This window comes from Pangasianodon hypophthalmus, chromosome 17, assembly GCF_027358585.1.
Source record: "Pangasianodon hypophthalmus isolate fPanHyp1 chromosome 17, fPanHyp1.pri, whole genome shotgun sequence".
Taxonomy (NCBI): domain Eukaryota; kingdom Metazoa; phylum Chordata; class Actinopteri; order Siluriformes; family Pangasiidae; genus Pangasianodon; species Pangasianodon hypophthalmus.
The window spans coordinates 21,152,252-21,395,587 of record NC_069726.1 but is presented as its reverse complement, the minus strand read 5'-3'; the positions used below and the strand labels follow the sequence as shown (position 1 = coordinate 21,395,587).

The following is a 243,336-nucleotide window of genomic DNA, read 5'->3' as shown; positions in this document are numbered from 1 at the left end:
TTTACATATAAAAAAAACTTGATTGCATTTTTTTATTTTTACTTTATTACATATATTTTCAGTGTAAATGATTTTTGTGTGCGGTTTTGTGTGAGTCATATTTTTAGCTATGTATTTTTTCTGTATTTTTAAAGTGCTTCAGTTTTAAAATATCATCTTAAGCTTAGTAGTACTCAAAGAAAGAATTATCAGATGTGTATCGATATGGATTGATACTCAAGGTTTCTTTATCAGTACCAGCAGCAGAAATGAAAAAGTAATAAGACATCACTACAGAAAAAAAAAAAAAAAAAGACCATAAACAAACAGCTAGTTTAAACTCTTTAATCTTGTCCCTGTTCCTATCACAATTTCAGATAGGTTGATAGGTTGCTTCATGATAGCCCATAGACGGTTTATAGAGAAACCATCTACTTAGTGATTACTTTTATTCTCACAATCTAGTCAAATGTTAGGCTTATTATTTAAATATACAATAATATTCAGCCATAGAGCTTTTCATTCCTCAAATTTTCACTCACAGAACACATTTTTTAATGACCATATTGTCAATTTGTCACAATGTCAGTTGACAGTATTTACTGTATATCCCTATTTGTTTCTGAGTTATTGAGGTTTGGATATAAAGCCTTCGTATCATGCACTCTCTCTCTCAGTCACACTGCAAAAAATGATATTTGAATAAGTGAATATATCTTAAATACAGTCAAATGTATCTAACATTTCCTAATATAATAAGATTACAATAAACCAATATGATGATTACTTCGAAGTTTGATATAGTCATGTCCTACTGGCAGATAATTTTTCACATTTGAAGCATTTATTTCTAGAAAGAAGCAAAATTATCTGCCAATAGAATAAGACAATTTAAATCTTGAAATGTGTGAAAGCTTAAAAAAACAGACTAAATAATCTTATATTTGATTAAAATAATCTTGTAATGAGAAATATTAGATGAATAGTCAAGATATTTTCTTTCAAGATATTATTGCTCAGATATCATTTGCGTGTATCAGTGTACACAAATCCATCAGTAGGGGCTTTTAATGCATGGACGTATTATTTTTTAATAAGACAAAACTACAGGTAATTAAAAGCACTGATTAGGTTACACCTTATTAGACCTTCACCTTTTTTAAATGGATACTAAAAGTCAAAGTTCATATATATATATATATATATATGTGTGTGTGTATGTATGTATTTTTTTTTTTTTACTCTGAGCCCAAAATAGTCATTTTTGTGCTTCCCCATATAACTGAAGCCAAAATATAAGTGTGTTACTGGAACAGAGCTATCAGAGTTTCCTGTCCCAAGTCCTGTGGCATCACGGCTGTGTGAGTCAGCATTAAGTTCCCCCATGCTGAGAGCCGGCAGAGCTCTGCCTTCCACACAACTCTCAGCAAATCAGTGAGCACGCTCAGAGACATCACTGATGCTGTTGCCATAGGACTATGGAGGGCGCAGAACCGCTGTGCTGAGAGACAGAGAGCGAGCCGGAGAAAGGGAGGGAGAGGGTGGAGAAAAAGGAGACTGGAGAGAGAAACAGTAAATAGGGGAGAGTGAGACACAGAAGGAAGTCTGATGGAAACCAATCCTGCTGTCACTTTGTTTTTTATGGCTTTCTCCTGGTAAGTGAACATTTCCATATGATATGAGTGTTCAGAGTTATGCGGTTGGATGTGTGAGTGATGGGGAAATGTTTGGCATTCGCCCCAGAGTCTGAGACTCTGTGGGTTGTTGACTCTCAGTTTGTGGATGGAGCTAATGGTTAGGTTAGATTTGATGCAGTCGCCAATTTTACTGTGACGTAAACCCAACATTTTGTTTGACATAAAGCAAAAGTGAAAATGTCGTAGCATAAACATTAAATGTCTTTTTATTTCGTGGGATGTCTTGTAAAGTGATCTTTGTATACCACATCAGACTTCCTGTAATATCAAATGACATATCAAATGTCCTCCTCGTTTGTTAGGTATTCCTGGAGATGCAGCATGATGTAGTTACAGGAGTTACCGCTTCGCTATCTGTTCTTTCATTACTTACTCCTGAATGTTCCTTTGAAAAATGGCTACTTCTGATAACCTGTCCGGAGAGACCGTGATTGTCCGACACATCCCTCTGATTCATGGTCAGTCTGTGGGTTGTCACATTTATACCCCAGAATCGAGACCGAGACGGCCCTGCTCTTTGAGTCTGACTCACAGTATCTCACTGCCTGAAAGAGAAAACCTCCCAAATGAAGCACTGAATGGTGACTTCCAGGGTCGCACTAGAACGTCTAGCTCCAACGAAAGGGCAGGAATCTCAGATCCGGGTTCTGGAAACACAAGAGGATACAACTCTACAGCTCTGTTTTGTCATAAACGGTTTGTTATTGAATCAGAGGCTAATGAGGCTGAGGAGAATCGTGATACATACGCAAACAACCTGCCTAAGTATTGTAAAGTGTACTCATTTTGCCAGCATGGAAATTCAAATGGGACCAAGGATAAGACCTTGAGGTATGCCACAAAGCCTTGGTCGCTTTGTTGCAGCCAGTGCACTGTCAGTACCACTGAATGCAACCATAATATTAAAATTTTGGAGCATTTTGGGACAGTCAGAAGTGACAAACAAAACCTTCCAGACTCAGGGCTGCAAATTTGCAGGGACAGTGAAGACACACCAATTTTAATGGACTGTGAGGAGCAAGACTGGGCTGGAGAAAAGGACTGTGACGGGTATGTTCAAAAGAAGGGAACTTTTAAGGAACATGAGTGCTATCACTATGTTCCTAACATAACTAATGCCTTCTCAGATTGTGAGTCTTTGAATCAAAACCAGACTGATTATATCAGTGATTCTTCTTGCAACAGCTCAGATGGGGTGCTAGTAAATTTCAGTGCCATTTATAATAAAACTAATAATGCAGTCCCTGCTACACCATATGACCTGGACAGTCCTGCCAATCAGTCCCGAGGATCAGGGTCCATGCACCAGGATGAAGACTTCAAGCTGATTCCTTGCTGGTCTCCTGGTGGAGGTGATCCAAATTGTAACATCTACCAGGCTGACTGTAACAGTTTGTCATCTCAGGAAATTTCTGATCTCACTCCCTGTCAAGGTCAGCTGAACACATACACCAGCAATTATTACAAGCTGGTGACCTGTGACCTCTCGTCTCAGTCTGCCGCTAGTCCGGCATGGTCATCTTTGACAAGTTGCTCAGAAGCTCACAGCCATGGAAGCATGACGCCACCCACAGAATACTTTCTCTTCGGAAAACCAGAGACAGAGGATGGGGAGGTGGTTGAAGTCAACCAAAGGGACCTCCAGGTACAGTAATAATATTGTAGTAGATCTTGGTTTTCTATTATTTTACTTTTCTTCAATTTGCCCCAGTTTGTGTATATATTCTTCTTTCCCAGGCTGATAAGGACACAGAACTGAAGAGAAGCAAAAGAACCAGGAAGATTTCAAAGGGAATAAATGAAAGAAAGACTCGCAGTAAGACACATCATGACAAGTGCAAAGATCTAGAACCCAATAGCCATGAACACACCAGTGCTACAGGAGTATCTCAGAGCTGGAATAACAAACCATGTCATTCCTTAACAACGCAGGAAGGCCTGCGCCGTGTGCTGAGTTGTCCAAGCCAGATAAGTGTACCCTCACACATGCTGAAGCAGCATAAAACCTCATTTGCAGAGCTCGCCCACAACAAAAAGAGTGAGAGAAGTCCGTCAGTGGTGAAAAACAGCAAGGGAGATCCTACTTGCTCCCAGGTCTCCCAGAACATTTCACCCATTCAAAGGAAACATCCTTTGGGACAAAATGTAACCTTAATCACAAGCAGGAGTGAGAAGGAATCTGGGGGCTCTGAAACTGCTGGCACACCACCATTGGGTAAGCAAACCAAACATGTTATTTAATTTACATATTTAATGTTCTATGAGGGCAGACTGGTGGTGCAGCAGGTAACATTGCCACCTCACAGCTCTAGGGGTTGATACTGTGCTCTGGTTACAGAAACTGTGTGGAGTTTCTGTGTGACATGTTCTCCTTGTGTCAATGCGTGTTTCCTTTGTGCTCTCCAGTTTCCTCCCACCTCCCAAAAACATCTCAGTATGTGGATTGGTTACATTAAATTGTCCTTGGTGTGTGTGCATGTTGCCCTGTGATGTACTGGCATCCCATCCAGGGTGTATTATCACCTTGCACCCAGGATGGGCTCCAAATCCACCACGATCCCAGTCATGATAAAGCATTTCCTAAAGATAAATGAATGAATTGTCTATTAACTGGTTCTTTTTGGATGTACATTGATTGACACTTCACCAAAACAGAAAGGTGACTTATAACAAACAAGGATTAATAAAGACTAGTAGCTTTCACTCATTTTCAGCAATGTTAGCAGCGATAACATACCAATAATATACCTTTCTTGTGTCTTTGCCTACACAGGAGTTCCTGAATCATGCCTAGAAGTGGTGCATTACACTAAACCACAGAGACCTACCTCTCTACCCATCCAGCCCTTTGTCCTTCAACCACCATCAGGAAAGCAATCAAGCAAAGCCCTGGCCTCCCTGATAAACCATTACATGAGCCACAAACATGGTGCATCCAAAGGCACTGACCTGCCCAGCCATTTAGCACCCTCACCTTTGGAGAACTATTCTTCCATTCATCTAGAGGTAACCTCATGCTCTGATACCTGCTCTACCTGTACCCCAACCACGATTGAGCCTCACATTCGGCCCCATTGGGCTCCACCCAGCCCACTGTTCTTCCAGGCTCAACCAGACCTTAAATACAGAAGTACAAAGACCGTAGAACCCAATCTGCCTAATAAAAGCCCAGGAGCAAATGATACTTGCTTAGATCAAACCTATCCAACCCTTAAACCAGGCGTGACAGGCCAGGAAAAGACATCTCTCAAATGTTTTCCCAATAAACATTTACAGAGCTTCCTTCCTGAGCAAGCTGGCTCACATCAGACACCTCCAAAATGTCTACTACCAGAACCAAGAATGCAAGAGGAGAATGTTTTTCCTCATTATAGCTTGTCCCCAGCCATTACCTCGGTGACATGCCTGACCTCTGACAACACCTTTATACTTCCTGGTGCTGGACGAAACAACTCAGATGCTGTTCTTCAAGCCCACACCAACGAGAAGCTCTTCGGACCAAAAAATCTACCCTGTATGATTTTATTAATATTTTTAAAAGATGCAATCACTGTGGTTTTGTATATGCTAAATTCAGCTATCCTGCTAATGGTAATTTCAGGTATTCTGCTATGTATGTACAGGCTTCTTAGTGAAAGAACAACATCAGCATGGTGACTCATCCTCTCTGGCTGACAGACCGCCTGAAGAGTTCTGCTCATCACCAGATCCCTCCACTAAATTACTTCCTATTGATCTGCTGCAGAGGAAAGGTGAGATGAGGAAACATTTCTATCCTGGTGGGTGTGATCACTTCCAAGCTGAGAATGCCCGCATCCGTAGGGCTAACGGATTAATTATGAACGATAATATAAAAGGATTTTTTTATGGTTTTAAAAAAAAACATTATATTTGATACATAGTTCAGACTATCCCATTTTTATTTATATGGATGTTCAGGTTCATGCAATACTCATAAATGTTTGAGGTTTTCAATTGCTGTAGCAACAACTTCACTAACTGCTTTATCCTGATTGGGGTCATGGTGGATCAAGAATTGACCTCAGGAACACTGGATATGAGGCTAGAATACACCTTGGACGGTACACTGGTCCATCATAAGGCAAGATTTAGACATCTTTCATACCATCAGTCATTCATACCTAAGGGTATCTTAGCATAGCCAATCCACCTGCTGGCATGTTTTTGGGAGGTGGGAGGAAACCAGCGAACCCAGAGCAAACCAGACCGGCACAATAAGAGCATACAAACCATTTTTTACTCCACTACACTGACAGTAACTCGAGTTCAGGACAAAACCAAGGACCCTGGAGCTCTCATGTCGGTCATGAATAAATAAAAATTGTAATCGTTGGCAAATTGCTGTGGTACAAGAGGAATAAAACACTTTAGGAAGTGCTGTTATAGGAAAATAATCATTTTCAAGGTGGTAAGAGTAACTTTGCTTAGCATCAGGCCGCGTAACAATGTGTTTTATTTCTTGCATATTGATAGTCGTTGAATCCTGACTGTAATTCTAGCATTCCAATCAGTTTGCATATATATATATATATATATATATATATATATATATATATATATATATATATATATATGCATACATGCATACGCTATTTAAGATAGAATTGTGTGTGTAATTGTGTTGCACCTGAATGATTTTTGTGTATCTGTGTTATGCTGATGGTATAATGATGCAGTATTTTTTGTCTGACAGAGAGACAGCCTCAAATTTCTCTGCAGTCTCTGGTTTCTGCTTCCCTGTAGGTGCTTGTGACCTACTTTTTAACTTGCCCTATCTTGGACAGACTCATGCACCGTGTATGAGTGTGTGAATGTGTGAGTGTGTGCACTCTAATACAACTCTTTTTTTTCCCCTAAAGATGCCGTTCAGCTTCAGTGATGTCCTTTAATGTCTATGGCCACTTTAGGTCATTTATTTGATTAATTTGATTGTTTATATATAACAAATGTAAATAAATTGTTAGCCCCAATATACATTATATATGTCACAAATTCCCCCCTGTCAATGCAAGTCGTGGTTCCCATCTCAGCGAGTGCTTTGCCTTTGTTTATGTTCTAGTCCTCCACACCTGTGTCCTGTTTTTGGTTTCATATATATATATATATATATATATATATATATATATATATATATATATATATACAGTATATCATGTCTAATAATTATATATATATATATAGTATATGACTCTTGATACACTACATGTGATACATTACATTAAGCAGCATATTTTTCTAGAACTGTAAGAACTATAAGACGGTTCACGAATATTACAATTCTCTCTCTGTCTCGCTCTCTGATTTGCTCACTTTAGACATGCTGAAATCTCTGAGCGTAGCAGTGGATTTGATCACAGCCCACTTCAGCTCCTGCACAGACCCTAATGAGAAGGTAGTATCATGAGAACAGTGATTTCACACAGCAAAGTCTCTTTTTTAAAGACAAAACCTCACCCATGAATTTTACATGAAACATGGTACAACAATACAAAACGTATCCCACTGAGTTCCAATTAGCACTGCTCTATTTTGATCCGAGGTGTCGTTCCAGTCTAGCAGTTAATTAAACGTGCTAATGATAACAATTCTGTGCGACTTTATACAATAGACTGTACTGTAATCTGATCACAGTTTAGACTGGGGAACAGCTCACTGTGTCCCAGAATCAGTCAACTGGTCCTAGATCAGCTTTGCCCTGCTTTCCGGAACATTCTCCAGGACGGGTTGAGACCCTTCAAGCTGGATTTGATTGTTGGACAACGCAGTAATAAGCCATGGAGCGTGGTGGAGGCATCAACGCAACCAGGTTTGGGAATGATAGTCAATTTTAAAGTCTTGTAAGTTGTTATTATATGGAAATATTTATTTTATGTGCTACTTAGAATGTGTTAGTTATTTTGTTGTTTTTATTGGGCAAAAGACTGTATTTACAATAGTGATTAATTAAAACAGAAGTCAGAAATCAAAATATAAAAGACAGAAACGTCTCAAATTGGCAAGGAGCGATGACGGGGCCAAGCATTAGAGCTGATTTTTGGAGTTATGAAAGAGCATCACACACCATGTACTTGTGTTTACTGCAGTTTTATTTATAAATATACTCTTTTTTCCAGGCCCGTCCACCCGCATGCTGCACAGTCTGGTCTCAGTTGTTAAGAAGTGCTCAAAGTTGACCAATCACACTATGAGGCTTAATGCCTTCTTCTTAGGTCTACTGAAGTGAGTCTTACTACAGAACATATATGTAACTTTTAGTACAAATGAAATAAATTGCTCTCTAGTAATAATAATATTGTTTCACAGCTTGTCTGCTTTGGAGTCTTGGTTTTGGCACTTGCACACCTGTGTAGGTAGGAGTTTAATGCTCTGTTTACAACTTATTGCTGGAGGTCTCAGTGACACAGGTCTTAAGTTTATATACCTACATATATAAATTAAAGAAAACTGTAATAAGGAAATGTAATGAAAGCAATGTACATCCTCATACTATCTTAGTTTCCTAGTGTTGTGTATTGCATATTGTGTTACTTGCTTTGTAAACTGATCCTAGGTGTTAGAAATACTCGTATATTGAACAAGTAAATAAATACGTAAGCAAGGAAGTCAGTAAGTAAGTAAATAGTAGAATATTAAGAAGATTGAGTTAAACATAATGTTTCTTGTTTAGTGTATCTTTACTTTTTTTTTTTTAGCAATTAGTAATGATTAGTGCCTTCTGATGCCTGCAAAGTGAACTGAAATTTCAATGCAAAGACTGACAAGCTTTCCTCTTACCCCCAAATGACCCTCGGCGCTTAGTTAAAACTACACACTAAACACTGTTCCAGCTGTAGGCGGAGCTAAATTCAGAGCTATAAATTTGTCAACTTTAATATATTAATGTAAAGTATTAAAAAGATTAATATAAAGTAACTAGCCAGATCTGTTGCATGTCAATACTGCTAATCACAATTTTAGAGATACTTGTAAACATTACAGACTACACCTTTAAAATGTGTCATTTTAATCTGAATGTACCTTATCATTTTCCCTCACAGATGTGATTGCAGAGTACTACCACCCCTGGGCATTCCTGGCCTTGTCCCAGGATCCAGCATGTAAATCTCTGTTTCAGGAGCTCCTCCTCCTGCTGCAGCCACTGTCTGACTTGCCCTTTGACCTCCACTTGCTCTCTGAATCAAGGCTCCAGAGGAGACAGGAGCAGAACCAGCCATCCGTCCAACAGTCAAAGTTTCTTGCCCTGTCTGGCTGTTCATTTCTAAAGATTTCTAACAGGCAGAACAGTGATGGACAACCGGAAAGATCTAAATTGAAGGAGAAAAGAGAACCATGCACTCCTTCTCAGACGGAAATCCATACATCCTGTAGCACTAACATACACAAGATCCTCCCAGGCTGTGCAGTTACAGTTTCTAAACAGTCCACCCAAGAACCGGAGCAGAAATCAGTTTCATTTGTTTGCTCAAAAAAGAAGCATGCTGGATGGTGGCTCAGCCAGACACCCATCACTGAACGTGTGATGGAAGCAGATTGCTCTGACACCATTCCTCATGTAAGAAATAATGAGACATTGGTGGAAAATGGGGTTAGAAAGAGGGAAGAGTTCTCACTGAGGACTGATGAGGTCAAACCACCAAAGGAGCTGCGCTGGGCCCGATTATTTGGTTCTGGAATCGGCAGTCCAGTGGCAGTGGAAAAGGCACGAGGACGCATCAAGCAAAACCAGAGAATCAGGTCAGTACCAAGAGCAGGTTAGCTTCAGTCATAGACATCTGTGACTTTAAGTAATCTAACACTTCCACAGGAAAGTCAAATTTGAATTCAAACACAACGTCTACACAGCTGAGCTCAAATCATGCCACTGTGTTCACCTACAACTATTACATATCCAGAATTTTTTTTTCTTCTCCAGGCCACCTTCACAATGGCTCCAGCTTGGAGCATCAAAGATGGACCAGCTGGCCAAGTCTATGTGGAGTAAAGAGACGAGCAGAACCTTGTGTCAACTGCAACAACGGCCCAAACTCAAGCAGTGAGAACACTGATAAAAAGCTATGTGGACAAGAAGTGTGAAGAGAAGCACAATCACCTACAAGCCCAATTAACCTAAAGCGGTATTTTACTGATGTTTGGTTTAATGTAGTCCACAAAAAAAAAGCATAGCAGAATCTTCTGTAGGTATTAAAATGTATCTGTTATGTAGTCAGCTTTTTCATCATTCCCTGCATCTTAATATCCAACATTTCCAAAACATTTCGAAGTTGGCGATAGTACACATTGTTTAACTTTAGACAAATCTTACATAACTATTCCAAATCAAAGGTTTCCAAACTTGTATAGTTTAAGGCTCACTTTGTGGATAGTAAATGAAAATGCACTGCTAGCACATAGTTAACACATAAAAACATCTATGACTCTTAAACATGTACCATATTTTTTAGATTTAGATTAGTAGAGTTAATGAATTGACAAAAAAATATATTAAATATGTCTACATAGCAGGGGTGGAAAATACTTGAGTAATTGTACATTGTTACTGTAAGTACTCTTTTGGAAGAGTTGTACTTGAATTGAATACTTGAACTTTTACTCAAGTACTTGAGTACTTTTACTCAAATTTTTTTTTTTATTGCTTATATTATTATTTTCACCTTCAGTGTACTTGTTACAAATCTCAAAATTTTTCGTATTTTTTCCTATTTCATTTTCCTCATAATTTTTTATTATTAGTAAGATGGTGTCTCTGGCCGGATGAGATTTCCCTTCTCGTAAATTTGAAATATCAATCTTTAATATTTGCCATCAAACCTAATATGTACTGTATGTTGAGTTAACTTTAGAATTTTTAAATTTAGCTAGTTCAATTAGCTAGCTGGTTATTTCATACATTAGTTTGTTAAATTACCTAGCTACGTTTTGTAAATTATTTTGTTAAATTATCTATTTAGTTAAATTTCATATATTAGCTTGTTATATTAGATAGTTAGTTATGTTTTGTACATTAACTTTTCAGTTAGCTTCAGTTAGCGCAGTTTTTTTGTTTGTTTTGTTTTGTTTTTGACAGTGTGTCTTAGCATTCATTCCAAAAATGAATTTAAACATTAGCTAACCAATAAGCCAAATTCCAGATTTGTCTGAGTTAGCAGAATATTTTCCTTATGACTGATTTCTCAGTGAATTACCTAGTCATGTAGGATCGTTTAAATGTAGGAGTATGTTTCAATGTAGATACTTTTTGACTTTCAATCAAACATTTTTTTGCCTCCATACTTCTACTTTTAAATATTTTGCCACTGTACCTATACTTTTACTGAAGTACAGTTTCTCTTCACTTTTCTCCACCCCTGCTGAGTAGAGATACACCTGTTCTAAAGTATTCTAAAATTAGATTTCTTGCCAAATTTGAGATAAATGGTGAACTCGTGAAAAATTCACCCCATTGACTAAAGAACCATTTCACTGGGCAACAGTGAACTTGAAATTAAATGCAGATCTCTAAAAGCATCTGCTTCTAGCGGCAAAAACGCAAACTACATGTTTAAAGGAATAAAAACATTTTTTTCAACCTGATCTCTATCCATATGTAATGTATCTGTAATTAGAATTTCCACAAATTTCTCTGTACTGAGAATAGATCAGAAAGCCTCTTTACGCTGAACTCATTTATAATGAATGTCTATAGTGCACTTGTTGGGCAGTCACTAAACATTTCTGTGTGTTTGTAAATTAATCTCTAAACCTGTGTAGTTAGTTTTGTCAGACAATAAACTGATTTCACAGTTCTCTGCAGTAGATTCAGACTTTTGGACCATGCATTCAACTATAGTATAGAAAAGTGCATTTCCTGGAAAAAAAAAATGCAGAGTGACAGCACAGCATAAGCAAGTCGCCCAATGATGCTAAGAATTTGCTAGGATTTTCCTAGGTAGTTCCTATGGTATTCCATGTTGTTGGTATGTGGTTGGTAGGTTGTTGCTACGTGCTTGCTAGGGTGGTTTCTATGGGATCTCAAGTGGTTGATATGGTGTTGTTTTCTGGGTGTTCTGGTATTCCAAGAGATTGCTAGGGTGTTGCTAATACATCATTTTTGACTGTGCATTCGTGCCAGAAGTAAGGAACATGGACACCTTTGATTTGATGTCACTTGCTGAACTCGGGTAGAAAAGAACTTCCAGGGTTTCCAAGTAGGAATTCCTAGTTGAAAGAGGCTTTTATTTGGTCAGAGGTCAAAAATTCTCAGTGACAATTTTAGCTGTACACAGCATAAGCTGTTGCTATTGTTGCTCCGGTGTTGCTAAATGGTTGCTATGTAATCACAGCCGGTTGCTAGGGTTGTACCAGTTGTCCCAGTGTTCCCCAGCATGACAATTATACAAACTACTGTATATGCATCTATATTAGATAGCTATATAGATATTTTCCTTCAAAGCATGTAATCCATAATTAGTTTTTTTTCTATAAGACACATAGAGTGAAAGGTACAAGTATCAATATTGCAGGTTCAGTATTTGAAGAAATGACTGTAGCTTTCTAACGAATGATGTTGCTCTATGCAGAAGTGTGACCTCTGACCTCCAAGAATGACACAGTAGAGGAGAGTGGGGCATGCTGTCACACTTTTCATTGTTTTTTTTTTTTTACATTTCTTTCAGTGTATTAAAATGTCATACCAAATGAAAGAATGTCTCAGTCTCAGGCACATATTTTCTATTTATTATAACTTTATATCTTATTTACGTACAGTGTTATAGACAGTTCAACAGAGGGTGTGACAAATTGCCCCGCTCTCCCCTACATTCATCTATGGAACGTTGTCAGAAGGAACGGTATATAGTGTACAGGTACATTTTGATTCCCAAGGTACAAGCAGTGATCCTTAGTGGTCCTTCCAATTATAATTATATAAAAATAATTATATACCATAATGATTTTTAAAGTTGCTAGTGTTTGTACTCTGAAAGAACCAGTTTCGTACCATTTTGTTTGAGATGAAGTGGTTGATATGACGATATGTTTACACTATGACAAGCTTTTCTGACTGTATTGAAGTTGCCATCAGTAATGACCAGCTGTAAAGGAAATTACTTGAAAAGTCCAGTTGACTAACTGTTTCATAACAATAGAGATTTTAGTCCCATCATAACCACAAACAAATAAAACCTGAGTAATAACAAATATCTAATTGGATGAAAACTTTTATCTCATAGTTATATTTAAATTTTATACCATATCGCTGCTGAGGTCTGGATTCTGATTGGTCAGAAGATGTTGATTAATTTTCTATAACAGCAGCACTAATAACAGTGCAGCTGCAAGACACAATTTTATATTAATGTACTCGTTCTACTAATACATCAGTTCATCAGTTCTCTAGTAATAGCTTACACAAGGAATTGTATGGTGGACGCTCCACATTAACAGATTAAAATATGTGTGTAGTTGTTGATATGATGCAGTTTTCTGTAAGGTGATGTTTATGTACTATTTATGAAAGGAGTCTCCAGTGTCGGTGCTTTGTAAGAGTCAGCGGTAAAGCTGTACGTTTTACGACACGGGAAAGTCTTCACGAAAAAAACATGGAGTTTGCAGTTTGCAGGTTCGTGGTCACGTGACAAGGTGTGTTTTGTTTTTGTCTTATTAACTTCAAGAGAGCCTGGTAAAGAAACAACTGTTTACAGCTGCTATAATGAACTCATTTCATGGGTATTCTGCAACACTAAATGTAACTAAAGTGGATAAAAAGTATGACATGTCATTTATTAATTGATTAAAAAGTGTAATTGTTGGCAATTTTCTGTGGTATAAGGGAAACACTTCAGGATGTGCTGTTTTTGGAAAATAGTCAACTGTAAGTGTTTTATTCCTTCCATATGATTTACTTGTTCGTTTTTCTTCCTGATCCCTAAAACGTTTAAATAGTGACAATATTAAAACAAGAGTCATTAACCTTAGATATTCATAGGAACTAAATATCATGAATCCCATTTAGTTAAAAATGCTTTAATTTATTTAAGTATTATGATTTTTAAAAGTTTTATTTTCCAATATCTCCTGCCACACTATTATACATATATAATATATATATATATATATATATATATATATATATATATATATATATATATATATATATATATACATATAGAGTGTAAGTGATTTTTGGAGTGCCTCCTCTCTGACTAACTGACTGACTGTGGGTTTTCCTGATGAGATCTGTGTGACAATAAAACACATTATGTCTAAGCATATCTGCAGTTTTGGGGTTTTCTTACCAAAAAAAAACAAAAAAACATGAGATTATAAGAAATATAAATGATCATATATTACAGCCAGTTACAAAGCTGTTTGTTAATAAATATTTTATGTCTGAATTAACCATTATTACTTTCAGCATCCTGGAATTACAGATATCATCATAATACTATAATTAGTATTACTATAATAATCTAATTGCTGTGTAAAAGTGGCATAACTGTCAGAACAGTTCCATATGCAAAAAAACAAACAAACAAAAAAAAAATGTTGCATTTTCCTTTAATCCCAATTATATTTTTGATTCTTGTGATATTTTTCCTGAGTGCTGGTGATCAGACCAGCTGATGGGGTCCATCTAAAGCTCCATGATTCATCCCTCGCAGTTGATCTTCCTGTGTATGCCGCTTAGATCTAGTGAGTTGCTGGTGATCTGCCCGAACGTCTGTCCGTAGCGAAACTTGTATCCTGTTGGCATGATGACATGTCAGCTCAGCTGAATATAACTGACCTTTCACTAGACGTGAAAATCAGCTTTACAGCAGCTTCAGTACAGAAATATCACAACCATTTCACCATTTAACATGTGATTACATCAGTAATATATTTGGTCACATGTGAAAAACATGTGAAAGTCCATTTTGTCATGTTATGCCCTGAAACTGCACACATGAACTCAAGTGAATATGTGACATCAAGGGAATGATACTGTGTGTAATCACATAAAAAATGAATTATTCATTTGAGGAATTTATGTCTGAAAAATGAAACCAGATGCACCACATGTGAAACATTAACAAGTGAAAATAAATGAATTGTGTGTAAAAAAAAAAAAAAAAAAAAATCCCGTTAAAAAAAATTAATTGTGTAAAACAACTAATTGTGTAAAAAAAACAACATGAAAATTAAATAATCATTTGTAAAAAAAAAAAAAAAAAACATGTGAGATTAAATATATCATGTGTAAAAAAATCACAAATGAAAAATGAATTATGTCTAAAAATGAATCGTGTATAAAAAAATCACATGAAAATGAGTCATGCAAAAAGAATGGTGAAAATAAATGAAAAATCACATGAAAATAAATTAATCTTGTAAAATAATATGTAAAAATATAGGAATTATGTGAAAATCATGTAAAAAATTAATGAATCTTGTGTAAAAATCACGTGATAATAAATAAAATGCGTAATAATTAACATTTGAAAATAAATAATATGTGTAAAAATTAACAGTCCACTACATGTGAAAAATGTGAAACATAACGTGAAGTGTCTAAAATCATGTCAGTATGTTATTATTCACCTGTGAAGTTCATACGATTTTTCTGTAAAGGTTCAAATTAAAACTGGTTAATGTTTGATGAACATTTATAATAATAATATTCACAATAGCACATTGTACCTGCATATTTCTGAGTAAAAAAGCAGCCGGTACCTGGCACGTGTCCGGCGTAGTGGGGCAGCAGGCCCCGGTGTGTGGGGTAGATGGTGGGCACTGAGACCAGATTGTGAGCGCTTTCTCTTCTCAGGCCGAGCGCAGTGTGACTCGCTTTCATCTGCTTGCCAAACTGGATCAGTGCCTTGTTGGTGGTTTTGGGATAGCTGGAACCTATCAGGAACTTGGCTTTAGGTACGTAGCCTGTAAAACCTGCACACACACGAGGTATAATAATATCACTGATTCGTTAAAGGTTAAAGATTATAGTCAATACCTCAATAAGTACCATTTAAAATATACTGTATACATTTATATTTTACAACACTGTCAATTTATATTTCCCAAATAACATTTATTTAAAATAATTTTAGTAAAATAATAGTAGGTATACAGCAATAATAGTTTTTTTTGTAACTATCAGTTGTTTGTCTAAGAGACAGCAAACAATTAATTTGCAAACACTTCATATTAAAGTTCACACAATAATTAATATGAACAAACTATAAACTTCAGCATTAATACACCATCTGGAACATTAACAAAGTAAGTAACACTTGATGTTTTGATGCTCAAATGCAGTATGAACAGGATGTTCAGAAAAGTGTTATCGTTGGAGGATCGTGGGTTCGAATCTAAACAATGCCAAGAGAGTAAACGCTAGCCAATTGTGGGCATCTGAGTTCATGTATGCGGAAGAGGGCAGAAAGCGCTTTCCTCAGAATTGGGGAGAAAAATTAGAGGGGCAAAAAGGAGTGATCAGTTTTATCTTGATTTCTGTGAAGCACTACGTAGCCCAAAGTTATTGTTTTTTGTTCATTCATGACTCATTCAATATGACTCATATATTTGTTGTAAAATGAACGTAATGTTTCACAATATTAACTAGTGTTATAAAGCAGCAAACGTATTTAAGAAAAAGTATTAGGTTAAAAAATATAAACTATTAACAGCACATATGTATAAACAAGGATTTAAAATATTGATGCTACATTAAAAAAGAATTATAAGCAGCGTTATGAACACACTTTTCTACAGAAAGTGCAATTTTTTCTCCTTAGCTTTTGATAACTGAAATAAATTAAAACAGGTATTAGTATTATACTCTGACTTGGTGTGGTGTGGTGCAGAGTATTAGCTGTGCAGTGATGAAGTCCTTCTGAGATTAAGTGTCATTGGGTTCATATCATAAACTGTGTAACAGTGCATTGTGTTGTTGTTATGGCCTGAGAAACGTTTGTGTGTCTTGCCTGAAATGAAGTGTTTATGTGGGTTGCTGTCTTCCATTGAATATGGAGAGTCAAGGGGCTTCCAGCCGTCTGGAGATTTATAGGAAATCGGTTCTCTAGAAATGGCCACCAAAGGAGTGTTCAGTGCCTGTGGCTAAAGTGAAAAAAAAGCAGAAATATTAGCTCCATTCAAAGTCGATTAGCTGAAATATGTTTGTATGCCTGAACTTTGCTGCTTTAATTGTGTACTGGAACAACAAGACTAATAAAACAACAAAACGTAATCATATATAATTATAAGAAGGATTCAGCTAGCTTCAGATGCACCCAATTAAAACACAGCATGAGGAGTAGGAGTAGTAGTACTAATACCAGCACTAGTAGTAGTAGTAGTAGCAGCAGCAACAGCAGCACTAGTATTAGGAGAAGTAGTAGTAGAAATACATCACTTCTAGTTGTAGTAGTTGTTTTAGCAGTAACAGTAGTAGAAAAACCATCACTAGTAGTAGGTGTAATAGTAGTAGTAATACCATCACTAGTAGTAGTAGTAGCATTAGTAGTAATAATAGTAATAGTAATATGTATATCTGAGTGTGAATCTGAGTGTGTATCTGAGTGTGTATCTGAGTTTGAATCTGAGTGTGTATCTGAGTGTGAATCTGAGTGTGTATCTGAGTGTGTATCTGAGTATGTATCTGAGTTTGAATCTGAGTGTGTATCTGAGTGTGTATCTGAGTGTGTATTTGAGTGTGTATCTGAGTGTGTATCTGAGTGTGTATCTGAGTGTGTATCTGAGTATGTATCTGAGTGTGTATCTGAGTTTGAATCTGAGTATGTATCTGAGTGTGTATCTGAGTTTGAATCTGAGTGTGTATCTGAGTGTGTATTTGAGTGTGTATCTGAGTGTGTATTTGAGTGTGTATCTGAGTGTGTATTTGAGTGTGTATCTGAGTGTGTATCTGAGTGTGTATCTCCAGATTGAAAGCTGTGTGGAAGCCTCACATTGTCCTGATTACAGACTACAGTGACTCGCTCTGATACTCAATCTCTGCTGCATTCATAATTAAACACGAACGACTCATCCCCGGGAGTGCTGAGGCAGAGCCGAAGGGCGAATGAGAGGTGACGAAGGTTACTTAAAACTGTGTGTGTGTGTGTGTGTGTGTGTTACCTTGATGTCTGGAAATGCCTGGTCTATTGCAGGTAGCATGTCAGCTGTAGCTGGCCGAGTTCTCACCTTCTGATCTGATTCAAACTCACTAAGAGCTTCTCGACACGTCTCTGTATATGTCTTTGAGAAATAATTCTGACTTCTGGGGATGAAACCTTGATGTGAAAAACACAAGGCGCTTTAGTACATGTGGCTCAAAATACAAAATAATACCAGAGAATCCATACATGAAGACCTTTGATTGTAATACCTTATTATATAATGATAAGTTCTAAAATGTCAAACCATTAACTCTTAGAGCCTACGGTATGTTTAAAACTGTTATAAGTCATGATAGCTGCCATAACGTAAAAACATCATTTGGAAACCTTTAACTGTTATAACATGTTATAGCCTGTAGTGACATGTTATAAAATGTCAAACCATTAACTTGTACAACTTATACTACCTATTAAAATTATTATAACCTATGATAACTACCATAACCTAGAAACATCATTTGGAAACGGTTGGCTATAACCTGTTATAGCCTGTAATGACAAGTTATAAAATATCAAACCATTAAGTCTTAGAACTTACAGTATCTTTTAAAAGTGTTATAACTTATGATAAATGCATTAACCTAGAAACATGATTTGTAAAACCTCAAGTGTTATAACGTAATGGCCGATAATGAGAAGTTATAAAATACCAAGCCATTAATTCCTTGAACTTATAGTATCTTATAAAACTGTTATAACCTATGATACATTCATAACCTTGAAACACCATTTTACAAACTTTGCCTGTTATAACATGTTATAACCTATAATGACATGTTATAAAATGTCAAAGCATTAACTCGTAGAACCTAAAGAATCTTTTAAAACGTTTACAGCCTATGATAACTAAATTAACCTAGAACCATTATTTGGAAATGTTGATTGTTATAACATGTTATAGCCTATAATGATTTTAAAATTGTTATAACATGTGATCTTTTCTCATCTAGAAGGTTTATTTAAGAAACCAGTAAAGTGTTATTATCATTTAGAAGGCTTTGAGAGTACATAAAATGTAGTATAACTGTAGTTATGCTATAACTTCTAATGAAATCTTATAACTGTCATCATTTGGAGAGCTTTTTTTATATAACATATAAAAGTATACACCAGTGATATGGATGGCTGTAACAGTTATAACCTGTGTAGCCTGATATCATTCTCTGCAGCGTCTTGCCGTGTCCTGTCCCCCTCCTCCAGATCTCCTCCCTCGTCCTCATGTCCCTTTCTGTGGAAGGTGACCATCCTGAACTCAGCATCAGTCTCGGAGAGCGTGAAATCTCGGGCGAGGTCAGGAGTTTAGCTGTGAGCTGACTGTACGGCTTCCCCATGTGAAATTTCAGCTGTGGACAGTAGCCTGCATAGCTGCATCATAAACACCTCACTGTGTTATCATAGCAATGATGAATAAATAAAGCAAAAAAATAAATAGAAACTTGGCTTTGTCTTAACTTGGCTTCATTTCATAACTGTCTTGTTAAAACAGAATGACATAAAGAAACTGTTGATGAAGTTTAAAAGTATTGGCACCCCACGGATGGATGGATTTAACAATTATATTTATTCTTGCTGAATTAGTGTTGTGCTGTTATAGGAAAATAATCAACGAGCTGATGTGGCGAAGCAGAGGTACTGTGACTGCCCCAAAGTTGATTATTTTCCTATAACTTATACCACAATTTGTCAAATATAGCATTGATAAATGTAGCAATTAGTCAACATTGCTAACATTTTTTTTATTAATTAAAGAAAGACTCATCATACTTTTTATCCATTTATAGTTATATGTTGTGGTACAACAACGAAACATGTTAGTTCCCTCATCAGCTTCTTTTTTCTCTCTCTTGAAGTTAATATGTCAGGAAACTTAAAGTTACAGCTTTACCTCTGACTGTTACAAAGCACTTACACTGGAGACTCCTTCCATAAATGTTAAATAAACATCTCCTTAAGGAAAATGCACCATGTCAATGATTAGATGTGTTTTGAACAGTTGTGAATTTATTAAAACATCTGATTAAAACGGTAAATCTCTTTCATTATAATTAAACACCTGCAGCACACAACATAGGCCAGGTTTGTCTTTTATCTTCTACCTTCACAGCTTTACAATTTTATCCTCCAACTGCTTTTAATAACAAGTGAAAAGTCTTATATTAGCATCTGAGTACAACTAGTTAATAAGACAGACATTCAGTAAGGAATAAGAAGGACATTCATTCTCCCATTTCTCTTTCTTCAATTTTTTAATGTTTTATTTTATTTCATTTTTCTTAACAGCAACCTTGAGTGGTAGAAACAAACAAATGACTATTATTATTATTATTATTATTATTATTATTATTATTATTACCACCACCAACAACAACAATAACAATACTAATGTACAATCAATCATAATGAATAATAATAATGCTTTCCATGTACTGTATAAATGTATAAAGCACCTTGAATACACACACACACACACTTTTTTTAATATTGAAATTAAAAAAATAAATAAAATTGGGGGCTATGACACTAAAGGATCTGCCCCTGGATCTGTTGTTGTTGTTGTTGTTGTTTAGATATGTTGTTATTTCTGTGCTCTGATAAATACAGAGTGGCATTTTATTGCAGCTTTATTGCTCTTTAAACTGGTTGCTATTGGTTACGGTTAATCACATTAGCTTCATAACCAGCACAAGCCAGTTCTGAATTTCATTTTCTGTTGAATAAAATTCATTGTAAGATTTCTCAATCACCTCTATTCATTCATGCAGAAGTAAAATGATCATGTTACTGATTCGGGTTAAGATGAATAATCTATGAAATGAGAAAGTTTTACTTCCGGATTGTGTGTAAGCTTCAGCATTAGAGCTGGAGGAACATGAGGTGCCTCAGCTCCTGCTTACTGACCCCGGGATGTAGTGCGGCTCGGGGGTCACCAGCACCCTGCTGAACTTCGGAGGGAATTTCTCCATCGCTGCACGGTCGTCTCGCGCTCTGTGTATGTGTGTGGGTGTGTGTGTGTGCGTGGGTGTGTGCATGTGTGTGTGTTTGGATTTAAGTGGTTGCCATAGGGTTCTCCTGCCAAGGAATGGAACGTGCAGGTGTCTCGAGCGGTGACGTCATGACGTCAGGTACAACGCGATCAACATGCACGTCATTTCTTCTTTAGACTCTGAACAGAGCAGCTCATTTATTTCAAAAAACTTTTATTCTGCACTTCCATAAAGCTAAATACGGAAAAATGCAAACCTGGGTTTTTATGTTCAATCTCTATGAGCCTCCAAAAAAAAAAACCACAAAAAAACAAAGAAGCTGATAGAATATTAAAATATGTTGTCACTTTATCTATCTATCTATCTATCTATCTATCTATTACTTAGTAATACTGATGTTTTTTATTGCTTGGCTTTTGTCTTTAAAATGAGTGTCCTGTTTTTGTAAAAAAAAAATTGCTTTGTTCTTGTACAGTATAGCAACTATATATATATATATATATATATATATATATATATATATATATATATATATATATATATGCCTTCAAAATAATTAAATTAAATGACTCTACATTAAAAAAAATACTGTAAAGAGCAGTAAACAGTAATAAATGAAACAAAGTCAATATTTGGTGTGACGATCCTTCGCTTTTTTTAAAAAAAATGTTAGTCTCAGGTGCAGTGTGTGCAGTTTTATAAGGAAATGAGCTGTAAGTGTTACTGAGCATCTTGCAGAAGCAGCCACAGCTCTTCTGGAGACTTTGACTGTCGACTCGCTTCATATTTTTGCAGCGAAACCCAGCAGCCTTCATTATGTTTTTATCTGAAAAGTGTCTCTTATGTAATCTGCTGCTTTCTTTACTGACATACAAACATTTTTCTGGAACGTTTAATTTTGTGCTGGAAAACTAATGTTTGGAAATCTAAAATGTTTTTGTTCTGACACGATAATGTAGAAGTCATAAAATACAAATCTATAACAAGTTTTTTACAAAAAATTTAAAAAATAGGGTGCCTAAGACTTTTGCACAGTACAGTATATATATATATAGTTGCTACTTCCTTTATAAGTGCAAACACATGTATGTAATATGTAAGTATATATATTGTTGCTACTTCCTTTATAAGTGCAAACACATGTAAAAAAGTGCAAAAGTCTTTTGCCTATTTATTCAAGCCAGAGAGCTTGTTATTCCTGAACCTTTCACAGGCAGACATATTTTTATTAACATTGTTTTTGTGTTATTGAGGTTTGGATTAAACTCATTCAAGTGACCAGTTAAACAGGCTAACAACCACATAATAAACTGAATGAAACTGAAAATAAATATCACAGTGAATATGATAATGATGTGATTTTCACTGCTGTAACTAAAAAAAAAAAAGAGAAAGAGACAGAGACAGAGACAGAGAAAGACTCTTAAGCAACAAATGAGAGCTCATAAATCCATTTAGATCTGCTAATATATACACTAGAAGACCTTCTGTATGCATTTAAATCAAATATAATGACAAACCAGGGTGTCACACTGCATTCATTTGCTTTAAATAAACAACATCTAATCACATACAAAGCTATATGATTTGTTAGATATATGTTTAAGGCTTAAATAATTCAATTATTCAATTTTGTTGTCAGTTATTAATTTATACATGTTAAATGAACATAATGGAAAAAGCATAAATAAAAGGTTTTTCATAAATGTGTTATTTGATCAAATATATACATTATTGAAATATTAAAAATAAGGATTTAGACACTTATTTAAAAAATAATAATAATAATAAATGAAAGCCCACATAATTAAATTATACTACTACTACTATTACTACTACTACTACTAATAATAATAATAATAATAATATATGGATAAGGATCATTTAACTATATATAATAATAATAATAATAATAATAATAATAATAATATAACCATTCATATTAGAATAACGCTTTAAAAAAAGCAAAATTACTGTATAAAGATATAAAAATATCCATAACAATATAAACATAACATAGCATGAAATGTAGAATAGTATTTGATATACAGTATTTTTGCAGATTATAATCTTTAGCACCCTCTAGTGGTCTGTATCAGAACAACGCCCTGTGTTTTATTCAGTAACAACAGCTTTATCTTTTATAGATTATTTATTTCCTTATATTTTGTATCTGTAGACCTGAGCCAGGATATTAAAGGCCTCTCTTTCTATCCAGATCCTTGTCTGTTGTATTATTCCGCCACGGAGTAGCTCCACTCTTTGGGCATTTAATCAGATAAAGAAATCTGTTCTTCTGTACAATGTATTGACCCCCCCCCAACCCACCTCACCAGTTAATGTAAAGGAACCACTGCAGGATGTTGGTAGAGTGCAGGTTCGATCACAGCACAGTCGTGACACTGCCGTGGTAGTGTGTGTGGTAAACTAGCACCTCTATGTATTTTTTTCACTAGGCAAAGTGTCACGTGTAACAACACGTACACATTAGCAATGTCCGCCTTTCCCTCATGGCCAAACAAAAGCCAATTGTTCTCGTTTCGTCATATTGTCTGAAAAGCAGTAATGCAGAGATGGAATTTGTGGCATCTGAAAGATAAGCTAAGATTTAGTTGAGTGGAAGTTATTGTCTGCTGAGTCATTGTGTGTGTTTGGACTGGATTAGCGGAGTCAGACATAGCACTTTAGATCAGCTGCACATACAAAGCCAGACAAGTTTGAGTAGAAAAGCGAGGAAAACAGGTAAAAACACAGTGTAGTGCTGTACATTTGTACTGGTGCAACAAGCCAGGTGTAGCTAACAAGTTTAGCATCAGGTGAACAGCTTTGTCAAATGGTACAATCATTTTAAATAGACATACACTTACCTGTCACTTTATTAGGAACACCTGTACCATGTGGCAGCAGCACAATGCATGTGTTCCTAATAAAGTGGACAGTAAATGATTTCTGACTCTATATAATACACTTCAGATTCAGAATCAGAATCATCCAGGGTGTATTCCCGCCTTGTGCCCAGTGACTCTGCCCTATGACACACGTCTCAGAAGGCTAACACATGTTGTCTCTGAGACGTGTGTCACAGGGCAGAGTAACACACTCAGAGGAAAGCGCTATCCGCCTTCTTCCGCATACATGAGCTTACAGACAGCCACGAATGGCTAGTGTTGCTGTGAGTGACAGAGGAGAGAGAGTCTGCCCCTCCCACCCAGAGAGCATGGCCAGTTTTGCTCTCTTGGCTCCCAGTAAGGGATGGCTGTGGCATCGTTGGGATTTGAACTCACAATCTCCTGATCATAGGTTAAACACTTTCTGTTGTGCCACTTGAAGAAACTTTGAGAAATTGTTTTGGCAGATAAACCTGGATGTTAAAGGCAAGCACAGATTCAACTAGTGACTAGAACACAGAGTTAAAGTTTAGTTTCCTATAACAGCAACCCGCAAAGTGTTTTATTCCTTATATATTCCAGTGGTATAATTTGAGAACAGTACTGGACATAAGACAGAACCCTGAGGTACACCTTGTATTGAAGTGAATATAATTTCCATTTGGTTTGTGTATACAAGTTTTTACTTTACTTTTACTTTAGTATTTTAGGGAAATTAAACATGTACAGATGATACTACTGAGCTAAATAATGTTTTTCAATGAGTGTGTGATTATATAGGCAGGAGGTTTGGACAATGTTAAACTAGAACCTATAAGCTTCCATCCCTCATTAACAATATTATCAACATTGCTCCAGTGATAAATTGTCCCTTTAACCTTTAACAGAATTTTATCATTTATATATGGTAAAGTCCATTACAGGGTTATAGTCTTATTTTGTTTTACGAACTGTTATACTAGGTGTCGTATTATACTATGATAATATTTCATCAGAATAAACATTTTCTGCGCCACTGACAAAGAGCCACTGATGGTTCCTTAAGCGAGACTCTTAACCATCAACTGCTCCCCTTTGTGCTTGCACTGGATTGCGATCCAATTTGGATAAAAACAATCATCTGGTGTAGAGTTCTTGATAACGGATATTTCTCTGATGCTGTGTAACTGCAGCTTACCTTCAAACACAGGAATGTGAATCTTATCAATCTGCAGGAATGCTTTGATGCTTTTCACCTGCATGCACACTTTGTGTACGTTTGAGGATTGTGAAATGAGTGGAGCTGTAGTCCATTATAAGATAAAGTAACTGATGAGTGACTTACAGCTTGAGTGTTTGACGTGCTGACAGAGCTGACTAGGTAAAATACCTGTCATGGAAGTCTAATAAATGAAATATTGCTAACTGACTGAAATACCACTGAAAGTGGTTTGTCTTTCTTACAGTACAGGTTTGGATGTTAACCCAAGTGGCTACGGGCTGTTTGCTTTGAGTTTCGGTTTATGTTATGCTTGTGGTTTCTGTGTCTTTCTTCTTAGAATTCTGTCACGTTCAGGCGTGTCGAGGCAGATCGTGATTTCTGGGAAAGAAGTCAGTCAGAGGAAGCGTGGAAAGTCAAGTGGCCGTTCCACAAAGCCCGATCTGAGAGGATGAAAGAGGAATGTGGGCGGCCCATGTCAGATGCCTTGAAGTCTGTGCGACGAGTTTCAGGCTTCACTTCCTGCTCGGTGCCGTCCGTCATCACCTGTCAGGTAGGATAGGTGTTGCACTGAGCGCTAAGACAGCACACACACTGAGGTTTTTCCTCAGACAGAGTTTGACAGGCTGCGGAACTACTGAGGCTGAAAGGGGGACTGATGAATCTTTACAGGAGTTTTGGGTGTTTGCTGGAGACCTGGGTGGCTGAGGGTTACCTGGTTGAACAATCAAGCTCAGCAGAGGGTTCAGAAAAAAATTTAGACCCGAACGGCAGTGACTCTACATCTGCAGACTCCCTGAGACTCACAGGAGTTGCTCTCAGGTCTGAATCTGAGGACTCTGGAGTGGAGTTGCCATCAGTGGTCAGCCCTTTGACCTCCCAGCACCGTGTTCTGACCTCACAGGCTTCACAGCTAGGAGAGGATGATTTACAACCGCCATCTTCCTCACCAGCTCTTTCTCAGTGCTCCTCATCCTCATCATGTTTCTCAGCAGTGCACAAGGGAAGTTTAAATCCATCTGAAACAGCTGGGCTGAAGGTCGAGGAGGCACTGCGGAGAACAGAGCCAGCCTGGAGGAGAAGTGTGAACGGTAGCCTTCGACGTCGGTGTAACACAACTTCAATATCTAGCGGTTCTCTTAAAGCCTCTATACGCTCCAGAGTTGGAAGCATAGGGCCGGGAAGGCCTTACGTACAGCCAGCTGAGGAGCAGAGATCATCAGAAACTCCCAGAGTAACACACACACCGCAGCAGCCTGCTATCTGTAAGAGAGAGCCAGAAACGGTAATAATCATCTTTATTTATATAACATTTCATTTTGAGTCATTTATTCAATATAGATTAAAAGAGTAAACCTAGCAGCCATGAAAAATACAACTATAAATCTATGAAGAGCTCCAGCTCATTTTCTTCCACCTTACACTGTTAATCAGAGCACAGGGTGTAACTCATCTCCAGTTGGGTTGAGGAGTGTGGCGAAAATATGATGTCTCAATCACGGGTGGAAAAATAAAAGCCGGGGCATCAGGAAAATTAGATTTCTTATCCAGGAAATTCTATTTTGTTGTAGTTGTGCAGTGGACAAGTAGGTTCAACACCCAGAAAATGAAGAAAACAAACCCTACTTTGTTATTGACTTTTGTGAAAAAGAAAAGTTTTCATTTAGTATGTAGCTATGTTGAAAGGCAATGCACTTCACGTGGTGCGATGCACATCAATGCTGTAACTATAGCACTATAAGATACTCTGGTTGGCCGTATGATATTACTACATTAGCTATTGTGGAAATCCATATTTACAAATTTAATTTTAAAGTGGAACTATATTACTATATCACCTTTGTGACCTACAGTTTTTTCTACAATTCTGCTTTCAAACTTTGGGAGGCGGAGCTTAAAGAATGGTATTCAAGTATCACACTTAAAAACAGAATGGGTCTACGGAAAGTCACGCTTGGTGTCTGAAATTTTTTACACTGGAGTTATGAGGCTAATGTGGTCAACAAGTAATGAAAGTCTATCTCAGGCAAAATCCAAATATGACCAAATCTTCATATACTTGCTCTGAACAGCATCGTTTAGCTGCACGTTAAAACAATTTCTGCTTTCTTCTATAAGGCTACAAGGAGGCGGAGCCTAATGAATGGACTGACACCAAACTTCACTTTAAAAAAAACTTTTGCTGATGTCCATAATGGCTGCCTCCATGATACAGCATTCAGCTACAGAGCAGAGTTTAGTTCATGTTTTTAGATGCAAGTCAGTCCAGCTTTGTCCTGAACCACATCACTGGAGAACTGTAAGTAGTTTGAGGCAGACACAAAAGATTTTGAATGACACAGACTTTTGCTCTGGTGCAAAACTAAAGAAGCAAACATTAAACAGCAACCATGTCTTGGCTGATGGACTACATTTGAGTTCTTTTAATAGCTTAAATGGAAAAGTGCATCATGATGCAACTTTCCCTGATTTCAATTTCAAAACACACAAAAAAACCCTCTGATCCTGATCGACCCAAAAGCGGTGAGGAAAAACTCCATAAATGATAAGAGAAGCCTCATGAGGAGCCAAAACACAAAAGGGAGAACCATCCACACTCTATAAAGAGTACCAGAGAACATATCAGATTCAACAAACAGGGCTGGAGTAAGATATCATATCATATGGAATAGCCAGATTTCTTATTGTGAATTGATTAATCACACTGCTGTGTAGCTGTGTAGCTAGAAAATGTGATTCACATGATATGATTCAGTTTATAATGCAGTTATGATCTGCATATTAGTTCACATTTAATTCCAAATATCCAAATATCACGTACCACAGCGTTCTGCATTATTGAGTGCAAAACTTCACTTTCCAGGTGATATACACGATAGCCATTACTCATGACTCACATCGCCTGACGGCAATAATTAAAGTCAACAATACAACTCCTAACAACAACAACAACAAACCTTAGGCTATTATTTCTTAAGCAATTATCAGTTACTCATAAACTTAACTTAAATATTAGAAATAAAGGCTGAGAGAACAGTCGCTTGTTAAAGTGATACTATAGTTTAAATTAGTTCCAATCCTGATTAAAGAATCAATATGACAAAAATTTTGATTTCCAGGATTTTATGAAAACAGTATTAGAAGATTTTGACCTATTAGGTTATGGGGGGAAAAATGAGAACAGAACTCTAGCTAGGTCAGGGCATTTAACCAAAATTATTTCTGAAATAATGTCAGATAGATGATGATGTCAGATAGATGGAGAAAATATCTTAAAACGCTTTTCCCAGATTAGAATTTTCATTATCGGAATACTATCCTTTAATTTCCAAGTTTCCCATTATACACACAAAAAAATTGGGATATATGACTTTTATTTTATTTATACCTGTATTGTTCAGGCAGGATAAAAAAAGAACAAAATGCAGCTTATTCACCACAATAAGGAAGACCAACTCCTTATCTCAGTATTGATTCATTTCTTTAGCATAATAAAGGATTTATCTGGTTTTGCCACACTGACCATGAGCAATCAGAGATGGATAAATGACGCGAGAACTCCATCTGAACCGTGTCAGCAAATGAGCAGCAGTTTCACTAATCTTTTTTTTTTTCTTACAAGCCCAGATAATGAGCTGATCACCTCTCACGCACTTCACTAAGCCAGTAAAAACATACACACAGGTACAGATCTACACACACCCACATACACTGAACACTCCCACCTTCACTACAGTCACTTTTTGCTGTTCTTCACCATGGTCAGTGTGAACCAGCCGGTTCAGGTGTGTTAAGCTCAGCTGGAATGGAGCCAGAGGGAAGCAGATCAGCAGGAATGTGGAGGCGGTTAGAATGCAGCTACTGATAGCAGCCCATGTAGGACGTGTCTCAATACCAGTGTGTTAGGGAGAGGTGCACGCAGGGGAAGTTGCAGAGACATTTATTCTGAGCCACTCTGCGATATCATAAGTTCATATTATCAAATGTTAATTAGGGATTTCTGATTTATATAGCAGAACAGAACTGCAGAGTGGACTAAGGCCAAGTCCTACTTTAAGAGTAGAGACATGTAAACATTAGATCAAATTATTATTTCTGGAAAAAAACTTACTCTAAATGTAGCTTAAAAGTAAACTAACATTATAGTAAACAGGCTAGCTGAAGAACTAGAATTACAGTAAAAATGGGGGGAAAATACATTTGAAAGTATACTCTGAACAAATATATGAATAATTTGTAATATTTTCTAACAGCATTATCAAAGCTACCTGAAATATTTAATGAGAGACGGTGAAAGTTCTGAAATAAGTAATAAAGTAATAACTGGTACATCTGAAAATTTAGAAATGAGAATTTGTTACATACTGATCCTAACTGGTAAATTGAGGTGTGTGTGTATGTGTGTGTGTGTTAGCAGGCTGCACGTGCCACTGGGCCTGAGTGGGACCATCTGCCTCCTGGGTTTCTCTACCTGGAGCAGATGTGCCGGATGCTGGAGGAGATCGCCCGGCTGAAAAGGGAGAACCACAGCCTGCACCTGGTGATAAAGAACAGCCGAGATGAGACAGCAGACACGGAGATGAAGGTGAGAGTCTCCAGTTGTTAAAAAGGCTGTTCATTAGCTTTGTCAGAGTTAGAACAGGATTGGTTTTAAGTAACACACCAACTCATAGTCACGGCATTCCTGTACACTGATAAATAAACAGTGTCCCATTGCTGACACACACTTTACAACCTTCATCTGGATTATTTTCCACCATGGATTGATGGCGATGAACTGATCCGAATCAGCCACAACAATCTGCTGATAGTGGTGCAGTGAGATTAAGCCATCAATTTATCTCTAGCTAAAGAAAGTGCTGCAGCGGCACTTTAGTCCTTAAGTGTGTCTAGCTCTCTCACCTCCTCATCTGTACACTCTGCTCAAACAGATCAGCTTCCAAAGCTTCAACTTTCATGCTAAAACCGCCATCAATGCCATCATGTTTTCATCTCATAGATCACTAACTAGCTGAGCCGAGTCTCTGCCATAACTCAACTGCATCGTAGAGCTGCATTGCAATCTGGGACTTTGAGTCCAATGTTTGCACCAGCATCTCCACTACTTCCAAGCTGACTTTCTCATTAATATAAACATCAGTGAGTGAGACAAGAAGCTGGTTTTTAGGAGCCAACAGAGAAATCTGACCGTTATACCTTATGTTTGACATTTTTTCTTCTATTAAATGCGTCTGTAACTGTGCTAGCAATAACAATGTCCTCCTGGCAGCAGCATAGTACACAGACACAGGAATAAAAAAAAAAACAACACCAAGCAACACATTTTCACAAGAATCACTAAAAACATCAACTAAAGACAAAAAAACGCAGCTTGTCATGTTACCGAGAAACCAGAGTGCAAATTCTTCTATCCTGAAGACTGTCCTGTGGTGTTACAAAGCGCTGACACTGGAGACTCCTTTCATAAATATTAATAAATACATGATCTCCTAACAGAAAACATCACTATATAAATGACATTCTTTGTTAAATAGCAACACTTTTTCTTAATCCGGTCATTATTAAGCTTGGATGATCCACCATGTGAAGGAGTTGTTGCTATAGAAACAAAAACGTATTATAATAACTATATTATAATTATAATTATTATAACTATGGCATTACTATAAACCTGTGATTTCCTGTGATGTTATAAAAAAAATTACTTCTTGAGATTTGCAAATTCAACAGCACTGTGGTATAATATCCAATATCCAAATGTACCTTCCTTAAATGAGTTACAGTTTTACTACCTTTTCTTCTGAGTGTGTACACACATGCATAAACACCGCACCACCCAAATAACACCACCATAAACCTGTATCCCAGCTGACCTAACACCTCAACAAATTATCTCCGGATACGTGTCTGCTATTACCAGTTACTGCCTGTCTACAGCACAACTATTATTATCCATAATTATGTCGTTTTAGCCTCTCTGAATCTCATAATTCGGTGAAGTCAGAAAGTCTTTTCAGACTTATTTCCTCCCTACGTTTTTTTTTTTTCTTGTGTCACCTCAGTGAGATTTTTGTTTTTGTAAATCTCATTAACTGCTAAGCAACTCAGCTAAACAACTCAAATGACTTGAGTTCAAGTTCACCGGAGAAACAGGAGGGTAGCTAACGTTAATAACAGTGCATACTTGTGTTGAATAAGTCTTTTGATTCCTGTGCACAGTATTTATGTTAACCAAAGCCGTAATGAGACGTTTGTGAAACCTGTCTTGTCTGCGTTGGCTTTAAAGCTATGATTTGTTTGGCTTCGGCTTTCAGATTGTTTGGGTAATTAGACATTTGCTGTATTTTAGTATTTAGGTTGTGTTGACCAGTATTTGAGTTCAAATAAACATATTTATGTATCTACTCTTTTAGGTAGTATTTGTCCTTACCTAATGATTATGAATTGTGTAGTTTTTGTATTAATAAGCCTTTGATTTATAAATTGTATATCCAATTCTATGTATTGATTAATATTCTGGTTTTGTTTAATATTTGAGTTAACCTAAATGATTTGCGTATTATTTGCTTTGACCTAAATGGTCTAGGTAGTATTTGTGTTAACCTAAGTAGTAAGGTTTTGATTTGCATACTGTTTGTTTGTTTATTTGTTTGTATAGAGGTTATGCTGTGTTTGTGTTAAACTTTATGTTTAGATATGGTTAGTATTTCTACTAAACCAAAGGTCTTGATTTGTGTAGTATTTGTTTTACCTAATTGTTTGTGTATAGCACTTGTGTTAAACTTAACGTTTTGGTCTGTGTAGTATTTGCGTTACCCATATAATGTAGTATTTGTGTTAACCTTTGTGTAGTATTTGTGTTAACCTTAAAGTTTTGTGTAGTATTTGGTTTAACCTTTTTGGTTTTGTTTTGTGTAGTATTTACGTTAACCTTAACATTTTGGTGTGTATATGTAGTATTTTTGCTAACATTAATGTTTTGGTTTTTGTAGTATTTGTGTTAATCTTTTGGTCTGTTTAGTATTTGTGTTAACCTTACTGCTATGTTCAGCATAGTATTTATGTTAGCCTTAACATTTTCATTTGTGTGGGATCCGTGCTAATGTTTTGTTCCATGTAGTATTTGTGTTAATCTTAATGTTTTATTGTGTGTAGTATTTGTGTTCACATTAATGTATTTATGTGTTACATTATACATATCTCAGCTTGTGAGTGTATTAGGAAGAAACTAAGTGCATTCCTGCGTTAGTCTTGACCGCTCTAACACACAGTGAGAATTTGGTGAAGATCTGAGAATGTCCGATTTTTAACCCTATAAAATGCTAAGGGGTTAGCCTTTCTGTTTTTTTTTTTTTGTTGTTTGTTTTTTTTCACAAAAAAAAAACGTCAGAACGGTCAACACAGGAATGCACTTAGTTTCATAATATCATGCTCAGAAACTGAGATCTGAACCTCTCATTTCCAATATATTACATATACATATACATATACAACATAGTAACATATACAAGTTTGGCCCGCACAAATTTAAACATTTACTGCTTGATATCAGTTAAAGTACATGTGCAGTGCATAAATTTAAATGGAAATCTCTCTGTTTTATCTATTATACTATACTGTACTATATCTATATATGTACTAATATCCTTTGTGTTTTTGGGGGGCAAAAAATTTAACGTTTTCTGATTTTCACCAAATTCACACCATTTGTCAGTACGATCAAGACTAACACAGGAGTGCGCTTACTTTCATAATATCACACACAAAAACTGAGATCTGAGCCTCTCATTTCCAAAATATTACACAATAACATATACAGGTTTGGGGCTCACAAATTTAAACATTTACTGCTTGTTATCAGTTAAAGTACACATGCAGTGCATAAATTTGAATGAAAATCTATCTATTTTATCTATTCTACTATATTGTACTGTACTGTAGCTATTTTATCTATTATACTACATTTATGCTATACTATACTATACTATACTATACTATATGTATGTCAATCTTAATTTTTTTGTATGTGTAGTATTTGTGTTAACCTTAATGTTTTGTTCAGTGTAGTGTTTATGTTAGCCTTAACATTTTTATTTATGTAGGATTTGTGTTAATGTTTTGGTCCATGCAATATTTGTGTTCACCTTAATGTATTTATGTGTTATACTATATCTCAGCTTTGGAGTGTGTTGGGAAGAAACTAAGTGCACTTTTGTTTTAGTCTTGACCGCCTTAACACACAATGCCAATTTGGTGAAGATCTGACAATGTCAGATTTTTCACCTTAAAAAATGGTATCGGGTTAGCCTTTGTGATTTTTGGAGGCAAAAATTGAATGTTTCCTGATTTTCACCAAATTCACACCATTCGTCAGTACGATCAAGACTAACACAGGAGTGCGCTTACTTTCATAATATCACACACAAAAACTGAGATCTGAGCCTCTCATTTCCAAAATATTACACAATAACATATACAGGTTTGGGGTGCACAAATTTAAACATTTACTGCTTGTTATCAGTTAAAGTACACATGCAGTGCATAAATTTGAATGGAAAAGTATATATTTTATCTATTGTACTGCACCGTACTATACTGTAGATATTTCATCTACTAAACTTATACTATGATATGCTATGCTATGCTATATTCTATCTCAGCTTGTGAGGGTGTTAGGAAGAAACTAAGTGCACTTGTGTGTTAGTCTTGACCGACCTAACACACATTGCGAATTTGGTGAAGATCGGAGAATGTCAGATTTTTCACCTTAAAAAAATGGGCCTTTGTGTTTTTTGGAGGCAAAAAAATAAACGTTTTCTGATTTTTACCAAATTCACATCATTTATCAGGATGATCAAGACTAACACATGAGTGCAGTTAGTTTCATAATATCACACTCAAAAACTAAGATCTGAGGCTCTCATTTCCAATGTATTACACTCCATAAACTTAATGTTTTGGTCCATGCAGTATTTGTGTTCACATTAATGTATTTATGTGTTATATTATATTATGCATATCTCAGCTTTGGAGTGTGTTAGGGAGAAACTAAGTGCATTTCTTCATTAGTCTTGACTGCCTTAACACACAGTGTGAATTTGATGAAGATCTGAGAATGTCAGATTTTTCACCCTAAAAAATGGTAAGGGGTTAGCCTTTGTGTTTTCTGGCACAAAAATTCAACATTCTCTAATTTTCACAAAATTAACACCATGCATCAGGATGATCAAGACTAACACAGGAGTGCACTTAGTTTCCTAATGTCACACTCGAAAACTGAGATCTGAGCCTCTCATTTCCAATATATTACACATAATAACATATACAGGTTTGGGACGCACAAATTTAAACATTTACTACTTGTTATTGATTGAAGTACACATGCAGTGCATGGCTTTGAATGGAAATATATCCATTATATCTACTATTCCATACTGTAGCTATTTTATCTACTATGCTATACTATACTATACTATACTATACCATATTATATTATGTAGTATTTGTGTTAATCTGAATGTTTTGTGTAGTATTTGGGTTAACCTTATCATTTTTATTTATGTTGTTTTTGTATTAACATTAACGTTTTGTGTTGTGTATTTGTTTTAACCTTAATGGTTTGGTCTATTTAGTAATTGTGTTTACTATTGGGATTTACATAGTATATGTTTTAACCTTAATGGGGCATTCTGTGTAGTGTTTGTGTTAACCTTAATGGATTTTTTTCTGTGTATTGTTTGTGTTAACCTTAATGTGTTTTTTCTGTGTAGCGTTTGTGTTAACCTTAATGGATTTTTTTCTGTGTAGTGTTTTGTTAACCTTAATGGGTTTCTTCTGTGTATTGTTTGTGTTAACCTTAATGGGTTCAAAAGTATTTTTAACATCACTATTTTGACATTTTCTGTTTTATGTTTAGATTTTTGTCGAGTATTTGGGTTAATCTTAATGTTCTAATTTATGTAGTATTTGTATTAAATTTACTGTTTGTGTAGTATTTGTGTAAGTATTTAATTTGTCTAGTATTTACGTAAGTATTTAATTTGTCTAGTATTTAACCATAAAGTTTTGAATTTCATAATATTTGTTTGTACCTTGATTTAGTTACTATTTAATGATATAATATCGTGAATCATTTGATAGAGTATTATACAAATTTAAAATCTTTTCATTTTTCTTAAACAAGGCTTTGATGTTTTTGGTACTGGTTTTGATTTAAATGCTTTGGTCTGTTTCTTATTGGTGTTAACCAGTGTTTTGGTTTGTGCAGTATTTGTCGCAAACTATCTTTGTCTGGTGTTTGTATTATAAAGGGCTTTGATATATTGTATATATGTTATGTCTGCTGTGTGTATGTTATGTCTGATGTGTGCAGTATTTAGTATTTAGTTTCTTTAATATTCATGTTGACTGAAATTCTCTGCAGGCTGTCTGCACGCAGAAAGCTGATATCAACTCCACAGACGTTGAGAAGCTTGACTTCCAGGAGGCCGAGGATCAACCAGGACTTTCTTCTGAGGCTTTCCGTCGAAGGAGTGTGTCTGATACGTGGACTTTTATCAGAAAGCGAAGTAAGTATACATTCCACATTCCAAAGAACATTATTAATTATGCTATAAATACAATACAATGCACTGTATGATTTTAGTATAACAGTAAATAATAAAGTAAAAATAATACACTAAACAATCATTTTAAGGACTAGGTTGTGAATTCAACAGTTAGGCCAATAAGCAAGACCCTTACCCCTTAACCACTCAGATCTGTCCCTAAAAACATATAATTAAGCAAAGTTTGGAATCTTTTATGTGTGATTAATGAATTTCTGAGGTTGTGTTATGTCTCCTGTAGGTAAATCTAAAGCACCTCGAGCTGAATACTTCCCATCTACAGACGCTTTACTGGAAGAGCCTGAAAACCCACAGCTGGTAAGAGGAAAGGTACGGTCAATATACAAAAAAAAGAAAAAAAACTCTGGTTTGGAAACTGAATGTAAATATATCTATTTTTATCTACTGTACTGCAGTATACTGTACTGTAGATATACTATGCGATACTATGCTGTGCTATACTATATCTCAGCTTTGGAGTGTGTTGCGAAGAAACTAAGTGCATTTCTGCATTAGTCTTGACAGCCCTAACACACAGTGAGAATTTGATGAAGATCTGAGAACATCAGATTTTCCACCCTAAAAAATGGTAAGGGGTTAGCCTTTGTGGATTTTTGACAAAAAAATTTAACCTCTCTGATTTTCATCCATTTAACACCATGCGTCAGGACGATCAAGACTAACACAGGAGTGCACTTAGTTTCATAATGTCATGCTTAAAATCTGATCTGAGCCTCTCATTTCAAATACTCTATATTACACTCAATAACATATACACGTTTGGGACACACAAATTTAAACACTTACTGCTTGATATCAGTTAACGTACACATGCAGTACATAAATTTGAATGGAAATATATCTATTTTATCTACTGTACTGTACTATACTGTAGATATTTCATGTACTATTCTTATACTATGATATGCTATGCGATACTATGCTATGCTATACTATATCTCAGCTTTGGACTGTGTTAGGAAGAAACTAAGTGCATTTCTGCGTTAGTCTTGACCGCCCTAACACACAGTGCGAATTTGGTTAAGATCTGAGAACGTCAGATTTTTCACCCTAAAAATGGTAAGGGGTTAGCCTTTGTGTTTTTGGGGGGCAAAAAAATGAACTTTTTCTGATTTTTACCAAATTCACATCGTTTGTCAGGATGAACAAGACTAACACAGGAGTGTACTTATTTTCATAATATCACACTCAAAAACTGAGAAAAAAAAACCCCACTGGTTTGGAAACTGGTTTGGTGTGTGGTGTGACAGCGCTGTACGCCAACATGTTGCAACGTGAGCACATTTACTGCGACATACTAAAACTTAGATTCGCCCGCCGTCAATGTATGTATATCACTTTTGTCTGGGGATGACTTGTACTACTTGTGTTTAGCATTGTTTAAGTCTTGGAAACCCAAAAACACAATTCAAAATTCTGTATACATATAAAAATAGGGGGAAAAAACTCTGCCAAAAGACTATTTCAAGCTTGAAATCAGTAAAATGTCTAGAAATGGGTTTGATAATCATATGTTTGGTTTACTGGAATCTTATAATAGGAAATAGTAGCTAGATTTAGCTATATTCAAGATATAGGTAGATGTTTGTAGATGTTTGTTTAAAAGACCAGATTTTCCTTGACACTCCAATGGATTTGATCTAACATCGATCGTCAGGTTTTACACAAACTTGTGGAGTCCATGCCTGCTCAAGTGTCATTAAAGCAAAAGTGGGATGTACTAAATACTAAGAAATTCTGAAATTCATGTAAATATTTTTTTTTGTAAATAAGATTTTACCTTAAAGTTGTTGCTGATAATATATCTTATAATTAAGAATAATGTATTAATTTGGAAAATTATGCAAAATAGAAGCATTCGTAATAGTTGTCTCAGACTTTTGGATCCCACTGTATATAAGAAACATTAATTATAGAATGAGCGAGCCCCATTATGTGAAGTATTATACAGTTGTTGAAAGCACAAAAATGTCAATGAAATCCATGCCAAATTTTTCAGCGTTTGGCTGACAGAGTGTGGCTCTGTGTGTCATAAAAGTTGTTGTTCAAGCACTGTTTATCTGTGTGCTCATCCAGCCGGTTGAAATGGAGCATCGGAAGGCGAGTAACAGCCTGAAACAGAAGATTAGCTCACTCAGATGGAATGAAAAGTCAAACCCAGCCAAGAGCAGCAGGTGAGATTTTGGCACACCCAAGATATCCATTGACATGCATTATTGGCCCTCTTTTACTGACCTAAATTAGTGTTTAAAAAGATGTTATTTGTGTATTTTAAGTTGGTTTTAGTCCAACTTAATCTGCCTATTAAAATATCTTTTTATGGTCCATTATAAGTGGATAGGTCATTTTTACAATATCCTTAAAAGACTTTTATACATCACAAGAAGACATCATTTTCTTTTAGAAATTTCAAATCATAAATCCTTCAGAAGGCCCCAACGGAGGGATCAAGAGCTAGAGCTGATTGTTTTACCATGACAGCATGTAGCAAAGTGTTTTATTCCTCTTATAACACAGCATTTTGCCTGCAATTACAATTTTTATCCATTTATAGTTACATTTTTCATGTTGTGGAATGTCCACAAAACAAGTTAGCTCCTGCTCTCACTTATATTATAGCAGCTTTAAACAGTCAATCCCTCATCCGACTCTATTTTCCCTCTGTCTCGAAGTTAATAAGTACAAAAATTCACCTTTTCATGTTACCAAGAAACCAAAAAAGCGTAAATTCTTCTGTCCTGAAAACTTACTGACCTATAAAACATTGACACTGGAGATTCTTTCCATAAATGTTCTATAAACGTCTCCCTAAAGAAAACATCACCATATCAACCATTAAACACTTTCTTTGTTTAATGACAAAACCTTTTATTGATTTTTAATGTTTATTATTAGTCTTAGACTATGTGGAGCGTGCACCATGCAAATCCCTGTGTAAGTTGTTACTACTGTATTAAAATGAGTGCATTAATATAAACCTGTGATTTAAGGTGTTGTAAAATATTTTGAAGTGATTAATGAGCAAACTTTTTTTTTTTTTTTAAATGCATTTTGGTCAATTTCACTTTGGTTTCTGTCTTTCTTAAGCTCACAAAATGAGAGCAAGAGGACACTCGGACAACTGTTCAAGAGCAGAAGAAAGACCACGCGGTTCTGAACCTCTACTCAAATGAGGACATCACATCAAAAGAAGTAGCAAATCATAAATGGACACAATGTGGACATTCTATACACCTTACATTAACCTGCCATTTGTATATGGATATTTATATTTGGAACTCAACTGCTACAATCTTGCCTAAATCTTGGTTTACATCTGGTTTGTCTATATATTTTTCATTTTCCTCAGGCTGGATATACAGTCAGGTCAATAAGTATTTGGACAGTGACACAATTTTCATAATTTTGCCTCTGTACACCACCACAGTGGTGTTTGCATTAACCATTTAATTCGTGTTTGCATTAACCATTTAGGAATTACAGCCATTTGAGTCCATCCATTTTCACAGGCTCAAAAGGAATTGGACAATTCATAAGCAGTTTCATAGCCAGGCATGGCCTGTTTCCTCATTGTTTCATGATAAATTAAGGAAATAAAAAGGTCTGGATTTGATTTCAAGCATTGAATTTGCATTTGGTAGCTGTTCATGGGAACTCTCAATATGCAGTCCAAAGAGATTTTGATGCAAGTGAAGGAGACCATCATTAGGCTGAAAAAACAAAACAGACCTATAAGAGACAAAGCAGAAACTTTAGGAGTGACCAACAAATACATTCTTATAAAGAAGGAATGCACTAGCGAGCTCAGCAACACCAAAAGGCCTGGAAGACCACAAAAGACAACTAAAGTGGATGATCGCAGAATTCTTTCCTTGGTGAAGAAAAACCCCTTCACAACATCTAGTTAGTCAAGAAAACTCTGGAGGAGGTAGATGTATCATTGTCAAGTATCAAGTCTACAATCAAGAGACGCCTTCATGAATTAGACTTTGCTAAAAAAAAAAAAATAAATAAATTAAAAAAAAAAAAAATACACCTCTTAAAAAGAAGCCTGACCAGTTCTGATGCAAGATTAACTTGTATGATGAATGATGGGAAGAGAAGAGTATGGAGAAGGAATGGAAGGGCTCGTGTTTCAAAGCATACCACATCATCTGTCAAACACGTGGAGGCAGCGTCATGACATGGGCATGTATGCCTGCCAATGGAACTGGGTCAGTGGTGCTTATTGATGATGTGACTGCTTATAGAAGTAGCAAGATGAATTCTGAAGCATATAGAGCTGTACTGTGTGCTCAGATTCGGTCAAATGCTGCAAAACTGATAGGACGGCACTTCAAAGTACAGAAGGATAATGACTCAAAACATACCCGAAAGCAACCCAAGAGCTTCTTATGGGAAAGAAATTTAATGTTCTTAAATGTCTGATGACTTCAACCCAATTTAGCATGCTTTTTTTTGTGGTTTGTGTGCAGAGGCAAAATTACGAAAATTGGGTCACTGTCCAAATACTTATGGACCTTACTGCATAATTTCAAATGCTAGACATTTTTTGTAGGCAAGGTGAAGTGGTTCTACAGATATCTGTTATAAAACACAACTCAATGCCAGGTAGAAATGAGAAACCACCAGGGTGGATCAAGACTATGGGCTCATTTATGACATTTCCAGCTAATGCTAACTTCATTGTAATTTCATCCAAGAAAAGAAATCCAGGCCTGGATGTTAATGATGTTAATGGGTGTTAAAGATCTGCTACAAATCCAAAAGGTGTTTCAGCATAGCATTCATATTACATCATGTTTTTGGGTAAGGTTTAGAGCCTGGGTGGGGTCGGGTATGACTTATGCTCATACTACACACTGTTTATATCCTGATTATTCCAGAACTTCATTCATATAAACCTGAATAATTAAGCTTTGTGTAAGCTTGCCAGTATTTTAATGGATATTAATAATGCATGTTAGATGCATTAAGATAAACAAAGCACTTATAATGCCCTATGCATTATTGTACACTGTTACAAATGAGTAAGTCCTTCATAAGCTACTTTAAAAAAAACACACAAAAAAACTTGCAAATCTGGAATTTACTCTTTAACATTTTTTTTTAAAAAACTCAGGTAGGTCAAAGAAGCACCCTGAAATTTCTCAGGATTTGAGGAAATTGAATAATAGTAGATATTGTATTTTATTTTTATTTTATGTGGCAATATTTTTTATATTGTGTGCTGCTAAATTATTAAGAAAAGAAGAGAAGTGTCTCTCCCTATCAGTGCAGCTCCTTGTTTAGGTGATGTTTTCTCAGTTGTATGTGCTATATCACATGTCATTACTTCATATATTCAGTATTTTTTACAGTATTTATGTAAAATAGCCTGTATGTTTGCTTTGTCTTGTAATTTGTGCCATGTTTATAGAAGTCATTTTGTCTGAGAATTTTTGTGCTTTTTGTTTTTTTCTGTATTTTTGTCACATGACACCCAGCTGTGACGTGCCTTGCATTGCTAAAGCAGTACTGATCCACAGTTTCAAGTTCAGACAAAGCAAATTGTTTTGACTCAATTCATGTATTTGCTTTATTTTTCCCAGGAGAGAGGGGAGACAAAGTCTCCTTGGCATTCCCATGTGAAGAGATGTCAATGACAAACACATCCAAACAAGATAAACAGGAACTTTAAGGGAAAAGGGATCAATCAGTTCGTACATAAAATACATTTACTCTGATATAACATTTCTCTTGGCTCCTTGCACAAGTGTCTCTTTCACTTCTTTAAAGTCCAGACAGCAACCGTCTGTGCTAAATAGATCTATAGATAATATTTGCATTGGCAGGGTAAGACGGAGGGCATTTTTGGAATAGTGGGGTCACTGGTTTTGTGGTTTTGTGGATTTGGCTTGAACAGTGCCACCTGGTGGACTGATCTATGTCTACATGATGCCGCAGGTGGAAAGCGGGTTAGCGATGTGGCACGTGCAGGCCGATTGGCAGTACTGGCGCACCGTTTGGTAGCAGCTGCGGTCGGCATCTCCTCCCCATTGTACGGTCCCTCCAGGCTCAGACGGCAGGCGGCTCAGGATGCTGGTGTTGATGGCGAGCGCGGCCAAACCATAGTCGGTGAAGAGAACGGTCTCGCGGCGGCATGTGGGGCATGAAATGAACTTATACTTGGGGCAGGATTCATACAGGATCTGCAGGCACTCCTCACACACCGAGTGCAGGCAGGACAGGATTCTCGGACGCTTCCCTGCAAAGTTGTACGTGTGCCCGCAAGTCGGACAATCCAGTGGCTCACACGGCATCACCGGGCCCGAAGAAGTTGAAGACGAAGAGGAGGACGAGGTGGACGAAGAGCGCAGGACGTACTGGTTCACGATTACATCATCCATCTTGTAGTGGAATTGGTGGTAGCATATCTCGCTGTTGCTAGCCTTGCGTTGGGCTAAATAGCTCGCTTCGCGACGGAGGACTGGTGCTGGAGGTGATGCCAGAGGACGGGGGTTGACCATGGTGTTACCGTTCACCTCAACAGACAGGTCACTGCAGGCCTGGTTGACGATGACCTCGCCTTCACCTCCTCCATCCCAGGCCACACGGGGAGGAGGTGCAAACCGAGGCTGGGTCACAGGAACAGGACACTCCCGTGGGAATTTCTCCGACTGGATGATCTTGACGGTATCCATTGGGATGGTCACAGGCTGGCGCCTCAGACAGGACATTCGCTCCGGAAAGAGTTGGATGATCTCTGCAGCTGTGTGTCTGTGTGTGGTGTTCAACACAACCCTGTGAATGGTGTCTTCGGTATAATCCAAGAAGGACATTCAGCCGTTGCAGGGGACGTGAGGACGCATGCTTTTTTCCATTGTTCTTCCACTGGCCACTCTTCTTGGTCTAGTGTAGATGGCTAAAGATTGATTACAGCTTTGAAACTTTAGATAGTTTAAGAGGTTAACACAGGTAAATTTCAATGTCCAGTTCTTTTTAAAGCCCAGTGACGTGGCGACTTATACCCTGTTTATTAATACTTTAGTTGATCTAGTAACAAAAAAATACTTTATATCCAGTATTACAAAGAAATGGCTGAACACAGTACATAATATTTAACCACAACTGTATTTAAGCTGGCACAATATATGTATATATATATTTATACACCTTATAAGCACCTACACAGAAAGTCTCTTTAAGAAGGTATATAATGTCTGAAATTGCGAGCTTATTGGGTTTGGGTAGTGGTGGTCCCAATGTCAGTGGGACAGTAAGTGGACAGTTGTGTCTATGCCAATGGCACAATCGATCTGGTCTCCTCTTAGGTTTGGGATTAAGTTCCTTCTGCTTGAGGAGCTTTTTTGAGTGAGTGGTTCTTGAGGCAACGGAAATACCTGGAAGTTTCCGTTCTTGTCTAAGACAGCTTGGAATTCCTGAAGAGGTTTATGTGTATGAGGGTGTGGGTCCAATCTTGATCGGTCCAGGAATGTCCCAGGAGTCCAATCAGATCTTGTCTATGCCGTGGGTTGTTACTTTAGGGTGTTTTTTCCTGTGACAAAGACAAAACAGTGATGGTTATGTGGTCAGTTGACATAGCTATCTACGCCTGCTGAACAATCCAGCTTTGTCACCCAGCTGGTAAACTGGTCTCAGATCAATTGGGTCAAACTGGTTAGAAAATCTACGCTGATAAGTGCTGTTAGAAAACAACAGGTTTCTGAATTAGTACTACCCATACAACATCACAGACTAGTTGTTTTAAAGAAAAAACCACAACAATAAGGCAATTAGAAAATCTCAAACAATTACTGATCAGTATAGACAAGTGTTTATATGTGTCAGCATCTGATCTTGCTAATACTGGGTGTGAGGTGAGAATACACCCTGAATGGGATGCCAGTCCATCAGAGGGCACCACGCACACACACACACACACACACACACACACTGACACACTCATTCACACCTAGAGACAATGTAATGTAGCTAATAAACCAGCATGTTTTTGGGAGGTGGGAGGAAACCTGAGAACCTGGAGGATATCCCTGCAGACACAGGGAGAACGCTGGGAGAACATGATGTTACTTACTGCACAATGTTACTTACTGCACCACTGTGCCACCCAGGTCATGTGAATCTGGTGGATTTTAGACACCAGAGACTTGTCAACATCACCACCTTATGTTTGAGAACCGCTCAAGAACAGTGCAACATCTTCCAAACCAGCAAGTTGTTAAAAGAGTTCAAATGATCAGCAATCTACTGTACTAATCGGCATATTTCTTGCTAGGCAAAAAGCTCCAGAGGGACTCTAGTTAATGAGAATTGTCTACGGAAATGAATATAGTCAGTAAGCCCAATACATTGACCAGGCAGGGGGCATAAAATTTGTACTTGCATCCCTGTGGTTAGCTAGTGAGCTAGATGCTAGTTATCAGATGAAGATGCTAGGGTCTTGTAGCTATTTTAAACAGAAGCAAAAAAATATATAGCAGAAGGTTAGCATTTGTCAAACAGTAATACACTAGAAACCAAATAAACCAATTTTACTTTAATGATTTAGCATTGACAACTAATGTGTTTTCAGGAAAATGTCTAGCATTATAGTTAGCGTTAGGGTTTGCTATTATCCACCAGAATGCTACCTTCTGATCTCAAAGCCCTATTTCTGTATAGAAAGACACTTCACTGCATTTCTGCATTCCTTCCTTGTTTACAGTGTAAGCCCAAAAATCACAAGACAGACCCACAAGCTAAGCTTAGACAGATTGAAAAGCGAGCATGTGGTGTGTTTCTCTGTCAGCAGTCCTGCAGTGAACACAAGACTGACCTTGCTGCAGGACAACCTGTCCCAACCATACAGAATAACTGCCCAGTTTGTAAAGCAAGCATGGAGGCAGATTGCAAAATAGACGTCGGTGTGTAGGTTTGTAATGAGTCACTGCTCAGGAACAAAAGCGGTTTAGTCTGTGGTGTGACAAGCGAGATCTAGTCATCAGTGAGAAAGTCAGAGAATGTGTGTGTATGTATGTGTTTTTGTTGTTCTCTTGACTGGACAGGAAGCACTGGAGAGAAGTGACACATTTGCAGTGGGTGGATAGAGAGATGGAGATGGAGAGAGAGGTGACCTACATGAAGGATGAATAGTGGGAAGACATAAAAAAGTGAAAAGACAGATAACAGGGGAGAGTGTGTGTGTGTGTGTGTGTGTGTGTGCACGGTTTTAGACAGAGCTGCTATTTTGGGGCTTTTTATCTTTTGTCAGTTTCAGAGCCGCCCCTCAACACTTCCCGACGTCACCCAGTCAGAACGAAACAAATAAAGTAACTATTCAGTGCCTACAAAGTAGTGCGCACACACACACACACACACACACACACTTTTATATATTACACTTTGAAAAAAAAGAGGTTAAATCTATCACCGTAAGGGTTCTTCAGTTTGTCCACTATAATATGTTAATATTTTAGATAATATGACCACATATTGACCACACAATATTGTAATAGTTCCTTTGCCATAGTGTATATGCTCTTATAATCCGAAAGGTTAAATCTAGAACCCTAAAGCATTCTTTTGATTGTCTCTCTGGTGGGGAACCTTAAATGTTTTATATGGGGGATGGTTCTATTATTTTATGAAAATATTACTATATGCCACCAATACTGTAATAATTACATTGCAATATATACTTTTACACTATAATAAAAAAAATAATAATTAAACCTAGAACCCTAAAGGGTTTTGGTTTGTTCTTCAGAGGAAACTTGTTCTGTGAACCCTAAAGATTCTAGATGGAGAGGACAATCAAACAATACAATACTGATATTGCAATTATTAAATCACAACCTTCACACATATTCATCACAAAAAGTTTAAATCTACAACTTTAAAGCATTCTTTGGTTTGCCCATCTGGGTACATGATATTACCTAGAACCCCATAATAAAATCTAGAACCCTAAAGGGTTATTTAGTTTTTTTTTGTTTTTTTTTTTGATGGCTGGACACTATGACTATATGCTACTAATGTTGTAATATTACATTGCAATACACACTTTTACACTGCAAGAAAAAAATAAAGTTAAATCTCGAACCCTAAAGGGTTTTGGTTTGTCCTTCTGAAGGAAAGGAAATTTAAAATTTTAAATATTATGGTTGAACCCCTAAAGTTTCAAGATAGGAGTGGATTATAGCACAAAATAACACTGACATTGCCACAATTACATCACAACCTTCTTGCATTCAGAAGAAAAGGCTCAATCTAGGACCTAAGTTTTTGGCTTGTCCTTCCCAAGGGAACTTTTTAAATGTTGTGTGGAGGTAGAAAATATGACATTACTAATAAATACACTCTTGCACTTAAAGAGAAAGGGTTAAATCTAGAACCTAAAGGGGTTTTGGCTGATCTGGGGGAACCCTCTCAGGGTTCTAGGTAGAACTGGGCAAAATGATGACATGATTCTGATATTGCGAGAATTACAACACAACTTTCTTATACTCTTTTAGGTCACAAATCTAAAACTTTAAAAGGGTTCTTCAGTTTGCCCCACTGATTGGACAATATGATGACCACAAAATTATTTTAAAAAGAGTACAAATTTAGAACCCTAAAAGTTTTTTCCTCTCTCTCTCTCAAAGTTAATAAGAAAAATAAAATCACAGCTAGTCATGTTACCAAGAAACTGCAAAGCATAAACTCCTCTGTCCTGAACAAGTCTGAAAGCTTTAGCTCTGAATGTTACAAAATCTGATACTGGAGACTCCTTCCATAAATGTTAAATAAACATCTCCTTACAGAAAACTTCACCATATCAACAATTCCACACGTTTATGTGGAGCATTAGCTGTGTAAGTCGTTATGATAAATATGTATCAGAATGAGCATATTAATATAAACCTGTGATTTGCAGCTGCACGACTACCAGAGCTGCTGTTATAGAAAATGAATCAACAGCTTCTGACCAATCAGGATTGACAATTCAGCAGCGCTGTGGTGTAGTGCGACTTAACACACTCTGTCCTCCATTTGCCGAATCTCTGGGCGTCTTAAAGCCGTGAGCTGTCATCACTCACACGCAGAGAACTGTGAGGTAGCTCCAAAAATAACCATACACACACACACACAGACACACAGACACACACAGACACACAAACGAGTGTGAATCTGCCATCTGACATCAGCACAAGCTGGTATCTCTGTAGGCATGTGATCTCGTGGAGAAAATGGCTGCCGTGCTCGCAGTCTCGCAATCTGCTGAAGAAAGTCTCAGTACAAAAACACATACAGGATGTACGAGGAAATATAAGAAATGTGGCCGTTAATGGCGTTGGTGTCATCAGTCCACTTTAAAATGATGGGTTTGGGGCTGAGAGGATGAAAGAATGAGAGGATGAAGGGATGAATGGTGACAGACTCGGTGCTGCGTCCGTTAACGCTGCTGTGTTTCTCACTGTTCATTTATTCCTGCATGTTTTTCACACAGCAACACAAACCCTGACTCTCACACCCTCTCTTCTTCCTTCACTTCTTTTTTTTTATCTGTTTCTCTATTATCTGTTTTTCTTTTGTTTTCTCATTATCCTTTTCTTCTTTTTTCCCTTTTTAGTTATTCTTTCTTTCTGTCTTTCTTTCTTACCTTCTCTCTTTCTTTACTTTCTTTTCTTTTATCTTATCTTGGTTCCTATATTTTACTTCTGCTTTTTTACTTTTCTGTTACCTTTCTTTCTTTTTTTCTTTCTTTCTTTCCTTCTTTCTTTCTTTCTTTCTTGTTCTTCTTTTCCTCTGTTCTTTCTATTTTTGTTATTTTTTCCTTTCTTTGTGTACTTCCATTCATCCATCCATCCATTCATCCATCCATCCCTCATCCATCCATCCATCCATCCATTCATTGTTTGCTTTCTTTTTTTCTCTCTGTTTTTTCTATTCATCTAAAGCTTTTGAAAATATTTTTACATTGTATCTTTCTATTTTAATCTTTCTTTCGTTCGTCAGTGGTAAGCGCAGTATTTCACAGTATTTCACAGTATTTCACACACACACACACACACACACACACACCAGGTCTTGTGCAGTGAGCGGTGATTCAGCTGTTATATAAGCGGCTCAGGACAGAAGCAGCAGCGATGTTAAAGCCTCCTGATGCTACAGCTGCTGACTTCTGCATCACGGGCCAGAGGTGGAGCACTGACAGTCATGAACAGAACAGCCGGCTAATGTAATAAAGTGTGTGTGTGTAACCCAGTCAGCACAACACACAGTAGGAAGTAAAGGGGGAGAGGTGGGGAGCGGTGGTGGAGTGTAAGTATACAGGGTTTTAATGAGGAAATGAGGGTGGGTGTGGTGGCACACAAATACACAAAGTCCTCCCTATATATGGACTCAGAAACACACACACACACACACACAGTGTAAGAAACACTTGCACTATAAAGCTCTCAGCCATATGAGCCGAATCATTCATGTAGAGAAGAAGTTCGTACACAATTTCCCTTTTACTCCATTTATATTCCATCAGCTAAGACATGTTTAATGTCTGACATTTACTTTAGTTTTAGAAGTCGGTCTCACTCAAAAAAAGTGGTAAAAGTACTGAAACACTGATTTTAGTTACTGTAAATTAACACCTTTTCAACAAGGAACCAAGAATTGTGTGAAAACATTAGCTAACGCTAACTAACAACAGCTTTATTCTGCATTTTTCAACCATAAGCTAGCATGCTAATAACTCTGATGATACGAAGTTATTGCTAGCTGTCACAATACAAACTGTGATGAAAGCAAAGCGTACGTAGAAGCAGGTGTCATTAGATTTGTTAGGGGTTTAGATCAACTCCTTTAAGCCGTCTGATCCAAAAAAGATGCCTTATGAGTCTGCAAACAAACGACTACAGAGAAATGTAGTCTTGAGAATGTAGTGAAGAGAAAGTAGAGATTTTTCGTGTAATAGGAAGCTAATGTCAAAAAGATTACGTGGAAAAAAAAAACATAAGGAAAGTACAGACACTTAAAAATGAGATTTAAGTACAGGAACAGTGTAACTGAACAATGTAACAACCTTTGAAATCAAGACAAAACGTAAACATTTTTAATATACAATTTTTAATATACAATTGCTTGCATAAGTATTCATTCCCCAATCATATATATATATATATATATATGATTTATACTGAGATCATGTGACAGTAATTGCACACAGGTCAACAGGTCACAGGTCAACTCCTTTCAACTAATTATGTGATTTCTGATGGCAACTAATTCACCCAGAAATAATTTAGGGGGTTCACAGTAATGGGGGTGAATATTCATGCAATCACAACTTTAACTTTTTTAATTTAGTAAATAATTCTGCAAACTATATTGATTCCCCCCCCTTACTTCAACCTTATGGGCAATTATGTGTAGATAATTTTAGTTATAAGTTGCAACAAAATGTGGGGGGTGAATACTTATGCAAGACACTGTAACTCGTCTTTAAATAAATGAGTTAAATAGCAGAGATATACACTTATCATCATTCACATAACTTCCAGCTCTTCACTACAGTTCCATCATCAAACTTGGGGAGGTGGACCTTAAACCCAGAATCATACAGGAAGAAGAAGTTCTGTTTGTTCAAGATGGCCGCCCTCATAACATTGCAATGTTCAGATACACAATGAAGGTTTGTTCATGTTTATTGACAAATCACTCCTTTCACTTGTAGTTTGTCTATATTGCAGGTGTGTAGCAATCACTAATGTTGACATCTTAGCAAGTGAAAATATCTTGAATATAGTCAGATTTGTACAGGAAGTATTTCCTAGTATAAGAATACCATAAACCAAAAATAAGATTATTAAACCTATTTCTAGATTTTTTAAAAAAATTAATTTCAAGCTCTGAATAGTTTTGTCCTATTCGCAGATAATTTTGCTCATTTTAAGCATTTATTTATAGAAAGAACCAAAATCGTCTGCCAATTGAATAAGAAAATGTAAAGCTTTAAACAAGAAAATGTTAAAATAGGTTTAATAATCTTATATTTGGTTTATTCTAATCTTATAATAGGAAATACTTGATACATTTGACTATATTCAAGATATTTTCACTTGGTAAGATGCCAGTGTATACAGTATGTTTTATACACACCTCTTTTATTTCAAATAGTATTTCCATTCTAGCTTCATTAGCAGATTAGGAAAGCAAGCTAACTGTACTACGTACACACACCAGAGACAACATTGGTCTCTGCTGCTTCTTTCCAAGCTTTATTTTCTTTGTAATGTCTCACATTTAACTAGAGGTAGTATATGACAGGATAACATGAAACCACAGTTATAAGTTTTTCTTCAAACAGTTAATGGATCTAATTGCAGGTAGGAACTAAAGTTGTGAATGGGGAACTGAAGAAATGTCGGACCACATGTGAAATAGGATTGGTCTAAAGAATCATCAGAGCAAATCATTTGGATTTGTTGCTTTATCACATCATACGTAATTTGCATAAAACTAACAAAATCTCAGTTTAAATGTTGTTTGTCGCTCCGTCACTTTGTCACTGCTGCTGTTGCTGAAATTGTGGTTCCGTGTCATGTATATACATAGAAAAGGAATTTTGTCACTTGCTAGTGTGATCATAGTGTTTTTTTCACTAGACATTGTGTTATGCGGTACAGATGTTGTTCTTTTGGCTGCTCCTATTAGGGTCTCACCTTCCATTGTCTGCATATTGATTTCAATTCAATTCAATTCAATTTTATTTGTATAGCGCTTTTAAAAATGGACATTGTCACAAAGCAGCTTTATAGAAATAAATACATTCAGGATAAAATTGTAAATTTATGAATTTATCCCTAATGAGCAAGCCAGAGGCCACGGTGGCAAGGAAAATCTCAAGGAACCAGACTCAAAAGGGAACCCATCCTCATCTGGGTGACAACGGATAGAGCAATTATAAATAATTCCCTTCTATACCTGTGTACTACATGGACAAATACTGCAACTGTGTAACCAGGAAATTCATTACAGTTTTCACATGAAGTCTGGTTTGTTGAACCTATCCACTGTCCACTGATGGAGACCTGAGTGCAAAACTACTCGCGGTAACTTCAGCCCCAAAGCCATCACAGTACAACTGCCCATATGAACCGGAGTCCAAAGCCATCTCCACGGTCCCCAAGCAGCACCATCCCCAGCAATCTCAATGATCTTCAGGCAGTCCATGTGGGTCGGCTCCAGCAACAGCGAGCAATCTCCAACCGATGAGAACTTCAACCAGAAGTAGGGCATCAGGGTGCATCAGGAAGGTCCAGACAGGAGAAGGGGTCAGGATCTGGTATCTCATGATGTGGCATAGGTTTTACACCAGATGCCCTTCCTGATGCAACCCTCCCCATTTATCCAGGCTTGGGATCAGCACCGAGATTGTACTAGCCTGAGCACCCCCAGTGGCTGGGGTTGGCGTCCAGCTTGGGGCTCAAACCTATGTTCCTGAGATTAAGAGTCCCATACTATACCAACTGAGCTAGCCAGGCACCATGACATGGTATAGTTAATAATCCATATTAAAAACTCTTCATATTTGGTCTAGTCTAGCCCATTTTCCTTTGCATGACAGTAAGAAGAGTAAAGGACATGGGGTGGTGGCATGATTTCCAGACCTTCCTGATTCACCCTGATGGAGCTTTTGTACCCCTCACTCAACTTTCTGCTGCCGTGCATAGTCCCACATGAACATCTTAAAGATTTGCACTTCCCAAAAACAGTTCACACTCAATTCACAACCAAGTAACCTAATAGATTAACCTGCTAACTTAGATTGGCTATAGATTAACTTGGTCACTTTCAAACAGAACTGCGTACTGGTTGGCGTTGTAGTTATTGTACTGTCTTGTTCTGTCTTGTGCGTCCGCACGTTTGCACTTGTGCACTTTATGTTTAATTTATGTAGTCCCCGTAGTTTTGTGTCGTTCTGTGTTGTCTTATGTAGCACCTTGGTCCTGGAGAAACGTTGTTTCGTTTCACTATGTACTTGTATATGGCTGAAACGACAATAAACTCCACTTGACTTGACTTGACTTGACTTGCTGTAACCTACTGCTATTAGTTACATAAAGACTGTCCTGTGCTCATCCCAGGACTATTATTCACAAACTATTCATAATGAACATCCTTTCAACACACTTAGTAGTTTGTCTTTACTATTCTACTCTTCTTCAGGTTCCCATTTGAGTCTGGTTCCGCCCACCTGGCATCTCAAGTTGGCCCAATTTTGGAGTTGCAGACAAAAAAAATCACACATCATAAAATAATTCTTTGGTCATGAGCTGAGAATGGTGTCTCTGAACACATGATACGACCGATTTGGTGCCTTCAAGACCAGACAGACAGCCGGCGTCAACATTCCTACAATGTCATACATTTTTGTGATTAAAATGTGAGCAATGCGATGAAGTTCACCTAAAAGCCACCAATAGGATGACACCAAACCCGCGGGACAGCTACAAATATGGTAGTGGTGATGGTGATGTAAACAATACATGCTAACAGACAAGAAAAAGTTCCTTATTACCTCAAGCTCACGTTGAAGAATGTTTCTTTTTCTGCACAAGCTGGCAAGCTATTTTTAGATGATCTTCACTGTATAATCAGCCAAGATTTTATTGGGATCTCGTACAATGTGGCAAGTAATAATCTTAAAATAAAATCTCATGCTCTAAAATCAGCTTCTGGGAGCATTTTATCGCCACTGTCTCCTTTTCATTATGGATCTAAATCTACATGGGGATTTCTGTAAAGCTCCTTTGGGACAATGTCTGTAAATGTCAGTTGTAAAGAAAAATGTCTATTGTAAATGTTTATTGTAAATGTTCTGTAAAGCTCCTTTGGGACAATGTCCAATGTCCAATTGTACAACTAAAGGTTTTGGTTACAGAAACATGAATGCAAAAATATAAACACAGAACCTTCTGGATTTTCCAGTGAACTTTCTAGCTAGCTATTTCTACCTCCACAGTTTGGCTCACTTGGCATGGCTTTGGTACCGCATCAATAAGCCTTCCTTACATCACTGAAGAACTGGATGTGTTTTGAGGCAGATATTTATTTTTTTAGTAACATAGACTTCCATTTATGTTGCGTTTGCAACATTAGTCACATAGCTCCAATGCACAATTAATGAAACAAACATTTTTGGAGTGACTGTGTTTTTGCTGATTTTTTTCTCTTAAAATTTCACCGAAACTCACTTCGACTAATACCGGACATAACTTTGTGCCCACACACACACACACACACGCACACACACAGATGGTCAGTTGCTATGCATAGCAAGCCATATCACATCGCATTCCACCAACACACACACGCAAGCACACACACACAGTCACGAGTGTGAGATGAAATTTTCTCTACCTTCACTCCCATCTGTCTGAACTAATAAACTCTCCAGCATTCGATATTTTCATTCTGAGATCGAGAACATTCCTGTCCACCTCCCCCGTTCACTCCCGCATTCACTCACACACACTCACAACCACACACACACACACACACACACACACACACACGCACACACACGCAACAAAAAGCAGACGACAAACCCAACACATGCACCACCCAGAACATTCCTGATTCTCTTCCTCTCTCTGTCTGTCTCTTCACATGGGCCTGTGTGTGTGTTTGTGTGTGTGTGTGTGTGTGTGTGTGTGTGTGTGGATACATTCCACCTGCTCAGAGACACAATCAGTGACACTGCAGCACATCTCGTGTGAGATGCTATCAGCTACAGGTCTCTGTCTCACCCTATAAAAAGCCACATCCAAAACACACACACACACACACACACACACACGGCAGGTTTGCACTCTTTATCTAGACTCTTTCAGCCATGTTACATCAGTATGTGTGTGTGTGTGTGTGTGTGCATTTAATAATTCAGTGCCTGTCATTCAGAGCAAGCGTCAGCCATTTTGCCTGCAGTTTGGCAACGACTCTTTGTTCCTCCTGTCTCTGCTGCTGCTACACACACACCCACACACACACCCACACCCACACCTTACAGTGCTCAAACACACATACACTCTAGTGAATCCGGAACCTATCCCAGTTATCAGTCTTTCAGTAAAGCTCTGTGTAAATGTTTTCGTACACCAACCGAACTAAAAATTCCCAAAAGATTTAGAAAAGTTTCGGAAACTCTGATTTTCTTTGTACTAATGTGCGAATGTTGATGAATACCAATCAGCCGTAAATTACCAGGCGTGTACATGGCACTGCTGATTTACACAAAGCATACGTTTTTCAGAACGAGATGAACGTAAGACAGTAATGGAAATAAGTAATGGCACCCTATAACAGGAGGAAGAGTTAATGTGTGTCTTTGGTAGCTGGCACGCTGTAATGGCTGAGCTGCATTACTGGAAGGAGATGCTCTTTCACTGTTTACTCATCATTTTTTCATTTTCAGCTCTCTAGAAGCTTCGCCTTTTATGGAGGTTTGTGGGCGTTACTAAATGTAAATCAGCTGTGCCATAAACACACTTGGTAATTTATCGCTGATTAGCATTTATCAATTTTGTGTAACGATTTACGAAAAAATGTCATATCCAGCCTGATAAATAAGGTCCATTATTTTCATTTTTACTATTAGAGTCGTTATTATCTTTTTGCTGTTATTATTAATTATTTTTATAACTACTGTTATCGTTAAATATTAGTATACATTTTTTATCTATGTATTTTCTGTTGTTACTCTAGTTCTCGCTTTTTTAGCAATGTTGTACTGTATACAGTAATACCAATAAAGCTACTTGGAATTGAACTGAACGTATACACTCACCATCCACTTTATTAGGAACACCTTCATGCACATTCTTGCAGTTATCTAATCAGCCAATCATGTGGCAGCAGCACAATGCATAAAATCATGCAGATACAGATCGAGAGCTTCACTTAATGTTCACATCAAGCATCAGAACAGGAAGAAGTGTGATCTCTGACTCACGTGGCATGGCTGTGAGTGCCTGATGGGCTGGTTTGAGTATTTAAGAAGCTGCTGATTTTCACACACAACAGAATGGTGTGAAAAGCAAAAACAAATCCATTGAACAGCAGTTCTGTGGGTGGAAACACCTTGCTGATGAGAGAGGTCAGAAACTGGTTCGAGCTGACAGGAAGGCTACAGTAACTCAAATAACTACTCTTTACAACCGTGGTGAGCAAAAAAGCATCTCAGAACATACACCATATCGAACACTGAGGTGGATGGGCTCCTATCAGCCAAGAACAAGGAATCTGAGGATACAGTGGTCACAGGCTCAACAAAACTGGACAGATGAAGATCATAAGAAGACTATGTATAGATGTACAGATATATTTACAGTGTATATAGAACATTATTATGAGCATTATTATGAATTTTGTCCCATTGTTGAGTTCCAGATATGCAATACAAGCACATTATCATTAATGCTGATCCTCCGATCATCTCCAGTTACAGATACATTAACGCTCTGAACAGTAACAAAGACGAGTGTTAATGTGATGGCCGCAGGTTTGACCAACATCACCACAAATCACCACACACTCCTCACGCTGATGTTTATATAAAACCACATTTGTGATCCGATAATAACCGCCGCTCTGATTATCCCGCCTGTGCAAGCGCTCATTACTCCAATAAAGGAATCCATTAGCACTGACGCTAATTAGTGCACATTAAGCAGCATTCGTTTCCATCAGGAGGACAATAAAGGGGCTGGGAACAATAAGACAGCTAGACACACACACAATCTCTCTCACACACACTTGTTCAGCTTTAGGAGTGTGTCGCTCCAGGTTGAATTGATGAAGGCTATCGATCAGGTGACTTGTCTGGAAGGTGGGGGGTCAGCGGCACAAGATGCCATGGGGTTTGTGGCTAAGATGGTTGTTTGGATTCCAAGTGTGTGTGTGTTTGAGTGTGTGTGTGTGTGTGTGTGTGTGTGTGTGTGTCTGTACTGTGCTGCTTCATTGCTGCATGCAGGGAGGGGTGTTTGGCATGAGCAGCGGAGGTTATGCAATCTGAGTAACACACTGAGACACATGCATGCACAACCAACACACACACACACACACACACACAGGTCCCTGTCTACCTCAACTACAGATGTCAGTCAGAATATCATCGTTCACTGAATATCAAGAAGACGTTCATTCAGGTGGCATGGAATATTTCATAGTGTGTGTGTGCATGTGTGTGTGTTTGTAGAGCAGTGACACAATTTAACATTAATGTGCTCCCACATCCAATGCATAAACAAATGGCTCCCTAGACATATAGTGCACTTGGAAAGGCTTGGTATCTATACATGGATGATATGGATCCCTAGTTGACATGTAGTGCACTTTGTAGGGCATAAAAAGGCTGTCATTTAATAGCGGACATAGTGTACTATGTAAGGAATAGGGACGTGTTTCAGATTCTTCCAAAGATTCACTAAGAAACAGATATATACGCAGACAGAGACGTGAACATAGCATCGCATTCAGAAGAATATGCGTCAAAATACACAAAGCTACGTTTTCCAACAAACACACAACACGAGCACTCACACACACAGGCCATACATTTGTAATCTTTGTGTATACAGGTACAAATCACACACACACAAATACACACACCTCTTTTTTTGCTGCCATACCTGTGCTGATTGTCTATATGCCTCTGAGTGTGTGTGTGTGTGTGTGATTGATTCATCCTCTTCTCAACATGGCTATACCAGAGCAATCGCATGAGTTTATGAAAATGCTCACCCACATCCAGCTTACAAGCACAAGCACACACACACACATACACACACACGCTGTGAAACACATACATGCACAGTTGTGCTGACATGAACGCAGTATCACTGCTAATATGATAGAAATTATATATAGATTGATATATAGAAATATAGAAAATATACAAATATACAACACATACACACACACACACACCTCTTTTTCTACAGTGTCATACCTGTCTCACTGTTTGTCATTCACAATTTGGCACCGATGAAGAAGATGATGAAGATGATGGTGATGGTGATGATGGTGATGATGATGATAGATTAGCTCGTACCTAGCCTTATCCAGTCCAGGTGTCCAGGTGAGGATGGAGGGATGCGGCTGAAGACGGAGAGATCATCCTTTCTACAGTGGAGGAGGGGAAAGATGGAAAGATGATGGAGAGATGATGGAGTGATGCGTCACGGCAGGATGGAGGTGCAGTCTTCCTTCTTGTGTTTCCTACTCCTTTTTTTCAGGTTCTTCACAATCCTTCTCTTTTCCTCTGTCTACTGACCATCCATCCGGCCATTCCTCTAAATTCCTCTCTCTATCTCTTGTTCTGCTCTTCCTCTTTTCTCCGTCAGCTGTCTCTCAGTGCTGCAGTCTTATGCTCTCGGTAGCCCCCTCTCTCTTTCTCTCTCCTTCCTCCTTTCCTCTTCTCTCTGTCACTATCCTGTCAATGCTTCTTGTTCGTCCATACATGTGTGTGCATCGTGCATCTCTCTCCTCCCCCTATTCTGTGTGCTTCACTCGTTCACTGCTTCTTTTCTCTCTCTCTCTTTTCTCCCTCCTCCATTCTCACTCATTCCCTCCTCCCATGATTTTTTGCTCACTCTGCTTCCTTTTCTCTCTCACTGCTTCTTCTCGCTCTCCCTCATTCACTTCCTCCCTCCTCCAGTCTGACTCAGCCTCTCTCTTTCTCTCTCTCTCTCTCTGCAGTCTCCACTGCAGTGCCATTGCAGATCACGTTTTTTTCTCATTGCTAGTGAAAAATGGCAGCCAATCGGAGACCTGCACTGCCTCCCCCTCCCCTTTATAGGCTCTCTCTCTCTCTCTCTCTCACACACACACACACACACAGGTACAGTAACCCACACATCAGTAAAAGTGCAAACAACGAAGCATTTTGTGACAATAAATAAAACCTACAGTGCAGGAGGCATGGCCTATGTGCCTGTCAGTATTAATAAAGGGGGTGTGGCCTCTGTGCCTGTCAATATAAGTGAATGAGGCATTGCCTCTCTGCCTGTCAGACAAAGCAAAAGAGGTTTTCTAGCCACACACACACACACACACACACACACACACACATACACTTACAGACATGCAGTCACACACAGAGCAGATTGCAAGATTGTACACTGTGCCTCAGTATAAACACAGTGCTCACAGTGACACAGGCGTTGTACAGGTGTGCAGAGCAGCCAAGGCCATGACCTCTTACACACACACACACACACACACACACACGCACACACACCTCTGTCATCTATGAGCCATTCATTTAACAGAGGCACATACATACACCCAAAAACACAGCTACACAGAGGCATATACAGACACCCCTACACACACACACACACACACAGAGCCAAACAGAGGCACATACAGACATCCTTACACAGACACATACAGCTACACAGAGGCACATACAGACGCCCTTACACACACACACACACACACACACACACAGCCAAACAGAGACACATACAAACACCCTTACACAGACACATACAGCTACACAGAGACACATACAGATGCCCTTACACCCACCCACACACACACACACACACACACACCCCAAGGAATATATTGACACCCATACACATACACTGAGCCATCCATAGACACCCATACAAACACTGGCAGAAACACACACACACACACACACACAGACAGCCATTCATTCTCAGTAGTTGAGCTTCAGGAGGTTTTTACACTGTGGGGTTTATTCACCCTTATTCTTATGTATAATTATGTATAATTATTAGAAATGTTAGAATCATAATTTTTCTGATTATTGCTTCAATTACAATTTTCATACTGATAAAAGACATTTTACAGGGTTTACACAGAGCTGCCGTCACAAAACTTGAACAGTATGTTCATTTATGATCACTTGTACAGTTCCTGTGTAACTTGCCAAGAACTGGCCACTGGGGGCGCTAGTTGCAAAGAATGCTTGGACCCCACAGATCGCCACTCGTGTTTATATTTAGCTATAAAATATGACTGTGCGATTATGGCATCAGTTATGCTGATTATGAGTTTCTGATTGATAAAAACAAAAATAACATTTTCAACCTGACAAGAACAACAACAACAACAACAACAACAACAATAATAATAATAATAATAATAATAACTGAGGATCCAAATTCTGCATAAAAACATGCAAGAATATTTACATTACAATATCACATTCAGGATATACAGTATATTAGAGAGATGCAAACTTTTGAACTGATATTTTTTATTACTAATCTCTAAACCTAAAATAACTGGCCATTTTTTTAAGAAAAACTACTTATCCAACACATGTTGGAATAAATTAATTGTTTAACAGCCTTCTTTTGCCTTTAGGGTGCACAAACTTATGCACTCAACTGTATGAAATGGGCATTAAGTGAAATTCAATGTCTAATAAAAGCAAATTCCTTTTTTTTTTTTTTTTCTGTTCAAACTGAATTCATAGTGTGTCTGATAAGAATTTAAAATGCTATAAATGTTGAACATTTTAACATCTTTTAATTTTAATTAGGTTTAATTAGACACATTTGATTTGGGCTGATGCAACAGATACAAAGATTTTCAATATTATCTTTTACTTTTATTGCATAATATAATAATATATTGATATATTACAGCTTGCACATGTGATATTTCAGTTTGGTTATATTTACACTAAATACATCATAGCAAAAGTCATAAAAGTATCATCAATCAGAGTTTGTTAGATGATTAAAAATAAAAAAAAAATCAAATCTTCTGATTCAATGTAAAAAAAAATGGAGGTGAAAGTAAAAATAAAACATGGAGGCAGACATACAGAGCGATTCGGTTATTAAAACTTTCAAAGCTTTATGTTTCTTTAAAACACTTAATATTTAAAAACAGGATTAAATGCTATAACTATTAATAACTGGCATCTAGTGTCTCAGCATCTATTTTACAGGGAAAAGCAAAAGGTCAAAGCAAATATTAATTAAAGAATAAAAAAAAGTTTTATTTAATTTATTGATCTGTTTCATAATAAAATTACATTTAAAAAAAATTATATCTAGCTCAGTCTAACACCCATCATACACCAGAAACCTTCGAGGCCACATTGCCTGTAACTATTGTCCTCTTTTACAACAACATGGTGGACAAGTTTCAGTAATTGACCAATCAGAGACCAGAATTTCATCATGTGACCCCTACACATACTTTATACTTAGACAGATACATCTTCAATCTATTAAAATCCTTATTCCAACAAAATTACATTAAAAAAATTAAACACCAATTGCTACTTGTAAGAAAATGATATCTGTGAAATAATTTCATTAAACTAGCATCTGTCAAACATTAGCTAGTAGCTAGTAGCTAAGAATGCTAGCTAGTAGTTTCCAAGTACCAAGTAGTTTCATATATTAAACATTATATTTAGCTTGCAATCTTAGAAATCTTATTTTCTTCTGCTAGTAATCTGCTGTATTGATACTTTATGATGATATCCTCCATTAGATAGTGAGCTAGGAGGCTATCCATCCAGCTAAACAGTCACTAGCTACATAGCTTTTATCAGCTTAGCTACCTAGCTATAGTCTGGCCTGAATTATTTGATCTAGTGTTATAATCAAGGTGCACAATAAATCATTTTCCCATATAATATTGAGTCCTAAAGCTTTCGTGATAGGAGCATGAGGATTTAGATGTCCAATTAGCAAAAAAAGAAAAGATGTATGTTATGGTGTATATGTGTGCTATCTGAGAAGCAACCTACAGATGCTAATTATTATTATTATTATTATTATTTTACATCAGTGGCTAAAACAACACTTGTTGTTTCATATCATTTCACCATCGCAACGCTTCTCATAGGATGTCAGTTTCCCTCAATGTTGCCTCAAAAAACGTTGCCAGTGTAGCGCTCTCCTTAGCTTGCCAGTCAGGTACGTATATTTCTAGCAATCCCTCATTTGTACATGTAGAATAATACATTGCTGCTAACACTCTTTATAAAGGCCATAACTATAATGAGCTATAAATATATCCATAACATGTTAACATGTTATAATACACTTATAGACTTTATACATATTGTTATGATTAATTATGAAAATGTATCACACTTTACAGCAATGTCTTGTGCATTGAATCGTATAACATACTGATACATTTTGTAGTATGTGTAGTACCACATTTGCATAAAATATGTTATTACTAAAATTATAATTTATTTATTAATATGTAGGATTAATGTGCTCTGAGAGATTTTAAACAATAATTATTACATTTATAATATTACATTTCTCACAATTGAATCAAGCCCAAAATTACACTTTAGTTAATAACATACTGTATTAATAATATATTTATAGTAGTAATCAATTATTAAATAAAAAACAAATTATTTTTTAATTATTGAATTTATTGATTACTCAAAATTTAATATTTAATATTTCATTATCCAAGTAATTAATTTTAATTTAAAGTAACACATTAATTAATTAACTAATTAATTAATAAGAAGACTTAAATAATTTCATTTAACAATTTTATATATAATATTTACACTGTTAATAAACTGTTATAATCCATTACAAACACTACATGCGATGCATTATACTAACAATTCATAACATAAAATAAACATTGATATAAAGTGCAAGGCATTTTTTTATAAATGATTTTAACTATATGTATGTATAATGTCAACATACTGTGTTACCAACATTTTATATATATATATATATATATATATATATATATATATATATATATATATATATATATATATATATATATATATAGCCTTCATAGAAAGTGTTACCAAAATGAATTTATTTCCACATGCACCTGAGTACTGTACAGTTGTTTAGCCGAAGAAGCCGTGGAAGAAGACGCACACACACAGAAGGATGATGGCGTTGGCGTTCACTACGTTCCTCCACAGCGGCTTCTCGGACGTGTCCGTGAGCTGCTTCTTCAGCTCGGCCTCCTCCTCTTTGGAAAGCTTTGGTGCTTTTTTCTGATCAAAGCCACAGAACCAGTTGTAGGCCTTTCTCCAACAGCTGGGGTCTGCCTTGGATTCTACAGGGTTCGACATTCACATGAGGACTTAAACACAGACACTAAAATGTCTAAAATGTCTGAGTACACTATCATTACTTATCAAAATTAGCACTGGAATGAAAAATGTGTTGTGATAACAGTACAGTGAGCTATTTGGTTATTCAGATGCACATCCTGATTCCCTGGGTCAACAATTCAGGAACTTATCCCAATTCAGGAAACTATTCCATGGAACTTAGGGCACAAGGCTGGGGACACCATGAATGGGGTGGATCCCATTGCAGGGCACAATCACGCACTACGGACAATTTGGAAATGCCAATCAGCCTACAATGCATGTCTTTGGACTGGGGGAGGAAACCGGAGTACCTTTAGGAAGCCCCCAAAATACAGGGAGAACATGCAAACTACGTGCAAACTCTGTGCACACAAGGCGGAGGCAGGATACGAACCCCCAACATGCTAACCACCAAGCAAGTGTGCCCTCTCCGCATTACTAACATAATAAAATGTTCAAATGTTACAATGGTCCTACATTATAAATCTGGAAATGAAAAAAAAAATGCAGGGTTGTCAAGGCTTGAAGTTGCAGGAAAATCATAATGTCCACTTGGGATCATTTGCCTAAAAAGTTTGGGAACCCCTGGCTTAAAACAACGCTGTCACATGGTTTAGCCGTAGCATTTAAAATTTTTGACTCCTTGCTACAACATCAACAGAGAGACACCTGAAAACTTTCAGCTAAAGCAACAGTCTGATCGAATGAAAAGGTGTTTCACTGAAGAGGAAGAGACATGGGACATGAAAGATGACTTTTTTTAACCAGTAACAGTTACTTTCACTTCATATCAACTTTATCTAGGTGAACTTTGATCTGTGAATTCATGAGCCTTAGTCTTGTGAGCCAGTAGAAAACAAGAGGGCGGGACTAAACTGCAGACCTGACATGCTCTTATGTTAATTTTTATAAACATTATATAAAGTAAGCTTACGCATGTGCTTAGAAATCCTAACATTTCTGCAGATTGCAGCTAAATATCTGTTCACGTTTTATCATTTTTTTGTTATTTATGTTATCATGGAGTCATCCCAACCACCGACATATAAACTAGGGTTTATGAATAAATAATAATGCATAATGAGTAATAAATAATAATAATGAGTAAATAATAAATGCATTTTTGTGCATGTCTGTCCATCTTACCGTCCATGTCCATGTCGCTGTCATCCTGGTTCTCGATCCATTCATCAGCATCCAGGTCGATCCTCTCCTCTTTACTGTTCCGTAAACTCCAACACAACCTGTACAGCTACAACACGAAACAACACATAGCATAAAATATAGACGCCATGTACACACACAGTGTACGAACACAGCACTGCATTTATAGCAGTGTAACAAATATAGTTACGGTTGGTGTTAGGAATAAAACACGTGAGGTCATGATGTTATAAGAAAATAATCAACAGTGGGGTCATGTGTTGAAACAGAGTTACTTTTACCATCCCGAAGTCTCTGGTAACACTTTAATTTAATTTGGTAACTAATTATTAATAATTAAGTAATAAGAAGTTCACAATTTAACAATTATATCACATAAGGAATAAAACATCTGGGAGCGTGATGTTATAGGAAAATGATCAATGACAAGGTGGTGTAAGGAGACCTGATGTCAAGCAGAGTTTCTGTTGCCACCCTGAAGTGTTATTAATTTCCAATAACAGCACATCCCGAAAGTGTTTTATTCCTCTTATTCCTCTTATACCACAGCAATTTGCCAGCGATTACAATTTTCAATTCATTAAAGAATGACATGTCATTCTCAGCTTTTATCCCTTTTCTATCCCTTTATAGTTACAGTTAATGTTGTGGAATGTCCTCAAGACAATTTAGTTCCTGTTCTCACTTACATTATAGCAGCTATAAACAGATGTTCCCTCATCACCCTCCTTTTATTTCTCTCTCTTAAAAGAAAAGTTTAAAAAAAAAATGCAGCTTGTCATGTTACCAAGAAACGGGTGAAGATAAAAATGTAAAACCTAAAGTTACAGCTTTACCTCTGACTGTTACAAAACCCTGTTACAAAACCCTGGAGACTCCTTCCATAACTGCTAAATAAACACTTTCTTCATAGAAAACACTCACCAAATCAACAATTACTCATGGTTTTAATCAGTTAACGTTGAACATCCATCGTGTAAGTTGTTACTATAGAAACGTTAACGTATTAGGACGAGTGCATTAATATAAACCTGAGATTTCCAGCTGCACTACTGTCATAGCTGCTGGTATAAAAAAAAAAATTAATCGACACCTTCTGAGCAATCAGAATCCAGAATTCAACAGTGCTGTGGTATAAAAGGTATATATATATATATATATATATATATATATATATATATATATATATATATAATTTCCTTTTTTTAAACAATGGTAATGTGTGTTTTATGACATTAATTTTCTGTGTGTGTGTTGCTTACATGCTTGTCATCGATGGGTTTGGTCATGAGTGAGATGCCTATCACCAACACAAGGGACACTCCGTACAGGATCAGGCTGAAGTAGAGGTAGTGCACGCCGCAGATGATGGTGGGACAGTTGCTGGGATTCGCACAGCTTCCTGTTCCATACACAAACTCTGTGATCATTCGTGACAGACCGATGGCCAAACCGATCAGCATGCCGTAAAACGCACCCTGAGTGAGAGAAGTGGCAGGTCACGCACAAATACGCAACATGAACCCACAACCAGGAACTGTTTTTATTTCAGTTATCAAAAAAATTTTATCCTTCACTCATATGATCAATTCTGCTTTATATGGCTGGGAGTGAGAGCTGTCAATCAAGTGTGTTCATTAGAATATTACACCACACCCATTAAAACAAAAAAAATTATAGTTTATGAAGCTGTCTCTTGGAGTTACAAAATTAGAAGCCTAGAAATATTTACCTGAACTTACCTTTACCGAAGTAAAGACAGAGTTTAAATATTTCAAATATATATGTATGTATTTTTTTTACTCCAATCAGAATATTGAGCTATAATGCATATCTGTAGAAGGAGTGTGAGAGTACAAGCTTGACTAAAAGCAGGCAAGTGAGGCGAAGTGATGTGGAACTGACCGGTTCATTAACTCTCTTGCAGAATATGGCAAGTGTGAAGACGGCGGCGATGGGCGGAGCTAAGTAACTCGTTACAGACTGGATGTAGTCGAAGAGCTGTCCACTCTGAGCCGTCTGGACGATGGGAATCCATGCAATGCTGATGCCGATCAGGACCAACATGAACAACCTATGCACGCACGCACACACACACACACACACACACACACACAACATACATACACACATTTCTTTAAAAGGAAGTGCATCACACATCACAGTTTCAAAACATACACACAAACAGACAGCATTGTTTCTTTAGAGCCATTTTACTTTACAAATATAGTCACATTTTAAACTTATTTTTATTATTCTATTATTATTGTAACTTATTTAATATATTTTACATCTTCGATTCAGGAGCTGGTCGCTTTTATAGTCACTCTGTGTGTGTCTGTGTGTGTGTATATATATATATATATATATATACACTATATTACCAAAAGTATTCGGTCACCTGCCTTGACTCACATATGAACTTAAGTGCCATCCCATTCCTAACCCATAGGGTTCAATATGATGTCGGTCCACCTTTTGCAGCTATTACAGCTTCAACTCTTCTGGGAAGGCTGTCCACAAGGTTGAGGAGCGTGTTTATAGGAATTTTTGACCATTCTTCCAAAAGCGCATTGGTGAGGTCACACACTGATGTTGGTCGAGAAGGCCTGGCTCTCAGTCTCCGCTCAAATTCATCCCAAAGGTGTTCTATCGGGTTCAGGTCAGGACTCTGTGCAGGCCAGTCAAGTTCATCCACACCAGACTCTGTCATCCATGTCTTTATGGACCTTGCTTTGTGCTCTGGTGCACAGTCATGTTGGAAGAGGAAGAGGCCCGCTCCAAACTGTTCCCACAAGGTTGGGAGCATGGAATTGTCCAAAATGTTTTGGTATCCTGAAGCATTCAAAGTTCCTTTCACTGGAACTAAGGGGCCAAGCCCAACTCCTGAAAAACAACCCCACACCATAATTCCTCCCCCACCAAATTTCACACTCAGCACAATGCAGACCGAAATGTACCGTTCTCCTGGCAACCTCCAAACCCAGACTCGTCCATCAGATTGCCAGATGGAAAAGCGTGATTCATCACTCCAGAGAACGCGTCTCCACTGCTCTAGAGTCCAGTGGCAGCGTGCTTTACACCACTGCATCCGACGCTTTGCATTGCACTTGGTGATGTGTGGCTTGGATGCAGCTGCTCGGCCATGGAAACCCATTCCATGAAGCTCTCTGCGTACTGTACTTGGGCTAATCTGAAGGTCACATGAAGTTTGGAGCTCTGTAGCAATTGACTGTGAAGAAAGTCGACGACCTCTTTGCACTATGCGCTTCAGCATCCGCTGACCCCTCTCCGTCAGTTTACGTGGCCTACCACTTCGTGGCTGAGTTGCTGTTGTTCCCAAACTCTTCCATTTTGTTATGATAAAGCTGACAGTTGACTGTGGAATATTTAGGAGCGAGGAAATTTCACGACTGGATTTGTTGCACAGGTGGCATCCTATGACAGTTCCACGCTGGAATTCACTGAGCTCCTGTGAGCGGCCCATTCTTTCACAAATGTTTGTAAAAACAGTCTGCATGCCTAAGTGCTTGATTTTATACACCTGTGGCCAGGCCAAGTGATTAGGACACCTGATTCTGATCATTTGGATGGGTGACCGAATACTTTTGGTAATATAGTGTGTATATATATATATATATATATATATATATATATATATATATATATATATATATATATATATATATATATATATATATATATATATACTGTGATGTAAAAGTTAAAAAAAATTGCTTATTGCTTTCATTCCCTTTTTTTAAACAATGCATCTTGGTAATGTATGTAATGTTCTCTAACAGTTATATGACACTTATTTTGCGTGTGTGTGTGTGTTTCAGAGTGTGTTTCAGAGGCAGCATTAAGTCCAACAAATCAATAATCTGTATTTTTTTTATGTAAACTATAGGAAAGTATCATGATATACATGAAATTGTGTGTGTGTGTGTGTGTGTGTGTGTGAGTGTTTACCTGCCAGCGATCATGAGCTCCTTTTCAGAGGCTTTCTGGCGGATTTTGGCATAGATGTCCATGGTGAAGAGCGTGCTGGAGCTGTTAAAGATGGAGGTGAGGGAGCTCATCAGAGAAGCCAGCATGACAGAGAGCAACAGACCCCTGAGACCTACACACACACACACACACACACAAATATACAGTATATACTGAGTGAAGTGTAAGAGTTACAGCAAATCACAAATGAATAAAAAGTATAAACAAAAAACAAGTACCTGTGCTAACAGAGATGCCATTAACAGATGTCAAACAGTTATAATATATGTTAAGTAAGGAATAAACACAATGGGGAGTGCTGTTTTAGAAATATAATCAATGATGAGGTTCTATTACTACCTTGAAGTTAATTATTTTACAATAACAGCAGTGTTTAATTCCTCTTCTACCACAGCCATTTGCAAACAATTACAATTTTTATTTATTAAGCAAGGATATGTCATGCTTTTTATCCATTTGCTGTTACATTTAATGTGGTGGAATGACCCTGAAACAAGTTAGTTCCTGTTATCACTTACGTTATAGAAGCTATAAAGAGCCATTCACTCATTACTTCCATTACAAAAAGGTAGCTGCTGTAATAGAAAAGTAATCAACACCTTCTGGCCAATTAGAATTGACAAATCAACAGTGCTGTGGTATAAATATCAGTAATCAGAATTTCACTGAATCAAAAGGCTAAAAGAGGAAGTGTGGACCATCTGATGCTCACCGTTAGGCATGAGTTCCACCACCAGTTTGGGGTAGGCGATGTTGGTGCAGCCCACCTCAGTGTCGCAGTACTGTTTACATAACTCAGGAACCACACACGCCACCTCGTCTGCAGCGCGAAGGACAGAAAACATCAGAAAAATCACACAAACTCCACGATAAATATGACACAATCACACAATCATCTTTATACACATATACAGAAGAGTCCAAAACAAAAATGGCATTGTACTAGGAATCAAGATGTTCCTATTTCTTGTATTATTTAAAAATTTCATTAGAAAATATCAAAGATAACATTTTAAATAGGATTAACAGAAATTGAAGTAATAATAAGTATTACAGATAATTGCCAAAAATCTTATGACACTGTTTTATAGCTATAAATATAAACCTGGCTAGTCAGGCTATCTTAAATGACTAGCTAGCTAGCATTTGCAGCAGTTAGCTAACAGTTATTATGGCAAGTCTCTAAGTCACAAACAATACTGCAGTTTTTGTCACTTCATATCTAATTCTTATAAGATATCTTAAATATAAAATGTGTAAAATCCTAAATATAAAATATATAAAATGCGCTTAAAGATAAAACGGATAAAAAAAATGGTGCATATATGCTAATGCACAACCACAAACACACAAACAGTGCTATAGAGGTATGGTGAGGACGTCTAATCTAATGCAGTCTCTGTCATGCGCACACACACACACACACTCACACGCACAGAGGTCTGACCTGGGTAGAGCACTCTGCTGATCATGCCAGGGAGCACCATGAGGAACATGGGTAGGAGTTTGAGGTAGCCACACAGGATGCAGCCGGCCTTCACATGGGACATGTTCTTAGCAGAGAGACAGCGCTGGACGATCACCTGCACGCAGAGACGCTCTGTTTACTTCTAAATAAATCACTATATATACTGTAAGAAATAACACTGGGTAACACCTGACACCTACATAAGCCCTTCATAACAGCTGACATAACTACAGGATTATTCCAACAGGCAAGAGAGAAAGAGAGTCATAAAGATTGCTGACATCGATATTCATGTTAAATTGAGATTAAACAAAGTTAGAGTTGAGTCATGTAGATTTTTCTTGACATAAAGCTGTTATGACACTTTATGAGCTGACTTAACTCAGTGTATTTGTAGTATTTTCAGGTATGTCATTTTATATATGAGCCATGTAAGAATACTAATAAAACTAACTCCAGCAAAATATAAGAAAAACAGAAAAATCCCAGAAAATAAACCCTTAATTCAACTATGTGTTTAGTGAGAAACCGCAAAACCTTGAACAGTTTCTGTGTCAGAAAACTTGCAGCTCTACCTCTGACGGTTACAAAGCACTGACACTGGAGACTCCTTCCATAACATCTCCTTGCAGAAAACGTCACCATATCAACGAATACACATTTTTTTAAATCAGTTTATGTAGAACGTCCACTGTACAAGTCCCTGTGTAAGGTGTTACTATAGAAATGATAACATATTAGAACGAGCACATTAATATAATCCTGTGGTTTGAATTACTGTCAGAGCTGCTGTTATAGGAAATTAATCAACACCTCTTGGCCAATCAGAATGGAGAGTTCAACAGTACTGTGGTATAAAATTTTAAAACATTTTTAAAAAGCCCCACATGACAACAATTGACACAATTACTGTGTATGCAGATGATCATAGTATACTGTGTCACTGATGCTCAGGGCGAGTGTGTGTGCATGTGTGTGTGTGTGTGTGTGTGTGTGTGTGTGTGTTTGAGTATTTCGTCCTTTTCTTGAGTCAGGTCCTGTCATGCCTGACGGTTTATCTAATCTTCTTTATGAGTGTCCCAGAAGGCATGACTGTCTAATTTAGGACTCGCTCAAGCTAAAACGAGACACTCAACATTCTGTTCAGTCTCAGAGTCCAATGATAAGGAATTTGTGTGTGTGTATGTGTGTGTGTGTGTGTGTGTAAGTGAGAAGTACCTGATCCGTGCACCAGTACCAGCCTGCCTGGATGGTGAGGCCAAAGATGAGGCCGGGCCATGGCATATCCCCGGTCAGCGCATCTCTGAAGATGTGGAAGGAGTCGGCACGAGGAGTGTAACAGTTCTCACTGTAGTTCCCCACGACAGAGGGAATGGCCTGCATGTACTTGTCCTGCAGACCCTCATATCCTCCCACCTTCTCAAATGCTGCACACAGAGAGGCAGGTTCAGAAAGGACTGTTTTGATAATGAAAAAAAAAACAAAGGGAAAAGATGGAAATGATGGACAGATAGTGAGGTGGAGGAGAGAAAAAGGAGGGGAAGTAAAGCATTGTGGAAAAGTCAATGCAGAAAAATAAAGTGACATATCCAGAGGGAAAGGAAGTGAGTAAAAAAAGAAATGAGAGAGAAAGAGTTTGGGAAAGCACAGGTTGGATGATGGCAAAAAAGAGAGATTGAGAGAAGGAGAGATAGAGTTTAGGACAAGACAGTTTGGATGATGGATAAAGAGGGATGTATAGTGAGAAAGAGAGATAGAGTTTATGAAAAGACAGGTTGGATAATGGACAAGAGAAAAGGACAAGATGAAGAAAGAAAGAAAGAAATAAAATGTTTGGGAAAAGATGGGGAGCAATAGATAGAAGGAGAGAGTTGGAGGAGAAGAAGAGATAGAGAAAAAGACATGTTGGATAATGGACACAGAGATAAATTATGGAAAAAGCCATGTTGGAGGATAGACAAAAAAGATAAGGCATAAGAAAGAAAGGAAGAGATAGACAGGAAACCGAGAGAACAATAAGGATGGAGAGAGTTTAGGGAAAAACCGATTGGACAATAAACCAATAAATAGAAAAGGGGAGAGAGGGAAAGAAGAAGTAAGATAAGATGTGTGTGTGTGTGAGAGAGAGAGAGAGAGAGAGAGAGAGAGAGAGAGAGTTTGGAAAAGACAGATTGGATAGTAGACAGAAAGGGAGAGAAGGTACAAAAGAGAAATAGTGTTTTGAGAAAACGATGTTGGATGATGGACAAAAAGATAGAGACAGAAAGGAAGAGACAGACACAGAGAGAATGGATGCAGACAGAGAAAGAGAGTCACACAGAGAGAGAAAGCCAAAATGTGTGTGTGTCTGTGTGTCTGCGTGTATGTGTGTATGTGTGTGTGTGTGTGGTGTTCACTCACCGAAGCCCATGAGGATGAAGGATCCCACCACCATGATGATGGTCTGCAGTGTGTCTGTGTAAATAACTGCGGCGAGACCACCTGCATGAACACACATTCATTAACACACACTCATTAACACGTGCTCATTAACATGCGCTCATTAACACACACTTATTAACATGTGCTCATTGACCTGCTCATTAACACACACTGATCAACATGTGCTCATTAACACACGCTCATTAACACATGCCCATTAACATGTGCTCATTAACATGCACTCATTAACACACTTGCTAACACACGTTCATTAACACACGCTCATTAACACACACTCATTAACATGCACTCATTAACACACACTTATAAACATGTGCTCATTAACACATGCTCATTAACATGCGCTCATAACTTGCACTCATTAACACACTCGCTAACACACGCTCATTAACAAATGCTCATTACCAGACGCTCATTAACACACACTTATTAACGCTTTAGAAACTGTGCTTTGACTCACTGTCCAGCTGACGGTGCTCAGGTTCGTAAATCTCTGTCGCACAATTTTTATAGAACTTAAAGGCTAAAATCTAGAAAACTTCAAAACTCAAATCGAGCAAAACAGCTGCGTAACCCGATTCTGAATACTGAGAACTTTCCCCGTGGAAATACTGATGTGTCTCCTCAACTTAAATCACTGACTGAATACTCTTCAAACAAACATGCCAGAAAATGTTCTTTAGAGCAGGACATCTTAAACATTTGCTCCCTGTTGACTTTTCTGCAAGGAGATGTTTATTTAGCATTTCTGGTTTACGCTTTGCAGTTTCTATGTAACGAGACAAGGCTGGTGACGGAACAACTGCTTATAGCTGCTATACTATAAGTGATTTGTTTTGTGGACATTACACAATGTTAAATGTAACTATAAATGGATAAAAAGTACAATATTAATTAATAAAATTGTAAATGTCTGCAAATTGCTGTGGTATAAGAAGAATTAAACCACTACAGGATGTGCTCTTTTCAGAAACTTTGAGGTGGTAACAGTAACTCTGCTTCATCACACCATTGCATCATTCATTATTTTTCTTCTAACAGCACCACCACCATGTGTGTTATTCCTTGTTTTAAAATGGCCAGTGGTGAATACTATTCCTGTAGGTGACTTACACTGAAAGCAAAAGCTTAGATCACATGGGGTCCCAGCTTATCAGAGCACATGGGCAATTAGCCCTAATGCCTCAGATATGGTGTACTATCAGGCTCATGTCTTCCTCATCAAAAGCCCTTCTTCTGAAAACGATCTGAATAACAACTGCTGGACTTTACTCTCTGTGCACTGTACACTTCACTCAGGAGATAAGAGAGTGCATTATTCTGATCTCAAAGTTTCCTGAGGGCACGCCTAATGCACCTTCCTCAGCTCATTCGCTAATCATCAGCCCCTCAATGAGCTGATTAAGGGGTAAGAGAGCGAGAGAGCACTGTCTCAGAGCGACATGTGTTTATCGTGAGACAGATTGTGTATAAGAGACGCACCTGTGATGGTGTAGAGTGCTGTTATGATCAGCAGCATGACAACAGCCAAGTAGATGTTCATTTTCAAAGCCTGGTTAATGAAGATGGCTCCAGAGAACATGTCCGCCTGGTGGAGAGACATTACATGTTTATTTTTGAGGAGGTTCAAATGTAGTCACTTAGCTAAGACTTATTGATCACTGATGTTTGTTTCGTTAGTTTTGCACTAGAGCTATGAGGCTAATGTTGCTAACAAGTAATGGAAGTCTATGTCACCCACAATCTGCCTCAGACTATTTGCTGATGTGGTTTAGGACACAGATGGACTTACTGTCATCTATAAACATGACTTTTCCATTTAGCTGAATGCCTGAGCATTATTTTCATCTTTTTCTTTTTTTTTTTCTTTCTTTTTCATTTGATAAAATGCTGCAATCCATTGTTCTCAGACAGTGGAAAAACCCAACTTCAGACACAGAAAACTGTAATGGAATGGTTATTTAACTCAGAAACTCCAATTCAGGAACTCCATCCGCCTCCACCTGATGTCACAACAACATGGCAGTACACAGTCATTTACATCATTTTCTACTTAATGAAACTTAAATTTTATTTGATGCATTGATCAGCTATAACATTAAAACCACCTGCCTAATATTGTGTAGGTCCCCCTTGTGCAGCCAAAACAGCTCTGACCCGTCGAGGCATGGACTCCACAAGGCCAAGTCAACACCTTGAACACTTTGTCATGTTCCTCAAACCATTCCTGAACAATTTTTGCAGTGTGGCAGGGTGCATTATCCTGCTGAAAGAGGCCTCTGCCATAAGGGGACACCATTACCATGAAGGGGTGTATTTGGTCTGCAGCAATGTTTTGGTAGGTTGTACATGTCAAAGTAACATCCAAATGAATGCCAGGACCCAAGGTTTCCCAGCAGAACATTGCCCAGAGCATCACACTGCCTCCGCCAGCTTGCCTTCTTCCCATAGTACATTCGCATACCGGGAACACCCCACAAGACCTGCTGTTTTGGGGATGTTCTGACCTAGTCTTCTAGCCGTCGCAATTTGGCCCTTGTCAAAGTCACTCAGATCTTTACGCTTGCTCATTTTTCCTGCTTCCAGCACATCAACTTCGAGAACTGAATGGTCAGTGCTGCCTAATATAGCCCAGCCCTTGCCAGGTGCCATTGTAATCAATGTTATTCACTTCACCTGTCAGTGGTTTTAATGTTATGGCTGATCAGTGTATGTAGCATTTGTAAGTTTAGATTTGTACTGGAATTCCTTTGATTTCAGCCCAATTTTACTAACACGATAAGAGCATCATGACAGATCATTTTTATGAGCAAAAATGAACAAGACCTATCTTGCCATGTCATTTTTCATTGTTAATCACACAGAAATAATTCATGCAGATCTTCTTTATACAGTATGCTTATATAATTCAGAGGCTAGCCATATAAATATAACCTTGCTCTGGGCATCCATGTTTTTCAGAGATGAGCACTGAAAAATGTTTAGATCAGAACTCAGGAAAATTGACTTGAAACTTTCCAAGCTCTGAGTACAATGGACTGCAGCATGAGTATATGAGAATATTTGAAGGTGGAATTGTAGCTGAAAGATGTAATTGATTCTTATGATCATTTATACCCTCTAGCACCCTTAAAGGTTGTTGTTTGTTTCTCTAGGGAATCCTTAAACCAAAGGTTTCTGCTAACACCTTAATTTAAGGGTTGGTAATGGATTACTGTTAATCAAGTAATACTCAGTTCACTAAATAAATAAAGTGGAATGAATAAACAATTTTAAAAATATATATATTTAACAGATCAACAGGTCAACAGGTCAATTCCAGGCCTTGAGACTCACTACTTTGCAAAGATTCAGTTTTTTTCACTGTTTAATTAGCTTTGGTAGTAATATATTAATTGAACTTTTATAATTTAATTCATTTTGACCTTATATCTAAATATTATTATATTATATAAAATGTATTTTAAACTATAGAATAATTATTTCTTAAATGATTATTAATTAATCATTAATTAGTAAAATATTAATTGTTTATAAATGGTTTATTACTGAACTTTAAATTAAAGTGTTAGCAATATTCCAAGTAAAACGCCTTTAGGAAGCTGAGAAAAATTAACCATTCAAAGAACCCTTGAGCACTCATACATAGCTTAATGGTGTCTTTAAAGGAAGTAGTTTATGTTTTGGCATGTTTTTTTTTTTAAATATATACATTACTTGTTACATTAGTACATTATCCTCATAGCTGCAATGCAAAACTAAGGGAACAAACATCATACACCAAAAAACTTCATGGCTGATCGAACTATGTTTGTAGTAAGACAGAAATTGTATGGAAATTGATGATTGAACTCCATTTCCTTTAAATGCTACATTAACACACTCACAGAGATCTTAGTGAAGATGTAGAGGAACAGTGAGAGAACGGAGAGATAGATTCGGATACGTTGACCTCCGAAACGCTTCTTCAGATACTCGGGCATGGTGACAACCTACACGGTGAACAGAGACAGTACAGTAAGATAAGAGATAATCTCTGCACTCTCGATGCTTTTTGACCAGACATAGACAGTTAAAAATATCCAGGGTTATCAAAGTCGTCTATGTCAGAGCAGAATTGAAGATGAACTGATCTGCTACATGCTGGGTAAAGTCTATATATGGTCATGCAGTCTGTATTGCAGGCTGTATTACAGATTCACACCAGTGCGACTGAAGCATAACTGAGAGTCTAATTCATAATATGTCAGTTACATCCAGCTCTAACGATAGGAAAAAGTTTAAATAAATAAACTCAAAGCAGATGCCTACCCCTGCCTTGATGTAGATGGGCACGAAGATCCATCCTAGAATGAGTACCATAACAAGAGCCTAAAAAAGTAGAAAGAAGAGAGGGTTGATTTCTGCAAACATTTCATTTCATTTTATAGATTTAACCCTGATTCCAGATGTAGGATACAATCTATAAACATGAACAAAACTTCATCATGTAGAGGTGTGGTCTAAGGTTATGGAGGCGGCCATCTTGGACAACCAGAATCACTTTATTTCTTTAGGTAATTAGTTATCATTTCACCCCACACACTCCGCCTCCCTAAGATCGACAGTGGAATTTCACTGGAAAGTTGATTGTGATGCGGATAATAATATAGGCTAGTTCCTCCTTGAACCACCTCTAAACAAACTATTTTTTTAAAATCATTTCTTTATAAATGAGATGATGGTGTTTCAATATTATCTGAAGCAGGTATGCCTGTGTTTATGGAAAGGATTTTGAGTAAGCTAGACCTCCAGTGCTTGCACTCACATTCCATTCAAATCCTCCGATGGCGATTCCTGCAGCGGCCCCGGTTCCTGCCAGACCCACGAAATGCCCACTGCCAATGTTACTGGCAAACAGGGACGCCCCGATCTGAAGGAGGGAATAAGTTAGTGATTATAGAAGCACTGGCATTTTACACAACTCTGTACAATCATTACACCAGAAACACACGTGTTTACTCAGCAATCTCAGCAATCCCAACACTCGGGTGTGTCTTCACAAGATCAAGGTCACAATTAGATCATTAAGTAAGGGATAATCTGCAAGCATGTATGTGTATCTGCATCATTTAATCAGCTAATGGTTGTAATTACTGCTATTTAAAAGTTATCACTGAGATGGTTATAGACCTGAATTATTAACACTTTTCACTTTACTTTTGTTTGTGTAAAGCTGCTTTGAGACAATGACCTTTGTAAAAAGCGCTATACAAATAAAAATGAATTGAATTGAATTGAATTAACAGACAGCTAATGTGTGTGCAGGTTACAAAACTTTACAATGTGTTGGTTAAAAGGGGTGCATGGACAAGAGGAAAGGAACTCAAATATACCACAGCTTTACGAAGAGAGAGAAAAGAGAGGCTGGTGAGGGACTGACTGTTTATAGCTGCTATAATGTAAGTGATAACATGAACTAACTTGTTTCCACAACATTAAGTGTAAAAATAAATGGATAAAATGTATGTCATGTCATCCCCTCATAAATAAAAATCAGAATCTTAATGATTAGAAAATTGCAGTGGTATAAGATGAATAAAGCACTTTGGGATGTGCTGTTATAGAAAAATAATCAACTTCTGAGTAATAACAGAGTGATAACTCTGCCTCTTGTTAGGCTGTATCACCCCACCCCATCACTGATTATTTCCTATAATAGCACATCCCCAAATGTTTTATTCTATACCAGTTTATAGCCTTAGTCTCTTGAGTCTGAAACAGATATAGCCTGAGAATTCAGAAAGGCAGCTTGACCATTATGGCCTCATAAAATCTTTTTTCCCTCCATTTGGCTCAGAGCTCATCATTTCTGAAAGATAGTTGTAAACAGTGGCGCATTTTCATCCTAATGCTCTGATTTGTATTGAGCAGCTCATTGATTTGGAGCGATATGAATGGCATATCCACTCACTAGTTGTTCTCTTTCATTCAAACAGAGATAAGCTTGTGCATTTAGTGCTTTCAGACATGTATAAATGTGTTTTATTCCCAGTCAAATTGAATTTATATAGTGCATTCAGAAACTATTTAGATCCCTTCACTTTTTTTTTTTTTCATTTTATTTTATGTTAGGCTTCCTCTAAAATGTATTAAATAAATTTTTTTGCCCTCATCAACATGCAAAGGATAAACAGGATTTAGTATACTAAGAATATACCATACCCATGACTCCATAACCATGGCTTAACAGAGGCAGTCCACCAAAAGAATAGTGACTGGGTAAGGAAATCATTAGTCAGGAGCAAGCAAGAGGCCAAGGGTAACTATGGAAGAGCTGGAGAGATCCATAGCTCAGATGGGAGAGGCAGTTCACAGGAACAACCTTAGCCCAAACACACAGTAGAGTGGCGAGAAGAAAACCATTACTGAAAAAAAAATGTTTGGAGTTTGCCAAAAACAAATGTTAAAAGAAAAGAAAGGGAAAAAAAAGGTTCTTTGGTCTGATGAGACCAAAATTGAATGTTATGGCCTTGGCACAAAGTGCTACATCTGGCAGAAACTCAACATTACTCGTCATGCTGAGAACACCAGCCCCATGGTGAAGCATGGTGGGGGTAGCATCATGTTTTGGGATGCTTTTCTTCAACAGGGACTGGGAAAATGGTCACTGTTTTAGACCCCAGGAGCAAACCATGTCCTTGTTTCTGTTTCTGAGTTTCTACAACTTGATTATCTTTACTTCTGATGAATCAAATTAAGTGGACATGATTTGGAAAGACACTGAATGTCAAGACAAGCCATGAGGTCAGGGGACTTGCCTGTAACCCTCCCAAGACACAGATCTGGAGATGGGAACTGGAATATTGCTGCAGCTTTAAAAGTCACATGATGACCAAAGAACACAGTGACGACTTCGAGAAGTTCAGAAGTACCAAGTTGGCATCCTGCCAAACTGAGAAAACAGGGTAGAAGACCTTTTAGGGGAGTGACCAAGAACCCAAAGGTCACTTCCAAAGGAGAGATCTGAAAATAGCTGAAAATAGCAGTATTTCCCAACATTCCCTTTCCAATGTGATGGAGCTAATGAGGCTCCTCCAAATCTAGATTTGCCAAACTTGTAGCATTAGAATCATTTCTATGTAAATCACTCTGAGATTTTGAACTCAAAATGAAAGTACTGTATATAAATAAATTGAATTAAGTAACATTTCTGAATAAATTAGATATATTTTAAAGTTTTTTTATTCTTCTATAGACTTTGTAAAAACATGTTTAGCCATTTTTGTTATGGAGTATTTTTTAAGGTTGATGCGAAAAAATTAAATCCATTTTAGGGTAAGGCTGCAGTGTAACATAATGAGGAAAATAAGAAAAGGTCTGAATACTTTCTCAATGCTTTCCCATTTCTCCATTTGATAAATTTTGGTGTAATGTAGATTGTGTATTTTTCAGCATGCAGATTGACATATTGTGAAATAAACCACACTGTATATATGAACTCAAGGTTTTTAGGTGCAATCCGTATGTGGAGAAACCTACCGGCCACCACACCATGCTGCGTCCAGCCAAGAAGAATCCACCGACCGTGGAGCGATTCGTCCTCACCATGGCCTACAGAGAGGAACATAACATGAACATTAAATTCACTAAACTTTCACATAAGCACTGAGTCATTAGCGAATCAGCACCTATGTCTAGCAGATCTGACACCATGACAATGTCCAATTATTTACATTACTTTTTAAAAATGTGCATTTCTACATTAACACATTTTCACTGCCCAGAAAAAACTCACAAAACCAAATATGCATGGAATTTAAACATTAATAATAGAAATCTTATCTGATATCATCGAAGCTGGATGACAGTTTCAGAAAATGTTTTTTTTGTTTGTTTAAAATAATTGAACAACATCAATTTAGATCCTCTTCAAATCCAACCCTGATCTCAGCACCATCTTACAATCTGATCATCACGTATACCCGCCCACATGAACCTGCACTTTCACATCCTACAGCACTGCCTTCTGCAAAATAATAATAATAATAATTAATGATAGATAGATAGATAGATATTGGGGTCTAATTTTTTTTTTAAATTCAGGCTCTAATGTTGTTTTCACAGTTTATTTATTCTGTTACACATGGTATATCATGGAGTCCCAAGTGGCACAACAGAAAAGCGTCCTCTCTATAGTTCAGAGATCATATCACGACAATGCCACAGTGATGGTGATGTTTGTCATTGTTGGCCTAGTAGTGCAGATAAAAGTGTTAATTCTATTTATTTATTTATTTAAACTATTACCTGTTATACTGAATGACATGTCATGGTATCTATTTATAATTCTTATATAAGATGAATAAACTTAACTGTTGGGAAGTCAGTTGCCAAAACTCTGTTCCTTACAGTTGGACAATCTCCAACACGTCCCCCACTTTTTCCCTTTAGACCTTTGTCCTGAGTATAGCCCTTGTTTTTTTTTTTTTTTTTTTATAATTAAAGGTTGTTAATCTGACATTTACATGATGCAGCAAATGAACCTCATGGCTAATCTTTCATTAGTTTTGTTATTTTTTCATCCTGAGTGCTGATTTTAAAAAGGATAGCTTCAGTTATTTTAGTGAAGCCAAAGCTCCAATGTGAAGAAGGAGGTAAAGCTAGACAATGATAGGTAATGTTAGATTAGCCAGATACACTGCAAAATGTATGGCTGACACTTTAGCAAGAGAAAACATCTTGAATATAAGCAAATAGATTTAGTATTCTTTATTATAAAATCACAATTAACCAAATATAAGACTGTTAAACTCATTTCTAGGCATTTTTATTAAGTTCAAGAAATAACATGCATTTGGCATAGCTTACTTTCTTTGTGTGTGTGGTTTTTTTTTTTTTTTTTTTTGGTATTCAGTACTGTGACGCACTGATTCTGTCCCTTGTTCTTATGATTTTTTTTTTTTAAATGATCATTGTATAATTGTACATCTTACATTTGTTTGACCTGAAATGAAATGACTGCTTTAATAAACACATTTTTAACAGATTGCTTATATATAAATTACGATTTATTTAAGATGTATATTTGCATATTGCAGTGGTGTTTTTTTTTTTTTTTTTTACAGTAATATGCTGTGTGGTCCTGTAAAAAAAAAAGTTTTAAATGTTTCAATACAGTGTAGTAAAAAAAATGCTATAAATATTAATTACAATACTTACCAGAAGACTATGTTGCGAGTATTTTGTTTTATTTTTTTTTGTTAACAGTAGTTTATTTATTCAGTATTTAACTTAAAGCAGATTCAGTATTCAGTATTTACAGTGAAACTAATAAGGAAGGTACTGTGTGTAGGGAGTGAAGAATGCAAGTTTAGGGAGTTTAAAGGGTTAATAATCTCTTCAGCTTTAAGACTCTTTTTTATTTAAATCTAAAGGACAATTTCATCACAGTGCTTTGTTCTCCAGCTGCACACTGTTGAAATAAGGTTAACAATTCACAAACGCTGGTCAATGAAAGTTGAAAGATAAATAAAGTGGATACATCACTGGTGTACGTGTGGACTCACCCATACTCCAACAGCCAAGACCACCACGAAGTAGATGACAATAACAGAAATATCCGCCGGGTTGTTGATGGCAATGGCCGTCTCATTTTTCTGGTCACTGCGGACCATGGAGAAGCCGAAATAATCCCAGGTCATTGTGGCCGAGCTGAGCTGAGCGAACTTGTGATTCTCTAGCACTCGTCCTCACACTGACACACACCTGCTCACACACTCGGCTTCAAATACTGATTTGTGCGCGAGCGCATGCGTGCTGTACACACCTCACACCTCACGCCTCAAACCCTCACCTGTGCACCTGGCACTGAGAGAGAGAGAGAGACACACACACACACTGGGTGATACTCAGGGTTAATTATCACAGATCGCACACTCATTTCAGCTGTCAGAACTCAGGTGAACTGGCAGAAGCTGTTAATGTTCAACTCACACGGAAGAAAATTCCAGTAAATACACAAAAATTCCACCCAATTCTGAAATATTTTATTCAAGGCTTGGAAGATATCTTAGGTGTAATCATGTGCATCACAAGGAGTAAAGGGAAATTGTCTAAAAAACGAGAAACTTGAACTGAAGAACCTTCACACTGGACTAAATCGAGCCAGAGCAGGAAAAGATCCAGGATAACGTTTACCATCAAGTAGTTAAAAATGACTCATCGTTTTATTTCTTTACTGAGCCCATCGTTTATTTCTTTACTTGAGTTCTCGCTTTGGTTCATGTCTTGAGCAGCTTATACTCACGTGTTCACAACTCTGTAAACAGTGATGAAAAGCACTTCAGTAAATGTACTTTGTTGCCAAAGCAGCAATTGCTACATAGATTTGTGCTTTAGCTGAATTCAATTGAAAATTAATACTTACATTTATATTGTAAATTTCCATTGTTTCCTTGTTTCTTTTTCATTCAGCTCTTCCAAATATTCATTCCAAATCTCATATATCATGATTCTAAACTTTAATTATTAGGTAAAGTATGGAACACTGTGGGGTGTGCTGCTATATGAAAATAATCAACAACAGGGTGTTGTGATGCGGCCGGACGCAAAGAGTTAACACAACTAACCCGATGTTGATTGTTTTCCTTTACCAGCGCATCCTAAAGTGTTTTGCCAACTGTTATACTACAACAGTTTTATATTTATGATTATACTACAGCTCGGTTGAATGCTTGAATCTGATTGGTCAGATTCAAGCATTCAAGCATGGTTGTGCATTATTTTTGTGTAACAGCAAGGCTCAGACTGTAGTTCTGGCTGTAACATGAATGATGGGTTAATATAAATCACAGGGACATGTACGGCAGACACTCCATAATCCAAGACTAATAATAAACAAATTAAAGAAATGTGTTGTTTAACAAAGTAAAACTGACAATTGTTGATGTGGTGAGGTTTTTTGTTAGGAGACGTTTATTTAACATTTATGGAAGGAGTCTTGAGTTTCAGCATTTTGTAACAGTCATGGTTTCTCAGTAAATTGACAGGCGTATTTTGAGCAAGAGAGAGCAAGCGAGACACAGAGAGAGAGAGAGAGAGAGAGAGAGAGAGAGAAGGAGATGCTGGTGAGGGAATGACTGTTTTCGCAGCTATAACGCAGGTGAGAACAGGAACTAACTAGAAACCATAGAAAAGTGCAGCGTGTCGTTTATAGCTGCATTGAATGTTACAGAACATCCATGAAACAAGTTAGTTCATGTTTTCAAGTCAATTTTATTTGTGTAGTGCTTTTAACAATGGACATTATCACAGAGCAGCTTTACAGAAATATATAATTTCTGGATATAAATTTTTAATTTATAAATTTGTCCCAGAGGTGACGGTGGCAAGGAAAAACTCCCTGAGACTTCATGAGGAAGAAACCTTGAGGGGAACCAGAGTCAAAAGGGACTCCATCCTCATCTGGGTGAGACAGGGTAGTGCAATTATAAATAATTCCCATCTATAACTGTGTACTATATGGTCAAAAAGTGCAATTGCGGAACCAGGAAATTCATTATACATGAAGTCTATTTTGTTGAAGTTATCAACTGTTCATTGATTGAGACTGGAAAGAAATAATAAAAAAAATACTGCTTGTTGCAGAGCAACGCAAAACTTTCCTTTGTCAGAAGAGTTACAGCTTTATCTCTGATTACAGCTTTATCTTTATCTCTGTCAGTTACAAAGAACTGACACTGGTGACTCCTTCCATAAATGTTAAACAAATGTCTCCTTATAGAAAACTTCTCCATATCAAACAATTACACATTTTAATTTGTTAAATAACATTTTTAAACTGATTTTATTATTAAGCTTAAATTATGTTATTTACTTTAGAAACTATAACATATTAGAAGGAGCTCTTTAATATAAACCTGTGATATTCAGCTGAAATACTTTCACTTTGATGAATAAAGGCTGTGTGCTAAACCATATCAGCAAGTCTGTGAGACATCACTGAAGACCTGGAAAAGATTAGTTAAAAATTACAACTACAAAAATTAAATAAGCAACCACTGTACACCAGCCATGCCTTGGCTGATCGACTACAAAACTGATCTCTTTCCAGAAAGAAATTGAAGCAAAATCAAAGCATCCCTTTTTTCCATTAACACAACTGAACCACGAAATGTTCTCATGAAGAATGCATGATGCTAACAAAGTTCAGAATTGCTCGAGCGTGATCATTTCATATCCAGTACTGTACTGTTCTGTAATGTAATCTGGATTATGTAATCTGATTATAAAAATCAAGAGCCTGTAATCAAAGTAAACTACAGAACATTTGAGAAAGTATGCCTTATCAGATCACAGTTATTATGTGATTGTGTTTCTAACATCAATAAATCGTATGATAATAATTTGGAATTTACTGTGTGTGCCCATAAAACTGCAGCTAAGCCAGTGTCGGCCGTGTGTGATCTCTCGCAGTAGATCTACTCATTTCAGGCACTGGCAAAGGGACTGTTCGCTGAACATACAGCTAGGATAGCTATGGCTTCTTAACTTACAATGTAAAATGTTGCACAGCTAATGTTTTACTGAAATTGCAACATTGCCCACAAAATCTTTGTTTAATCACAAAGACGTTTTTTTCTCACTAAAATAAATGAAGTCATTGATGATTTACTAAAAGGGCGTTTGTGTAAAATACAGTTGGTCAGTTCTGGAAATTTCTAGAATATTGTTTAAAGATGATTGTGCACTTTGTGGGTTCTCTGTAACTTGACAAGCTCTGTTTTTTTTGTCTTATTAACATCAAGAGAGAAAAAAGAGGCTGGCGAGGAAACTCTATGTAGCTGCCATACCAAGCAATGATAGGAGCTTTTTTGCAGACGTGTCAGATTAACCATAACTATAAACAGATAATAAATAGTAAATTCATGAATAAATGTAATCAGTGATCAATTCCTGTGATATAATTGGAATAAAACACTCTGGGATGCATTGTTATAGGAAAATAATCTACAAAACAGTAACTGCTTAGCGTTGGAGCACATTGCACCACCATGTTGTTGATTATTTTCTTAGCACAGTATGTCCCCAAATGATTTATTCCTTGGCTACCTAAAAATGACCAGTGAATAATTATAAATTATTAAACATTTAATTATTTATAATTAATTATAAAAACATTTAAAATGGCATTGTTGAGTGCTTCTAAAATGACCAGGACAAAAAAAATTCGTTATAGCTTTCACTTGAACTCTATTTTGTTGAAGTTATCAACTGTTCCCTGATAGAGGCTTGCAAAACTGTTTGTGGCAATTGCAGTCCTAAAGCTATCATAGAAATTGCAGTCGTAAGCCACTGTAGCAAAATTGTTCATATCACTTGCAAGTCCAAAGCCATCTTCATGATTTCTAAGTGGTGCCATCCACAGTAATCTTGTGTATCTTTAGGTTGTCCATGTGGGGACATCCTCAGCAGCAGCGAGTGATTTCCAAGTGATGAGAGCTCCAACCAGAAATAGGGCATCAGGATGGAAGGATGGATCAGGAAGTTGCGGAGAGCAGAAGGGGTCAGGATCATTACTATCTCAGGAGTAGCAGGTGTAGCTTGACAGAGAGAGAGAGATAGGGGTATTATTTACTTTTATTAGGTATCATTTACATTTTAGCAGGAAGAAAGAGTCTTTCACTCCATCATGAGGCAAAAAAAATTACTGCTTGTTGCACTTTCCTTTGAACTTCAAACTTTCCTTTGTTCGAAGAGTTACAGCTTTATCTCTGATTACAGCTTTATCTTCATCTCTGTCAGTTACAAAGAACTGACACGCCTTATAGAAAACTTCACCATATCAAACAACTACACATTTTATTTGTTAAATAATATTTTTTAATCATTTCATTATTAAGCTTACATTATGTTGTTTACTATAGAAATGATAACATATTAGAAGGAGCTCTTTAATATAAACCTGTGATTTTCATCTGAACTACTTTCACTTTGATGAATAAAAGGCTGTGTCCTAAAGAAAGATTCTTAAGTATCATTTACAATTTAGCAGGTAGAAAGTATCGTTCCCTCCATCATGAAGTGAAAAAAATACTTATTGTTGCAGAGGGAGAGAGAGACACAGAGAGAGAGAGAGAGAGAGAGAGAAAGAGAGAGATTATTAGGACAAAGATTATTAAGTATGCTAATTGTCACGTAATGGTTAAGGACAATGTGCAGAGTGCAAACAGGGACTCAGGGAAGTCTAGCTGTGACAGCAAAAAAAAAACAGAAGGTAACACAGACATTAGGGCACCCTGGTACATAAAGCGGCCAGCCACTTCACCATCAAGAAACCTGAGTGAATGCATGAGAGAGTGTATGTGTGTGTGTGTGTTGGGGGTGTTACAGAACCTTGCGAACACCAAACTTTACCTTAGTATGCATAGAGAAGTCACCATTTACATCTACAAACTGATAACGATCAGTCAAATAAGACCTAAACCAGGAGAGAGCCATTCCCTTAATGCTTACAACATTTTCTAGTCTATCAAGGAGAATACTATGATCAATCATATCAAAAGCTGCACTAAGGTCAAGAAACACAAGCAAGGAGACACAACCCTGATCAGAGGCCAGTAGTTGGTCATTTACCACTTTAACCAGTGCTGTCTCTGTGCTATGATGAGTCCTAAATCCTGACTGATACACTTCATAAATGTTATTCCTATGTAGGTATGAGCATAACTGATGTGCTAAAACCTTTTCTAGGATCTTGGAGATAAAGGGGAGGTTTGATATTGGCCAATAGTTGGACAACTGACAGGGGTCAAGCTCAGGTTTCTTTTATTCGGGCTTTGATAACTGCTAGTTTAAAAGATTTTGGTACATAGCCAGTGCTAAGAGAAGAATTGATCAGTTGCTTCTGGAATTATCTGTTTGAAGAAACATTTGATTTAGATTTTGATGAGGAAATTAGCGAAATTAGTTCAGTCTCTCAAAGGGGAGTAAAATATCGTTTATCTGATATGGTTATATTGTTATCTACAGGGATAGTTATCAACTTGTCTGGATTTAAATTTATAGTCTGAATTTTTTGTCTGATATTTTCAATTTTACCAATGAAAAAAAAAATCATGGTCATCACTTCTACATATTGATGGTGTACATATTTCTGTGGTGGATTTATTCCTAGTTAATTTTACAGTACTAAATAAGAATCTAGGATTATTTTTGTTATCTTCTATTAGGGTGGAGAGATACATTGATCTAGCGGCACTCAGAGCTCAGGAGGCTCTCCTTCCATGCTGTTTGAAATATTACCAATATAGTTTGATGCCATTTTAGAGTGGTCTGTTTTAAGGCGCGTGTGTGATTGTTATACCAGGGTGCTAGCTTTTTCTCTCTAAATATTATTTTTCTTTTATGTGGAGCTATATCGAGTGTAGCAGAACGCATTCAGGTGCCCAATCATAGTTGATAACTCTGGGAGATCACTGATAAAACTCTATGAAGTAGCTGACGTCAATGTACATATGACACAGTAGTGTGGCAAGGTCTATTATGACTAAGACACATTTTAAATGAGATGAGATAATGATCTGAGATAGCTTTATAGCTTTTATATTTAATCCAAATGTTAATATTAGATCAAGAGTGTGACCACCATTATTACCTCTATATTCTGATTAACCCCTACTGAGTCTAGAATGGACACAACTGCTGTTCTCAGAGAGTCTTCTGTATTACCAAATTGAACATTAAAGTCTCCAACAATTAATGCTTTGTCTAAATAAACAACCAGGTTTGAGATGAAATCCGCAAATTCACAAAGGAATTCAGAATATGGCCCTGGGGATCTGTAAATAATTAGCAGAATTGACTGGGTACTTATTTTTTCATGGCTTATGTTAGTATAAAGAACTTCAAACGCATTGAATGTATCACTAGGTTTTTGTATAATATCTAGATTATCATTATAAATATCTGCAACACCTCCTCCTTTGCTAGTTTGACGGGGCTAATGTATACAACTGTATCAGGGAGGGCTAGCTTCATTTAATGCTTCATACTCGTTTGTTTGAATCCACATTTCTGTTAAACACAGTACATTAAACTTCTGATCATTAATAGTTTCATTAACAATAAGCGCTTTAGATGTAAGAGATCTAATATTTAACAGTTCTAGCTTCAGATCAACGGTGCTGGCTGTGCTTTTCAGTATGATTTAATTTTTTTTTGTTAATTAGGTTACTATAACAAACTTTCTGGGTATTTCTACATTTTTGTTTAGCTCAAGGAACAGACACACTATCAATATAGTGGAACCTGAGTGATGACTCAGTGCAGTCAGCAGATAGTCAGTTTAGCCTGCTTGTCTTCTCCCTGGCCTTGGCTCTGGATTGTCACTGATTAACTAGGCCTTTTCTGAGACTATGTGCTATGCTGCAGGAAATGAGAGCAGCACCTTCCCGAGTGGAATGGATATCATCCCACCCTAACAGGCCAGCCTTGCCCTCAAAACTACTCCAAATATCTATAAAGGATTTGTGTTCATTCAGTCACCAGAGTGTTAGTGACATCAGGCACTGATGTCAGGCGAGGAACGCTGAGGTGCAGTCGGTGTTCCAGTTCATCCCTTTGGGTCAGGGTTGTATGCAGGACACTCAAGTTCTTCCACTCCACCATTCGCAAACCATGTCTTCATGGACCTCGCTTTGTGCACAAGGGCATTGTCATGCTGGAACAGGTTTAGGCCTCTTAGTTCCAGTGAAGGGAAATTGTAATGCTACAGCACACAGAGACATTCTGTACGGTTGTATGCATCCAACGTTGTGGCAACATATTGGGGAAGAACCACATATGGGTATGATGGTCAGGAGTGAGATAGTCTTGTGAGATAGCTTCATGTGCCTATAAGGTCCAGTAGTTGTGTGTTTGTCATTTTTTGGATGTTTCACCACAAAACGCTCATCATTTTTGTCATTTTGCCTTTTCAGAGTGTTCAAGTTTTGTGTTTTTGTGATAAATATGGAATGAAGTGTTTCCACATATAAAGTGAACAGTGTTGTTCCTTATAATGAGGAATAACTTGTGGGGATTGCACTCAGTGATGACATTTTTTATAAATGTCAGTAACTATTATAGTTGCTTTCCAACTATTGACAGGTCATTATTAGTTCTAGATAAGTTTCTAACATTTGTGCATTACCACCCAGCACTATAACGAATACTGACATTCATGTTACAAGATGATTCTAACTTATCAAGGAATTTTTATGGCATGGTTAGAGCTTCATTAGAGCTTGTAAACTGCCTACAAACTTAGAAAGAATTATAAAGACAGATATAATGATTTATAATTATGGGCGTCATAGAATGTGTTACAGAACAGTTCAGAAAAATGTCCATCTTATGCTAAACACAGGCCATCTCCTGAGACATGTCTGGTGTCTGGAGTTCGTTTTAACATCCTGTACAAACCATGCAAGCTTAACAATTACTACACAAGCTAAACTAGTCTGTTACTTGTTAACAATATTTGCATCATAGCTAGATAAGAAACAAAAGAAGACCCTGAAATGATACTTCCTGTTACATTTTTAACTACCATCTACATGTAATGAGGAAAAGGAGGACAAATTAAATAACTGGTCTTAAAAAATAGCTTTTAACATTTAGTCAGCTACTTTGCTACTGCAAATATCACAAAGAACAACATAGTGCAGTGAAATGTATTAAATAAAGGATAAAACACTTGGGGAGTGGTGTTATAGGGATATAATCACTGATGTGGTCCCTCATGAAGTGGATTATTTTCCAAAAGCAGCATGACACAAAGTGTTTTATTCCTCTCATGCCATAGCAATTTTTCAACAATTATAATTTTTAATATAGAACAACATACTATCCTTTCTTTTACCATTTATAGTTACACTGATGTTTCGGAATGTCTGCAAAACAAGTTGGGGCCTGTTCTCACATACGTTAGCTATACGCAGCTATAAACAATCGTTTCCTCAGCAGCCTCTCTTTTTTCATGTGTTTCATGATACCAAGAAACCGATGATATCATGATACCACATCAATGATTTTTTTTTTTGTTAAATAATACCTTTTTAAAATGTGTTTATTATTAGTCATAGTCTTGATTGTCAGAGCTGCTGTTGAAAAATCTGACCAGTCAGAATCGAGACTTCAATAATGCTGTGGTATAAAATACCAGGATCAAACCATATCACTGTCTTAAAAGAGAGAAAAAACTTAAGAGAGAAAAGTAGCTCTTCTGGTTTGCTTTGAGGTTTGTGTAGTGGAACCTTTTCCCGAGTCATGAAAGTGTTTGAGCGTCTCGTTTTAATATTAACTCTCTGAACGTGACTGGTTATGAATTCTTCAGCGTTTCCAAAAATTGTTTTGGCACCCAACCAGTAAACTATGTTGAAGTGTGTAGAATTCCATTTTAAACACTCAATAGATCACATCAATAGATCACTGAGTATATTAAAGATGAGGTCAGTGCTTTTTGCTTTGAAGTCAGAACACTTTTTCTCATCGCATTTTAACAGCTTAAATAATGAAATATCTACATAGAGGAGAATCTTCAGTCTCTGTTGTGACCTAACGTTGTGTAAATGTGAGAAAAAACAAATGATGTGGGCCACCAACATGTGATCAATCACGATGCTCTGCCTCTTGCATAAACATGGAGGAGTTCAGTAAGCATAAGCCTGAGTGTTTTAGAGATGTGGTTGTGCAAAGGATTGTATTTGTTTAGATTAAGGTAATGTCCTCCATAATTGCTGACTACACCTTTAATTTCATGAGACACGTGAAATTACTTGTGTGTGAAGACCATGTACTAGAGTGCTCGGCGAGAGATATGGCTGTCAATCACTTCTTACACAACTGTTCTGATCCATATCACTTAACATGACCCTGAACTTTATCTGTTCTTCAATTCATACTTATAAATGTCAGCTTCCTGCCAAGGGATTATATAAACATGGGGTTATCATTAGGAACCAATAAAATAGTGAAGACTTCACACGTGTTCAAGGATTCATATCATTCATATCATATCATCAGTATCATGTAACGTCCCTTTAATTTCACAAGGACCATATTAATTGACACTAGTAAAATAGTTAAACTGACTATATAAATAAATTGAAGTATTCTCTTGACTTTTTGTCCATACTGAATAACATAACAAAACTCACCTGAACTTCATATTAATGTTGGCCTTCTTTAGAAAAAAATATAGAGACAAACCAAATGAAATTTAAGTTTAAGAGTACTAAACCACTCCTACATTCAGTGAACACTGCTTCATTATTAGTGGTTATAAACGTTACATATATAGCGCTGTTAGTGATAGACACTAATGGTTCTGACATTGTGCCATAATATATACACTCAATGAGCAATTTATTAGGAACACCTGTACACCTGCTCATTCATACAATTATCAGTCAATCAGGCAGCAGTGCAACGCGCAAAATCATGCAGATACAGGCCAGCAGCTTCAGATAATGTTCACATCAGCCATCAGAATGGGGAAAAAATGTGATCTCAGTGATTTTGACTGTGGCATGATTGTTTGTGCCAGACGGGCTGGTTTGAGTATTTCTATAACTGCCAATCTCCTGGGAATTTCACACACAACAGTCTCTAGAGTTTACTCAAAATGGTGCAATAAAGAACAAAACATCCAGTGAACGGCAGTTCTGCAAGCAAAAACGCCTCATTGATGAGGGAGGTCAACAGAGAATGGACAGATTGGTTGGAGCTGACAGAAAGGCTACAGTAACTCAGATAATCACTCTGTACAATTGTGGTGAGCAGAAAAGTATCTCAGAATGCACAACACATTGAACCTTGAGGTGGATGATCTACAACAGCAGAAGACTATGACAGGTTCCATTTCTGTCAACCAAGAACAGAAAGCTGAGGCTGCAGTGGGCACAGGCTCGCCAAAACTGGACAGTTGATGATGGGAAAAACATAGCCTCGTCTGATGAATCTTCATTTCTGTTGAGACACACAGATGGTAGGGTCAGAATGCGGCACCAACAGCATGAATCCATGGACCCAACCTGCATTGTGTCAACAGTCCAGGCTGGTGGAGGTAGTGTAATGGAGTGGGGAATGTTTTCTTGGCATACTTTAGACCCGTTAAAACCAATGAATCATTGCTTGAATGCCACAGCCTACTTGAGTATTGTTGCTCACCATGTGCATCCCTTCATGGCCACAAATTTCCCATCTTTAAATGGCTATTGTCACGAATCAAAAGTCGTGTCAAATTGGTTTCAAGAACATGACAATGGGTTCAGTGTTCTTCAGTGGCCGTCCCAATGTTTTGGGCATGTTGAAATGCTTTTCTGCTCACCACAGTCGTAAAGAGTGATTACAGTATATGAGTTAGTATATCCTTCCGGGCAGCTAAAACCAATCTGGCCATTTTCTCTGACCTCTCTTATCAACAAGGTGTTTTTTCTTTATTTGTTTTTCTTACCATTCTGTGTAAACTCTAGAGACTGTTGTGTGTAAAATTCCCAGGAACTCAGCAGTTTATGAAATAAACTAGACCATCTGGTAACAACATCCATGCCATGATCAACATCATAGAGATCACACTCTTTCTTCATTCTGATGTTTGATTTGAACATTACCTGAAGCTTTTGCATTGTGCTGCTGCCACATTATTGGCTGATTAGAGAACTGCAGGAATGCGCAAGTGTACGTGTGTTCCTAATAAAGTGGACAGTGAGTGTATGTACCAAATTCTAGCCATGTAGTAATGCAGGACGAGTGAGTTTCTTGGTTTCACATCACTACGTCCTGAATTTATTTAACGCAACAATTAAGATACTGTGGCATAACTAAAGAATAAAACACTTTGGGATGTGCTGCTGTAGTGGTGTGAGGCAGCCAAAGTTGATTATTGTTCTTCTTTTTCCGATCAGAAAAAAAAGAAAAGAAAGTGCCTCCTCAACTTGGAATTCCTACTCATGAACTTCAGTTGGTCTCCTTAACTCCGAGCTCAGCAAGTGATATCAAATCAACATGCATGAACAGTAAACAAAGTTGCATTTCTTACCTTTTACACTGTTACACTGGGTTACACTGTACACTGATCAGCCATAACATTATGACCACCTGCCTAATATTGTGTTGGTCCCCCTTTTGCTGCCAAAACAGCCCTGACCCGTCAAGGCATGGACTCCACTAGATCCCTGAAAGTATGCCGTGGTATCTGACACAAAGGCGTTAACAGCAGATCCATTAAGTCCTGTACGTTGTGAGGTTGGGCCTCCATGGATCGGACTTGATGGCCAGCACACCCCACAGATGTTCGATTGGATTGAGATCTGGGGAATTTGGAGGCCAAGTCAACACCTTGAACTCTTTGTCATGTTCCTCAAACCATTCCTGAACAATTTTTTCAGTGTGGCAGGGTGCATTGTCCTGCCAAAAGAGGACACTTCCGTTAGGGAATACCGGTGCCATGAAGGGGTGTACCTGGTCTGCAACAATGTTTAGGTAGGTGGTATGTGTCAAAATAGCATCCACATGAATGCCAGGGCCCAAAGTATCCCAGCAGAACATTGCCCAGAGCATCACACTGCCTCCGCCAGCTTGCGTTCTTCCCATAGTGCATCCTGGTGCCATCGCTTCCCCAGGTAAACGATGCACAAGCACCCGGCCTTCCACATGATGTAAAAGAAAATGTGATTTATCGGACCAGGCCACCTTCTTCCATTGCTCCATGGTCCAGTTCTGATGCTCACCTGTCCATTGTAGGCCCTTTTGGCAGTGGACAGGGGTCAGCATGGGCACTCTGACAGGTCTGTGGCTACATACGCAGCAAGCTGCGATGCACTGGGTGTTCTGACACCTTTCTGTCAATAGCCAGCTTTAACTTTTCAGCAATTTGTGCTACAATAGCTCTTCTGTGGGATCAGACCAGACGGACTAGCCTTCACTCCCCACGTGCATCAGTGAGACTTGGGCACCCATGACCCTGTCGCTAGTTCACCGGTTGTCCTTCCTTGGACCACTTTTGGTAGGTACTAACCACTGCATACCGAGAACACCCCACAAGGCCTGCCATTTTAAAGATGCTCTGACCATCATCTAGCCATCACAATTTGGCCATTGTCAAAGTCTCTCTAATCCTTACGCTTGCCCATTTTTCCTGTTTCCAACACATCAACTTCGAAAACTGACTGGTCACTTGCTGCCTAATATATCTCAACCCTTGACAGGTGCTACTGTAACGAGATAATCAATATTATTCACTTCACCTGTCAGTGGTCATAATGTTATGGCTGATCGGTGTATATACAAGTATTTAAGTTTTAGATCAATCAACATACAGACATATTCACCTATTAAATCTTTACCACTGACTATACAGTTCACTGTTCTGAGGAGAAGAATATATATCACTCACCATATTGAGCCGGCTAACTTGATGCTAACAAAAGACGAACATGGAGGTGTCCATGTTGGGTTTTTTCCCACTTTATAGCTTGAAAGCATGGAGGTTGAAAATGATGTCATTCCGAGTACTGACTTTCCACTTCCAGCATTAAACTCAGATGAAAATGCATATAGTTAATATTCAACTTGACATTACATAGCAAACTCCTGTTGTTTGAACATTTACGGTGCTAAATTAACCCTTGTAGTGTCATTGTATAATCAGTAGGGATAAATTAACTCTTCCTCCATTGTATCAAAGCCAAAAATAAATAATTAAAAATGTACACACTTCCCCACTGTTGTGATCAATGTAGTCAGTCACCCAGGACAGTCTTTTGTGTGTGTCTGTGTGTGTGTAGTCTGCCTCATTTATTATGCACTGGAGCAGTGAGGCTAATATCCAGCACCAAACTGTGAGCCAGAAATCATCCAGTAGCAGAAACCACATCAGCACATATGTCTGACATACTGAACTGTGTGGACAATGCCAAACTGGTAGAGTGGACAATGCTCAACTTTTAGTGTGGACAATGCCAAAATGGTAGAGTGGACAATGTCAAAGTGATAGTGTGGACAATGCCAAAATGGTAGAGTGGACAATGCTAAACTATTAGTGTGGACAATGTCAAACTGGTAGAGTAGACAATGCCAAACTGGTAGTGTGGACATTGCTAAACTAATAGGGCTAAACCAAGTGTGGCTGGACTTTAGATTTTTTTTTTTTATACTGCGTGTGAAAAAGAGTAAGAGATAGACAGGAAGAGAGAGAGAGAGAGAGTGGCAGGCCAACAGAGAGAAAGTGAGAATGATGAGAAGAGAGAGAGACAAAGAGAGCCAGCCAGACAGAGGAAGACAGAAAAATAGACACAGAGACAAAGGGGAACAAAGGGAGGAAGAGAGAGAGATAGTCACTGAGAGACAGCAGAAGAAAGACAGAGACAAAATGGGAAGAGAGAGACAGAGAGAAAAAGAGAGAAAGAAACAGAAAGAAAGAGAGAGACAGAAGAAGAGAGTGACAGACAGAGGGAGAGAGAAAAACAGGAGAACGTTTAACCAGACCAAGCCAACTGGACTCTATAATGAAGCAGTACACATTCACCTCGAGTTCCTGTGGTAATGAATGTCTTTAATGGTGTTCTGTCTCTCTCTCTCTCTCTCTCTCTCTCTCACACACACACACACACACACACACCGACCGACAAGCAGTGACAGATGATGAAATCACACAACTTGGCTTGACTGCACAGCGCCACAGACGGAACACACACACATACACACGCGCACACACACACACACACTCAATTCAGTGTTAATGAAGAGGCTCTACAGAGAGCGAGTCCTTGAGAGAGAACACACTGTCACTCAGAGAGCAGGATGCTAATCACCAGCGAGTGAAGAGGAGAGACGTGGTGGACGTCATGATCTAATTTTCCATCCAAAAGTTTCGCAAATGTTAAGCAAATTTCCAAAAAGCTACAATATATCACTTTTTAATTTAAAAAAATGTAGGAGGAAGAGATTTGTTTGAAAGATGTATTTACATACAATTTAGTAGTATTCTAATTCATCTTTGCTAGCTAGCTATATTGATTACCCATTTTACACACAGTAAGTTGGTTTTCTTTAAGGTTGGCTAGCTTGGTAACAAAATTGGCTTTAAGGTTGGCTAGCTTGCTAACAAACTTGGCTTTAAGGTTGGCTAGCTTGCTAACAAACTTGGCTTTAAGGTTGGCTAGCTTGCTAATAAACTTGGCTTTGACTTTACACAATTGTTATCCAAATTCTAAATTACACAATTAATAGCTAAGCTAATCTTAGCTAGCTTGCTATCAAGCCTAGCTTCTAACATAATGTACACATTTAATAGTTAACCCAACGCTTTCAAACTTTGCTACTGGTATAATTTTCACAATTTATAGTTATTCAATTCAATTTGGCTATTTGTTTAAGTTACACAATTAATAGTTAACCATTCTTAGCTAGCTTTCTAGCAAAATACAGGTATAATTCACACAATTTATAGTTAAATACTAGCCTGCCTATTTATCCCAATGCTAGCTTTCTTTGCTATTGGCTTAAATTCCAAAAAAAAAAAAAAAAAAGAAAAAAAGAAAAAAAAAAAACCAGTTAACCCAGTGGTAGCTTGCTTGCTATCAAACTTGGCTTTTAGTTTTATTAAACAACTATGGATAATCAGTACTTGATATCTTCCCAGCACTCTAGGCTTTGGTTTAAATTACACAATTAATATTTAACCCGATGCTAGCTGGCTTGCTAGTAAAACAGGTTACTGGTCTAATTATTAGCTAACCCAATGCTAGTTAACTTGGCTACTGATATTAATTACACAATAACAATAGAATTAACATATGCTAACTTGTTAGCAGACTTGGTTGGCTGTTAATGTCAAATACTGCTGGAGAGGAAAGCTAACTAGCTAGAGTCTGTAAATTAGTATCCACTAATTTGGCATGCTAATATGATCTGACAAAGTAGGCAAGTAAATGGTGCTCAGTGAATGATAACAAGCTAATTATGCCCTCAGATGTGTTTAAAGCTAATTAGCTAGCCAGTTAGTATCAAAATAGTGCAATATATATTGGCTATTGGCTGTTGCCTGGTGAGGATTGGAGAGTTGGTGTTAGCTAATGCTAGTTCACATCTAGATACCCAGCAACTTGTGTGTTGTGATAAAAATGTGGGAAAGACAATCACGTTAACCTGTGGAAAATAGAAGATGTTAGAGTAAATCTGAATATTGTGTGAAGCTGTGACAATAATCATCAGGTGCTAACAGCTAGCTAACATTAGCTAATTTATGCAGCATTAGCAGGATGGATAAAAGAAAGATTCTGGCTAAGCGATAAGCTAAAACCACCAAGCCAATAATAAATAAATTAGAATGTCTCATTATGTAAGAAACATTAAAATTTCCTGCTCTGTCAAATGGTAAAAGCTTACAAAATTGCTAGCTTAATTAGCTAGCTAAGACACTATCTACTTTAGCTTAGCTATAACATTAGCTCACTTGTTCAGTCTAAATTAATTCAGTTTAGTTCAACACCTCTACTACATAACTAACATTACCCAAAACAACAAGTTAGATCATTCTAGCTATGTTAGCTAGCAGTGTTACAGCTAAAGCTTAGCTAATGTTAGCTAACACGTAAAGCAGCTAATGTTAACGTTAGATTAAAGTTTCTATGTCAGATAAACGTCCTGTGTGGCATTTCATAGAGGCTATGCTCCTACAAAATTCGATTTCCACCAACGAAATTGGCCAACATAAAATGACCGCTAAGGTTAGCCGGCATAAAGAGTTAAAGCTATCTACTACTGCACATGTTGTCTTGGTGTTGTGATGATGTTATAAATACTCTGTACCCGTTGGCTAAATCACTTTAAGACGTGAGAACCAAAACAGTACCATGTATAATGAAAACGATGCACTCATTTACATAAAATTTGCGTACATTTGCATAAAACCAATGGATGGAAATGACACTACAGAAATAGAAGAGAAGAGGAAAAGACAGGAGAAGACATTTATTAAGAGGAAATCGAAGTCGACTACAGCTAGCTAGAGCGCCAACAGAGAGAGGACGGCTCAGTTGTTAGCGTCCCCTCCTTCACTGTCCTGCTGGTCGCTGGTCCACAGGGTCAGGTTGTCCCTGAGCAGCTGCATGATGAGCGTGGAGTCCTTGTACGAGTCCTCGTTCAGATTGTCCAGGTGTCCGATGGCCTCGTCGAACGCCTCCTTGGCCAGCTGGCACGCCTGCTCGGGTGCGTTCTGGATCTCGTAGTAGAAGACGGAGAAGTTGAGGGCCAGGCCGAGGCGGATGGGGTGCGTGGGCGCCATGTTCTTGGCGATGTCGAACGCCTCCTTGTAGGCGGCCTCGGAGGCGCTGACGGCAGTGGCGCGCTTCTCTCCGGTGCCCACCTCGGCCAGGTAGCGCTGATAGTCGCCCTTCATCTTCAGGTAGAAGACTTTGCTCTCCAGTTGGCTGTCGTCGCAGCTCTTGATGAGGTAGCTGTCGAGCAGCGAGAGAACATCCTGGCACACACCCTCCAGCTCCTTCTCGATGGTCTCGCGGTAGGCGCGCACCAGCTCCAGCTTCTTCTCTCCACCATCCTGTGCTGCAGTCTTCTGCTCGATGCTGGAGGTGACGCGCCACGACGAGCGACGAGCCCCTACCACGTTCTTATACGCCACTGACAGCAGGTTGCGGTCCTCGTTTGACAGCGGCTCATTCAACTCCGTCACCTGAGGGGAGGAAACAAAGAGGAAGGGGGGAAGAAGGAGGGGCTGAATTTGAGACGTGGCCCATAAATAATCTCTGTTGTGTAAACCTTTCAGCAGTCATGTTTATGCTTTCTGTCTGTATCTAACCATCTGTTTTGTCTATCTATCTATCTATATGCCTGTCTGTCCTTCTATCTTTCTCTTCATCCATCTTTATATCTCCTTTTCTGTTTATCTGGTTTGTCTAGTTATATATCTTTTTCCATCTATGTATTTATTTGTCTGCCTGACTACCTATCAATCTATCCTCATCCTTTTGTCAGTCTATCACCCCGCATTCACACGAGCAAGCGATTAGGTATGACTCGGTAAAGCGACAAATCCAAATGACTGCCTTGAATGTTTCCTTGGACCAATCCTATGCCGCATGTGGTCTGAAGTTCCTTCAGTTCCCCACTAGGGGTGTTACGGTTTGATACGATTTTTCACAGTATGAACCTAATATTTGACTCTAATTTTCTCCCTAATTTCTCGCCAAAAGAAAATTTTTTTTGTTTCCCAAAAGAAATTCCCCTAATTGTTCTTCTTATTTTTGAGAACGTCTTTTCTGTGAAATCACATACTTACACCGTCAGTATTTATCACAAGTAGCTCTGAGGAAAGGCTGTGTGAATATATCTAGCTAGCATAGCAGTGTGCAGTGCTGCTTAGCAAAAAAAAAATAGATAGTAGTTTAGTTTACTTAGCGAAATCCAACCTATATGTTAGGGATGAGAACCACTGCAGTATGGAACCGGAGTTATTTAAAAAAAAAAAAAAAAAAAATCAGTATTTTTATAAAATTTATTAGCGTGGTAACTCTCCGATCATACACCATGACCAGCCATGACATCATAACAACCCTATTCCCCACTCACAACTTTAGCTCGTACCTGCAATTAGTTCCGTGTTACTGTCTGACGCACAAAAACCGAAGAACAACGCATAACCACAGAATCATCGTATCCTCTCAATAAATGTGTATAAAGACAATTACAAAAAAAGGCGCCTCTGGTGAGTGTACGTACGTGTTTTGTTAATCCACCAAAGATGCTAGTATGAAATCGAGCACATAACATGTAAATCACACAACTGATTTTCACACTGATTAGTGCAATATTTAATTTGTACTTAGCTAGCTACATACAGCTACTACCGATTCTCATTGGAAACGCTGGACAGGCCACGCCCACAAGCAGAAAGAGTAGCAATCTCTACACGAGACAATCTACAAGCGAAATGAACGACTTGTCGCTTGCTAATGTGAACGTAGGGTCAAGCTGTCCCCCTATCCATCTATCAATCTGTCTATCTATATTTGTTTTTATTGTAAATCTACTTATTCAAGAATCTGTTTGTCTAATTTTCACTCTGTCAACCCATCCTGTTTTTTTTTTGTCTACATCGCAAATCTGTTACTCTGACCATATTCCAGGTCTTACCTTATAACCTTTGACCCTGTACCCTGATATTTTTCACTTATCCTAGTGAGGCAGTGTAAAGAAGTGAGTTAATGTATGGTTTAAACATATGGGTTGCCAGACTTGTTTTATAAAATCACACTCGGCTGGGAGAAACTGTAATTATGTAATTATGTATCCTATAATTCTATATTACATAAACAACATAACTTGTACTCTGGCATAACATAAGTTTATGTCAAGGTAAAGGAAAGAAGCGCTTGTTGTGTGCCAATTATAAAATTTATACCTGACACGAGACATTTCTGACACAATATCACTTCTGTTCCCACATTAAAATCATCACTACCCCTGCGTTCCACTCAGGATGAGGTTCACTATTCATGCAGCATTTTAATCAGGAGATAACGTTTTTTAAAACGTAAATCTCCTTATTTCAGACAAATCATGTTTAATCACCAGCGCAGTCCCGTTAGTCTCCTTAGTGAACAAGAGATCAGTGAATGTGTCAAGGTTCCTTTCTGGTTCAAATGCAGCATAAAAAATATTTTTAAGCATCATGGAAGACATGAAATTGATTAGAAATTGAAATTATGTACACACACATTATATATATATATATATATGATGTGTGTGTATGTATGTATGCATGCATATATACACACGCCTATATCTTGATCCTGATTTAATGATTGCCCCGACCTTGCATCCAATGTCAAGGGAGAGACTGCACACTTGGTGCATCAGGATGAGATGAAGGGGAAAAAAAAAAAGAAATATGAGAAATTTAAATTTTTTTAAGAAAGGCAGTTTCACGCCCTCAGAAAAATTCTGTATATTTTAAAATCGGACTTTAAGACAGACGTGTCATTGCAGATTGCATCATAGGATTTGAGCATCCTTTTGTGCACGGACACCAATTGGTTCGTATGATGCTGCGGCTGATGGACAGATGCTTACACGTCTCATCATCTCACAACTGATCAAGAAGCCATGACAGCCATCTTTATTATTAGAAAATAAAGTGTAAAAGAAAAAAAAAAGAGAGAGATTTAAGAATGTATTGCTATTGTCATGGATATATAATTTGCAGCACTGCTTAAACAGTGACACCTTAAATGTAAAATTTAAAAAACAGCATTTATGCAAAAACAGAACAGAAAAAGAATAGATAATATATTTTAATATATTTTATTTATAACCGTTTTTTTATATAGATATACTTGCCATCACAAAGAGATGCTCCAGCAGTGACAAAAGACAAGGTTGCCAGATTGATTAAATATCTTTCTTTTTATTTTTACATTTCACACTGAGGAGATATAGCAATGTTGATACCTTGCTAGAAATGTGATAGAATCTATATAAAATATTAATTTGTACTATTTAGGTTTAAGTTTAGACCATATGATTATGATGTAATTAGAAGTATGAATTAGACGAATCTGGCAACCCGGGATAAAGACTCAGCAGCAGCAGGGAATGTGTGTTGCTGCATTGCACTGCATTGCACTGCATGATGGTGTCAGATTTGATGCATGCATGCATGAGGATTGTACTGCAATGCTAAAAAACATTTTTTTTAAATATCCCACGATTACAGAGTCACTCACCAGCTTCATGGCGGCGGCCATGTCATCATAGCGCTCCGCCTGTTCGGCCAGCCGAGCCCTCTGGATGAGCTGCTCCCTGTCTGCCATCTTTCAGCGCTTCTGTTTTTTAAACACTGGTCAACTAAAGCCTCGCTTTTTGTCCCTCCTGAGCCCTCTTTTCTATTCTCTTATCCTCTCTTTCTCTTCCTCTCTCTCTCTGTCGCAGCGTCCTGCTGTCAATCCTGCTCACACAAGGGCTGGGAAAAGGGGCGGGGCGTCAGTTCGGTCTATTTCATGGGTGACGTCACGTTCTAAAAATAGCCAAAACGGAGGTGCAGGAGTGCGCATGCGCAGTGCTGCTGCAGTTGCAGCGTTCAGGAGACTTTGCTGTAGTAAAATGATGCTGTTCTGAAAGCAGTGTGTGCGTGTGTGTGTTTTTCCCACACATCCTTACACTATATGGCCAAAAAAATTGTCTGTGCTTTTCTTATATAACCTCCCCAACAGAGTTTTTTAGTCACTTTTTTAGTCTGATAGTGTTCTTAGTCCATGACCTAGTGAACCAGTATCAGGATGTATTTACTGACAGAGCCTTCGAAGCGTTTCTGTAAGTCGCTCTGGATAAGGGCATCTGCCAAATGCCGTAAATATAAATGTAAATGTAAAGTATGTGGACCCCTAACCATCACCTTCCAGCATGACAATGCCCCTGTGCACAAAGCGAGCTCCATGAAGACGTGTGTGAAGGTTGGAGTGGAAGAACTCGAGTGTCCTGCACAGAGCCCTGACCTCAACCCCACTGAACACCTTTGGGATGAACTGGAACACCGACTGCACCCCAGACCTCCTCACGCAACATCAGTGCCTGATCTCACTAATGCTCTTTGGGCTGAATGATCACAAATCCCCACAGTCACGCTCCAACATCTAGTGGAAAGCTTCCCAGAAGAGTGGAGCTTATTATAACAGCAAAGGGGGAATAAATCTGGAATGGGATGTTCAACAAACACACATGGGCACTGTGATGGACATTTGGCCATACAGTGTACCTTATAGGTGTACTTTGCAGGACCATAATTCATTCTTCAGGAAGTGCTTTATTCTAGTCAGGAGCCTATTCCAGGAACACTGGAAGCAAGGCAAGAGAATTCACTCCATATGAGACGCCAGGACACCTCCACACACACAGTCACACCTAGGGGCTATTCACGATAGCCAATCCACCTTCCTGTGTGTTTTTGGCAGGTGGAAGGAAACCGGAGAACCCTGAGGAAACCCACGTGAACATTTGTAGAATATGCAAAAACTCCAAACAGACAGTAAACCGAGCTCGGGATTGAACCAGGGACCCTGGAGCAGTGAGGCGACAATGACCAAATATTATTTGGGCGGTGTACATTCTTAGCACAGAGTGTGTGGTGCTGGTATGAGTGGATCAGGTATGGCAGGTTTTTTTTTTTTTTTTTTTTAAACAACTGGTGTTAAACAGTCTAAAACCTCCATGCAACAGCAGTGCTGTGGTGAGAAGGTTCCTGACACATGTGAAGGACAACCTTTAGGCCCACACGTATACATAAATTTTTTTTGGAAATACTAGTAGTAAAAAAAAAATTCTAAAAAAATCCCGTCCACACAAAAAAAGTCTCGTAAAAAAAAACTCCTTTTGACATGAGCACGCCATCCCAGTGATTTGTGCATCATCAATTGTTATGTCAAATGCCGCAAGAATACCATTAAGAGCATGAATAGTCAGCCTTAGAGAAGGCGAAATACAGGAAAAGACCAACATGGAACAAATACGAGGATTTCTAAGTGTAGACTGACCATGAGGTGGGAATATTGCTTAAATTACACTTTAATCTTATCTAAAGATCTCCGTTCACTGTGTGGTTTTAGCGCCAGTGCAGTGGATTCAGGAGCAGTAGTTTTTTTTTTTTGGAAAATGTAAAATTTTTTCGTCCACACACAAACAGTGTAAACTGAGTATAATTAAAATTTCTCCATCCTTGAGAGCATTTTTTTTTTTTCCTAGAAGGTTAATTTTCAGTGACCCAAATTTTTTTTTATTAAAATAAGAAGACATTAGATTCCAGGTGACAGTTATAGGCATAACTTTAATAATGGTGAGTTGTGATTTCTACCATGGTAAGAAAAGTAGGAAATCACGGACCCTTGAGGAGGTCCATGGAACCATGAACCATGGAATTTACTTGCACTGTGTTTTTGTCTCTAAACAAAATGTGTTTCTCTCTGATGGGGGAAAAAAAAAAAAAAAAAAAAAAACTGACAGCAGCACTTTGTGAAACAGGCTACATTCGAACCGTACTGCACTCTTTCTATACAAAGAAATAAAATATTCAGTGGCTGTTGAGGAAATGAATATGAACATAGCCTTAGGATCCAAGAACTACATCTTGTGTTTCCTTTTAAATCTAATTTAAAATCACATTTTTTAATGAAATGCATGTTTTCCTCTTCAGTGTAATGTGTTTTAGGTTAGTCTTCTATAAATTACCCCTCTAAGAGGCGGCCTGATCCACCCCAGGGGATCACAGTGCACCATCAGCATTGTGCTTCTTCCTTCCCGAGGCAATGCAGCTACTTCTGCTGACACTGAAAACTCCAAACATGTTGACTTAGTCCTTTATTTCCTCTCCTCACTCAGCCATTACATTAAAGCACCAATCAGGACTTACCTGCTGACTGCGGTTAAATCTGACTGGGCCAAATTAATTCCTGTTAGCTGTAAACTGTTTATAAGTATGACAATACAGGTTAATCCCAGTCTGTGTTCTAACCCTCCGGAGAGTGTGTCTCTCAGGGGGCGCTGGAGTTCATTTTCTCCTCACAGTTCTCCCAGAAGCTCACGAGCCGGTTGTCCTTGTTGGCGCAGAAGTCGGTGAAGTCTCGCAGGAGACGATCGGCGAGCTTTTCGTCTCCCAGGACGCTGGTGCGCCACGCTTTGGTCAGCATGGTGTTGTAAGCCCAGTGGTAGCCAACATGCTCTTCAGGGCCAAACAGACTCTGACTGGCCGAGGAGGCGGAGTTACGGCGGCGCCGCTGCTGACCACTCGAGTACTTCCTCTTCGAGTAGGGCAACTGCATGAACACTGTGCCTGGACAAAAAGGAAGAGGTTATACATAAAATATAAAATACAGTGTGAGAGACCAGACAGGAAAGTAAGAGGCTCTCTGATTGCGTTTAAAGGAGTTTTACAGGAAGAAGTTGGCACTGTAGACCCAGTTTCCCATTCCCATGTACTCGATAACAAATCCATTAGCAAGCCCACCGAAACAGTAAAAGCGCCAATGTGCTGTTCAGTCGCATGTTTTGTTTGCGCAGAAATCTGACTGGCTAAACAGAAGTAGTTAACATGATGTGATTACATATAATGAGCTCGTTAGCTAGTTGAGAAGCATAATTCATACTAGTTATTTTGCCAAGTAAAGGCCAGTTTATACTCGACGCAGGACCTTATGTGTGTGTGTAGAAGCAGCAGCAACATTGTTCACATACTCGCTTGCGTATCTCATGTCCATCCAGAGGATTAAAAGTAACGTCCACTAGGTGGCACATCAGACCCTAAACATCCCCGTCCATCTGGATTCGACGTAGAACCTTAACGTTTAGCGATTTCATGCAAAGCGACACTCACAAGCTTTGTCTCTCTTTAAAACTTTCTGCCTTCAGCGTGATTGGGTCATGATTACTTCACCATACATTCCAAAGCATTTACTAATCTAGAAGATCCAGAAGATCTCTCCTAGAACTAAAAACCGGTTCGTGTTAGTACGCATGTGTGCGATTTGAGACTCGACGTCAGTTTGGTTATTAAGTTCTGGACGCAGTGTCACATGGTGCTACACTGACCCTACTGTTTGCGTTGGTAAATTTCTCACGTTGATTTCTGACGTGCACAAGCAACGCTCCACACAACTGCAGCATACGCGTGGCGGCAAACTTTTAAACTTTTTTTTTTTCCACTGTTAATATTTTAACTTTTTTTTTTTTTTTTTTACGCATTACACACTAAAGTAAATTAAAACATGTTGAGCTTTATTTTAAACTTAAACATAAAAGGTATTTTACCTGTGACGTGGATGTACTGCGGCTTGTTTTCAGCAGGGAAGCTAAAAGCCGAGGCAGAAACTTTATCCTGAACAAAGCCAAACCTAATAAACAGAGAAGGCCGAAGTCATTTCACTGCTACAGAATATAAATCATCTCAGCACTTTAAACACTTCTTCAGTTTACCTGTAAAGAATGGCTTCCTGGAAGAGCTGCATCCGGTCCCAGTACGTCTCTGGTTCGAACCCTGACCGAGACAGTGCGATATCCGGATCATCAAATCATCTCACACATCAAGGCCAAAACATGTTACAATTGAGTGCAAAAGTTTGTACACCCCATGCCACTTACATGGATCCTGTTCGCTATTGCAGTATACAATACGTATATAATCAGCTTCATGACATAACAGCATAAGAGCATAATTCCCGAGTCTGTATCCAACCTCTATGCTGATGAAGAAAGTGATTCGGCTTTAAGAAGAAGCTACGACTTTTTTTTTTTTTTTTTTAGCTCTGTGATTTTTTACTTCTTGTGCATTTTAATAAATAACAGGGTCTTGGAAATTACAGCTTGGCCTATTTTAAGGTAAGCGTGTGATGACGTAATCCGGTAGCTAAAATTTTCCTTTACCTTCAAAGCTCCACTGCAAAACTCCAGACAAAACTACACAATTACATTTTGGATAACTTGTGTACGTTTGTTTTTGCTCTCACCGTCGAACAGGTTGTCATTTGCGTCTTCGAGCAGGCACTGGATGTTGAGGGGGATGAAGAGCTGAGCGCGCAGCGGGTCTCCGTACAGATAAGAGGGCAAAGCGAACGGCACCTCTAGCACCGGTACCAGAAGGAAACCGCATGACGCCGCCTTCCTGTGCCAGCCTTGCACCTGACAGGACACCATCACACACATTTTATAGCCCTCAAACACACACACACTCATAATCCTGAACTCACTTTAGAAAGGAGACAAATCACTGATGTCTCGTGTGGGTGTAGGCTGCCGTTTTTTCATGTTCTGCTCAGAAAATGTTTGGGCAACTGCCTAATTTTCAAAATTAGCATCTTACTTTGTGTCATTTTATTTAGGATATATTTTTATATGTTTTTAGAAGACACTTTGATGTGTAAACGTAATGTAAAATATTAAAAATGTTCATATGATACTGAACTGGAGAGTCATATTAAGAGTCGGAAAAGAAGACAGAAATGTGATGAAACAAACTAAAACACCAGCTAACGTCATTCATCTGAGATCTGTGAATTGTATTTGTACTTTGGATGTGATCACTGACCATCTCGAAGAGCACCGCCGCCGTCACGGCCATCCAGTGCAGCTTGATCTCGAAGGCCGTGTTGGGCGCAAAGCTGCCATGGTAATAGCAGCTACACCATTCGGTACGATCGCTCCGGTTGTTCACGTCCACGTCCAGGGTGACCGTCTTCTGCTCCGGTACTGTAGCAGCTGAGAGAGAGAGAGAGAGAGAGAGAGAGGAAAAGATAGAGTGTGAGAGAGAGAGTGGAAGAGACGGGGGGGGGAACGACAGAGAAAGAGAGCGAGAGAGTGAAAGATGGAAAGAGAGAGAGAGACGGGAAGGTGGCAAGAGAGAGAGAGAGAGAGAGAGAGAGAGAGAGAGAGAGAAAGATGGATACAGAGAGAGGCCAAGAGAAAAAGAGAGAGAGAGAGGCTCGCAGAGAGAAAGAGAGACAGAATGGGGTGAGAGAAGGAGGCAAAGAGACAGAGAGAAAAAAGGGAATATGAGAGAGAGAGAGAGAGAGAGAGAGGGAGAGAGATGGACATATTATTATATGGATGACAAAAACATGAAACTGATAAAATGAATGTTCCAAAAACAAGAAACACAGCCATGCTAGTCAGCTAATAGAGTTAGCTAGCTAACAGGCTTAACTATTTAAGAATAAGAATTAAAGTGGCCGTGTCATGCTGCCAATACGTAGCCAAGAGACATATCCAGCAGTGGGCGGGGCCATGTGTGAGGTAATGTGTACCTAGCAGGGCGGCGGCTTGGCTGCGTCCCCCGAAGCTGCGGCTGAAAGAGCTGTGTCGGCTGGCGTACGAGGCGGGTCGGCTTGGCAGCCACGGCAGCAGGAAGGCGGGAAGATCACACGAGCGACGCTCCTCCAGCGCCAACGCCACCTCGAACCACTTCCTCTGGAACAGCGCAAAGTCGTCGAGCGCCGCCGCAGAGCTAGCACTGCTGCACGGAGCTGCGGGATCAGGACAGGTGTTACTAACATCAGTTTGTTTATGTTTATATTATAACTGAATCTTATAAAATAGCAAATAGCACTTATTTTATTCAACCCACATTTCTCATCTCTGACTAATTTTGTCTCTTTTTCTTCACACACTGTAGCCTGTAAATAATAACTAATAACTAATAATGATTTTACATGTAATTAATGCTTCGTATGTATAATTTTGGGACATCTGTGGTAGAAAACTGCTGCTGTGATTTGATAACATGGAGCGTTTTTGTCATATGAGCCTGAAGTGACTCTCACCCTTCTCATTCTCCTTGTCCACGATTCTGTAGAAGTAGAAGCCGTAGACGAAAGTGCGCATGGCCTCGCCAGACGCGTGAGCGATCAGACCTTCTTCTAGCATTTTCTACAGAAACACCACAAACACAAACACAGAGAGAGTAGTTCGCTGCTTTCACTCTTAGTTCCTGTTATCACTTAAGCGATTAAAAAACACTTAACTTGTTTCATGGACATTCCACAATATTAAATGTAACTATAAACGGATAAATAGCATAATGTGTCGTTCTATAATATACAACTTACAGTAACAGGAAGTGCTACATCACACCACCCTGCTGTTGATTATTTTCCTACACCAGCACACCCCCAACACAGGAAGTGTTTTATTCCTTACTTAAATCACTAAATCTCTCATCCTAATTCTCTCTCACCCTAACATGATGCATGTGAGTTGTTAGTGCGTACCTGCATGATCTCCACAGCGATGCCCTGCGTGGCCACGTTCTCCACCGTGTTCATCAGCCAGTGCACCACCTCAGCGCTGATGAAGCAGTTAGGGGGCAAACCCTTCTGCTCAGGCAGCAGCTGGACGCCTGTACTGCACGCACACACACACACAAGCACACATACAGTATATTTGTGAACAGAAGGTTAATGCAACGTGAACAGTAATGTTAATAGAAAATGTCCTGGTGGGGTTAGGACTCTTACTTTGGGTGTTTGATGGCCTCCAGAATCTCCAGCATGGTGGAGGAGGAGGACAAGCTGCCCTGCTGAGCACTGAGAGGAGAAGAACATCACCAGAACAACGTCAACATCAACACCAGCGTGTGAAAGAAGAGACAGCTTCTTTCCGGACAGTTAAACAGTTGAAATTGGTGAAGTTTCTCAGAGAACAGCAATAGCAATCGATGTTAAACGTAATGACGGTGTCTTTTATTAGTGATTTACCAACACGTCTAGGGAAAATGATAATCCAGATTGTTTTGTCTCATATCTTTATAAAACACAAGCTACTAAATCAGTAGTCATTAGCTATCATATGCTTGGAATTCATATTTCCCAGTTGCCTGGCAACAGTGTTCTCATGAGTCTAACCACTCTAACAGTGACTTATCATGTCCCATGTTTAAAAACACAAATTTAGTGCTATTTGAACACACCATAAGAAGAACAAAGTGTGTTCTCAGTGACTAAATACAGTCTTTTTTTTTTAAACTATCTATATTTTAGACTTCTGTATTTACCCTGGTTCAGGTCCTGAAGCAGTGTCTGTAGCACCGCCCACCACCATCCTGTCGTTTGATAGGTTCCCTCCTTTCTCTACGGACCCAGAATCAGCGGGATTGGCTGCAGGAGTCTCAGCAGGCATCTTCAGGAAGCAACCACAGAGTTACACACACCTGTCTTTTTAATAAAATACTAACTATTTCTAGATTGAAAATTAAACAGACACTAATAAATCTACTTACATGCAGTGAATCTGAATCTACACATTTGTAATATAAAAAAAAGTACATGCAGGTTAGGGCTGGGCAATATGATATAACGATATAATGTTGATATTGTGATAAATTATGTCATGATAACACCTTTCTGAGATATCATAGGTATCGTGATATCTCTAACATTTATTTTTAATAGCAATGCCAAACTCTGATTGGACGCAGCTGAATTTATTAAAATTGGTAGAATCAATTTATTTTTATAAACATGTTTTTTATTGGTTTTTTTTGGGTTTTTTTTGGTTAAACGCAACACTGATTTTCAGGCAGTTGGTAACATACAGTACTGTGCAAAAGTCTTAGGCACCCTATTTTTTTTTTAGTACAAACTTTGTTATAGATTTGTATTTTCTGACTTCTACATTATTGATTCAGTACAAAAACATTTTAGATTTCCAAACATGAGTTTTCCAGCACAAAATTAGATGTTACAGAAAAATGTTTGTATGTCAGTAAAGAAAGCAGCAGATTCCGTAAGAGACACTTTTTCAGACAATAAACATAATGAAAGCTGCTGGGTTTCGCTGCAAATATAAGAAGCGAGTCGACAGTCAAAGTCTCCAGAAGAACTGTGGCTGCTTCTGCAAGATGCTCAGTAACACTTACAGCTCATTTCCTTATAAAACTGCACACACTGTACCTGAGACTAACATTTTTTTTTAAAGCGAAGGATCGTCACACCAAATATTGACTTTTATTGACATTTATTATTGTTTACTGCTCTTTATATTTTTAATGTAGAGTCATTTAGTTTCATTATTTTTGAAGGCATGTTTGCTCTACAGCATTTCTTTGCATGGGCCTAAGACTTTTGCACAGTTTCTGTATATCGTGATTGTGTATCATAAAAATTTTTCAAGTATCGTCATATGATATTTTTGTTATACCGCCCACCCCTATTGCAGCTAACGGGGATGCATTAAACTTAATTATATCACTATATACAGTTCTGAGGGCTGATGGTGGGTTAAAACCTTACTAACACTCTTTATGTTATATTTTCTTTTCATTTGAAAGCCATTCAGAAACACACAAGCATAAAACGCAAACACAAACGACAAACACAAAAAATCGTCATGCCTATTTTGTGCAAGGAGCAAACGAGAGAGCGAGGACGTTACTGACCTGAGAGTGAGATATGTAGGAGGAGCGAGGGCTACGAATAAAATCCAACATGAACGCAGTGTCCTGTCAGCATACAGGAGAAAAAAAGACAAAGCCACAGAGAGAGAGAGAGAGAGACAGAAGAACCCAGGAAGTTGAACGTGATCGTGATCAGCAGGAGGCCTGCAGGACTTCAGGACCGCACAGGTTTCAATTCCACATTCATACATCAATACAACCGTGTATATGATCATTTGGCAGCAAGTTATATCTTCTAATAATTCCTCATAAATTCTACAAAAATAAAATGTACACAATTTTCCACTTCAGTGCCAAAGCTACAAGATTAACCCTATTACCAGTTTAGCAGATAAACCTGTTATAAATTCTCAATTATGTTTATGTTTTGTGTTTGATTTATCTACATTTATGTGAACTTTGAAGACATTCATATCATGTTATAAGGCATTCATAAGGCATTGTATATTGTACATGTAATCACAGTGTAATTATTTATGAAAATGCATTACACTTACGCATCCGCACAAGGAATTGTCAACATGAGGCATTGTAAGTAGTATTCATAACATATATCACTAATTCCAAAGAAACCCAACACCATGTTTCTTTCATATAATAATAAATGAATAAATAAATAATTAATGAACTCTAGCATATTAAAAAATCAGAGTATAAAAATGTAATGTAAAAAAAACCTTAGAGCACTAAATTTAGTGCTCTAAATCTATGCATATCTATCTACCTATCTATCTATCTATCTATCTATCTATCTATCTCTCTCTCACATATATATGTATATGTGTGTACATATATGTGTGCTATGAACTATAATGTCTTTTCATAAATAACTATAACAATTTTTAAAATGCCTCATTGATGCATCATAACATGTTATGAATTTATTCATAGGTTATTATTCATATGCCTTCATAGAAAATGTTACTGCATTTGTTTTGTTTATTTATTTATTTATTTATTTATTCAAATTTGCTTAAATATCATTAATAATTTACACTATATTCCATGGGAATTTCCCAGGAAAATCTATAGTCACGTGTGTTTTACACATATTACAGACAATAATTACAGTACTTTATAAGAGCTTTATTATTGTTTATAATAGTGCTTACTAAGAATAGGGAAGCAGTCATAGGAAAATAATCAGCAACGTGTGGCCCGGCACGAAGCGGAGTTGCTGCTCCTATAACAACACGTTATAAACAGTTGTTCCCTCACCAGCCTCTCTTTTTTGTCTCTCTTGAAGTTACAAAGATAAAAAAATGCAGCCTGTCATCTTACCAAAAGACTCCTTCTTTCAACTACATTAATATAAACCTATGATTTGTACATGCAATACATATTATTTTGAAAATTATTTATACAACAGCTAGTTCCTTTCCACTAATTTGATTGAACAAGCGGCATTCCCAGAGTGCTGATATTTAGTCTTACACCACTGGTAGATTTAACTTTGTGTATCAAGCCACTTGTCGGTTTTTACAACATCAAATTCCAATTCTAGCAATAGTTTGTTACATTAAAACTGTTACAACACTTCTTTTATACTGCAGCCTCGTGCCTATGGCTGAATTACAGCCAGGCTGATTTTCAGTACAACAGCACTCTTGCTTGCCAAATATTACCTAATCACCAGCTATCCAATCGGAATTTAAAATTCAACAGCACTGCACTTTTACAACGATTACAACACCCGTCATTAAGCTTTATGGGTGTGAAATGCTGTGTTTCAGTTTTGCCTGTTCTAATACACCTGGTTTAGCTAATGAGCAAGATGTAAACCGTGTAGTTCTGACTTCCTGCAGTTAAGGTTGGAAAACAAGGGACAGGAAAAATCACCACACACAAACACACAAGAATCATAACTGGAATCACCAACACGTAACATGATTTAGGAAAAAAATAAAAAAAATAAAAAAAATCATAAGATCTAAGAAAAAAGGAGACCAGCTACATGCAGCAATGACAGGGGTCCAAGCACTCTTGTGGGAGGGGTGGGGTGTACAGGTTGGAGACAAATAAATAAATAAATAAAACATAAGTATAGGAGATGAATATTAAAAAAAAACTTAAATATAAAGCAGTGCACTAGGTTTTCCAGAAATAAAAATGTTATTTATGGTTGCCATGACGAATTTCATTATTAATGATTACGTATAAAGTTTACAGAACAGACATAGCATGATTTAAATGATTGTAAGGCAGTAACTAAGAAGAAGAAATATGGAAAAGGAACAGAGATTTAAAAAAAAACAAAAAAAAAAAACAAGGGTCTCTGCACTCAGTTGGTGCTTGGCCCCCTATAAACAAATACATACACCAGAATAGAGCAGGCACATACACACACACACACACACACACACACACACACATACACACACACACACACACACACACACACACTTCTCTCCCCATTTAAAACAATCTGTCACCTTTCTAGGGCTGTCAACATAGGTAGTTGCCATGGCATCATTGTATGACGTGTTTGCTTTAACCACAGTATACTGAGAGGCACTCTGCTGCTCCTCCAGAGTCCTACAGAGAGAAAGAGAGCGAGAAAGAGAGTGTGGGTGTTTGTGTGTGTGGGTCTGTGTGTTTTTAACCCGACATTACACTAATGAATATTATAAACATGCTTTTAATTAAGGAAATTAATTAGTGTATGAAAAATGAGATACAAACAGCCCTGTTTCCACTCTGCGTTAAAGGTGCAGTCAGTGAATTTTTCGTTTAGCTAAACTCGCCAAAATCAAACAATTACATCTCCTCTCCTCAGTGTGCAAAGCCACAGCCCAAATCGCACACGCGCGCACACACGCGCGCACACACGCGCACACACACGCGCACACACACGCGCACACACGCGCACACACACGCGCACACACACACGCACACACACACGCACACACACACGCACACACACACGCACACACACAGACACACAGAGCCTAGCTAGAAAACTTGAATTCTGATGTTATTGAGATAATACAAAAATACTTTATATTATTTCTCTACTTATGCAATCGTTAGCTAGCTTAGATAGCTAACCACTTATATCCTAATATTAAAAAAGCTGATTCTTTGTGACTATCTTATTTGTTTGTGTAACATAATATAATTACAGTTATATCACAGTTTACATTTTTTCATGCAGTTCCACTTTCTTGCATGCTACGACATGAGACAGGTGCTACATGATGCTATTACCATGGCAACATGCTATGAGGACAGAGTAGGACTTACTTGTGAGTCTGATCCAGCTCAAGCAGGGTAGCGAGAGCCGAAGCACCTTTCTTACCCAGCGGAGGTGGTAGAGGCTCTGCAGTGTAAGGAGAAAGTGGTGACGTCACCTGAAGACCCTTCATGGCTGCTCCTTTCTGTCAACACAATAGCAACAACAAGAGTAATGAAAAGTTCTACTAAACTGCCTCCATGTCTGTAAAGGAGGCGTGGCCTCTGTGCTGTCAGTCCCAGTAAAGAAGGCTTGGCCTCTATGTATCAGTTCTAGTGAAGGAGGCGTGGTCTCTGTGTTTGTCTGTCCCATTAAAGAAGGCGTGGCCTATGTGTCAGTCAGTCCCAGTGAAGGAGGTGTGTTCTCTGTGCCCCTCAATCCTATTGAAGGAGGCATGGCTTCTGTGCTGTCAGTCCTAGTTAAGAAGATGTGGCTTCTGTGCTGTCGGTTCCAGTGAAGAAGGCGTGGCCTCAGTGTCAGTCAGTCCTACTGAAGGAGGTGTGGTGTCTATGCCATTGTCATTCCCAGTCATTCCCAGTAAAGGAGGTGTGGCCTTTGTGCCCGTCATTCCCAGTGAAGGAGGTGTGGCCTCTGTGCCTGTCAGTCCCAGTGAAGGAGGCGTGGCCTCTCTGTCTGGCAACCCACAGTCTTCTTGTCTACTCACCCGGATGATCCGATCAGATCGATGTCGTCTCCGGATTCTGTTCAGCCCCTCCAGAAAGCGTATGAAGCCATCGAGCAGAGCCCAGTCTCCAGACCCTGCCGCTGCCCCTGGTCCCTCCCCGTACACGTCCCAGTGACCCTCACCATCCGCCACTCGCCTGGCCCCACCCGCTGGGAGCAACAGGAAGCGGGTGCGCCAGAACTTTAGCGAGTCGATAAGGCTGTGGAGAAGAACGAATAGTGAATGTCGGCACCACCTGTAGTACAGCGTAGAAAAGATAGAAAATCGTTTGTGACAGTGCACCTGAAGTCCTCTGAGCCGGCTGAGCAGATGTACTGGTCCAGGTAGTTCCATTTGTACTCCTCCAGTCTCTCGTGACTGAACTCCACCCAGCAGGGCACAAAATGGCCGTCAGCATGAGGGGGGCACAGACTGTAGCTGTACTGGATCTGGGTGGACTCATACGGATACCTACAGTGCACACACACACACACGCAGACCGAGACACACACGCAGACCGAGACACACACGCAGACCGAGACACACACGCAGACCGAGACACACACACAAAGCACCAGTGTAACAGAACTAAACCAACGCTTACACTTCTTTTAGCAGATTACTGTCTTGGCCCAGTGTTTTTTTTTTTTTTTTTGACAGCAACGGTCATCCTTAAAACATGGGGTTGATTTATATTTGCATTTATTATGCATTCATTACAGCAGACAGCGTTAATTAGGCATCTTGGATGACAATTTATAACAGTTTACAGCATGGGTTATTCTAAAATTTCCTTTTTATTTATCGAAACAACAGTAATAAATTCAAAAATGATTAATGCCATTATTATTATTATTATTATTATTATTATTATTATTAAAAGGAAGAGAAGTGATACCAATTAATATCCAAACCAATATGTATTTAAAGTGTATGTATTGTGTGTGTGTGTGTGTGTGAAACTGACTTGGGCAGGTAGCGTGTAACGGTGATGATTTTGTCTTTCAGACAGACTTTGTGGAAAGTTCGTCCCATACTGAGCCAATACAGGCTCTCCTCTTCCTCAGCCTTCCTCCGAGACACCAGACCTGTTATTGAGATATATGTTTATATTGAAATATACATGCAATTGAAAAATTTAATTACTTTTACTGTTAATATTCAAGTTCAAGTTGAACTGCACACACTGGAACAAAATGTGAACAATTCACATTTCAAAATCTCCAGGACCATGGTGCACTTAATAATACAGTGGCACATTTCACAAGACTTTACAAAGTGCAAACACAAAACAGTGTGAGACGAGTGCAGGAGAATAAATACACCAGACAATAAATACTGAATTTGGTTATAACCACAATATTATTGCTATCGACATTGTTTTTACATTGTATTCCCCTCCAAACACTGAGGAGAAAAGGAGAGAAAGAGCGAGAGACAGGGAGAGAGAGACAAAGAGAGAGAGAGAGAGAGAGAGAAAGTGGCAAAAAGAGGTACACAGGGAGAGAGAGTAACAGAGAAAAGAGAAAAGAAAGAAAGAAAGAAAACAAAGAAAGGCATAAAGAAAGACACAAAAAAAGAGAAAGGCAAAGAGAGAGAGAGACAGAGACAGAGGTGGGGAAAGATAGAGAGAAAGAGTGAGACAGCAAGAAAGACAGAAAAAGAGAGAGAGACAGAGGGACAGAGAGAAAGACAAAGAGAGAAAGAGAGATGGACCCAGACAGGAAGGAGAATACATGATGTGTACACTTTATTTACCCCGAGAGTACAGAGGGCTGCTGCTGAGGGGCGGAGCCACTGTGGGCGGAGCTTTCCTGGTGTTGGGCTGCACGATGATCTGATAGCCCTGCATCAGCCTCTGGCAGATAAACTCCTCAAACACACGAGGTGCGCTCATCACGGGGGCCTCGTCATCACGCCTGACATGCACACAAGTTATTTAGCTCTGAGAAATCCTTGTAAAATGGTTGCTTCATTATTTTTTTATGTAAGGAATAATACACTTTGGGACACGCTGTTATAGGAAAATAATCAGCGGCATTATAGTCGCGAATGCTAACTGTGACCAAGAAGGACCTCATTTCCGAGGAGCTTCCGTAAATATGATGCACCAGGTATCTACAGGCCTCTCTGTAGTTTTGTGTGTGTGTGTGTGTGTGTACCGCTCCAGGTCAGTGTGTGGCAGCAGGTCATAGCAGCCCTCCGTGTAGTCGTTCTGCAGCGACTGGCGCTCTGGGAAATAGTCGGTGGTGAGAGGGAGACACGCCGGCGTGGTCAGAGACTTCCAGTCCACGCCGACTGTACAGCAGAACGCAGGCACTGTAGGAGGGGCAGAAAGCTGGAGGGCTTCAGAAGCACACGCACACACCACGCACACACCACGCACACACCACGCACACACCACGCACACGCCACGCACACAGTGCCCCAGCGTAGAAACACGCATACACAAAGCCCCAAATGGAGCAAGTATTTAAAAAAAAAAAAAAAAAAAAAAAAGCACAGTCATACAAAGCGCCCAACGGGAAGACAGAGAGAAAAGACAAAGAAAGACAGAGATGGAGCGAAGAACAGGTTCATTGAAACACAAAGAAAAAAAGAGAGAGAGACAAAACAAAGGGAGGGAGGGAAGAGAAAAAAGGAGACAGTGGATTACTCTGGTGCTCTTCATTGTGTCTGATGCTGGTGCAGTCTATAGCGTGCTCAATTAATCATGCACTGTGGGATTAGAGGGAAAGTGGGTCAATTACACACACAAACAGGCAACATGGATTACAAAATACATACTGAATTTTCCAGAGTGTACCTCGCTCTAGAGCATACGACACAAAAGCCTGGCTCGAGAGAAGCAGTCAGTACGTGTGCTGCTTTTGGAATCTGCTCCTCAAAGTGGATAAATATAAAACCGCCGCGTTCACACTGTATTGTAGATAAGGGAAATATCTCCCTTTTTTAAAAATGTTCTTTTAACTATATAATGTGTAAAATGTAAAAAAAAAAAAAAAAAAAAAAAAAAAAAAAAAAAAGTGATTATATAAGTGATTTTATAAGTGACTATATAAGTGATTTTTTTTACACCATAACTGCTGGAGTAGTACACCTACTCTAAAACACTAAAGATGGTCAAATTACGATAAAAAGATTTACCTGGTACACTCTGGAAAATATGATATATTACACACACACACACACCTGCATAACTGAATAAGGAAGCCCAAAACTGTGCATGCAGTACATGCGTGTAGTGAATCACTCTGTGAGCGTGGAGCGTGGTGATTAATCCATAATTAACAATTAAAAAAGATGCCCAAGAAGCTGAAAGTCTCAAAAAGATGACCAGATCCTGAAAGAAGGATAAAGAGGGAAACTGGACAGCAGTGGAAGCAGATCGAGGATGTGTCCCAAGTGCTGTAATTCACGTCTAATTAGTGTTCTTCCTACATATTTTAAACTTCCTTCCAAATGCTAGAGTAAAAAACTGTTACAATTGTACTCGTGTAAGTATTTAAAAGCCAAGGAATTCCCATAATGCACTTCGACTAGAAGACTCAACGAGTGACTTCTAAAAAAGCCATCATTTAGGACACAGCCATAATCTGAGAGTGGATGTACTGATTATTCATCACACTTTCACCCCCAAACTCCACAAAAAACAGCACCCAACGTTCCTGAAGAACCATCTACACAACCTTCCTTACAACCATCTGGAACCTTCTGGACAGAAACAAAACAAAAAGTAGTTCCCTGGAGCAAAGCCCCCAAAATCAGCCTCCGCAGATCACATGACCACCATCTATTCCTTTGACATGCACCTGATGTTTTTATGCGAATGTACATTTCTGAAAAACTGGAAAAATGTTTAAAATTATCTACTATATTTTCCAGACTGTAAGATGCACCTCTCTAAATCCTCTATGTAATTTTTATTATAATAATGTAATAATGTCATAATATCTGTGTTACAGTCTGGAAAGCATGTTCAGGTTTTAATTTAGAGTGCAATAACAACTGCATTTTTGCTTAAAAATCTGACATCACTTTCATTTCGTTTATATCACAGCCACAGAAAATGCTTGTTTCTGATTGGCTGGCAAGTGTATATCCAACTGTAACTGGTCTAAAATTTAATCACAGTTCAATCTTTGCTACGACACTCCTAAACAGACAAAAACGGGTAATAAATTACACTGATTTCCAAAAAAAGAAAAAAAAAAAGTTTTACAGATTACAGCTTGTGGAAATGTTTTAATAAAAAGCGACAAGACGCCTCCTTCTGAGATGTAACCTTAGCAACAATCTTCCAATTGATCTGCAAGTTATAAATGTTTAAATGTTGTTTAAATGTTGTTACAAAGCCATGAGCCATGTGACTTTGAAGTGCAAAGGTTTGTATACCCTTAGGACCAAAATTTGATTATGTATGTGTGTGTGTACATATATATATATATATATATATGCACACACACACACACACACACACACAGTTCCCTCTGAAACGGTTCTTTAGTTTTTAGTATCCACTGAAGACATTTGCGTTGGAGATCAAAAGACGAATATGAGAGGTTAGATCAGAATTTCCACTTTCATTTCCTGAAATGAAAAACAACTTATAAAATTTTATACACTGACGGTCCACATTATTGGGAACTCCTTTACACCTGTTCATTTATGCAGCTATCCAATCAACCAATCATGTGGCAGCAGCACTATGCATAAAATCAGCATACATGCAACATGATTGGCCAGATGTGTGTGTGTATATACATATATACATATATACACACACACACATACATATATATATATATATATATACATACACACACACACACACACACACACACACACACACACACACACACCCATATATCTTAGAGAGTGTTTATAACTGCATCCTTAGATGTTAATATTACATATAACTCTGAGAAACCATGGGGGATACAAATTTTTGCAGTCAGCTGTTTCAGTGTAGTATCAGTGCTCATGGGTCCCCATATCAGAAGATAACACAGTTACATAATGTTGTTCTTTGCCTACACTTTGTCTGATATTTTAAAATTATATTTGACTTTATTTGCTATAAAAAAAAAATAAGCAGGCAAAATTAGGCTAATGAAAAAATTATAGCGCATGTCAACTTACAAAATGCATGCAACAAAATGCTTCAGAAAAATATCATGAACATCACATCAACACTTGCACGATGAACAACGCTGGCGTAGAAATAAAATAAATCAGATAATTTCACAAGTTTACATGACACTGATTTGAGGGTTTTTTTTTGTTTTTTTTTTTTTTTAACGAAATATGGACATTTTTGAGCTTGTGAATGGCGTGAGCAAGTGTGTGTTTTGGTGTCTGTATGTCAGACTCACTTGGATCCGGACTGCTGGAGCACTCATCAAAAGAGCCACGGTTGACGGGTGTACCTGCAAAACGTTAGCGGCTAATTTACAAATGCTCAAATGGTCAATGAATTATTAGACAAAAGAGGTGCCGTCCTCTTCTGACTGACAGCGGACAGTGTGATTATAAATCATTCCATGCTGTAGAGTCAAGTAGTGCTAACTGTGTTAAAAGGAACTTGATTATGAGCATCATTAGAATTTTAATTTTGTTTACGATCAAACTAAAGTTATCAACTGTTCAATGATTGAAACAATCTTAGCTGCTTTTAAGTGCAACATGGCATACACTATTAATTATTTTTCATTATTATTAGTTTTTAATTATTATAGACCGAGAAGGTGTAGTGTACCCATGTGACGTAGGTGCAGTGTACCTGTGTGACGTAGGTGCAGTGTACCTGTGTGATGTAGGTGCAGTGTAGCTGTGTGACGAAGGTGCAGTGTACCTGTAAGATGTAGTGTACCTGCGTGACGAAGGTGTAGTGTACCCATGTGACGTAGGTGCAGTGTACCTGCGTGACGAAGGTGCAGTGTACCTGTGTGATGAAGGTGTAGTGTACCCATGTGACGTAGGTGCAGTGTACCTGTGTGACGAAGGTGCAGTGTACCTGTGTGATGAAGGTGTAGTGTACCCATGTGACGTAGGTGCAGTGCACCTGCGTGACGAAGGTGCAGTGTACCCATGTGATGAAGGTGTAGTGTACCCATGTGACGTAGGTGCAGTGTACCTGTGTGACGAAGGTGTAGTGTACCCGTGTGATGAAGGTGTAGTGTACCCATGTGACGTAGGTGCAGTGTACCTGCGCGACGAAGGTGTAGTGTACCTGTGTGACGAAGGTGTAGTGTACCTGTGTGACGAAGGTGTAGTGTACCTGTGTGATGAAGGTGTAGTGTACCTGTGTGACGAAGGTGTAGTGTACCTGTGTGATGAAGGTGTAGTGTACCTGTGTGATGAAGGTGTAGTGTACCTGCGTAATGAAGGTGCAGTGTACCTGTGTGATGAAGGTGTAGTGTACCCATGTGACGTAGGTGCAGTGTACCTGCGTGACGAAGGTGTAGTGTACCTGTGTGATGAAGGTGCAGTGTACCTGTGTGATGAAGGTGCAGTGTACCTGTGTGATGAAGGTGCAGTGTACCTGTGTGATGAAGGTGCAGTGTACCTGTGTGATGCAGTGTACCTGTGTGATGAAGGTGCAGTGTACTTGTGTGACGAAGGTGTAGTGTGCCTGCGTGATGTAGGTGTAGTGTGCCTGCGTGATGTAGGTGCAGTGTGCCTCCGTGATGTAGGTGCAGTGTGCCTGCGTGATGTAGGCGTAGTGTGCCTGCGTGATGTAGGTGCAGTGTGCCTGCGTGATGTAGGCGTAGTGTGCCTGCGTGATGTAGGTGTAGTGTGCCTGCGTGATGTAGGTGCAGTGTGCCTCCGTGATGTAGGTGCAGTGTGCCTGCGTGATGTAGGCGTAGTGTGCCTGCGTGACGTAGGTGTAGTGTACCTGTGTGATGTAGTGTACCTGCGTGACGAAGGCGTAGTGTACCTGTGTGACAAAGGTGCAGTGTACCTGCGTGATGAAGTTGCAGTGTGCCTGCGTGATGAAGGTGTAGCATACCTGTGTGATGAAGGTATTGTGTACCTGTGTGGTGTAGGTATAGTGCACCTGCGTGATGAAGGTGTAGCGTACCTGTGTGATGTAGGTGTTGTGTACCTGTGTGGTGTAGGTATAGTGTACCTGTGTGATGTAGGTGTTGTGTACCTGTGTGGTGTAGGTATAGTGTACCTGCGTGATGAAGGTGTAGTGTACCTGTGTGGTGTAGGTATAGTGTACCTGCGTGATGAAGGTGTAGTGTACCTGCGTGATGAAGGTGTTGTGTACCTGTGTGGTGTAGGTATAGTGTACCTGCGTGATGAAGGTGTAGCGTACCTGTGTGATGAAGGTGTAGCGTACCTGTGTGATGTAGGTGTTGTGTACCTGTGTGGTGTAGGTGTAGTGTACCTGCGTGATGAAGGTGTAGTGTACCTGTGTGATGAAGGTGCAGCGTACCTGTGTGATGAAGGTGTTGTGTACCTGTGTGATGTAGGTGTTGTGTACCTGTGTGGTGTAGGTATAGTGCACCTGCGTGATGAAGGTGTAGCGTACCTGTGTGATGTAGGTGTTGTGTACCTGTGTGGTGTAGGTGTAGTGTACCTGCGTGATGAAGGTGTAGTGTACCTGTGTGATGAAGGTGCAGCGTACCTGTGTGATGAAGGTGTTGTGTACCTGTGTGATGTAGGTGTTGTGTACCTGTGTGATGTAGGTGTTGTGTACCTGCGTGACGAAGGTGTAGTGTACCTGTGTGATGAAGGTGTAGTGTACCTGTGTGATGAAGGTGCAGTGTACCTGTGTGATGAAGGTGCAGTGTACTTGCGTAACGAAGGTGTTGTGTACCTGTGTGACAAAGGTGTAGTGCACCAGCGTGACGAAGGTGCAGTGTGCCTGCATGACGTAGGTGTTGTGTACCTGTGTGATGAAGGTACAGCGTACCTGCGTGACGAAGTTGCAGTGTGCCTGCGTGATGAAGGTGTTGTGTACCTGTGTGGTGTAGGTATAGTGTACCTGTGTGGTGTAGGTATAGTGTACCTGTGTGGTGTAGGTTTAGTCTACCTGTGCTATTGCTACTGGCTGGACTACCAGAAAAATCATTAGTTCCTCCAGTGATGTACAGCCCACTGTCTGCAGTCTGAGGGAGTCCTATTCGCCTACACAGACACACACACACACACACACACACACACACACAAGGTATATATACTATAATATACTAATGCTTAACTCTCTCTTATCAAAAGGCAGATATTCTAAATTGAATCATTCTGTTGTAGGTTGTAGTGGGTGTGTCTAACCTGCCCATTGCTTCATGATAGGCCAGTTCCAGCAGCTCAGCAGAAGTGTGGGCGGGGTCACGCTGCTCACTGCCCTGCAGTTCGGCCATGTTCTGCCGAGTCTGATGATGGATCTGGATGGCTTCGCCGGAGGGACCTGAAACATGGGAAACACAACTAAAACCGAGAAACAGCTGAAAAGACGACAGTACCCATAATTTGTCGTGAGGCAGGATCCTCTGAGCATTGTCACACACAAAACCCAGTACGCTGCCAGGATAGCATTAGCAGCAATATTCAGCTTCCATATAATGCCTTAAAAAAGCTTTCATTATATGAACATGTTAAATTTTCGCAGTTTTGCATTAACGTAGATTTATTCCTTATTGGTGGAGCTGTTGGGGATGTGAATGTCTATGCATGTGTGTGTATATGTGTGTGTTACACCCACCCACGGGGAAGGTGTGCATCCAGCGGCGGCGGTTGGAGGTGAGCTTCATGGGCATGCGTGAGGGGGCGAATGGGTTGATGAGAGCTCTCTGGGGTGTGTAACCGCCCGGGCGGATGTGCAGCGTCGACTCAGCACTGCCCACGGTGAAGCGGCCCGGAGCGCTCGAGTCCCGCTGAGACTCCACAAGCTTCTCCAGCAGCTCTGACACACACACACACACACACATACACACACACACACACACACAAAATGAGATCCAAAATCCACACCAGAGGTTCATCAACTGTCACACAATACATCCATCCAACCATCCATCCATCCATCTGACCACTTGTCTACCTATCCATCAATTCATCCTATCCATCCATCCATCCACCAGCTGATCCATCCATCTTTCTACACATCAATCCATCTGTCTATCCATCTATCCTATCTATTCATCCATCCATCTTATCTATCCATCCCATCTATCTGTCTAACCATCCATTTGTCTGTCAATGCATCTATCCATTGATCCTATCCTACCTCTTTATTTATTCATCCATCCTTCTGTCTATGCATCCGTCAATATACTGTATCTGTCCATGCTTCCATCATATATATCTATATTGTCTGACTTTCCATCTTACCATACATCAGTATGTTCATTTAACTATCCATCTTTCCACCCATCTAACCCTTCTATAATTCACTCATCCATCTATCTATTCAGCTATCCATTCATCTATCCACATATCGTTCCATCTGTTTATCCATCCATCCATCCATCCATTCATGTGCTACAAGTAAAGGGACAGGCTCAGCTACTGTTTAAAGAAGTGAAAAAAAAAAAAATCAAAGCAGTTTTCTTGACCTAATATTTAAAACCAGTATATATGGCATTTAACGTTGTCATTTTAGCAAATATTAATCTAAAACAGATACAGGTGATACTGGGTTGTATAATCTTTTATACTTCTCCACTTCCACACTGTACAACAAGCACTAAATAATGATAATGATGATATTGATGATAATGACGGAGTTGTGTGGCTTGGCTGTGGTTTGCTTGCCCACACCTCTGGCACAGCTGGTGTAGCCGAGTGAGCTGCTGACTTCGTACTGAAGCGGCTGGCGAGGGATCAGCAGGATGTTTGAGACGTGGCCCAGGCTGTCATCAGACGCAAGGCTGCGCTGCTCGTCTGTGCCTCCTATAGGACGGGAAGGAGGAGAGCAGCCCCCGTAGTGTCCTCCACCCACCTCCGCCGAGCACCAGCTCTTCCTAATGCTCGCGTCCTTCTCTCTGCTTGACCTGAGAAAGCATAATAATAATAATAACAATAACAATAATAACAATAATAACAATAATAAGAGCATGACTGAGGAGAAATTGTTATAAACCATAATAACTGAATGTTTTATAACGACTGCATGGAGTCTTTACTGAATTTTCGAACACTACCGGAGGTTGCTGCCCCTCTGTGCTCTCGCAGGTCCAGGAAGTCTGAAGACCTGAGCATCATGAGCATCGTAGTCCACCTGGATGGGAAGACTGTTCTCTGAGTCCTTAGGAGCTCCAAGAGCTTAAAAAAAATCAAATCAGTGGAAATTAAAATGAGTCACATGACGAACGATAAATAGACAATAAAACAAACACATGTCAAATAAACCAATTTCTGAACTTACAGTGCTCTTTGCTGCTCTTTAATTTCTCAACATGGGGCTTGAAAATAAAGCAGGATAAAGAAAACAAAAGAATGTTTACAGACAAATATATATATATATATAAAAAATGATGGATTTATGCCACTCAAGAGTAGGATTAAACAGCATTAATGCAGGGGGGAAAGAAAAAACAACAAATGCCACCAAAATTTAGAGACATATTTGGATATAATTCACAATAAGGTGTTTTTTTTTTTAAAGTGTGACAATATTTCAGTATGTGCCTCAATCAAAATTCATAAATATATTAACTATGGTAATTATATTTTTCTTAATTTTTTTAAAAAAAAACTATTAACCATCACTGATACTGAATTTACGCAGCTAAAAATTCCAGTAACAATAACATCCATTAAAAGTTTTAGTCAAACAAGTTTTTATTGATACAGTAAAAAACTAAAATGAAACTAAATAAATAAATATATATAAAACATATATCTTATGCCTAAAGAAATACATGTTATAGCATATTTATAATATTTAGTCTTCTTTTTTTTTAATTAATTACAAAAACACATCTGCCTGTCCTATGAAAGTTCAAGCACAATATGAGCTGGTGAGTAAACAGCGCCACCTGGTGCCCTGTAATGTGTAAATATGGCATCATATTCAACAGTTTTACCCAAAACCTTAGAAAAGACATCACCTTAGACCCAAGTAGCCTCATTTATCTAACACCACAAAGACAGAAATAACAAAAATGATTTTACATTAATTTATATTTAAATCATAAGAATCGATCACTCACCTTCTGACCAGCAAGTTTAATTCTGGGAGTGAATGAGCTGCACAAGCCTTGACTCTTTGACGTGTAAAAGCTGTGAAATGTATTAATATAAATCATTAATATCGAGTTTTATACTGTGTTTTATTTACGTATAATGTACTGGATAGTACAGAAAGTAGATGTGCCGTCTGCTTTCGTTTTTTATCTTATCTAACTTCAATCTTAGCTACCTTTTTTTTACTGTGCTTTATACATTTTATATCGTTAGAGCTTATTATTATTATTAATATTATTGTTGTTAATATTAACATGGGAGTCTATGGCAGGCCATAGAACACGTCATATGCTTCAGATGAAGTTTGGCACAGCCATGGAGGACAGTCTCAGTGACCGAATCAGCAATTTTGGTGTATGCCACACGAGCGCTCCAGCTCCACCAGCAGGGCAAATGTGGACATAAGCTTGCAATAACTCCACAACGCAACACTGTAGTGATGTGACACCACTTTCCTCTGAATCTTTGGGTCATGCCAATGTAAACCATGACTTCCACTTCAGCCATTTTGGATTTTTCAACACCTTTTTCACTTTTTATTCTGCATATTTTGTCCAGTCATCACAAAACGTGGCTCACCAAACACCGAAGTCACCAAACAAGGTTCGAGTTCATTTACAACTTGGGAGGGCTACTGAAAACAGAAAGTGAGGCAAATCTCAGCAATGGCGTGACATAGTGCCATAAATTTAGTAGATCTCGTTGGGAACAAGCACTGACGATTCCAGTGGCTTCTGGTCTTCCTTTGTCGCTAGGGAGAGGATGTGCCTGGCCATTTAATCGCTTAAAATAGCCTTTATGTGCAGGAAGCTTCCTGTCTGCACTCTCACCTGTGATTGATCCAGTGAGGCAGATTGTAGTCATCCAGTCTGGAGTCACCTGGTACTGTTCGGTTGTGTAACTGTGGAAAGTCATTACATCATTATGTTACACTGTGGATTTAAGTGCTCTAAGAACACAAAGCCATTTGTATTTAAAAAGGTATAGTTTTGTGTAAACACATCTCGGAATAAAAATCACACAGCCTCAAGGCTGTGCAAATCCCTGGATGTGTTTAACCTAGCGATTGACTACAAACCTTAAAGAGTGGGACAGCATGAAGCGGCTGCTCTCCCATACACACCAGGTCCACTCCAATACCTGTCAATCAAAAACACACGCCTCAACACCACACTCACCATCACAACCCGTAGACAACAACACAATCACTCAGGGTTTGAAGTAAACAGGAAGACGAGCTATTTCTACTGAGCATCCAAATGCTGAATAATATTACACTGTAATTATTGTAATTTAGTTAGTGTAACACATTATATTCTGTTAAAACACTTCCCATACAGAACAGAGCGTACAAGCAAGTTAATAATATTTTCATTTCATATAAAGTAACACTTAAAACTTTTTCCAAAATATATGTCAACTTCGTAGACACTTTGTAGGGTGATAGACAGACAGACAGACAGACAGACAGATAGATAGATAGATAGACAGATAAAGAAAGAAAGAAAAAAATAAACTGCAACAAAAAAATAAGTGTTGAAGTGTTAAAATGTTTCAAATTTATTTTTAAATTTATTTTTTGTACCACTGCAGAAATTATATTAATTTGCTTTTTTAAATTAATAATTTTAAATTAGTGTTTTAAAAATGATTTTTAATTTGTTTGTTTTTTTGTACCACTGCAGAAAGTATAATAATTTGCTTTATTTTAATTAATTTAATATTCAATTATTATTTAATTGTTAATTTTTAATGTTCATGTTTTTTACTGTTTTTAATAACAATTCAAAAACACATGGAAACTTTAAGAACACACTAAGTTGTTCATAGCAAACAGCATAAAAAAAATAAAATAATACAAATCGGCACAAAATATAAAATGTTTACACATCATTTTATAAACTCTAAACTCTAATATACTTCAATTCTCATTGCAACTGAAAAAAAAAGTACTGGATTGTACTTTTATGTATTATTTTAAATGGAAAATAGCATTTATTTTTCTGTAATAAATTCTCAGTTATATCTATGCTATATGAGATTCATGATCTTTCTTTTGGGTTATGTAATATTAAACTGAAAAAAGTGGGACATTACTGAACACATTTCCTGCCAGAGACATGGGACATGTCGTGTGCTTGGCCTCACCGTTGTCGATCATGCGCTGTTTGGTGAGGATCATGAGGAGCCGGTCCACCTCGAACACTCCCACTCCCGGCGTGATCACCACCGACATCTGACCAGTGCGGTCAAAGTTACGATTGATGTAATGTTTATCAAAAACTGCAACACAAGCAGAGCTGAAGTTTAGACAGCTGTGAAGACTCCGGCAGAAGTATATTTATCTGCTTATTACTGTGTTGAAAGCTGTCAGATTTCACAAACCGTTAAATGACAAGTTGATGGCTTCGAGGTAATTCCCCTGAGCGGCAGTGGAGTTCTGTCCACATGGAAACCCATCTGCAAAGATACATCAGTTTATCCTGATGCAAATGCGAGTTAAAATAGCGAAATCATGGACCAGGGTTGAGAAATTAAACACCCTGTGTGTGTGTGTGTGTGTGTGTGTGTGTATACCTGCTCCTTTGAGGCGCACCAGCACTGGATATTGGATGAAGAGCTTCTTAATGGTGACCAGCAGAGACGTCCACTCGTCCCTCCTCTCGTTCTGAGCCACCACTCTGCACCACAGCACAGAAAATTACTGACTTGAAGATAAATTTTAAATAAAATCGGCACGATTTCCAACTTAATCCAAATGTACTTGCATCCGAGATACCTCCACCCATATCATTTTAAACCTGTATACAAGTGAGCCGTTTGTGCAGAAACCTGTAGAAATCCTCGTAGTAGCGTCCCTCGTGATCCTGCCTGATGGCTCCTCTCTGACTCTCAGGAAACTCATCTGATGAGGGAAAAATTCAGTAAAACCATCACATGATGCTAAGCCCTGTTATCAATGAGCGCTGAATATATCGAACTTTTGAACACAAGTGACTGAATGTTTATGCTGTATAGTGTGTTGTGTATTTATTTAAACATATTTCTTATCAGCATTCCAAAAAATAACAGAACCTCCCAATAACAGAACACTTAACTAGGCTTAATTAAATTACAGGTCACTAATTACATTTTTTTAATACAATATTTATCAGAAAGTCTGTCATATCATCAGAATATTATCAAGTGATTATTTTCAAACTGCTGCTCATGCTGCAACACAGGGCAGAGTTAACACACTCAAAGGAAAGTGCTATCTGCCCTCTTCCACATACATGAGCTGATAAATGTCCGTGATTGGCTGGTGTCACTGTGAGTATGCCATCCCTCCCACCCATAATGCACTGCCAGCCTTGCTCTCTTGAGTCCTGGCAACGGATGCTTTCCTGGTGAGCCACTTAGGAGTCCTGCACATGCAGCTATATTTCAGTGTGACCAATGTACCAATGAACATCTTCCCTGCATTCCAATCAATCAAACGCAAAACAAAGGCCAATATCTACTGGTGGTCTCGCTAACTGAAACGCTGCGATGCAAAATTCATTTAGCTTGCCGTGTTTGCATGAGCTAGATCATTTTCAGTGTGTGGAATCAAAGCCAAAGGCTCAGAGTTGACTCTTTGTGGAATCGGAACGCAATGAGGGTGACGTAATTACTTCAGATGTAACATACATTAAAAATATATATTGTGTACGCTAAAAAAATTAAGAGTAGCTTCGCTACTTTTTGCACAAAGACAAGTGACATAGTGTGTATGCCAGTGTGCTTCATAACATCGACCTACTAATCAATAATGAAATTCATTCCTAACTACTTTCATTATCAAATTTTACAGATTTTGCTGATTAGTGTCAATTTGCAGCCCTAATATAGTGGATACAGAGGTAAGGGATAAAAGTGGAAAGGGAAACAGATGAAGATTATACACAGGTGGGTGATCACCAGGGAAAAAATAAAGCGAGATATGAGCAAGAAATCCATATGTGTGACGATAATTGAGATTGTAATAGGATCTCTTTTTGCATTATCACTCACGGTGTTAAAAAAGTAACCAGTATTGTCTCATCAGCATGGCATATGCAATGACAAGAGGCATGCTTGAAAGTGTAGGTTTATGCCAAAACCAAAAAAAATAAAGATTTAGTTAAAAAAGGAAAAATAATGTCAATACTAAAAGATGAAAACTGTAGGTTAATATCCAATCAGGTGTGCTCTTTTTGATGTGCTCAGTAAAGCATACTGTAATGCACTTTCCACAGCGAAGGCGTGCCATCATTCTGAGAGTGTAAAGAACTGCACTAGGAAGCTCACCTTGCGTCTTGGCAGCGTAGAAGGTACGGGAGAACAACACCACTGTGACCTCATGGCTGCAGTTTTTCTCCTAACACCAGGCAAAAGCATTAACAAAGAACTTCTATTCCTGTTACTGCTAAATAAATACATAAAAAATAATAAGAATCAACATGGATGAAAAGCAGATACTCACTTTCCACTTGGTAAACAGGTCCGAGAGGAAACCATTGACTGCCTTTTCAAAATAGAGATCACCTAAAAATGTCAGAGACATGATGCAGTGAAGTTAGAAATGTATTCAAACTGTTGATCGTAACTGTTCTGATCTTTTTTTTTTTTTACCCCCACATTAAAACAGCAGAAGACCAGTTGATGTGTCTTTAAGCCTATATACAGACTCAAACAGCTGGCCTGAGTAGTCAAGTTGGCTTATGTTAGACATCTAGCTGTTATTAGTGGTAATAATTGTAAACATTTATGAATATGATAAAAAAAAATGACAAGTAGCTGGGGAAAATACACACAGAGACCTTAAAATTAAGGTTCTAAACAGTGAGTTACCGTAAATATCTTATTTACATGCCACTTAATGTACGTGAAGCATTTTACACCCAAATATTGCTTAAAGGTATCCAGTGTATTTGCTTTGACTGTAAAAATAAGAAACTTATTTTTTCAAGAGCTTAAAATTATATGTGACAACAGTGCCTTTCTTCTTCCTACATATAATTCCATATAAGGACTTAAAGACACACCCACATTCATCTATGGTCTTAAATCATGCCTATGTTGAGCTGCTTTCATTTGCTTTAATGAAATCTTACTCAGTGAGGATTTCTATTATATTAATCCAGAATGCCTTCCTACACTAAACACTTGGCAAGCAGAGACACACTACTGAATGAGGACAGAGAGGAGACTGAGTTACCGTAGATATCGAAGTCCCACATCTCACAGCTCATCTGGATGAAGATATACACCATGGCCGAGCTGGAGCGAAACACCACCTACGGCACAGAACACCGCTCATCACACAGACATTCAGACATTCCTGCATTTGTCTGATCACAATGGAATTACAAGAGGTTTTGTGACCCGAGCAGAACAGTTTATTACTGTGCACTCTACATGGTAGGCACTACTTTCAGGCAGCTGCTAATTTATAAGGCTGTCCTGTGCCTTAAAGAGTGTGAAGAGGCGCCTCACCCGCGTGTCTTCACTGATGTAACCACAGGTGACCTTCTCGCCTTTTACCCACAGCTCACTCGCCTGAGCCCTGGAGTGTAGAAAACACACACATACGGACAGAGAGAGTAAAAAAAGAGAAGGAGAAACACATACATGACAAAAAACATGTTTGTGACTGACCTGATCCCTGCAAACTCCACTTTCTGAGTCACATACGCACACGTGCTCACCTGCAGGAAAACATTAATGAGATACAAATCTGAAAGAGTCATTTCATAAACTTTTATATCCAACAACTCACATAATCACACACTAAATAGCTCTTAAAAATGAATTTAAACAACTTTATTGTAGGTTTCTCACTGCATTCGAACCGCAGAGAACCGAGACCACCTCGCTCAGACGCTCTCAGACCCGAGTGCGGTGTTCTCACCTGGTCTGCTTCCAAGGTTCAACTGCAGTGAGAAAGCGATTCAACTCTGAATCAACTCACCTACGGGAAGTGAATCAAAAAAAGTTGTGTTTTGGGTTGTGGCATTTTTTTTTTTGTTGATGGGAGAAGCAGACTTGCTCTAAACATTAACTACAATTACGTATGAATAAATAATTGATGATTATTAGTGATGAATTACTCACCAGACTCTTCTTGAGTCTCCACATGTCCCCTCGGCCGATGTACTGGTCTTTGAAGGTGAGCTCCACTAGATCCAGTGTCACATCCTGTCAATCATATACACGCACACACACGTCTCATTTATACTACAGCACCTCTGAATTCCAGATACTATTTTATAAGAATGTGCTGATTAATTTTCTCTAACAGCAGCTCTGACAAGAACTAATTCAGATTAACTTGTTTAGAGGAAGCACTGCATCATTTAACATAGCCTAAAAATAATTATGCTAACTAGTGGTCACAAACTTCTATTAGTTGTTAGCTAAATCAGCCTTGTAGCTAACTTCCTAGTGCAAAGAACCAAAAAGCCTTATTCACATCTTAGCTCATGATCTACATTAGAAGTAGGTAAAACATGACCTTTTTTTTTTTTAATTATTATTTAGTATAAAGCAATGTAGAATAATTGTCCCCAGGGAATGTGAATGTGAAGTCTGAACACCTTGGGATCCACGATGTTAATGATGACATCCTGATATGCACGAAGCTTGAAGGCCTGAGTGACGGTCTGGTCCACACTGATTGTTTCTTTAAAAAAAAAAAAAAGAAAGAAAAGAAAAGAAACCACAGAACACTAGAATTAGCATCATGCACCAAATGTGGAGGTGCTCTTGAATTCTTCATTTGGCTTGGTTGGGGGTGGGGACAGGGGCGAATACTTATGCACACTCAAGATCTCTGTTTTTTTTTCCCCTCCCTATTAATTATTAACACCGGGTTGGGGGGGAGGGGGGTTACTTTCACAAGGCACTGTACTTGTCAAAATTAGACAAAATAGTATTTGGACACTTAATAGTGACATCACAGTTAAAGATCACAGTTGCAGTATTTTAGTTATTTAGTTCACTACCCTTTGTTTCACAAAACTGCTTGACAACATCTGGGCATGGAATCAGTTTCTGTACCAGCGGTCATGGAAGCTTCCTCCAAGTTTCCACCAACAAAACTTTCAGTTTATCCACACAAGAACATCAACAAACTGTTAATTTCTTCTCGACTGTAGGGTTTAGGTCAGGGCTCTGGGAAGTGTTCTTTCAAAAGGTGGCTGGTATGTTTGGGATCATGATCCTGCTGAAAAATCTACTTCTGTCTCTTGAATAATTTCTTGACTGATTTCTGCAAATCAGAATGCTTCTCTAGACTTGTGAGACTGTACACTTTCATGATGCCATCAGTGAACGTCAGAGGAGAAGAAGCATCCCTGACTGTATATAAAGCTGTTCTTTTCAGTGAAAAAGTCATGAGTTCGTACCTTTCTGCAGTTCTTCTTTCAGGCTTTTCACCTGGAGCAGGAGTGGGCTAGAGAGAAAACGTCACACAGAAATCAGTATTATTCAGTCATCAGGGCAAACTGTAGTTTCCAGACTACTAATTATATGATTTATTTTTCCTCTAGGAGGTGCTGAGACTTCTACATGCACATACGTAATTCTTTATGAGGATGGACTCTGATCATCATGTAACAAGCTCCGAGTGTTTGTAGAGTAGATACGCTAATCCATTCTAACATTCAGCGATACATGAAATCAATCCACGAGCTCTAATATTTCACATCCCACAACCTCAGAAGCACGTACACATCTGATGAAGTACTTCAGTCTGAAACGTCCTGTTTCTCTCTCACCTGTATTCATCATTGGGGTGTGCGATCTCGACAATGTCCCCCAGCTTAACCTGAGGAAACACCTTCGGGTTCATCATCAGTTCATCATCTGAAAGCGGAGAGGCGTGATAAATCACACTAAACTTCCTGATCAACCAGAAGTCTGTCTGAGTGTCTAAGTAAACAATCAGTTATGTGATACGTAAAAGACAAAAACCCGAACAACGCATCTCGGAATAACCAACGAAGAGGCAAAAAACATAACACCAAGAAAGTGAGTTATATTTTAGCATCAGGACAAAACTTAGAGTCAATTTATTGCGCTAACTCGTCTTACTTCGAGATGCAATAGCTGAGGCGTAATCTAAATCTCATTTATTCACGTTATCAACACAAGCTAATCAGAAACAGGCATTTTCGTGGCCATGGTATATACCGTGATATCCATCGCTCATGCTTTAAAATAATTTTGACGAGATTTCAGTGAAAGGTTAAAAAAAAATGAAAGACAGCTGACCTAAAATTTAGGACAGGGTACACTGAATGCTTATTTGGTGGTCATTATTTAAAACAACAACAACAACAACAACGTTGTGATATTAAAAACAATTTAAAAAATTTTAAAAAGTTATCTGTTAAAGGAAAGAAAATAAATGTTATGACATCATCATAAAGTCTGATGAAATTTTAAAATGTCTTTCTATTAAGGCTGATTGATGTGCAGTACATATGGATTTCTGAATAAATAATGATTTTTCAATACTATATGAATTTCATTTCAGTGTGAAGTGGGCGGGGTTAATCCAAACATCACCCTGACCAATCACAAGGCAGATGTGCCTGAATGTCTCTCGTGAGCAAGTGATGTACAGCGTGTAGTGCAGGAACTCACCGCTTCCTCCAAAGCCCTTCTTATGGACTACCAGCTTGTAGGTTTTGGTTTTGGTGGTGACGGTCATTTTACCTGCAGCACTCACACACTCCGACACAGCAGAACAAACATCAACCGCCGCTGAGCTGCAGCTTCACGTCCGAGTCTGTCGTCTTTAATCTAAATACACACTCACACACACAATGCTTATAAACACCCTCTCTCTAGCTCTAACTGGATATTACATTCATAGAAAATGTGTGACATGCTAAAAAGAACAAGAAGAAAAATAAGGAGGAGGAGAAGGAGGAGATTTCATGTTACTATACATTTCTATGTTAAACCTATTAGGGTATCTACTTTATTTCCAGAAGATACTGTTTCAAAATAATAGCTGAGACAGATGTATTTGAGCTTTTATTTACACTTTGCTGGAATTGTTGCCCATTCTTCCTGATAGAACTGGTGTAACTCAGTCAGGTTTGTGGGACTCTTTGCTCAGACACACTTTTTCAGTTCAGTCCACAATTTTATTATGGGATTGAGGTCAGAGCTTTGTGATGGCCACTCCAATACTTTCACTTCGCTGTCTTTATGCCAAGTTACAATTTTGGAGAATCATTGTCCTGCTGGAAGACCCAGTGGTGACCAAGTCTGAACATTCTGGCTGATGTCTTGAGGTTCAGTATTTCTAGACAATCCGCCTTCCTCATGATGCCATCTATTTTCTGAAGTACACCAGTCCCTTTTCCAGCAAAACTCCCCACAACATGATGCTACCACCCCCATTCTTCACAGTTGGGATGGTGTTCTTCAGGAAAAAAAAAAGCCTCATCCTTTTTCCTCCATACATAAAGCAGATCATTATGCCCAAACAGTTCAATTTTTGTTTCGTCTGACCAGAGAACACTCCTCCAAAAGGCTGGTGATAATCTGCAAACTTCAGTCTGGCTTTTTTTCAGTTTCAGAGTAGGGACGATTTCTGTGTGCAACAGCCTTTCAGGCCATGGTGATGTAGGACTCTCTTAATGGTGGATGTACACACCTTAGTACCTGATGTCTCCAACCCCTTCACCAGTTCCTTTTATTGTTGTCTTGGGGTTCAGTTGAACTTTTTGGAACAAAGTTCCTTCATCCCTGGGAGTTAATTTGTGCCTCTTTCCTGAATGATACAGTCTCTGTGTGCTCCCAAGATTTTTATATTTGCTTACAGTTGTGTGTACAGATGCTCATGGTAGCTTGTGTTTGAAAATTGCTGCTAAGGAGGCAATGGACATGTGGAGGCCCAAATTTTTTCACTTTTTTAAGACTTTTTTAAACTAATTATGACAAGAAGAAGCTGACCAATCAGAAACTTTTAAAAGCCATTATATGGATTTCTGGAATCTTAAAGACTGTTTAAAGAGACTGACCCACTGGAATTCTGATACAGAGAATTAAAGCTGAAATAAATCTGTTTCTAATCGATTGATTTTAAAATTACCTCTGATGAGAACAAAGTAGTTTGAGAAATGTATGGGAACATGAAATGTATGGAGTTGTTAGAAAAAGAAAAAAAAACCACATGAGACGACTGACTATCCTCACATACATACATATATACATATACACATATACACACACATTATATATATATATATATATATATATATATATATATATATATATATATATATATATATATATATATATATATATATAGTTTCCATACACCAAGTGTTGACAGTCTCTATATATATATAATGTGTGTGTGAATATACATATACACACACACACACACACACACACACACACACACACACACACACACACACACACACACACACACACATATATATATATATATATATATATATATATATATATATATATATATATATATATATATATATATATAATGTGTGTGTGACTATATAGGGTCATGCAAACTTTTGGCCTCTGTAAGGTTAGTTTTATAAAAAGATTAATTTAATATGTTTATATAGATAATATATGTATTACATTAAATTATTTTTTAAATACTAAACCTATCAGGAGTACACTATGGACGTGAAAACCTCACGCTGTTATAAAGAAATTACCAGAAAGCTGCAAGGCAATAACAAATCTAAGGCTGAATTACAAATAACTCCGTGTTGATTCTGTAGTGCACTACATAGACTACACAAGCCCACTAGGACAGACCCTAAGTAGTGCACTTGTAAGTACACTATTGAGCCGTTTGTAGTTCGGCCCAAAACAGCTAACACTCGTTCGTCTGAAAATCAACTAATCGTTTTAAAAACTGCAAGAAACTCACCACACACTTTGTCCAAACGACATACACTCTTTAGGTCGTGACTCACATGGCAACATCAGCTTCTCAGTTCTGCCATTTTACAGTTTTTAAAGCTCCTCTGTTCACTTGCTACTTCCCATAATAACAAACAGCGCTCTTCTTCTTGGCCGCAGTAGCGCCTGAGTGTAAAAGCGCAGCAGCGCCGCCTAGCGGTCAGGAGCAGAACCGCAGCTTAAAGCGTTTATAGATATTTAGAAATTCGGAATTGTTCTTAGAAATTTCCCAAAAATACTTTCTAATACCTTTTTAAATACCTTTTTACTTTTAAATACATATCCTTTACTATTTAATTATTTTTCTCTTTAATATTTGTAGTCAGGACCATAGATAGAAATATGTAAACACATTTATTTTATTCTTTTTATATTTTTTTATTTTAATTATCTGACAATAATAACTGAAATCTATGCAATGTGTTAAAGTATTTGTTTTTAGGTTAATTCTGTTCCTTTTTCATTTGTATTTCAAGGAAGAGATATTTTTTATAATTTTTTACTTCATTATTTTTCTAAAACAGTAGATTGCGTGAAAGTATGAACGTTTCTTTAGTCTGTTCTTAACCCAAAAAATTCTAAATATGTGTATTTATTTAATATCTCATTATAATCGACAAGTATTTGAAAGAAAAGAAAAAAACACACACTGCAAGAGAAAGTCATTTAATGTTGTAAAAAAAAAAGTATTGGTAAAATAATAAAATAATCCAAATTCATGTCAATAACTGTGATTTTAAGATGCAGGTTTTCAAACAGCTGCTCAGTTCCAGCGATCGATCACAATTAAATACTGAATTAAATTTCTGTTCTGTTAAAGAGGCAGTCAGGTTTACACTCCTCTGCTCCAAAACTGTATATTTTATTTTCATTTTATTTCTATAATGGCAGTGATTAAAGTAGCACAATACTGAGAGTATAAACACCATGATGAAGCTCGAGCAGTAAAAGTCCCGGGTTTTACTTCCTTTTACTCAGAGCAGGTGCTGTGTGAGCAAACACTCGACTGCTCAGTGTTTCTGTTTCTTCCTTTTTAAATTCTCGAGCTGCTCCTTCGGAGGTCTTCAGCGTGATTTAGTGCAGAACATCTCCACCAGATCAGCAGCAGCTCTTCCTCACTGCCTTCACCTCTGCAGCCGCTTGAGTTTTATCCACTTCTGCAAAAATAAACACCACCACATCACCTTCCTACTTTACTGCAGTGCATTATTATTATTATTATTATTATTATTATTATCATTATTAATTCTGCCTCAAGAGCACAAGATAACAAAACAGGGCACATAAATGACAAGACAGCTTTTAAATCATGGCCTGAAAAGAAACGTGAACAGGGAGAGAACAGACGTTAAAGATTCAATTTGGAATCACTTTCCACAACATATCAATAATTAAAATAAACTAAACTAAAACAAAAAACTAAACAAAAAAATAAGAAAATAAACAAATAAAACAGCAAAAAAAAAACCAAACATCTTCTTCTTCTTCCTTCAGCTTTTCCCTTCAGGGGTCGCCACAGCGAATCTCCACCTATCCCTATCTTCTGCATCCTCAACACATCCTCACATGCTCTCCGTTCTGACCCAGGCTCTCTGTTCTGACCCAGGCTCTCTGTTCTGACCCAGGCTCTCTGTTCTGACCCGGCTCTCTGTTCTGACCCGGGCTCTCCGTTCTGACCCGGGCTCTCCGTTCTGACCCGGGCTCTCCGTTCTGACCCGGCTCTCCGTTCTGACTGACCCGGGCTCTCCGTTCTGACCCGGCTCTCCGTTCTGACCCAGGCTCTCTGTTCTGACCCGGGCTCTCTGTTCTGACCCGGGCTCTCCGTTCTGACCCGGCTCTCCGTTCTGACCCGGGCTCTCTGTTCTGACCCGGGCTCTCTGTTCTGACCCAGGATCTCTGTTCTGACCCGGGATCTCCGTCCAGCAGGACGTGCCCTGATACCGCTCTACCTGGAGCTTTTTTGTCTATTCTTCTGAAGGAAGCCAATAATTTTGGAGTTGATTATATCTGTGTGTCTCTCTACATGATCACACACTCGTTCTTCATTATCTCTGACACACACACACACACACACACACACACACTCACTCCGTCACGTGAAGGAAGAAAACGGACGCTTACTGAGAACGTCTCCGTCTCCGATCTGCGCCGTGCTGTAGCCGAGCTCCATGTCCTTCAGGACGGAGTCTTCGAAAGCCAGAGCAGCCACACGGAAGAAGAACTGCTGCACGTTTTCTCCTGTCTCACACACACACACACACACACACACAGATCATTCACACAGCTCAGAGTGAACACAGTGCAGAGAAAACTCCTTATTACTCAATGTTTTAACACAGCGTCATGTTGTGTATGTGTTCCACATATCAAGACAACAATCACGTTTCATGATTCATTAGAATGGAGAATATCGACTCTGTTATCTGTAGTGCGTCTCTCGTGACTGTGAGTACAGTGTGCACTTTACCTGTTTTGGACGAGACAGACCAGAACTCTGCGTTCATCTCCGCCGCCATCTTTACTGCGTCTCTCTCTGTCCTCTGGCATTCCTCTGGAGACTGATTAACAAACACACACTAATGGAAACTGGCATCTGGAAACTGCATGTGCGCGATTGCTGAACATATCTACAGTTATACTGAAGATTAGAATTCTGTCCTCATATAAAGATCATATAATTCTGTTCTTTTTTAGTTATAATGCTGCGTAATGTGTAATTCTCGACTCTGATTGGTCAGAAGGTGTTGATTCATTTTCTATAACAGCAGCTCTGACAGAAGTGCAGCTGCAAATCACAGGTTTATATTAATATACTATGTTAATGCGCTCGTTCTAATACATAATTGTTTCTATAGTAACAGCTAATTAAAGGGATGTGTACAGTTAACACTCCAAATTAACAGATTTCTGTAATCACTGATATGAAGTTTAGTCAGGAAATTTTCCGGAAATCTTTCGGGAACGTGACAGGCTGCGTTTTTTTGTCTTTTGTTTTTTGTGCGTTTTTTGAACGACTGTTTAAAGCTGTTTATAACGTAAGCAATGTGTTAATATTTAATTAATATAAAAATTTTAATGTTGTATAAGAGGAATAAAACACTTTTATTTACACTTTACACTTTCGATGTGCTGTTGAAGGAAAACAATGAGCTTAACTCCGCTTCAACACACCACCCTGTCGCTGATTATTTTCCTGTAACAGCACAACCACAAGTGTTTTATTCCTTACACTATTATTAATACTAATCTAAATAAAAGCATAACAACATGTGTGTCATGGCTGTTGGTCTGCCTCTGGGTGTGTGTCAGTGTGAGAATGACAGACAGGAAATGAATTCTCACCAGCAGATCTCTTTTGGTTCCAACCAAGAAAATAAAGCAGGAGTTTGGTTCGTTTTCGTTCAGAGCCTCCATCAGCCACTGCCTGAGAAAAACTTTACACTTTAGAGAAATATATACATACTTACATACTTACATACTGTACATCTGTGTTTTCTAACCACAGCGATGAGGAGCCTCTAGGGCTCATGTTTAATGACCACGCTCTCTGATACTGCTCTGTGTGCTCAGCTTTGACACCACTCTCAACTTCATTGACCAGCAGCCAAAAAAATGAAATTTCCACCTGTTTGTGGTGTCACACTACACACTTGTATTTAATGGCTCATATGAAAGTAGACTTTAATAATTAGCAGTTGACCATAAGCATTTCTTTTATTGCCTAGCTGGAAAAAACAACAACAAAATGGTTATCTTTCTGTTATATTTCCTTTCATACATGTTTATTTCTTCGAAGTAAATGCTGATGTCAATCAAATTCCTACTCACAGAGATGTAACAAGTGTTTGTTTAAAATTTGAAGGCATTATCTCTAACCAATGAAATCCTGGGTAGGATTATCCCACAGGTAAAAAGCCTCTAAAACTGGCACAGCACTGCTAAGAATAGCACAAACCCTCTAAAAATGGCACAAAACCTCTAAAAATAGCAGAAGGCCTCTAAAGCTGGCACAAAGCCTCTGAAAATGACACAAAGCTTATAAAACTGGCATAAAACCTTTAAAACTGGCACAAGGCCACTGAAGAAGGCAGAAAACCTCTGAAACTGGCACAAAACCTTTACAAATGGCAGAAAACCTCTGAAACTGGCACAAAACCTGTACAAATGGCAGAAAACCTCTGAAACTGGCACAAAACCTGTACAAATGGCAGAAAACCTTTAAAACTGGCACAAGGCCACTGAAGAAGGCAGAAAACCTCTGAAACTGGCACAAAACCTTTATAAATGGCAGAAAACTAAACTGCACAAAATGTCTACAAATGTCCAAATTAAAAATCAACGCAACTCTAGTGCTGTGTTAACAAATGTGACCCAAACACAACTAAACCATGTAAAAAAATATTACTTACTTTGTGTTTTCCAGTGTTTTAATGTCTGTCATGTCGAATACCGTGACGATCACTGTGAAAAAAAACACAGAAATGATGTTTATTATGTTGAGATGTCGAGTGTGTGTTCTGTGGCATGTTGAATAAAGATGTATGAGTGTGGAATGAAGATCGTACCCTGAGCTCCTCGGTAATACGCTGCAGCAATGCATTTAAACTTCTCCTGGCCTGCAGTGTCCCAGCTACGAGGTGAAGAAAGCATTTACACGACTGTGTCTATTAAACTCAGAACAAAAAAAAACCTGGACCTGTGCTGGAACTGTTAGACAGAACCAAACGTGACTGACTGGAATGGATTTTATGTTTTTCAGAAACTTTAAGCAGACACACATTCTATCAAATTTCTTTTATTATTAAATCCCTTAGGCTGGAATTAATTTGAGGTACTTGTCCAGTTTTGACCATTTGCTAACAAAACAGGAAAATAATCAATTACTCTTGCAGATCATGTGTTAAATATATAACTGATATTGTTATTTATTCCACAAAACCATTCAAAGCAACTCATGGTGTGATTTTCCTTAAAATCCTACAAGATAATGACAGACTCTCTGTATGTTTTTAAGCGACCTTAATCTTTACCAAATGCGTTTCATTATCAACTCTTTCAGACTGGAATTCATTTGCACAAGCTGGTATAAATGTAAAAACTGGCAATGACAACACTTTTAACCTTATCAAGAAATCCAATAATGAATATGCAAATTGGACACACCCCTAACGCTACACACCCCGCCTCCTTCTCCTGGCAAACTGTGGCTTCATGGCCTGCATTTGCATACAGGAACATGATTGGCTAATTCATTTTATGATGAAAAAACTCAACTCAGATTTTGCTATGAGACCTTCACTATCACTAGCTTTATAAAACAATGTAGCAAAACATTTATAAACACAAAACAAAAGTTACTTCAGTAAAAAGTCTGAGAGCGCTAGTAAAAATACTTCTATTTCACATTATTTTCTAATTTAATACAACAATTATTTATTACAAATTATATTATTGACAACAACCGGAGTAAAAAGTAGAATCTTTGAAATATTTACGTGAATTTCGGAGTTTCTTAGTATTATTTAAATAGGGACCTAGAAATAGTGCAGAATCCTGAATATTACATATTCAATATAGTGAACATTTACTTTATTTGTTTTAAATATTTCAAAATTCTAAAACCTTTCGTTTATTTCTGATTTTAAATGAAAAAAAAAATCCCGGATTTCCAAAGTGGTCTCAGACTTTTGTACCCCATTTTATTTATTTATTTGTTTGTTTGTTTGTTTATTTATTTAATTGTGGGTGGGGTTTTTTTGTTTGTTTTTTTTCATTTTAAAAATGATCTGGTGTGTCCAATCTTCAGACCAAGACTTTAGTCCTGTCAGCGCCACAGGTTAGAGATTTTTATCTAATTCTACGTGTAAAAATGAACAGCATAACTCTTCTTAAATCCACTTCACGTGTGGAAAGTTGTGATGAAGAAGCAGCACTCACATCTGAAGGGAGAACGGAAGCCCAGAGAGCTCAAACCTCTCGATTTCAAAGTCGACCCCGATGGTGGCCTTGTAGTCACGATCAAAGGCATCTTTACAGAACCTAGAGCACAAGACCATCTCGATTTATAATCCAGAAAACAATGTCAAGTGACAAATAAGCCTCATAGATTGCTCACAGGCAATTCCAGGTAGTACATATTCCACATTACTATGTTTTTAATTTCTCTGTCAGTGTTCGGGTTCATGTACCTGTTAATTAAGCAGGTCTTCCCTACGTTCAGGTCTCCAACCACGACGGCTTTCGACATCTTCAATCTGTCCAGACTAAAACAGAGTTCAACAGAAACATAATGTTGTTTTTTCGAAACACAAGATGTCCTTTAAGTGAGTTCTAGTTTTTTTTTTGTTTTGTTTTTTAAGATAAACACTCACTGTGGACCCAAAACTAAATGAATAGTGTTAAATCAACACTCTTGTTATACAACTGCATCCAGAAATTATAAAAAAAAACAAGCAGGCTCATGCTCATGTCTTTTGCTTTTATATGCCTTTTTCACAATTATAAGAAAAATGCTAGGAAAGAAAAAAGCTGCTTTAGAAACAAAAGTCCTTTTATTACAAATTTTGCTCAATAATAAAAGTAAATGTAGTTTATATAGCAAGGTTACAATGTGTGTTGAAGCACAAATAAAACAGATTCACATACAAACATAAAATGAGTACTGTAAGGAATAAAACACATGGGATGGGGTGTGCTGTTATAGGAAAATAATCAATGACAGGATGGTGTGATGTGGCACGTCTCGAAGCGGAGTTACTGCTACAGCGCTGAAGTTAATTATTTTCTGAAAAAAAATGTCCTGTAGTGTTTTATTCCTCTTCTACCACAGCCTACGCTAACATTTTAAAAAAAGTATTAAAGGGTCATATTTTTATCTATTTATAGTTACATTTGAAATTGTTGCACATTAAACTGGAAGCAGCAGCAATAACTAATCTGTTAGAATTGTGTGATTTATACTGAGAGGCATGACTATTGGTTAGGGGTCAGAGATGAATAAGAAGGTGTTAAAAGTCATTTAATTTGTTCCAAAACTGATTTCTGATTTGAAAAATATATATTGTTTGTCTCTGATTATATTGGAACAAATCACAACACGATGATTTTTCTACAAAGAGAGAAGTAAAATAAGTTGCAAAAAAAGACAAAAATAAATGTAATAAAAAAATGTGATTAAGCACTGATTAAATTACAAAGAGAGAGAAAAAAATGGATGAAAAGACTCAAATAAATAAAACCTTAACAAATTTGACATTAGATAAATGTCATTAGATAAATGATAATTTGACATTAGATAAATTTTTTTTCTTTCAAACCACATACACTCTCAAAAAAAAAAGTTACTGTGTTTTAGAGCCAGTGTAGTCATGGGGAAAGTGAATCTAGTGTGGTTTTAAGTACCAGAAAGTTTAAACTCCTGTCCTGAAGACTTTCCTGAGCTGGAAATCTTTGACTGTAACAAAGCGCTTACAACCGAGACGCTTTCCTTAAACGTCCAATAAATGTCTCCTAACAAAAAACCATCACGCTTCAACTTTTATAGGTTTTACTTTAATAAACAACACATTTTGAAATCTGTTTATTATTAGTCTTAGATTATGTACAGCGTCCTCTGTAGAAGTCCCTCTGTATGAGCTGTTACTATAGAAACAGCAACGTATTAGAACGAGCGTATTAATATTCACGTGTTGTTCATGGTACAGCCGGATCTACTTTCTGAGCCGTGCTGTTATATGAAAATAATTCACACCTTCTGACCAATCAGATTCAAGCATTCAACAGTGCTGTGGTGTAAAACGTAATAATGGTAGATAATTGGACTTTAAGGACTTCCTGTATACATTCGAGGTGCATGATGTCTCTAAGAGATATCAATTTGTTGCCATCGACAAACACAAGTCATTTTATCATATACACTGCAACCCTTAGGCCATATTATACATACTGCACACAGTCTACTAGCTGCCCTTATATCATGTATTTATGGGGGGAAAAAAATCACCCATTAATTAAAACTACATGTACATTTATCACTAATATATAGCGTAGGGTTCAAGAGCACCTTAGGCGAGGCTGAGTTAAGACCAAAGGAGCATGCGTGAATGAATGAAATGATGACACACGGTTTACAAGTTATACAAAAGATTCATTTTTCTAAAGAAATGCAACAGCAAGTTGAAGTTCTTGAAAGCTGCAACAGTACAGCACGTGTAAAGATTTGCAAATCAAAGCACTTTTGCTTGGATTTAAAGACACAGCAGGTAAATAAAATGCATTAAAAGCTGGAATTTGTTTTGGCTCCTAAACCTTCTGAGACCAAATAGAGTAAAGTACTTGTGCGCTATTATTTTGAACATAAAAGGATGAAATGTAGTTTCTTGTGATTTATAGGCACGATATATGTAACTGTACATACAGAGACAGACATTTACACTTGGTACTGTAACGGGAACAAAGTATTTGTGCATGGAAATGATGTTATGAGTTTATGACAAGACCGAGACCATTGATTTGTGGTCTCAGGACCGGTCTCGTGTACTACAACACTACTAATACACCACGCGTAACAACAGCGAGGTAGTTTGTCTAGGCGTCACGCAGGAAGTGATGCACACGTCTGCTGCTGCACTCGCCAGAACAAACATTTGATTGCATAAATGAACACGATGAAAGGTGGCGGCTCTCACCCCTGCTGCCTGGTGGCTCGGTCTTTAAAAACCAGCTTAGCTTTAGCGCTCCAGTCTTCCTTCATCTGCAGACATGCTTGTGGATTATAACACTGCAACACACACACACACACACACACACACACAGAAATTAAACTCACTGCCATCTAACTTTACTGTCATTATAGATAAACAGGTGTATGTATTTACAGTAACTTCAGCTAACTCGAGTGTGTAGAGAAACATTCAGTACACAGAGCAGAGGCGTGGCCTAAAGTTTGATGTCAAATTTGATGTTAATTTGTAGATTTTATTCCTTAAATACAGATTAGTCTGCTATTTTCTGAACAGACAGTCCAACATTGGGCCTCATTTATCAAGCTGGATACAAAGAAATTTATTTGTAAATCATAAATCACAGGAGCACTTACACTGGAAAGTTATACTTGTGTTTATGAAGATCCAGTTAGTTCGGGAAAAATGCTTGTATCCTACAAAAGCTCCCGAGTTTGTGTGAATTTATAATACAAATGTAAACTGTCGAGGTTAAATCACTTATTTATTTTTACTTACACATCAGTTTAATGGGCATTTTGTGAAACTCAGTTGTTTCATATTAATGACTTGATAGAAAGAGATTCCAAACACAATTCCATAAATTAAGACAAATAAGACTAGACATTCAACTAGGACAAAAGTAATGGCACCCTATAAAAGGAGGAAGAGTTACTGTGTGTCTGTGCTTGCTGAAGTGCTGCAATGGCTGGGCTGCATTACTGTACACGATTTAGCAAACTATGCATATAGGAGGCACTCTTTCACCGTTTAGTCACCAGTTTGTCATTTTCAGCTCTCTGCTCTCCTCATTTACGGCTGAGCGACATGTATCAACATGGACATACGAAGAAAATAAGCAATACTGAAACTTTTGTAAATCTGGCAGGAAGATTAGTTTGGTTTTACAGACAACTTTACGCAACAAGCTTAGTAAAAAAAAACAGGTCCATTGTTTGTTGTATAGGATGATTTAGGCATACATGCATCGATACAGACATACATAGTTTGCACAATGTACATTTTATCTGTTTCTAGTTACTTTTAATGTTGTGCAACATCCACGGAACAAGTTAGTTCCTTTTCTCATTTACGTTATAGCAGCTATAAACAGTCGTTCCCTCTCCAGCCTGTCTTTTTCACTCTCTCTTGAAGTTAATAATACAAAAAAAATGCCGCTTGTCATGTTGTCAGATACCGCAAGACTAAAATCGTCTGTCCTGAAGACTTTCTTGTGGTGGAAAACTTGCTGACTGTTACAAAGCACTGATACTGGAGACTCCTTCCTTAAAGGTGCAATAGTCATTAATAAAACTTCTTGCTTGTACAAATAACCAGAAAGGTAAGATTTAAGCTGTGGCCTCAGCACAAGTGCATTAAGTGGTTGAGAAAACCTGTTTAGAAAACTGAATTCCCATCTGGAATACTTCATGTTTTTGGATGTGCCTCCTGTCAGCCATTTTATAGACGCTCTACTCTATAGATCGAGGCGCAGGAGTTTTGTGAACATGGGTGGCAATGTGGGTGGTCTCAAAAAGTAAAAAAAAAAATTTAAAAATCATTCAAAAGTCCACTCTACCTATTTAACTGTTAGAGAACTAATCTTACCTAATGTACCTTTAAATGTTAAAAACTTATACTTGCTGAAAATATAAACAATGATATGTTTTTTTGTCTGGCTTATTGATTATGTGGACAGGCCAACATACAAGTTCCTGTGAATGAGCTGTTACTATACAAACATATAGTTTCGAATAATAAATAAATATATAAACCTGTGATTTGCAGCTGCACTACTTGTTACAGAAAATGAATCGACACCTTCTGACCAATCAGATTCGAGAATTCAACAGCACTCTGGAATAATCAGTTTTCACAATAAAAAATACACACTAACTGATCTATGCTATGTCGAAATACTAAAATATATTTCATCCAGCCGGAACCATTTTAAACTAAAGCGTGGTTTTTGTGCTACGATTCAGTGCTGGTGACTCAGACTCTGACTCTTTACCTTGGGAAATGTGGATATGATCCTGTTCTTGCTGACAGGAGGAGCGAACTGCATTCTGGCGTCTCTCAGCAGCCAGAGCGACTAAACTCTCACCTGCAGAGAAAACACAGGACGCATTTATTACAGACGTAGTGCACCAAAGATGCATTCTTCCCATTACACACCAAAATGCAGTGTTGCATAAAAGTCTGCTGTGGTTTAAGATAAAGTCACTGCAACACTGCAAATGTTAATTCAGCACAGCAGTGAGTTTCTCTGCCTTCTCAGCTGTTTGCTAGGAGACTAAAACCACCTCTGGCACCTCTGGAAAGCATAAACTAATTTACATATTTTATGATGAAGTGTAAAATGTAAGCTGGGTGACGACAAAACCATGAATCTCTCCTTGGTTATACGTCACAGCCTGCTGGAGGAACTATTTTTATTTTTTAACAAGATATTACAGTCCCAGAGATCACTCTCAAGCTTATAAAAGCTATTATTATTATTATTATTATTATTAAAGCCTAATTGACTGGGAAATTACTAGATTTAATCCAAATCTTATTAATCTTAATACAGCTTAGGTCAACTTGAATGTAATGGACATTTGTATTAATAAGTGCTGTTTATATAGTATAGTCAGCACACTGCAGCTGGATTGGGTTCTGTGGGCAGAAATGTTTTAATAAAAAGCTCATAGGTTCAATCAATCAATCAATCAATCAGTCAATCAATCAGTATGATTTGTTTATGTGCACATTTGTGCCTTATATATTAGAATAGTTGCATTACTGTCCCTGGATGGAAAAGTTTGTGTACCCCTGCCATAAAGGGCCTGTGGATTGAGGATTGGATTGATCTTTTAAAGACAACAAACAGCAGATTAAAGATCATATTTAAAGGTTTCCTCTCCAGAATGAAGACGTTAGTTTTAATTTCTAGCAAGTTTAAGAAAATCAGCCACTAAGATGAATCAGCAGCGTCTGCATCTTACACGTTTTTACGCAATAACTCCTCTTCCCTGTAACATTTCAGACATTTTACAGCCACACAGCGCTTTCTACTCACCAATCCTGACGTTTGTTGTGTAAATTACTGTTTTGATTTGGTTAATTTTCAATCAAAAACGCAATCTGAGTCCACACGCGTCCTCTCGCTGATCCGCTCTGTGCATCAGTCAACCCAAATCTCCATGGCAACAACTCCGCCTCAGAAATCACGTGACTCATCTTCCCTGATAACCGAGCTGTGTGAGAAGTCACGTGATTGAACGAGAACTCCCGCGATACCTATAGAGCACTTTCAGGCAAAATGATGAAGCGTTCAAAATGTCAAAAAGATCAAAAAGATTTATATTATAAAGAAGCGACTGTACGCGTTTAGTGACCAAGCTCTAAAGACTCAGCAGTTCCGAAGTATCGCGAGAATTCGTAATGAACTCTAAGGACCTCTAGTGGTTGCCATGACGACGCTGGATGAATGGCGTTACCTGTCACTACGTGTTCCTCCATTTGCATTTCTTCTCGAAAACAAGCCGCTTAGGTTTACTGTTAGTTTGCAAACATGCAATTAAAAAAAATCTCTATCAGTACTTTAATTAAGCTACATTTTTTGCCAGTCATAAGTGTAAAGTTAACAAATTTAACAAAAATCAAAATAAAACTTCACTTACAAATTAAAATCAAGTCATAAAAATTCAGATTTATAAATTTTAGTTTCAAATATAAATTATAGTGGCACATTTCTCATTCCATACAAAATATATTTTGCTGCTAAATAATGCTTTTATTTATTTATTCATTTATCTATCTATCTATCTACTTACTTTTGTGTTTCACTGGATCTTTTTTTTATGCTGGGCTATATTTGTTGGTTTTTAATTTTACTTTATTCTTTTGCTCATATATGGTTTATAAAGTATCTATTTTTTGGGGGAAAAGGAAGGAAAAGAGAAAAGACATTTCAGTGCATGCTGTGGTTGTCTTGGAATGTACAAGGTTTCTAAGTACATTGGTAACTAGTGTTTTCTTTGATTTAGTGAAGTGAAGTGACTTGTGGCCAAGTATGGTGACCCATACTCGGAATTTGTGCTCTGCATTTAACCCATCCAAGTGCACACACACACAGTAGTGAACACACACACACACACCCGGAGCAGTGGGCAGCCTTTTTTTGCTGCGGCGCCCGGGGAGCAATTGGGGGTTCGGTGCCTTGCTCAAGGGTCTCACCTCAGTCGTGGTATTGAGGGTGGGAGAGAGCGCTGGTCATTCCCTCCCCCCACCTACAATCCCTGCCGGACCCGAGACTCGAATCCACAACCTTCAGGTTCACCTTCGGGTTGCAAGTCCGACTCTCTATCCATTAGGCCACGACTGCTGGTAACTAGTATTTTCTTGTGGTTTCTTGTGGTAACTAGCGTTTTCTTGTGATTTCTTGTGGTAACTAGCGTTTTCCTGTGGTTTCTTGTGGTAACTAGCGTTTTCTTGTGATTTCTTGTGGTAACTAGCGTTTTCTTGTGGTTTCTTGTGGTAACTAGCCTTTTCTTGTGGTTTCTTGTGGTAACTAGCGTTTTCTTGTGATTTCTTGTGGTAACTAGCATTTTCTTGTGGTAACTAGCATTTTCTTGTGGTTTCGTGTGTTTTGATGGTGATTCTGATGGTGTTGCTCCAAGACTAGATCTTACCCTTGTCAGTAATCTCAGATTGAATCTTATACAGTGGAGGTGATATCTCACCATCCTTTTCTTCGTGCTCTGAAACATGCTGACGTTTGTGCTTCAGTCTTGAAGGGTTAAGAAAGTCTCGACTGTAATTTTCAGAAAAATGGATTGGATGTGTTCTTTCAGCGCCGTTAGTGAGGTCAGTGTAGCTGAAACCAGATGAAGACCAATAATCATGTCTGGTGACCGTCTCATATGTCTGATATACTTGCTGGAAGAAGTCAGTTATGCAAAAATTATTATCATGACTGAGCTGTGAGGAGGCCAGCTCACCGTTCTCTAATCCAGACAGGTAATTGAACTCCGAAATGTAGTTTTCGTTATGAGGACTGGAAGAACGCATGCGCTGGTTAGATTCTGTCCTAGGTACAACTTGGTGATGTTTTGTGTGGGCAAGTGTCACGTGTACATTTGGGTGTTTCCTATCTTGCCTTGAGAACATTGGAGTGGTCACCAGTCCAGTTAAGCAGACTTTCTCCTGTGGGTTGAGCAACACTAGCTTCACCACAGGAACATGCCTCCTTAGACACATCCAGTCCAGTTTGTCGTGGTGGACATCTTTGTGCAGACACTGAACCCAAAGATGTGATTAGCTCTGGCAGTGGATCATATTTGCTGAGAATGTCTTGGCTGACACCTCGAGAGAAGAAGATTTCCTCCAAAGGCTTCTCAAATCCTTCACCTTGTAAGCTGTTGGTAATGCAACTTGGCTAGGTGATAATGTTTCCAGTGGAACACACTCCAGCGCTAGAGATTGTAAAAGGCACAGGAGCTGAATCCACTGGCTTATTCATTGCAACCTGTCTCAGGCCACTTCCAAGGCTGTAAGCTGTGTCAAATTGCACAAACATCTTTTCATTTCTCCCTGAGGACCCCACCATCACTACTTCAGCCTCAACTCACTTGAAAGTTCTGGGCTCTCTCTCCTCCTGAGCTCCTCCTTTGGACAATGTTTTAGTAATTGGCACCTTGGTCTTGGCTGCAGCTAGTGGTAAAGCATCTGTTTTATGCTTTTCTGGCTCTCAAGTCTTGGATATCGTTAGAAAACTTCCAGCTGTTTTAAATAAGCTTGAAGACATCAGCACTGTCATAGTGCAGGCAGGAGTAAAGGACAGAGAGAATTTTTAAAAGGCCATTTCACAACACTACTAGACAGAATAAATAAGCAGACGCCAGCCAAAGTCATGATCTCCGGCCCTTTGCCCACATTTAGGAGAGGAAATGAGACCTTTATCAGAGTCTATGTAAATTATTGTCTGAAAACGTGGACTGAGGACATAGATTTGGGCTATCCTGATAACTGGGACACTTTCTAGGAAAGACCTTGTTTTGAAAAAGTAATCTTCTCACAGCTTAATAAGTGTTGAGTATTGCCAATTGCAAATTTGTGTAGACAATATTACAAATAAACAAGCCTTTTTTATTTTAAGCAGAAATAAACAAGTCATGTAGACCTGCGCACATATACAATACTTCCACCAACATCCACAGTCCTTAATATCCACATCTACAAACACCCCAAATATCCACAAACACCCACAAATATGCTAAAAATCCACAAACACCCCAAACATCCACAAACAGCCACAAATATGCCAAAAATCCACAAACACCCCAAATATCCACAAACACCCACAAATATTCTAAAAATCCACAAACACCCCAAATATCTACAAACACCCACAAATATGCCAAAAATCCACAAACACCCCAAACATCCACAAACAGCCAAAAATACACCAAACATCCACAAACACCCCAAATATCCACAAACACCCACAAATATGCCAAACATCCACGAACACCCCAAATATCCAGAAACACTGCAAATATACACAAACACCTCAAATATCCACAAACACACACAAATATGCCAAACATCCACGAACACCCCAAATATCAACAAACACTGCAAATATACACAAACACCCCCAAATACGGTAAACATCCACAAACACCCCAAATATCCATAAACACCCAAAATATCCACAAACACCACAAACATAAACAAAATAAATTTAAAAAATAGGCTACTATTTTATTTTACAAACTACTTCTTGACCATGAAGACATGGTTGAACAGAGTCAACGTGTGCCCTTAAATATTCTTCAGCTCAGGTCATCTCTGTTTCCACTGTGGACCCATTGTGACTTTGACCAGGATAAACTGGTTTACTGAAAGTGAGTGAAATATAATATAATATAATATAATATAATATAATATGATATAATATAATATAATATAATATAATATAATATAATATAATATAATATAATATAATATAATTATAGAAGTAAAGCTCCTATCTTGGATTATGATCATTTTTGTCCTGTCACACATTTATACTACATACTGTATACCACAAAAATTGACAGAATAAGTATGCATTTATATATTTATATATTTTTATTTACATCATTTGCGATATGTAAAGGTCCTACATTTTATGAAAAGCAGTTGATGAAGCCGATGTTATTAGGGTAGACCTGCACCTCTTCATAGGCTTGCATTGTGATTTCTCATAGCTTGTTAAGGCAATGAAGTGTGTAAAGCTGTATTGAAAAAATCATAAAAATACATATGTGGTAATTAATTCAGCACCTGTTTATCAATAATAGAGGACTACCAATAGATGGAGCTGTAGAAATAGGCATACACTTATGGTTTATGCAGTTGATGAACTTAATGAACTCAGTTATGCCATTATTTGACATAGACCCTGTAAATATGTTCACTAGGTGGCAGCAGAGGGTACTTTTTGATAGCATGCAACGTCGTCTACATCCCAGACTGCATACATTCTTGCATACTATAGTATATAAAATAGAACATTATCTATGATAACTATGTAATAACATGGTATCATACACCACTACTTTGCTATATCTTTAAACTGCCATAGAACGTGGTCCCTAAAATGCCAATAACAGGTTATTGCAATCATGTCTGATTATCTCTTATGCACACATTTTAAAAAAAATTTTTTTTTAATCTCTTATGCACACATATACACACTCTCTCTCTCTCTCTCTCTCTCTCTCTCTCTCACACACACACACACATAATTATGTTTTTTATTATGCTGTGAAACAGGTTTCCCATGGAGCTGCTGCTGCCTAATTTCTAAAACCATCTGTCAGTTTGAAGTGCACATAAGGTGTCAGAGAGCACACGCATTTTTATATGGTGTTGAAACCTTGGAAGCCTGTCAGAGAGAGAGAGAGAGAGAGAGAGAGAGAGATGGTCCATGCCAGAGTTTGGACTGCACCTAAGCCAACCTCCACTCTTCTAATGAGCACTCAAGGCAAATGTGCATAAAATAACCACAGCGAATGAGGTGTGATTGCATTTTCTTTCAGATCAATAATGACAGATGCTTATTCTCTTACATTGGCCCCGTAATTGCCAGAGTCTGTGGCCTGCTAAATGATTATAATCCTACTCTGAATAGCTGTTTCACATAGGCACATTCGTTCAGTCACTGATTGATTGTTAAACCCTATATGTGTGCCAGGCGCTCATATGCTCTTGAAGAAAGTGCTGAGCCTGTGAGCCGGCTGCACCCACGGGGAGTACACAAACAAGTTGATTTTAACTTTCCTGGCTAGCCAGGACCGGGTATAATGTCAGGTTCTAGACGATTTCTATGTTTAATCAGACTGAACATAGCTAGTGATGAATCTTTCCTATCAACAATGATATTATTACCATACACAGTTACTTTAGGTGCTCTTGCTATTTGATTGCCCCTTTTGAGTTGACACATTCTTCGAGCTGATGCGGTTTGCACAAAGGTCTTTTGGGTTTTCTTCTTACATGTAACATATATTATCCTTCCAAATCTGTATTCATTTATTTTCTATCTTGAATCTATTTGCTGCTTGGTAAGGAAGGTTTCTGTTTTCACCTGCTTCTCTGTTGACTTCAGCACTGTTGGATTTTGTACTGCTGGCTTTAGTCAAGGTGACTGTAGCACTGTTGACTGTAGCCTGTTTATGACTTTATTACTAAAAACTTTAGCATTGTTGACTTTAGTATTGTTCACTGCATTACTATCGACTTTACTATTGTTGCCTTTAGTACTGTTGCCTTCAGTGCGGCTGACTAGTATTGTAACTGTAGTACTGTTGACCTTACTACTATCGACTTTAGTATTGTTCACTGTATTACCATCATCTTTACTATCATTGACTTAAATACTGTTAACCTTCTACTGTCGATTTAAGTATTGTTGACTTTAGTATTGTTCACTGTATTACCATCATCTTTACTATCATTGGCTTAAGTACTGTTGACCTTAATATTGTTGACTGTGATACTGCCGACTTTACTACTGCCGACTTTACTACTGTCGACTTTACTACTGTCGACTTTAGTATTGTTCACTGCATTGCCATCGTCTTTATTATTGTTGACTTCATTACTGTCAACTTTAGTCACGTTGACTGTAAGTAGTATTGTTGAATATAGTATTGTTGACGTTAGTATTGTACAGTGCATTACCATTGTCTTTACTATTGTTGATTTTAGTACTTTCAACTTTAGTTGTTGCCTGTCAGACTTTAGTACTGTTGGTTTTAGTACTTTGTAGAGAAAACTTTGGGAGAAAACGCTCTCATGTGGGAGTTTCAAAGAGTCGCGTCTTACTGGTCAGCTGAACCCAATGATCTGACTCACTGAAAATAGCCAGATTCCTATCACTCATTGGCATGTTTCTGATAATGAACAGGTGAGAATAATTAGTAATCAGCTGACCATGAATATGGATAGGTTGCTTGTGAGTCCTGTTGTTGTTCGTGTGACTTAGCCTGGAATTCATCAGCTGAGTGGGGTTTGTGGGAAATGTAGTTCATAGTTCTACAATATGAATTGAAAGCCATATAAAAAATAATAGCAAACAAATGATAATATTGTGGAGACTAATGCTAAATCTGAGAATAACCATCAATCAGCCACTGAGAATAACCATGTAGCCACTGTGCCTGTCAGACTAATTGAAGGAGGTGTGGCCACTGTGCCTGTCAGACTCATTGAAGGAGGAGTGGCCACTGTGCCTGTCAGACTCATCGAAGGAGGAGTGGCCACTGTCAGATGCATTGAAGGAGGAGTGGCCACTGTCAGACTCATTGAAGGAGGAGTGGCCACTGTGCCTGTCAGACTCATTGAAGGAGGAGTGGCCACTGTGCCTGTCAGACTCATTGAAGGAGGAGTGGCCACTGTCAGATGCATTGAAGGAGGAGTGGCCACTGTCAGACTCATTGAAGGAGGAGTGGCCACTGTGCCTGACAGACTCATTGAAGGAGGAGTGGCCACTGTGCCTGACAGACTTAAGTTGAAAGGGTGTGTTACTGTTGTCTTTAGTACTGTTAATATTGTACTTAATATTGTTGACTTTAGTACCATCACCTTTAGTACTGTCGCCTTTAGTATTGCTGACTTCAGTACTGTTAACTTTAGTATTGTTGACCTTGGTATTGTTGACTTTAGACTGTTGCCTCTTGTATTATTGACTTTAGTGTTGTTAATTGTAGTATTGTTGACTTTAGTACTGTTAACTTCAGTATTGTTGACCTTAGAATTTTTGGCTTTAGTACTGTTGACTATAATATTTTTACTGTAGTATTGCTGACTTTAGTACTGTTGACTTTAGTATTGTTGACTGTGTAGAAGCTGTAGCCTCTGTGCATGTCTGCTGTCACTCCCATTGAAGCAGGAGTGGCCTCTGTGCCTGTCAGTCCTAGTGAAGAAGGTGTGGCCCCTGTGCATGTTAGCTGTCAGTCCTAGAGAAGGAGGAGTGGCCTCTGTGCCTGTCAGTTATAATGAAGAAGGTGTGGCCTCTGTGTATGTCACCTGTCAGTCCCAGTGAAGGAGGCGTGGCCTCTGTGTCTGTCAGTCTTGGTTAAAAAGTGTAGCCTCCTCCTCAAGCACTCTTTTCTTTTTACAATACCATTTCACATTGCCCAATTGTGCAATCAACCTGCATCAACCTGACTCTAAATCATAAAATATTAGTTTGTCAATAATTACGTCAGTGGAAGGTCCTCACACGAAAAATAAGGTGTGTGGGGTTGTGTGTGTGTGTGTGTGTGAGAGAGAGAGAGAGAGTCTGCATGTGTATGCGACAGAGAGAGAGAGAAAGAGAGAGAGAGCATAATTTCCCCTCTGCCTGTTTTTGTTGTCTCTCCTTCATCACTGCTCGTGACAGTCACAAGGCCTCACACCAGCCAGAGTGGCTCAGCCCTGCCTGGCATTTTAATTCATTTATTTTTATTGTCACTGTAAACAGCCATCCTCTTTTCCCTCGATGAGATTTGGGCTGTATATCAGTGCACAGCAGGTCACCTTTATGGTGGGATAAATAACAGAAGGTGGGCGGAACCGCATTTACCAATTTCTCACTGCACTGTTAGACTGACTAAGCTCCTTGGATATGGTTAAAAAAAAAATAAAAAATCACTGTGACTCACACCATCTCTAGTGAGTATAATTATATTGGGGCAGATAGTAATGGCCAAGTCAAACCAGGTAATTGTACTCATTTGATGTAGCAGGAAAGTCTTGGTGGTAAATCAACACTCTTATTCTGAAAACATTACATGGACAGCATCTCAAAACGCATGGATCCTGCTCAGTAAGGACAAACTATATTTAGGTGATTATCACTTACTAAGCCATTGATGAAAATTATTCAGTGTTGCAGCCATTCCTGGATCAACAAATCCTTGGTGCATCAACATCCAGTCATGTGATTCTATAGACTTTACATGTGACATGCAAGAATGGTATTATTAATGAAGCACATTGTAATCCCATGGATTTTTTTAGGGTTTGTCTTAAAACTGAACACTACACCCGTGGAAAAAAAATGGTTTCACAAGGGTTCTTTGTAAAGATGACCCCAATCCGCTAGCCAGGATCTGCATCAGGCGGATACCAGCAAAAAATGGTGGATTAGATATCTGAAAAAAAAGAACAAATTCGATCTGATCCTGTAACAAATTGAAAAGATTGAAAATGGAATTGGAAAGATTTTTTTTTGATGATTAGAGAGATGATTGTATTCTGTTGTTTTTATTTTATTATATTTATACTTAATACTTTATTATATTTACTATATTTGCCATGTAAGTGATTTTTGTGTGTCATGTCTATAGCTATGTATTTTTCCTGTATTTTTAAGTGAAGTGCTTCAGTTAAAAAAAGTATATATAGTTTTTAAACAAAAAAATATCAGATGCATATCATTATCAGCTGATACTCAAAGTTTCACTATCAGTACCGGTATGGGAAAAGAAAACATGGTATCATGCCATCTGTAATTCTTTGGTCAATGGTTCAACCTGTCTAATGATGTTTATGAAACCTTTTATGAAAGAGAAATTCTTCATTGCTTGCATCAAATCCACCTCTGAAGGTGATGGGACGCACTCATTACTCTAAAGGTAAAGGTTTCAGTTTCACAATTTGACTGAGGCTTAATCTGATCCTGGAAAATTAGCCTCAAAGAAATTGTTTGGCAAAGAACTCAAATGTGCAAATATTTGCCCCTAATTGCAAATTTCATAAATTTGTCATTTGTGGTGTCATCTTGCACTCAAGCTACAAGGCTAATGTAGCTAACCATAAAACAGAAATTTAAGAAATGTAGGGAGGCGGAGCCAACTGGATGGTCCAAAGTGCAAAGTAGGGCTATACAATCATGTAGCTTTCCAGTATGATTCTGCCTTTCATCTTTGGAAGACGGGACCTAGGAGAAGTAATTTCCAGGATGGCTGGAGTTACAGTGTGTACCTCATTTCAAATTAGCCATGCCAAAGTTAGAAGCAATGCCAGTGTTTTATCATTGACCTTCATGGGAGTTGATCTTAATCAGGGCAAATAAGCTCTACAACAAGGGTTTGTTGTGGGATTCTGTGAAGACCATTAAGGGCTCACCAAGAGGAAGCAACTAAAGAAGTAGATGAAACACACTGAATGCCAATGGCAAGTGCAAAAAGTGTTACACGTTCTACACTTAATATTTTAGTGAGTTTTAATGATGCACTACATCTCACTCAAGCTCCCCGCTTTGAATACACTACTCACACTAAACATACACAAAGTACATGGTTTGAGGTTAATGATCCATAATATCTATTCATCTATCTTTTCTTTATGGTCTGTATATTTCTAAAGGCATAATTTGTCACTGACACTGAAAGGCCAGTGTTGTTTGAACATAGTGAGAGGTGGACAGACATTTCTCTCATTCAGATCGACTCAGCAAGCAGTTTCACAACACATTGCCTTCTTTTTCCTCCCCGAGTGCACACAATGAGGCTTTCTGTAAACAGCGAAGGGGGTCGGCCAAGGTTTGGATGCTAATTGGCATGGAATGTGTGACCGTCCCAAATGTCTCCTTGTCCTAATGAAAACCCCCTTCTGTTGAATGCATACACACATGTGCACAAATACACAATTTTTAACTCGCGTACAAACTCCCTGTAGACATAAATCAATTTCAGAATAATCTAATTGCTCACTTAATTAGTGCATGGATTGTTTGCCATTGCTGCTGGGGCTGTTGGATTTCAAGTGTGTCCAGAGTGGACTGCACAGAGAGAGAGTGTGTATTTGCGTGTGTTATCGGAATACTGCAGAGGGGTGGAGGCTTCCCGGAATAATCTAAGACAGAATTACGCAAAAACACTAGGGCTAGCAGGATAACCATGCGCTGCCATTTAAACACTGAGGCTAGTTATATAGATGTACTAGCAGGCCTGGTCTTATATGACAAAAAGGAATTTTCTGGCAAAAAAGGAATTTTCATAGAAAAATTCCTTCATCTGGTTGTGGAAATCCAGCTTTGAAGGAATGGGTTGGCAAAGATTTTGTTTCATTCATTCATTCATTCATTCATCTTCAGTAATTGTTTCGTCCTGGTCATGGTCGCGGTGGATCCAGAGCCTGAAACACTGGGTGTGAGGCAGGAATACACCCTGGATGGTACACCTGTCCATTGCAGGGCACCATGTGGACACTTATTCACACACTCATTCACACCTAGGGGCAATTTAGAATCAACAATTCACCTAACAGCATGTTTCTGGGAGGTGGGAGGAAACCAGAGAACACAGAGGAACCACAGATGACCAGAAGAACATGGAAAATTTAACACAGACAGTGACCTGATCTTATGCTCAAACCAGGGACTCTAGAGCTGTAAGGTGACAACGCTACCTGCTATGCCACCTACATAATTTTCCCCTGATCCCAATGTCAATAACAAGCCAATGTAGCTAAAGGCTGAGTCTTTTTATAGGTACATGCCCATGTCTTGGGAAGTTAGTAAAGCAGAGCCAGTTAGGGGTTGGGTTCAAAGTGCAAAATAAGACTACATTATCACCAGTATAGCTTCTGACTTAGCAGTATAATTCTGCCTTCAAACTTTGGGAGGTGGGACCTAGGAGGCGGAATGATACCAATTTACGTTAAAGATAAAAAGCTATAGTGTTCGGCTACATGGTGAGTTTCTTTCATGTTTATAGATGACAGTAAGTCCAACTTTGTCCTAAACCACGTCAGCACATTTGTGTAAGATCACTGAACAACTGGATGTGGTTTGAGGCATGAATTCACAGAAAAGTTTCTGGATGAGATAAACTTGTTAGCAAACATCAGACGTCAAGCATATCTTTTTCAGCAAGCTAATAATTTAAGGAAGATTTAGAATCCCAATATGCATATGTGTTTCTCAGTACATGATACAGCTAAGGGTCAAATTCGTTTGATTTGTGTGATAATGTTACCTGAAATCCTCATCCACGGTATCCGAGATCACCTCCCAAAGAAAACATTGCACAAGACGACATTTGCATAATCTTTTTTTTTATTTATTGTTGTTCTTTTATACTTTGTTTTAAATATTTGTCTGTTTGTTTTCAGTGGACATCGTGTAAAGTCAAGCCTGAAGCCCTTAGCACGGGATGGTTGCACATCATCGTAGCTGAAGAGAAGAAGGAGAAGGATGAAGAAGGAGAAGAAAAGGGGCGTGGTCCTGTTTTTCTGCCGATCACGCCTACAAATGTAGGTGATTTTTTTTCTCACAAACAATGCACCTCACGTACTATTTACACACCATACCGAGAACAACGTCCACTCAAAATGACGGCAGAACAAAGAGGAAGGTTTCATTTGCTTATATAAGACTCTCTTTTTTTGCTCATATACTTTTTTAAATCCTTTTTTGGTTTCTTTTTGTTTTTTTAGTTTTTGTTTGTATTAGTTTTTTTCTTTTGTTGCAATCACCAGCATATCATTTACTAATATTCATGTATTGGATCCAGGTTTGAACTGGATACGAATTACCGTCTCTGCTTATAGTCCTCTTTTCAATAAATACCTCTTGAAAAACAGCTGTACAAGTGTACACAGTGTTTTTGATTTCGATATATGTGTGTGTGTGTGTATGGGAGTATATTTGTAAAATCAAAAATATAAGTAAACAATTCAAACTATAATTTATCAAAATTACAAAGTAACAAAATCATGCATATTTGAATGTTTTGACATTTTTAAGTAAAAACCAAAATGGTTTTGGGTGGGTCTGTTATTTATTTACATTTACATTGGCACTATTTATGTCTCTTTTGGAAAGTGAAATGATCTTCACGAAACTCTTAATACTCAACTCAGACGTAACACTCTTGGAAAATCAGACATTTGCTCTTAAACTGGAAGCAAAGTACAACCTAATTTAGACGAAAGGAAAAAAAAATACAAAAAGAAAACCAAAACAGCATTTTTTATGGGTGATATGAGTGTTAATGTGTGAAAAGCTGCATTATTTCAGCATTGTACAGGCAGTTTTCACCTTTGGAAGGAAACGAATGGAAAAGTAATAATAATTTATAATAATTTCACAGGACTTTTGTTATCTCGCTTGTGTAGGTCATGTATTCTCTAAAATGGTCATTTAAAAAACGAAACTCTTTCAAAGACTTGTTAAAAACATTATTCCAAAGTAGCATTACTCAATTTTTGTAAATCGAACAGCCTAAAAGGACAGAACAGAACAGAAGAGTTCGGACTGTGAGGACGGTGAGGTCTTGCTCTATCTTAGAGGTTTGGTAAGCCAGAAAGGAATTGGTGGGATGTCTGTCTTCTTAAGGTACCAGTGTTTCCATGTCAAACAGGTACTTGACAATCAATTCCAAGTTTTCTGTGAGTAAACAAAAGCAAAAGTGTGTGTGTGTGTGTGTATGTGTGTGTGTGTGTGTGTCTATATGTTCATGAATTCAGTGCAAACACATGTATACCAAGGTTGCAAAATTCTTAACCATTACCTTTTCATGGTTAATAACTTGAACAAGGTGGCAGCACCTATCCTGTCCCCATTCTCATCATGGTTCCATGGCACTATAACAATCAAGTGAGGGAGGCCAGATATATGTCTCTCTCCCCTCCCCACCCACCCAACCCCATCCCCTGGTCCTAGCACAGGCCGATGTACTTAAGATTATTCTGGATAATCACGTCCGTGACGGCATCGAACACGAACTGGATGTTGCTGGTATCAGTGGCGCAGGTGAAGTGTGAGTAGATCTCCTTTGTCTCTTTGTTGCGGTTCAGGTCCTCAAACTGGCGCTGCACGTACACGGCCGCTTCCTCATAGGTGTTCTGGCCCTTGTAGTCAGCAAAGCAGACGGTCAGTGGGATGCGCTTGATCTTCTCAGCCAGCAGGTCCTTCTTGTTGAGGAAAAGGATGAGCGAGGTGTTGGTGAACCAGTTGTTATTGCAGATGGAGTCGAACAGACGCAAACTCTCTGCCATGCGACTCTGTGGGAAGTGTGTAGAGAGAGAGAAGATAAGAAAACTAAACCAAACACACAGGAACAGAAACAGATAGAACCAGATAGAAAATCAATCAAAGAAACTTCCACCCGTGCCCCAAGCTCTACCCATGCTCCGTCATAACTTACAACACTGGTCTGCTAAAAGGTGGACTCTAGTCTGCTGGGCTGCAGTGCAGCATTTCCTTTTCTTCAATATTCATGATTTAACTTCTCACTTAATTATCAAGCTGGATGTGAGGTGAGATAGAACTGCGAAACGCAAAAACAGTGAAGAGCTGTGGACTGTCCGGGTTTTGAGAACAGTGTGGATGATAGTTGGACTCTTGATTTTGTTTTCCTGGTACTGAAATCTCAAGAATAAAGAAACATAGACTTAGTTGTGCTCTGGGTCTCATTACACAGATTTTTCATCTGAGTCTTGAAACTCGGAGTCTGAAGCTCATTAGTTAAAGTCTTGATCCGATTCTCATTACTCAGAATCTGCCCAGATAGCACACACACACACACACACACAATATAACCTAACCAATGTCGGCAGAAACTGCATCTCAGCAATGTCATATGCAGCTCATATGCTAAATGGGAAGACATTTGCTTTTTTGATGTATGTCCTTAATATTGATCTTTTTATAGTTTTAGACAGGTTGAAATATTGATCTAGAGGTTGACTGTTGCCCAACTAAACATGCCAAAAAATAGGTTATGTTTATTAATCACAGGAGGAAAATTGTGTGAAAGGAACTTGAGCCGAATCTGATTATCACATTGCAAGAGTGTGGAGATTATATAAACCATCAGTAAGAGGGGTGTTGTCTTACAATACTGACAGACTCAAATCACACATTATACTCAAGAATGAGTGAAAGCAGCAGATGGTCAAAAACAATGATGTACCACCGTCTTCCCAATTAGTAAACACACTGCATGTAAAATGCTCACCTCGTTCCAATGTAGGTGTGCTGTCTGGGTGTCTGTGCCTTCTTCTCACAGTCTTTGTCTGTAGAGCCATGGTTTAGGCTTATGGTTTAGACCTCTCTACTTGAAGTCTTGGTCTGGGGCTCATTACTCAAAGTCTTGGTCTGGGGCTCACTACTCAAAATCTTGGTCTAGGCCTCTCTACACAAAGTCATCATCTGGGGCTCATTACTCAGAACCTTGTTCTGGAGATCATTACTCAGGTCTGTGTCACTAGTCTGGGTCTTATAGTTAAGAATCCTGGTCTCATTACTCAATTCTAGGTCTATGGTATAGGTTTTTCTAATAAAAGTCTTGGTCTGGGGCTCATTACTTGGAATCTTGGTCTAGGTTTAGGACTCTTTACTCAGAGCCTTGATCTAGGGCTCATTACTAATAGCCTTGGTCTCATTACTCAGGCCTGGGTTTATGTTCTGGGTTTTTTCTACTCTTGGTCTTGGTCTCATTACTCAGGTCTGGGTTTATGGTCTGGATTTTTTCTACTCTTGGTCTTGGTCTTACTACTCGGGTCTGGGTTTATAGTCTGGGTTTTGCTACTCTTGGTCTTGGTCTCATTACTCAGGTCTGGGTCTTGCTACTCAGCATCTTGGTTTGCATCTCAGAGTCTTGGTCTCAATATCATTGGTATCACTACTAACTATCACTTCTCACAACGGAGACATGCATCAACACTCTTCTCTGTCCTGGCACCTAGGGGGTGGAATGAACTTCCCCTAGCTTTCGGTCTTTAAACAAAGACTAAACACCTATGTCTTCACCAAGCACTTGAATTAACACTGCTATTTAAAAACATCCCTTGCCTTGAGTGTTTTCTTTCATATTGTACTAACTTTCTGCAACAGGGCTGCGGCTCAATGGTATTCTTAGTCCCTGACCTAGTGAACTAGCATGAGGATATGTTTTGATAGATATTACAAAGAACTTCTGTAAGTCAGTCTGGATAAAGGCATCTGCTAAATGCTGTAAATGTAAATGTACTCAGGAGTGGTCTGGGTCTCATTACTCAAAGTCTTAGTCTGAGTGTGATTACTCAGAGTCCTGGTCTGGGTATCATTACTCAGGAGTGGGTATCAGGTCTGGGTCTCATTATTCAAAGTCTTGGTTTGAGGCTCCTTATTAAGAGCCTTAGTACTTAAAAGATTGGTGTTGGTCCTATTATTCAGAGTCTCATTATCCTTGGCCTTTGTCTGTGTATCATTGCTCAGACTTGGTCTGGGTCTCACTGCTTAAACTCTAGGTCTTAAAAACTTTTGAGACCACATAAATGTGTCCTTAGTCATAGTATGGGTCTTATGTTCAGGCTCTTGGTCTGGGTCTTGAAACTGAGAATCTTAGTCTGGGGTGTATTACTGAGTTTGTGTCTGAGTCTCAGTATTCATGTCTTGATCTCTGTATCATTATTTACTTTCTTGATCATGTCTGGATCTCATTGTTCAGTATCATGGTCTTGCTCTGTGACCCATTAGCCAAAACCTTAGTCTGGGTCTGGCTCTTTATTTATGGACTCGACAAAACTACAATCTCTTTACAACATTTTGAAAATAATCTCCTACTTGCTAAATTAATATGCATAAGGGGAATATTACAAGTCACTTCCCTCTAACTAGCCTGTTTGCTGAGGATTATTTCATCATCAAGTTGGATTCTGTTTCAGCTTGTTATCCATTCTGGAATACCTGAGCCAGAGACTGTAATGTGATTTTGAAAACTCTGAAGTCTGTTCTTGACTTCAGCTCTGGTAAATGCACACTAACAAAAAGTGTTTAGCTACATTTTAAGCTCTCAGTGTCTGGTGCAATGTCAAAGAAACATACCCTGCAAGTTAATTTATCTTTCTAACAGTTCTCTGCCACTGACACAGTGCCCTATGCTTTTTAAAATGCAGAGAGAAATCTTAGACAGCCTGCGCTCTTTCTCCCAATTTTCCTCTTAAAGCATGCATAAAACTGAATCTTTATCCACTAAATCCTCTCACTGACATTAGCTGACTGATTCTGTAATGACTTGACTACATCAGATTCTGCTGAATATCTCAGAAAGATTTTTTTTTTTTTGCAGAGGCATTAGTGGGATTAGCCGAGCTGTTGGAATAGTCTGACTTTTTCAGCTGACTTGTCACGTTCTGAGGTCAGTGTTATCAAAACAGTTAATACCGCTATGAAGGCTATTCAGGACTCTGCCAATTGAGAAAGGCAGAAAATCTGCATTGATGTTAGATCAACTGTTTAACTATCAGTTAACAGAAATTAAAAATTGGTGATATGAAGGGATGTCAGTAGCAAAAATGGGTTATAGTGGATTTTATACATAGATTCATCCTACGCACATTCTATGAAATATTTTCTTACTATTCAAAAACGTATAATCATTGATGTGGTGTAGATTTCTGTACAGAGATGTTTATTTATCATTTATGGAAAGAGTCTCCAGTGTCAGCATTTTGTAACAGTACGTTTTCCAACACGGAAAAGTCTTCAGGACACAAGGTTTGCACTTTGCACTTCTCTGTAACATGACAAGATGCTGTTTTTTGCTGTTTTATTAACTCCAAGAAAGAGAAAAAAGAGTGACTGGTGTTTGTAGCTGCTATAGTTGTTAAATGTAACTAATAAAACTGATTATGAAAACTGTATTTGTCTTGTTGCCATTTTCTTAAAATGTTTTTGTAGAAGTCTATACAGTCAGTTGATACATTAACAGGGTCAAAGTTAATTTTAATGATGCTGCCAATCTCAGTATCAGGATTTATCTTGGCTCAGTGAAAAAATTGGCTGTGAGCATAGTGTACAGATTAACACCGACCAAATTCATTTAAAAATTATATGCAGAGAGAGAGAGAGATGGTTAACACACTGAGCTATCATAGTAATGTTATGTAACTGATTTCCTTTCAAATATTTATCAAATTTATCCTCAAAGAACAGAAGTTGTTGCTTTGTTCTCTCCATCTACAGTGAAAAACACCATCTACAGTGATTGCGTGTCTAATGAGGGCAATTTGGCTGTTGATTCGTTTAGATTTCAACACGGCACTGTATTTCCAGTCAGGATATTAACCTGTGTTTCTCCTGCCCTGCTCAAAGCCTTATCTAATTCAATTAGTCACCTGCACATGTGCAATTATCATGCTGCACATCCAAAGTTAATGCCCACAATAACAGTGACACAGAACAGGATGCCAATAAACACACGTCTAAAACCACCTGCGAAACACACAGATTCACTGAAACTCCAAACCATTTCAGTGTCGCAAAACACTGTGAGTCATTATGCAGCTGCAGCACAATATCAATGTCCCTGGGGTGTTTTACTCAGGTTTGTGCGGGAACAGGCTTAAATACAACACAGCGTTATTTTACATACCTAATAAACCATTTCAGTGAGAACTTCCTAGAATTTCATTTCGTGATTTGCCCACTTGATTTCTGTCTTGTGAAAGTTAAACAGTTTGGTTTTATAACTAAAGGCTTGCTATCCAGACGTAGCTGCAGTTTTTTTGTCACCTCGCTGATCAAAGAACAAGAGTATGGAAGTGAAATCTAGTGCGCTTCCATTGCAGTAGGAAAGCAATTTGACTCTGAATCGGCTTGACTCCAGGAAGTGAATCAAACATGTTGTGTGTTTTGGGTTGTAGCATTTTTGTTGTAGATCTGAGCTGCTACACTGTACCACAAGGCACAAACTGAGCCAAAGGACAAAGCTGAAGTGCTGCAGAAATGCCACGTGTTCTTTAACAAAAAATATACTCTGGATGCAAAACAGAAAATAATTTAAACTAGTTATTTACATAATTACTGCATGTAATCATTTTTTTATTGCCACCTCAGTGTTCTCTGTGCTTGGATGATTTTTGTTATTCCTAAATGCACTTGGTAAAGGTTTGTTTATGGTTTTTTATCTGTCACTGTATTTCTGAAAAATGAAGGAAAGAGTTTTACAAGTATGTTTTCAGCCCTACACACCCCTCAGACCAACCAAATAGCAATGAAGGCAAAAAGTGCTCTAAAACAAGTGAAAGTGCTCTAAAACAAAATCTCTAAATATCTATATATCTATCTTATCTCTAAATAAAATAAAAATAAAAACAGTTCTCTAAATAAGAAATTGAACTTTAAAGTTATTACTTTATTCATACTTTTGTGGTATACATAAAGACACAAACCAAAACTATGGTTTATACTCCTAACTTGTTTCAATAACAGGTCTGGGTTTTTTTCTGAGAGGCCAATTCTGTTGAACCGACCGCCAGTGTAATAAAATAAATGACTTTTCTATACATTTATTTACATGGTAGCCTGTGTACAGTTATAGCAGCGGAACAGCTGTAACACAGTAAATATCTTTTTTTTTTGGCAATATCAGCTTTAGCAGTCATGTTTCATAAAGTCTGCACATGTTTCATAAAGTCCTCTTTGAGCAATCCATGCTTTTAAACTCTCAGCTCCAATAATAATACATAAGATATTTCTGAGTTTCGTTTCAAGAATATTTTCTCCCTCACTATTTTTTTTAAATTGGTCATTATTATACATTTAAATTATGCATGTATTGTTGTGAGCAGTGATCTGTCTGCAAAAATATTACATTTTTAACATGAGGTAAATGTGAAATTTAGACAAAAGTGCAAGTCAGCATGGGAACAGCGGTAACACAGAGTGATAATTGTGCTCATGGTAAAACACAATGTCGACACTCCTGAGTCCGGACTTTAATTAACGCTTAGATTCTATTATTAAACCTTGGAGTATGAGCCTGTAAATGAGAAATATGAATGAAATTACTGTTATCTGCCTCTATATTTAGCTATATTTAGCTACATATATAATTATACAAAACCCAATTTATATGCAAACCAAACACTCTTCTGTCAGAGAGACTTTGAAGGAAAAATCCTTTGGCTTAAATGTTATTCTGTATAAATAACATGTAATCTTTCTGTAATCTGTAAGATATACTTTGTAATAAATTTCTGAGTTGACTTTTCTTGTTTAAGCTCCTCTTATTGACATTGGTTAACAGACCAATAAATGCCGTTCGACTACCACTTTATCTCCACCTCAAGAGATTGATGCAGCAGCGCTTTAGTCCTTTAGTCTGTCCAGCTCTCTCACTTTCTCCTCTGTACACTTCACTCAAACACACCAGCTTACAAAGCTTCAACTTCTTCATGCTAATACCACAGTCACTGCTGCTAACTAGCCAAGCCGAGTCTCTGCCGTAACTCAGCGCAACTGCGTCGTATTCTGAGATTTTGAGTCCAACATTTGCAGCAATGTCTCCACTACTTCTAAGCTTGATTTCTCACTAATATGATGTTGAACATCACTGGAAAATGGCAGATGAGGTTTGACATTGTTGACATTATTTTTCTTCCTATTAAACTTTACTGTATCTGGGTCCCTGGAGGACTATAGGTTAGGCCACAGCACTCTCACCAGTGCAGCTGGGGTTCGAGTCCCGGCCAGGGAACCAACCCCAGCTACTGGGGTTGCATGCAATGGTGCGCGCTCAGTGCCAGTCCCAAGCCCAGATAAAATTGGGGAGGGTTGCGTCAGGAAGGGCATCTAGCGCAAAAACTGTGCCAAATCAAAAAACATGGACCAATGATCTGCTGTGGCGACCCCTAACAGGAGCAGCTGAAAGATGAACAACAAGTAATATGACTGTAACTGTGCTAGCAATAATAATGTCCGCCTGTGACTTCAAAGCAGGAGACAACTGCTAACTTCTCCCAGGAATAACACAAATACAGCAACCAACAAATTCGCACCTGAATCATTAAGGACATCAAATGTCTTTCAATATAAACTTGTTTTTTGTGCTACTTTTCTTTAACCCTAAACTGTATTGTAATCATTTTCCAATGCAAGTCATTTTGGATAAAGATGTCTACCAAATGAATAACTAAATGTAAATCCAATGTTCAGATGTTTTACGGGTGAAAATGGATCATTAAACTTGTATGCTGCATGATCAATAGCTCTAATAATATTCATACTGTAAGACATGACAGCATTGTGTGTGTGCCACTCTGAACCTGCAGGTTCATAAATCAATCCATAAATCGATTCATATATATATATATATATATATATATATATATATATATATATATATATATATATATATATATGTCTGGGCATTAGCAGTGGTGTGTGTGCGGTGTATAGGGTGTATATGTGCACATGTACTGTATGTGTATTCTGTTAAAAAGTGTAGTTGTGAAACTGCACTGGTGTGTAATGTGCTGGCTCGAGGTGGTAAGCCACAACAACCTGTGACTGGTGAAGGGCTCAGAGAGGAAAGACTGGGCTGCTGTTCGAAAGGTTAAGCAAACCATCATGGCTCTGAGCAAATCACAAGATCTGCTGCTATTTGAGTATGAGGATGTGCATGAGAGAAAGGGAGAGAGAGAGACAGAGATGATGATGAGTAAGAGATCTACATGCTAATAGCGAGTCAGAACAAGTCTGATGGTTAAATTGATAGCATTTTAAGGACTTTTTAGCGTAAATGCAGCCGATAATTAGATACACACCAGAGCAAAGCTTTTTCAAAGCATCTTCCGGGCATTTCTAATATGATTTTGCATTTAAGTAATGATGCATTACATAACTATGACTTTGGCTTGAGTTTGAGTTATACCAAACAAAAAAATATCATACTAAAGGGCCATGCACAAGTAGCTCAGTCCACAATTTTTTATTAATATCAACTCAGTTTGCTCCCCCATAATAATTATACACATCCCTTTTAACGGCTACAGTTCGAGACAGCAAGTGTTAATAACAGCTTAAAATTGAGACTTTCCTACAAATAACCTCTTATCTCTTAAAAAAACAAAACATATGTATCATATCGCAGTAAATTTATCTCCTTATAACACTATAGCATCAAAACCTCAGCCATAATAATTGAATTAGTGGTCCCTCATCGTTGGACCTTCAGAAATATTAGAATGAAATATGGCTGAGTAACTGATACTCACCAGTTTATATGTCCTTATGCAAAAATAAATCTATTTTGAATTAAATCTCTGATTTGAATCAAATCTCTGATTTAAATTCATGGTGGCCATTAATTGGTGTCTATAGATCCCTGTTTTAATAATTCTTTATTAATGTGACATACACTACATGGCCAAAAGTATTTGAACACCTGACCATCACACCCATATGTGTTCCTTCCCCAAACTGCTGCCACAGAGTTGGAAGCACACAATTGTATAGAACATCTTTGTATGCTGTAACATTACAGTTTCCCTTCACTGGAACTAAGAGGCCCAAATCTATTCCAGCAATGCCCCTGTGCACAAAGCGAGCTCCAGGAAGACAGGGTCTGCCAAGGTTGATGAAGGTGGAAGAACTTGAGTGTCGTGCACAGAGCCCTGACCTCAACCCCACTGAACACTTTCAGGATGAACTGGAACACCAACTGCACCTCAGGCCTCCTCACCCAAAGTCAGTTCCTAACCTCATTAATGCTCTTGTGGCTGAATGAACACAAATCCCCACAGCCACACTCCAAAATCTAGTGGAAGGTCTTCTCAGAAGAGTGGAGGCTGTTATAGCAGTAAAGGGGGACTAAATCTATATTAATGCCCATGGATTTGGAAAGGGATGTTCAGCAAGCACATCTGGTTGTGATGGACAGGTGTCCACATACTTTTGGCCATATAGTGTATATACTTCTTCATTTCCAAAAACATCAGGAACATCATTCAAAACATCATTAGTTATTTAATAAATCCAGTTGATCAAGATGTATTCTTAATTACCAAACTTGTAAAATGTGCTCCGGCTGGAAACTAATAGCAACTTCATCTTGCTACAGCTGATGCTTGCCACCACATCATGGATACTCATTACTTCTGTCAGTAAACTGCCTCCTGCATTGAGTCTGAGAGGCACAGAGGCCACGCCTCCTTCAATGAGACTGACAGACATAGAGGCCACGCCTCTTTCACCGACACTGACAGGCATAGATGCCATGCCTCCTTCACTGGAACTGACAGACCCTGAGGCCATGAGGCCACACCTCCTTCACTGAGACTAACAGACACAGAGGCCACACCTCCTTCACTGAGACTAACAGACACAGAGGCCACACCTCCTTCACTGAGACTAACAGACACAGAGGCCACACCTCCTTCACTGAGACTAACAGACACAGAGGCCAGGCTCCTTCACTGAGACTGACATGCAGAGAGGCCATGCCTCCTTCACTGGAACTGACAGACCCAGAGGTCATGAGGCCACGCCTCCTTCACTTAGACTAACAGACACGGAGGCCACACCTCCTTCACTGAGACTACCAGACACAGAGGCCACGCCTCCTTTAGTGAGAGTGACAGGCAGCATGGAATTATATCTCTGGTTCAGCTGTCTAGCTTAGTTGGGGTAAGCTTTAGCTCATATGAGAAATGCACAAGCCTTAAAACTAAGTCTTGCCAAATCTTCATGGTCTCATGTGAAATCTATCAGAGAAGCGTAATGATTATAATCTCTAAAAATCAGATCATCCTCTTCTTCTCGAAAGAGCACATCACACACTTCTGGGAAAATGGGTTGAGTTACTGTTGGTAAAGGGAAAGTGGGAGGGGTAGCACACAGAGATCTATGCTAGGCTCTGTCTGTGTGTGTGTGTGTGTGTGTGTGTGTGTGTGTTGTCATGGCTGAGCTGGTGAGAGACCCACCCAGATGAAGAAGGCCCTCAGAGAGAGCTCAGCTCCATATCACACCACCCCATACCAAATCTTGGGGTGTCTAGGGGACTTGTTAGGATCCCTCCAAAATCAACAAGGGGATTTCTCTAATCTCCATCACGTCCAAAGTCACAACAGCAGAAATACAGGAGGGAATGACAGAGAGAGAGAGAGAGAGAGAGATGAGGAGGAAAAGATGCATGGGGTGGACGCACACCCCCCGGGATGCTTTCTGTCCCCCCCCACCAGCACTCCACACACACACAGGTGTTAATTAAGAAATAATGAAGCGCTTCAGCAGCATGCTCAATCTATGTTTCCAATAAAGACGGGTATCCTGTGTGAGGCGATGCCCCGGCTGTCGGAAAAATCCAATCGTCTTAAGTTCAATATTAATGACTCGAGGGGATTTCTAGAGAGATAGTGTGTGTCTTACACTGCGCCTGTTAATGATCGAACTGTTTGGTATTTCTTAATCTCCGTCTGCACATCCAATGCTCTAAATTTCCATCTCGAGAAGACTGTGTTACTGAAAGATCACTCTGATAAAACTAATGAAACTAATATTGTGTAAGAGCTCACCCTCCTAAATTTCAAGAAACTGTGGACAGTTCCACACGTCTGCCCCTCGCCCTAGTAACGCAATATTAGCTTAATCCTTTTGCAGGAAGTTACTGGATAATAGGCCCATGGGTTTGAAAATTTAAAGGAGCAAACATGCTAAAAACAGAAAAAGTCATAGTTATTAATGTTCATAATCTTCACTGCTAACATAAATCTGCTGAAGTAAACCAATCTGACAGCCTAGTAAAAGCATTTTCACTGATAGCGATGGCTAACATGACAAGAGAAAACCTTTGAGCACAATCATAATTTTTGTTCTCTCAGTGTCCATTTTTAGAAAAGGTTAATACTCATGATACTAGCTAGCGAAAATGAGCTGAACAGGATTTCTGCGGCAGCTTTAAGTTATATTTAACCTAACATGACATTATTTTATACTTATAAACATACGTATACATTTTTATTGCTAACATTTGCTATCTGGCTAAAATATGCTAATGTGACAGGATTTCCGAGAGTCTTTTTGAGGCATACTTCTAAATCTTCATTGCTAACACTAGCTAGGTGGCTAACATATGGTAACATGAAGGTACCTTAGAGAGAATTTCTGAATGTTTTTTTTTTTTTTTGAGTCATATTCATAAGTGCTGAAGAATTTCACTGCTAGCTAGCTTGCTAACATGAGCTAACTTGAGACGTCTGTTTTATAGTTTTAAACTTCACTGCTAGTGCTAGATAGATTGCAAATACAAGATAACCTGACAAGATTTCTGTGTAGATAGATTTCCAACAATATCTAGCATGCTAAAAATTTAGGTAGCCTAATAGGCTTCCTGAGAGGCTTTTTATTTTTTATTCATAAATGTTCCCCATCTTTAGCTTTAACGTTATGTATCCTGATAAAACTAGCTAACCTGTCAGGATTTCTGAGAGAGTTTGCAATTAATATTCATAAATGTTCACAATCTATGTGTAACACTATCTACCATGCAAAAGTTAGCTAACCTGACAGGATTTCTGAAAGATTTTTAAATTAATATTTATAAATGTTCACAATCTTCAGCTCTAACACTATCTAACCTAATAAATTTAGCTTACCTGACAGGATTTCTGAGAGGGTCTTTAATTCATAATCATAAATATGTACAATCCTCAGCTCTAACACTATCTAGCCTGCTAAAATTAGCTTACCTGACAGGATTTCTGAGAGGGTCTTTAATTCATAATCATAAATATGCAAACATTCACAGTCTTCAGCTCTAACACTATCTAGCCTGATAAAAAAAATGAAATAAATTCACATTTATTCATTAACTGAGGCAGAATCCTTCCACTAAATGTATTTTCTAATATGATGAGTTTTTTTAAACCTGATATATTAAATGCCAAACTTGCCTTCTTTTTGCTCTTTCTGACTCTCTTTGTCTCTATTCTAAAATACAGCCATGTTTGTGAGTCCATTCATGCAACGTAAATCTAGTAACTGTTTATAAAAATATGCCGTCCTGCTGATTACGTGCGTCCAACGACGATGAGGTTTATCTTTGCCTTAAAAGGAGAGAGAGCCATAAGCAGTTTGTCTAACTCGCCCGGTATCCCTGTACAGCACGCACTGAGCTGTTCTCTCACTCCTCACTATCTGTTTCATTGACATTAATGTGAAATTGTGGAAACTTTATATACTTTATATGAAAAAATATATTATACACTTTTCTCTATGAATATTGTGGATATTGTCAGTTCTGCATAGCTAATTGGATTCTAAGTTCCATTTTTTGTCCTATTTTTGTAGATATAAAATAAAACAAAAATACACAAAAAATATAAAATAAAAACACCTAAATATACTCATGCAACGTTTTCAAAAGGCTTGTAAAATGTTGAACTGCTGTTCTGTGTTAGCTTTTATAGAAAAACAGTATGAAAAATGTCTTCAAGTATAATTTATTTGAGTATTTTGAGTTACGATGTGATATTATTGCTGTATGCCATATCACATGGTGTGTGTAATTCCCTCAACACTGTGCAAAAACATTCTGCTTACAAATAGCACAGCAGCACTAAATGGCTTGTGTTGTATTATTTTTTTTTCTGCAAGAGCTTTTGACCCTTTTTTTTTAAGTAAACCATAACCCACTTGAGCTATTTGGAGCCTCGTAGGCTTTTGCAATCGAAAAATCAAATGGCACAATGAAGTTAGCGCAACTCTGCCCTGAGCTACTGTACATCTTGAACTTTCTCCACAGATTGTCAAGTCTTGGCCATGTGTAAATCGAAGCAGGAAATTATAGCCGACAGCGAATATTACATAAGCGTCATTACCGCAAATCTTTGAATGTAGGTCAGGAGTTTGAGGTCTAGCCATCATCCTGAAAACGAGACAGGACTAACGGAAAAAACAAAGCAGGATTGAGCTCGGAAAACTCGTCCCGACTAAGGATGAGCATAAGCAGCTGTCGTTTATTAGGTAAGAAGAGAAAAGATGCTTTGTAGCCAGTGGTCTTCCGTGACTGAAGCAAGTACCAAAGCCAAACGTGGCCTCCTGAGATGCCTGCTTGCTTTTCTCCCATGACCCAGATCCAACGAGTCTCTCTCTCTCTCTCTCTCTCTCTCTCTCTCTCTCTCTCTCCCCCCCCCCCTTCTCTGGCTGGGTTGCGCAATGCAGTTCCCTCTCGGCCCTGCCCAAGTCCACACGGGCACATCCTGCCTGCCTGTCGCACACACACACACACACACACACACTCATTCTCTTTCTCGCTTCCAGCCCATACATCCTTTCCTTCATATCTCTCCCTCTCTCTTTCTCTCTCTCTCTCAGCCCATCCTCCTCTTTCCCCACTTGTCCCTCCGTAACAGCTCATTGTCAACAGCCCGGGATTAAGAGCGTTGGACTACCCTGTTGCTAGGCAACAGTTGCTATGACAACCCGCTCCTCTTTTTTTGTATAGGAGGGATGGGTCAACAAAACGAAGAGGATCGAAAAAAGGATGTGTGGTGTGACAGAGACAGAAGAGTACATGCGTCATTAAATTATAATTATTGTCCCAGTGGAAAGGTTCTGCCAGACATTTAAAGCTTGCTTTTACTTATGTATTGTATTTTTTTTTTCATCACAACTTCAAGACATGTCTCATTGTATCAATTTACACCTGCCAGCTCTCTGACCATGGTATTCCTTTAATTTACAATGCCAGTTTTACCCAAATCTCTTCTCAGGCTAAACACTATAGTAATGAAGTGTTGATCCACTAGCCCACAGCGTTAGCGCAAATAACAGCTCCAGAAGTCCTTCAATAATCTCATTATTTGCTATGTTAGGAAGATCTCTTAGCCTGCAACAAACCTTAGGAAGCAATTCAGGAGACAAGAACTGAGTTTTAATCTTTAAATGGTCGCACAACCCTATTATAAACCCTACACAATATACTTTTTATGGCTGTGTTCTAAACTCACACAGTTAAATGGTTCTATCTAAAGAATAAGGCCTAAAGTTCAGCAATTAAGGACCTTTTCCTAGATCCCACCTATACAAGAGAGCTAAGTGATAGGAAAAATATATTGCGAATAGGCTTGTGACAATTATTACATAAACACCTTATAGTAATTATTTGTGATTTGCTCCACAATCATATACAGTATGTATTGTGTAGTATATAAACAGGGTTTTAATGTTTACCATCATATTTTAATCATTGTACTCACTCAGTGGTTTTTGATCTGTGAACTATCTGTAACTATGTTTTGTCCTGGACCACTGTAATGTTTAGTGGAAGTGTCACTTTCACACTATGGCTAAAAAGATTTGGTACAGTATTACAGAATTATATATTATTTATTTACATTAGCATAATGTCTGTTGTCCGGTAACATATTTGTATGTGCATAACTACTGTTACGCTTATATTATAAATTGTATTATAATTGTGACAAAAACTGTATTTTTGCAAAATACCTTGATAATGTTCAAGTGCCGATAATTAATCATTATTCATCATCAGAAAGCTTGCAGGGTAATGGATCTGAAGCTTATCCCAGAAGCACTGGACAAGAGGCGGGAATACACCCTGGATGGAATGTCAGTGCATCCCAGGGCACCATGCACACACATTCACACACTCATTCACAACTGAGGGCAATTTAGCATAGACAGTCCACCTACTGGCATGTTTTTGGGAGATGGGAGGAAACAAGATAGCCCAGAGGAAACCCATGCAGACAGTGAGAGACCATGCACAGTGGTAGCTCAGTGGTTAAGGCATTGGGCTGATACTGACTGGAAAGTTTGGAGTTCAAATCCCAGCACTACCATTCTTCAGCAAGACCCTTAACCACTGTTGTTCAGTTGTACCTTGTCTCAAGTGTAAGAGCAATATGAACTAAATATAATGTGAAACCTCACACAGGCAGCAACTCAGGAGACCCTGGAGCTTTCAGGTGACCCGCTACACCAACCAGTCACCTGTAAATCCAAAGATTTCAGTTCATTACTACAAATAGTGCTAGACAGAATCATGCTATTTATTTTACTGGAGGTGCAATAAGCCCCGTCTCTTCTGTTTTCACTGAATGTTTAAAACACTGGCTCTGATTGGCTGCTCACTGCCAAAGACAAAGTGTGAGCAACGGCACCTGAGCTTAGAGGCTTAAACTTTAACAATCCATCTGCAATGAAGCTGTATACAATAAGGAATGTTTCAGAAATAATGTCAACCAAACAAACTAAATGTCAATATTGGTCGATTATCATTCCATGCCTCAGGCCATGCAACACTCTCATCTAACTGCTCGCTTCAGGATTTATGAATTTGGGAAATATGAATGAGAGCTTCAAATGAGTTTATTTGTGTACACAAAATTGGAAGCATATAATGTACAAACCACGGACTGTAGATCATATTACTTCTCAAACATTCCAGATATTCACAAGACAGTCAAATACATTAAACAGCTCATGTTCCACTTCAGTTTTAAAAGAGGTGATGAATCATTTGTGTTAATATACTTGTGAAAAAGCCTGTAGCTACACCGTGCACTCGTCGACCAGATTTAGATTAACACTTATGACTCACATTCGAAGATGGTTTGAGCCAGTATTTAACTGAGAGATAAGAACACGGAGTGTGAAAGAGCTTTCGAAGGAAAACCGCCGGCTTTCCCACCATCCCTCTCTCTGATCGTCGAATTTAATTTCCGGCCGTCTCTCAACTTTCTCTGCTTTCTCAAACAGAGCAGGACATTGAAAACTTTTCACATCTGCGATTTCCCACGATGCCAAAGCTGCTAAGTCTCGCAGGTACACCCTAACACTTTGCACTGTGAACTCAATTATCACTCTTGTACATATTCCCCCCTTGTGACTCACAGAACACTTATTTTTAACTCCCAAACACTAATTGATATTCCAGGCTAACAAGATACTATGGATTTCTTGTCAAGGAACAAAGAAATCTCGGGATAACCATCTTCAAAAATGAGCGAAAGAACTAGGAGTACCGCAATCAGTCAACACACCTTTATTTAACCACAGAGTAATCCCACCATATCAGATTCAGCTTGGCCAATGTAAATATCATCTGAAAATTATTAGCAGAGACCAGGGATACTATTGTAGGCTCTCATAAGAGTCATGAGCGTGAGAGCAGAATGCTGTGAACAGGAAATATGAAATAAAGAAGATAAAGATGCTGGAGCATGGGTGAGCAGCAGGATAGATTTACTGTGATAACACAACAGATCGCTGATAATGTCAGGCTCGTGTGGCTGTGTTTGCATTATCTTATGTACCCTCTCTAATTTCTCCCCTGTGGTTTTATCCAAACTCATCGCAAAACTTAAGGTCCGTTGACTAACTTTACTGGATTGCAGCCCAGATCAATTTGTAACAGTACACCTAGAATTTGGCATAACATAATTTGAACATGTTCTTACCGTCTGGTTGTCTTCGTAAAGCTTGAGGTCATAGCCACTCAGCTCCACGCAGAATATAATTGCAGTTACGCCCTCGAAGCAGTGGATCCACTTCTTTCTCTCTGAGCGCTGCCCACCCACATCCACCATCTTGAAGGTGAGCTCTTTGAAGGTAAACTTGTTCTCCACGATGCCGGTGGTCATGTCACGGGAACGCAGGATGTCCTCCACAGTCGGGATGTACTCGGGTGCCGAGATCCTGTCCAGGTCGTTCAGGTAGTAGGCAGTGTTGTCCTCAAGGTGATACTCGTTGGAGCGCTGGAAACACTCCTGAACTCCTGAATCAGCCCACAGGCGTTTCATTACACCAAGAAGCTCGGGTGTGATCTCTCCCTTGCTCTCAGCAGGACCCGTGAGGGCGAAGAGTTGGACAGCGTCATAGGCCCGGTCAGGGTTGTGGAAGTCGATCTTGAGCGTGGCGAGAGCTCGGATGATGCGTGTGAGCGAATCAATGGCATTGTAAAGGATCAGTGGTTTGTATTCCTTGCAGGCTTCAAGATTGAACCCACCACTGTGGATAATCTTCATTTGCTTGACAATGGTGCTCTTGCCCGAGTTGCTGGTACCAAGGAGCAGCAGTTTGATCTCGCGTCTCTGTCGCTGGCTCTCTGAGCGAAGGTGCCGGTCGATGCGCCTTGAGCGCCTGGCTGCCTCTTTTTCCTCCGAACTCTGCCGGCACCCCATGGTCAATTATGGGTTATTAAAAAGCACACACACACACGCCACAACACCCAGAAAGTAAAGACCACAACCACAAGGCAAAAGGTAGACAAAGTCCCGAGGTGATGTTTAGAAAGAAGCGCAAAGCACAAGTCAAGGAAAAATGGCCAATTTTGGTGGCGCCACCCCAGTCCGAAGAGAAGAGGCAGGCCTAATAACTTGCCAAGTGGATTTAGGCTACTTGCATGATCCAAGTTCAACAGTTAGTGTGTTTTCTTAGTGATCAACTATTACAAACTGGCATTTATCCCTACCAGAACATTCTGTAAGAAGACCGACTCCAACCCTGGTTCACCAACTTCCTCGTTTCCTCTTTATATCCCAGTTGCTGGGGGGTTATACCAGGGGACACCCCCCCCAGAAAGTGATGGTTAACGTGAGCCTGTCAGTGCTGAGGGAAAGAGTGTAGATCAAGCAAAAGCACCTCTATGTCCACCCACATGTTATAAAGTGAGCGATCCTCAGTATTCCACCAGGCACGTTCATCGGATGTTATTCAACACTCCTTCAGTTCTTACTTTGTAAATTTCTTTTCTCCTACAGCTGGTCAGACCTCATGCTCTGTACACACACGTACACACTTTTCAGACTTCTGGGCACCAGATTGTCCCACTGTTTCTTCGTTGCATAAGCCAACACTTCTCACACAGCCAGAGGCATGGGTTCCTGAAGGATAAATAAGAGTCACACATTAGATTTTATGACAGGCAAATAGATGTGTGTAGTAAAGTCAGTGGTTAAAATAACACAACAGAGTGACTATGAACCTCTTGTGGTTTAGACTGGGTCTGTATATGTTCATTTGACATGGTTGGCTTTGAACATGGATAATCTTGTGAGAATTTGGTGTAAGACTGAATTTCTGTTTCCAAACACTTTTCAAACAACTGCTGATTTATCCCCCTTGCTGATTCAAATTATCTCAGAATTTTCTGTGATACTGCCAGTATCAAGAGTTCGTTTTCTATTTACTGGAAAACTACCACTTGGTGTTTGATGATATCCTGTGACAGAGCCAGATTCCAATTAGAGTAGTATTTATGTAAAGTCTGGTGTTTTCAAGACTTTAATATTTCAGCAAAACACTAAAACAAATGTCCAGAAATCAATGCAATGGCAACCTGTGAAACCTGTTATATACATTTATGCAAATATGAATAATGCACGCACACACCCACACACACACACCCACCCACACACACACACCCACACTCTGTCTCTCTGTGTTCAGAGTTCTTTCTCAGCAAACAAAGACACTTGAATTACACAAGTAGAATAAACAAGCAGATACTAAATACACTTTTGTGTATGCGAAAGTGAACCATTCAAATCCAGGGTAGCCAAATACACACAAAACACACACATTCACACACACACACTTCACTGTTCCCATTCAGTCCAGACCTAGCTACCATGCTATTTGTTTTCTAGCTTTCACTGTGTATTCTCTTCTTACATGTTTACTTATTCCTCCTGAATTCTGCATTCTTGTGTTGCCCCAAAGAGAATCAGTGTGCACACACACACACATACAAACGCACACAGACACACACAGACCCAGACAGGGTGCGAAACGAAAACAGATGCAGGATGAATGTCCTTGCCTGTAGACATCACTTTTCCACCCTGTTGGCTGCTCCCACTACCAGACAGTAAGCTAAATAAGATAATGCAGCTAGCTGATCTAATAGCTAACTTTTACTAAAAGAAATTTGATAACATAACTCTCATATCCTGCTGTGAGGTTTAAATATTTTTAGACATATAATCACATTTAAAAAGACTTAAAAAGCATGCTGATTAAGGGTTAGGCTTAGGGCTGTGATTGCATTTCAGTGTGGCACTATTTTAATGCACAACTGAAAGTGGAATGCAACACAACAAGGAATTACATTCACTTCTGACAAGTAGTGAGCATTAAATTCTTACAAAAGCAATGCTGGCAAGGTCAAGCAACATAAGAGCAATGCGGTGAAGATTTTGCATTTCAGTGTGGCATGTTGTCACAAATGATCTTCTCTATCTGGCACGGAATCTTCTGCATAGCTGTGTGGCTTAATACAAACACTACATCAATCACATTATCTACCATTTTTTATTTGTAGTAAAGATGCACAGGGGCATCAGAATGTTTTCACAAAAGCAGGTGCAGATTATACTACGAAAAACTAAAATTGCACTTTAATTTTTTTCCATTTTAATGGTAATGCAAACTTACAGGCTTTTCATCCCTGTCATCACATAGGAAGGAAATATTCTTTCCCTAACCTTTACCAACACCCAAGCTTAGAGCCCAGTAATTCAACTTACACCACAACGTTGTTGAATTCTGGATTGTGATTGGTCAGAAGGTGTTTTCTATAACAGCTGCAGTTTTCTATAACCAGTGTTTTCTATACCTAGTGCAGCTGCAAATCACAGGGTTTATTAATGTGCTCGTTATATGTTATTGTTTCTGCAGTAACAACTTACACAGTGACCTGTATGGAGGACTCGCAACATAATCTAAGCTTCTTTGTTATTTAACAAAGAATAATCATTGATATGGTGATGTTTTCTTGGAGGAGACATTTACTTAACATTTATGGAAGGAGTCTCCAGTGTCAGCATTTTGTAACAAACTACAATTTTTGTCAAATTAACTTCAAGAGAAAGGGAGGGAATGACTGTTTATAGCTGCTATAATGCAAGTGAAAGTAGCCACATGTCATTGTTTAATAATTAAAAACTTGTAATTGTTATCAAATTTCTGTGGTATAGAAGGAGTAAATCACTTGCATCACACTGCTCCATCATTTATTATTTTCCTATAACATCACAACTCTGAGTGTTTTATTCCTTACTTACTGCCGGCATACAATTCCAGTTTTTCTCAAAAATGTAAATATTTAATTTGGCAAAAACACTTTCTCTATTTATAGGGGTGTGAAACTTCTCTCATCCTTGTAGCGCAGACTTTCAGAGGGCCTGTGAGCTAGCAGGATATATGAAGTCACCTATATAGGGATATGCTGCTAGAGTTATTTTTTTCCAATAAGGGCCGAAGTAAGATTTGCAGCACATTTGACAGCATTAACATGAATCATGTTGTCATCCTGTTTAAGAACAAAACCCCTCAACAGCGCTGTCTTTCCGCTCATGTTTTTCTTTATGCCTCTGTATCTGAACGCAGTAAATCACGTTCTTGTTCAAACTGCCAACACAATAACCTTATAAATGATTGACTGCGTACAACTGTGGTGGTGAGCTCTATTCAGATTGAAATATGCACGCTGAAGTGGAATGGATGAATGTTGAAGGCGATGTGTTTGTAGAGAAGCTTGTGCCTGTGGGAGTGGGGGGTAAATGGAGGCTCTTTGTGACAGGTTGTGTGCTGTTGGCTGTGGAATAAATGGGAAATAGTGCCATGGCCTACTTTCGGGTCAGAGATTACATTCCACTGTCACGGCAGAAAGCGGGTCTGTGAGCGTCCTGTAATGATGTGCGATGATATATCCATACTTGGACATACCGTAGTTATACTTTCAGCAAGCACTGTGATGACAGCACAAAAAAAAGAAAGTGTTATTTGTATATAACAGGCTTATCTACTTTTTAAAGAAGTGAAATTCTGAGAAAAGGTGCTTCTCTATTGTTATAAATAAACTATTTAAGGCTAAGAGAGATTGTTTTAACAAGTCCATTATAAAATATTCCAGCAGGTTCCCAAACTGAATAATTAAACCCTCGGAACACTGCAGCGGTGTTATACATCATTTAATAACATAAATTAATTGTTACCATCCCACCTCTACTCAGTGGCTGTGCAGCCTGGAAGAAAGAAAAAGTAAAAGCAATCATAAAAAGTGTGTTGTGCAATTTTCATTCTGTTCAGTGAGAAACATAAGGCACCTGAGAAAAAGACAACACCTGTTCAAACAGCGCATTCTCCAATTGTTTCTACAAGCTCATATCAGCCTTTTCAGTTCTCCGGTACGCAATGCAGCAACGATTTAACTGCAAACGCACGTCTTTACACATAATTATTATGAAGGAAATAGGTTTATTTACGCATATTTCTGATTAATTGTTATTGATGCAAAGTTTTTTCACAGTCTAAGCACTTGTGTCTCCAAAGGTATAGAGATGGATGACGCAGACAGATGCAGATGGCTGGAGCAGCAGACTTTTATATATTGTTTAAAAAACAATTAATTTTGTGTGTGTGTATATATATACATTTGTATTGTGTGTATATATATATACATTTGTGTGTGTGTGTATATATATATACATTTGTGTGTGTGTGTATATATATATATATATATATATATATATATATATATATATATATATATATATATATATATATATATACACACACACACACACACACATATATATATATATATATATATATATATATAAATGTAAAGGTAGAAAAAGGTCTGAGAAAACCCCTCAGATGAAGGCATGGCTCAAACCAAAAAGTTATAGATATAAATATTCTTTAATTAATAATAATTTTTTGGTGAAATATAACATATCAGACTTTTTATACATTTATAATCACATTTAATGTTGCAGATCATCCATGAGACATTATAACTTATGTTATAACTTGCTGTTCCCTCACCAGCGTCTCTTTCATCTCTTTCTTTGTGATAGGCAAAAATGCAGCTTGTCATGTTACTGTAAAACTGCAAAGAGTAAGCACCTCAGTCCTGAAGATGTTGGAAAAGTTACAGCTGACAAAGAGCTGTTACAAAGAGCTGACACTGGAGATTCCTTCCAAAAATATTACATAAACATAAAACATATAAGCACAAGTGCATGCTGTTATAGAAAATTAATCAACACCTTCTGACTAATCGGAATCAAGCATTCAGCAGTGCTATTGTATTACACATTATTATGCAATACATTATTAATTTTGTAATAATAATTTTTCGCAAGAGCCCTGTTACATCTGAGACACCCTGTGTGTGCGTGGCGAGAGAGAGTGTGTGTGTGAGTATAGATGGGAGTGTAGAAGTGTGTGTGTGTGTGTGTGTTTCTAGTTTCAGTCACACCCGGCCCTCTTCTCTTTTCAATCCATCATTAATTATAATTCTGTTATATTCATTTAAATTAATCAATGTAATAATTTACACATATTTGAAACTAATGTGTTTTAATTAAGAGTGTTAGAGGTGACGATGTCATTCAGGATTCGGTAAGCAGGATTAGAGAAGTGTCAAATAAAAGAACGATACCTAGATAGGCAGATATAATCCCATAATTAATTCCATAATTCTCTTCAGTTTCAACCAACATGCCAGATGAAACTGAGGAGTATGCTAGCATATGTATGTGAAAATCTTGCTAACAGTCTTATTTTGGTCCACATTTGTGTTCATTGTGTTCAGAATTAGCTAGCATAACCTCTCAGATCATGTAGCTTGCTAATGTAGCTAACTATTCAGTAATCTGGCAGCAGTTAGGCTAACATTGACTTAGCTACCTAGCCAGGTAGCTTCGTTTAGCAGCAACCTAGCAAGTCATAGTGGCTAAACCAATGTGATATATGGACAATTAACATTACAAAAAGCTTCCCCTGACTAAATTTTTGTCAATGCTTGGTTATGCCTTCCAGTGCGAATCATGTCAGGTAAGGATGCCACTAGTGCCTTGAGAATAAAATGCCTCCTAATGAGTTTCAAAGGATGCAGATACTAAATGCTAAGAAAATTTAAAGAAGCTTTCTTCCTAAAGGTCCTATGAAAATACCTATCTGGCTGTAACTCAGCAAGAGTGTTTATTCTGATTTTATTTTTTTATTCTGGTGATACATCGATTAGCCTTGGCATTATATACAAGGAAAGCTGATTTTTGTTTAAGCACAATATAAAGGTATATCAATTCCACAAGTGTCCAGTTTTATTTTATGCTATAGGTGATTCTATGCTAGTTCAGTAGTTAAGGCTAAATCCTAGTGACTAGAAGGTTATGAGTCCAAATCTCAGCCTTGGCAGAGAGCTTGGAATGGATTCCACCGCCCATGTAAGTCACTTTGAACAAAAGCGTCTCCCAGGTGATTAAACGAGTAACATCTGATAACAACTATGATAAAACAGGGCTGGGTTTCTTAACAGCATCGCAGCAAAAACATTATCATTAAATGGTAGAGCGAGCATCCGACTGAACACTCATCTCGTCACAACTTGAAAGCAATTGGCAGCAATTCAGCTTGTGCTCTTCACCAGCACACCATGCTCTTCGTTTCTCCAGAACATGATTAATATATACACTAGATTAATATGTACATCCCAATAAAAGCATTACCACAACTCTGTCTTATTGATTTACAGTATGCTTGAGTTACATCTCGCTGCTTGCTGTAATTTAGTCCTATCTTGTATCCCTCAGGTTTGTCCCAAATACAGAGAAATTGTGTGAGGATCTAATTTAAATAAGTGACAAACAATCAGCGATGCGTGAAATCAGAACCATACGGCCGCAGTTAGGCGGTAACGCTCAGTTTTTTAACAGAGCTGCTTCAGACCCTCACGTCAACATCTACGATACCAATTATCATGCCGTCAAAATAAAATACCCATGATACTTAACTAACGTCCCTAATTCCAATCCACAGACTCAAGCAACCTAGCAGTCAGCAGACAAAGGATGGGAATTACAGCTCTTTTTGGTATGTCAGATTATTTGGCTCAGTTCACCAATACGAATCCACTCTTTTGGCTTTCAAGTTGCAAAACTTGACAAACCTGCATTTAAAAAAAAAATTGATTTAAATAATCGCTAAATCAGAAATTAGGCACTACACATGTTCACCCTGCATTATTGTTATTGTGCTGCTGGGTCTGGTTTCATTAAGAAGATTTATTTCCATTTATCCTGATAATTGATAACCCATGATATACTGACTACATTCAATACATCTTCAACAAGCAGCAGCGCAACGGATCCCTCATACACACCACTGAGAGTCAAACACACATCCCACCATTTACGTCAGGTTTCCACTCATGCATATTGATTAAATTGTATTGCAGGAGTAACTGCATTGCCTATATAAAACAGACAAATAAATTGTTCATGTTTTAATTTTTGCTATTTTTGCCATATGATTACCTTTCTCATGTGAACCAGTGAATCTCACAGTTACTTATATTTACTCTATGTATATTATTAGGTTTCATAATAATGCTTTGTGATTAATGCATGTAGCCTACCTCAGTACTAGAGCTTTTAGTGTTGAGTATATATAGTGTATATATAGTATATATAGAGAATATTTATCAGTTTAAACAGCGAAATTGGATCCTGCATTACTCCAAAGACACTTTTTATATTCATTGTCTACCTAAGGAATATATGTGAATGCAAAAATCAACATCACCACATGTACTGTGTATATATAAAAGCAGAGATCATTCCACATGTACACACACACACACACACACACACACACACACACAGTATCTCAAACTGAAGATTAAACAGAAGCTTCTGTCCCGATCCACCTTTCATTTCCCCTCTGTTTGCCTAAACCTCTCATTTCCTTTAACTGACAGGTGTAATTATCATCACATGAATAAAACGTTATACTCAAACTGAATTTCAGTTCCTCTTACATACAGAAGTAGAGGAACTCTCACACAATTCACACTGCGTTAGTCACACTAAACATGCCTGTTTCTGAGGTGTGTACATATCTGAAACCTTTTTTTTCTCAGCACACACAATATTGCGATTGACTCTGTAACTCGAGTTCAATTCAGACCACGAGTACAGCGTGTCTCCTTCGAGAAGACAATCCTTTAATTCTGTTTCAAGAAAGAAAGGTGGACAGAACTGTCTCTTTGACTAGGGAAAGTTTTAGTAATATATTGACTAAAAAATTGTAATACTATCATAAATTATATGAGAATATAATATTCACACAAGTCTAGAATATAGGAATAAATATTATTATAAATTATATTCTCATATAATTTATGACAGTATTACAATTAATGTAATACTATCATATTACAATATGATAGTATAAAATATTACAATTATTTTTTTACTGTTAAAATATTCCACCTTCCGAAAACACTTTACATTAATGTTTGCTTTACTAATATTGTTTACATTAGAAGACCATGAAATTAAATATTAATACATCATCAGTACTGCCATAAAATTAGATAAATCTTGTATGAAGCTGAATAGTGGACTAATATGAACTAATGTTAGGATTAATGTTGGATTCCAAAGTTTACACTAGAAATATAATGTAGTTTAATTTAGTAATAAATGGAATATTTATTGTAGTATTATAGTCATAAATGGAATAACACTTGAAGTGTGCTGTTATAGGAAAATAATGATGATCGTATGATGAAACAGAGTTACCATTATGACCCCTAAGTGGATTATTTTCCTATAGCAGCATGTCCCAAAGTGTTTTATTTCTCTTATACCACAGCAATTTTCCAGTGTTTACAATTTTTATCTACTAAAGAATGAGATTATCCCTTTATATTTACATTTAATATTATGGGACGTCCAGGAAACAAGTTAGTTCCTGTTATCACTTACATTATAGCAGCTATAAACAGTCGTTCCTTCACCCTCACACAAGGGAGAAGCCCAGTGTGGCTAAAGAAATAACAATTTAAAACTGTCAAAACTGTCACAACTGCCAGGAGCCACACCTACTTCATCATTTCTTTACAGTCATACTCTATCTATCTATCTATCTATTTCCAATTAATTTAAGCAGATATATATATATATATATATATATATATATATATATACATATATATATATAAAATACATGTTTTTTGTCAGAGATGGACGAGGAGACGTGCGAATTGAAAATCAAATGCTCAAAAGCAAAAAAAAAAGTTTAAAATATGCTATTTATTTATTATTTAATTACTTATTTGTTTTTATTTTATTTAAAAGAATATTTATTTTGTTCTTTTTTTATAGAATGGTAAATCCAAGTAATAAAGAGCCATTGCTTTAGAGAGTCATTTAAACAAGAATAATGATAATCCAGCTTTCATCATCCTTAAACTGATGCACATAAGAGACAGTGTTCTGAGATAAAATCCTACGAGATCTTAATATATGTGTATGTTTATACAGTGTGTGTCGTGGGCGGCAATGCTGTTTTGTTTGCATGACACCTCGGCTGGAAACCACCTATTAAACTGCAGGGATGAAATTTTATCTCTGTCCCACATAATTAAGCAAAGTCTTCATACTGTAATGCAATCTGCTGCAGCTTAACCCTAACAATTCTCTACCTGCTTTCGACCACCTGATCCCCCATCAACCATTATTCTGATTCAGGACAAACATTCACGCTGTCTCCAGATGTCTCCTCCATGTCCTGAGCACACTAAACTCTACACCCTCCTGGAGCAGCATGGCCAAAAGAAGAGGCAAAGCCAAGTGTTCTGAGTTCATGTAGAGTTTAGGCCTGCCATCTGCAGTGTTTACTGTGCACCGCTGACGTCAAAGCACCATCCCCCAACCCTATCCCTTAATAATATTCTGGTGAACTATTGGGGTGGGAGGAGGGAGGAAGGTTTTCTGTGTCCATCACATTAACACTCACTTCCCTCTCCATGTGACTCATGGCCCAGAAACAGAAACAGTCATTGATTACTATGCACAGCAGTTTGAGTCTCGTTACACTGTCACCATACCGGATCGACACAGAGTGAACACACACGTGTCAAGTTGGTCTGTTTGAGTCCTGGGCATTATAACAGTGACAGAGAGCTGTACAGGAGATAAATTAAACCATGCAGGAATCATTAAAGTAGGAAAATAAAGATATCAGGGTCAACTGAACTTGTAACAAAAAATGACAGAACATAGTTTGTGGAAATGTAACTTAAAATGAAAGATTGCCATGAGTGGGGTTAAAAATTGTAGTGCAGACAGCGGTTAGAGGGCCTCAGAAACATTTTGGCTTCGCTTTTATGTCCTTTTTATGACATCAACCTAAAATATACAGTTATTGGTCAGTCCCAGTGAAAGAGGTGTGGCCTCTGTGCCTGGCTCACAGTAAAAGAGGTGTGGCCTCTGTGCCTTTTGCCAGCTAAGGGGCCATGGCACACACAAAATTGTTACTTTAGGTAGTAGGGCATTTACAGTAAACAAAAATGAATGTCACGTGTTCTCCCCGTGCTTGTGTGGGTTTCCTCCAGGTTTTTCAGTTTCCTCCCACCTCCCAAAAAACATGTGGATAGGTGGACTGATTACTTTAAATTGCTCCGAGGTGTGAATGAGTTTGTGAATGTGCATAATGAACCAGCGTCCCCTTCAGCATGTAATCCTGTCGTAGTGCTATAAAAATCTGACATAAACCAATATACATGTAATATAAATAAAATAAATAAATACAAATATAACAAAATTAATAAAATTAATTTAATTATTAATCCTGAAACTAATAATAACATTGGACAAGACTGTGTAAGGGTGGATATTTGTGTGGCTCTTTCATGAAAAGGTTATTGTAAATAATGAGCATTATATTCAGCAAGATTTACACTAAAGTCAGACTCATAATGAGAGGAGGTCGGATGACCATTAGTGTGTGACCAGGGTCACACACCAGCCAGCACGTGATTGGCCTCTTTAATCACACTGAAAGCCATAAACTGTAATAAATAATCTGTAGTCGAACACAAACCCCTTTTGTTTCTCTTCTTGGAAATCAAAGGACAAGCATTGTTTTGAAAGTTTGCTTCTAAACGTGGTTTGGTTGGTGGAAGTGAACCGAAAAAAATCTCACGTCATTGTATTCAGTTTCACAAAGATGTTGCTTTCTGTTAATTACTGCTCCCTCCCATTTTCCTTGTTTTTTTTTAAAAAAAACTTTTTGTTATTAAAGACACGGGTTTTCAATCTGACCACAGTGGAAATGGATTGTGGCATCGGAAACTTTAATAGATGACACATGACTCCAAACAACCGTTTAACTGTTCTAGTGAATTCCAGCGCTCAGGATCATGAGTCCTTTTGGCAGAGAGAGGGAAATGGGTAGATAATAATAAAAAAAGACTTTTATGTTCAATTTTTAAATCATTAAACTAATCTATCTAGAAGTATTAATTAAATAAGGTGTTATTACTGCTCAGGAAACTACTAAAAACAGTCTAGGAACATCTCTAAACCTTTAACCTCATTAAAATGCCAGGGGTTAGGATTAGTCATGTTATGCAACATAAAAATGCATCCACATTCTCTTGACATCCCAAATTAATAATCAGCTAGCTAACTGCTAGTAAGCTAGCTCGCGTTTGCCACTGGTTGGATTTCAGTGTCTGTATAATATTCTCACAGATTTATGTAACATTATATACAACAGTAACGACCCACATTAGCTAGTACACAGATTCTGTGGCTAAAAGTCATCCTCTAATATATCGCACTTCAATACACAATCGTTTTAATTGTAGCTTCCTACATGACACAGCATTTTCTCTGCTTATATGCTAGCGAAATTAGCAAAGTGAAATGCATACGGAAGGTTTATGTTAAAGGAAAACAACACCAAAATCCTGCTAATAAGCAAAAGTTAGAGATGCGCTAGTGAAAGGCTCTGACAACTTTTAGTATTAGCCATGTTAGCTTGTTTGAGTGAAATATGATTTTAAGGACTTCGGTGTCTAATCTAATAATAGCAAACAATTACAAAATGATAGCAAGACATGGGACATTTAAAAGCTTTTGCTAACTGCATACAAATTTTACTGTTAGTCATGTTAGCTTTCATTTTGTAATTGTAAAAGCTAGAAATGATACATTCAGTATTTACGAGGATTCATTTTAACTACTTGCAACTTTCTGTGATACCCGTGTTAGCTAACACTCAAAAAGCTAACATGGCTAATAGCAAAAGGCTAGTTACCAGAGCTGTTAGGTGGCCCATCTCTAGCTTCCATTCCTTATTAGCAAGGTTAGCTTTTTATGAGTAAAATTTGATTAGAAATAAAATTCTGTGTCTATTCCTAATAGCAACCAATTAAAACAACAACAACAACAACAAAATGAGACATTCATCATTTTCAAGGATGTGTTATAATAATGTACTCCTTTCAGTGTTAGCGATGTTAGCCTCCTAAGTTGAAATATGCTCCTAAATGCTCCTGGACAACTATTCATTGAATAATAGCACAAGCACAAGGCACTATTACAGCAAAACCCTATAAGGCATGAGCAAGCAGAGTTGAGTAGTTCTCAAATTTGGAAAACACAGTAAAAAAAAACTGCATGTCACACCAGCAAAAAAAGCCCATTATGCACAAACTCATATCACCGTTACACCATCATGCATGTCAGCATAGACATGTACCTAAATGCTAACCGAAGACAGCTTGTTGTATCACAGCAGCCATCTCATCGATCACAGCCATGACAACTTAATAATATGCTGGCAGCATTTAACAGTTTATATTGATCCCAAAATGTGATTAGATGAAAGAATTGGGTCATGTGTGTGACGTTATTTCCACATAACCATCAAAATTGTGAAGGTACCAGCTGCAACACTGCACTATGATGACAGTAAGCTGTAAACGCTGCTCATTTGTATGCATAGGTGATGAGATATTAGCATGGCAGCCATGTTTAATTAATCAATGTGCTTTTTTTTTCTCCCATTGACTGTAAATCATTATGATGGTCAGAAATGAGACACGAAACTAAACTCATTTACAACAGTTTTTCATTTGCACATGATGAAATTGTTGTGTAGATATCACAGACTTTCAGCAGACAATGTTAAGTAAGGGATTAAAGACTTGGGGGGTGTGCTGTTACAGGAAACTAATCAATGACAGTCAGTGTGGTGTGATGTGGCCTGTCATGAAGTGGAGTTACTGTTCACCCTGAAGCTGATTATTTTCCTGTAACAAAATGTCATGAAGTGTTTTACTGCTCTTATACCACAGCAATTTGCCAGCAATTGCTTTTTTTATTAATTAAATAACATATTTTTATCAGTTTATAGTCACATTTAATGTTGTGGAATGTCTATGAATCAAGTTATCTCCTATTATCACTTTTTATAGTTGTTGTTGTTATTGTTGTTGTTTATATCACTTTTTTATCACATTTGTTATAGTGAAAAGTCATTTCCTCACATTCTTTTTAGAAGAGGCGGAAAACTAATTGTTACGAAGTGCTGACACTGGAGACTCCTTCCCTCATAAACGTTAAATAAAAGTATCCTTACAGAAAACTTCACCATCAACAACTATTTTTAGCAATTTTCTGGCATCAAAAGGATTCATTTCAATTGAGAACTTCTTGAATTACTACAGTGTACCTAGCTGTTTAGGCTTAGTGAGAACACACTGTTCAACAAAACATAGATGTACAGGATCTGTGTATCTGTGACCTATTTAAAGTTTCTAAATGTTCTTTTCGAATGCAAAGTACTTCCAAACCAACTGGGCTTGAAACAGATAAGGACTTTATTTCTCTTTTCAAATGCATTGTTCTTTATTTTGTCTTTTACTGAATTACCTAAAGTGTTTTTTTTTTTTTCAAATATAAACAGCAATAGCAAATTGAATGATAATGTTGCCTTCAGTGGATATTTTACAATTCCATTATTATAAACAAAAAAAAAATTAGGTGTTTCTATTACTTTATGATGAGTCTAACAAGGCAATTTTAAGCCAGGTTGGGCAGGATATTAAACCCAGTTTAAAACCATTGAGTCTGATTTTATTCAGCATCCAACACTGAAACACTGCAATCGAGTTTCAACTATTGAGCAGCACCAGCAGTGAAAGCTCATGATGGTTATGTCTGTGTGTGTGTGTGCTCTAATGTGTGTCGCATATGAGCTACGTACACTAAAAAAAAACGCTGGAGTGAGATTTACTCAAGTAAAGCATGATAACAATTTCTTAGTAAATATAACTAAGAATATTTTAAGTAAGGTTTACATGGCACCAAAGATTATTCTCATACAAATATAAGTCAATTTAACTAGCAGTTAAATTCCAAAAGTAAATTCTACTCAAAATTTAGTTAAATTGTACATATAAAACAAGTCATACAAACTTTTGCTCCTTCATTCTAAGAAGATTTTAATTTTCTGCTTCATGTAAGAGAGCTCAAATGAACTACATAAATCACAACAATACATCATCTAAAACAAGTACACATCATCTAAAAGTGATCATTACTACTTAATTTCTATTAACACCTTAAATTGTTCCAACCAGAAGTAGTAAATGCACTTACATCAGCCTTCATAAAGCCTGACCTGGCAGAATGCATGACGATTACTTCAGTGACATTCGCACGCATGCACGCACACACACACAAACACACATACACCTGACTGAGAAACACAAAGAGGGAGAACCAAGAAAACTTTACTGAAACACTTGATCTTTCAAAACATCCCATAATAGAATAGCCTTAAGCCTTAAAGCCAACGCAAAAGAAGAAATATTGAAAACAACCAATCCATAACTCTCAGAACTAAATCAGTGTAAATGCATATGCAAATCGAGTTCAAAACCACACCCCCAATTTAGTATGCAATTAGTTCAAGTAAACATTGCTTCTTTTTTTCAAGTTTTGTGAGCTCTTGCAAACTAACATTAAATTTAACCCGGTTGTTGTTGTTCCTCTTTTGGCTGCTCCCGTTAGTGGTCGCCACAGTGGATCATTGGTCCACGTATGTGATTTGGCACAGTTTTTACACCAGATGCCCTTCCTGATGCAACCCTCCCCAATTTTATCTGGGCTTGGGACCGGTACTGAAAGCATACTGTTGCATTCAACCCGAGTGGCTGGGGTTGGTTCCCTGGCTGGGAATAGAACCCTGGGTGCAGCAGCGAGAGCGCTGTGGCCTAACCACTAGTCCTCCAGGCACCCATTAAATTTAGATCAGTAAAGTAAGTAAAATATACACTTTTGGTTTTAGCCGCATATTTACATGAATTAATTTAAAGCAATTCTAATCATTTTCTTTTTGGTGTAAAAATCTGGAGCTCTGGATTATTTTTTTCAGTAAAGTTTTGTGTGCAATCTCAAAATTACACCTAGTGGTGGAAGAGAAAGCTAATGTTAAACAGCAAATCAGGGAAGTACTAGTACCATGGAAACTAAACCTGTCACATGATGACTAAACACCATAGAAACCCTGCCCACTCTGCCTTCCCTTTTCTGATCAATGCAACTGGTGTGACGTGGAAAAAACAAAACACATTATGGGGTAAATTATATTTGAGCAAGTCTGTAATAAACAAGATGTACCAGATTAGATACAGATTATGAAATATTACAGTGGAAGTCTGATCAGATGACCTTGAAACATATAGATTGCTGCATTTTAAAAAAACCCAAAAAAAACCCTCTTTTTCATGTGTAGCCAAAGATGTGTTTGGTGTGTAAAGTTTCCTAAAGTTTTGCTAATGTAGCTAACAAATAATGAAAGTCTATCTCACCCCAAATCTTTTAAATCCATGTCCAAATCTTTATGTACTTGTTTCAGATGATATTCTGAATCTAATCTACAGTGCTTTGTATAAGTATTTGCCCCCCTTTTTTCTACTTTTACACCCTGGAACCCTGAAATGGACTTAACTGGGATTATAGGTCATGAATCTACACAAAATACTCCACAATACTGAAGCGGGAGGAAAAATCAATATAAAATGTAAAATTATTTACGAATAAAAAAAAATAAATAAAATGTGTGACTGTGTAAGGAATGCAGCAGAGAAAAGAATACGATCCATCAAAAGCCAGTGACCAGGTAAAAAGGGCATCATTCTGAGAAACAACCAAATGGCAGCCCTATATGTAATCTTAGTTAAAAATAAATGAGACAGTAAAATAGCAGGGAAAGTCTGTATTTATAAACCTAAGCTACAAGTGGAACTACAGACGGTTTATCCAAGATGGCTGTCTCTATAACATTACAGTTTTCAGCTAGATAATGATGTTTTTGTGATGTTTATAGATGACAGAAGTCCCAGTGTGTGCTAAACCACATCACCACATCTGCATGACATCACTGACGAACTTTACAGTAAAGATTTTGGGTTGAAATAGTCTTCCATTCCTAGCTACGCTAGCCTCATAGCACCAGTGCAAAACCAAAGAAGCAAACCTCAGACACAAACATGTGTTTGCTAAATGACAACATTTTGGGCAAGAGGGAAGAATGGTGTATATTAGATTTTTGGTAGCTGTTTAAGAAACATTATTATATTATATTATAACTCATTATAAAATGTAATATGATCTTTGCTTTTTTGTTGTTGTTGTTGTTGTTTTGCTTAGCTCTATTAAACCAGACAGGGTTTGTGTCTTGGGATGTCAGTATCCTCTTTCTGCTGTTGTGAGTCATTGGTGTTGCACTGGAGCTCATTTGCGTCAGGAACAAGAGGAAGATTGCAGGTTTCAGACAGCCAGCCTCGCTCCTGCTACTCACGCTGTTCCATTATGCAAGATAATGCTGCCTTGGCCCTAATGGAGTTACATTAATATATTAATATGCACACCACTATCCTGACAAACAGTAAATAACGTGAAGTGTATCATACTATAGTATATATGCACCATACTCTTTAATGCTAACAGGTGGACTTGTTGGAGTTGACTTTTTCAAAAAAAAAAAAAGACCCACTATAGACTTGTGGATTTGATCTAGTGAGTGACTCTTAATGGTGCACTTTATTTATTCGTATATCAGTGGCTAGACTTGCGCACTTTATCCCAGTGCAGAGATTTGGAGATGGTGAAGCAAGGCGAGTGCGCAGACCAGAAAAACAGCCAGTGATTAAGCCTGGTCTCAAGTTCCAACTGCAGCTGGAGAAACTCCAAGCCTGTGTTTAATGTGAGTGCAGAGAGTAATCTTATAACACACCAGGCCTCTGTGGTCAGAAAAGAGCCAGAGAGAAACGGTCGAGGTTCTCCAGAAGCCCCTTCCCTGCATGTAAAGACGCTTAAATCATACAGCAGAGTTTAAGAGCAGAGCATTTGCAGAAAATGGCCCCAAACTCAAGTTGAGAGTAAGTTGCGTGAGGAGACAAGGCTCCAGATTATCATTATCAGGATGAAGTCACTTGGTATTACCGTTAATTCCATAAAGTGAGCCGTGTAATGTTCTTATCTCAGCCGCGAGCTAACTGGTGGTGTGAAAGTCTGAGGATGATTGGAGCCGTGTGGCTGTTAGGTGGAGTCTTTCCTGTTTCAGCACTGAAATACACACAAACAGAGCTTCATATGAGTCATCTTTCAATCGCTGTCTTGAGATTAGTGTCACTGCTGTGAAAGACTCCATGTTATGAGCTGTTCTATGGCTAATACTCGAGATTCACATGAGATTAACACGTTAAGATCTCTTTAGATTAAAGGAATAGTTTGGCATCAAATCAAATTTACACAAAATTCACAATTACCCCAAGATATGTTTGGTGTCTTAAGTTAGATGGAGGTTGTGATGGTTTCCCCACTTTGCATCATGTGGTTCTGTTTGCTTTGGTTTCTATTCTAGTCCTGTCTCCACTCCTGTCCTGCTATTGGTTTGTTGCCTGATTGTGTTCACCTGTTCTGTGTTAGTTCTTGATTAGTTTGCTTTTGTATATCATCTGTGTCTCATTGTTCATTGCAAAGTCTTTTGTATTGTGCAATTTGTATCAAGCATTTCCAAGACTTGTTACAGAGGTCTGTCTCACAAATTTTATTTTCCATGAATACATGCCCATTAGGTGGCATAAACATCCATTACATTAGCCTGCAAACTTTAGGGTAACACTAAAAAAGCAAACATCACTCGTCATACACCTAACATAACACCTATTGGCTATTCAACTACATTAAGTGAAAAATTGCATAAATTATTATTATTATTATTATTATTTTGCCATAATACTCCTTTAGAGATATTTCAACTGCAATCTTGATTGAATAATTCATGATATGCGTGCGTGCTACTTTTCTTCGTGCAATAGACACATCATTTGTCATTTTCAAACAGGATACTTTGAATGGCAAAACAAATTACCAGAGTCAGTTGATCCAGAAATATGAATCCGACACGTGACATCATTAAAGATGAAAATAAATGTATATCCAAAAAGTCATGAGCAACTACCTAGGGCAAAACAAGATTTTTTTCCAAAAAAATCTACATTCTAAATTGGTGAGGACATTAAGATATTATCAGTAGAGTACATTTTCCTTGTACTGCAATGCATACATATACGATGAATAATGGCTTTGTTCTTCCTTCTTCTAAATCTGGCTTATCAACAAGCGTCTGGTCTCTAGTTTCAGTCACAGCAATGTGCTTGAGTTACGCCAGTATTTCCCATTATCTCATTATCAAGTATGATACATCTCCATCTCCATCTCCCTCTCCCTCTCCATCCAAATATTTGGATTGATCCTGAGAGCATCAAATGACAAACCCCCAACAATCACATTTGTCCAAGACTTTGTGTCCTCAGGGCTCAGTCTCGACCCTGGACGTTTCACTGAACGCCCCCTGTTCTGGCAAGCCTGCTGAACAATGAGAGTCAGTGTTTAGAGTGTTGGCGTGAATACGTCACTGTAGAACATGTCGGCACTGAACAGCTAAATAGCGAGCTTTTTTGTCATAGCAAGTTAAGGCGAGACACTTTTGACCCTCATATGCCAGTGGTAGTGAGTAGTCTGGCAATGGAGTGCATCACACTCAGTCACATGGATGTGCTATGACAGTTGCATAACTTTGTGTGTGTGTGTGTGTGTGTGAGCATGTAAATGTAGACTACAAAATTTCTTTAAAATGTTCTAATTCTAAAACAGTAATGATACATGACTGTTTGTGCTAAATAATAAACACATAAAATGCTTTTTAGTGATCAAAATGTTTCTAATATTGTAATATTCATGTGGCAGCAGTGCAATGCATAAAATCCGATACAGGTCAAGAGCTTCAGTTAATGTTCACATCAAATATCATAATGGAGAAAAAAATGTTCATTGTTACCATGGCATGGTTGTTGGTGCCAGATGGGCTGGTCTGAGTATTTCAGAAACTGCTGATCTTCTGGAATATTTAGAGTTTACACAGAATGGTGCAAAAAAACAAAAAACATCCTGCCATTCTGTGGGCAGAAACACCTCGTTGATGAGAGAGGTCAGATGTCAGACTGGTTTGAGCTGATAGGAAGGCTATAGTAACTCAAATAAAGACTCTTTACAACCATGGTGAGCAGAAAAGCATCTCATAACACACAACACACTGAATTCTGAGGAGGATGGGCTACTACAGCAGAAGACCACATCGGGTTCCACTCCTGTCACCCAGGAACAGGAATCTGATGCTACAGTTGGCACAGGAGCACCAAAACTAGACAGTTGAAGATTGGAAAAAACATCGCCTGATTTGTGCTGGAACACATTTTGAGAAATTGAACTATGATGTTGCTCTCAATGACACACTCAACACCAATGATCCAGATATTTTTGGTGTTGGTATGTTGGTACTTTTAGCTCTGGCCCTGATTACCATTAGTTCCTGTTGGTCCCAGTCTTGAGTAGGTACCAAAAACCATGCAGCTGGATCCTTTGTTACTGAACTGGTGGATGATTTGAAAGGCACATTTCCAATTTTGGGTGCCAGAACTTTTGGTAATTGGTGGACTGGGAGAATGCCCTGATTGTGTGTTTTTTGGAAATACTGAGTAATGTACTATAATGTTCATATTCAAACTAATAACACACAGTCGGTTATTGGGCAGTCGCAGCAGAGTGTCTCCATGGGGAAGAGCCCCGTTCATTTCAGCTCTAACACTTAATGTTGCACTCGGCCGGGGGTGCGATTTCATTACTCGCTCTAGACGCCATCGCCGAGATACAGTGTTGGAAAAACAGTGCATGATCTCAGGCAGAAAAAGAGGGCAGACGTTTCAGCTCTCACCTACGGCCTTCATGCAGCGCTTCTGTCTATTTATGGTAACCGGTGTGAATCTGCGATCCATGCATACTGTAGTGCATGTGTTTATTATCAGTGATCTATAACAGCACAAGCACCTTACTCATTTAGGCAGCTCTATATTCTGCAAAGGCTTTATTATATTCCTGAGAGTGGCTCAGCTTATAAAGCTAATCATTTCATTGAGGTGTGATAGAGTGGGAAAAACATTAACGGGACACAAAAAAGATCATGTGTTTATCATGTTAGCGAGAAGATTCCACACAAATATCTCACTCTTGCGGTACTGACAACTTTTGAGTTGTGACACAATGTTTACACTTCTCAATATGACAGAGTCCATAGAGATCAATGCTAAGTGTAATAAATGTAAAGTTATGCTAAAAGACTTAGTCGTGCTAAGTCTTATCTTAGACATCTGAAGTAAACCTTGATATTTCAGATAGTTCTGTCTCATTTCCACCGTCACTGTGCCTGTATATTGTCTATATAAAAGAGTTAATATTCATAAGCTATTCAATTCGTTAGCGTACATTATCTAGTTTAGCTTGGCATCTATATTTCCCTATCAGTGTTCTCATGACAATGAGTGTATCGTGTGTTCTCCTTCCCTTCCTTCATGATTATGAAGATTAAAACCGCATAAGATTACACAGGTAGTGTTTGGAGTGTGGCTAATAAAGCTAATAATTTGCTAGTTAGTTAAATCAGGTGTGTTAGAGCATGATAAACACTAACATGCCTAAAAATAACTCAATTAAACATTCTCACAATGTGTGTTAGCGAGACAATTCCACACAAACGTCCTACTCTTTTGGTACTGACGACATTAGAAGTCGAAAAGTTATGACGTGAGACAATGTGTATGGTTTACAATGTGAAAGAACAGAAATGGACAGCTGTTTAGAAGGTGATGCTAAGCATAATAACCGTAAAGTTTTAGTCATGCTATGTCTTTTCTTACTTATATGTTAAGATATCTGAGGTAAATGGTGATATTTGCAACAGTTCTGTCTCATGTCTACTGTCACTATGACTTAATAAAACTTGATAATAATTAAGACTTGATAAAATAAAAGACTTTAAGCTGGCTTTACACTGCACAATTCTTTTTATTATTTTGAATTCTTTGACCATGACTTGCGACTTGAGATTGGCGGTCTAAGAACACTCAGTGTGACATGCTATGACATGTCATTGTGCCAAAGTTCTGGCAGAGTCACAAAATTTTTATTAAAATTTTAGCGTGTAAGCGCTGCTACAACACTCGTCTAAAATCCACCAATAGGAGGATGGCATAGGATGACGTGACACTAACAGGACAGCTACAGTACAGTAGTGTTGATGGTGAAACATACATTAAGCATGCTAATGGACACAAAAAATAACGTTATGCTCACGTTGAAGATATTTTATGTTTAAACGAGCCTGTTTCTGATTGATAACGTAAGATGTGATTTTCTTTCATTGCAGGTCCATCTTTAGAGGATCGTCATCACGTAATCTAACATGTAGGGCACACGTTATCCCACAGAATTCGGCCAAGATTTTATCGGGATCATGTTGTACAGCGTGATGAGTAATAATCTTAAAAGACCGCTGAAATCACACAGCGTAAATCCAGCTTTAATGGTTACACACCATAAGATACATTACAGATGCCACACCTCCTTCACTGAGACTTCATTGAGGCAGGAGAGATGGCTGAGAAGAAAAAAGCTACTCACAAACAAGCTGTCACACACACACACACACACACACACACACAAACCCTTCCATCCCTTCTCAGTCATATGACCGTGCATGAAGCTGTGCTAAGGAATAAAAAGATTCTCTGTGTGCCTGTGACTATCGAGTCTCAGGGAAGGGAGGATGGTCCACTCGTTCTCACTCTGTCTCCCACACACACACACACACAGATATGAAAATGTACACACACAGAAACACACTTGCTCAGGGTTTGGTTCTCACAGCAGTTGGCAAGATTAGCCATGGGAAGAAGGCGAGACTCTGCAGATTAAAACAATTTCCTATAAATCTCAACTAAGGGTCAGAAGGGAGCTTCAACTCGACAAATATGAGAATTCAGAATGACAGCATCTGTAACTTCCTACAGCTCACAGCAGCTTATTATTAGAAAATAACACAATCATTTTATTAAAAGTATATTTATTAGTTAACACATTTGCACACATTATACAGAGCTACTAAAGCCACTTTGCATGTTACTAAATATGCAAGTCTGTGGAGAGGTTTAGGTCATCCAATTTTCATCCAATTTTCATAAATATTTCAGAACTGCTCTTTCAAATTTCAGAAAAATGTCAGAAAAATTTAAGTGACCTTACGTAGGAGTAGACAAAAATATGGAAGTTATTTATATCGGCATCTATTTTTCACTTTATTACTAAACTGTAGTTATTGGTATCTGCGCTGGTCATCATATTTCACCTCACTGGTTGCTATGGTGATGGGAATGACTTCCTGAATGTCTGATTGCGGTCTAGCAATGTCAGGTAGCTCAGTTAGGATCATTTTTCCAGCTTCATCTCATCATTAGCTGAAAGACAGTAACAACAAATAGGGTATTTTTATAGCTACAATCGAGTTTGCAAGTGACTGAACAAATTGAACTTGAGCTCCGCTTGTTGTTGATCCAAGGATGACTGCTGACCTACACAATACTTTCCTCATTGTGTGTGAGAGGAAAGGAGAAAGTAAGACACTGAAATGAATAAGAGAAGAGTGGGAATGTGGGAGAGATCCCATGGCTGAATGCGGTACAGGAAAAATTCCTGGGTCTGAAAAAAACTATAAATAAACCATGTGAGCAGAGTGAACAAATGATGCAAGTACTGAGAGAATATTCATGATGTTGGAAGAAGAGGATATTCAGCATTCAGCATTTTGATATGCGATGCAGTCAATAAAGTAGGTCATATCAAGTTAATATCAGGAACAGAATTATCACCTTTTTTTTTATTAATATTGATATCAGAGCTGTGAATATCTGCACACATATTTTAAAACATGTGTGAGGACATTCCGTTTGGAGTTATTTTCACCTCTTAAGCTAATGATGAGCATAGATTTGCAGGAGTGCAGACAGATAATGTTACTTGTGTCTTCTCAATTTGCGAACGAATTCCATGTTATGTTTTTAAGACCTAAACTGTACATAGCATGCTGATATTTGCCTTTTGCCTGACATGCTAACCTGGTTAATATGATTCAATCAATCCATGTTGGTTGAATTTCATATGAATGAAGTCACAAGAAAAGGTCTGTTTATATCCCTATGCACACTCCCAACCTGATTTCTGTTTATTTCCTGCACTTGGCTATCATTCATACAGGTACCCATGAATATGAAACTGAGCTGTCAAGCCCTAGACTGTAGTGTTAATCCATAAGTAAACCATAATTGACTTTATAATTGAAAACATGAAGGTCTTCCATGGCTCAAGCTGGACATTGCAGTGCTATATAAAGCAAATGTCAACTCAGCACAATGGGAAATTAACTCAGATTGGAAGATGAATTGCCAGATGACTTCAGTTATTTTTTTTTCTCTGAGGTAATTCACTTTTGCTCCGAGATTTCACAAGCGGCACAATGAAGCAATCAAGAGACGCCAGTCCAGTGTCGGAGACGAAGGCGAATGGGTTTTAATAATTTATGCCGTTTGAAGATCGGCTAGAGAGACTTACTATCTCTACACTTCATTACTGTTTTTAAAGCATTCTCATTCACAGCCCCTTAGCAGTTCCTCTAAGGGGATGGTTACCATCTGAAGTGCCATCTCAGTACTTTAGGAGCTAAAGTGAAGTTTGGTAGATGATTCGTTGGAGGTTGGTGGATCAAGTCAACATCGATAGACTTTGGGAGTAGAACGTGCCCAGAAAGGGTGTTTTCTTTTCTTTTCAAAGCAACAAAAATGGCTGACTAAGGGCGAATAAGAGCAATGACATAACAAATGTTTTTAAATAATTGTTCTGCTATGTTTAAGTTGAGTTTTATGTAGGAAAACAACTCCACCAGAACATAACTGAACATAGAGCAATAGCTTGTTCAGAGCTAAGCAAGAACATTAACACAATGTTTAGTAGTGTATTTAACAAGTTCTATGTATTTTTGAAAGGAGTCTCCAGTGTCAGCTCTTTGAAATAGTCAGAAGTAACGTTGTAGCTTTAAGTTTTCCGACATGGGAAAGTGTTCAGGATAAAGGAGTTTGTTTTTTTGTTTTTTTTTGTCTTATTAACAAAAAGACAGGTTGGTGAGGAAACAAATTTTTATAGCTGCTATAATTTAAGTGAGAACAGAAACATTTTTCACAGATGTTCCACAACATTAAATTTAGATTAATAAAAAGTATGACTTGTTTTTCTTCAATAAATAAAAATTGGTTACTGTTGTCAAATTTCTGTGGTATAAGAGGTATAAAACACTTCTGGATGTGGATATGTTATATGAATGCATCACAGCACCTTGTTGTTCAGTATTTAACTATAACAAAACATGCCATCATGTTTAATACTTTTCATAAATGATGTTCTGAAAACATGCATTATATGGTAAAGTTTTGCTTCTTAGTGTTCATCATAACCTTTGCAGTTTAAACTTATAAAAACGGTTTTTACAACAAAAAATGTAGCAGCAACATTGTAGAAATTACAATGTTCTCAGCACACGAAGAACACTTGACCACTCTGGGAATCAAAACTGATTTGATTTACACAATGGATTTCCTGGCTACAAGTTGCAAGAACCATTCAAAAAACATTGTGCTAACATAAAACTGATAGCTATCTACGTTAACAGATTGTTTCTAAACATTAAACATTTTCTAAGACCTTGTAGGCAGGAAATCAGTCATGCAAATCAAAAGTAATCAATTCAGATAGATTTTTTTCTACTGTTGAAGGCAAGTGCGTTCCTGTTGAAACAATTCACACACGACTACACCCTTGTCCTCCATCCTACAAGTGGGCACTTGTGAGATTTCCGAGTTGTGAAGGGAAATCAACAAGTGTGTGGTTAAAAACAGCATTTTGTTTGGTTTGTTTCAGAGGACAGCCAGGGGTCAGTTTCTATGCCACTACCAGCCTCGGAAAACTAATGCATAGTCTACATGGTGAACGTGATTTCTTCAAGCAGGACATGTTCCTGGATCAACACTCTTTATAAACAATTACTGCCAGCGTAGGTCCTTACTTTTCATCTCTTAATCCTGCCACTCCTTCCAAAACAGGAAAACTATTGTGTAGCTGTGCACTCCAGTTCACAAAAATTAAGCTACATTCTTTATTTACAGTCAACCAGCTGCTCAAGTGAATGAAACAAGTTCCTTTTACCTCTTATGTTACAGCATCTATAAACAATCGTTCCCACACTAGCCATTTTCTTCTCTCAAAATCTATCTTTATGGCCTTCCTGTGCAAAATTAAAGTTACAGCTTTACCTCTAACTTTTACAAAGTGCTGGCACTGGAGACTCCTTCACAATAACGTAACTTCTCATTGCTTTTGTTACATCGCAAAGAAAGAAAATGTGATCTGCATTTTCTTCCGCCTAACTTTTTTTTTTTCAGGCTTAAGAGCAAGTAAAAATCTCCTCTCAGAAGTTTCACCTCAAAAAACTGCATAGAAATATTCATAACCTAAATGGGGAACCTAAAAAGTCAGCATAAGTGTCTGCTTAACCCAACACTGAATACAAGCAACTTTCCACATAAACATTGACATCATTTTTGAACTTATGTCGCTGATTGAAGTAGCCAACTCTGCAATCTGAACATGAACTGCAATCTCTGAAGTAAAACTGTTTAAAAATGATCAGTGAAAACTTAAACTAAAGAAAGACTACTGTAAATTACTGTCGATTGACACTCATGTCAGAAGTAAGGCTCAGCATTTCAAATATCTTTCAAATACTATCTAATCAAATCCCAAAAATTGGATAATAATCCCAGTACTAAAACCAAACCCTGATGGCTTGAGTGGTACAAACTCTGTCAGTGCTGATGAGATTGAGACCATATTGCTGACTATTACAGCCCAGACCACCCATTACCATTCTAGTGAATTTTCTTCCACATTACATTAACATCAGCCTACTTTAACGTTACTCTCCTGGAGGACTGTAATCCAAACGCTTAGCTTCCTTTTAATTCTCTGCCATGAGACGTCTTTGGATTCTGTCCAACCTAATGGTACTGTGTGGAGACCTGCTGCCCTACCGCTCTGCCTTCTACAACTCGTGTGTGTGATTATGTTCTAGCTCACTGGAACAGGTTACTTGATTACACCTAACGATTTTGTTTCGAATTCACATACATTAGCTCCACAGATGCTGTCTCTGTTTGCTGGCTGACCTCCATGCCCCAGGAACTTGACCTATGAATGTTGGATTTTTAGTGTTTTTTGAAGATTTTAGCATTTTTTGAAGATACACAACTCTACACCACTACCTTTTCAAACTTTAGCTAGCAATACAACACCACAACATGTTTTTTTTAAATTATTTATATTGTAATTTTAGGATTATTATGATGGAGAAACCTTGCTACATTCTCAAGCTGTCTACATGCTTTAGGGCATTTAGCTAATAGATTTGCCACCTTTTCAAATGTTTCCTAGTGTTTTTAGGCTCTTTAGCTAGAGAATTAGTAAATCAGTGCAATACTAGCATCCTACAACCATTATAATTTTAACTAGTATTATTTAGCTAGTTAGTTTAGCTATTTTTTTTTTAAATATCTGACGAGCAATGTAGCAACCCAACCCTACTACATGTATGTTTTTCATATTTAGATAGTAATTTTAGGATTGCCATGATGAAGAATCCTATTGCTGCTACATTCCCAAACTATCCTTTGGATTAAGCTAATATTTTTGAGAATTGCAACATGCATTTAGCGGCCTTAGGATAATACATATTCAAACCTTAGCTAGTCTTTTAAGGTCCTTTAACTGGTCACTATGCTTGTGTAGCAGCCCTACATTATTAAAGTCCCGGTCCTCCTAAAGCAATAGTTTGGCATGACATGAAATGTGCACAATTTCCCCCAAATATAGTCGATCAACCAAGACATGTTTGGACTGAAGTGGAGTTTTGCGTATTGGGGAGTTTAGCGTCATACAAATTACATGAATTCTTGCCTATACAGTGTGTGATTTAGAAAGTTATAAACCTCAACTACACAATTATGCATTGTTTGTTTGTCCCTCTGGTGGAATACATAGAGTTTCTATGTAGAACCCTAAAAAAAGTGTTTCTCTAACAGAAAGGGTACAAAGAACCCTTAATTATCCCCTTAATTATCCACTGAAGAGGCCAAGAACCCTTAATTATCCACTGAACCCTTAAATAAGTCTTGAAGAACGTTCAAGTGTACTAAGTACCAAGACAGTTTAGCTCAATTTTAAATGCCTTTAAATAAAAGTTCTAAATATTAAGAATAAAATAATTCCCAATATTCCCATATATTATGGGTAAAAATGGTTCTTTAAGGGTTCTTTAGATAAGTAATGGTTCTTGGCTTCCACAAAGGGATCTACTTGGAACTCTTTATAATAGGAAACCACTTCATTTTACATATAGACTCTTTAAGGGTTCCTGATCTTAAAGGAATCATTTCTGTAGTTAAGGTAAAAAAAAACCTTATGAATCTTTGTAGAAACTCAGCACATTTTGGCTGACAAAGGCTTTTTTGTTAGCCGTTGGCTGTTCCAGGTTTCTTTAGGACCCTGATAAGGTGTTTGGCCAAAACAGGCACCATTGTTGAGCCAGAAACAATTAGAGCCACTCGAGCACTGGCCCTGATATAATTTGTGTAAATGTTGACATTTCCCTCTGTAAGAAACATTCCCTTTACTGAGTCGCATGGAGACTATTCATTTCAAAAAGTATGCTGAAGGGCACAGAACTTCCTCCGTCTCCAGACTACACCATAACAGACGACATGGCTTAAATGACCATTTTTTTCCCAATCAAATATCCCACAAGTGTAAATTGAGAATAGTGCTTCGGTTGCCAAGATACATATACTGTATTGGTGACTCACACTTAGAGAAATGTGACCTGAAATACCATTCTGAGACCTTGAAATATCCCACTGGCAATTTTACATAAAAGTCAAGAGCTAGTAACCCAGTATTGTTGTTATTTACTTAACAACATGAATCAAAATGTGTAATTAGTCTGGGGTCAGTGCATGGGTTACATTACATACTTGTAATGTATTAGAGTCGAGTCGGAATGAAAATTTTATTCTAAGGCCTGTGCTCAGGGTCGGGCTATAAAGGGAAAAAAGGAAATAATGGTGATACATATTCAGAAGGAGAAAAAAATCTGCCATTATATGGTAGCTAGCTAGCTAATTTAGCTACTAGGCAGGATGACACAGAAGATCTGCTGCCCTGCTACTTGCTGATTATGTATTGTATGTAGTGAAGTGTATTAGAGCAATGGATTATCAGTATAAATGGAAATCAATCTTCTTAACAAAGCACAGACTCAGTAACACAGATGCAGTCAGTCCCTTTTTCGCTCCTCAAAATGGCTGCGACTACAGAGTGTGACGTCACATGAAAAGCAAGGATTCGTTTTTAAAAGTCTATTTTTTTGGACAGTACGCCCATCTCCACGTGTTCTCATTTGCGCTGTGGAATAGAGAGCAGCAGTAAGTGGCAAAACACACAAACATGACAGACTTTGGCAGCTTCGGTTCGTTGACCTTTTGTTCTGTTACCAAATGCAGGTAATTAAGTGTTTTTTGCAAAATAAAGCCAAAAGAGCCACTTATCATCAGACTCTTACTTTCACTGCAGGCTACTAAGCCATCTGTCGAATTCATCTGTGATTGTTTTCATATTTTTATTATTTATTTGTACTATTTATCCCTTATTTTTCTACTACAGCATTTGTGAGAATGAGCAAACTATGAATTTCATTGTACACTGAGCTTGTACTTATGATATATAAAGTTATTGAATCTTGAAATCTTGTGTTATCATGTGACCCCGCATGCTGTAGTAAGATCGCCACTAAATGAGAAAGTAACACAAGTTATGCTTTTGTGAAATAAAGGCGTGTGTTTGCACTAATACTTTGACACGACTTTTTGCACTATATTGGTGTTGGTATCAGGTTAATATAACTGCTGTCTGTGTATTTTTCTTAATTCAAGCCCTTATGCAATGTAATAAGCTAATACTGCTTATTCTTTAAGTTTGGTGAAATCAGCCTGAAGTAGGGATGGTACATGCAGTAAAAAGGTCAGAGTTTGAGTAATTTGGTCTTCACATTTCAAGTTAATTCATGTTGATTTCTCAGTATTTTATGTGAAGAGTAAAAAGTAATCCCCATGTTCATAATACTGAAGCAGAACATAAAGAAAACTGATGATCAGTAACACAGAGGGACAGTGTCTATAGTAAAACGAAACTGTTTTTTTTTCACTATGTTTTAGTAATTTAAGCTACCTATCTACTGTAACAGAATATAATACGGAACATATTTAGGAAAAGAGTATTCAGTATGCAGCCATCAATACTTTTTCACAGTATTCTGCCCATAGCTTCTTGCACTGGATTTTTAATGTGAATTACGCTTAAAACATTTTTTCTGTGACCACCAAGAAAAATGGAGAAGAGAAACAATTTGGGAATCGTGAGGTAATTATTAATTTTTCTGAAAAGCGGTGTCCAAATATATTCCTTGCTTTGCTAGCTACAAATTCTTCCCCAAAAACCTCCTTTTTTGTCAGAAAAATGGCTTCAGTATGACATTTACCAGAAAAAAAAATCTTTCAATATAAATCTGATACAGAAATTTGGAAATTTTTAGTAATTACCTTGCAAACAGATACAGCTATATACTTGTTTTTAGCTAGCTAGCGAACAGATGATTCTATATACTTGCTAGCTAGTTAATGTTTTGCAAAGATGGCACAAAACAGCAAACGTCAGTCATGTTTCTAACTGCTGCCTTTTTTAAATGTCCAGTTAAAGATTTCACACAAACTGAGTAATGTTTTGGGGAACTACTACATCTAGCTATATGACTAGTTTTCAGACTTGATTACAGGAAAATCTCAGGCCATCTTATATCCCATCACCTCTGAGAAAACATTTGGGGAAGTAAAACTCTCGTTAGTTAATATATGGATAAACGTTAAACTATTTTGAGGGTTTTAATCAAATATTATATACAGCTATGTTTAAAAAAGAACATGATCAATGATTAAGCCACTCGAAGCCATGAAAATGCTGTAGAGTATTTTTAGTATTAGCCAGATAGTTAGCAAACAAATAATGCTCTCTATTTGTTAGCTAGTTAATATTAGGCTAAGGCATAAAGAGCAAGTGCAAGTTAAGTTGCTAATCTGCTGCCTTTTTTAAAATATTTCACACGAAAGTGTTTTATTATTAAGATCAAATAAAAATAAAAAAATAATTTATTATTAAAATTCTTTGATAAGTATTATAGCAATGCAGTTACAACAATGTGGCTAGCTTTCAGACTTAATTACAGGAAAAGCTCAGACCATCACAGATCCCATCTCCTCTGAGAGGAGGTTTTGGGAAGTAAAACTCCCGCTAATTAATATATGAGTCTGTTTCGAGGGTTTTGAGGGTTTTAATAAAATATTTCATGTATTTATGTGTAAAAAATGAACATAATCAATAATTATCAGCCTGCCTTCCACACAGTTTATTGTATTAAAATCACATGGAGCTGTGAATGGTTCAGAGTATTTTGTAGTAATTAGCCAGCTAGCAAGAAAGGAAATAATGCTATCTGCTTGCCAGCTAGTTAATGTTAGACTAAGATGCCACCACTCAGCAAGCGTCATATTGTCATATTGCTAATCGGCACCTTTTCAAAAAAAAAAAAAAGTCCAGTTAAATATTTCACACATGGTTTTATCATCGAGATCATATTGTGGGTAAAGTTTTTAGGAACTATTATAGCTAGAAATGTAGCTAGCTTTAAGATACAAATAAACAGCAAGTGTTAGTCTTGTGGCTAATCCAAATGTGCTTTTATCACTGAGATAATATTATGAGTAACGTTATATTATTATAGCTGGCAATGCAGATAGCTTTAAGACGCCACTAAACAGCAAGTGTTAGTCATGTGGCTAATCCACTGCCTCTTAATATTCAGTTAAATATTCCACCCAAATGTGTTTTTAATCACAAAGATAATAAAATATTGTGTGTAATGTGATATTATATTTTGTTATTATAGCTAGCAATGCAGCTAGCTTTCAGACTTAATCACAGGAAAAGCTCAGGCTATCTTATCTCAGGAGATGTTTGCTCGGGGAAGTAAAACTCCTGCTAGTTAATATATGGGTGGATATTGAACTATTGACATTTGAATCCTTTTAAAGGGTTTTAATCAAATATTACATACAGTTATGTTTTTAAAAAAGGACACAACGGATTGATGATTATCAGCATGCCTTCCGCTCAGTTTACTGTATGAAAGCCGCACGAAGCTGGGATAATGCTGCAGAGTATCAAAACATCCATTTAGGCTAATGTTACCCAGCCATCATGTGATGTAGCTGATAATGGAATGGAGCAGTCGCTCAACATCTCTTCATCTGTTCGACTGCTGAATGACAGCAACGACTTTCAGGAAGACGAGGGAAACATTTGGGTGCAAGTCATGTCTATGTGTGTGAGTGTGTGTCTGTGAGAGACAGAGAGAGAGAGAGAGAGAGAGAGAGAGAGAGAGGAGAGAGAGAGGAGAGAGAGAGAGAAAATGTGTCCATGTTTTGTCAGTGTTATTGTACTTCGTCTCCTCTTGGCTGACCTTCTGAAGCCGAGTGGTGGATTTAGACTCAGCTCAGGAAGCCAGATTTGGACTAGATGCTCTGTTAAAGGCATTATTAAGTCCACACATTTGCTAGCTATAAAAATCCGTATTTTTCATATCAAGCTTTCATATTTATGTATCAAAATCATCAAAATGTTATGTTAAGCATTTCCACACTGACAGCATTTTCCTGAAACTCTCCCAAATTTAATTTAGGAGCATATCTAAGTATCTCAGTGTATGTAATTTATCATGTATTACAGAGCTGTTGTAGTTGGCAATGCATGTATTTGCATAATATTAAATAAGAAATAAATTTAAAAAAAGTCTAATTCAAACCAATAAATACACTCCAAAAAAATAACATCCTAGCAAGTGAAAATATCTTGAATGTAGTCAAATTTTTATAGTATTTCCAATTATAAACCAAATGTAAGATTATCAAACCTATTTCTAGACATTTTTTATTATTAATTTCAAGCTGGAAATAGTCTTGTTCTATTAATTTTTTTTTCTAAATTCAAGCATTTAAAATGATCTGCCAATAGAGTAAGCTCTTAAAAGAGCTTAAAATAAGAAAAGACATGTTAAAACAGATTGAATTATCTTACATTTTATTTATAATACATAAATAAGAAATATTAGATTGGTTTGCCCATATTCAAGATATATTCACCTTCTATCATTAATATACTCAATATTGCAAGAATGTCAACTTAAAATATTAAAAATCAGATTTATCGACATTCCTTAGTGAGGTTATGATAAAACAGATTTAAGATTATTAAACATATTTTGAGACATTTTTATTTATTTCAAGCTTGAAATGTTCTTCTTCTACTGGCAGATCTTTTAACTTTTTTCTAAAAATACTATATGTGCAATAGTACAAGAATTGAAATTAGTTAAATAAATTGATTTAACCAATATGCTTATTGTATTGTATATTTATTATAATTTCACAATAAAAAATATTAGATGAATAAATACAATTAATTTGCAGTGAAGGCATCTCAAATGTCCTGCATGCTCCCACACAAATCTGTAAATATTCAAGTTATTTGGTTCGTATTTAAAGTTACAGAGGTTAATATTAACCTTTCCTTACCCCAATCATCGCATCATTTATTCTAATTAGTGCCGATTTCTAATGAAATCAAGTTGCAACTCTTCAGCAGAGAATGCATAAATAAAACACTTTTCTTATATTGTGTTTCTCAGTGTTGTAGAGAAACACAATATGAGAAAAGTGTTTTATTCATGCATTCTCTACTGAAGAGTTGCAACTTGATATAGAGGATATTTCAGAATATTTCAGAATATTTCAGGATATTTTGAATGACCAGGATATTTGAGTTTCCCCATTTAGTAATTTTTCCCTCCACTGCTGGAGTTCTGGTCCAACACACCCCTTAGCTTTGATACTTTTTTCTCCTCTTTCATTCTCTCTCTGCCCCTCTCAGACCTCCGCCCCTCTGGCGTCTCTATTTCCCTAACGCGTCCTCACGCAGGTGCGCACACACAGAGAGAGAGAGAGAGAGAGAGAGAAAGAGAGAGAGAGAGAGAGAAGCCTTAGTAGATGACTAGTTCTCCACCCACAAACTGGCTAATTAAAGATTCTGTTCATTTTAGTTACAGGAAAAGGTTATTAATGAGCTGTACTGTCTGAGCACACACACACACACACACACACAGAGAAAGAGAGAGAGAGAGAGAATCAGAAAGGTGTGCTGAGGGGGGGTGCATGAGTCCTCTCTCTCTCTTTCTCTCTCTCTCTCCATGATAGGATAGGATAGACATATGCCATACAAAAAGCTTTGATCTTTGTGGAGTGTCTAATCCAGGCCCAGGAGGACGAAAGTGAGGGAGAGAGGGAGAGAGGGAGGGGTGAAGGACTCCTCTAACAACCATCGCTCAACATCACCTCCTTCGCCATGGAGGAAAAACAGCATCCTCCCTCCATAGATGCTGAGCCGAGCACCGTACCTCCACCAATCAAAACACAAAAAGCGACTGAGAGGTGATAAGAGGGGTGTGTGTGTGTTTGAGTGTGTCTGTGTGTGTGTGCGCATTAGAAGAAAATAAGAGCTGTCTCACCGTTTGTCCATTCAGAATCACGGCAGATGATCCTTTAGAGACAGATAGGGAGTATGCGAGCCTTCCTGTGAATCTCCAACATCCTCACATCTGTGTGTATCTCACACTCCCTCTCTCTCTCCCCTTCACACACACACAGATGAAGCACTCTCACTCTCCGTCTTTTTCTGTTCCCCTTCCTGTTACGGTCGGTGTGCTGTTCCCTCTCTTGTTAGCTCTGAGGCAGTTAAGAGACACTGCAGCGATGGGGGGAGGAGGGCGTGTGTGTGTGCACGCATGAGCTGTGCTCTATGTGTGTGTGTTTGAGAAAGGGCGTGCAAACTGAGGGAGGAGTCATGCAAGGATAGAAAGGAGAAGAAGGGGAAAATGTACAGGATTAAAGAATGAGAAAAACAGAAAAACAGAGGGATTGAAAGAAAGATAGAAGAGATTAAAAATGGACTGAAATCAGAGGGGAGGGAAAATGGAAGGTTGTGTGTGTGTGTGTCTGTGTGTGTGAGAGAGAGAGAGAGAGCAAGATGGCAGTGTTTACAGATGTACGACAATCCTGCTGTTCCTCGGTTGTGATTTCATTGATGGCTGAAAGAGCATGTCATAGAAACTGAGAGAGAGAGAGAGAGAGAGAGAGCAAGAGAGAGAGACAGAGGGGGAGAGAGAGAGAGAGAGAGATGGAGGGCGGGAGAGAGGGAGGGAGTAAAAAAGGAAAAGGGGAGGGTGACTGGTGGAGGGGAGGGGAGCATTCTGTTTCTGTGCCAACTGCTCGTGCGTATGAAGTGCCACTTCCTTTCCAGGCAATGCTCCTGTCTGCAAGTAATAAATAACACAATACATCCTGAAAAGGAAGGAGGAAGAGAAGGAGGTGGAAAAAGAGGAGAAAGAGGAAGATGAGATGGAGAAAGTTGAGGAAGAGAAAGGAGTACATTGAAGAAGAGGGAGGTGAATGGGAAGGAAGGAGCATGATGAGGAAAGTAAGAAAAAAGTGAGAAGAGAAGGGGCAGAGAATAAGGAGAAAAAGAGCAGCAAGAGAAGGACAATAATGGAGGGGAAAAGAGAGGCAGAGGATGAGAAGTGTGAGAGGGAGGAGGAGAAGGAGGAAGAGGACAAAAAGCAAGATAATGAGGAGTTATGTAATGAGGTGGAAAAGGAGAAGGAAAAGTATGAGAAAGAGGAAAATGAGGAGGTGGAAGAAAAAGAAGGAGAAATACGAGAAGAAGGATGAGGAATGAGAAAATGATAAATGATGAGGAAAAGGAAAAGGATGAGAACAGGAGCAAGAGAACAAGTGAGAACAGGAGAAGAATAAGTGTTGAGGAGGAAGATGGGGAGAAAAAGAGGAGGAGCAGAAATAAGAATCAAATGGTGAATAAGAAATAGCATGTGGAGGAGAGAATGAAGACAAGAATAAAATGTGAGAGGACTAATAGTAAGAGAGGATGGGAAGAAGAGGAGGGGTAGGGGAGGAAGAGGAGGAGAGAAAGAGAACAAGAAAAAAACAGCAAGATAAGGAGGAGTAAATAAGGAGGAGAAGGCAAAGAATGAGAAATAGAAAAAGAATGAGGAGGTGGAAGTAAATGAGGAAGAAAGAAGAGGGGGGATGAGAAGGAGAAGTATGAGAGGGAGGAGGAAGAAAAGGAAGAGGAGGAAGAGGACAAGAAAAAAGAGCAAGATAATGAGGAGCAAATGAGAAGGAAGGAGGAGTAACAGAACAAGGCATAATTTGAGAAAGAGAAGGAGAGGGAGGAGGTAGAAGAAAAAGAGGAGGAGGAATATGTGAAGCAGGAAGAGGAGGAAGAGGTGTCAGAAAAGGGAAGAGGAGTGGAGCAAGTGAACAAAGGAGGAATTTGTGGGGGAAAAAAGGACGACTAGCAGGAGGAAGAGGTAGAGGGGAAAGGACGATGATGGAGAGGAAAAAAGAGCATGAGATAACAGATGGAGTGTGAGGAGGAGTTGCAAGAAGAGCAAGAGTAGGAAAAAGAGAGGAAACAAACCACAAGGTGGTGAAACAAGAAAGGGGGGAAATGGAATGAGGAAGAAGAGGAGGAGGAAGGTGGAGGATGAAAAGGATGGTGAAAATGGGAGGAGCAAGAGGAGGTAAAGAAAGGGAAAAAAATAAGCATACAAATGCCCTAGGTACAAATAAACCTGTACGGCATTGTTATGAATTACTCTATTCAGATGTGTGTGTGTGTGTGTGTGTGTGTGTGTGTGGGTGTGTGTGTGTGGTAGCATTTGTCACAGCTCAATCCCTGTGTACCAATACTGCTTTATACAGTGAGCTGAGAATTCAACCAAGGAGAAAACACAGTTCAGTGTTAAAACATTAATGAAACACGTCCTGATCCGTGACTTTTAAAAACACGCTGTCGACATTAAGCATGATCATCTACAAACATGTTTATCAGTAGAATGGTTTTCTAAAACTAAATAAACAACAGAAACACTCCTTTTTCACCTGGCGTCCCTTCTCAAATCCAATATCAGTCTCAAGTGGAGGCTCGGCAAGTCGCTAAATCAGCATGTGGCCACTTGTAAAGAATATTTCACACGAGCATCGTCCATATGCCGCACTTTCTGAGCCAAATTTTGTGCAGACGGAATGGGCGCAGCTCCAGAGGGTTTCCGCAACCTTTTAAGGAACTACAGAGTTCCAGAAGGCTCTTAAAGGAGTTTCTCACTGCAATGTCTGTGATTGTTATATAAAATATAAAATAACAAAAGTGATGCAAACTGTCTAACACTGATGCCATTTTGGAAATTAATGTCAGGGAGCATTGCCAAGTGGGCTAGACTATAAGGACTATAAGGATTTTGTTTGTGCTCAGTATTGTAATCTGGTGGCAGTATAGTGATGTTCTTGATAATTTGAAATCAATCACTTCTGTTTTTTCTGTGAGGAGATGCCAAGTTTGCATTTTTGGAAGGAGTCTCCAGTGTCAGTGTTTTGTAACAATCAGAGATAAGGGTATCTTACAGTCCTCAAGATGGAACACTTTCCAGTTTGTCTGTAACATGACAAGCTGCTTGTTTTTTTCTTTTTACTACAAGAGAGAAAAAAAGAGAGGATGCTATATCGCAAGTCAGAACAAATGTTTCGTGGATGTTCCACAACGTTAAATGTAACCATAAATGGATTTTAAAAAAGTATGACATGGCATCCTTTAATAAATAAAAAACTATTAGCGTTGGCAAATCGTTGTAATATGAGAAATAAAACACTTCAGGACATGCTGTTAGTGGAAAATAATCAACCTCAGAGTGGAAATAGTAACTTTGCTTTGGGTCATTGATTATTTTCCTATAACTGCATGCCCCTAAGTGTTTTATTCCTTACTTACATCATATAACCTGGTTAACAGAGTCTCACAGAAAAAAGAAACATTTGTATGCAACTTATTTACAGCAATTTCTCTACGCTGAATATCAACGTATCAAACTTTGACTCAAATGCTCTGTATCACGTTCTGCTCCAACGCATTTTAACCAAGCACACCTCTACCAGTACACTATTTAAATAAGATCGATATGTAATAAATAATTTAACCTCTTTTAAAAAAAAAAAAAAAAACATATTGAGCTTAGCCCACTACGTGTGGAAAATTTGTAATTTTCATGACTTCTCATTAGACTCGTGAAACTTCTCCTCTTCTCTGCAAACACAAAAAAAAAACAAGATAATGAGGAGAAAAGTATGAGAAAGAGAAAAATGAGGAGGTGGTAAGAAAAAGAAGGAGAAATATGAGAAGAAGGAAAGTGATGAGAAAAAGGTAAGGGATGAGAACAGGAGCAGGAGGATGAGAGGGATAAGAAGTAGGAATATGGAGGAGAGGGAGGAACAGGAGGAGGAGGAAGATGGGAAGAAAAAGAGGAGGAATAGAAATAAGAATCAAATGGTGAATAAGAAAGAGCATGTGGAGGAGAGAATGAAGACATGGAGTAAATGTGAGAGGAGTAAGAGGAGGAGGGGGAGAAGAGGAACGGGGAGGACAAGAAAAAACAGCAAGAACAAGGGGCTTGCACGTCACATGGTTACGTGATATGGTAACGTGGGTATTTTCAAAATGTGGAAAGTCTCTGGATTCTTAGCCTAAAGAATTTATAAGGTAAAAATGATCCGTCTTAGTGTCTGTATTGTGTTAAAACGTGACTTGCTAGCCTGTTTGTGTTTACAGAGAAGAGGAGAAGCTACTCATGAAATTGACGTATCTTTTTTTTTGTTTGTTTGTTTTTACATTTCAGTCTCGAATAGAGTAGTGGTAGAGGTGGGCTTGGTTTAATTACGTTAGTGTAGAATGTAGCATACAGAGCGTTCAAGTGAAAGTTTGATGCATTTCTATGCATGCGACGTGTGCATGTGCCAGAACGTTGCTATTCAACATAGAGAAGGTGCATGCGAACGTTTTCTCTGTGAGACTGAGTTGAACCTGGTGGATAACAGTGGAAGTTTCTATGACTTCTGAAATAATAGGACCTTTCTGTGGGCAAGCAGAGAGATGAAGGCAATAATAACTTTACACTCTTTGGCTGTTGGGTGTATGGAGTCAGGGTAATGCAAAAAAAAAAAAAGGCGATATTTCCATAATGCTGCAAATCCACTCTTTAAATCTCACATAGTGCTCTGATGAAAACCATTAGTTTAGCATGTGATAGGGGGCAATGACTACATCTAGATTACAAAAGAAGTCTGTTAGCTTGAGATCACTGCTGTGGGAAAAGAGCTATTTTACACTTTACGTCTAGAGGTGTGTTTCGGGATTTTTTTTTAAGAACTTTAGGTGTTTAGGTGTATGTTTAACCAGAGGAACCAGAGTCAGTTTCAGTTTCTATGATGTACTTGGTGCTTTTTTTGGCAGACCAGGAAGTATTAAGGTGGAATTTGCAATAGTGTGACTCACTGGTCAAACACACACTTTACTTTTCCAATCTCTTAAAAACCTTGTTTATCTAATAAGTGGTTACCAAAGGGTGTTTTACATCAGATATCATTTGGCAACACTGGAAAAGCCAAAAGAGTTTCTCAATGCCAATGTTTTACACTTATATGATTATATCTTGATTGTATTTTATGTTCAATTATGATTTAAGTGACATGCCGTTTGCAGTGTCTGCTATCAAAGTCTAGCTGATTAAAAAGCGACATTAATGTTAATTTCATATTCATACCTCAATTTCAATACCAGTCTCTTCTGTTTTTGCTGAAATAATGTAACCATTGTGTCATTTCTGTTCTTTCCCATAACAGTTACAGTTCTTGCACAGAACAGGAACTGGTCAGGAAACTGTAGAGAGCTTCAAAACTCCTTAGTTCCTCAAAATGTTCTGGAAATTTGTGAAAGCACCTTATTTTTGATACTTCTACAAAATGCAAAATGGGAGGTAAGAAGGTAACAAGTTTGGTTCTTCGATCATTCTCAACATACACTTGAATTAGCACTTGCTTAATTTATTTTTAAAGAAATCCCTCGAATTGTGTTTTCTTTCTTGCTGTTCTATCCTCCTTCTGACAGGGTTTTCGCTCAGTGGTATTCTTAGACCCTGACCTAGTGAACTAGCATGAGGATACAAATGTTTTTATAGAGACTACAAAGCATTTCTGTAAGTCACTCTAGATAAGGGTATATGCAAAGTTCTGTAAAGCTCACATTTGAACAAGCAGTGATGTTCATTATGGAAAGCTCCACTGAAATTACGGCCTAGGAACTAAAATCAGCCCAGGTTCTCGAGTTCCTGAAAAAAAAACACCCGTTTATGCAAGGAGGAAGGAGTCTCCAGTATCATAATAAGACAGTAATTAATTCCTAAGTTAATAAGACAGTAGTTAATTCCTGGTTAATAATACAGTAGTTAATTCCTAAGTTAATAAGACAGTAGTTAATTCCTGGTTAATAATACAGCAGTTAATTCCTAAGTTAATAAGACAGTAATTTATCCTAGAGTTAATAAGACAGTAATTAATCTTAGAATTAATAAGACAGTAGTTATTTCCTAAGTTAATAAGACAGTATTAATTCCTGAGTTAATAAGACAGTTAATTCCTGAGTTAATAAGACAGTAATTAATCTCAGAGTTAATAAGTCAGTTGTTTATTCCAATGTATTCCAATAAGTCTGTAGTTAATTCTGGAAAATCTTATACCTGTTTATGTGAGGCATTTTCTGTGATGTACTTTTGTGGCTTGAAAAATAGGACCCTCTCAGAAATGAGATTGTGACTAGCACAGTGTGATATTAGAACTCGAGAGCAGAAAGTCTCCACAAGAAAGTAAGATATATGGATTACCTTTTAAAAACACTAACTTAGTGCACTTGAAAACTGTTTTTTTCTATATATATATATGACAGCAGGTTTGCATGTGTAGCTGAAAACCTCAGTAACCACAGTGAATGAAAGGCTGAGCAAGACTCTACCGATGATGCAGATCAGTCTTACCGGTGAATCAGTTAGTCTTATCAGTGTCAGGCACATCTTACACAGAGCAGCTGCAGTATGATCTTATGAATAGGCAGTCTTTATAACATTAATACTACCTAATAAACCAGACTATTTCTGTAGTATTTCACTATTATACTAATAATATTGTAAGTTATACAAAATGCTAGTATTATACTATTGTAGAATTAATACCACATATTCATACCATACAGCATGTTATACTAGTCAGCTAGTACAGTATTATACTTTTAAACTATTAATAATCTCTATTGTACTAGCTAGCTACTACATTATACTTATTCATATCATATATTATAGTAGACAGCTAGTTTAATATTGTATAATTATACATGTATATTACTACTGATATACTGTTTATTGTAGTAAACAGCTGGTATAAGCATGAATATAATATATCACCTCATCTACTACACTAACAGAATTTTATACTAGTAATACTGTGTATTATTCTAGACAGCTAATGTATTGTGCTTTTGGACAGTAGTATTCATAGCACTTATTATATTAGACAGCTAGTTTACTATCACACCTCTATTGCATCATTAATAATATATAGTACTACACTGATAGTAGACCATTGTACTTTTTAATATATCACTCATCAGCTACTACACTATCAGAACTTTATACTACTGATACTATACTATATATTACACATCTGGTACACTATTATAGTCTTATAGCATTAATGGCATATATTATATTATACAGCTAGTATATTATTAAACTACCATCCTTTATATTATATTATACTACTAATATTGATTTGTACTACAACTTCTAGCACAGTTATAGTTTTAGACTATTGATGTATGACAGCTAGTATACTATTATACAATTATAGTATAGATGAACATATATTACACATCTAGTATGTTATAATACTATTATCCTGTTATACTACAAATACTATATAGCATACTAGTACACTACTGTACTTGTATAATATTGATATACAACACAGCTAGTATAATATTATGCTCTTGTAGTAATAATGCCATATATTTTATAGCTAGTACATTATAATACTATAATCCTTTTATACTATGAATTCTATATATCATACTATTAACTAGTACATTGTTATATTTTTATACTATCCATGTATAGTATAGTATCCATATATACAAAGTTGTGCTCAAAAGTTTGCATACCCTGGCAGAAATTGTGAAATCCTGGCATTGATTTTGAAAATATGACTGATCACACAAAAAAATGTCTTTTATTTAAGGATAGTGATCATATGAAGCCATTTATTATCACATAGTTGTTTGGCTCTTTTTTAAATCATAATGATAACAGAAATCACCCAAATGGCCCTGATCAAAAGTTTACATACCCTTGAATGTTTGGCCTTGTTACAGACACACAAGGTGACATGCACAGGTTTAAGGGCAATTAAAGGTTAATTTCCCACACCTGTGGCTTTTTAAATTGCAATTAGTGTCTAGTTTGTTAGCTCTCACATGGATGCCCTGAGCAGGGTAGATACTGAGCCATGGGGAGCAGAAAAGAACTGTCAAAATACCTGTGTAACAAGGTAGTGGAACTTTATAAAGATGGAAAAGGATACAAAAAGATATCCAAATTTGCATTCTTCTGCACGGATGCTCTTGGACTTTCCAGCATGACAATGACCCTAAGCACAAGGCCAAGCTGACCCTCCAGTGGTTACAGCAGAAAAAGGTGAAGGCTCATGCAAGATGACTAAAGACTTTGCATGACCTGGAGGCATTTTGCCAAGACGAATGGGCAGCTATACCACCTGCAAGAATTTGGGGCCTCATAGACAACTATTACAAAAGACTGCACACTGTCATTGATGCTAAAGGGGGAAATACACAGTATTAAGAACTACGGGTATGCAGACTTTTGAACAGGGGTCATTTCATTTTTTTCTTTGTTGCCATGTTTTGTTTTATGATTGTGCCATTCTGTTATAACCTACAGTTGAATATGAATCCCATAAGAAATAAAAGAAATGTGTTTTGCCTGCTCACTCATTTTTTCTTTAAAACTCGTACATATTTTACCAATTCTCCAAGTATGTATGTATATATATATATATATATATATATATATATATTAGTAGTATAATAGCATTATGCAATATGCAATATTATGCAATATTATTAGTATAATAGTGAAATACTATTATCGATAGTGAGTCTTGCTCAGCCTGTATATACTGTATATTTTCCAAGTATATATATATATATATATATATATATATATATATATATATATATATATATATTGTATATAAAATACTAGTTAGCTATTGTACTTGCATAATATTGATACTTCATAATATACTACGCAGCTCATATACTATTAGGCACTTCTTGTAATAATGGTATATATTATACAGCTAGCATATTAGGTTATTATCCTGTTATAATACAAATACTATATATTGTACTATAAATACTTTATATTATACTATCCTATTACTATATTATGTAGTATGATAATTTGTATACTACACAGATACTACAAGTACTATTGTACTTTTGTATTATTCATACTAATAATACTAACAATATTAGACATTTTACCTCACTGATGTTATACGAGATACTATATTGTAGTATATTGTTGTTATTTTATTTTGTACTAAATTGTAATTTTTTTTTATTCTTACACTAGAAAATATTTTATCATAATACATTTAAAATTATAACACATCCTGTCTTATGGTCTTCAAAGCATGACCAAAAAAGATCTAGGAAAGTTAAAGGCATCACATCAGTGTCAGCACTTTGGTAAGATCTGCAGACGATGCACCCGCAGTAACGAACACATGAATCAGTGTTGAGCTCTTTTGATCACACAGGAAGCTGACTAGAGTTGTAGATCTGATGCTTCAGATTAGCAGAACTCGAATGTGAGATTTTTTTTTTTAATATTATATAACCCTTTCTCCCCCCCCCCAATTTCCCACCACTCTCTCTCCACTGCTTTCTCTCTCCTCTATCTTTCAAAGTGTCTCTACACTTCCCCTCCTCCTGTCTACCTAATCCATAATCCTGTGGAAATCAGGCAGGAGGAACAGTGCAGCTTTGATCAGGCTCTTGTCTCAGTGCTGCGTTAGGCTTCGGCACATCCTGCTGTACCCCAGAGCTCGCAGCATGTCTAACACAGAAGCCTAAACCACAACGCCTGTTAACCACCAGCACCTCATGTACGTGGACTTATTTAGTCAGTCACTAACCGAATGGAAATCACTCGATCATAGTTATATAAATAGTTGTATCACATCCAATAATGATGGTCTCTTTTTAAAAAAGCCTTGGTTGAATTCCTACTGCCATCTTAAGAACCACTTCATTTTTTTTATTATCTCTAGTAAAGTTCATAAAATGAGAAATCGAGTCAGAGTAACTGTTGACAGATCTTACCTTTTTTAAAGCAGAAAAAGAGAAAACTCTCTCTAAGAAGGTGCAGAAAATATTTCAGAAGATAATATTTTATTTGATTTTCAATTTGGTACTCAATTTGTCTATTATATATGACAGCTAATCAAATATATACACCACACACACAAATATATATATATGTATATGTGTGTGTGTGTGTGTGTGTGTGTGCATCCCAAACATTACTTAGCTAGCTTTGTTTACCTACTTAATACTAGAATAAGGTTAAAAACATTCAAGCTAACAACTGCTGTATAAATTAATATTAAAATAACAATTAAAATAAATCTGAGTTTTGATTTGTCAAGTCTGAAAGAATTTCATTTTCATTTTCAATTATGGACAAAAAGAAATTGAAGGTTCAAGCTAAAGATCAAAGCTAAAGGTTCAGTGACCGAAATACCTTTTAGAAAATCCAGAAGATTACTACCTAAGACATACAGTAAGTTTAAATGGGTTTGTAAGTAAGAGATTTGTTAAATTCAAACATTATCAAGTTTGGTCCATAATGCATGATATGCACAGCAGTGCTGCACTTTGCTCAGTGTTACCAGACATAGCTAACTTAACTTCTTAACAAGAAGTGGTATAAGTGACGCAGTTCCGTGTGTTTTTGATACACGTTCCTTCTTTTCTGTTTGTCTGCGCATAATGGAAAGTGTTTTATTGCTTGTACTGGGGATATGTTTGTTCATACATATATGTCTCAGTGTGATAATTATGTGTACTCAAATGTTGTCTAGGTAGCAAAGAAATATACAAGTTGAGACATACCTATTATGTTCATTGTCTAATGGAACACTTTTTGTTTGAAAGGTATTAAAGAACTTTTGGGAGAGAAAAACAAACAAAGAGTAATCCTTAATAATTAAAGCTGGTAAAGACGAGGGCTAGATGTGGGTACATGTGAATTAAATGCATGTTAACAAAATGTGATATTTATGAAAGATAATGGGAAAATAAATCAAATCATGTGCAAAACATTGATATGAGAGTAAATGAGAAATGTGAAAAATTTATTATGAGAAATAAACAAAACATAGAAAAATGTGAAATATTAATGGGAAAATAACTGAGAAATGTGAAAAAAATCACGAGATGTACATGAATCATGCGTAAAATATATTACAGTACATGTGAAAATAAAAACACGAGTTATGTGTGAAATTCACATGTGAAAATATATGAATTAGGTGTAAATAAATAACAGGTGAAAATAATTGAAAAATGTGGGGGGAAAATCACATGTGAAAATAAAGGACAGATGCATTAGATGTAAAAAGAACTGTAAAAAAAAACATGAATTATTTGTAAAAAAAAAAAAAATTACATGTTAAAATGAATTAAATTAAATAAAAAAAAAATTAAAACAAAAAACTTAAAGTATTGTTAGCATCATATCTGTGGATACTATTGGTGTGTACAGCTTCAGGGCATTGTTCATATCTCATCAGTCCACTTTTAATACCACCATTCCTGCCATATTTACTGGTCTATTGAGTTTGTGTGTGTAGACACATTATCCTCCGAGTGTGTGCTGCTGTGTAGCTCACTTTACACACGACTGTCACTGTTCCTCTGCTGGCAACCCGAGCGTTTCGTTCTATGCTTACAGAAACGCAATACCCAAAAGAGATTAAGCGTGTCCATGCTAGACAGGCACCATGTTAGAGCTTGTACTGAGTCCAGAGTGTGTCTGCTCGATATCTGCGCTACCAGACCGAGGTCCCTCTGGGCTCTGCCCATTTGTTTTTCATCCCAAACACTTTCACTTACACGCTAGCAGTGCAGAAGATCTACAACATGCTGGTATGTGTGGTCCTTAATCTGCCTGACGGAGTACACATCACATGCCTCTCTTCATCTCGTTCAGCTGGTTCACTGCTGCTGCCTTTAAACACACACACAAAATTTAATAATGCATGAACAAACATACATGCTGACAGGTTCTACGGTGGTTTGCATCTTTCAAAAAATGTCTCATTTATCGTTTCTGAAGTAACAACCCATTCACAGGGGACTTGTATGGTTGATGCTGTACATAATCTAATCGTAATAATAAACAGATTTGTTATCTAACAAAGAAGAATATATAATTGAAGGATATAATGGAAGGAGTCTCCAGTGTCAGCATGTTGTAATGGTTAGTTTTCCACCACAGGCAAGTCTTCAGGAGAGAAGACAGCAACTTCAAGAGAGATAAAAAGAGAAACTGGTGAGAGAAAATATTAAATGTAACTAAAAATAGATAAAAGTATAATGTGTTGTCCTTTACTATATAAAAGATATCATTGGTAAATAAAGCACTTTGGAAGGTGGGAAAATAATAGGAAAATAATAGGAAAATATAATAAAAAAAATAATAGGAACATGTTGTGCTGCATCATTGATTATTTTCCTGTAACAGCACGTCCTGAAGTGTTTGCATATATATTTTTCCACCCCCCTGTTTTGCATGTCGCACCATTTACACAGTTATTCTTTGTAAAAGACCTAATACCCAATAACTGTGTGGATGATTTATCAGATTACACACAAACAACAGGATCTTAGTAAATTAATGAAGTCTCTGTTGTGATTGATTTGCCTATCTTCGTGTTACATAAGGAATAAAGTCTCTGGATCCAGTTAGATGTTTGATTTCTCTAAAATGAAACAAAGACTAGATATGGACATTAAGCGGTCAGTTGGAGATCACCTGCCATGAATAGAAGTCAGTGTAAAGCTTCTTTCATCTGCAGTGCAAAATGTGACATCTTAGCAAGTGAAGATATCTTGAATATAGTCAAATGTATCTAGTATCTCCTAAGTTTTCAATAAACCAAATATATTATTATTATTAATCTTTTTATTAGTTTCAGACTGGAGTCTTGTTGTATTAGGAAAAATTATTTCTAATTTTAAACATTTATTTCTAGAAAGCTGCAAAATTATCTTCTAATAGAATATGAAAATTTAAAGCTTGAAATGAAAGAAAGCATCTAAAAACAGACTGAAATCTCTAAGGTCTCAGAAAAATGAGTATATATAAGGCTTCTCTGATGCTACTGTTCTACTATAATGCTAACATTCTACTATAACAATACTATTAATTACCAAATATGACAACACAGTCATTTTTTTCGCATGTATGGAAAAAAAACAGTCTGTATGGAAACAGCATGACCAGTTGACAGGAGATCCATACATTTCATAAATATTCTAGTGTAGTCTTGTAAGTAAAATCTACTTTTAAAACAAGAACAAAAACACACGTTTTAAATAAAAAAGTACCATAACCTTTGCTTATGAGAATTCAAGTGGGAGGCACAAGGAGGAAGTGGTGACTATTATGATCTCCACATACCACATCTCATCTCCACGTCCACTTCTTCAGATTGCCCCTTCATGATCTACACATGTCCTTTTTCACTAATGACGCAAATCTACACACTCCCAGACAAAACTGGAATTCTCTTCCAATTCTTTCACATGACCATCTCAACCATCATCTATTCTAGCCAAGCTGTGGTGTTTATCAGGATTGTTAATCAGCTCCCTGGGGCTGAACATCTGATTAAGGGTCCAGACCCTGAACATTCTCCTGATGTCTTTCTCATGGTCTGTCTTTCATTTATGTTTTCTTATTACACATGTCCTTCTCTTATCCTTTTCCAGATTTGAGCCCCCCAGTGCTCTAAAGCCACATTTAATGCTCTAATAAGGCTTAAAGAGGCATTTGGGATGTCTGTCTATTTCTTCCTCTATCCCTCTTCCTTTAATAACTGGCAGTAAAGGATCACAAGTGCAAGTTTCACTTATTTATTAACAAAACTTGTATAAACAACAGAGCATATATATTGTCACTGGTTCGGAGGTTCTGAACTAGTGACTAGCCAGATTGGCAGGGCTATGATCTTTTAAAGATAAAAAGGCATCAGTATAAGGTTTCATTTGGTATCCAAGGTGGATTATTTTTGGTCTTTTGTGGAGCACAACAGCACCACCAATGGTCATAAGAAAAATACACAGAATGGTATGAAGAAGCAAGAAGCGAGCGTGGAGCTGATTTCTTTCTAGTCTAGACCATAGATTCATGCAGCCTATCAGTGACAGTCATGTCAGGTAATTACACAGAGTCACATGCCCCCTAGATTTGATCTCCATCCGTAACAAATCGCCAGCAGTGACTCAGAAGACACATGTCAATTACAGTTGTGAGTGTAATGAATGTGAACAAGGTGGATTATTTTCTCTGCCATTCTTTTTCCCCCAAATTACCTTTAAAGGAGAAATGTATAGTACAAATTACACAAAAGGACAGATGTTTAAATAGTAATTTTAGTAGGTTTTTTTGTTTGAATGAAAGGGTTACAATTTTACTGTGTTTTGTTTTGTATTCAGAGGAAACACAACATGAAGCTAGTAGAGCATTATGGACTTAAACACTTAAAAATGTTAAAATCAAGTATGCAGCTGTCTATTTATCTTTAAGTGTGTGTGAAATTGTTTACCCCACATCACTGTTATTATGCCATTGATGAGTGATGTAATGCATTGATCAACACTAAAAGGTTTATTGTTGAGCTGTTGATTGATATTTGATAGTAGTGCTCTGATCTAATGGTGTCACTAGTGCCTTCACTGGTAATTAGTAAGTTGACAGACCAGAACCCAAGCCATGAACATTGGGCCCTAAAGCAAAATGAATTGCTCAATTGCTCCGGAAATGCCTTACAGTGGCTAACAGTGGGGCATTGATGGCTCAGTGGTTAAAGCTTTGGGCTACAGATTGGAAGATGTTAAGTTCAAGCTATCTCTGTTGGATAAAAGTGTTTGCCAAGGGCACAGATGTAAATCCATATTCTCTGACACCAGGGTTCTGTCAGAGAGCCCCAGCTTATGTGGGAGAAATGGCTATTATTAAATTATAGTAAAAGATACAAGGGGTATGGGCAGGGCTGGTTCTGAACCTTTGGGGGCTCATACTAACTGACCTCCACCCTACCACCCCAGCCCAGAAGGTTGTTTATTTAATGCTGCATTCAACTTCAGATGTGGGAAGTTGGACCTCGGAATGACATCATTTTCGACCTCCGTGCATTCGAGCTACAAAGTGGGGAAAAAAATATCCCCTTAAACTTGGAGGAATTCAAAGTCGAGAAGACCACCCTGAGTTTTTGAGTAGGAATTCCGAGTTGTGGAGGTGTTTTCTTTGTTTTTTCCGGGTCAGAGGTTGGGAATTATGAGTTACAATCTCTAGTTGGTTGCAGCATAAGTTTCAGCCTGTGACTGAAAGGTTGCTAACTGTGAAGTTAGCAGTTGCCAGGAGAAATAACAATGCCAGTGTCCCATCCTACAGAGGTTGATACCCTGAACACATGATCCCCTGACTGCTTGCTTTAGAGTGGCAATCTTAACAAGATGGTATGGTGATGCATTGGGTAACATTGTCTCCTCAAAGGTGCTCCAGGGTCCACAGTTCAATCCTAAGCTTGAGTTTTGCATGTTTTTCCCGTGACATCGCGGAGAACCAAAAAAAGGAATGAATGTGTTCCTGTGACAGGCTCTGGATCCACCGCAATCCACAAGGTTTACAATGAGAGCTAACTTGCTAACATTTTTGTAGTTTATTACCTAGCTAAAATCTTGCAAGCTCACATTATGTAGGTAGCACATCCCTGCAGATGTAGATCTAGCTTGTTTAGTTAGCTAGCTATCACAGCACATTAACATTAGCTTCTTAACTCTTATATATTTGCAGCAACAAATCTACAGTAGGGTGGGTGAGGGGGAGGAATGAAAATAATAATATTGCTGTCACATATTAGAATTAGGTTCAAGCCCCTGTCTATGTTATTTCAAAATCTTTCAGATTCATAACAAGCTTGTTTAATTCATAAATAACAAATCAGTCCTTGATGGATGTCAGCATAATGGCTAAGGGAAGTAGGTGTGGGGGGGTGTCTAGACAACTGACACTGAGCATCTCAGTGACTCAGAGTGTTGGTTTTAGTGATACAAGGCTCATCCTCACCCCTGCATTGGAATGAATCAGGGTAAAGACACTGAGTACTCCTCCTGTTTTTGACCTAGATAGCATTCAGCAGTGAATGCGTTTCCCTCTTTCTATCCCTCCCTCTTTTTCTCCCACTCCCTCAGCCACAATTCATTCTTTTCCTCTTGTTGAACCCATACAGAGAATGCATGATCGTGTTCAGTGTCTAAATGTCAAGGGAGCACGTGATGACATGATCAAGCTCTACAATAAAATATGTGTGCAATACTCACGCACACACTGGCATTTCAGGCCAATTATCTTATATTATAAGATAAATGAAGTCTACATGTTTATAACAGGTATTTGTATTTGTTTTAGCAGAATCAGAATTAGATAATAACCCTCGTTGTAATTCTTGTCTCATGCACGTGTGCTGTTTCTTTTTTCTTGACAACACTGCCACCCCGTGGTTGTTTGTGGTAGTGCAGCTAAACAATGAGCACATGGTTAAATATGTACATGCAATGAAATCAGGTTTTTAGCACAATTATGTGTTAGATGTCATTGTAATGTTTGTTTCCCTAATTTATCACTGCAATTATATTAAAGAGCACATTGTTAAGGACAGTGGTAGATCAGTGGTTAACCTCAAAATACTCAGCTCTATTTAGCTAGTAAGACTATTAGAAAATTTTGTAATGACCTATTTCTCTGTACTTGACTGGATGTCAATACTACTTGGACATCATATACAGTAGAAGCATACTTTTGTTGTTCCCAGTCATAATTTGCATTTAAATCCCTATCTATGTATGCTATTTAGAAATGTATTAGGTCGACCATCAGTGTTATATCATGATATGTGGCTTAGGTGGAGTGAAATGTACATAGTAAAATGTGTTTTTTGTTTTTTCAGAGCTCAGTGATGAAGGTGACTCATTCTCAGACCCATCTGGAACCCCCTTAACAACATCCTTCTATGGTCAGGATCTGTGAAAAGGACATACGTCTATATTAGATAAAAGATATTTATCTAATATCTTTTATATTAGATATATTACATTAGATTATTTTTTAAATAGTTCTCACTACAAGATTATGATAAAACCAATATAAGACTATTAAAACTTTATATTAAATGTTTTTAAGTTTCAAGCTTGAAATTGTCTTGTTTTATTAGCAGATAATTTAGCTTCTTTCTTCAAATGAAAGCTTGGAATAAGCAAAACGACTGACAATTTCAAGCTTGAAATTAGTATAAAAAAAAAAAATAGATATTTCACTTGCTAAGATATTTTATAGATATTTTGCACCCTTTAAACTCTAAGATTTTAAAATAATGCCTGTGTGCCTTTTTTTTGCCGTTGATACCATAGGAAAATCCAAGCAACTCAGCCAAGACCTCAGAAAACAAAGTGTGGACCTCCGCAAGTCTAGTTTCTCCTTAGGAGCTATTTCAACTGAAGCTACCATGAGCAGCTGTACAAACAATTGTAAGCAAATATAAAAATCTTGAGAGCACACAGAGACTGTATTATTCAGGAAAGAGTCACAAATTAACTCCTAGGGATGAAAGAACTTTGGTTCGTAAGGTTCAACTGAACCCCTCGATAACAACAAAAGGAACTGGTGAAGGGGTTGGAGACATCAGGTACCAAGGTTTTGCACATCCACCATTAAGAGAGTCCTATATCACCATGGCATGAAAGGCTATCAAGCAAGGAAGAAGCCCCTACTCCAAGACCAGCATTAAAAAAAGACTGATGTTTACAGATTATCACCAGCCTTTTGGAGGAGGGTTCTCTGGTCAGACGAAACAAAAAATTTAACTTTTTGGGCATAATAATCAGTGTTATGCATGGAGGAAAAAGGATGAGGCTTTTAATCTGAAGAACACCATCCCAACTGTGAAGAATGGCGGTGATAACATCATGTTGTGGGGGGTTTTGCTGGAAAAGGGACTGGTGTACTTCAGAAAATAGATGGCATCATGAAGAAGGAGGATTCTTTAGAAATACTGAAAGAACATCTCAACCAGAAAGTTAAAATTTGTCCATAACAGGGTCTTCCAGCAGGACTATAATCCTAAGCATACCTCCAAACATACCTCCAAACAAACTGGTATAAAGACAGCAAAGTGAAAGTATTGGAGTGGCCATCACAAAGTTCTGACCTCAATCCCATAAGAAATTTGTTGACTGAACTGAAAAAGTGTGTTTGAGCAAGGAGGCCTTGTTATAATGATGTTATCTCAATAAGGAAATATAAGTAGATTCCCTAACTGACTCATCACAGGAAATGTATAGTAAAATGAAATGTTTGGAGTTGTGAAAAAGTGCGTTTGAATGTCTTTAGCCCATGTGTATGTAAACTCTAAGTCTGGACCCAACAACAGTTCCTGCGAGTTGACAGGTTATCATGTCTACATAAATTTGCTTATGATATTAAATTTAGTAATGTGATCATGGCTAAAAGGAGCTGTCCATATCAAATGAAAGGTTTCACAGCTAAGGCGTGTATATGAAGCTACCACAAAATACAATACTTCCTTAGCTTCTACACTTTTCCTTTGGATGATGATAGCTAATATTTTTTTCTAAAAAGCGTTAATTTCCCCTATTTATGGAGAAAGACTTTTGGGACATCCTGAATTAAGTCATGATAGGATTAAGTCAGCTCTATGTTGCTATGCAGTTTTAATCTAAAACCCCTGCCTGCCAGTAAAGGGTTAAATATATTCAGTCAGCTCAGCTAAATAGAGTATGATGAGGTTGCGGTTTCCTGAAAACATGCAGCTGGTAAAGAACCAGACAGATTGGTGCTAATCTCCAGGAGCAGCAGGTGCTGCAGATTTCTGTAATCCCAAGCTAAAGGGGATTTCATGACCCTTCACAGACTTCTGTGATTGGGCATGGATTTTAGCTACTTACAAAAAAGCATCATGTATGCATAAAGCGTCTGTTTACTGTCTTTATTGTTCAGAATTGTGGTACCTTTTGGTTGAAAATCTGACTAGTACCCAGGACCGCTAGAGATCCACTGTTGGCCCCCTAAAAGCTGTTACATGCTTAGGTTGGATTTCAGTTGGTTTTTGAGAAAATCTGCTAAATAAATAAATGTAAATCTAACCTTATATGAAATCTAACCTGTTATAGGAGAATAAGCTAATAATCCAGTCCCCCATGAACATGAAGCAGACTCACTGTTACCCAAAGTGAATTATTTTCCTGTAACAACACCTTCTAAAGTGTTTTATTCCTCATATATATATATATATATATATATATATATATATATATATATATATATATATATATATATATATATATATATATATGTATCATGAAAATTTGCCACCAATTACTTGTTACCAAGAAAACACATTATCCTCTGTCTCTAGACTTCCCCACAGAGGAACCCTTAAAATTACAGCTTTGCCTCTGACTGTTACAAAGTGCTGACACTGGAGAATCTTTCCATAAATGTTAAATAAACGGTTCCTTACAGCAAACTTCACCACATCAATGATTAGAATCAATGGTTTTATTGATAAATAGATAGATAGATGGATAGATAGATAGATAGATAGATAGATAGATCTGGTGACGTCTTTTATTTAAATGTGTTCCTAGATCCATAATAACCATATAATTTTGCAATTTTAAAGATACTTTACCTGGATTTGCAATAGTGGTTCTTGTTTTCAGGCACGTTTCCATTTTTCCATTAGAAATTAGCTCCGCCCCCAACTAGCACAAAGCTGTTCGACTCCTGTTCATTCCCTAAAATGAGGCATACATATGCAGCGTTTGACTAAAGCTTGTAACTTGGAATTTCCCACTGCCGACTAGGAAAAACCAAAGAAAAAGCCCCCTAAAATTAGAATTTGTTTTTGGGAGGTCAGGAAGGCACCTGCTACTAAGCATTCAGCACATGAGATCATATCAGCATGGCTGCTTACACTGTCAACAGTCAATAAGGCACCACTTCCCTGCTTTTAAATCAGATTATAGTAGCATGTGCTTTAGAACAGTCAACATACAGACACATTAGTTAAATCTATATACAGTATATTCACTATACACTCATCAGCCACTTTAAAAGGAACACCTGTTTTCATACCATTCATGCAATCATCTAATCAGCCAATCATTTGGCAGCAGAGCAGTACATTAAATCACACAGTTACAGGTCAAGAGCGTTAGTTATTGTTAACATCAAACATCAGAATGGAGAAAAATGTGATCTCAGTGACCTCTTTTTGACCATGGCATGGTTGTTGGTGCCAGATGGGCTGGTTTGATTATTTCAGAAACTGCTGATCTACTAGGATTTTCACACAGAATGGTGCCAAAAACAAAAAAAAACACCCTGTGAGCGTAAGTTCTGCAGAGTGGAAATGCTTTGTTAATGAGAGAGGTCAGAGGGAAATGGCCAGACTGGTTTGAGCTGAAAGGAAGGCTTTTGTAACTCAAATAACCACTCTTTACCACAGTAGTGAACAGAAAAGCATCTCAGAAAGCACAACAGGTCAGACCTTGGCTTGGATGGGCTACAGCAGAAGACCACATCAGCTTCTGCTCCTGTCAGCCAAGAACAGGAACCTGAGGCTACACTGGGCACAAGCTCACCAACAGACAGCTGAAGAGGATCTCATTTTAATCCAAATGTATTCAATCAGCTAAGACTTATTTCTTCTCTGACATTTGCACACTTAACATTTATGATTTGTCCTTCCAAAGGGCAAAAGTGTACTGGAGTCTGTTCTTTTTTTGTGCTTTTTATATCTTTTTTGTCCTTATTTAATCATATATTACCCATAAAGAATAATGGACTATTGAAGTATTCGACAATGAAATATTAAGCACACATTGAGCACATACTCTAAGTTCTTCTATGCTCAATTTGCTGCTTGTACAACAGAAGAGCATATTACACATGCAAGGGCCAAATGTAAATTATATGAAATGCAACACCAACAGGAGACAATGACATGCCAATCATATGCCATGAAAAAACTACTCGCTACATTGTCCATGTAATATTGCCCATGCTGAATATAACTAAACAAGGTGAATGCAAAAAGTTTGAATGCATAAATCTGAATAAAGACATAAAATTAGGGCTATAAAACCCAACATAATCAAGGAATAATACACTGGAGCACAGCAGCGTATCTGGTGTGGAAGTAAAGGGCACTATTCATTTTAGTGACTGTACATAGCCCTTTGTAGACTGATGAATTACAGAGTTCCATTTCCTACAGGTAATGTCCAACAGTACAGTGAATCATGCTTCATTTCCTTCTCACAGCAGGCAAACCTCTCTATGTGTTTTTCTGTAGTAGTGGGGTCACTACGACTCAGCGGTCTTTTCTAGGTCATCAAATTCAAGAGAACTGAATTGAATATCAAATAAATGGTGCTAAACAGGACTGTAATGAACACAGATAACACAAAACTGGGTATGTTGATTTCTTTCATCCTTGGGTCAGGGTGTCCCTCGTTTTAGGGCCCAAGCCCCAATGATGCGAACAGTACATCTGGCAAAAGTTTGGGCCAGGGCTTGAGAGCGCTCCCTGTGACTTTTTTTTTTTTTTCATTTTGGGTATCCCGTTTCATCTACATGCACCAAATTTGGTAGGTGGTCTTTTTAAGATTTCAAATTTTACAATTACACTCAATATCTCTGCCCATCAGAAAGTCAACCATTTGTGCATTTTTTACAATTACCAAACCATTAAATGCTCCTCCTACACGGTTCATCAGATTCAAACCAAATTTGGTTATGCCGAAATTGGCACTGAACCACATTACTCTTCAGCCCCAGCACATCACGCGACCAAGTAACATGTCCCACTGATCACTCACTCCTGTTCTGTGCTACCCCTAATAAGCACCCCTATTTAAGTTCTGGTTTTTGTGTCTTTCTTTGTCAAGCTTTTGTTGTTTTGCGTATGTGTCGTGTGTTCCACAGCATTGATCATAGTCTTCCTGTTTTTGCCTTGTGGCCATTGTTTGTTTATACTTCTTGTTTTCACTGTTTTGGTTGTGTTGCACCTTCTACAATGAGGCAATGAGATGGCGCAATCTCCTTTGCATAGTCGAGGGATGACGTGACGTCCAAGGCGGAGCATGAGCGAGGCCCGACGGCCATCGCGAAGCCAGTGGGGGGAGCGAAGTTTAAGGCGGAGCTGGGGGGAGGGGGGCTGACGTCCTCCACAAAGCCAGAAGGGGGCATGACATCTGCATGATGCTAAATTATGAAAGAGTTTTTCTTAAATGGTATTGCTATATCGTTTGTCATACCAGAAGTGTGGCATAATTCCACTGTACATTATGCAATGTGGCCAAAAGTTTACATGCATTGTTAGTGATGTGGCATAATAATATACATGTGCCAACACTGGCTCATGAACCAGACATTGCTGCACCCTTGGTGCTTGGGCCCACCAGTTGCTGCTTGCAGCTGTTTTTTTTTTTCTTATTGTAGCCTGGGTTTTTACGCCAGATATCCTTATGTTTTTTGTCTCCTTCATAGTCTTTATTTACACTAGAGCTGGAACAATTTGACATATTTATAGTATGATAACTGTCATCATTTTCAAAATCACATGGTACCTACTTATGATTTCGCAATTTCAAACAGGACAAATGCAGCGGCAATGTGAGGCATAAGTTATTCGGTTCAGGAAACACCATTTAAAAACAGACTTCTTTTGTGTTTATTGGCACTCTCTAAAATAGGAAGTTAATTCATATTTTTTATGATGTTACACCCTCATATGGTGCTACCTATAATCTCATGAATGTGTATTTTTCTACTCTATTAATCTAATCTTGTGCTTTTCTTATTTTACCAAAACTGTGGATTTTTGTAAATTGATCTTGTCTTACACTATTATGTGTATTTGCGTGTATTATGGAGTTGTGTGTTGTCACCCACATTGCATCATAGTCCTGAATGCTATATATTTTGTCCCACTGGATGACAATACAGTAGACCTGATGTGATTTGTAAACACCTTGCACACACAAGTTTGTTCTCTATGTCATTCTAATGTGTGTCAAATGAAAGGCAAAGGGGACAAAAACCTGTGATTTTGGCAGCCTTCCTTTCTGTACTGAGAGAAAGAGTCTGTCAGCTATCTGCAATTCATGGACACACCTGTACAAAATGCCTGATTAATCTGTTTACCTGCTGAATTATGCATTCTTAATTATACAGGGATGATTTAATAAAGTATTCATCGTCTGAAAAACAAAGGCTATGGTTGCTGCACGCGTATAATTGTTTGACTAAACTACTTTGGCTCAGAGCCTTTACCCTAATCCCTAATCCTTAATCAATGGGAACGCCTGGCTAATCAACAATGAGCTGTTCACAAACCCCTGGTGTGTTGAAAATAGTGCACCAACCAAAAAAAAACGGTCAGGGGTGGACATATGGTGGTCCATTTCCACTGACGATGGATGGGGTGGAGGGGGGCCAATACACTGTGCATAGCAACATAAAAAATAGTAGAAACAGTGGTAGTAGTAATAGTACTAGTAATAGTAGTGGTATAATAGTAGTGGTATAATCGTATTAGCAGCAGTAGCAGTAGTAGTAATAGGAGTAGCAGTAGTGGTAGTAATGGTAGTAGGAGGAGGAGGAGGGGGAGGAGTAGCAGTAGTATAAGTAGTAACAGTAGTAGTAGTAGGAGGAGGAGTAGCAGTTGTATAAGTAGTAACAGTAGGAGGAGGAGGAGGGGGAGGAGTAGCAGTTGTATAAGTAGTAACAGTAGTAGTAGGAGGAGGGGGAGGAGTAACAGTAGTATAAGTAGTAACAGTAGTAGGAGGAGGAGGAGCAGTAGTATAAGTAGTAACAGTAAGAGGAGGGGGAGGAGTAACAGTAGTATAAGTAGTAACAGTAGGAGGAGGAGGAGGAGGAGTAGCAGTAGTATAAGTAGTAACAGTAGGAGGAGGAGGAGTAGCAGGTGTATAAGTAATAACAGTAGTAGTAGGAGGAGTAGCAGTAGTATAAGTAGTAACAGTAGTAGTAGTAGGAGGAGGGGGAGTAGCAGTAGTATAAGTAGTAACAGTAGGAGGAGGAGTAGCAGTAGTATAAGTAGCAACAGTAGGAGGAGGAGTAGCAGTAGTATAAGTAGCAACAGTAGGAGGAGGGGGAGGAGGAGTAGCAGTTGTATAAGTAGTAACAGTAGGAGGAGGGGGAGGAGTAGCAGTTGTATAATTAGTAACAGTAGTAGTAGGAGGAGGAGGAGTAGCAGTAGTATAAGTAGTAACAGTAGTAGGAGGAGTAGCAGTTGTATAAGTAGTAACAGTAGGAGGAGGGGGAGGAGTAGCAGTAGTATAAGTAGTAACAGTAGGAGGAGGAGTAGCAGTAGTATAAGTAGTAACAGTAGTAGTAGGAGGAGGGGGGAGGAGTAGCAGTAGTATAAGTAGTAACAGTAGTAGGAGGAGGAGGGGGAGGAGTAGCAGTAGTATATGCAGTAACAGTAGTAGGAGGAGGAGTAGCAGTAGTATAAGTAGTAACAGTAGGAGGAGGGGGAGGAGTAGCAGTAGTATAAGTAGTAATAGTAGTAGGAGGAGGAGGAGTAGCAGTAGTATAAGTAGTAACAGTAGTAGTAGGAGGAGTAGCAGTTGTATAAGTAGTAACAGTAGGAGGAGGGGGAGGAGTAGCAGTAGTATAAGTAGTAACAGTAGGAGGAGGAGTAGCAGTAGTATAAGTAGTAACAGTAGGAGGAGGGGGAGGAGTAGCAGTAGTATAAGTAGTAACAGTAGTAGTAGGAGGAGGGGGAGGAGTAGCAGTAGTATAAGTAGTAACAGTAGGAGGAGGAGGAGTAGCAGTAGTATAAGTAGTAACAGTAGGAGGAGGGGGAGGAGTAGCAGTTGTATAAGTAGTAACAGTAGGAGGAGGGGGAGGAGTAGCAGTTGTATAAGTAGTAACAGTAGGAGGAGGAGGAGTAGCAGTAGTATAAGTAGTAACAGTAGTAGGAGGAGTAGCAGTAGTATATGTAGTAACAGTAGTAGGAGGAGTAGCAGTAGTATATGTAGTAACAGTAGTAGGAGGAGTAGCAGTTGTATAAGTAGTAGGAGGAGGAGGAGGAGGAGTAGCAGTAGTATAAGTAGTAACAGTAGGAGGAGGAGGAGGAGTAGCAGTAGTATAAGTAGTAACAGTAGGAGGAGGAGGAGGAGGAGGAGGAGTAGCAGTTGTATAAGTAGTAACAGTAGTAGCAGGAGTAGCAGTAGTATATGTAGTAACAGTAGTAGGAGGAGTAGCAGTTGTATAAGTAGTAACAGTAGGAGGAGGAGGAGGAGGAGTAGCAGTAGTATAAGTAGTAACAGTAGGAGGAGGAGGAGGAGTAGCAGTAGTATAAGTAGTAACAGTAGGAGGAGGAGGAGGAGGAGGAGGAGTAGCAGTTGTATAAGTAGTAACAGTAGGAGGAGGAGTAGCAGTAGTATAAGTAGCAACAGTAGGAGGAGGAGTAGCAGTAGTATAAGTAGCAACAGTAGGAGGAGGGGGAGGAGGAGTAGCAGTTGTATAAGTAGTAACAGTAGGAGGAGGGGGAGGAGTAGCAGTTGTATAATTAGTAACAGTAGTAGTAGGAGGAGGAGGAGTAGCAGTAGTATAAGTAGTAACAGTAGTAGGAGGAGTAGCAGTTGTATAAGTAGTAACAGTAGGAGGAGGGGGAGGAGTAGCAGTAGTATAAGTAGTAACAGTAGGAGGAGGAGTAGCAGTAGTATAAGTAGTAACAGTAGTAGTAGGAGGAGGGGGAGGAGTAGCAGTAGTATAAGTAGTAACAGTAGTAGGAGGAGGAGGGGGAGGAGTAGCAGTAGTATATGTAGTAACAGTAGTAGGAGGAGGAGTAGCAGTAGTATAAGTAGTAACAGTAGGAGGAGGGGGAGGAGTAGCAGTAGTATAAGTAGTAATAGTAGTAGGAGGAGGAGGAGTAGCAGTAGTATAAGTAGTAACAGTAGTAGTAGGAGGAGTAGCAGTTGTATAAGTAGTAACAGTAGGAGGAGGGGGAGGAGTAGCAGTAGTATAAGTAGTAACAGTAGGAGGAGGAGTAGCAGTAGTATAAGTAGTAACAGTAGGAGGAGGGGGAGGAGTAGCAGTAGTATAAGTAGTAACAGTAGTAGTAGGAGGAGGGGGAGGAGTAGCAGTAGTATAAGTAGTAACAGTAGGAGGAGGAGGAGTAGCAGTAGTATAAGTAGTAACAGTAGGAGGAGGGGGAGGAGTAGCAGTTGTATAAGTAGTAACAGTAGGAGGAGGGGGAGGAGTAGCAGTTGTATAAGTAGTAACAGTAGGAGGAGGAGGAGTAGCAGTAGTATAAGTAGTAACAGTAGTAGGAGGAGGAGTAGCAGTAGTATATGTAGTAACAGTAGTAGGAGGAGTAGCAGTAGTATATGTAGTAACAGTAGTAGGAGGAGTAGCAGTTGTATAAGTAGTAGGAGGAGGAGGAGGAGGAGTAGCAGTAGTATAAGTAGTAACAGTAGGAGGAGGAGGAGGAGTAGCAGTAGTATAAGTAGTAACAGTAGGAGGAGGAGGAGGAGGAGTAGCAGTTGTATAAGTAGTAACAGTAGTAGGAGGAGTAGCAGTAGTATATGTAGTAACAGTAGTAGGAGGAGTAGCAGTTGTATAAGTAGTAACAGTAGGAGGAGGAGGAGGAGGAGTAGCAGTAGTATAAGTAGTAACAGTAGGAGGAGGAGGAGGAGTAGCAGTAGTATAAGTAGTAACAGTAGGAGGAGGAGGAGGAGGAGGAGGAGTAGCAGTTGTATAAGTAGTAACAGTAGGAGGAGGAGGAGTAGCAGTAGTATAAGTAGTAACAGTAGGAGGAGGAGGAGGAGTAGCAGTTGTATAAGTAGTAACAGTAGTAGGAGGAGGAGTAGCAGTAGTATAAGTAGTAACAGTAGGAGGAGGAGGAGTAGCAGTTATATAAGTAGCAACAGTAGTAGTAGGAGGAGGAGGAGGAGGAGTAGCAGTAGTATAAGTAGTAACAGTAGGAGGAGGAGGAGGAGGAGTAGCAGTAGTATAAGTAGTAACAGTAGGAGGAGGAGGAGTAGCAGTTGTATAAGTAGTAACAGTAGGAGGAGGGGGAGGAGTAGCAGTTGTATAAGTAGTAACAGTAGGAGGAGGGGGAGGAGTAGCAGTAGTATAAGTAGTAACAGTAGGAGGAGGAGGAGGAGTAGCAGTTGTATAAGTAGTAACAGTAGGAGGAGGAGGAGTAGCAGTAGTATAAGTAGTAACAGTAGGAGGAGGAGGAGTAACAGTTGTATAAGTAGTAACAGTAGGAGGAGGAGGAGTAGCAGTTGTATAAGTAGTAACAGTAGGAGGAGGAGGAGTAGCAGTAGTATAAGTAGTAACAGTAGGAGGAGGAGGAGGAGTAGCAGTTGTATAAGTAGTAACAGTAGGAGGAGGGGGAGGAGTAGCAGTTGTATAAGTAGTAACAGTAGGAGGAGGGGGAGGAGTAGCAGTTGTATAAGTAGTAACAGTAGGAGGAGGAGGAGTAGCAGTAGTATAAGTAGTAACAGTAGTAGGAGGAGTAGCAGTAGTATATGTAGTAACAGTAGTAGGAGGAGTAGCAGTAGTATATGTAGTAACAGTAGTAGGAGGAGTAGCAGTTGTATAAGTAGTAGGAGGAGGAGGAGGAGTAGCAGTAGTATAAGTAGTAACAGTAGGAGGAGGAGGAGGAGTAGCAGTAGTATAAGTAGTAACAGTAGGAGGAGGAGGAGGAGGAGGAGGAGTAGCAGTTGTATAAGTAGTAACAGTAGTAGCAGGAGTAGCAGTAGTATATGTAGTAACAGTAGTAGGAGGAGTAGCAGTTGTATAAGTAGTAACAGTAGGAGGAGGAGGAGGAGGAGTAGCAGTAGTATAAGTAGTAACAGTAGGAGGAGGAGGAGGAGTAGCAGTAGTATAAGTAGTAACAGTAGGAGGAGGAGGAGGAGGAGGAGGAGTAGCAGTTGTATAAGTAGTAACAGTAGGAGGAGGAGTAGCAGTAGTATAAGTAGCAACAGTAGGAGGAGGAGTAGCAGTAGTATAAGTAGCAACAGTAGGAGGAGGGGGAGGAGGAGTAGCAGTTGTATAAGTAGTAACAGTAGGAGGAGGGGGAGGAGTAGCAGTTGTATAATTAGTAACAGTAGTAGTAGGAGGAGGAGGAGTAGCAGTAGTATAAGTAGTAACAGTAGTAGGAGGAGTAGCAGTTGTATAAGTAGTAACAGTAGGAGGAGGGGGAGGAGTAGCAGTAGTATAAGTAGTAACAGTAGGAGGAGGAGTAGCAGTAGTATAAGTAGTAACAGTAGTAGTAGGAGGAGGGGGAGGAGTAGCAGTAGTATAAGTAGTAACAGTAGTAGGAGGAGGAGGGGGAGGAGTAGCAGTAGTATATGTAGTAACAGTAGTAGGAGGAGGAGTAGCAGTAGTATAAGTAGTAACAGTAGGAGGAGGGGGAGGAGTAGCAGTAGTATAAGTAGTAATAGTAGTAGGAGGAGGAGGAGTAGCAGTAGTATAAGTAGTAACAGTAGTAGTAGGAGGAGTAGCAGTTGTATAAGTAGTAACAGTAGGAGGAGGGGGAGGAGTAGCAGTAGTATAAGTAGTAACAGTAGGAGGAGGAGTAGCAGTAGTATAAGTAGTAACAGTAGTAGTAGGAGGAGGGGGAGGAGTAGCAGTAGTATAAGTAGTAACAGTAGGAGGAGGAGGAGTAGCAGTAGTATAAGTAGTAACAGTAGGAGGAGGGGGAGGAGTAGCAGTTGTATAAGTAGTAACAGTAGGAGGAGGGGGAGGAGTAGCAGTTGTATAAGTAGTAACAGTAGGAGGAGGAGGAGTAGCAGTAGTATAAGTAGTAACAGTAGTAGGAGGAGGAGTAGCAGTAGTATATGTAGTAACAGTAGTAGGAGGAGTAGCAGTAGTATATGTAGTAACAGTAGTAGGAGGAGTAGCAGTTGTATAAGTAGTAGGAGGAGGAGGAGGAGGAGGAGGAGTAGCAGTAGTATAAGTAGTAACAGTAGGAGGAGGAGGAGGAGTAGCAGTAGTATAAGTAGTAACAGTAGGAGGAGGAGGAGGAGGAGTAGCAGTTGTATAAGTAGTAACAGTAGTAGGAGGAGTAGCAGTAGTATATGTAGTAACAGTAGTAGGAGGAGTAGCAGTTGTATAAGTAGTAACAGTAGGAGGAGGAGGAGGAGGAGTAGCAGTAGTATAAGTAGTAACAGTAGTAGTAGGAGGAGGAGTAGCAGTAGTATAAGTAGTAACAGTAGGAGGAGGAGGAGGAGGAGGAGGAGTAGCAGTTGTATAAGTAGTAACAGTAGGAGGAGGAGGAGTAGCAGTAGTATAAGTAGTAACAGTAGGAGGAGGAGGAGGAGGAGGAGGAGTAGCAGTTGTATAAGTAGTAACAGTAGTAGGAGGAGGAGTAGCAGTAGTATAAGTAGTAACAGTAGGAGGAGGAGGAGTAGCAGTTATATAAGTAGCAACAGTAGTAGTAGGAGGAGGAGGAGGAGGAGTAGCAGTAGTATAAGTAGTAACAGTAGGAGGAGGAGGAGGAGGAGTAGCAGTAGTATAAGTAGTAACAGTAGGAGGAGGAGGAGTAGCAGTTGTATAAGTAGTAACAGTAGGAGGAGGGGGAGGAGTAGCAGTTGTATAAGTAGTAACAGTAGGAGGAGGGGGAGGAGTAGCAGTAGTATAAGTAGTAACAGTAGGAGGAGGAGGAGGAGTAGCAGTTGTATAAGTAGTAACAGTAGGAGGAGGAGGAGTAGCAGTAGTATAAGTAGTAACAGTAGGAGGAGGAGGAGTAACAGTTGTATAAGTAGTAACAGTAGGAGGAGGAGGAGTAGCAGTTGTATAAGTAGTAACAGTAGGAGGAGGAGGAGTAGCAGTAGTATAAGTAGTAACAGTAGGAGGAGGAGGAGGAGTAGCAGTTGTATAAGTAGTAACAGTAGGAGGAGGAGGAGGAGTAGCAGTTGTATAAGTAGTAACAGTAGGAGGAGGAGGAGGAGGAGGAGTAGCAGTAGTATAAGTAGTAACAGTAGGAGGAGAGGGAGGAGTAGCAGTAGTATAAGTAGTAACAGTAGTAGGAGGAGGAGTAGCAGTAGTATAAGTAGTAACAGTAGGAGGAGGAGGAGGAGGAGGAGTAGCAGTAGTATAAGTAGTAACAGTAGGAGGAGGAGGAGGAGGAGGAGTAGCAGTAGTATAAGTAGTAACAGTAGGAGGAGGAGGAGGAGGAGGAGTAGCAGTTGTATAAGTAGTAACAGTAGTAGGAGGAGGAGTAGCAGTAGTATAAGTAGTAACAGTAGTAGGAGGAGGAGTAGCAGTTGTATAAGTAGTAACAGTAGGAGGAGGGGGAGGAGTAGCAGTAGTATAAGTAGTAACAGTAGGAGGAGGGGGAGGAGTAGCGGTAGTATAAGTAGTAACAGTAGAAGGAGGAGGAGGAGGAGTAGCAGTTGTATAAGTAGTAACAGTAGGAGGAGGAGGAGTAGCAGTAGTATAAGTAGTAACAGTAGGAGGAGGAGGAGGAGGAGGAGTAGCAGTAGTATAAGTAGTAACAGTAGGAGGAGGAGGAGTAGCAGTAGTATAAGTAGTAACAGTAAGAGGAGGGGGAGGAGTAACAGTAGTATAAGTAGTAACAGTAGGAGGAGGAGGAGGAGGAGTAGCAGTAGTATAAGTAGTAACAGGAGGAGGAGGAGGAGTAGCAGTTGTATAAGTAGTAACAGTAGGAGGAGGAGGAGGAGTAGCAGTTGTATAAGTAGTAACAGTAGGAGGAGGAGGAGGAGGAGGAGTAGCAGTAGTATAAGTAGTAACAGTAGGAGGAGAGGGAGGAGTAGCAGTAGTATAAGTAGTAACAGTAGTAGGAGGAGGAGTAGCAGTAGTATAAGTAGTAACAGTAGGAGGAGGAGGAGGAGGAGGAGTAGCAGTAGTATAAGTAGTAACAGTAGGAGGAGGAGGAGGAGGAGTAGCAGTAGTATAAGTAGTAACAGTAGGAGGAGGAGGAGGAGGAGGAGTAGCAGTTGTATAAGTAGTAACAGTAGTAGGAGGAGGAGTAGCAGTAGTATAAGTAGTAACAGTAGTAGGAGGAGGAGTAGCAGTTGTATAAGTAGTAACAGTAGGAGGAGGGGGAGGAGTAGCAGTAGTATAAGTAGTAACAGTAGGAGGAGGGGGAGGAGTAGCAGTAGTATAAGTAGTAACAGTAGGAGGAGGAGGAGGAGGAGGAGTAGCAGTAGTATAAGTAGTAACAGTAGGAGGAGGAGGAGGAGGAGTAGCAGTAGTATAAGTAGTAACAGTAGGAGGAGGAGGAGGAGGAGGAGTAGCAGTTGTATAAGTAGTAACAGTAGTAGGAGGAGGAGTAGCAGTAGTATAAGTAGTAACAGTAGGAGGAGGAGGAGTAGCAGTTGTATAAGTAGTAACAGTAGGAGGAGGGGGAGGAGTAGCAGTAGTATAAGTAGTAACAGTAGGAGGAGGGGGAGGAGTAGCAGTAGTATAAGTAGTAACAGTAGAAGGAGGAGGAGGAGGAGGAGTAGCAGTTGTATAAGTAGTAACAGTAGGAGGAGGAGGAGTAGCAGTAGTATAAGTAGTAACAGTAGGAGGAGGAGGAGGAGGAGGAGGAGCAGTAGTATAAGTAGTAACAGTAGGAGGAGGAGGAGTAGCAGTTGTATAAGTAGTAA

General features: G+C 38.2%; 9 protein-coding genes across 23 annotated transcripts in view; 2 read left to right on the top strand and 7 right to left on the bottom strand.

Moving 5' to 3' along the window:
• The first annotated feature begins 1,523 nt into the window (after positions 1-1,523).
• LOC113544130 (AP-4 complex accessory subunit RUSC2) lies at positions 1,524-13,758 on the top strand. Its single transcript, XM_026942781.3, has 11 exons — positions 1,524-1,634; positions 1,979-3,321; positions 3,414-3,891; positions 4,450-5,190; positions 5,300-5,428; positions 7,013-7,089; positions 7,329-7,503; positions 7,811-7,916; positions 8,001-8,047; positions 8,735-9,431; positions 9,610-13,758. The coding sequence occupies exons 2-11, from the start codon at positions 2,071-2,073 to the stop codon at positions 9,731-9,733; spliced, it is 3,825 nt and encodes a 1,274-aa protein (XP_026798582.3). The 5' UTR covers positions 1,524-1,634; positions 1,979-2,070; the 3' UTR covers positions 9,734-13,758.
• Positions 13,759-14,201: 443 nt separating this feature from the next.
• On the bottom strand, positions 14,202-20,889 carry fam166b (family with sequence similarity 166 member B). The gene is made up of 6 exons (XM_026942820.3): positions 20,726-20,889; positions 18,969-19,192; positions 17,787-17,941; positions 16,637-16,769; positions 15,387-15,599; positions 14,202-14,417 (listed from the first exon to the last, which is right to left on the bottom strand). Exons 1-6 carry the CDS (start codon positions 20,854-20,856, stop codon positions 14,323-14,325), a joined length of 951 nt encoding a protein of 316 aa, XP_026798621.3. The 5' UTR covers positions 20,857-20,889; the 3' UTR covers positions 14,202-14,322.
• A 4,356-nt stretch (positions 20,890-25,245) lies between these two features.
• On the top strand, positions 25,246-38,708 carry si:dkey-106l3.7 (uncharacterized). Of its 3 annotated transcripts, none has more exons than XM_026942784.3 (6): positions 25,246-26,182; positions 29,312-29,482; positions 35,321-35,465; positions 35,746-35,822; positions 37,602-37,699; positions 38,613-38,708. In XM_026942784.3, the coding sequence occupies exons 1-6, from the start codon at positions 25,556-25,558 to the stop codon at positions 38,680-38,682; spliced, it is 1,188 nt and encodes a 395-aa protein (XP_026798585.3). In that variant the 5' UTR covers positions 25,246-25,555; the 3' UTR covers positions 38,683-38,708. The 3 variants fall into 3 exon arrangements, with proteins under 3 accessions (XP_026798585.3, XP_026798583.3, XP_026798584.3); XM_026942782.3 differs by having other exon boundaries at positions 25,249-26,182; positions 35,746-35,834; XM_026942783.3 differs by having other exon boundaries at positions 25,250-26,182; positions 29,315-29,482; positions 35,746-35,834.
• Positions 38,709-41,089: 2,381 nt separating this feature from the next.
• On the bottom strand, positions 41,090-57,246 carry rnf208 (ring finger protein 208). Of its 4 annotated transcripts, XM_053241521.1 has the most exons (3): positions 56,602-57,246; positions 42,908-43,062; positions 41,090-42,429 (listed from the first exon to the last, which is right to left on the bottom strand). In XM_053241521.1, the coding sequence occupies exon 3, from the start codon at positions 42,344-42,346 to the stop codon at positions 41,456-41,458; it is 891 nt and encodes a 296-aa protein (XP_053097496.1). In that variant the 5' UTR covers positions 42,347-42,429; positions 42,908-43,062; positions 56,602-57,246; the 3' UTR covers positions 41,090-41,455. The 4 variants fall into 4 exon arrangements, with proteins under 4 accessions (XP_053097496.1, XP_053097494.1, XP_026798595.3 ...); XM_053241519.1 differs by having other exon boundaries at positions 41,090-43,062; positions 56,500-57,246; XM_026942794.3 differs by having other exon boundaries at positions 41,090-43,062.
• A 4,071-nt stretch (positions 57,247-61,317) lies between these two features.
• slc5a1 (solute carrier family 5 member 1) lies at positions 61,318-80,564 on the bottom strand. The gene is made up of 15 exons (XM_026942754.3): positions 80,281-80,564; positions 78,254-78,325; positions 75,540-75,644; positions 75,044-75,103; positions 74,620-74,724; positions 72,215-72,320; positions 70,691-70,771; positions 69,509-69,717; positions 68,270-68,405; positions 67,535-67,642; positions 66,784-66,934; positions 64,717-64,885; positions 64,074-64,289; positions 62,794-62,899; positions 61,318-61,607 (listed from the first exon to the last, which is right to left on the bottom strand). The coding sequence occupies exons 1-15, from the start codon at positions 80,413-80,415 to the stop codon at positions 61,393-61,395; spliced, it is 1,974 nt and encodes a 657-aa protein (XP_026798555.1). The 5' UTR covers positions 80,416-80,564; the 3' UTR covers positions 61,318-61,392.
• Positions 80,565-96,715: 16,151 nt separating this feature from the next.
• On the bottom strand, positions 96,716-100,758 carry ywhah (tyrosine 3-monooxygenase/tryptophan 5-monooxygenase activation protein, eta polypeptide). The gene is made up of 2 exons (XM_026942802.3): positions 100,501-100,758; positions 96,716-97,448 (listed from the first exon to the last, which is right to left on the bottom strand). The coding sequence occupies exons 1-2, from the start codon at positions 100,585-100,587 to the stop codon at positions 96,792-96,794; spliced, it is 744 nt and encodes a 247-aa protein (XP_026798603.1). The 5' UTR covers positions 100,588-100,758; the 3' UTR covers positions 96,716-96,791.
• Positions 100,759-102,573: 1,815 nt separating this feature from the next.
• depdc5 (DEP domain containing 5, GATOR1 subcomplex subunit) lies at positions 102,574-135,887 on the bottom strand. 6 transcript variants are annotated; one of them, XM_026942639.3, is made up of 43 exons: positions 135,729-135,887; positions 133,451-133,609; positions 132,580-132,667; positions 132,208-132,254; positions 131,398-131,483; positions 130,916-130,999; positions 130,460-130,509; positions 130,298-130,367; positions 130,020-130,098; positions 129,285-129,346; positions 129,110-129,179; positions 127,631-127,703; positions 127,376-127,479; positions 127,184-127,258; positions 126,947-127,081; positions 125,877-125,938; positions 125,629-125,699; positions 124,765-124,834; positions 123,978-124,014; positions 123,754-123,874; positions 123,371-123,603; positions 122,313-122,513; positions 121,883-122,018; positions 121,644-121,738; positions 118,975-119,028; positions 115,762-115,945; positions 115,358-115,518; positions 114,567-114,687; positions 113,903-114,070; positions 113,600-113,819; positions 112,947-113,080; positions 112,136-112,238; positions 109,686-109,748; positions 108,303-108,427; positions 107,767-107,835; positions 107,521-107,653; positions 107,074-107,179; positions 106,558-106,776; positions 105,843-106,012; positions 105,265-105,436; positions 104,735-104,795; positions 104,570-104,652; positions 102,574-103,595 (listed from the first exon to the last, which is right to left on the bottom strand). In XM_026942639.3, exons 2-43 carry the CDS (start codon positions 133,515-133,517, stop codon positions 103,297-103,299), a joined length of 4,761 nt encoding a protein of 1,586 aa, XP_026798440.3. In that variant the 5' UTR covers positions 133,518-133,609; positions 135,729-135,887; the 3' UTR covers positions 102,574-103,296. The 6 variants fall into 6 exon arrangements, with proteins under 6 accessions (XP_026798440.3, XP_053097373.1, XP_053097372.1 ...); XM_053241398.1 differs by having other exon boundaries at positions 115,762-115,918; XM_053241397.1 differs by having other exon boundaries at positions 133,451-133,620; positions 135,729-135,883.
• Positions 135,888-136,368: 481 nt separating this feature from the next.
• rab36 (RAB36, member RAS oncogene family) lies at positions 136,369-147,814 on the bottom strand. Its single transcript, XM_026942768.3, has 11 exons — positions 147,545-147,814; positions 146,495-146,587; positions 144,448-144,539; positions 141,949-142,023; positions 141,698-141,799; positions 140,326-140,390; positions 140,170-140,221; positions 139,103-139,184; positions 138,228-138,318; positions 137,882-137,998; positions 136,369-136,917 (listed from the first exon to the last, which is right to left on the bottom strand). Exons 2-11 carry the CDS (start codon positions 146,546-146,548, stop codon positions 136,859-136,861), a joined length of 789 nt encoding a protein of 262 aa, XP_026798569.1. The 5' UTR covers positions 146,549-146,587; positions 147,545-147,814; the 3' UTR covers positions 136,369-136,858.
• An 11,810-nt stretch (positions 147,815-159,624) lies between these two features.
• gnaz (guanine nucleotide binding protein (G protein), alpha z polypeptide) overlaps positions 159,625-243,336 on the bottom strand; it is a 98,509-nt gene continuing 14,797 nt past the window's right edge. For 2 of the 5 annotated variants that reach the window (XM_053241137.1, XM_026942605.3), the window contains 3 exons: positions 223,486-223,897; positions 177,202-178,626; positions 159,625-161,013 (listed from right to left, as the gene is read on the bottom strand). In XM_053241137.1, coding sequence (XP_053097112.1) covers positions 160,669-161,013; positions 177,202-177,924 — 1,068 coding nt within the window. In that variant the 5' untranslated portion in view covers positions 177,925-178,626; positions 223,486-223,897 and the 3' untranslated portion in view covers positions 159,625-160,668. The other 3 variants (XM_026942606.3, XM_026942602.3, XM_026942608.3) reach the window with 3 other exon arrangements.

Excerpts from the sequence above, each read along its gene's own strand:
- LOC113544130 (XM_026942781.3), top strand. The coding sequence starts at position 2,071 with ATGGCTACTTCTGATAACCTGTCCGGAGAGACCGTGATTGTCCGACAC. Across the intron at positions 7,090-7,328 it reads GCACAGACCCTAATGAGAAG|TTTAGACTGGGGAACAGCTC; the intron begins GTAGTATCATGA and ends ATCTGATCACAG. Across the intron at positions 9,432-9,609 it reads AAGCAAAACCAGAGAATCAG|GCCACCTTCACAATGGCTCC; the intron begins GTCAGTACCAAG and ends TTTCTTCTCCAG.
- fam166b (XM_026942820.3), bottom strand. The coding sequence starts at position 20,856 with ATGCACACACCCACGCACACACACACACCCACACACATACACAGAGCG. Across the intron at positions 16,770-17,786 it reads AGGCATTTCCAGACATCAAG|CCACAGGCACTGAACACTCC; the intron begins GTAACACACACA and ends TTTTCACTTTAG. Across the intron at positions 15,600-16,636 it reads ACATAAACACTTCATTTCAG|GTTTTACAGGCTACGTACCT; the intron begins GCAAGACACACA and ends GTGTGTGTGCAG.
- si:dkey-106l3.7 (XM_026942782.3), top strand. The coding sequence starts at position 25,556 with ATGAATCTTTACAGGAGTTTTGGGTGTTTGCTGGAGACCTGGGTGGCT. Across the intron at positions 26,183-29,311 it reads GTAAGAGAGAGCCAGAAACG|CAGGCTGCACGTGCCACTGG; the intron begins GTAATAATCATC and ends TGTGTGTGTTAG. Across the intron at positions 35,466-35,745 it reads GACTTTTATCAGAAAGCGAA|GTAAATCTAAAGCACCTCGA; the intron begins GTAAGTATACAT and ends TGTCTCCTGTAG.
- rnf208 (XM_053241519.1), bottom strand. The coding sequence starts at position 42,346 with ATGTCCTTCTTGGATTATACCGAAGACACCATTCACAGGGTTGTGTTG.
- slc5a1 (XM_026942754.3), bottom strand. The coding sequence starts at position 80,415 with ATGACCTGGGATTATTTCGGCTTCTCCATGGTCCGCAGTGACCAGAAA. Across the intron at positions 75,104-75,539 it reads TCGGAGGATTTGAATGGAAT|GCTCTTGTTATGGTACTCAT; the intron begins GTGAGTGCAAGC and ends CTACTTTTTTAG. Across the intron at positions 68,406-69,508 it reads GGTACTGGTGCACGGATCAG|GTGATCGTCCAGCGCTGTCT; the intron begins GTACTTCTCACT and ends CTCTGCGTGCAG.
- ywhah (XM_026942802.3), bottom strand. The coding sequence starts at position 100,587 with ATGGCAGACAGGGAGCAGCTCATCCAGAGGGCTCGGCTGGCCGAACAG. Across the intron at positions 97,449-100,500 it reads TGGCCGCCGCCATGAAGCTG|GTGACGGAGTTGAATGAGCC; the intron begins GTGAGTGACTCT and ends TCCTCCCCTCAG.
- depdc5 (XM_026942639.3), bottom strand. The coding sequence starts at position 133,517 with ATGACCGTCACCACCAAAACCAAAACCTACAAGCTGGTAGTCCATAAG. Across the intron at positions 125,700-125,876 it reads ATGCTGTCCCACTCTTTAAG|TTACACAACCGAACAGTACC; the intron begins GTTTGTAGTCAA and ends GACTTTCCACAG. Across the intron at positions 108,428-109,685 it reads CCTACATATCTCACTCTCAG|ATGCCTGCTGAGACTCCTGC; the intron begins GTCAGTAACGTC and ends TGCTTCCTGAAG.
- rab36 (XM_026942768.3), bottom strand. The coding sequence starts at position 146,548 with ATGCAGTTCGCTCCTCCTGTCAGCAAGAACAGGATCATATCCACATTT. Across the intron at positions 140,222-140,325 it reads GTATTACCGAGGAGCTCAGG|TGATCGTCACGGTATTCGAC; the intron begins GTACGATCTTCA and ends TTTTTTTCACAG. Across the intron at positions 137,999-138,227 it reads GTCTGTCTCGTCCAAAACAG|GAGAAAACGTGCAGCAGTTC; the intron begins GTAAAGTGCACA and ends TGTGTGAGACAG.